This window comes from Netta rufina, assembly GCF_964035555.1.
Source record: "Netta rufina genome assembly, chromosome: 20".
NCBI lineage: Eukaryota > Metazoa > Chordata > Aves > Anseriformes > Anatidae > Netta > Netta rufina.
This window is the reverse complement of record NC_140144.1, coordinates 12,070,693-12,345,433: the sequence shown is the minus strand read 5'-3', so window position 1 is coordinate 12,345,433 and position 274,741 is coordinate 12,070,693. Positions and strand designations below refer to the sequence as shown.

Sequence of the window (274,741 nt, the reverse complement as noted above, 5' to 3'; positions counted from 1 at the left end):
ATAAAGTGTGATTAATATAAAAATGGATAATTTTTTTAGCACAGGATGGACATAATTTCCTTTGTTTCCCAATTTTGATCTGTTACTTTAAGGGCTGAGAGTGGTATTCAGGATTACCTTCACTTGCAGGGTTAATATGGACTTAATATTTCAGAAGCATAAAATGTTTTCCAGAGATGTGTGGAGATCTTCAGGGAAGAGAGATGCAGGAAAGGAAGGAAGCTCCATATAGTATTAAGCATTATCTTTTCACGGATCACTTAGACAATCCATCTAGTTGCTCCACAGCAAAATAGTCTTCTGTTGTATTAACTTTTCCACATGGATAGTGGATGCTGAATATGCAGTATGCTACAACCCCAACTTTTCAAACCTAAACTCAGCAGTGCATATACAGAACTGTGCCAACGATGGAAATGTGTGAATTCCTGGCACCTGTATCAGTGTACTAGCTGGACTGCAAACCTAGGCACAGTCCAATGCTTTGTTCATGCAATCCTTTTCCAAGCCTGTCCTCATTAGCTCTGCCTTTCCTGTTGCAATGCAGATTGGTAGTCCACTTTGAAGGTTGTTCTCAAATTACCAAGCACCTCATTCAGAATAGAAATTTTACCTCCTTCTTCAGCAAGAGCAGCTACCACTGTCCATAAGTTAAATAGGTTTTAAATCTGTTCCCTGTAGATCATTACATGTCTATCATGGTTCTTCTTTATTCTAACTAGAATGATGAGGTTCATGAGTAAAAATATATTAGAAACCAGACAGACAAGGAAGGTCTGCAAACCCAAGCAAGTGGGTGTTTCAGACTTTATGTGTGCAAGGCTGTAGTTTTTCATTATATTTATGGGTTGTAGAAAAATCAGTTTCGCATCTGTTCACTGAAGAGACTGCAGAAAGCATTAATGTCTATTACTTGTCTGATCAAGCTATTTACAGCATAGAAGTGCAACACTTTTTTTTTTTTTTTTTTTTAACAACAACAACGAAAACAAAACAAATCAAAACAAAACAAATATTGATTGCCATTCTTCCATTACCTTGCCACAGAGCTGCCCTAATCTCCTTCTGGGTGGTCATAAAAGATCTAGAGTCTGCAATGAGGCACAGATACATGTTCAGTTCAGATTATTCTTTCCAATGTACATGTGATCACATTTTTTTCCCAGTTAATTTTAAGAAATAAACTTTACTGTCAAATCCTGCCCTTATTAAGTAACAGTTTAGATATTTGATGCATTTTTAAATGACATTTTGAAGAAGTTTTCTTAAGATTATAATGGAGACAGTCTGTCAAGAATGCAGTGAGCAAAAGTGAAGGGGAACATTCCAACGGCATTACCAAGGCCCTCTGCAACTGCACACCCAGCACACAGGCTTTGCTTCATTATGCCTAAAGGTGTAAGAATAGCTGTGAACAGCTAATAAGAATCAATGCTATTGGAGACATCTGTTTCGGTTTTCATTTTTCAGTGTTATTAGTGCTTATTGGTACAAGGCTCAGGAATGTAGCCAATCCCTTTGAAGTTAAGTGTGTTGTAAGGCTAGAGGCATTGTGAGCCTTATTGATGACCTTGTGTGTAACCTTTCAATTAAACATCCACAGTGCATGGAATGAGAAAAGACCTCCAAAAAGTGAAGTCTCTTATACTGAAAATCACATTGCTGGCATTTCAATAGTCATTTTAGATTTTATAAATTAATCCAAATAAATACTAGGCTCTTCAATTTTTCAAAATTCTTTAGAGTTAAAAAGAAAAATCTGCGAATCTGGCCAGTGAATGTGCCACTGTTCTTTTAATTGTTGGTACATAATAAAAATCCTTAGTCTGTGTACAGTATAAGTAACAAGAGAAAAGAATGCTGTTTTCTCAAAAACTATATCAAAAACAAAACAAAACAAACAAACAAACAAAAAATCGATACCAACTGGAGCTGAAATCAGCTGCCAATTATGTCATGTTTTCCTCAAAAAAGTTAGTCCCAGTCACATGCACCTACAACAAAAGCCTGAATCAGAAAGGGCAATTTGACATGTCAATAAATAGATCTTCATAACCTCCATAGATTAGAGTGAAGTTTTCTGAAAGAAGCATTCTGCTGATCACAAGGAAGTCAAAGCAGTCTTGGGAAACTAAGAGCTGTCCTGTCGCAGGTCAGACTCAGGAATGGCAGCACAATATTGTCTGATGGTTCTGAGCATATGGTGCTCTCTAGAGGCATCTCAGTGCAGAAGACAGTTGATTAAAGAGATTGTTTTAAAGGCAATGATAGTCTAATCTGGAGAAAGTTGAGAATGGTGAACTAAGCAGAACAATCACTATTTTTTAGTGAGAAAAAGCATACGTTAGATCCAAAAACAGGAAATCTTTTGAAACATCTGACAATCTGATAAATCTGTTCCTATCTCTAAACAGTAACCCCTATGAAAGGTACTTTCATCAGAACAAAGAGAAGGGTACCTATCTGTAATGCATTGTATACTGGGGAATATTTGGCTTCTGCTCACTCCTGGAGGACAGCACAAATTTTATGTGGTCCTTCGCACAAATCTAACAAGTCTATTTTATTACCTATCAAGACGATGCAAATTCTTCCTAACTGTCTTGAAAATAAGGAAGTGATAGTGTCTGTGCACTTGTCCATTAAGGAAGCTGAAGTTTAAATGGTATGGAGTGACTCTGGTACCTGGTATGAATGACACCTAATGCTGACTACATGCAATATTAAAAAGTAAGTGTAGACAAAGAGAAGTGAAAAATCAGCCTTATGGCATGAAAAAAAAACACAGTGTGATAGGTGAACAGTGGCAGTGGTACTTTATCAGTGTTCATTGTTTCTCATTAGTAGTAGAGAAGACAAGCTCAGGTTTTCCAGCAATTGGTGTCAAGTTTGACCTCGTTCATTTTTTTAAATTATTCTTTTTCATAGAGTGATTAATACAATTATTTAATTGAACTTAAATGGAAAAAGTTACAAATATTAGCAAGAGCCAAAACATAAAAAAAATGGGCCAAGAGGCAGATGAGAAAAGTGGCAGAAGTTAGTTAGCCTCAGGGAAAACACGTTACAGTCTACACATAAGCGGGAGAGGAATTATTTAGGATTGTAAAAGGAGAAATGATTGAAGGAATGAATAATGGGAAAACTTGGGCTGGCAGTGAACTCTGCTGGGCTGTGACAAAGTCTCATAAGCAATGGGTGGAGTATCTCACTAAGAGCATTTAAATCAAATAGATCAAGGTAGAGCATAAAATGTCTTCTGGAAAAAATACCTATCTTAGTCTACTGGGATGAGATAAGAGAGTTTACAGTGCCCATAAATTCAATCTGTGTTTTAGCACAGGCCATCAACTGTGATCTTGAGACATAGCTTGGCTTTCAGCTTTAGAGAGGACAAAAACAGTTGCTTTAGGGTTATCAAACATTGCTAGGTAAGAGTCCTGATAAAGCCTACCCCCGAAATTTCCTAAACAATTGTGAAGCTATCCTGTGATGAAGCAACAAATTTATGTGTGTACAGAAGTATCACCAGGGTGTAAAATTTTTAGGGTCTTCTCTGAATATGGCTTTCAGAGGGAAATTTACAGAAGAGAGTATATGACTTGAAGGGAGCTGGGTCTGACTGAGGTGCCCATAAGGCTAGTTAATTTTAATTTTTGTCAATGTCTATCTTCTGTGAGAGCATGTGAATAGATTCAGATTTGTTCTTACCCCCAACTTTGCCCAAAAAACATATATTTTCTAATGCCTACTATTAGTCCAGGACATGATACCATGCAGCACCCATCTGTGAATCTCTAATTAAGTAATAGTGACACTTGCATCATGCTTTACTCATGTTAGTCAAGATGGAGATGGGCACTTCCATTGTGTTAAATGTCATTTTCTGTTTCACCATTATGTGAATGTATTCCTTCCCCTGGCAGATGACCATACAATGCTATACGGGAACAGCTTTTCTGAACATCAGTAGTGTAGACTTAAACTCACTCTGTGCTCTCACAGGATGATTCTTTCTCTGAATAAAATCATATGTATGCACACAATTATCTGACCCTGTTGTAGTTAAACCCAACAGGCAGCTAAGCACCACACAGAACTTTGCTCCCTTCCCTCTCCTTCCCAGTGGGATGGGAGAGAGAAGCTGGGGGGCGGAGAGGGTGGAAGGTAAAACTTATGGGTTGAGTAAAGACAGTATAATAGGACAGAAAATGAAAGGAAAACAATGATAATAATTATGATAAAGGTCTATAAAAAACTGATGCACAATGCAATTGCTCACCACCTGCTGACTGATACCCAGCCAGACTTCAAGCAGCACCCCTCCTCCAGCTCTGGCCAACTACCTCAGTTTATTGTTCCACATGATGCCATATGGCAGGGATACCCCTTTGGCCAGTTTGGGTAAGCTGTCCTAGTCCCCTCACAGCTTTTTGTGTACCCTCAGACTCCTTGCTGGCGGGGCAGTATGAGAAGATGAAAAGTCCTTGGCTCAAGGTAAGAACTGCTCTGCAACAACTAAAATGTCCCTGTGCTATCAGCATTATTCTCATCCTAAATCTAAAACACCTAAATCTAAAACACGAGGTACTAGGAAGAAAATTAAATACCAGTCAAAACCAGGACAGACCCCCCTCCCACCTTTATTAAAACTGCAGGATCAAAGTCAGTGTTTACATAAATCCATTAACTTAATCAAACTCATATAAGTTGGGAAATGAAAGAGGTTTAAAATTACTCTTAGTAACTCCTTATGTTTTTAAGCTAGCCAGGCTTTCAACACCATTCAAGGCTGTACTTGCAAAAATTCAGAAGTCTGGTCACCAAAACTCTCTGATAATTCTTTGCCTGAATACATGTGCTCATTATAGAAAATGTTAACAGATACAGGAAAAGATAGGAACAGAACTGTGTTTTCATGGGGAGTCTCTCACACCAAAATCAAGTTTGATGTGAAAAATCTTTAACCAAAAAAGATTTTTAAAAGGGTTATTTGCTAGATGGCTTAATTCACAGAAAATTGATGTGGATATAAAATGAAAGCTGCAGAGTTCTTGTGGTGCCTTCTAGCATGGTTAACCCAAAAGAAAATCAGAGTGATTTTTCTAATTTGCAGGCATCATCGCTGAGGAAAAACAAATGAACAAACCAATTGAAATGATGATAACAATGATGATTTTTTAGAAAACAAAACTCTCCTGATTATTATTATTTTTTTAATTATGTATTCAGGCACATACGCTTTATTAAAACATACTGGCACCAGGAATGGAAGCATTTTTTTGTGCTAATAAAAATAACAGATGTTGCTGAAAACAAAATTTTGCTCGAAGCCTCCATAGAGGACATTTTATTCCTTTTAAATGACAAAATGGAAATGTACAGTAGGAGCAGTAAACATTTCTTGATGGATTATCACATTCAAATTTCTTCAGAAAAATGCAGACATGAAGAGAAACAAAATGGAAATCAGTATACCTCAAAGTTCTTAACAGAATGACCAGTAAAAACAGGAAAATGTAATTCTTAAGGGGAGAACTGGTACAAACTGGAGCCCCATTTATAGGTACATATGGAAATATTTTATCCAACTTCCAAAAGATGTTTAGTAGCTTCTAGTCTTCCAAAATATTGGGAATACCTATGTTCCTTTATCTTGTCAGAGACAACTGACAAGAAAGAGATCCCTTTTTATTATTATTATTGTTGTTATCATTATTATTAATAAGCTATGGCTCACAGTTTTATATCGTTCATATGTGCTTACTGATATGGGAATAGGGTGAGTGACTGGTAATTATTCTGCACTGGATAGATAAAATAGCATACATATTTGGTTGGAGCTATACAACAGCACATTAAGCATTTCTATTATGCTGCAGAAACACAGATTTACTTAAAATTTGTCCTCATTCAATGCATACATTCAGGAACCCTTGAGTATCAACAATAGCAACAAACCAAGTAAAGCTACTAAGGGATTTATTATTATTATTATTTTTTTCATATCAAAAAAAGTAGTCTATATTTTTAAATTTATTTTTTACCTTCTAGACATCACTGAGTTGCTGTTTCCCAGTACAGACAGCAAGGAGATTTTTTAAGCCAGAAATTCATTTTCTTTGATAACCTGTGTAAGAATGCACATACATTTTTTTCATCTGATGACTGGTTAAGAAGAAGCAAGATGGCACACTGGGACAGTGGATAGAAATGTGGAACAAAAAAAAACCTAGCCCACCATGAAACTGGAAGTAAGAAAACTGCACATTCCTGTGCCTAGGGCTTCTTCACACCTCAGTATCCTTAATTATGTTCCAGGATATTTTGGCATTCCTTCTATTTGCATTTAGATCTTTCATCAGGAAGTTAATGTTCTCAGCACAAGTAATATCTCAACCCCCATAAATCCTAATGTTTAATACGTTAACGATATAGAGATAAGTATTTAATTTTATTTTATGCATGACAGAGAAACCAATGACAAATAGCACTGAGTAATATTTATGAGTTCCATGCCTGGAGGAATTATAAGCACCTTAAATTATTGTAAATTTTGACAAGGCGCATACATTGAGGACTTTATAAAACTTTATGCATGTAACTACAACACTGTTCTTCTCCCTGCCACAGTTCAGCTCCTGATTTTTTGAGCTGCTGTGATCACAAAAATGTATCTTCCCAGTCTGAAATAACCTGTGAGAATGTCTCTAACTGTCCTGCTTGATTTCACTCTGGCCTGCAGCTACCAGCTGTGTTCTAAAATGTGCCATGAAAAGCGCAATAAGAAAAACTGTCAGAGTGTTGTGGAAATAGCACAAGGGATTGATGATATATTCATCATGGCTAGAAACAAAAAAAGGTTCTTCTTTCCTTCTTTTCTTTCAGTATTTTTATATTAACATTACATGTTCTGCATCTTCCCTTCTGAAATCCCTTCCCAGCTACATGAAGTGTCTTATAGGAGTGGCCAGAGTGGCTGTCCTATCTGTTTTTGGGAAACTCCAAATTCCTATAAGATAATTAAACAAAAACCTGGTAGGTAGAACATTCATATTCATCTGCTAACCATTCGCTTTCATGAGTTTCTCAAAGTTCAGCTGCAGTCAGATAAAAAACTTTTCGTAGGCACAGACTGGTTGCTTGCTGAATATTAGCTGGAGGAAGAAAACTTACCCATCTGTAAGTACCACACCAATTTCTGTGAGTGTCTTAAAACAGTCCATCAATGAAGAATGAAGAGCTACAGGAAGAGAAGACTAATGATAATGAGGGAAATTTATCGGAAACCATTTAATGTCTTGGATTCTCAAGTTAACCTTATATCTGGATTCAAAAGAGGAGTAACAAATGTCCTTGAAGTACCAATTCCTCTCAAGTTATTGTATTTGGCTCTATTGGTGGTGGCAAATTGAAATTGTGTCAAATTGGAATTCTGTGCCTTGATAGGCACAGAAAATATTTACAGATACTAACAACAGAGAATAACTAACTTGTGCAAAATGACACAGTCACCAACCACTATCATTGACAAAGGGCACCCTGGAAGGTGCACTAACTATACACAAGACATAAAAGATGTTTTCTGATGCACTATTTTAAGAACACTGTAATGAAGAGGAGATGCCAGAATTAATGGAAAGTAACCTGCTACATGAATAAAAAGGGGGAAAAACAGTGAACTGTCTATTTAACCTCAAATAGGTTTTCCTTTGAAAAAAACATGTTTAGAACAGAGGTAGTGGTTGGGTTATAAAATAGGCATGATTTTGCATCTGGGATTCATGACATCATGTAACTAAGCATGATGAAATGAAAAGGGGGTAGGAGGTAGGAATTTTTCTGTTTGGAGTCATGTTTAGACCAGTGAAGAGGTAGTTCCTCCAATCTAGATATCAAATCTCACCACTCATCCTGTTGTACTGCTGCACCACATCAACATAAACCAAGTGCAGTCCATGGTCTCTGCATAGCAAGATGTACAAGACATATGTACTAGGATATTCACTTTTGATTGCAGAAGAGTTCTGCTGGCAGAAAATGTAGCAGAACCAGTGTCATAGTCCTGCTTAGCAGGACTGCCTCCTCTCTTCCCTCATAATATAAGCAAACTATTTGTTAAAATAAATAAATAACAAAACCAAAATAACTAAACAAACAAACAAACAAAATCTACTCCCTCTCCACCCCCAACCCCCAAAAAAATAAATAAAGAAAAAGAGAAAACACTCCCCACAGCTAGAGTCCTTTTTCCTCTTTTCCTTAAGGGCAAGTTACACAGCTTATATTTTGGATGGAACCCCTGCCAACAGAAGCTGAGATTTGTTTTCACTCTGTTAATCAGGCGTGGCAGGAAACTGTTACCAGTTGTGCACAATGCATCTAGTTTATTCCTTTCTCTGTTCTAAATGTGCTTGGATTTATTAAGGTACAGAAGACTTTGAGAAATGTGATGTTGTGGGCTTGCCAAAATAAACCACAAGTGATGATGAAGCAATAATGTATTTAAAAATGTGTCATGGAACAGACAAGCTGCAAAATCTATTTCCTATATAATTTTTGTGGTTATCTGTTCAACAGAAAGAGATTGAACTTCATACAAACATGTACCTCTTCTCAGGCTTCTGAAAGCATCACCTCATCCCTGATCAAAGGACCAAGGAAATAAATACTGAAAATAACACCACCATTGTCTTCAAGATGCTGCTTATGTTCACACCCTCATAATGCACTTGTGAGACGGTGAAGTTCAGCGTTTACTTTGCAGGAGTCTAAAGAGACCATGGAGTGTCTGCATGTGTGCCCATGTCAGAAGGTTGGAGGACTTTTTAGCATGTTGTGCTATGACTGAATGACACTGGTACAACCCAGCCATTTGGCTTTTAATGTCACTATTATTTGCACACTGATGATACGGCCATTTAGACTGAGAGAAATATTTCTGAAGCTGAAAGAGTTGTGCTGGAAAGAAACCACAGCAAAATTAAAATATACAAGCCCTGAGAGCTAGGAAGAATCTACTAAGAAAAGGAGCTTCCTGTGTCTGCATGGCACTACAGTAATGCCAGCTGGTTTAAGGAGGTGATCCTTCCGCTCTACACAGCACTGGTGAGGCCACACCTGGAGCAGTGTGTCCAGTTCTGGGCCCGCCAGCACAAGAGAGACATGGACTTACTGAAGAAGTCCAGCAGAGGGCCACCAAGGTGACCAAGGGGCTGGAGCACCTCTCCTGTGAGGAAAGGCTGGAGGAGTTGGGCCTGTTCAGCCCAGAGAAGACTAGGCTCAGGGGGGATCTTATTGATGTCCATAAATACCTGAAGGTAGGGTGCAAAGAGAACAGAGCCAGGCTCTTTTCAGAGGTGCCCAGAGCCAGGACGAAGCAATGGGCACAAACTGGAACACAGGAAGGTCCATCTGAACATCAGAAGTGCTGCTTTACTGTGTGAGTGACAGAGCACTGGAACAGAGAGGTTGTGGAGTATCCTTCCTTGGAGATCTTCAAAAGCTGCCTAGACATGGTCCTGGGCAACCTGCTCCAGGTGGCCCTGCTTGAGCAGAAGGATTGAACCAGATGACTTCCAGAGGTCCCTTCCAAACGTAACCATTCTGTGGTTCTGTTACACTGAGAGGGACTGTTTAATGCTGCAGTATGCACTGCTGATCAGTTGACACAGCAGCAAACTCAGCCTCTCCTCTCTGCTTGTTGGTTTGATCCTGTACTTGGCATCTTCCCTTTCAAGACTGGTTTTCTAAAAATCTAACATAGATATATGTATCTAATTCTATTAATGTATTTTTAATTCTCTTTTCTAACTGAGCAATGGAGATTGGCTGACTCTTGCCTGCTCTCACTATGTTTTGCATTTTGGGTGAGAGACATGTACATAACAGGATTTAAATAGTAGAATTCTGTTGCACTGCGTGCCCATCTGTAGCTCATTTTCAGCTTGTTCTAAGGCTTCAACTAATGAGTGTGCTGACGATAGAGCAAAAATAAAACAAAATTTAGAATGTTTGTGAAACACTGTTTCTCTTGGCAAGGAAGAAAGCATGGGCTGCCATGGGGCTGTGCCTGGTAAGCAGGAGGAGCCGCCCTCCATCCTCCCTGATGGGTGTCAAGTGGGCAAGCAGGGGAAGTGCCATGGTGTGTGCCTGGGAAGGCTAAGAGTGACTTGTGGGAGCATGAGCAGTATATGGGAAAACAGCTTCTTGGCTCTGTGATGTTTAGCACACTGCCACCCACATGTCACACGCCCTGTGGGGAAACACTGCCCATGGGCTCCATTTCCCACCTTGCTGGGCTGATAATTAAAATGTTTTATAATGCATAATTTCAATTAATGTGAAACTGATACAGACAGCACTGCTGAGTTCTTAAATTTAATAGCTACCAGATAAATGTATTTACATAGAGGCTGTACTGCAGAAACAATGGCAAATATGAAATAAAATAATTCAATTAGTAATAAAAACTCTGAGCTGTTGTGTGAGGACAGCACAACTGTTAATCATGATTATGATTTGAAGTTCATCTATGAGGTGAAGAAGAGTTAAGTAAATTACCAAAAGTCACACAGCATCAGGAGTCCTTAATCTGACTTTCTGCTTACTTCTCACTTAGCCACTTCTTTCAAAGCCCATTTTAAAATTTCCTCTTTTGCTCTCAGTCTCAAAAAGCATCCTACCAAAATCACAGGCTGTCCAGGGCGTGCATGTGTTGAAAGTATTGCTTTGAGCTTTTGTTTTTTAAACTCTTCTCTGCTCCAGCTAGTCTGTCTCTGCTGTCAGTGCTATTTCTACCCACTGTTCTCAAGATCAACAAGCAATGAAGAACAGCAATAGGAACACAGAGAAAAATCCTGCAGTATATCACAGGAAACTTTGGGCTAAGATTGTATTTCATTATCAAAAAGAGAAGCTGCTCAAGGGTAATGAGGGAAAGGGAGAGGTGCCAAGAAAGAAAGTTCTTAAAATTAACTTAAATTAAAGATTCCTGGAAATTAAATTGAGCTGCAATTAACTGTTTTTTTTGTTTGTTTGTTTGTTTGTTTGTTTGTTGGTTGGTTGGTTTGGTTTGGTTTGGTTTGGTTTTTTTTTTGTCCTTTCTACAGGAAAAGGTGATCATTTTTTGCATGCTAAAAATCTTTAAAAACAGAGTTGTGGAGGAAACGGATTATGGAACAATCAATGATAGTTTCAAGGATAAGCAATAGTGATTGCACTTTCCAGCACTGGTCCAGTCAAACTGATAAGGATCAAACACATGTCCGATCAGATGCTGGGGGAGCTGGAAATGAATTGGAGCCACTTAGATTCCCTGTCAATATGTGTGCACAGAAGCAGCTCATGCAGTACCAGGCCTGCATCACTGGAACATCTTCACTTAGGAACAGCCATGTATGGAAGCCACTAGGCTGTGCTGGCTGAGGTCAGGCACCTGAGAGATTGCCAACTCCTACTGTTGTCTGAGGCTAAGCAAGGACACTCATTGGTGGGCAGTTGCATCCAAAGGGTTGATATCAGTGCAATAAATCTGTGTTTGGGTCTGTTGTCTACTGCTATGAAAGATCAGGTCAAGGCCACAGGTCAGGCAGTTTTCACTAGCATCCACATATTTAAGAAAAATGAATAACAAAACATAAAATTTATCCTCTATTTGGTTTGTTGGAAATCTTGCAAAGATTTTTAAAAGCATATTTCAAAGCTTTTCTTAATGAAGATGCATGATTCTCTTGCCTTTCTTCACAGCCTTAACTGGATGAAATAAGGATGCTGACACTCTGTAGCCTCTGTTCAAGTGACTGAGTTACTTGTGTGTGAAAGAGGAAATGTTAAGTGTTTGGAGCAGGGGCAGACTGGTAACCAAACAGGGTTTAAGTCTTATGAGGCTTTATTTCTCTACTGTCTGAACTAACAAAAATATTTTTGGGGAAGAATTTTCCTGCACTCCTGAACAAGTGTTGCAAGAGAATATTTAAAATATTTCTGTCAGTGCCTTCTAGCACTAAAACTAATTAAGTTGCTTTCATGTCTTGGAGGACTGCACATTCTTGCTTCCAGCAGGATGGCAAAGCGCCGGCACTGCCAGGAGATCTGTGTCAATGTGTGAGGTACCTCTGCAGTAAAAAGTAAATGACAGTCAGCAATTGGTAGCTGGTGCTTATAATATAGTCCCAAGAAGCTAAGACTGATGTCTTCTGGCAGCAGATTTGTTTTGGTTAAATATCTTTTTTCTTTAGCCAAGGAAAAATACTCATACAAAAATTACTTGATCCACTGCAGAAGAATAGGATTAGTATCAGGAAAATGTTTCTGGTAGCAGGCTTCTCTGATACAAACCTCTGTCCCTGAATAAGATTCATTCTTTCCCACCTGAGCTGATGGGAAGTTCCTGGTCTTAGTGTACAGACTGCTGCTGTTGTGTTGTATTTACTCTTGTGTCCTTTTGCCAGGGTTCAAGAGTTCTTCCATAAAACTCCAGGCTATAGATCCTGATATAAGTAGCCTATGTTGCTAGCTGTCCCAAAAGGGATTTTATAAATGGGGTGCTAGAGCCTTCATGAAATGCTTGTCAACCCAGCACTGCTTGCTTATTCCAGGTTCACTGGAAGGAGACCTCACTTCAATCTTCAGCCTGTCGTGGCAATTTCTTTCACACATTTTCTCTATCTTTTTTCCATAGTCATCTTTCAGTGAGTTCTCTCCAACACTGCCAACCAGCTCCTCCAGGCTGTGAAGTCTGGCGCAGAGAGAGACAAAGAGAGACTGAGTCATTTACAAAAACAAGGCACCTCCCATTATTTTAGCACACTGGAGTGGACTACTGCTGGGAGATCTTGAGTGCCAAACAATAAATGAATCCTCTCCGGTTAATCGTCACCCCTGCCAGTGAGATGGAGGTTGGTTGCTCTTGCAATAAAAGACAAAAGTCTTTTCTTCTGCTCTTTGTTGCCTGTAACAAAGCTGGTTGGATGCAGCTGGGATCAGGCCCACAGCTGATCCTCCTCTCCCCCGCCCCTGGTCCATTCCATTCAGCTCAGCTGGTGTCACCCAGACAATAGGAAAGCTGTGTTTGTTGCATCTCAGGATGTTAGGTCTATAGTTTGGACATTCTGGAATATGGATGTATTCTCTCCATTCACTGATGTTCAGGGGCTTGATACCTCTTTGTTTGGTTTGCTTCATTGTAAGGTAAAATGGAAGAAGAGATAGTGCCTCCACTTAGAAATATAGATGCATGGTGACATAAAAGGGATGAGAAAGAAATATTTCAGACACAAGACCTGAAACCACACTTTTGGTGGGATAGTGGGAGCTAGTTATATGAGCTGTGCTTCACAACTGTAAGATTTTGTCAGGCAGGGTCCTTTTCGCAAAGCAAAGTCCTGGTCCATGTTCAGATAACAGATTGACCTGATGCAAGATATCAAGCTAATTTACCAGTTCTTCCTGGCCTCTGGCAGGTAGCTCTCCATGCAAGAGTGAACAGGCAGGTCTGACTCATCTGTAAATGGACAACCTGTCAGAAAATGATGATCAGAAAATAGTGTTCTGTTTTAGAGTGCTGGAACATTGCTTCCCAAAGTGTTTGATGTAGGTGCATTAAAAGAACAGGATAATTTTTTCCACTCTCCATTTCTGTATTTTTGTAGTTACTTTTCTCCCAGCTTAGGAGCCAGTAGGCATATCCTAGCAGGTCCACTTTCTCCCCACTTGTGTCTCAGCAAGAGATAGCTGTACAAAGTATGCCTATCTCATTAACCCTGTTGTCTGGTTCCCCACAGTTTGCCCTACTGGTCCTTACAGCAAATCGGTGCATAGCATCCTCATTTCCTTAAAGCACACTGCTGCCAATATCTAGCTATCCTTTGTGCAGTTTATCATAAGTGGTGGCTAAACTTAATTTATTCTGCATATCAGTCTAAGAAACCATCCATGTTCACAACTGCACTGAACATCTAAGATACAGTGCCAAATGCTGTGGGTTAAATAAAAATATGCCCTTTTCCAGACTATACCCAAGGAGCTAGAGAAAAGTCAGAACAGCAGTGGTCTCCTTCCTCCTCCTCTCTCCTGCTAAATAGCTGTTCTCATGCCTTCAGCACAGAGGGCAGTGAAGGCTGAAAAGCATCTTTAAAGAATCAGAGCCATAGAATGGTTTGTGTTGGAAGGGACACTTAAGTTCATCTAACTCCAACCCCCCCCACCATAGACAGGGATGTCACCCACTAGATCAGGTTGCTCAGGGCCTCATCCTACCTGGTCTTGAACATCTCCAGGGATGGGGCATCCACACATTCTCTGGGCAACCTGTTCCAGTGCCTCACCACTCTCTAAGTGAAGGTTTTCCACCTAACCTCTAATCTAAATCTCCCCTCTTTTAGTTTAAACCATTCTCCCTTGTCCTGTCATTATCTGACAAAACAAAAATTTGCTCTCCATCTTTTTTATAAGCCCCCTTAAAGAACTGGAGAGCTGCAATAAGGTCACCCGAGAGCCTTCTCTTCTTTAGGCTGAACAGCCCCAGCACTTTCAGCCTTTCTTCATAGGAGGGCTGCTCCAGTCCTCTGATCATCTTTGTGGCCCTCTGCTGGACCTATTCTAACAGATGAAATTCCTTCTTGTGCTGGGAACCCCAGACCTGGACTCAGTACTCCAAGTGGGGCCTCAGAAGGGCAGAGTAGCAGGGGACAATTCCCTCCCTTCACCTGCTGGCCACTCCTCTGTTGATGCAGCCCAGGATTCACTTGGCCTTCTGGGCTGCAAGCGTGCACTCCTGGCTCATGTCAAGCTTTTCATCCACCAGAACTGCTAAGTCCTTCGCTGCAGAGCTTCTCTCAATGAGTTCTTCTCCTAGTCTGTAGTCTTGTCCCGGATTGCCCGGGTGCAGCCCCTTACAGTAAAGGGCTGATTTGAGTTGTGTTTACCTATGCACACACTAGTAAATCTTGAGACAAATGTTTTTTTACTTTCCCAGCATAACCAATTTCAAATTCTCTTGCATATAATGTTAAAGGTATGAATGACTCTTAGTCCATTTATGATTTTGGACTAAAGTGTTTCCTGAGTTTTGGATGTCATTGGATTATTGATAGTTACGGTGTTCTATCTGCATATGAACACTTGTAGTCCCTCTGCAAAAGCACCTAGAAGCCTGTGGAAATTGAATATATATTCAGAACTCAACAATTCTTTCCAGAAATATTCTAACATAGCAGCAGAATTTCATCACCTACCTCAGCACCAAATTCTTTTCAGATCTTATCTTTTCCAGTCATAAGCTGGAAAAGATGCATGATACAATATCTTACCAGTGCTGCAGGGGATGTGACTCCATATGTAATTTGTGAGATAGATGTTGGGAGTGTCCCTAACTAAAATTATTTGAGGATAAAACTACTAAGCACAGTGCTGAAATGGTGGATCACCCCCTGGCCTAGTCTAGGATTTCCAGAGAGCTTCTAGGATCTAAGTTGCAAAATGCTACTGAATATCAATTAAAATAGTGTGTCTAACTCATTTCCCTGAAACTCACTGCTCATCCTTCCCATCACATTCCTTTCAGCTTTTGGGTTGTGATTACATTAAAAATCCTATAGACTTTGATGATACCAGACAACATTGCTAGAGCAACCAAAGTATGAAATACTTTGTATTTGAATAACTTTGTATGAATAACTGGGCTGACAGGGCAAACTGAAAAATTCAGTGTCATCCCTGATGTACAGAAGATAGCTAGACTCAGAGAAAAGTGCCTTTGTGCCTAATCAGCTCACACTGCATATTTGTTCAGGTAGAAAACAGAAAAAGGAACATCTTGGACTGTAGGATTTTTTTTTTCCCCCAACTCCTCCAGCCTTTCCTCACAGGAGAGGTGCTCCAGCCCCTTGGTCACCTTGGTGGCCCTCTGCTGGACTTCTTCAGTAAGTCCACGTCTCTCTTGTGCTGGCGGGCCCAGAACTGGACACAGTGCTCCAGGTGTGGCCTCACCAGTGCTGTGTAGAGCGGAAGGATCATTTCCCTGAACCTGCTGGTGATAATTTGCTCAATGAAGATGAGAATATCATTAGCCTTCTTAGTAGCAAGAGCACGTGTTCAGCTTGGACTCCTAGGTCATTTTCTGCCAAGCTGCTCTCCATTTGGATTCACCCAACGTGCTCTGGTACCTGGGGTTGCTCTTCTCCAGATACAGGACTCTACATTTCTTCTTGTTAAATTTCGTAGAGAACTTTTTGTCAGCCCACCACTCTAGCCTGTTGAGGTCCCTCTGGATGTCTGTGTAGGCCTCTGGTGAGTTAGTTACTCTGTTCTAGTTACTTTTGCATTTCAGAGCAAGATTTTCTCATGCATTAACTGTTCTTGAACAATTTTTCCAATATATGAGGTATAAATATTTTTTTTCTTCCCAATTAAAAATGCAGATCTTTCTTGTACAACACTGTGGCCTGCAGAAGGAAAAGCTTGCTCTCCAGTTACATCTTCATCAAACCTTTGGTCCATTTCTAAGAGTGCTGATGGAATACAGAGTTATGTTCCACAGGGCAACCTCCTCTCCAGCACTTCAGCCCTGCAGAGCAAAAATCATTGGTACATTGATACATTGCTGCTCTTGCAAGGTTTGGTTTTTGTGTGAGTTCATTCTCCAGAAAATTAGCTTGGAAGAGTTCAGGGCAAGTCCTTTATTTTCTGGTGCAGGAATAAGAAAGAATATTTGTATCAACAGGCAGGCTCCATCTCAGGTAAGCATGGTCTCTCCAGTCAAGACTCACTGAAGTACCCAAAGGAGGAGCAACAATAGATGAATTCACAGGGAAGTTTTTTTTTTTTTTCAACACAGAGAACAAAATTTAGAGAGCCAAACTGGTACTAGAGAAATCACTGCTAGACTGAACTAACTCACTTTCATATGATGACTTTTGTTTTTACTATTTTCAGCATGGGAAAAAAAATAAAAAATAATAATAATAATAATAAAAAACAATTTAGCAAATATCTTTTAGTGGCTATTTTATTTAGTGGCCATCCTCAGTGGCTATTTCCCTTTCTTTCTCACACTGTTTTTTTGGCTTTCCTTTGATATGTCTCCTGGGTGAAAGGTATTACTGACCAGCTCTTCTCACCACTTACAGCATGCAGTTCAGCAGCTTATTGATCTAACAGCTCTGTCACCCTGATTAATGCTGGAAAACTCTTAATTCAGGCAAATGCTTCTTGCAGGCAATTTCAGACAGTAACTCTTGACGCTTCTTTCATAAAGGAAGCAAAGAGTTTGTGCTTGGATATGCTCTGTGTGTACGTGTGTGTGTGTGTGCGTGCACCAGAGACCTTGTCCTTTTCTAAGGAATCAACAGCCATAACCAAACAGGTCCCAAGTCCACAATCAATGCTGGCAATACTCTGGCAGTAAAATAACTGATCTTTCTGGCCTCTTTGTTTAAAAGACTCACATTGTTATCTGTGGTGGCAGGTGAAGTCAACTCCCAGACTAGCAGTCTGTTCTGGAACAGGAATTCTGAAGTGTAGTCCTGCTTCCAAAGGGTAGTAGGCTTCAAAAAATTCATTTCATTACTGTTCCATATGTGCTACTTATCAATTGTTCCTCCTGACAGACTACAGATTCTGGGGTCTGAATCTTTCCCAGCTCTTTTCCTAGTCTGCTCCAAATTCCAGCTTGCTTACTATTTTTTCCTGTAGTTAATAGGCTATTCCCTATGCACTGTTCTCATGGCACTTCTGAGGTCTGGCCTTAATTGACTCTCTTAATTTCTACTAATCCTATGTCCAAGTAAGATAGTGCCTATCTTACTATCTATCAAGATAGTCTCCTATCTTGTTTTGTTTTATATTTTTTATAATTTTTTATATAAAAATATATTTTTTGTTTTATATTTTTATTATTTTATTTTATTTTATTTTAATTTATTTTAATTTTATTTTAATGTTAATCATTTACACCTGGATTTTGCAACAGACTTTGGTCCCCCAACTTGTGCTTCTAAGAATGCATATAAACATCTGAACTAATTTCTATCCTTTTTTTCCTTCTTTTTTTTTTTTTATATATATATATAATATCAGTAAGCTGATACAGATATCTAAATTTTATTTTGTAATTTGATGTCTTGTTGGTGAGGGTATCAAAGTTCTAACACACCAAAGCAAATGCAGGTAAGCCTGGCTCTTGTTCAAACATCAGAAAAAAATAAGTGTGTCTCCAAGATAACTCATCTTGGGGACATCAGATTCATGCCTCAAAAGGAATGTTATGACTTGCTGTGTAATCTAATCTGTCCCTTAACACACTTAACAACATCTGATGAAGTTGTTCATATTAGTATTGCAATGTTGTTAGTTAAAAAGAAGCCCTGGGCTTATACATGCATTAGCCTTGCTGGAGTCCCTCTGTCAAAGAGTGGCTTCCAAAACTCCACCCCTGATCAGACCACATCAGTGCTACATTTTTCACACAACCCATACACTACTGCATTAGTTTTGTATCTCAGGTCAGAAATGTAGGTGCATGTACCACATAGGATGGTTGATTGTCACAGTTCCAGAATTCATTGTATTGTCTATTAGTCAGTCAATATACATCTGCCTGTGATGACTCCATAAACACAGTTCTGATGAAAACAGCTGTTGTTCAACCATATCAAGCACATCATACTCACTCTGAGCATCCTGAGTCAGTCACAGCCATGAGCAGAATTTCAATGTTTCAGTTTCACAGCTCACAAATTCAACACACAAAAGTACACAATTTCAATGTGCACTCAGTTTCTGTGAGTAAAATTGGGGAGGGTGAGGAATGTCTTTTTCTAAATGTCCATACTCATTGTACAAGTTCCCACCTACATATTATTATTTTCTGCTGTGCTGCAGTCTTCATGGTCTATTTTTGGCTGTAATTAGTCTAGAAAATTTAGATTTATTTATTCTAAACAGGTACAGAAAGAAACTGGTGTAGAGACTAAATTTAACACACACTACCTGCCCAACCTCTTCACATGTACTAACAAATGGACAAATTTTTCAACTACCAAAGCAGGTAGATGCCAGTTGAAACTTTTTGTTTCCTCCATACTTTCAATCATTAAATTAGGACAAAGTGTATTGAAATCTGAGAAGAGACAGGTTGCATTTGTGGATGTCAGGAATACTTTTAGCTATAATTAACCCAGCAAGCCCCTTTTGAAAACAGGTAAAATATTTGTTAATCTCCAGATTAACAAATTAACATAGCTATCATAATTCTTAATGTGTCTCTTGCCAAAGTCTTTATATACTACAGAATGTGTAGCAGTAGGTTAAATTATTATGCCTGCCAATGGCATAGTTTTTGCTCTTTGATGGTGCCAGTGGAGTTCCTTCAGCCATGTTAATGTGCCAACTCATCAGGCTGTGGTTGTAATCAGGAGTCCCATATGCTTTGAAAGCATTTAGGACTTTCATTCTCCAGGCCAGAAGGAAACTGTGCATGTCACTGTAGTGGGTTTATGTGGCAAAGTCTTTGTAGCAGGGGGCCATAGGGGTGACTTTGAAAAGAATCTAGAAGCTGCCCTATGTTAGCACCCACAGCTGACCATAGCCTATGGTCCCCTGCAACTAAAACCTTGCCACAGTCACACAGAACAGGCTGATCCAGAGAGATAGATAAGCTGATATCTCACTTTCCAAGAATATATCAGACATCCACATGACATCTCTGTTGCCATCAGGGAGCTTTGAATCTGAGTCCTGCACATTACCAGTACTGTTCTACTGTGACAGCAAGAATACTTGAATTTTAAGCATCAGGCTAGTTTCTAAACTGCTGTGTGAATATTCTCCCCCAAATCTTGCATTTGCAAATTTGAAACTTTTTTATTCCATCTCTTTGATTTATTATCAGTTTGCTTGCCTAGGTCACCTGTGGATGTGCCTGTCAGCAGTGGCTATGGCTCTTGTAAAAATGTAAGAGCAACAGCTTTGGATTTGTCCAGCCCAGCTCCTGAGCCAGCATCTGGCTCAGTTTTGCTACTGAACTTAGCACAGCAGCAGGAAGCTCTGTGTGGACTGCAATGCCCTTTATGAAGCTGGGAATTAAATGGGTAGCTGGACTGTGTCCTATTCCACCCAGTAGTGGCTTTGATGTCAACAGCACCTGAGCTCATGAAGTTATCAGGTGGCTCCTTCACAAACACACAAAGCTGCAGGAGAAATGGTAGAGGCAGCAGAGGATACTTGAGGAAGGAAGATCAGTGGTCCCTACTCTGAGATATGTTTCAGCTAGAGCTTAACAGGGTCAATCCCACAAATAACTGCAACTCAAGGATGAAATTTTGTGTAAGACTGGGAGCTTAAACAAACTGGGAAGGAAGTGTGAAGATATGTTCTTCTGCCATTTCGGCATGGACACAAAAATTTGATGTTGAGACAGCATACGAGTGCTTTGATCTCTGCTGATATATTTCATTTGACAGAGACCATGATACTTCACATAGCACTGAGATAATAGGCAAGTAATTCAAAGGTTTAATAGAATATAAACTTCAAGAATTTTGAGTGCAAGAGTACAGAAGTATATATAAAGTATGGAGTTCAAATATTTGTTTGAAATACTCATTTTCAAAAATCTCCTACTAAGATTCTATTTCGAGTGGTTTAATAATTTCCTATTAAAGACCAATTTATTCTTTAATAATTTGCTATGAAGAATTGTATATAATCCACTAGTAATAAAGCATTAGCAAACAATGCCATAGAGAATAATTGCAATCTTTCTCCCTTTTAAAAGTGTCTTTTGAATAGTCTTAAGTTGCAACAAAAAATTATAAAGCACTATGTTACATAATCAATCACAGTAAATTTTCTGTGTATGTATGGATTTCTAATAAAGAACATTACTGCCGTGTAATTTGCATCCTACTCTTTTGTATGTGATCTCACATGTAAGCTAAACAGGATAGAGAGAACAAAAAACACTTGCCATATGGTGGGTAAAAAAAGAGGAAACAACACACAGATAAAGAGCTGAATAACAGGAACACCTTTATTATGAACAAACAAACAAACAAACAAGCAAAAACACATAATGTTCAATTGAACTTGGAAAACAAAACCAAAAACAATACCAAAAAAATTGTAAATGCAGCACTTATTAGATCTCACTGTGACACCCATCACAAATTTTTACTCCTGTGCAGGAAATATTTTTCTTTCTTCTAATACCTCCATGGACTAACTTTTTCCTCCCTGGATTCTGGTGAAACACTGCATGGTTTTCAGTCAGCTTTCAGTATTACTAATGTTTAATTTCAGTGCAAGTCTAGGGAAGGGATAACATTATTCAGACAGTGAGAGACTATACACTAGTAAGAGACTAGTTCTTAAAAAAAAATTATATGCTCAGTGCTTCATGGAAAGCTGAGGCTACACACACAAAACACATTTTAAAGCCTCCCTCCACCCCTTGCCTCTCACAGAATCCTCAGAGCAGAACCATAACAGGAAGGTCCATCTGAACATCAGAAGTGCTGCTTTACTGTGTGAGTGACAGAGCACTGGAACAGAGAGGTTGTGGAGTATCCTTCCTTGGAGATCTTCAAAAGCTGCCTAGACATGGTCCTGGGCAACCTGCTCCAGGTGGCCCTGCTTGAGCAGAAGGATTGAACCAGATGACTTCCAGAGGTCCCTTCCAACCTTAACCATTCCTTGACTCTGTGATCTTCCGTGCCAATGCCAGTCTGTAAACCGCAGCTTCTTGCCATATAGCATGTGACTTTGGCATTTGACAAAAACAGTAGGAAGTTTTTTTCCAGGCAGACATGGCAGGTTCTGCTCTTAATGTTTCCTGTTTCCTGAGTATGCTGTCCTTTCCTCCACTACAGGCGTTTTATTATGCATGCTGGATAACTATGGAAATGCTGATTTCGTGATGTCCTACAGGTGGAGCACATGGGGCACTTTTATAAAATACGCCTTACCTGGAAAACTGTTCCACACTATATCGATGTGCATAGACTGTGAATGTATTTTATGTCAGGTGGGACAGATCTCTTATCTTTTCATTGATCACAGTATGTATCCTAGATTCATAATCAATTGTATTCTGCATCATTCAAAGCCAGGTTCTTCTAAATTTGCTGCTGTCAGACAGGATGTGCTAGTAAACTTTGCACACCTCAGTAACAATGCTAATCAGTTTAACTTGTGTTTTCCTTTGTGTGTTATTTTTCATGCTCTTAGCAGTGATAACAAGTCTGGAGGACAAATGATGTAAAGACCTAAGTACAGAGGGGTGGACTATTTGATTTTCATACAAAATTGGGCAGGAAACACCATAAATACCCTTAGATTTTAAAAAATATAAAACATTGATTGTGTCAAAGGCATGCCAGCTACAAAGGATAAAATATGTTCTTTTCCTTTTAAATTGGTGCTTCCATTTCTTTCCCATAGCCACCCTTACAGTCCTTAAATATAAACTTCTTTTCAACAAAAGAATTTTTTCATTCATTAAACATTTCCCTGCCTTTTCTATCTGATCGGAATAACCAGCTGTACTGTTTGACAGCTTTACTGAAAATAAATTCTATTCCCTGAAAGGTAGTGCCTTTAAATGCCTTTTCTGATGGCAGCACTTCATGTTGTGAACAGAGACTACTTCTCTGAAAGTTACTGCAGAACTTACCTCCTTACAAAATCTTAGGGAGAACATGCTAAAACTTTTTTTCTCTACTTCTTTCTAAACTTAATATGCAATAGTGTGGTAAATACTTGCATGTAATTCAAGTTTCTTTTATAGCATATTAAGTGGGTTATTCGTAGTTCCTATTATTATGGTCTGGTTTAAGGCACTGTCCTGTTCATGTAGGGCTCTGTGACTCTGCTTGTGTTTTGATTCTGAGCTGGCTACAACTCCTGGGAGCAGAAACCACAGTATGGACATGGGATGGGCAGTTCTCCATGCTCAGCTCCTATGGGCAACACAGATGTAACTGCCTAAAACTGCCTGGACCTTCATACCTGAGGACAAGGGAAAGCCAAATTGAGAATTCCACCTGCATATTGTTTCAGGAACTACCACTGCTGTATCAGGATGTCACTAGCAGAGCCAGGATACCCAAATCGATAACGAAAAGCTGCCTCTCATTATTTAGTTAGAAGCTGTATGTGATCTTCAGACTCCATTCTGCCCCAGATAAGGATCTAGGTCAGACTTTGATATTGCAAAATAAAACTTGGATATATTTATTTAGGAGAAAATAAGGTGTAAGAAATCATCAGGTTGTCAGAGTGAAGCAAGAAAACTGTTTTTTATATGGTTATGAGTAAGGAAAGAGACAGAAAAATCAGGACAGGTTTATGGAAAATATTGTATTTCTGTGAGGATATTTTTGGGAAAAATCGGTCTTATTCAGACCAATGTTCTTGATTTTACCAGAAAAAGTAAAATAATGATTACCTAGAAATGTCTTTTCAGGTAATTTTTTTTTTTATTTTATTTTTATTTTTAATTCAGATTATATTAAAATACTCATTTTGGATTGCTTTTTGGAGTACATCAAACACAGAACAGCCAGGTGGTCAAACGAGGTGATTCTCCTGCAATGTCTAATGTTGATACAGCCTCACTTTGAATATTATGTGTAGTTCTGGGCTTCACAATATATAAAAAAAAAAAAAAAAAAAAAAAAAAAAAATTAATCTACTTAAATGTATCCAGAGAAGGGCAGCAAAGCTGGTAAAATGGCTGGAAGGCATGTCCTGTGAGGAGAGTCTGAGGACACTCAGTTTGTCTCATCTGGAGAAAAGAAGTCTGAGAGGCAACCCCATTGCTCTCTACAACTCCCTGAGAAGGGGAAGTGCAGAGGGAGGTGCCTGTCTCTGCTCCCTGATAACTGATGCCAGGACATGGGGAAACAGCACAAAGCTGTGCCAGGGGAGGTTCAGACTGGATGTTAGGAAAAAATTCTTTACCCTGAGGGTGGTCAAACACTGAAACAAGCTTCTTAGAGAGGTGGTTGATGCCTCATTCCTGTCAGTGTTCGAGGTATTTGGACAGTGCCCTCAATAGTATGTTTTAACTTTTGGTTAGCCCTGAAGTGGCCGGGCAGTTGGACTTGGTGGTTTTTGTAGGTCCCATCCAATTGTACAATTGAATTCTAATGTTGCTATTGTACTTTCATTAGTAAAAGCTTTAACCAGTCATTTATGCACTTGCTTCAAAACTAACCATTTTTAGATTTTTTTTCTACCCTTCAGGAAGTTGACTTTTCATTCCTGGTTACTAGATTTTCACTGGAATAAAAAATCCATGTTCTTCTAGTGTTATAATGTAAAGTTTGGCAAAGCAAAATAATGCTGATTTTTAAAATATTATACAATTGCTTTGATTAAACTAGTTTATTTTCATCTACTTAGTCTGCAGAGGTTTGTTTTTCTTCCTGTGGTGTAATTGTTGCTTTTGGTGCTGAAACACAAATATTCCAGACTTGCATATGCCAACTCAAGCTTTTGGAAACTCATATCTGACAGATAATCAAAGTAACAGCTTCACTGGCGTCGCTACCAAGAACAGCACAGTCTTCTTTACACCCTCAGAATGGTTTCTTTCTGAGTGGGTAGTCTCATTGGTACAAGTAAAATAACAAGGAAAAACAGTTTCCAGTAAAAACAAGGTCTGGGGGTTCTGGATGGGTTTGTCAAAAGGCATAACAGTTCTAAACTGTTAAATCCTGGACATCTGGAGTTAGGCTTTAATGGCCTAGCTCTTCAGTATGTCCTTTTAATCACCTGAACACTACTGTATGTTTTGAGATTAGAAAAGAAAAAGGTACACTGTTCTTTAACAGAATGTGGAAACTGATGAAACTGATAATGGATTTGGTGTACTATTGAATAATAGTTTGAACAAGGAAAAATTAAAGTCGAGAAATTTACTGTGATGCCCCTCGGGGGCATGTCTTTGCAGCAGGTCTATGTAGAGGTGAGCCAGGTATCATGAGAATGAATTTGTGTTTTTTGTACCTACAATACTTTGGACTAATTAGAGCAGACTCAGCATCACCCTGGTGCAGAACAGAAAGCCATACAGAAATTCAAAGGAACTAAGCTGTCAGCTTCAGTAAGCTCCTCATCCAAAAGACCTCACTTATAATCACCTATGGAAAAAAGATACTTGCACAGGCAGGCCATCCTGAAAGCTTCCATATCCATGAAAAATATTTCAGTTGTGAAGAAACTGAGGTGTTTAGAACTTCCTGCCAAAACTTCCTAATAATGCTTGCAGTGTACTTAGGCTACTGATGAGCCTGACAGTAGAACTGCTGTGAAGTGGACAGCCAAGTGCCTTGCAAACCCTGGTGATATCCATCCTGTCTCGGTGGAGTCACTGAGCTCACTTCCATCTGTTCTACCCAGCACCCAAACCCAGCAGTGCTTAGCCATGCTTCCAGCAGTACCTGAAAGATTAAAGACTAAAATCTGCCCTTAGTTACGACACTTTCCTCAACCCATCCCAGCACACACATAAGTAATGCCCCCTGGGGCTGCCTGAATCATCACTGCAGTACCAGTATCTGACACTTTGCTTTGCAAAGCATTTGCTGTTTAATGCCTGTCTCTGCTCCAGTTCCCACTTTGTTGAAATGACGAAACCCTGTACAATATAAGCCTGACATGACTCCCTTCTTCTGTAGAGGATTCATTTATTGTATTGACAAAGTTGCCAGGTATGTGGAAGGGGAAGGGCTAGGGCTGTACTCACATGCTCCAAAGGCAGTTGAGAAACCTGAAAACACAGCACAATCTGATGTAAACAAACAAGTTCTGCATATTCTCCTTTCCCGAATATTCAGAAGTCTTAAAAGAATTGGGCGTGTAATTGAAAGTAGCCAAAGGCAGCTTTATCCTGTGCTACCAGCATTTATGCAGCTGATCACCCAAAGTTTCACTTGGCAGGTTGACAGGGATTATGTATTTTCACATGGGTGAAGATCTTCCACAAAGCATTGCCCGAACAACACACACACACACACACACACACACACAACCATCCTCTTGTTCCACTGATTTTATTTCAACAGTTTGGAAGAGAAATTTTCATTCTCTCTTTGCCTCAGTCTTATGATCAATCCCCTTGTCCCATATAACAGTTTTCCAGCACCATAGGCCTATTTTCTTTTCTGTTGGAAACTCACCTCCATTTTCTTTGAGGGGCAAAAGAAATTGTTATTTATTTATTTTTTCTGTATAAAATCCCTGGTGCTCTTTTCCATGTTCACTGTAAGCACTTTTGAAGACATTGTTCTTGATTTCACAGGATCCCACTATCAGGAAGGTACCTGAAGCAACAGCATTTTGGAGTTTGGAAGACACTTCATCAGAAAATTGGACTCTTGAAGGGGATGCAATGGTTCTGAGAAACAAAGAGCATTTCCCTGTAAATGAAAGCACTCGAAGAGTAAGTGCTCCAGGGAACAGAGCTGGTGTTAATGCCAGAATACCACGTTGGCTTTCTTGCATGCTAAGACCTGCAGTTTTTTCTCTTATGGGCCAGAGAAGAAAATAGTTCTATGAAAAGAAAACAGTAGGAAACACATTACTAAACAAACCACTGGAGAAGGTGGAAAGATAAGGCTTTTTCTGTGTTTGTTTGTTGGGTTTTTTTTCAGACCTTTTCTGAAAGTTCTGAATTTGAGGGAACAGAGAAACTTGTCATTTGTGCTGTGAAAATTCAACAGCTCTCTTCAAAAACAGTGAATTTTCCAACTTTTCAGAAAAATTGTCCTTTCTAATGTCTTTTTCTAGGCAAAAAGCAACTTTTTTTTTTTTTTTTTTTAATGAAATGTAACATGATATACAGAAAAGTACACAGTATGGGTAGAAACTACATAATACTAAAACTTGCCAATTTTATCCACCATTATCACAATTTAATTAATGTATATGTTATTTCCATTCTACTCTGCATAACTCAGAAATTAGTGAAAGTAGAAGAGTAAGTCAACATTCTGAGAGTTCTATCATAGCAAAACCATGTGAGGTGCTGAACTCAGACAGAAAGAATAACACTGCTGACTAACTTTATAATGAGGTCTCATTTACCCTCGTCTCCTCTCTACTCACCCCCCACAAAAAAAAAAAAAAAAAAAAAAAAAAAAAAAAAAAGAGAGAAAGAAAAAGAAAAAGGGAAAAAAAAAAGTCATTCAGTTGACTTCTGTCCTTTGGGGAAAAAAAAAAAAAAAGGGTGTTTTAAAAGGGTGGGTTTTTTTGTCATCATTCTTGTGAGAAACCAAACAGTCCACCTACAATACATACCATATAATTTGCCAAAACCATAAATGAATGCATTTCTGGTTCCTTCTGCGGCAGGCTTTGACTTCGAGTGGCATTCCCAGCATAGAGACAAATTTATTTATTCATTAATTTAATATATTCAATAAACCAACCAGCACACAGACTTATTCTTTACAAGTAATTAGAATGTATTACAAGCAAACAAATGTGCCTAAGATTGAGAACTTGGGTTATAATCTAATGAAAATATTGTCGCTGAATTAATTTCCTATGTGGTGCCAGAGCCATGGAATAAAAAGTATATTGAAAGTCTTAAGAGACCTACTGTCAACAGCCTGGTACTACCTCTATTTTAAGATGGAGATGATTAGATTTCAAAAGCCTGTTCCTTTTCATGCATGTTCTCTTGTCTTACAGAAATCTTCCATGCTTGAAAGGCCTCTCAAAAGTTTCAGAGATTAAGAAAGTGAAGGAACAGACAATTTCTGCTACAAATGTCATTAAAATGTATTAGTCTCACAGAACCACAGGTCAAATGCAGATTTACCAGGAAGTTGAGACGGTTGATCCTCCCTGTGTAAAGTTGCAGTCTATTATATTCTGCATATTGCAACACTGCAGCAATTGAAGATTATACAGTGTCTGGCTATATTTGGCTGTAGATGAAGTCTCTTTTTATCAGAACTGCAAAAGCATAATGTACCAGCAGCATGTCACTGCTGCTTCAGTCCTTCTAAAAGTAATCAGATTTTGTACTTGTTTAGCATTTTTCATCTAAGCATTTTGCAAGCTAACCAACTAACTACCAGTTAGGAAAGATTTTTTTTTTTTTTTTTAAGAATTGGATATATAAATGCAACAACTCAACACAAACAAACAAACAACAGTGTGAACTGGTACACAGACAAAGGCTATATTTTTCCAGTGTTCTCAGAAAAATAATTGCAAAGTGAAGGAAGAAGCAATCGTGAAGTGCAGCTGTTGAGGTGCATTCCTTTTGCCATTGGAAGTTAGACAGGCAGATAACCTATGATTGGCAGATTAGTTCCAGCTTTCTGTTTCAATCCACTGATATAGAGGGTCAAGAGAAGCAAGAAGAAATGTCCCTATTTGTGTATATAGTTTTCAGATACAGGCTGTATGAGATGTTTTTTCTGATGCACTCCTGGAACTGTCAGACTATTAGTAACCTGTCTTCAAAGATACTCTTGTTTCTATCTGGTGTAGAGATCTTGGGGCATGTCCCTCTTCAGAGTAATGAAAAAAGGAGTTTAGGATATCCACGTCATTGTGGTATATATATATTTTTTTCGGTCACATATATTTTGCCTGCTTCAGTAAGCAGCAGACAGGCATTGATGTGTCCTTCAAGAAAGACTGTTGCCACTGGGAGTATAATTACTCAGTTCTAAAGCAAAAGTTTTTCTCATAATGGTAAATTGTAAAGATCAAGGAAATCCACAGGCTTCACTGGGAGCACTTCTGTGCGAGGCTTATTGGTGGCTCCTTATCAAAGTTAATCTAACAACACAGGTGTGAGGGATTGCCACAGCTAGTATAAGATCACTGGTCATCTGATTAGTAGTAACTCATTGTGTTTTGCTGGACACCCGTTTACTTGTTACAAGTTGAACAAAGAAACAAATTAAAGAAGCCTGAATAAGTAGTGTTGGTAACATGGGAGGTGTGGTGGAGGGCCTAGAAGAGAACTCCCTGCCTTTGCTGTCTGTAGGTGTGCAGCTAATAACCATTACACAACACCCACAGACAAACTCCCTCTAGCAGGGAGAGGGCATGGTAATTACAGAATGGGTATTTAAAAGGAAAAGGCGTTTCATATCCCATGTTCCTCATTTTAATAATACAGACTGGTGTGTTGTGAAACACCTTCCTTAGAAAAACATTTAATGCAGTGAACTGTGTACACATCTGCAGTTGCAAGCATGATGTCTGAGCCTGTGTAGTACTGCTTGCTTTTACGTGTGTACCTGGGGAAAGCTCCCCACCCCACTGTGTGAGCAGGGCTTGTCCCCAGGACTGGGTTAGGGAAATTCATGCATAGAAGTCTCAGTATCAGACTGGAGGCAGGACAACAAAGAAGAGTGTTCTTCTCCAGACACTCCCACAAATACCTTGCACAGTAGTAGAGAGCAATGTGGTGCAGATTCTGCTTCATTGCAGACCCTGATACCATCACCCTCCTCATGCTCTTCCCAAGTCCCAGAAGGAACCTGCACATAGTCCCCCACTGTGCATCACCATCACCATTATCCTGGTTACCATCATCTGCTTTATTACTCTGTCTTTTGGGCACCACCATTACCTAGCTTCTCAACTTTGTTTTGTCCATTCTGTCTCATCACAGTTTTCAGAACAATGTTTTCAACACTGAAATGAAGCAGCAAAAGACCTAGAAGTACTCTTAGAAAGAGCTGTCTCAAGGCTGCCATAGTCCTAATACTCCCCAAATGAAGTTGCTTGCTTATTCAGGAAATAACATTTCAGGTAGAAAACTGTAAGAAAGCCTTCAGCACCTCACACTTCTCTACAGTAACTCATGAAACAATGGCTCAACTCTGACAAAACCACTCAAATCGTTAGTAAGTCTTTTAAGAAGTTAAATATAACAAACAGCATACAGAACATACAGAAAGGTTTTTTGTTTGTTTGTTTGTTTGTTTTTCAAAGAGGAGGGACAGAAAAGCTAGAGAATGAGAAAAATCCATGTCACTGACCAAAATCATTAGTTGGAGTGCTGAAATCAAGCCTTTTGGGCTCTGTCCACAGTTCCATTATGTCAGCCTTAGTGTCATCCTCTAAATGCTTGTTGTAAAAGCATTGCATTTTATGTGCCTGTCATGTGAAGTCCTTTTCCTTTGGACATTATATGACTATGCCAGGGTCTAATCAAACTCTCATTATCTTTCACTGCTAGGAATGGATTTGGTATTCACTATCAGCTAATCAGTGACTAGCTGGCAAAAGTGGTGAGCAGGCATGATTCTGAGTGAGCAAGTATCTTGTTAGTCCCCTGCATACTTCTTTGTGGATGTACCATCTCAAAAGCATACAAAAATATCACCCTATTTCCTCTTTTAGGTTAACAAAGAGAGAATATAATGCCCTCTTATTAACTGAAAGTCAAAAGAATGTGAATGAGTGTAAATACAGAGGATAGAGAAGAGGTAGAGAAAAGGGAAGTAAATACTCTATCAAGAGGTAGGAAAAGATGCAATGCTTTGATACACCTTGTGTTTTATGTAGTTCTCCACTTAGTATTATTCTCTTCCCCTCTAGTTCAGGGTGCAGCTCTGGTCAATTACAGTACATGTCTTGCTCATAACATGATCAGATGAAGCTGTGATACTGAAACACTGAGGCTCAGTATAATGCAATGTCAAGCTGGCAAAGGTGTGTCCAAGCCCAGCTACCATCAGTGGGGATTGTCAAACCCAAGTGAGGAGAAGTGGACCAAAGAGAAGAATATAAGAAGGTCTTTTCTTCCACAAGTACAACTAAAGGCATGCTTTCTCTTCATCCAAGTAATTCATATTTTAGTTCTCAAAAGATGAGAAAAATCAGTTTGGAATGCAAATGTCAGATGTCAATTGGATAAATACTAGAAGCCAAATTCATTAGCATGCTTTTAAAGAGAATGTTCTGTTCTCCTGTTATAAATAAACAAAGAAATAATGTTATCACCTCTCTTATTTCAGAATATACATGCTGTTTCTAGTGCTAATAACCATGTTCCTGTGACAGAATATAGCCTCACAGCATCCTAACTGTTTGCAGGAAAGAGTGGTTTTCTGAGAATATAAAAATGTGTTTCATTCTTAATGAGTAATTTGTTTATATTTGTATACAAATAAATGAGAAACAGGTATACTCTTTATTTAATAGCATTTAATCCACGATCATTTTATACAGTGGGGCCATACTCATAATGTTTCTTTTATGTTATTAAAAATATTGATAAAACACTAAACATTCATTAGTTACACCATTTCTGAGTGCACAGAAGGATGAACAAATGTGTTTTCATTATAAGAGGTAATAATAATTAAGAGTGACAGCACCTTATCCTCAGGATCTGCCTCCCAGCAGCAGTTTGGCTGATAAAAAAACAGAAGTTAAGATAAGGCAGCAATTATTAAGACAAATCTTTTGAAGGGCTGTTTGAACTCCTGTGTCCAGCAGATAATCTGATTTTACAAGGTGCTCCAAGGGGGGTAGACTGCATGGGAAGCAGTACCCAGGTGCAGGCCTTTAGCCCTTTGCACCGGCATTTTTACCTCTAGCCATTTCCCTGGTCTCTTCTTCTTTTGTTTGCTACAGCTGTGGCATATAAATCAGTCTTCATTCTGTCTCACTGACACCAAAGAGAAACACAACACAAACAATGCAGAACAGCAAAGCAAGCCCCAAATGTATTAATCTTTTTTTTTTTTTTTTCTTTTTTTTTTTTTTTTCAATCCCTTTCACCCATCTTTTTGGGGAGATTCAGAAATGGCTATGGGCAACTCAGTAATTCTTACTTCATAAATATTAGATGCATGCAGAGCATGAATATTTGAGTAGCTAACTCTGACTTAGGTGAAAACAATTGCTAATGGCAATCCATTTTTCCTTAGTGACATTCCACCAATAACAAGCATGAGGGGCACATGATGATGCAATTTGGAGGTGGACAGCAAAAGGGAAAGAAGGTTTTGACTGGGAACAAAGACAATTTATTGATCAGTCCTTAAGGTGAAGTTCTGGAGTGAGAGTTTTAGCAGAGAGAGATCTGTGCTCAGCAGCTATACAAATATCCTTAGGATCTAAATTAACAAATACTGAAAAAAAGTTTTGACTACTTATGAGCTATTTTTATTATGTTATTGAGCTGCCACCTCTTGATCCACTGTACCCTGCATGACACTGCACGCTTTATGTGCAAACTGCTGTGGGAAAGACTGGACAGTTCTCTTAACATCCTACTCTTGGGGTGTACTACTTTCCCCCGGTAAAACTGTGGCTTGCTGTGAAAAAGGACAGATTGTTTTCCCTCTGCCCAGTCCCACTTCCCCTGTGCATTCATTTTCTTTCTTAGATTCTTGCAGACGTACTCACTGCTCAGGTCAGATTAAGCAGCTGTTCTGGGGAAGCCACTTTCATTTTGATCCTTCATGGACTGCTTTTCAAGACAGAAAGATAGATAAACATATTCTTCTGCACAAGGGCTGCAAAGTATGTGCTGAAATGGTATGACTGGCAGTGGCGGTGGGAACAGGGCTGCCCCTTTTGGTGATGACAGGCTACGTATAAAACCGTATCTTTTGATTTTTAATAAAAAATAGAAGTTGTGACTTTATGCATGAGGCACAAAAAAGAAATTTAGTGTCTCTAGAGCAGGGGAATGGCAACTTATAATCAGATGTGACCAAATCAAACCTCAGCTGAAGCTGAAGTTTACGTCCATATTTACATTGTCCCACAGACATCAGCATATATCTATCATTTTATATTGGTCTCAAATTTGTCATTACTAGATGAATACTTTATAATCCATTGGTAATACTTATATACTCTTGTCTGTTTTAGAATATGGCTCCCCTCACATGTGTTTTGCTTCAAAAAACTATCTTGTTATATTTCTCTGACACCACTGCAGCTTCCACACACTGTATTGCTAGGACTTCTGCCCTGTGAGTCAACTCTTGGGCACTTCTGCAGGTGTTGCTGAGCAGAGCTGGCTCTCCTAACTCACAACCTGTCCTGAAACAGGTCACAGATGGTGCCTGTGAGCACCTGAACTGGCCTGCCTATCTGCAGCATGTGTGCAGGTCTCACAAGCCTGACACATCCAAACAAGTAGACAAAACATTTCAGCATTGGTGTAGGACCCACTTCTCATTCCAGCTAGATCTGCAGTTACACATTCTTTGACAATACCAAGTACTGCTTTAGCAGGAGCCTGTGAAGAGTGTGAATACAATTCTGAGGAGTGCTAATGCAAAATGTACATCTTTGGACAATTGTGTTGAACCTCTCCAGGGCTGCTGGTTGTGCTTCTGCCATTCTTCCTGGAGAACCTCCTGGTCCCGACTGCATGGACCCGCTGACTGTACAGGGCAACCTGGGATGCTCAGAGACCCACAGATATGTGGTCCTTGGACAGGGCTGTTACACTAGTGTGGTCCCTACGTGCTGCCTGTACATACCAGAAACAACTGGCAGCTAAGAGGACTTTCTTTCTGAGTCTAAACATTGAGGATATTAGCCCTCTGTTTTCCAATATGAGCACTCCATGGCAGGAACCAACAGAACAGCTCATTTCCTCTGCAAAGGAAGGTCAGGTGAATGCTGTTTGAGTGGGCTTTCTTTCCCCATGTACATCAAGCTTGAAGAGCAGAACCTGCTCAGGAGACAGGCCAAGAATACTGGGCAATAACAAGCTATCTGCTGAATTTTCCTCATTCCCCTGCAGCAGCTCTGTGCCTTTCTGCTTGTGCTGCTTCTCCAAGTCAGCAACACTGCTTGTTTTTCACTTAAATGGCATTGGTTAAGATAATTTAAAAAATAACCACATGGACATTTCTATACCACTAAAATAGAGAAAAGGAGGTTAAAAACCTTGGTCCAGACTATCTAGATGCCTACTTCTAGAGCTGGTTCACTTTCTATACCTGTATTTGTTTTGTTTTCTTCCCTTTAAAGAACATATCTTTCAGAAATTGTCCTTTTCTTATATTTTCTGTTGAAAATCTAGCAGGTTTTGGTCTCTTTTTTTTTTAATTTTAATTTTTTTTTTTTTTTACTTCTACCATGATCAAAATTATCTCAAGAAAACTGAGCATATGTTTTCTGTGGGTGAAAAACAGCATTTTGCTGGAAACCGTAATTCTCGGATTAAAATAGTTTAAATGGAAGACTCTGAAGGAAAACTATTAATAATATCTAACTTGTCTTACAACAAAACTGGACAGATAAGACCATACCACATCTCAGTGGGTGAGAATCCCATCTATGTCTGGTGTCAGCAGGAAATGTGTAGGGTCAGGGCACAGGCACAGTGGGTTCCCTGGATAATCCTTCCCTTGATGACCGCCAAGCCCTGGTAAACAGCAGGACAGCTGGAGTTTGCACCCAGGACATTATTAACAGCAGCAAACAGCTCTTACCATCCCCCCCCCCTCCCCCCACTGAATTTATCTGACAGTTGGACATCCACTTAGGCTGTAACTCTCCACAGCAGTCAGTGGCAATGACTACTACAGTCTTCCCCTGAAGCAATTCATGTGTCAGAAACACTGATAATCTTCTAGAACTCTGCTACTCAATGAATGAAGCAGAGGGCCAGTGTGAGATGCTGTGTTCGTGGTGTCAGCTGTTTGCTCTAAGAGGTATTTTCCCATTTTCTTCAACAGCTGTGCCTGTGGCTGGTGGCATCAGGGCAGTGCAACCAAGCTTGTCATGATCCCAGGTATTCCCAGTATGCTTTCTGCTAGGCTTATTGCAGTTGACTGCTCATATTCATATGCTTAAGAGTAAGCCCTGGAGGCAGGCTAGTATGCAGGATGCAGATGTTGTGAGTGGGCAAGAAGTTGCCTCTCTTCCTAGCGCTAGCAGGAACAAGTAGACACCACACACACTTTGGTCCTGACAGAGTTACAGCTGTGTGAATAGTCTGGTTGCAACATCTTCAATTCCTACAGACTTCACCTGTCTTAAGACAGACTATGCAAAGAAGGCTGAGAGCCATGATGATATGTAAAAGACTATCCCCATCCCGACAGAGGAGCTTTCTAACTATGGAGGCTGAGGAACAGCGTGAAGGAAGACTCTGTCTTTGCCCTTGCTTTATCTCCCCTTGGAACAAAGGAGGGAACTCAATTAATAGCCTGGACTACCATTCCACATTACTGAAAAATAAATATATAACACAGTGGTTGGTTATAATGATCCCCTGGTTATCCTGCCTGAGAAAACAGTGGTGCCATCCCCCACTTTGCAGAGAAAACACTTTCAGTCTGCTAAAGCAAAGAAAGAACTGCACACTGAAAGAAAATCCTGCTTTGTTTACAGGTTGTTTATTTACAAATATACTGAAGTGTTATCTTTTTTTCCCTCTTTTTTGTTTTTGTTTACTGTGTTTGTGTATGTGTGCATGTGCACAAAGGAAGAAGCATCATGAGAAATTCATGTATCTTAGCTGCCAGACAATGGTGGCAGGAAAAAAAATCAGTGAAATGAAATTTAAAAATACTAATAAATAATTTAACAATGACAAGTAATTAAATAATAATAACAAAAAAAAAAAAAAAGACAATGATCTACATACATTATGGTGGTTTGTTACCAATGCAGAGGGAAAGGAGTAGGGAAACTACTGTGAGGAGAGGCAGATGGTTAATTATGAGAGAGCATATTCATATTTTTTTACAAGTTGAACAAATTGTAACAGACAGCTACAAAATACTACATTTTGATAACATAAATACAGAATATATAAATATACAAGTAATACAGCCATACACAGCTAAAAAATAAGGTATTCACTTAAAAACAGAGTTCCCAATGTTAAATATCTGGCAGTCCCTTCACAGTCACTTCTAAACAGAAGAATGGTGTGCAGAACCAAAAGGACCTTGGCTGTATCGTTTAGGAAGGCAAATAGTTTTCAGTTTATTCAGGTGGGCCTCAAATGAGCAAGACTGTGCTTAAATCCCACCAAAGTCTATAGGCTTTACATATCTGCCAAAAGTTAAGCAAGTGTGTAAGTAGTCACCTAGCAAGACAGACCCAAAACCTGAAGCCCTAGCCACATCACCGTGGGTGCAGATGTCAGCTGTCCAGGGCCACCAGCATGAGGAGGAATGAAGACATGCTAAAGATGAACCAGCACGTGCAGGGAACATCTGCTCTCCGTGAATGCATGGCATGAATGGTTTGGGCATCAGATTGTGTAAAGCACCGCCCTGAGCATTTCAGACTTTGTGTACTGTGGTTCCAGCTTCCATGGCTTTGATGCGCTTTAATATGCTCGCTTTCCTTTCACTTTTATGACCAAACTTGGGGCTTGTGGGAGCCTTTCCCTCCCTCTTTCATTCTGCTGTTCATTTTTAGTGACTTTTTGGGACAGTCAGAATTATTATGACATGGTTTGAAGAAGGTGCTCTTGCAAACCCCAGCTTGCAGCATCCCTAGCACTGTCATGGTGAGCTGGGTTCTCTGGGGCACATGGGAAGGTGGCTTGGGAGGTATTTCTGATCCCTAAGGAAACCAGAAGGGAGTCCTGAGCACAGTATGAAGAGGTAAGTGGGCTCACATCATCTCTGAAAGGTTTGCCAGCATGAAGGCCCTTCCCCATGCAATGATGGCACAGTGAGGTGGCTAAGTTGCTGCTGATAGAGCAGTAGCGACCTCCTTAAAGGACCTGGTAGCATTCATCAGGCTTGTGTAGGGTGAGTCTGAAGAATCTACTCAGCAGGCATCGTGAGACTAATGCGAGTCATGTCTTCAGCATGGTTAGCAGCGACTGGGTTAAGTGATCTGGATGTTTTTGATGACAGTGTTTAAAGAAGTAAATAAGATCAAAATTCCTAGGATGCAGTTTCAATCTTAGTGAGTGCAACCACTATATTTTTACTTACAGCAACATAACTGTCTTTCATGTTGCGACTAAACACATTTACTTCCAGCCCCCTAACTGCTTAGAATATGGGGTTTATCCCATAGTGTCGTGAAAAATAGGGGGGGCTGAAAGGAGCAGTACATGGTAGGAATCGTTCCCTTGACATTCAGCCATGCAATGGAAATATGTTGCTGCCCAGCTGAGAGCCAGTTGGTGGGTTCAGTGACCACACTGCTCAGTAACCATTCATGAAGGCAGGAAAAACTCTGTGTGCTATCATTGCTTTTATGAACAGATCTTGTAATTGCACAATAAAGACCTCTGAGGAAGCTGTTACTTAGCATATTCATTCTGATCTCACAGTAACCTTTTTTTAAACATTATCGAGCAAACACTGAAACCTAATCAATCATCTTTTACTTAATTGCATCTTGTCACCACTTTAGCTTAACATGTATTCCTTGCTTAGCCAAAACAATGATTGGAACACCATGAAGAGTTCACTTGATGCGTTTATATTAGAAAAGGGTTAATTTCCTAGGGAAAATGATCACTGTAAGGTGCATGTAATAAACTGCTGTCATGACCTCTAACCTTCAAGCTCCCATATGTGCAATCATTGTTTGTGGTTTCCGTGGAAGTGCCAGATGCTAAGAATTTTTGGCAAGGGTTTATCAAATTGACTCAGTATAAGATATTACTGTGATATGGACCATTAAACATTTTACTTTCACCTGATTGGTGACATTTCCCTTGACAACAGAAGAGTAAAACAGAAATCAAAAAGGTCAGAGGTTGCTATATAATCTTTTACTGCAGGTCCCAGGTTAAAACCACAATGATCACACTCCAGTAGGATAATTCATTCCACAAAAAAGTGACATTTATTTTGCTTTAATGAACTTTGGCCTTTGCCAGATTTAATGGGTCTGCTGGAAATCACTGACCATGCATTCCTTCCCTTGACCAGCAGCAATCCACAGTGGCAAGGGAAGCATTATGCATGCCAGATGGCTTGACTGTGTAGTGCCTATGGCACCGGAGGTGGTAGAATATGGGGGAACAAACAGCTAAGGCATCATCATACAACACACCAAGGGAAAAGGAGATGGTATGTACAGGTACATTGCAATGAAAAAAAAAGATAAGGTAGCAAACAACCATCTAAAGAACAGCAAAATATTATGGTTACTTCAGCTATCAAACGGGATATTGGATTCTTTACCTTGGAAATTGATTGTATTTTCAACAACCAGCCCAGAAGCAGAGGTAGAGTTGGGACAAGACAATTCTCCAAACTGTAGGACACATTATAGTTATCACTTAAGTCTCTGTATACAATAAATGCCATTTTGATCGTTCCTGGAATGAGGGACAAAGCAAGATTTATGTCTTATAAACCCAGTACATTTGAGATGGTGAACGCGCTTTTCCCTGACTCTGAAGGTGCACAGGAGGAGGATGGGCAGGAAAATATCATGAATTAATTGAGATTGGTGGTTATAAATGTTTATAATGAAAAGTGCTTGCCTTCTGCCCTGCAAGCAGTATAGCTCACCTGAGTTTTTTATGTTTGCTAACATGAAGAAAGAAAGGAAATTGTTATCTTGACACGCAAAGAAAGGGAAGAATGGCTGCAAAAAGAAAATTCTTCCCATTTCAAAATATATGCAGGGGCTCACAACCTTCAACTAAAAAAACACACCCCTACAAGAAAGTGAGAGAATGGTTACTAGCAAAAGTAACAGACCCCCCTCCCTGGGCATGGCAGACACATTGGAGAGATGAAATAGGCACCTACAGGAAGAGGAGCATCACCCTGCACAGGGTTGTTGGTTCCTTCACACATGAAGGGCCCTGTATGAGGCAGGTGGTGAGTTGGCCACTGCTCTACAGCGGGAGGGGTTTACCTCCAGGTCTGTGCTTAGCTCTGCTGCAGTGTATGCATGTAGATTTCTCCCATAGTGCTTACCTCATCACAATGTGAAGATGCATGGGCTTATCTAAAAGACAGAAATTTGCTTTCTTACTAAACCTCTGACGCTCTCAGTCTGCATCTTCATGTTGGAGAAGAACATGATCTTACCTGTTCCCTTGGACCTACCACCTACCCATGCCATCACTCCCTCCGGGGTGCAGGGAGAGCCCTGCTGCTTGAGCAAAGAGACACATGGCTGCCCAGCAGAACCAAGCTCTGTGGGCAGAGGAGCTCTGGGGCTGGGTGCAGTGGGCACTCCTTCCCTCCCCACATAGGAATCGCGCCCCTTGGCCAGGGTCAGAGTCCCAGGGAGTGTCTGCACTCCTGCAAATGGAATGCTCTGTGCCTTCCCAGGAGGCTGCTGCTCTGAGCTGCTGCCAGTCCTCATCCAAAGGAATCAGATTAACCAACACTTTGGCTTGGTTTTGGATATTATGGTCAATATAGTAAAGGTATTTATTTCAGAAAGGGCCTATCCTGCCAATCTTTCCCCATGAGCTCTATTTTGAACACACCCTATAATTACTGATATTACCCTGGCAAATTTTCCCCATGAAGTTTTCTCCACTAAGAACCATGACTGTACTTGTCTGCCTCTCCACATTATAATTATCACCAGGCAATATTTATAACTATGCTATTATTATTTATGATATTTTATGCCCTATGAAAACCTATATGACATATGCTCAAACTTAGCATCTGAGATGATCAAACTTCATCTGGGACATTTCCTTCAATTTATGCATTTCTTGTTCTTCCATTTGCACCCCTAAAAGGTTAATTGGAGTATTTACTGTAAATACAGTAAATCAGCATGAAACTTGCAGTATTTCTGTTTAGATTTCAGCTCAGTATATCTAAACTTCCCATTGTGATTTCTCTCCTACATTTTTTTTTTCTTCCTCGCTGGTGCACATTTCAGGACTTCTGATGGTTCAGGCTAGAACTGTATATCATAGATTCTTGCTGAAGCAAGATAATTAACTAAAGGAGTGCTTAATTATTCCAGATGGACAATGGTGAATAGCACATTTATGCCTCATGCAAAACAGAAATAAACAGAATGAACAACATGTTTGCCAATCATAGCCTAGACTTGGAATTTGGCACTGGAATACTTACAAACAAAAGTAAATGTTTTATTCTCACACTCAAAAAAAAAAAATTAATAATAAATAAAACTCTGTCTTGTAAGCACCTTTAGTTTTAATTAATAAAGATCAATACTAACCTAAATGCCTCTGTCCCTAACATGCATCTCCTCTCCAGAGTCATAGACCTTTCTTATTACAAAATCACTGGCTTTCTCCATAAATATAACTGTTAACCAGTTTCCTCAGTATCATATGTATAAGGGCTATAAACTAATCAGCAGATCTAGATTATGTAAAAAAATGTAGAAAGGAAACAAATGTTGAACGTCACATTTACATTAACTTCTCACAGTTCAAATGGCAATTTATCCACAACATAGTATGAATCATGCAGTAAGAAAAGGGAGGAATCTCCAGTTTCTTTGATTTATTTTTCATGTGGTTGACTGATGTCAGTATCAGTGGCTTAAAAAAAAAAAATAATTAAACATCCAAAAGAAAGGGAGAGAGAAAGGAGGAAAAGGTCTAGCTTTCTGCAAAATCCATTTCCTTTATATCGATGAGCTCAAACCAAAAAAAAAAAAAAAAAAAAAAAAAAGGCTGCTGAAGAGCAGGGTCTTCTGTCCTTCCACGCTTCTCTCTTGATCTGGTGCAAGTTGGGAATCAAGGGTATGGGACCAGTGGATGTGTTTTGTTTATATATGTATGTATGTAACTAGGTAGGTATTCATATATATATACATACATACATATATGCACACAGATATAGTCTTCCTAAAAATGCTCTTTGCAGTCCAGAGGCGGCAGGAGTCACTGTGAAGGAAGAGCTGGGCAACATATGGCTGTAGAGTCTGCACTGGAAAAAGTCACTGGCTAAACATACGCCGGCTGTTTGTTTTCTTTTATTTTCATGAGGCGAAATATGAGCTCTGCATAGAGTACAGCCTGTCAATGGGGTTTCCTACTCTAGCCTGCATGGAGTTAACTTCAGAAGAGGCAAGAAAACAGTCGCTCAAGCTAGTTAAAGAGGTATCACTGTCGATATCATGAAAAATTGAGTCGTTTCCTGTAAATGAAATGTATATGTTAAGCGGTATTCTGTGCAGTCAAAGAAGGACATAGTACACATGGATGCTCATATGTTGCACACTGCAGCAAAATGGAATGCTCCTGGTTTTGTTTTGGCATGTTAACATAAGTTGGCTCTAAGCATCTGACCTATAAAGAGAAAGGCTAGCAAACAACTTGCAAAGTTCAACTGTCAGCAATACCACTTAGAAATGCAGAAAACTGCATAAAACTACCAGTATCTAGTTCATGCCCCAGTCAACAGTACCAAAGCAAGTCCTGGCTGACAATGTAAGCAAACGGTGACAGGGGAGAAGGTCCCTGGCGTTCCTTGAGCTGGGATTCAGCACTTGTGGGGGCTCCATGGAGGAAAGGAGGACCAGACGCTGAGAGCCCAACAACAGGAAAAAGCAGCCTGAGGACCATAACCAGTAATGGTCTTCATTTACACACAAGGTAAAAGGCAGGTCAACAAACACGACGGGACCCAGGAGGAGGCCCAACTTCCCTGGCCTCAAACGAGCTACAGTTGTAAACATGCTTTCTTGTCAGAAAATTCCACTCACTGGGGGCTGGTTTGGAACACAGCACCATTTATTTCCCTTAGCAACTAGAATTTCAGCTTACTTTGTATCTTAAGGTACCAGAAAGAGCTCTAGCTCAAGTAATGTGAGCTTTAGGAAAGTGTTACAATGGTTCTTTTTCCTTATGCCTTCATTTAAAATGGCTTTCTTTTAAATCCTGCATTGGTTTTGAAACACAGAACATGCTTCTAAATGAGTTTTGCTTAGAATTTGCCAAGCACATTGTTAGCAACAAAATCACAAGCTGTCTAATGCTCATTTGCACTTCAAATATCTTCAGCTCCTTACAGTATTTACCAAATTGCCTGGTGTGTACTGTGGACTTGCCTCAGTGGAAAAAAGTAATAACACAGACCCAAGCCAGATTTCTTGGTCTGTGCAATTCATGCTCATGAAAGTGATGTGCACATGTAACTCTGCAATGAAGTACTCCTGGTCAATACAAATGAGTCTGATGTAACAGGCCCTTGTGGGCAATAGCAAGGCCAATAATCACAGTCCAAGAAAACCTCTTAAGTTTTGTTTAAATGCCACATTGCAATTGTCCAGGATCAATTATTAGGCATTTAATGCTTGTGATGCATTTGGCGTACCTATTCACTTGATGTTGTATGGGCAGGAAATTATCAAACCAAAACATCATCTTGAGTTTGGACAGAGAATATCCTATGTATGCAGGAGAAATGTCCTGTGGTGATATACCTCTCAGTAGCTCAAGAATTGCTCTTTAACAAATCCAGGCGTCCAATCTGAGGGATCTGAGAGGGGTGGTCATTTATTCTGGAATAAATAGATTACTTATCCTTAGCAGACAACTTTTCAAAGCATTACTTTCCCAGAGCCTCTAGGAAGGGGAAAAACTTGTGAGGGAGATACAATTTGTCTCTGTTTATTTTTAGATGTCTTGGATAGTGATTTAAAAAAAATGGAGCTGGAGAGGTACTGATGCTTGTTTTTATCATTTATCAAAACTATACTCTGAAGTAGTTTTGAAGGGTGTCCAGAGCCTGGGATAAGCTCTCTTCTACCCACTTATGTGTACATGAAAACATACACACAAAACTGACTGGTACAAACTCCCTAGTACAAATCCCAGAAAAAAAATAAAAAAATAAAAAAATTATAAAAGCAAGTAACTCTGTTGAACCTTTGGAGTATGAACCTGCATATGAACCCTGCTATTTCTGATGCAGCAGAATGATGCGTGCCTTACCATAAGGATTCATGTGGTCGCCTGGCATTTGTGGAGGGGTAAGACCCTGCTGAAATGGGTCTGTGCCATAACTGCTTTGATCCATTGCTACAATCTGCTGTTGTGGCGGTGCAAGTGGTGTGTAAGATGTCATCATCCCTTCCATTCGATTAGACATTACTTCTGCAGAAGACACAGGAGGGCACAGTCACTGCTTAGCAACAGAGGCTGCAGACAGTAGTATTGGTGGCATTACTGAACATGAGATCAGAAGGAATACAGCTAGGTGCTATTCAGAGGAGCATTCCCAATCTTGTCTGAGAGTACAACCCTCAACAGTAAATTGAAAGACTTGTAATCTCTGACTACATAATTATGGAGCTCCTGGGTGCTTGACCATAACTTCCCAAAGTCTCCTGTGTCTGGCATATCCCTTATAACATCTAATGCCTGTTGATGCCAGCCTAATACTGCTAATGCAGCAACGGTACAGTGATTCCCTAAGCTGGAGTGGATATCATGTTGAGCAATCAGTAAGTGCTTCCTTGACAGCATGCAGAACAGCCCCATGTGCTGCTCACAGACCATGATCCTGAACACCAGGACAGTTTTGATGTTCTGTGTAAAGAAGAGGATATGAGGTTGCAAGGCCTTGAGATGCTGCTCCTTAGCAGCATCCATGAAGCAGCAGGACAAGCCCTAGCACCTCTGTGCAAGTCCTGCCGAATGATCTGGGGCACAGCAGGGCAGCAGCAATGTTGATGCCCTTGCAGGCAGTCTGCAGATGCCCAGCCATTCATGGTTCCCTTTTTTCATGAGAAAATAAAGCTAACTGTGGGATCTCCCTGGAGTGGGCCTCCTGGAGATTTCCTCCAGTGAAAGCTCCTCTGTACTGCATATTTATTTTAGGAAGGTAGTAACAGCTTCTGTGTAAGCACTTCCAGGGTCTGGCCCCATGGAAGAACTTTGGGATAACCCGTGGCAAGCACTTGGACACAGCTGTTGTGTGTGCTTCCACAGATGATGGCACACATTACCTACAGAGCTGTGAATGCCATGTATGGCTGTTCCAAGACATTATGCACCCATGTGGGAATGGCACTTTGAGAAATCTTGAAGATTCTTTTCCCCTTGCTTTACCTCCATCTCAAATCCCCTACCTTGCCCTAGTCGCTGGGAGTTTTGTTGCTCCTGCTGCTGCTGATGCCTTCGTGCTAGCTTTTTCATCTGAATAAAAGAGGAAGAACAGAACAATTTCATGGGTCTGAATGAAATATTTTTTTCCTTTCAAAATTCTTTGCAAATATTAAGTCAATAAATACAGACCACTTATATTCATACATACATCACTGTGGTTTCAGTTTATTTTCTAAGCTTAAACATTTCAGTTTCTACTTCATATTTGCATGCAAAATTTACTCCCAACCTTGTATTGCTTTGAGGACAAGAACTTAATGTTTGTGTTTGAAAGTGGCCCTTCTCTTATGGATGTAGAAAGCAGAGAATGAAAAACGTGTATAGTTTAGTCCCTAGGATCTTTGTGATATGTACAACAACTCAGGGAGGAGAAAGGAATCTCTGTTGCAGGACAATTTGTATTCTACATTTCAAAACACGACAAACAACCTACCTTTGCTCTTTGGTTTTGAAACCAGACCTGGACAACTCGCACACTGAGTCCTGTTTCAGCTGCTAGTGTTTCTCTGACCTAAAAGAAGAAAAATTTAATGACATAATTTTTTTTCAAATTATTATTATTATTATTATTATACATCTAGTAAGTTATGTTAAGAGAAAGACGTTTGTATTTACAATAAAAATTTCAGGTACAGAATTAATTTTTTAAAATCCCTCATATTTTTGCAGTTTGTGGAAGTTCTGCCCTTCATATCACTACCAGTTTAACAAGTATTAAACAAATGCTCTGAGCTGTGTAAAATTATATTAACTCATTTCATGATTTTTGTCTTACCCATAAATGAGTTCTGTATAAAAATCAGAAATTTAGTATGAACACTTTTCATATTTTTTAAGTAGAACTTGATACTTTAAAATGGCAACAAGGCACATTGCACTGTCCCGAGAGACATACTTTGTACATCTGCAAGAGAAAGTTACTTTTTCCAACAATGACAATTTTGGGGATCTGACTCCATTTTTTCCCAATCAAATTTAGGAGGAAATGTTACCTAGGTGGCTTTTCACCAAGATTTGATTTTCATCAGCTTCATCATACCTTTCCCTAGCTGCTGTAACTGAGATTAACACCATGATTAATTTTCATAAAAAAACAGGACTGGAAGGACAAGTAGTGGGACTAGGATTCTGCACCCATCTTGCTGGACAGTGATTCCCTCTGTGGTGGAAAGAAGGACACAAAGACCCTTGTTTATCCAGGCTCTGGCTGTCCATGACTACTACATGTTTTACAAGAAGCAAACAGCATTGCTCCACAGGAGTTGGTCTCAGTTACATTCTGAGTACCCAGAAATAACATTACGCTGATCCCAAGCTACTAACTGCTTAAGGATAAGAAGGAATTTGGGTGAGTACTGCCATATGCTGGCCCGGTTTTCTACATTTACCACAGATACCTGATGCTGGCCCAGGAAGGGGCAGGGGCCTATGTGGACCTGTGGCCTAACCCTGTCACCATCACGGCCTGGTGTCAGAACTTACTGGTGGCCCCTGATGATGCACCTACCTTCCTACAGGGCTTGGAAGACACTTCAAAGGATGCTTTGAATGCTCGTCTCTGTTGTGTAGTAAGTATTGTCCTTGGTCGTTTAGGTCTCCTTGGGTCTTTCCCATCGTCACTTCCTTTTCCTTGGGTTACTTGTCCTTTGGTGGGTTTAACATCTCCATCTTCATCATCACTTTTAACTGGTGAGAAAAAAAAAAAAAAAAAAAAAGAATATAGAACCGTGCTTGTTCCACCAAGATAACAACATGTATGAGAACTACTCTTCAGCTGCAAACTTGTCAGCAGGTTCAACTATTATCCTATGCTTATTTGAAGAATTAAATTTACTTAAATTCTCTTAAATGTGTGTACACTGCCTAAATCAAATTTCACAAAAGCAGAAGAATGAGCTTAAGTTTAAATTAAGGGCATGGGACTAATCAGGGGGTGGAAACTCAGAATGTGCTTCAGGAACTGGGCACTGATAGACTTGGTGCCCTTCCAGCATTTCCTGGTCTGATCTACGCTCACCTGCTGACACCGTTGCAACCACACCAACTAGCTTTCCAACACTTTCCTTTCACAGAATAGCTGCATCTTCTCCTAGAGCACTAGTTTCAGAGAGGTGCTACGGAAGCAAAACAGTGTAAACGCAAATATTCCCAAAATATCTTAAGGTCTGTTTCATTAAATATAGCATAGATTCCAGTTATTGTTTTGAATATTTTGAAGCTCTGGAGGTAATATTAAATATATTCTTTGCCCTCTCATTTCTGCATCCCATGGAAAACATCAGTATCCTTTCTCTGGGTATTACAATGTGTCTACATGTACATGCACAAATTTATCTTGCTTGGCAAATACAAATAAATATAGATGTGCTTGTGTAGAATAAATAGATTATTTGTATTTTCTGTAGTTAGTTTCTAAATATTCTTATGATCTGGTGATATGATGCATGTTAGCGTATTGTACTGGGAAATTTCAATCTCAGTGGTAAAGTTTGAAGAGTAAGTATGAATTCTAATGTGAAAAACTTTTCAACGTGGTATATTTTATTTTACCAGACTACTGTTTGTTTTTTTTTCTTCCAGAAAACATTATTACACTATTCTAGGGACTTCAGCCTTAAGAAACATGCTGCAATTTTGATATACTCAAAGATGACGTTTGGGGAATTAACAAATTAGACTTTAATTCATTTTAAGGTCTGATTATTATGTACCTAGCAATCTAATCACCTTTTACTTTAATAAGCATCTTTTTCCTAATGATTAAAGAGAAGTTCAGTCATTTTAATAACCATGACATTATTAACTTTTGAGCATGCCATTTCTAAGGAAAGGTTTGTGAGGATTAATATTGCTCATTGGAGGGTTACTTTTGTGTCCAATGGATAAATATTTGATTGGGGAAGGACACATACTCAGCCAGGGGTATGTGAGATCATTTGCTCTCACACAGGCTTTTGTGAGACCTATGTTTTCAATGTATTAGACAATGGGAGATGAAACATCCCATTTAATTTGTTAACTTGTTTTTCAGGTTTGGGCTTGGCTAACAGAGAATAATGGTGAAAAAGCATATCCAGGAGTAAGAAACTAACCCTTGTGCCAAGGGAAAATGAAGTTGAAACCAAATTTATCTTGTAGTAAAGGACTATCTGTGCCAGATGTAGTCCTCAGAAGCAGCTGGCAAACAGCAACCAACAGTCCCAGCGTGGCACACTCACACTTGCTGACAAGAACAGCAGAGCAGCAGCAGAATTACCACACTCATCACTGCAGGACTGGGTACAGCCTTGCTCACTGGTCTTCTCGAAGGGGTTTGTCTGGATACAGACAGTCTTCAGCAGGTTGCTGAAGCTGGTGATGGTAAAACACACTAAAAGGCAAGTAGGAAACTCACACACCTCAGGAAGATTCACAAAGTACAAACCTTGTGACATGAGATTTAGAAAGGCTCTGATCCTGCACATCCTGCTGAATCAGCAGTGACCTTTGTCTTACAGCATTCATGACACAAAAATATAAATTTGAGCAATGTGGTGAATATGGCTCTCAGATTAGAGACTAAATATAATTACTATTCCTAGTGAATTTGGAATAATGTATTTTCCCAAACTACAGGGAAACATTTGTATTATTTGTACGCTTAATGGAATGGTAATTGTTGATTTTCTTAGACATTTTCTTGGGAAACAAATGAGCAATTACGATGACTGGCAGCAGTCTACATACACACTGTCTCTAGTCTTGAACTCAGCCAGAGCACACTGCAATGCAAAGTTTCCGGTCTTCGTGAGTATACACAGCACAGGAAGGAGGAATCCTGTCTCTCCTGGAAATGCTTGAGCTTCACACCCAGTCCTCACTGTAACAGCAGCCAGATACACTGGATTTTGGACTGGAGAACCCACATCCAGTACATGAAGTGTTTATCCTGTGCACTACTGTGCTCTCAGCCCCAGATAGACAGCAAGTGTCTTTTCTCACCCTTTCAAAACTTCCCCTAGGAAGTGGGTGGAGGACAGGAAGTATTTATTTCTCCCTCGCTGCAGAGAACTTGGGGAAAACACCCATCAGCTGCTGTCAGTTGTGAGGACTCTACTTCCTTCTTTAGGAAAAGGTGAAAGTTCTTTTTGCACAGTATGGTGCCTCAGTCCTCAGGCCAGGTGGTGCAGGCTTGTAATCATACTGTTCAAACCCTAGGTCCCCATTAAGGGAGAGGTTACTTCACACTGTAGACTAGCAGCAGTGCATTTTAGTGAGGTATTGAACCTGTCATCCCTGGAACCTGGACAGTTTGAACCCCTTTAGTTTGCACTCATCAGGAACAGTGTAGGACCTGTAGGAGACATCCTTGACAATCCATAACAGGCAAGCTCTGCATGCCTCTGTACCATGTGTAGCACACAAACCATAGAGCAGCTATCCTGTGTCAGTATGTAGACTGCCTCCTATGTTTACACAAGAACGAAGCTCAAACACAAAATAACATGTACAACACAAATGATCAGAAAGCATGGAAGAGACATACTACCAGAAAGAAGTCTGGGTGGAGATAAGGAGAGTCAAATATTGTACTTGAAATCGTTCAGAGATGGTCTCCAAGTTACTGCATTTTTTTTATTTTGTGTGTGTGTGTGTGAGTCTCCTTGCCTGCCTTAACAGGAATTGATATGCAGACATCCTCTCCGTGTGAGCCACAGTGGCTTCGTCTGCACCACTCATGCTATTGCTGGAACAAACCCGTTTCTCTCTCTCCTCTCTCTCCCTTTTTTTTTTTTTTTTTCTTTCAGATTCTTTTCAGTATGTGTATGTGGTACTTGTCATTTCCCTTAAAGTTAGTGCCTGTGATTTGAAGAGAGAATTTATTTATTTTTGGTCAAGATTGTGTTTTTCTATGAGATTGTAGTATGTGAATCAGACTGACTTCAAATATCCAAGACCTTGTTTAAAGTGTAGGCATACTTTCCTCCACCTAAAATTTGCTCTGATTTCAGGGAATCTTCTGCACATATGCTTTCAACAATAAGCTACAAAAATGGGAAAAGTAGAAAACATGATTTTTCAGAGTATTCCAAAATATAATAAATAAACAAATAAAATAAATAAACTTTTGTCCTTTACTAAGAGAGCAGCAAATTAAGTTAAGGAGAACAGACTAGGGATTTACAACTGTGCCTGCTAAGAGATGTCATTTGCATGGGTGGCATCTGCATATAGAGAAAGTAGATGTGTAAATGCATATACTTCTCTGTAAAAATGCTCTACAAACCTTTGTGTTTTTTCCATCTGGGGCGGAAGTGGGAAAGCTCACCTGAGTCTGAGTCGTCTGGGCTGACAGAGCTCAACAGGTCTTTCTCTTTTTCATAGTCACTTTTGCAGAGCAACTGCCCTTCCTTCAGAACAAATTCATCCCCTTTCCTCAGCTGTCGTTCACAAACGCAGCAGCAGAAGCAGCTTAAGTGGTAAACACACTCCAGGGCTCTCATCACAAATTCTGTTGGGGCAATCTTTTCCATGCAGCCACTGCACTTGGCAGCAAACAGCCTGTAAGAAAGGCAGTAAAGTCAAAGAGAATGTCAGATCATACACTGCATGAATTTAAATACAACAAATTATTCAACTTAACTACAGATCAGCTTGCCTAATACTTTTGTACACTGGGAAACTTGCATCCTTAGTCTTGGAAACACTGTAAGCATGCATTTTATTCAAGTGTCAGTCACTTTGGATTAGAGATTTGTCTCACTGTTTCGTTCCTCTTCAAGATAAGAAACATTAAGGTGCTCTCAGAGTTTGGATAACTTTCTTCAAAACCAAATTTACTTTAATTTACTTTTTGGAAGAAGGCAAACAAAACAAAACAAAAAGCTGATCTCCATTGTTTGTTTGTTTTGTTGTTGTTTTGTTTTGTTTTATATATATATATATTTACACAGGAGTTCTGACATCAGCATTTTAACCTAATCTGAATAGATTTCATGACTTGCCCTTTCTGGTATCGTCTGTCTCTGAGGAGGTTAACAGATGAACACAGAAAAAAGCATGGAAGCTTATTGCTAATGCTTAGCAGAAGATGACACACACATGCAATCACACACATGCAATTGATAAAGAGAGGAGTGAAATAACATGGCTTTTCTTTGGATGTTGAGTTATTCCAGACCAACCTGTCTCCAAAGAGAATACTGTGCATTTTAAATGGTGTGAAACATCCTTTGGCAGAGACAGGCAGCGATACAATCTGCTAAATTACCACTATAATCACAGGCTCTGGAATATACGCTATATTCCAGACTAGTTCTTATTAAACCTTTATTAACCCCCTCTTTCATCCATCATTAATTTTCTAAGATAAAGTTTGAATGATTTAGATTAATTTTATTTTGCTTTTCTAATAGCAACTGGGAATCTCCCTAAGTGAGCTTTTCGGAAGAGGGCTGCTTCAAATAAAGATGAATAGCTAAGTTATGTCCCTGTATCACATAGTGGCTTTGGTAATTTGAAATTCAGTGTCTCTTATGGCAATACATCAAAGTGCAAGGTGCATTAATATTTACATTTTTTAAAATAAAATTAACACAACTGCACCAATGCATTCACAGGAAAAAGGAGATTCTACCTTTTAGGATGAGGTATGCTGCTTTCTTTTTCATCCTCAAAATTATCACTTTTTCTTTTTTTTTTTTTTTTTTTTTTTTTAATAAAAGGCAAATATCATCAATTTTAGAAGGCACCGTCTGTGGTAGCTACTGAGTTCTCCAAAGCTTCCATTTTGTCTGCACTGAGAAAATACAGCAAAATGGCAACCACTAGCTTTTCAGAAAAGCGTAGCGTCACAAAATGGGCAAGAGGGAAAAGAAAATGTAAATACATTTGCATACTGCATTCAAAGAAAGGTGGAATGCCCAAGACATTGTGTATTTTTTACATTTGTATCTTTTGATCTGATTAAAGAGATCTACTCTATTAACCTTGCTGGTTTGGTGTATATCTTTGCACAATCACAGCTACAACATGACAGATATGCATTGCACAAGTCATACAAGGAACACTTAGCAACTCCTTTTTGGGTACATAATGAATTAAATCCATTAAAGGAAAATTGATGCCGTGCAGGACCCACAGCCACTGCTGGTATATAGGCCATTTAATTTCCTGCAGTCTATTGGATTTGCCTATATGTTTGGGTTTTTTTGCTCTTACATACAAACTTTATAAGAGGAAAATATGATTTTATGTTCTAACTAGTAAGCATCACAAAAATATTACAATGTCTTAGCTAGCAAATTCCTATGCAGGAAGTATTTCTATTTATGCATAATAACATATCTGAAAGGATTAAAATACAATGGGAAAAAAAGAGCAAACAGATTTTAAGCACTTAAAAAAAGTTGTTTCTATTTAACTGCTTAAACCTATTTGACTCAGTTTAATTAAGCTTGTATCTTTTGTTTGAAGACTGTTGTGATGATGGAGCACACTTAAAGAATCTGAAGATTAGCAAATCTGGTGTGAAGGCATCCGGCTCCCCTAACTGGCATCAGTTCATTTATACTAGGGTGACAGTTAACCTGTGTACGCTTCAGTAAAATTCAATGGATGGCTATCAGGAGGGATGGGACAGACCCTACATGTGGTAACAGCTCTGATGGGCTGCAGATGTAACAGCCTGACTGAGAAACGCTGCTGCCATTTCTGTTTCTACAGTTTCCAGGTTCCTGACTTCATTTGCATTTCAAATCAGTGCTCTTGGTATGAGAAATCTTAGAAAGAAACTTCAGAAAGTGACCGTGATCCTGCACTGTGATCTGTCTAAAACTCTTTGTGATACTGCTGTGATAATGATGATAAAACTCCAGCACTGTGGTCATGCTATTAATAAAAATAATGCTGAGTGATCAGTGTACTTCATACGGAGGCTTTCCACAGAAAGAGTTAATGTAGGATGTCTGCTCCACCAAGCTCCTTTGTAGGCAGACCACAGAAGCCAGACTCTGACAGATACTGAAAGCATAAGGACTTTTTTCTCTTTGAAAGAATAAACTAGCAGAGATGCTGGTTCCAAGAGATCACGCAGTAAGTCCTTCTGGGCCAAACCATCCATACTGCAAATCTGCTGGACCAGCAGGCAGCCCTGTGTGGGTGGCAGCCATGGGACTGCACCCCAGCACAAGGTGAGCCCAGGTAGAAAGCAGCTAGCAGACAGAAACCTTCCTGCTTTGCCACCTGAGTGCAGGAGAAAGGGCAGCTTCCCTTGGAAATGCTGCGGGAGCCAGGGCACAGAAGGCCTGCTACAGCTCTTTTGCAGAGGGGACAGCATGTGAGTGGTTCAGGGCCTCTGAAGCTGGGGTTGGACAAATATTGCAATAAATGGTGTATTGCAATAGTTAAGACAGCAACAGCCTTCAGTTTTCTCCCAAGCAAACTGCAAAATCTGCCACCATCCAATTAAATTCAAAACATAAACATAATATGTTTAGAAATAATTTTAAGTAGGAAGGCATACACTGCCCCTTCACCTTTCTTCTAAGTGGAACATAGAAACATTCTTTCTTCTTATCCTTGTGCTATGGTGTGTGTTGTTTACCTGAGTAGTGTCTTCTATGTTATACTGCTTTATGAAGTGCTTTTTTCTCTTTTTTTCCTCAAAGTAAAAGATGGCCAACACAAATAGAATATAGTTCATGTTACTTATTGGCAATTGACTATTGCTAGAAAGGTGGTGCTTCCACAGTAATGTTTCCAAATGCAGTCTTTTAGTTATAAAGAATTACATAGTTGTCAATGTAGTATTAAATCATTCAAATTAACAGTTATATTTGTCTGACAATACTACATGAACTTCATATCTCTAAATTGTCCTTTGTCAACATAATAAAATATCATAATCTGTACTCAGATACTGTCTGCATTATAACATGCAGTCACAGATATTGAACTGTAGTGGATTTAATTCTGTGATTATAAAATTTTCATTTAATTTACCTTATAAAGTGTTTATTGGTATTTTTTCAGCTTCCAGAAAGTAATCCAGGGTTATGCACTTTTTTTTTTTTTTTTTTTTGCACAAGGCAGTCTCACAACAGGAAACTAATCTTGACAAATGACCAGTCTTTGATATCTGTGACCTAAAACACTGCTCATTAGACTGTTCATTTTATAAACGAATGGTAATAAACCTGTTGAGAAGTGTAGGATAGCAGGTATACTTTACAGATCACCCTTTGCAGCTTTTAATCAAAGCAATACATTTGATGGGGAGCATGCAGATATTATGTGCTGAGACAAAGACTGTCTTACTTAACCATATTTAAAGAAATATTTCTTTTACTTTCTATACTTTTTTTACAAATAATTTGCATAACTCTGGCTTTTTACCCCCCCTGGCTGATTATCTCCAGCTCTCTTAAGTTAACGTCAAACCTCAAAATCCTTGGACTTGTTAAAGTATGTGGAGAGTGGAAATCAAATGCCTTTATTAGAAGCCCCAGGAAATCTCTGACTCCTAAGCACAACGAAAACATTCCAAAGAAAATTGTTCAAAGAGGACAAAAGAGAAAAGCAGAACAAGAAAACCTTGTTTTGAATCAATGATTGCAAGAGTTTTATAAATAAATTCTGTTGCCTGGACAATTTTGAAAGACAACTCAATAAGTTTAGGAGTTTTTAAGTGTGTTTGTCTCTATGCCTGAAATACTTAGGGGATTCAGCTGAGCTAAAGCCTGGAACAATGGCCTGTTTGTCCATTCAAGTATTTGAAACAATCACTGTGAAGCAAATTCACAGTACTAGATATCAAAAAAATATTCACTATTTTAAACTGGGTGAACGTACCAAATTAATTTTGCATATATTTTAGGGGCAATGAAAACAGTAAGACATGTGGTCCTGTCTTTAAACAGTAGATGAAAATGTTCACAAGCGGAAGAGGCCATAAAGATTTTATTTGGTAGAATATCCCTGTGAAGTCAGGATGAATCAGTAATCCTTAGGAACAACCACAGTTACATGATCCGTTGTGCCTTCCTGCATGGACACAACCATCTGGTGTTTAGTATGTACTACTGATTTATTATCTCTTGCGTAGCTATCTTGCTGTAAGTTTGACCCTGCTATGCTCCTGAAAATCACTGTTCTGCTGTTTACTCTTATAACATCCAAATATCCCACCCTTTACCTTTCTATTGCTCACACAGGTCCTTCATTTCCTCCTGTTTGTTGGCAAATACATTTTAATTGTTTTATTATAACTAATTTAATCTGCGCTGAGTGATCTCAATGTACAATATGAAATTTGCTGTTCATATTAAGTGTGGTTCAAGAGGTTTGTTATATAGAACAGAGGTATAAAAATAGACTAATTCAGTCAGGTTGTTTATTTACTGGACTTCTGCCATGAAGCAGTAAACAGGAAGTTATTAAGTCAAATTTGATATATGTGAGAGGACAGATGCTGCCATCTAACTGAAATGTTAAATCATTTTCCTTTGCATTATTCTGATATTATGTGTTGCAAGAAACCACAGCAGATACCTGCCTTTTCTTTACTTAATAAATATGCAAAGATGATGGTAATAAGCTTTTGTAAATATTGTAGATATGGTCTTAAACTCTGATGCTTTTCTTTCTGATAATAGCTGGTATATGACATCCCTATCATGCCTATATATACAACTGGGAGTTCACTTGGCACTCAGAAGTAGTCAATAGTAAAAAAAGTATGTTAGAAATGAAGTAAAATGTATTATGCTTTTCACAAAACTAAGTTTAATTAAGGGAAGAAATTAAATTACTAATGAATGACATCCATTACTTGTTCTTCAAAAAACATTTTGATACTTCTTTGTTCTTTAGATGACATGGAAAGGGGAAATACTATGCATGTTTTTTTTCAAGAATAGGACTTGAACATTTCTGTAGCATCTTACAACTCATGGGTGCACATAAAAAAAGAAAAACTTGCTTGGCTACACTAAATTCTGAACATTAAAAACATCTTGAGTGCACCAAAGTAGAACAGAAATATTATAATTTTATGCTTTGGGAAAAAAATAAAAATAAAAATTCATTTTAAATATGATTAAAATCATAGCAGAAAAAATAATTACATAGTTTATTAAAGTCTACTTCATAGATTAATCTTCAGTAAAAGAAAACTAATTCCACTTCACTGAGTATTAATATAATGAATAAAATGTACAAACATGGAAAATTTAAATGTCTCTAGAAAAAAGGTAATATATAGAGAGAACCTAAAACATACGCACAAAAAAACCCACCTTTTTTCTAGAGGGAAGACTGAAGAAAATATTTATTAAGCCTCTATCCACAGGTGCTGTATTAAGAATACCACCTACTGATGAACACTTGCATTTAAAGCTATGCTTCACAATGTGCAAGTGAATACTTTGATTAAAATGTGGCACCGAGGTACCTTTTTTCCCATGAACATTTGACCTGTATTTTTACATGAAGTGCTGTACTGCCACCCAAAAGTAACCTAGCAGATAAAATAATGATGGAGACAACGCAGTCCCGTGCTATGCATGCATGTGCTTTGAGGCTGGCAGGAGCTTGAGCCCATGTGTTACCAGAGAGCTACAGTCCTGTGGTGCTCTGCACACTGAACACTGGTCCCTTGAACTTTCATCAGCTGGCAGCTTCATCAGCTGGTCTGACCCACACAATGACTTGCATAAGACACGCAACTAAAATACTACCCTCTGCTTGAGATTTCTTTCCTACTGGAATAAAAGGAAGTGGTCCCATTTGTGTGAACAGGAACAGAATTTGGTCCATTTTCAGGACCTGCCAAGGCTTTGGGCACTGGGATGACAGCACTGCAAGAACCTCTGTGCCCTGCAGCACTGTGGGCTGGACCAGCAACACCACCAGCCTCTGCTCTTGCAGAAGGCACAGCTGCTGAAGACTCTCCCACCCAGGTGAGTTTCCTCTCCCTACAGCTGCCCCTTGCATGGCCACTGCTTGCTGCCTGCACGCAAGGTGCTGAGCCTAGGCCTGGCCCCCTCTGCAGCTGCAGCCCTTGGCAGAGGGGACGTGCACTCCATGGCCCCTCGGGCTCTTCCTGCTGATGGCTCCAGGATTGAACTCACAGTTCCAAGATGAATTAAAAAGATGCAACTAATGGATTCAGTAAAACATGTAAGAATACCTGTAATTCAACATCACCATGCAAAGGCAACTTGCTGAAGTAGGGACAGAATGAATGGAAAAGTTGCATCTTCCTTAACTATAAAGTAAAACATAAAATGTAAAGTGCAGAGGAGTTTCTTGCTTCAAGCAGAATGTGACAGAATGGATTCTTCTCTTTGCTTAATTTTCATCCCCTAATTGACCACTTTGTTCAATGCCTTCTATCACTGCCATGCAGCTCTATTTTATAGCATTTTTCCTTACAACACTTTGATGGAAAAATTTATGAAGAATCGAATTATTGCTGTTAGAAGGGAATTAAAACAATTTTTCATTTACAAAGTCACTGATATTGCTCTACTGTGCTCCACCTTTGGGAATCCAATTGCTCTTCCCAGCTTCTCCCATTCCTCTTTATAGCATGGCAATTGCACTGTACAGATTATGGCTGCAATTTTCTCCTAATCTGTTCTGGAGAATATAAACTGTTATAAAAGTTAAGGGCTCCAACTGAATTGGTAAAGTCAGGGCTGCAATTAGAAGCCTAATACATTAACAAATATGATGCTTTTGTTAGAATTATACTTTTATGCAGCGCAAACATTTGGGAAATAATGTTATTTTGTCTTTGAGTTAAAAACAGGGTAAACAGGCTTCTGTTGTGCTTTTGTTTAACATTAATTATATCAAAGTGCTACAAAAGCGTAATAGGTGCTGGGGTGTTTTTATTTATGCTGGATCTTTGCTGAGCAAGTTCATTATTGACAACCAGCATTTTTTACTTTTTTTCTTTCTTTGGATTCACATTCAGTTATTTACACATATTAAACTAAATCCATCTTTATTCCCTACCTCTACAACTTCTTTGATTTTCAAGTGCGTGAAATGGCTCAACTGTGTACAGTGGAGGCCTTATTTCATAAAACAGATCTGTGAGGACTTTCTTCAGTGCATTGAATATTCACTAGTCTGATGAGAAGTCTTATCTTTCTTCTTCTCTAAGTAGCATACTAAATTTACAGTTTCCGTTGAATTTACATTGCCAACAACAAAGTGAAATTTGTCTAATATAATTTTATATGAAAATTGACGCTGAAGGGCCTATAAGCAGGGAAACTGTACTGTTGGTGATTCACTGTTTTGGCCTTCACTTTTAAAGAAAAAAATAGTAATGTCAAAGCAATTCAAATGTAGTTTCTAAGTTATTTCTTGGCTGGCAAGAACTTAGGGATAGAATTTACATAGGGCCTTTCCTCTCAACGAAGAGCATTAATAGGAAGAAACATCATTTGCCAGTAAAAAACAAAACAAAACAAAACAAAACAAAGTAACTTCCGGTGCCTGCTGCACTGATGCTGTACAAGAGCTTGTGCCCAAACCCATCAGCACAGCCAATTTAGAAACTGATTTGCAAGGGAAAGATACCTTAGTCCTGTGGTGTTAATGTCTTTACAGTGGGGGGTCTATTGCCAGCTTCTCCAAACTCATCAACACTATCTATTATTAATACCCAGAAAGGCTTTATAGTATCTTTATTGCACAAGGCAATGAGAGCTCTGTGGTGTAATCTGTTATCTATATTGCAAAAACATGTGAAATAAAACAAAACATAGACACTTCATAAACAAAATGTTTCATCTGTTACATCTCCCAGCCTCTCTTATATATAAAGCAGTAGGGTGCAGGAAAGGCATTCAGAGAGATTTGCTGTTAGATGTGGGACTGGCTTCTTTTTAAATTTTATTTGCAATGTGACAAACCTTAGTCTGAATGAAAATTTCTGTTTCCTTTACTGAGATGAAAAAGTTCAGATGTCTGCATAATTAGTCTGTCTTTTATTTGTAGTGCAAAGGGGTTTAGGACCAAAATGCAGCATCTGAAAATCCTAAAGATAAGCTCTTCATGTCATATCCATGAGCTGGCAAATGCAATTTAAGGATGTAACTGTGGTGGAATGATGGCAGAGGCCGAAGCCCCTGCAGCAGCAGGACCAGGTATTTATATCAGGGGCATTGCCATGGCAGAAACTGAAGAATTTGTCTCCAGTAAACAGCAGCAAAAAGAAGTGCCCACTGGCATTTCCCTGAAAGCAATTATTCCTTTGGGAATCGTTGAAGAACAGAATTTGAGTGGAGAGCTGGCTCTCCTCTGCTATTATCTAAACATCTATATTTTATATGGAAAGACCAGAATTATCCTACACTTAGTCTGTAGGGATAGACAGTATTAGAAATATCATTTAACAGCAGATAAGTAAACACAGTTAAAAATCCAGGAATATTTTGTTTTGAATAAATAGATTGTAGTAAAAAGATGGATATAGAAAGGGAATAAAGGGAATAGTTTTGTTTAATACTTGATGCATATATGTTTGCAACACAGTAATAATAATAATAAATTAATAATAATAATTTTAAAAAAATTAACACACTGGCCTGTGTCTTATTTCCCAAATGCCCTTTTATTTTCTTTGCCTCTTGAAAATAAATTGTTCTTTTGTAGTGTTTCTCTTTTCAGTCAGACTGTCAGCTATTATTTTTCTATTTCCTCTTTTTGTCACTTTGCATTATTTTTGGTGCTGTAATTCCCATTTGTTCCCACTCCTATTTTCCTGTCTCCCATTGTTCTACTTTTTAATCCCCAGTTTTACTCTTCTTCGGCTCTTTTTTGGCCCATTCTCAGTAGGGTCTGAGAAAATACCCAGGCGTGACTCCCTGCTATAGCAACCACACCTCCCCAGGAAAGCCACAACAATCTCTTCTGGACGAGGAAAGTCTTTCACAAGCTGGCAGCAAAAGTAAATCCTTCTTCAAGGAACAAGAAGGATTAGCAGAGAGCAGTGGGCTGCAGACTTAACCCTACCCCTCATTTCTTTAGAGCACCAGTCACTCAGAACCCTGCTGTGATGTACAATTAAACAGAACTAAAAAAAATCCTGAATGACACAAGAGCCGGATTGTGTAAAGGTTTAATTCCACTTTAATACCTTTCCAAGTTCAGAACTCAAAGATAGCAATTTAACCCAAGAATCCCCATCTGAACATGAAAAGTTGCTGTTTGTCTTACAAAAGTCCCCACTATATTCTGCCGTAAATCATGCTCTATTAGCTTGACCTTTAATGGATGAAAACTTTTTTTTTTCCAGCAATCTTTACTGTCCTTCCCCTACAAAATTCAATCATCTGATAATACAAATCAGCAAAACTAAGTGCCCACTGGCATTTTCCAGGAGGTCAAAAAAACTGTTGAGAAAGGAGAAGGAACACTGGTATGAAAAACAATAACAAACACATAGAAACCCTAAGGTGACTAAGGGTGTGTCCAGAAATGCCTAGGAAGGATAACTTATTCTTGTAATATGGAGTCACTCTTATTAACATCATGTCAGTTACACGTTACTAATACTATGATACAAAATACACAGCTCTTTCAATACAGGCTATTTTGAAGGCTCCAAATAGCTGATTCTTTTTTTTTTTTTTTTTTTTTTTTTAATGTAAATGAACATACTTGTCTTATTATTCTAGTATGAATGATTACTTTACTTACTCTCTAAACTGAATTCTTGATTAACAGTGAGCTACCAAAATCTACAAGCTTCTGTAAGGCCAAATATGGTCAATAGCCCTAAAGACTAAATCCTAAACACTTAGCTAACAGCATCTGTATTTTTATTTGGTATACTAGACTGTCCAAACACATACATGAAGATCACCATCAACATGTAAGGCCCTGTAGCATGCCCAGATCCTTCTTTTGCCTGGAACTTTAACACAGGTTTTAAGTTACTCCAGCAGTTAAACATCTCACACAGGACCATTCTATATGTGTGAAAATGAAATCCCATAAGATACTAACAACATTATTAGGCATGCAAAGACGATTATGCTCTTAATCTCACAAGACTGAAAGGTTTGTCTAAACATTTTATTAACTTTTTTTTTTTTTAATTAAATGAAAACTTCTAAGTAGGACAAAGCTGGACAATACTGCTTATTTTTTGGTTTTGTGTATGCGTGTATAGTACACACATGCATATATACATCCAAAGAGGAAAAAAATAGAGATGCCTGTTACGGAGGAGGTGTACAAAATCACCACCTCATTATATCAATATGACATTCCTTCCTTTTAGTAAGAACATTTGTATTGATTGAAATTGTTTTATAAAAGCACTGAAATGTCCCATGGTATTTCTGAAAGTTGCATAAATGTTCCCCGTAAATTAGGTGTGCTGTTGAATAATTGGCTGAAAAAATCCTCCTCTGGCTGTACTGTCCTTTCTTCAAAGTTTATGAATTATTATTTATTTTCTTAAACCTAATATTTGCTGTAATAGGAAGAAATTTGCTTACCCATAATTCTGAGGTTAAGATCATCTGCTAAAGATAAATATAGGATGAGAAGCTGTATCAGTTTTTGCTTCAAGAACTAGAAAAAAAAAAAAAAAAAAAAAAAACACAAAAAACCCACGACTTTGGTACCACCTGTACTAGGACTGGATCTTCATTCACAAGGAAGAAGACTTTAAAAATGTCTGGCTTCACTGAGGGGTCTGTAATCTATTTTCTACTGTTCCTTCAAAGAATCAACTCACATAAACACAAGTCACAAAACAGCTTGCATTGGAAATTTTGCAAATTCCACAGAAAACAATCCAGTACATGGCTATGTCCTGCTACCTGCTATGTTGGACAAGTCAGGTGGCCACACATAAGGGGCACAGCTAATTTACACATTTCTCTTGTTCTCATTTCACTGACAATAGGCATTAAAATATTTAAGATTGCTTCTAGCATTGCACCAACCAGGGAGGAATTGTAGAAGCTTGGGTGTACAAGTTAATGAAATATGGTTGGGTGAACATAAGCTCTTCATTTAGAAAATAACAGTTACTGCTGCAGTTTCTTTGTACCTACTTTATGAAAGTCATAAACTCTCCAAAGAAAAGCATGATCTATTTTACTCTGATGGTCTTTAACTCTCTCTCACTACCTGCTGGCACAGTTAGAAAGTATGAACTGCCTTTGAACAGATCAGGACCAAGTTAAAGTGTGACAACATCTTAAGCTTTCTCCACATGTTGCCAATGATTTCCAACTAAAGATGTTACCCTCATCACTTCTGCCACAATGATAAGAATCTATAGCCCACTCACTTGACGAGATAAAAGCAGTTTAGCTGTAAGTATAAAGTGACTTGTGAAGCTGAGTGTCTGGCTGTCCCTACCTATCTGATTTTTCCTTCTACAAAGAAAAAAATCCTTATCATTAGAGACTTAAGCTGCTTTTTATTTTGAGACAAAAAGAATACTGTTTATTGGCATCCAACTCAAACCAGCTGTAAACAGTTGCTTTGATGAAGCAGCAGCTACAACTTCAATATGCCTGAAGGCACATACCCACTGAGTGTCAATCATTAAAGGAAGAATGTAAGGTGTATACAGGGTCAAAAGAAGGCCAAGGGACATTTAAGACCTCAGGGATCCTGGATAGCCTGTTTGCTGTTTAAAATCGAAAGAAAATTTTAAACTATTCTGCTGTAGGACCTTTATTTCAAGAGATGCTTCTATGGCTAGGCTTAACACTAAGCTTACTCCCAGAAGCAGTAGACTTGTACTGTTAGGCTTTTCTCCCTAATGTGACTGTGGAAGTAACATGATGAACTTTGATTTGACAGAGCCTAAAAGGCTAGAAAATGCTGTACCTTGTTACATACTAAGGATCCACACAAAAGACTTTTACAGCATAAGTTCTGCTGGTTTCTGTAGATATTTGAGCCACAGATGTGCAGAGTGCTTTAAATAATTTTAATTTTTATATTAACACTTCTCATAACTTATCTCTTTTATCAAAAATCAGTTTAATGACTGTAATAATTGTTTAACTTAAAGATACTCCAGCAGTCATTTTGCTGTGAGAAGTATAAGGCTTTTATAGAATTAAAGTTAAAATGGGAGCAAAAACAATAAAATATAAAATAAAATAACTTTTAGAACCAACAGCAATAGCTCTGTCATGAAACATGTCTCTACAGTTAGAAATTCTCTTGTAATTAGATACATACTATGAAAAAGCCCAAACCTGAGGACAGCAGTCAGACTGCCTAGACAATTCACAGATTCTGTTTGGAAAACAGGAGATCTTGAATGTAGACTTGGAAGTGGATCATCAGAATAAAGGAAAATAGTCCCATTTTGTCATACTGCTCACTCTTGAAGTGTTACCTCTTTTCTGTTTCCTGTCCAGTTACTACTGTGATCAGTCTTAAATTAGATCTCAGGCAAATAAATGCACTAATGGGGTGGGTTTCTTAAATATCCCTGCTTGTTCACATTACATTTTAAGGTCTTTATTTGGACAATAGTATCTACTAAATGCTTTCAAAACACAGGAAATATGCAAATCCTGACCCCAAAAATGTAAACTTTAAAGAAAGAAGTGTTAGTGTTTGACAAGTGAAATTGAAATGGCAGTTGTTGTACCCTTAAATTCTCAGATGAAGTCAAACACAAGCAAAAACAAAACAAAACAAAACAAAACAAAACAAATAAATAAATAAATAAATAAATAAACAAACAGAAAACACAACTTCTTACAGTGTGAAATTCCTTACTGAGAATCTATCTCCATTCTTTTCCTAGTATGGATTATATCACCCTTACTTCACCAAGTAAGGTTTCCCTTGCAGGTAGGAAAGGGACTTGTCTGAAAATGGGTAAGTGGAAGAGGGCATGCTCCATCAGAAATTTCCCTTGGGATGTCCTTCATGAAGAACCCTCACAGTAGCTCCAGCTGAAAGATCATTTCCTATTTTTAACCACCAGCTTGAAAGAAGATGAAGTTGACTATAGAGATCTTATGCACTGTTGGGGCTAAATGCTGATGAAGCAAAAAGGACATGCTATGAGCTAGGATATGACAGTTCTACAGGACGCAGAGCAGGTAACAACTTGTAAGCTCTTAGCACAGACTTGCTGTTCACCAACACAGCTACTATTCTGACTGCAAAAAAAAAATTGCTTGTACATGGAAAGCAAAGCCATTGGTGACAGGAGTAGCACCCAGTAGCAGCTATTCAAGAAAAGGATATGATCCTTGTGTTTACTGGGAAAAGAGCTTTTCAGACACAGATCAAAAGAGAATATATAGCTCCAAACCTCCTCAGGTTTCCCTCAAGAATCTGAAGTTTGTGTGTTGAGAGCCAGGTGCTGTGAGCAGCTCCAGGGCTGTTCTGTTGTCAGGTGGCTGTTTTCTACCCAGAGGTGAGATTTTCAGTGCAGTCCTAATTCTGATTGGTTATAATGTTTACAAGAGATGTGAAAAGCTTTCACATAAGAACTTCAATAGAGATCAGGCACCCACTACATTAGGCCAAAATACAGCAAAGGATTATTTCTGTGCCAAATGCCTATACTTATAACAAGGACAAAATATTTTCATCTCCTTTGACAGCTGATTTTTGGAAAACAGAAAAGGAACTTGATGCAAGTTCTTAAAATAAGTTAAAAGACTTACATTTATTGCAGTGGTTTGTATTAGTCTCTATAGCCTGGAATGCCATAAGTGCTTAGAAGTCCAAATCCTGATGGCTTCAGCACCTCCATAGCTTTGAAAACCTGGACTTAGGAAACTTTCCTTATTTCTCTCTGGTGTTGGTGACAGAGTCAAGGACTACAGTCTTTTCAGTCCCAGCACAAAAACATTAATGCATACTCAATCTCTGCTTCTCTTATGCAGTCCTTTTTCATAGTGTGGTGGTCTTGCATGGAGAAATCTGAATTCTTGTTACTAACTTTCGTGGGTACCTCAGCAATGGTGGTCCATGCTGACAATCACCATCTGACTGCACTATTTACATCTACAAGTAGCACAAACATCAAAACATTCTCCTCTGCTTGTATTTTAAAGCAAGCTTTTACTCTGAAGGGAGAATCATTTAATGATATTCTTCAATTCAGAGTTTTAAAAGTTATTGCACAAATGGTTTTGTGTTTGCAAAATAAAAAAAGGTAATTGATAGTGTGGTGAAGAGGTATTGTGCTGCACCTGGATGCTGGCATGGCCTCTGTCGCCCTCTGCCATAGAGCGAGGCATGCAGGTGGAGGCTCCTGCAGGACCTTGACTCTTAGAGGCTGGGGGGTTACCGACTCCAGGCGCTGTCCCAGCCTCACCACCCTGCAGTCTGCCACCCCCTAGCAAGGACACCAATACATAACTGTTGCACAAACATCAGACTTCCTGGCCCCATGTATTAATACAGACTAAAATTAGCAGCAACTACTGCATTGCTATTCTGAGGCAGGCAGTGATGCAGGGATGGGAATGCACTCACTGGTCCTTGGACGTGGCAGGAGTTGGGCAGCATGCATGCCCCAGGGGCAGTCAGTGCCCACAGGGCCCACAGACCCACCACTGTCTTCAGGGGAGCCCAGAGTGAGCCTTGCACACCTCTTGTCCCTGGCTAAGAGACAGCTGGGTGAAACTCCACCAGCTAGCTGAACAGTAGACTGTATGTGGAATTAATTACCAAGGCCCAGACTAAGGTCACCTTCATGGAAAACCCCCTCTGGCACCCCAAAAGGGTCTCTTGATGACATTTAAGTAGAAAGGGAAAGTTCTCTGTCATCCCCTGCTAAGCCCAGTGCTGAAGCTGTGAGCCATTGTCATGTTTCAGGTTCAACCTCCTCAGCAAGGCAACATGTATGAGAAGCACATCCCATTCCAGCAGTCAATAAGGGCCTAAGTAACATGCAAGTGAGGCTGAGGAAGGGCTTATGACAGCATCAGTGTCAGTGGCGACACTGGGGAAGTGATCTGCAGAGTAATTGACAGCCCTAGGTGTTGGTCTCCTGCAGAACTCCAAACCTGGTTGCACTCAGGACAAATCCAGCACAGACAGTGCAGGCCTACTGCTCAGTGCTGCACTCTTGACACTGAAGCAGCATACAGCCAGGACAGACAGAGCTTAAGGTGGTTGGTGTCTCACTACTACCATCCTGCAACACTCTCCAAGTCCCCTGATGTGGCTCCATTTGTAATCCTGCTTGTTTTGTGTGGCTGCCTGCAGACTCCTACTGCTTGTGCAACTCCTCCCTGCAGGAATCGCATAATGTTTCCAGCCAGCACAGTTGTACGAGACCCAGCCCATGGCATATGCCTGCACACATGACAGTTGCACAGCCAGGATTCAGCTCCCGTAGCTGAGAAAGACAGAGGCCCCAGGCCAGTCCTAATTCTGTGTGGCACACTGAAGAGGAAAGGCTTTCTGAAGACCAGATGCATGGATGCAGATGCTCCCTTGTGAGGGGAGCAAAGACACTGTTGGGTAAACATGGCCACCTGTGTCTGGAGGCTTCATGCTGCAGCCAGTCACAGATCCATCCAGATGTTAAACACCAGCTGCTCTGGGCTGGCATCACCTCTGGCCACCTTTCCGCCTTTCCTGACCCTCTGCCTGGTGAATGCTGACATCTAACACTTGGCCCAGGCTTTCTTCTGCTCCCCATTGCTGCTGCAGCAAGAGAGCCCTCTGGCAACACACTGCGGTGAAGAGGGTTTCAGCACTGCAGTGGCATCACTAAGTCATTGTGTCACTGAGTTTTTGCTCCTTTAGGAGACCAGAATGACTGTTGCAGTGTGAACTCAAATGCTGAATTAAGTTACCTACTAGATGAGTCAGGCTGACCAAATATCATTCATGCCACAAAGGCTGGGATAACTACACATTTTATAGGAAAGAGTTATTTCCGTAGAAAGCACCAGTTTTACTAGTTCCTCTGGAAAATACAGGGACCACCTCCCTGCCCACATCTTCACAGATACCTCTTGTTTTGGGAATGCAGTTCAAAATTGCTGCCTGACAACAAATCCTCTCCTAGGCTTGCTCTTGCCAATCTTGCAGCCTCTCCCTGCCTCTGGTCATATCCATATCTGTGACACCCTACTCCCACTGTCCCCATCATATGGCTAGGCCAGAGCCAAGCTCTCCTGTGGCTGCTCTCCCCAACCCTTTCACAGTCTTCATCCACAGAAACATTTCCAGCTTTAACTGTGCTGGTGCTCATCTGGCTTTCAGCTTCTGAGTGTTCATTTGATACATCTGCTCCTCCTAGGTACCCTTTGCACCATTGTAATTGCATGTATTATTTTGCGTTTACATGACAGCAAAAGACAGTAGAAAGTTTGTGGCACTGTTAGACTATACAACATATGAAAAATACTTAAATACATAGTATAAAAAAATACATCTTTGCAATTTATTGTGAAGAAATTTTCCTGCGTAAAGACTCATAAAATCTTTTTCTTTTTTTTCTTTTTAAAGAGATGGTAGTTCATCGTTATTGTCATGTTGATAACTTTATAAACTTACTCTAGTGATCTATAGGAAAAGCAAACCAGACAGCTCTGTATTTATGGGCATATTTAAAAAGCCTCTTATATTTAACAACTGCATTTAGCTGCGTTAACTGCAAGTTGCAGTAATAAAGGCTCTGCACACATCGATGCTAAATTAAAAAAAAGTTCTGCTGTTTAATAATACATAAATGCTGTTTTTTTCATTACTCTTTAATATCATTTCCATTTAGTTTATAAATAATTGTAGCTAGCTAATGAAACGAAATAAAACCTGCCTGCAACCCATTCCCTAGAGCAAACTAAACTCCTCTTTTTAAAGCTTCTTAATCACCGCCCAGTTCTTACAAAATTAGCATAGTAATGGGCTTTAAATTGAGCCTCTTTGTTTTTTAATTAAGCTCCCAGCAGGTAAAAATAAAACAGATTATTGAAGAATATGCCAACACTAATAGCCTGAAACTCTTTTGACAATTAAAAAGATCCCATGTTAACCCTTTTGAGGAATCCTACATGCTAATTAGTTACTCTTAAGCCCAAATCCATCAATATTCCATCTAGAAACCTTTAGAGTTGAAACGGTGGAGCTGATCTGTGTCAGTACCTGTTACCATTTTCAGTAGAAATGTGAGACATGTGTTCTTTATAGCACCAGGACTGCTATGCAGGATGGCAATTACATATTCACGAGTGATCACCTTGTACATGCTAATACTGCAGTTTCTGTGCTGGAAATACATGGGGAAGCATGTCTGAACTGAGGAAAACCATCAGATGATGCATGCTTTGATGTCACTGCTGGCTGGATTTGCACCGGCAGAAGAGTGCCGGGCAGATTGCTGATTGCAGGCAAGGAAATCACAGCACAGAGACCACCGGCACTGCTTCCTGCCACGGCGCTTGCTGGCAGGTGCTCTGGTGTCCCCAGCCTGGCACCTGCAATGCCTCCACCCCAAGGCCCTCTCCTTTGGGCCTCTGTTTTAAGCTCCTGGCTCTTTTGCAGTTCACTGTGATCCACAGACAAAGAGCCCCTCTCTCACAGACTTTTAACACCAGAGCTCACTGTTTGGTGATGCCTCCTTGGAGCCTCTGCCGCATTTTGTACAAAAAAAATTAACTGAATGCCAGAGTTAGCAGCCCAAGTCAGCACTTCAGCTTCTGAAGCTATTTAAAGTGTCTGCCTAGCAGCCTGAATGCAATGAGTATCCCAAACATGCCTGAAAGACAACTATTCTTTTTTGCTTAGCAACATCAAACTGCCCCAGAGGCAAAGGTAAATCTTAAACAGAACAAGGGGGTTAAGAAAGAGTAATGCTGAAGACATGCCATGGACAGCAGCGATTCTCTGGGAAAATTTACTAGATATTGCTGGCAGCCTTGAAATGGGAACAACACTGAGTTTCATTGGTTAGTTTTCTGTCAAATATTTGGAAACCAGTTTCTGTGTTCTATATTTTCAGTGTCTGATTCAAGCGTCAGAGTGCGAAGTGCTGGCTGCAGTCTGCTTGCATCTAGCCAGGACTATCAATCCCTCACTTTCAGGAGTGCTGTGTCCATCCAGAAAAATGAAATCAACAACATGAAAAGTCCATTCATTTCCAAGAACGCTGATCACTCTGCATCCTTCAGAGACTAGCAATAAATGGTACCAAATGCTCTTGTGTACTCAGTAAAAGCCTGCCAGGTTTTAGGCAGCTGCAGTAACTACTGTCAGTTGCTGCTTTATATTTCACCTTATACTGTGAGGGTCACAGTGATGGAATTAGGGGCCAACAGAGAATGTGATCAGATTTAAGGGCAGACTCTAGCCATGAATATATGCTGCCTTCTTTCACTGAAGCATTTGGGAGCTTGTGACATGTGTCCTAACATTTCATTTTCAAAGATAAATGATACTTCTCACGTCTCTTAACTGATAGCAGATAATTTGGAGAAAGAAGGACATGCTTTACTTACAATGGAACATAAATTCATTAGGCGAAGACCATCATTTACCCTCTGCGCAGGGAAGAGCATTACAAACTTCTCTGGGAGTCTCTGGACTGTGTCCTGACACAAATAAATATCATCAGCAGAATCATTCAGAACAACACAAATCCATCACAACTGAGTTAACTTCCCCTGAACTACCTAGCAGTGGATCACATAATTTATGTAAGAACTATAGAGGCTGGTCTGCAAGATGGTCAAGATGACTGATATGAGTTTCTTAGATGGGATCCTCAGTCCTACAAACCCTTTTCTTACCACCTCTGCTAGGCCTGATGCAGAGACAGCTTATGCGTATGGAAATGGTAATTCCTCCTGGGACTGTTCCAATTATGGGGACCTGTCCAGGAATGCATTTTCTTTAAAGCAGAAGACTGCAATGTTGATAATAAGCTTGCAACATTTTAACCACATCTGGCCGAGAAGAGCTGGAAATGCAGCATTCATACAAACTTCGTTATCTTTGTGCTTGAGGTTTGTCAGTTATTGGTGGGGCTCTAGGGGGAGATGGAAACGACAGCAGCAACTGAATGAGGTGTTCCTCATATTGCTGCAGAAATGACTTTTGAGAATGCAGAGCCCAGTGCAAGCACTTCAACTCCAACCATTTCATACTGAAAACTTCCCATGAAACTGAGAATAATAATTCCCTCTGCCTATGAAATTTATAGTAGAGATGTCAAGCTGGAAGGCATGCACGCATACATTTTGCATTTGTGCCATATTGCATGAAACAAGCTATTCTATGCAACTGTGTTAGCATCACCATCTTAAAGGTATGCATTCATCCCAATGCATCTCAAGAACAGAAATACTAGAGGAGCTCAGCACAATGATGTATTTAAAAATACTTCTCCTATTTTTGACAGTTTTTACCAGGCCCAGAGACATTCCTCACTACATGAACAATCCCTCTCCCACTGCAGAATCAATAAATAGAGAAAAAAAATGCTTTTCCACATCCAATCTTGGTTGGTTTTCAGCTGTGGCTGCAGATGGAACTACAATGAACCTACAAACTCATGCTCTGTGTGTACAGTCTGTTATCTCCACCAGTGTTTGACCTTTTGCAAATGTGATCCAAAGTGACCTTTCCTTATTATTGCAGCAGTAAATGCAGTTTTTCAAGGAATTCTCACTGGACCGTGTTCCACATTAGTAGTTGGTATGCATCAGAAAATTCAACTTCTGTGCTGTATAGGGTTTATTAATACAGCTATCTCAATAGAGATGTACAATTTCATATGAACCTTAAAGGAAACTAGCATTATCATCACCAAGCCACTATCAAGCAGCACCTTTCAATGGACAATACAGCTGTCCAAACACTGCCTGTTGTACCTGGGTGGCATATAGGTACTTGTTTACTCTCTTCCAGCAGAATACACAGAGGTAATTCTCCTGGATTTCATCACTGTCCCTTGTTTTAGGCTTTGTATTCAACCTCTCAGGAAATCAGAGAAACCTATTATTTCCTAACAAAAATATCTGTCATCTGATCTCTGCTGGCAGCTTCCACTTTTTCCTCAATCAAGTGCTTTTGTTTAATGTCTCCTTGCCAGTATGAAACACGGTACTGCCAAAGTGCAATAGGCTTTCTTTTGGATAAAGAATATCCAACCATTGCTTGTTGAAAACTCACACCACCCTTTGCCTCACAATGAAGCTGAACTTAGTGGTTCATCAACAGAAAAAAAATAAAAGACTACACATGGATTTTTTGTTTGAAAAGTAGACTCTCAACAGATGAAAATATTAGTCTTGAAGGAATAACACTGCTAACCCAGGCAAGGTGTCACCTAATACACTGGAAGCTCTGAAGTTACTAAACCCAAATAATAATAATAACATGAAAAGAAAAATGTTTGAATCCTAATACCTCAACTCTTGAAAGACCATTTAGGAAAAACATATCTGAAAGGGATCATGATCATAAATCAGTGCCACAGACTTTACTTTTTCACCACACTCTTCTTCCTGAACCTATGTGTTTCACAGAAAATAAAATGAAAATAAAATAAAAACTAAATAAAAATAAAATAAATGTACAGCCTTGTCCATGCATTCCACATATTCAGAAATAGGCACAGGATTAATTTCTTCACAGCACATAATTTTAATCCCTTCCAGACACCAGCTATGAATCCTTGTTGTACACCAGAAATCCTATCAGAGATTTGCTTCATTCCTGCTCCACCAACCACACAGTCACTGTAGCCTGCCAGTGACAAAAACTGTTTCACCCACCACTTGTGGACAATCCCATTTCCCAGAGGGCTAGAGGGGTTTTGATGACAAGTTTCCCAGTATGTACCTGATGATGCATACAGGTAGCAGGTGAGACAGCTCCTAGACGTTGAGCAACTCCAGCTCATATTTTCTCACCAAGAAATAAATGAAACTTGACAGCAGCACAGAAACAGCTTGGGCATGGTTGGCTTTGAGCTGTCTACGTTTGTTCCTGTTGATCTTCTCCAGCGAGATCTGAGTACAGCCTCATCTGGATGGTGGCACTTATTGTGCCTCTTAACTGGTGGGGATCCAGTTTATCTGCTGTTCTGGCCCGTCCACCATCCATGCTCAATACAGGAGGGAAATAAAACTCAGAGAAAGACCTATACATTTCTGGTGGGAGTGATCACAGCATTCTCTGTATAAATGCCTTATCCGCAAAGACAGAAAAAGCAGTGAAGATCAGATATGGACCTCAAGCTAGGTTGAGACAGTTATCACATTGTGAGGGGTTGAGGTAGGGCTATACAAGAAAACAGTTATTGGTGACTTGGAGATTATCTCATGAGGACAAGCGAGACTGATGATTTAAACATCCCAGAGAGTTTACTTTTTTGAAGACAGGGCAGCTGCTGATAGCACAGCTTACCATTTTGAATCCACAAACATGTTGGGGGAACCTGCTTCCAGCTTCCATTAATATATGCATAGTGTATTTCATTGTACACTTTTGTAGACTGCAAAGGTCTATAAAGTTTGAGGTATTTTTGTGTGTATGTATACCTAAACCGTGATGAACTCCTTTGCAAGTCCTGTGATGGTAAGAGCACATAACCTTCACCACGGGGAGCTCCCACTTCCACTGTTCTCAGGGCTGTGCAGAACCTCAGGCCATTCTGCAGCTGTGCCCAGGGATCACTAAGGCAGGCTGGTCTGCAAGTCCACTATTAGTGAGCATGGATCATCCCAGTCCTGCACCTTTGTCAGTAATTGCTCACAGAAGACATTTATTTACTTTATTTAAGGATCATCTGCTACAATTCAGACAGGCACAAGGATTCTGGTCTGACTTTTAAAATTTCTACCATATAACACTATTCAGAAGAAATCTCTACCTCCTTATGCAGCATCATACCTTCCCATCCCACTATTGTGTCCCCTCTTGTCTTCCTTTCCAGGTGTGATCCACTCTGTAAAGCACTGTGATGCTAATGCAGTATTTTTCTCCAGCTCACAAGACACCTTCTTCCACAGCCTTTGCCTGGTTGGGAAAGGCAAAGTTCTTTGTGATAGAAATTTTCTGCTTTTCTTTGTTGTGCAGTGCCCAGCACAAACTAGGATCACTTTTGTAATGAACATGACTAATAGTACTGATCTAACCAAGCAATCAGTATGGTAAAACCAAGGCTGAGGAAAGAGATTTCCTACATTTCTGTTTTAAAGAATCACTTAGAGTTAGTGAACAGGGTGGACCAGCAGCTGTGCAAGTGCCTGCTCCACTGGTTTCCTGGTACAGAGATACCAGCTTCATTTCTGGTGCTCATCTGGTAGCTGTGTCCTGCTGACAGTCATACAGAGAACAGTGCTACAAGTCCTAATTTTTTCTTGTTTATTATATAATCTGTCTTTGGTCATCAATCATCAAATGGCAGAAACAGAACTGGATAAATATACATGGAATTGAACACCCAGTCCAGAACCTCCAGTTAGCCCTGTTGTTTCTTTTATTCCCACACACACTTGACATTTCACAGAGTGTATCAGTCAAAACTATCACCTAATTGTAGTAATGATCTCTTGATTAAGAGCAAACTCTTGGCAAAGCTTCAAGCCCTAATCATTTCAACTAAATCCAACCACAAGAAAACAAGTACCTTTAAATCTGTCATTCCTTATAGCATGACCATTATTGGCACCCCATGAAGAAAACATGCCACATCTCTAAGTCCATCCTCCAGCTGACTGAGATCAGCCCTTGGAATTCCAGTGACATTGTGATTCCTGTTAAAAAGACCAAACTCTTGACAGTTTTGTGCATGAGGCAAGCTATCACTTGGCAACAACTCAGGATAGAGTTTTAACTCAGCAAACGATTTTGTAAATATGAAATAGATAAATAAAAAGTAGCAAAACATCTCCTGTTCTCAAGACATTTTCTTCAGTGTTTCTCTCACTATTTTTGAAGTAATATTTTCCAATTTAATTTTTGCTTGTCTTAGATTATATAAAAGAAATATAAGCTATTCAGTAATATTTAATTAGATTTGATATTATGCAAATTGGAGAAGTTTGGACTTAACTATAAATTAGCTCTCAACCCCTGGAGGACTGACTGCTCACACGATTTCCCACCTCTTAAACATTGACCCTCAGCATTCTGCTCTTGAGGAGCTGAATGCAATTCCTGACTTGACTGTACAGATAGAGTGAACAAGACAGGTTAGGGCTTTAAAAGCCAGCCTGGAAAGCAAACCTCCTTTAGCTGTTGAAAGTGCAATTATTTTTTTTTTTAAACCTTTCACTGTAGGTAGTATACAGAAAAAAAAAAAAAAAAAAAAAAAAAAAAAAAAAAACAGAACGAACACTATTTATATGATTTTCACACTCTAAACCATAATTTTGATTGGGCTAATTGCACTGTAGTGGTTTACTTTAAGAATTCTGCCCACTCATCTCACAAAATAATAGAAAAATCTGTAATTAAAATCAGGTTCAAATGCTGATCTCAAAGTCTTCTTACTTGCATGTTCTTCCTATGCAATTCATGAATGTGTATTAGAGCATCCAAGTGTAAGTAGAGCCCTGGCAGTAACCTTGTAAATACACCTCTTGATCCAAAAGTGAAAGAATCAAAAAGGCATTCTTATGGAACTCTTAAAATGATTATTACTTTCAGCACTCAGCCTATTTGCAACTATCAAATACTCCAGGCTGGATGAATCTTTAAGCTCTTCTTTTTATTACCCATCAGAAATTAGAAGTATGATATGCATCATTTAAACCATATTTCCCAATGTTCCAAGTTGTTTAATGGGGCTGAAGAGCTTGCCGTCTTGTAGAAAACAATTTTATGTCATGTTTTCTGACAAAATTCACAGTCTCTAGTAAGCAAACTGAAAAATAAACTATGAACTTACTCTTCCTAACGTGCATTCTTCCTTTAACACATTTTTTGAAGCTTATGGCAGACTTTCTGTACAGCACTGTACAGAATAGCAAGATGTGTTGGCTACAGGTATGTAACTTAAAACTGTTTGCAAGAAACATCCTAAACTTGTCCCTTTCTGTAAATGTGACATCTTTACAGCATATGCTTAGTAAATGAAAGCCCTGGGAAAAGAAGGAAAAGTCAGGATACCTCCCATATAACTGATTGTAAATTCTTGGGCACCAGGTTTATATTCTTAATAACCTACTAGTTAGATTTAGCATGTCTGTTCCATCTAAGTCAATTTAAATGAGGTGTACCAGATACAGTACATAAAGTGTTTCATACTTGTGGAGATATGTTTAACTATTGTTTCTTTAGGAAAAATCTAATAGCTAGCTCCATTTAATCACTGTCAGATGTTCTACATGTTGCAAGTGGTAACTTCCTTGACACAAACTGCTTTTAATCAGGAATCTCTAACATATCTTGCATACATTTCAGACTGATGTTTGTAATATATTAAAAAGTTTTATTTATTTATTTATTTATTTATTTATTTATTGGTCCTGTTGCCCTGGTTTACTTTTTGCTTTACTGAGTACTGTAGGAAAAGCTCTGCAATGTAACTTTTTCTTTCTCTGGAAAATGCCATGAATTCCATGGGGTTTCATTAAAAAAAAAAATCAACCCCCGCTCTCTGGTAAAAACTCTCACCACACTTGGAGTCTAGGTTAATAAAACCCATTTTGTCAAACTGGTGCAAAACCTAACCATGGGTAGGATGCAGTGTTACTATTCTTTCTGATCTAAATACTTGTTTGTAAACACATCTCAGCTGAGAACATGCATATGAAGTACTGGTAATAAGACCTTTCAAACTGTGTTCTTTAACTTCTCTGACTCTAAAAAGGCAATCAAAGCTGCCCCCCAACGCATGTTTAAATAAACGCAGGGGATAATCTTGCCTCCAAAAAGCTGGAGAAAAGGTGGTGTCGAGACTGGTTTGAAGTGGCCTCCTTAATAGAAAAGGACGGTCCCTTTCTGTGTACATCGTGATTTGCTTTGGGATTTCTGTTGTGCCCCATAAGCCTACAGGATATTACAGCAGCTTTTGTGTCGCTGGTGACCCAGCTGTTCATTATTGAAAAATTCCACTGCTTGATGCTGAGGGCAGGAAGGCTGACCCCTCATCTTACGGACGTTACTATTTTTCAAAAGATACAGGATTAAAGGGCTGGGCAAAATCTGGAGGAAAGCTATGTCTGGTTTTCTGTGTTTTCGTTGTCTTTTGCTATATTGGCCCAGAGAGGGATGTTTGTACAGGATTTAATTAGTTGGAATCAGGCTGAGATTATTGTTGAGACTATTTACTCAGCAAATCTCCAGTCTGAGCCGAAGCTTGAACTGAGTCTGAATAAGAAAATCTAGGAGTGCTCCGTCTTCTTGCTCATATTCTGTAACGAGCAGTGAGACATGGATGTGAAGAGGCTGATCATGTGAGATGCTGAATGCCCTCCGTTCCCACTGGGATCAATACAACGTGGGGGGAAATATCATTATATCATGACTGAGCCTTAATGAGTTATAAATAGCAAGTGAGAAGATCACAAAAGCCCCTAAGGTTTAAGAACTCTTACTGTATTCTCTTGGGTAGTGGCTAGAGCAACTAGAGCATGATACAGCACGAGAGGCAATAAAAAGCATGTTATCACTACTGCAGATATGGGTGTTAAGTCATTCTGTATCGATCAACCCTTTATAATAAAAAAGATTAGAAATATATATATAGTTAGTTTTAAAAAAATAAGTATGTTTAAAAAAGCATCAAGATTTTGGACCTATCAGCTTCAGTGGTAAAAGATAGACTGCATGTTCTAGATATGTGTGAGGTCACTGGAAGTAGAAGCTAGAGGTGCAAACAATGTAGGAGAAAGCAGGAAATATGATCCTGCAGTGGGACACAAGCATCTCATAGTACACAGTGCATTCACAGTTGGGCTTCCCCTTGTTTAGGAATGGAGGAGATACTGGCAGGATATTTCCTGCAGCTCCATGTCTTAGGCTCCTCAGTAGCTCGAGACTCTGAGCTCTCTGCATTTCAAGGGAAGACAGCCACTATTGGAAAAGTCTGTAAAGGTCAGTAAACTGCTGTTCATACTTTGCAGAATAATAAAGGTGCTTCAGTTACCACGTGCAAATGCAAAGATACCAATGTATTTCATGGTCTCTGAAGGGCACAGAAGCTGTCCCTCCATTGATCCTTCTCACAGTGCTCCTTCTGTGCAAGTACTCAGGTAGAAAGCTACTTCAATACACTCAGTTAACAGACTACATTTCCTTGTAGGAAGACTCCTACCAAAATTACAAATAACTGCTTGCAGAAGCACATGGTCATTGCCCATTGCATTAGAGAAGACACTAAGATTCCTAAAGAGGAGAAAAATATATAGCATCAGCTCTTCTTCACCAGGCACAGTCCTCACCAAAAAAAAAAAATACTCCTTTTGATTTATTAGGCTTGAAATCCTGATGATGACCCAGAGCTAGCTGCCAGGATCTCATATCTTGAACACTGAACAAGCCCAGCAGTATTACTGCAATGACATCCCATCAACAGATGAGAGTGCATGGAAACCAAAAGATTTCTGCCATACAGAAGGATTTTCAAGGTGAGGTGACTGTTGCTTTGGTTGCAGAGGTTACTATGGCATTAAACTGGTCCTGCCTATGGGGGAACTGGGAGTTTCCCAAGCACAGTGGCCTGCAGATGTTAGCAATCCTGAAGCTGCTCACCGCAGAAGGGGAAAAAGCCCTTCCTGGATGCATGAGGCCCGTATTGCCTGGCTGCAATTTTCAGTCCAAATAATATCATTTTAAAGTTACATTCACCAGACTGAAGAGTAACAGTTACAGACAAAGCAAACATAGGCTCCCGCAGATTCTCACCAGTCAGACAGCAGTGAACGCCTGCTTCCAAAGACAAAGGCACACTCTGACCCAAGCCTCACAGCAAAAAGCACCAGGTATACTGAACATTCTCTCAACTACTGGAAAACTAAAATAAAGCAAAAAAGTAGAGGAAAATCAGTGCAGCTCTCAGGTTAGTTTGTTGTTGTGTTTTTGTTTGTCTGTTCGTTTGTTTTGTTTTTCCAACTTTGGTTGAACTCCTGTCATTGACTCAAAAGGCTTTTTCTGAGCAATCATGTTGTCAGCATTTTTCCTTTAAAGACACACAACCTAAAGTAAAAGAATAAAGGCAGATTGAGATTTACATTGCGGGTCTTGTTTTCCTGTTTGCTTTGTTTGTTTTGTAAGTTACAGATGATGATGAACTAATAGGCTCTGCAAGCTGTGGGCGTATGACTTCCAATGCAGAGGTTTGAGCTGCCATGAAAGGTGACAGGATGGACCTTGCCAGGGCCAGGTGTACAGATCCTGCAGCTGAGCAGGGCAGAAAGGCATCCCATCTACTCTGTAGCTGCAGTGGGAACTTCCCTAGACCTTTGCCAACAGTTCTCAATGTGTCTGACAGATCACAGAGCCTAAATAAATTAATCCAATGTTTATATTACAGGCTTACATTATCTGCTTGCTGAAATCATAGCCTCCTTGTGCACTCAGACCCTTCTCCATAAAGACTGGAAGAGAATTTGAATAGAATAGAGCTTGAATATCACTGAGATGCTGAAATGAACAGAAAAACCTCTGTCAAATATTTTGATACTGATCCTGTATGAAATATCAAGCATGAATTCATCCCTGAGATACACTATAAGCTTTCATAAATGAAGATTTTTATGATTTTTTTTTTTTTTAAAGAAACTCAGAATATAGAGGAGGAGCTGCATGGTTTAACTCACAGACAGAAATCCCCACGTGCTGTGTGCACAGCACAGAGCACTGCTGACTGCCCGGTCCAGGTAGGCAATCAGAGCGAATTAGTCTGCTGGCTCCTGCAGACTGCAGTTCAGGCCTTCTGAGAGAAATTGTTTAACAGAACGATTTCCTGTGCTATTCAGCAAGTACAGAGCAAGTAATACGTCTCATACGTGGGAAAACCATTATTCTCCCCCCAGAGAAAAAATATGTTTTCTGAAGTATTAGTTAAGAAGGTTACCACGGAGGTTTTCTTTTTTCTTCAAACAGCAGGAAAAAAAATAAATAAATAAAATAAAATAAAATAAAAAAGGTAAAGCTCTGTGAGGAAACGCTCATTCAAAATAACCATGCCACAGAGGTTTACCCATGTCCAAGATGTAGTGAAACTCAAACTCTTCTGTTTCAGGACTCTGGGACACAAAGGAGCATTGCAGTAACAAAGCATGGATTGTGAGCTGCTGCCAGACTGCTCACACAGGTACTCGCAGATGCAGTACTACAGGGAAGAGAATTAAAAGTGGTTTGGGGGTGGAGTACATGTGGGATGCAGGGTTAGTGTACTTGGTAGACACAGGTAGATCATCAACTCACAGCACTATCCCTAGGGCAAACCACTTGAATCCTTTACAATTGATGCAAGCAAGATACCACTGAGCATCCCTGAAGCATTACAGCTATGACTCCTGGGACAGGCCAACAGGTGACAGTCTCCCCCTGCATCAGGCCTTCACAGCCTCTGAGAGGCCACCCCTGCCAGGCCTCAGCCCCCAGCACAGGGACCCTCACCCAGCCTTAGGTGCCCTGCCCCAGCAGGTGTCACTGCGCAGGCTCCAGCGTTGTGCCATGGGTGGGGAGAAGGAAGGGCAGCACCATCAGCCTCACCTAGTACAACTGGCACCCAGCTGCGAGGGATGCCTGCAGCCACACCAGCAGCCACTTTTGGCACAGCACGCATCCGGTGTCTCCGTGCTGTGTGCACAGTGCCTCAGCTGCTCTCTCCCCATCACATCTTGTGCAGGAACACACAGGCTGCACATTCAGCACTGTAGCTACCTGGTTATTCATCAGAAAAACACTGCAGCAAACATGCATTCGGTCAGCTTTCCAGCCACACTTATTCCTTTGTCGAGCTGACATATATAGGAATAAGGCATAAAATGACAGATGAAGGAGCAAAGGCTGCAAGCATTGCGCTATGCCTCTGTAAGCCTGGTGGTGCTGCAGTTGGGCAGCCACACACGGCAATGTGCTTGTGGTCACAAGGAGCTAATGAAAGCCCTTCCCCCTCTATTTTTCCCCTTCTCTTTCTCCTTTTCACAAAGAGTGAATGGGTGGTTAAAAAGCCCTTTTTTGATAGCAGCATCCAAGCTGTGTTGTACCTTGAGAGAATCAACATCCAAGCCGTTGACAGTGTGATTTCCCTATTGGCTCATCCTGCCATGGAGAGCAAGCAGGGCCAACATTTTTGGCGATTTATAAAGAAAACTGTTTTCACAGACAAAACTTGAAAGACACAAACTCTAGATTACTACTAAGATTAGCATGCAAAAATGTATTTGAATTTCTGATCAGCAGGAGGCTTCAAAGGGACCAAGTGCAGATTAGCAGGTGTTATGTGAAAAAAAGAGAGCTTTTGTGCTACAAAGTTGCGCTAGCAAAACAAATATGTCTTTCACTTTGAAGAGCTGGGGAGGAATTTGTGGCCATTGCCATGGAAACTCAACAGGCCTTATGCTGTAAAGCCAGATTTTGGAGACAGAACTGCTGTTATGTCTGTATGCTGTTGAATACAACGTGTCTTTATCAGAAGACTGGTGGGGAAAGTTAAATGACAATGGGACACAATTACAACACCTTTGTTTATTTCAGCTGAATTTCCATTCTCTGAAAAAAGTGCACAGCTGGCACTTGCTTTCAAAAATAGACCCCCAGAAATTAAACGAATTTGAAGGAAAATTTTAGAGTTTGAGAGGACTTTGGCCATCACTAGCATCTAGCTAAATTTTCTGGATTAACATAGTCTCAATCCAAAATTGTGTATGACGAGTCTTCATCATGTTTCTAAATTATTTTTCCACTTTTTTCAATCATCTAATCTCTGCAGCATGACTAAATAGTGCTCGTGCAAATCACCAGGTCCTGATTAGTTAGTAATGATATTTAACCAAACCAAAGCAGCAATTTGGAGAGCACAATAGAAATGTTTAAAATACCCTCAGACAGCATGCTCAAGTACTTACAAATTCACTCTCACCCTCCAAACCTGTGCTTTGCTTTGGTGCTCACAGTAAACATGGGTCACTGCCATTGCCTGTCAGGTGTGTTCCCCATGCATGCATGCTCAAGTACCTCATGCAGCCAAAATGTTCGCAGAGGGAACAGGAGACAAACACTCCTTCCGGGGCAAATAGGAACAGAATGGAAGCACAGTGGACCAACAGTAAAAGGTGGTGAGAAAGACCCCTCCTGAGGGACAACACCCACAGGACAAGAAGCTCACAAGCTCAGAACTTCTCATGGGAGCTTCATTTGCATAAGTACATCTGCCTTTGGCTGCCTAGTATATCTAGCATGGCTTACAGATACTGTTTTATAAACACAACATATCCACAAGTATCCACTTGGCCCACCACTAACTCATCCCCATCAGAACACTTAGAACACACAATTAACTAACTGATGCCAAGATAGTATGCTTAAGGGTCATAGTAAGTCACCTCTTTTCTTATAAAGTTTAGCTTTTTGTTACCACACGGTCTGACAAAACCTATTATGGGATTTAATACCAGGAAGTCTGCTTGCAAACTGCTGGTGTTTGGGGTGAGACAAATTCTGAAGGCCACAGACCTGCACAGCCATCATCCTCAATGTGAAGAACCATCACAGGACAAAAATCATGTCTCGACAAGGTCTCCTGTTCACTCTTACTAAGGCCTGATCATAGAAACATAGAATGGCCTGGGCTGGAAGGGACCTTAAAGATCATCTTGTTTCAGCCCCCTTCCACAGACACGGATGCCACCCACTAGATCAGGTTCCTCAGGCCCTCATCTAGCCTGGTCTTGAACACCTCCCAGGGATGGGGCATCCACAACCTCTTTGGGCAACCTGTTCCAGTGCCTCACCAGCCTCTGAGTGAAGAATTTTCTCCTAACCTCTAATCAAAATCTCCCCTCTTTCAGTTTAAAATCATTCCCCTTCTTGTCCTGTAATTATCTGATTGAGCAAAGAGTCACTCTCCACCTTTTTTTTAGAAGTCCACTTTAAGTACTGAAGAGCCGCAACGAGGTCAGCCTGGAGCCTTCTCTTCTTTAGGCTGAATAGCCCCAGCCTCTGATAGGATGATGCTTTCCAAGAGCAAGTGACTGAGCAGAGCAGGCAGGCTGCAGGGTACAGGGGTACCTCTTGAGCAGGAGCTGGGGACAGCCCATGCAGTGGGACAGATAAATAGGCAGTGGCATGATCCCTGGCATCAGGAAAGCAGCCAGGAGAAAGGTGCTGTTTCTCCTTCCAGTGGATAGGGGCACTTTTTGCCATGGCACTGTGCTGGGGTCTGTGGTGGACAACAGCAATGAGCCCCTGGCACTGGAGCAGTTGCCTCCTTCCCTCAGAGAGCACACAGCTAAGCCCATTCAACTACTACGAAGGACACTTTCTGCATGTTGGAAAGTGAGAGCGCAGGAAGGTAATGACTGAAGCTGTTGATGTTCCATTGGTTTGAACTCCTATATGGAAAGGGCACAAGAAACTTGACTTCTGATACTGCTGTGCACTTACAGCTGGTAAGAGTGCTCAGTCCTCCCACAAGTGAAATTTTGTGTACCTCAAATTGGGCACAAAGTAAAAAGAAAACAGTTCTCACAGAATTGAAAAGGCAGGCTTAAGAAAACCCTCCAGGGCCAAGGGGTCAGCAGAGAACCACAGCCAGTGCTCTTGTCTGCTGTACTTTTGTTTTAAGAGTTAGATTAGACTGCCTCCAGGCATCTCTCTCAAGTGAAGTCAAGATTTTGTGCTATCCTCCTAGAGGAAGATTTTAGTTCACAGGTTTCCTGGGGACTTTCTGTTTTGAGGATTTTGATGGTGGTGATGTGAGGATAACAACTGTTTGTTTTGCTCTTCTACTTTTAAGTAGCCTTCCTAGAAAACCCTGGACAGAAGGGATCTGGACATTATTTCAGACACATGTCAGAGTTCTAACCACTCTTGTAAAACTGAAGTAGACTGGTTTCCTATCTTTCAGGTAGGAAGTGTCGGAAGAAACACTTTGTAGACACAGTTTTTGTTGTTGTTGTTGGTGGTGGTGGTGGTTTTCTTCCTATTGATAATCCAAATTATTAAAAAAAAAAAAAATTATTGGTGCTAGAGTGAGCGAGCCCTATATAGCAACCTTAAAATGCCCTATGGAATCAAATTAAGAACGTGTTCTGTAGAGGATAGAAGCAGCAACACTGTCCACACATAAGATATCAACTACCAATGAAAAGGAAAAAAGTAAAACAATAGTTACTGTGAGTTTCTGAAATCCAGTATACTTGCTAGAACATGTATTCCCTCCCTTAGATCTCATTTTTAACTTCCACCGCTACTTGCATAAGAATACTGACTTCCTTTCCAGCTTGATTTACCCACTTCATTCATATTTGCAAGTATGCATTTTGCCCCCAAGAAATCTGGCAAAAAACGAAAGTGCTGTCCTTTTCTACTTGTTGGATACTTATGAAAAGACTTATAGTATTAAAAGCTAAGAAACTGGTTCCACAAAATTCCACTGAGATAAAACATACAATTTGTTGTAGATACTGACTGAATTTCAGTATCGTTTGCATTCAGTTTACAGGGACCAAAGACTTTTGTTTTTTAATCACTGACAAATCATGTGCCTGTATACACAACGTAAAAGGCAAATAACACTTGCAAGCAAAAGAGAAGCATGCTTTAAAATAATAATCCTTGAAGCATATTTAATATAGGCGAAATACTTCTAAATTAAGCAGTTACAACCAGATATTTTTTGAAAGTTAGCAAGGGAATATTTAGATCTTTCTACACACCATTTTTCTGAATTTCTGAAAAGCTACTCCTTCAAGTGTAAACACATAAAAAACATAAACACATTGTTTATCTAAGTGAAATAAAAAACGTAGCCCTTTCTTTTATAGCCTATTTACAGTTCTGATATAGAAATGTTTAAGCTCACAATTAATTCCAAGGTAGATACCACATAATAAAGATAATTGATTTGAAACCAATCAATATAATTTCAATGCATTGGTTGGAAATGCCAAATATTATTCTGAACAAGTGAAGAAGGAAATTTTACAATATAGATCTAGAAGTTGGGGGAATAACTTATAGTCAAATACTACGACTTTATGCTGTCATTTATGTAAAACAGCATAAGACAAGGCAGCTGAATTTGTAATTCACAAAACCCTGATGAGTGTGGTCAACCTCCTGAAAGCAATAATTTATTATCAGAAATGTCACGCCTACACAATAGCCTTATTGTTGATTCATTAGGTAATTTCCCTTGAAGACCAGCTGTTTCTAGTGTGGTAGGATGAATAATGAGGAAGATATTCAATGTTCAGGGTACAAATGACAGACATAAGGAGATTCTAACACCACCAGTGTCCCACTGCCTACGGCACTAGTTCTGTGCTAGAGGGTAAAGGTCCTACACCTCCCACTTGCATAGAAAACCTCCCAGGTGTCAAATTTGCTCAGAGGGCAGGTTGCTGTGCAATACCTTCAATAGAATCAGGAGACCCATGTGATATGGCCAAGCAGGCCTTGGGCTCATTGTCACCTTCTATTTCCATTGACGTGCCCTGAGGGTAGATACTTTCTCCTCCCAACAGACTCAATTTATTCCCAGGTGCTCCAGTGAATGTCTTGCCACCAGTATAGCTTGAAAAAGACAGCCCCAATGGCTGTGCTCCAGGCAAGCTTTTATCCTATTTTCCAGAAGTGCCTCTTTTTTAACCTTAAGCCAAATACTATCTTGACGATAATTATTAAAATACAATTTACTACAGCTAGTAGTGCTATATTTTTGTTTTGTTTTGAATTTTAGACAAATACATTATTCCTCCCTCAAATGATCCCTGTGAGGACTACATCTCCATCATGTAAGTAACACTCCAACTAAACTGAGTTAAATTCACCAATAAGCAGACAAGCACCGTGTGCTGTATGGTTGGTGTTCATTATGCTCAGTACATTAATGCTAACAGTTTGTCAAGTCTTTTCATGCTGCAGCAACTTAAGCTGCATTAACCAGAAGGATAAAAAAAAAAAAAAAAAAAAAAAAAGGAAAGAAAGAAAAAAAGGAAAACTCATCTAAATTTTGCCATTTGATCATTTGATCAACCACCTTAAGTGAAACTGGAATGCAAAAATCAGGTGGAACTGTTCCTTTGCCTTTCAGAAAGCATTTATCTGGAAACACAAATGTATACCAAGCAGAGTGTTACAGGCAGAAGCACTAACACAGCACTGCATTGAGAAACATCTGATTAGAATTGCTTTTGTTTCTAAAGGCTGCAGCAGGATGGAAGTCTGGATGACAACAGTAAACTCTATAGTAGATTCAGTCTACATAACTACTGCGCTGATACTCATGGGCTAACAGAAGGCACAAAATTTTCATTTAAATTTGGAAAAAATTGGAAAATAAACCCTCTTTACTTTGCATAATGATGGCTTACACTTTGAGATGACAGAAGAATAACTCAGGTTTTAATGACCTGTCATTTTCAATTCTCCCCTTTCCTGCTACATTTCCCCTTAAGTTCCAATTATATTAACACTTTTAAATAGACTTGTCTTTATGAAACCTAAGAACCCCAGACAGTAAACATTCCTTACCTATTTTTCTGTAGCAAGGTACGCCTACACAGTGCTCTGCTAATGGTACATAAAATACATAACTGCTTTTCAGTGAAAATCTGGTATAAGAAATAATTTAGTAAATATCTACTGCTGAAATCTTGCTAGATAGAGTATTGTGACTGAGATCAAAAATATCAAGTTACTGCCTTTGCCTATCTATGTGGTAAAAATCAGGTTTAATAAAAATCTGGAATTACAAGTGATCAGATCAGCTGACTTTGTAGCATTTTTGTGCATTTCAGCATTGCACCGTAGTTGAATAACACAGCATCCTTAGACCTCAGCATTGGTGTTCTCCTACCCCACAACACTACAGTAATTCTATTGCTTTTAAAACCGTACCCTTTTATGCTTCAGTTTATAGCTAAACAGAATATTTTTTATTCTCAGAGGAAAAGATGTGTGAAGACTCTTTTTGCCCCTGACAAGAAGGAACAATAGTCCTTAATGTAAGCTCCTTACCTGACCCCACAGAATAACAGCCCATGACACTGAGTGTGGACTATGGGCCTCACTGGGCAAACCTGACAAAACCTTCTGCTACATTTCAAGTCCCTAAATTTTAAGAGTGGTTTCCAAGTGTCATTAAAAAAATTTGAATAATTCATGTCTGATCCTGTTTTCTGTAGAAAAATCTGAGGCCTGATCCTGTTCTCTATAGCAGGATTTTAAATTTGAAGTAATTCTTTGTCTAAATGAAAGTATAGCAGAGAGGGTTGTTCTGAATTTATATTGCTAAAACCTTGTCCCTATATTTCCTTCAGTTAGCCTCTTTAAATGTGAATTTAAATCTTGGTTTACTGAAGTCACAGAAAAAAACACAGCTGTGCAAGAGATGGTGGCACTGCAGCTTCCACTGTGGTCCCTGGGCTTACACCTTCCACCACCTCTGCTCCAGGAGGTACATAGTGGTTGCTCTCTAAAGCTGCTCTCACATTAAAATCCTGCTGAAGGTGGGACTTAACCTGTGCTTCATTCCATCAAAGAAAGCCCAGCACGGACATTTGTGATTACCAAAAATGCAACCTTAGGAATCTGTTTGCACCTTTGAGAAGCCTCCCACAGCTGCAGCACCTCTTCCATGTTGTTATAATACTCACTGAATTACACAGGCATACTGCATTAAGTTCAGTATGCTTTTTTTTTTTTTCTAAAAAAAAAAAAAAAGTTGATTTTTTCCTTTGGTCATTTATCAAAGCAACCCTATTTATTGACTGTTGTGAGACTTCACTGTGTTTCCAGAGGAGGGGACCTCTTATTTTCTGGCCAATCAGATCTTCAAGCCCAAGTGTAGAGATATGTTCAGTACAATTTCTCCATAAAGGAAATTTATAAATTGTGCCCTACTACAGAAAAATTTTGCCTGCAGAAGTATTTTTGCAATTAACACAATCTTGACCATGATTCACTTTCAGAATCTGATTATTGTTCTACATTTATCTTAAGCAAATTGGCTGACAAATAACTGCAAAATAATGTGATAAAAACCATTTATAATGCCAGCTTATTCCAGGTCTTTCTCCCTAACTAGTTATGACAAGGTAATAATGCTGGTTATGCATTTGTCTGACTTTAAATTGGTTACTTACAGCCATGATGGATGAGGGGAAAGATCGCCTTATTCTGAGACGAAGCTCTTGATTTCTGATCTCATTTTTGCAGATAATGAATTATATCTAATTAGTAGATTCCAAATCTAATCAAGAGGTTGAGATGTTGACCCAGATAAAGCAAAAGAGGGTGAGGAGGCTTCCTTTTATGTTTTGTTTATCTTAAATAAAGAATGCTCCATAAACACAGTCTTCATGAGAGTGCTGACTACACTGGCTAAAGATGGAATCAATTTGAAAATCCACTGTTTCAGTTAACAGTTTAATGAAACTCATCTCCACAGATGTATTTTTTCCCTTGGGAATCTAATCTCCTTTTTCACCATTAATGGTGTCTATTTTATTATTTTTAGGAAAAGGATGGGAAAATGTTCTCATCGTTGTAAGCAAATCAGACCCTGAGTAAAATAAATTACTCTTGATGAAATTAAAAAATGCCGGCTAAGAAAACTTTCTATCAGAATTATTGAGAAATAAACAATTCTTAAAAACACCTTCAGGAGCTATAGTTGAAAAAATAGCACAAGGGATATGTAAATACATTAAAAATATTTCTCAGTTTGACATGGTAGTAGCCGCTAAACTAAAAAATATATATATTTTTTTAAAAGCAAAATTTCTGATCATATTTCGTTCTTGTATATAAGCACCATTTTCCCCACTGGGGCCACAGATAAATAAATAAACACATGAGCATAAAATCTAGCCTGAAAAATCAGTTGTTATTTGGCTTTTAACACTAGACCCAAACCCATTGTTCTGCGTGTAAAAAGATTCAAACATAACTTTTCAATTTTAAAACATGTTACAATGAATCATCATCTTGTAATCTGCACAGACCTGCGTCTCCCAGTGATGAGACTGCAGGAGGCCTGACAACCACTGTACAAAACCCACATCTGAAATGCCAGTGCACCAGCTTGTAGAATGACATTTCACAGCTTCTCTTACTTCCTCTTTATCATTATTTTAAAAATCTACATTAAGATCTTTTATGGAAAAGTACTGTTGATTATTAAAATAAAGTGTCTGTTTAAAAGACAAAAATATCTTCTGAATTAATAACAAGGGTCTGTGCCACACAGTTTACGTTCATTAAAAATAAAATATATTACACAATTTCTCAAGATACTGTATTTTTTTTTTTAAGTCCTAAAGGGATCTAAAATTTTATTAAATATTCCTAAAATATTGATTCATTCTGCCTAGCTAAAATTTACATAACTCCTAAGTCTAGACTAAGCTATTTTGCTAAAAGAGGACATAGCATCCTAACCCTTTATCTGTGGATCTATAACTACAGAAAGCTCTGGTTGGATGTAACTACAGAGCACCAGACCCTACAAAGAAGACTTCTACCCTGACTACCCAGCCCTCACAGCCCAGGTACACAGGTGAGGGTGTATTTGGTAACAAAGTCTGCAAGGGGGAAAGCTAATGCAGCCAGGGTGGAAGTTATTTTTCCAAAAATAAAATGGCATCAGGAAAGCCTGAATGAATGTTGAACCAAGCCTGCTGCTTTAAAGTGTACCATCACCTGCAGGCTGCTTGCTTTGGAGGGAAGATGCTGCCACATGAGCGAAGCCAAATGCGCTGCAGCCCCAGTACATCTGCTGCATTTGTTCCACCCTGCTTGGAGGGCGTACTTGCACAAACTGTTCCAGCTGGTCATCAAGCGGGTGATGCTGCGTACCTGTGAGCAGCTTAGGATAATTTACCTGGATCAACAGCTTCTGCTGTACATCCCAGAGAAGGATAAGGATTTCTCACTTCTGCATGAGATTTTTGCTGTGTGGCTAAAGTGATCCCCAGAGAAGTATTCTGAGTGCAACAGCCACAGTTCCCAAAGTCTGAGGTAAGGTAGGAGAGATAAAAGGGCTAACACAAACTACAGCTCAAACACAATGGGGCTCATGCTGCACCTGAAGTGAATGCTCTGAGGTAATAAACCATCAGCTTCAAAGCTTGCAGGGATCAGAGGATGTGAGAAAAAGCTGCAACAGTAATTTCCCATTCATTATAAGTTTTTGTTTTGTTTTGTTTTGTTTTGTTTTGTTTTGTTTTGTTTTCTTTTCTTTTCTTTTCTTTTCTCTCTCTCTCTCTCTCTCTCCAGTAAAAACAGAGATTTACACAGAGGCCTCAAAGCATACTGGGTTGATCTAAACTCCTGCTTCTGTGTGGTAGCACTGTGGGTATGGAGAAGCTCTCAGGACAGACTTCCTGCAAGACCCATGCAGACTGCACAGAGTCTGAAAACTGCTGACTGATCTTTGCTTTTCCAGGAGCAAGTATAATTTTGTGTGGTCTATTAAAAGTGAAATAATTATCTGTCTTCTGCTATTTTTACCTGCCAGAGTCACTACATGACTCTTATTTCTTGTTTTGATCAAAATTTGATTTTTTTTCAGTGCTTGGCAAACAGAATTCAAATCACAGCCCTTCCCACAGATGTTCTGTCAAACCAGAAATCAGCTTCATGCAGTCAGACTCAGTGAAACAAGACACTTAAAAAAACCTAGTGACTGCGCAGGGAGTGCTGGACAGAATAAACTGGAGACATCCAGTGGCATGCTTAACATTGCTTTTAACAGTCACATCAGTGGCTGCACAGACCAGGATAGCATGTTTCAGCCCTATCCAATTTTCCCCCTAGGTGTGCTCTGAGGACTTTCCAAATTATCTTCCAAAGTGAGGATGTTCATACTAACAGACTGGGCAATTCACTCAGAAACATCCTGTCCTATGTCTTTGGTTCTTCTTTTGTCAGCTCATACTTCCCTATCGTTTCAGTGTTAAGTCCCTGATGCTCCCAAAAGTGAACTTCAGAAGGAATATGATTTGATTTGCTTCTCTTTGAAGTATGTTTGTGTTGTTTTTTTTTTGTTGTTGTTGTTGTTGTTTGTTTGTTTGTTCCTTTGTTTTAAGAATGTGGCTATTGAGAAGAACATGGAAAAAAAGGTATAGTTGTGACTAGAAGACTACAGGAGAGGAAAAATATCAGAATTAATTGCTTTTTATGGTATTTCATTTAATTTCATGACTGGAAGGAGGGAAAAAGAGGCTACCTCTTAATTAGTATGCTACTGAAAGAAGTACTTTATTTTTAGATTGTTGGGCACCCTCAAAACTCTTGGTACTTGGCTTAGATTTGTTAAGTGTAAGAAGGGAGAGAAGAACATGCTGTTTTAAAATCCTCTAACTACTATTAGAGTCAGGATACTGAAGGAGACAGACTTTTCAGCTGGTCTTGAACAACCATGCCCATACTTGCACCTGAAGCAGAGAACTGAAGTCAAAAGACCTGAATTTTATTTTAAGCTCCAGTACCTCTCTTTAGAGATGTCTGGTTCCAAATTGCACTTAATGCCCTATTGTCTTTTCCTGCATAACAAGGATTAGGATTTCTCCATTAGTTGTGGAGATAGCTTGTCAAGCACTGCTTAGTTTATAAGCACATATAAACTGCTGTAGTTTATAAGCACATATTCTACAGCCATAGCAGCTAAGGTGTCATTTGCTATAATACATTAATAAATGCCTTAACAGAATGTTGCAGTTCCATGGATAAGGCAATAACAGCTCTCCTGTTATGAACGTTAATTTTTATATGATTTATAACTGAGCTGCAAAAACTGTCATTGGCTTAAATCCTTCTATATAACCTCTTAGCATGGGAGCTTTTTCAAGCATCTGAGAAATACAGCAAGATAGCCATAATAAGCTTTGTTAGGTTATAATAGACATTTTGAAAACAAAAAAATCAACCAGCTCTAGTGAAGTCTCTAGCAGATAAAGGTCTCTTCAGTTCCATCCTTTCCCTTCCACTGTTACTTTGACAATTACTAGATAAAATTAATATTACCCTTAAAAAAGAGGACTCAGACATCTCCTAAGCTCTAACACCAAGGTTATTTTGTTTCTAGAGAAGTTCTTTACATTCAAGTCTACTTCCTTCTCCTGTCATAACGTGTTAAATCCTACTTAATGCTCCTTTACAAGAACAGAAGTTTTACTCTCAGAGCTTCTTCAAATTTTGTCATCTTGTGCTCTAAGCAGCTGACTATCCCAATGCCCAAAGACATGCTGCACAGATAGTGATTTATACACTCTGATAAAAGTTTTCTTATGCTTAGAACCAACTCCAGGCCACTAACTACAGGAGTATTTGAGCAACTGAGGTGAAGGCTGCTCAAAGGAGATGCACCACTGCTTCGTGAAGCATAGTTACTGCACCGCAGGCTATGCAAAACCCATGTGGTTACTTCATTATCAGAAAAGGCATGGCACCTTCCCTGGACCACCTGACAAACACCACTCTTGATTGTAAATCCAGATATTTTTTTTCCAAAGAAACAGGCTCATCTTTGAGCAGGTCCCTTTACTTAAAGTTGAAATCTTTCTACCTCTATTTGCCACCATTCTGTGATTACCTTGTAAAACCACATGGGTAAGAAAGGAGAGTCTTTAGGCAGAGATACAGAAGACTCTGAACTCCTTTGATATTAAGTGGATAAATGAATGTGTGTAAGTTGTAGGGAGTACTGTCATTATGAAGGGCTTTGCAAGGAATTAAAATGAAGAAATACCAGGAAAATAGAATTCCAATTACACTGCTGGGAACACTTTCATATTATTATTATATATTTTAAATAATAATAAAAATAAAGTATTATTTTAAAAATTCATCAAGCTATTAATTTATTTATTTATTTTGAAACACATGAAGTTTCTGGAAACCAATGAAGGGCTGCTCATGTCCTACCACGTTAGGTTTGCACAGTTCACCTTTCTACAGCACAAAAAAATTGGAATGCAATACCAGTTTAGGAAGAGTAGCATTTGCTTGCCAGGCAGACTAGTAAAATGATGGATTCATAGGACTATGACTTTCATCTAAAGAGGTTAAGTGACCAGTTCCAACTATGCCTGTTTCTCAGGCAATACCAGTTTTAAGGAACTCATTTTTAAAGCCAGACAACTCTGTTTTGTGTGTTTATCTATTTATATATGCACTTCCAATGATCACCACAATATTTACCCTCTGTTATTAAACTCCATGTGTCAGGCACTAATGGCCTGTAATTATCTTTGAAACTGGATTTGATGTTGTAAAGCTACATAGTGTAGACAAGCGTCTTAATGATGAATGTCAGTGCCAGGGCTGCTGGTAGAATTTCATCATGAGAAACACTGTTCTGCTTCTGCAGTTTACTTAGAAAACACACCTGCCATGCAGGGCATATGAAAACAACAAGTGTTGCTTTAAAACTAAACCAAACCCCAAATACTCTGACCCCATATGTTAATCAATTTCAAAATGTCATGGTAGAATACCATAGAAAAGAAAAACTATGGTTAACAATGCTTATAATCTGCAGCTCATGCTCAACTGCTCTGGCCTACAAGGACATATTACATTTTCTTACTCAACAAAATTGACAACATAGTTCCACAAAATTAGCATAAAATCAAATGTTTGTGAGTTGTATTTCCTTTGTTCCTCTCGAGTTTGGCCAAAACAGCATGTTCTATGTCATTCCTTTTGTGAACAAATGGCTGAGAGCTATCGTTGCCAATTCCCCATTATTTCCCTTTGCCCTCACTCATTCTGTCTTCATAGAGAACAGAAACCCCCCTAGCAGCAGGAGCACACTGTCATTAATTCAGTTACCCAGGGAATTTCACACCTTTGCCAGGCCCTTTACGGTTCTCATTTCAGTGCAACCTAATCTCAAATGGATGCAGAAAGCTGTGAAGAAGGGCAGTTCAAGCTGAAGGCAGCAATTAAATGATAATTAGGGCTTTACTTCATCTTGTGATTGATAGAGGCTTACTGGGCCCAAACTGCATCTTGTCATATACTAATAGGTTAGAAAGGATACTCTACTCAAGTCTGAAGGATTTTGTCTTATCTCAAGAGAGATAATCTACTCAACAAGTAATCTCCTGCCTGTGGTAAAGCAATGCTGTATTTTACGAGACTAGTATTCTTTATGGTTCAGCTCTGAATGTGCCCTAGGACTTCTATAGGAACTGTGAACTCCGGGGCTTTTTTTTTTCATGTTTTCAGGCTTTCAGGTGTGTCACCCAGTCCATCTGAGAAACATGAATCTGCTAATTTGTTCCATGGACACACAGTTCCTTCCAGCACAGATGCACAAAAGCCACTGCCTTGGAGTCTCAAAAAAAAAAAAAAAAAAAAAAAAAAATCTGTTTTAAATCTTTAATATTCCTCGAAAAATTAACTGTATTTGGAAGATCAAACCCAGCCAAATACAGTCTGGGCAGAAGTAATACAGCTGGGGAGAAGGAGCTAATGCACATGATCCAGGGCTGCACAATTGGCCTGTGCAGTTTCTAAGCCTGTGTATTCAACTGTGTCATTTGGGCCTTTGTAGGTCCAATTACTTATCATAAACAATTCAGTTTATCTTTATCAGAATCATTATCTAAATTGGCTACATGACACATACTGTTTTCCTAACTGCACTCGTGGGAAAATCTGCTATAAAATCTGTGATTTTGTACTTTGTAATTATCCCTCTATGGGCTATAAACATTACGCTTGTGTTTAAAATAGGTATAGCTAGCATTTTCCAATGCTCATAATGGAACATTTATCCTACCTCAGAAAATAAAATGCAGCAAAATATTTTGTGCAATCAACCCAAAGAGTTTTTGCAGAAGCCATATTGTCAGATTCCAACATCAAAGGAGATTCTTGTGATGTGCTCAATTTTTATTATAAAGTTTTGATCACTTGCTTAATATTTATTTTCCTCTGGGTAAGGTGAACGTGACCTAAGTTAGTGTCAAGTGAAATATGGACTTAGCTGGCATTATAGTTTAGAAATGATGAGGTGTCAATAATAACAGCTAACAGAATCATACTCCCTGTGTCATTAATTTTCTCTTTTCAGTATCCTCCACATTTCCTGTTGTAAAAATGCTGGCCAATTCTTCCCTGTTGCTGACTTTTGTTTTCCTTACTGTTTTGAGAAATTCCTCCTTCCTCAGGATTTCTAAATCTATTTCACACTGTGCCAAGCTAGCAGCTCTCCCCATGATTAAAACAAAACACTTTAGTTCTAAAGAGCAAAGACCTAACCTCCCATCTTGCACAACATGAGGTGTCCCTGGCCTCCCTTTTTAGCTGATTCTACTTGCTTGACGTACTTTCAGAAGTTCAGTAACTAGCAGCGGAGGGGTCATGTTTGCCCTCAAGTTGCTGCTTTTCATGCTTGACATGTTTTTCTACTGTCCGGTCCCTTAGCTGCAGCAGGGTCATGAGGATGTAGAAAAAGGGTGGGGGTTACAGAGAGGGTATTGTATTACACAAACCCCAAAAGGTTTCGGTTACAGAATGTATATTGTCCATGCCTATTGGGCTTGTGGAGAAGTATCAAGTTCACCACATTCTCATTTGGGGACTTTGATCCTTTCTGTTAAAAAGAAGCTGCTTAGAATTACGCTGCAGAGCAAAGAAATGAATCAGTTGTACTCACTCACCCAGCACTAAGGAATGCCAATATTTCTGTTAGCCAGCCCAATCCTAGGGAGATTTACCCAGCTGCAGCGAGGCTAGAAGGGGCTTAAGTCTATCAACACAACCACAGGCTTCCCCCCTCCTTTCAGAAAGGTCCAAGTACCTTTTATGTTGCCTGACTTTCAACGATGTGGAGCTCCGTTACATTACCTTGAGAAATGCATGAAATGTCACACTGGTTTCAAGTACTGTTATGCTCCTTTCAAACCTCTGCCTACAGCTAAAGCAGCAATGGCAACTGGTACATATATCTTAAAGATCACCTCTCCCTCATCTCTATTTGTGTAAGTTATCCATGATCACTGAGGTATTCCTGCTTGTTAAGGTTATCAGACAGATAAAAACACCTTTGGAATCACCATTATAGTTGTTTCTGCTGCACTAATTTTCCTGTCCTCCTGAGAAGGGCTAGTCTGTTTCAGTGAACTTCTAGTCTCCCAAAAAGTAGAGAATTCTTTAATCATCTTCTCCTATAGGAATACCTATACTTTCCGGCTGGGACATATCTATGCATATACTGAATATTCTTTTACAACAATAAAACAACTATTAATAAAATAAATATTTTTATTGCCTGATGGGCTAAATGATGTGCATACTATGACGTACTTTCTCATTGATAACTTAGGTAGTCTTTCTACATGTATTTTTTGTCTGCAGTTTATCAAAAATTGGAGAGATTCAAAGACATCAATTTAAGGTTCAACGTCTAAGCTTTTATCTTCAGGACAGCACCCAGCCATGATCTAGACAAGGCCCTCTGAAGCTGCCATAATACAAATATTATTAGGAATGATAGCAACTGGCTTTTCTTTTGCTACGTAACATGCATTTCATTGCTTAATGACTGGGAACATGGCTCCCAGTCAGTGTAAGACTGTAAGTACTCTTGTAATTCAAAGGGCAGGTGTGTGTTTGTTTGTTTGTTTGTTTCCCCCAAACCAACATAAAACTACATCATCTAGCATAAGATGACATATATTACTCCTTCAGCTACAGTTTCTAATTTTACTGCTGTAGCTCAGGTGAATCACTTTGGACAAACTAAATGGCCAAATAACACCTGCAAAGAGAACACACCAATGTCAGAGGTTGGACTCGATGATCTTGAGGTCTCTTCCAACCTAGAAATTCTGTGATTCTGTGATTCTGTAATGTTAGCATCCACTGACAACCCTTCTCTCAATCCCCCCGAGCATTCCTCCTTCAGTAAGAGCAGCCACTGCAGGAGAGCAGGCAAGGGGAACGAAAGGCACACCGAATATCTCACAGACTTTTTTCCTCTGCGTTCTCCCAAAGTAGTATGAGCTTTGCTGGAGAGGTACAATCCTCTGATACAGCACTTTGTTGAGTTACCGTAAGAGATGCTTCTTAGCATTATTTTCTGCTGCAAAAGCACATAATAGCAGGGAGGGTTCAGGGAAACTGCCACAACAGAAATCCAAACAGCTTCTCTGCTGTGCAACTATTCTGTGGGAAGTGTTGCTCCTTATGAGCAGGGTCAAAAGGGACCCAGGAAAGCATAATGAAGCATTAGCTGATTTTTAAAGGGGCTCTGTTTTCTTGAATTAGCAATTTTCTACAGCATGAAGCAGTATCATGGTACTACGTTGTCTGAAACAATGTACAGAATATCTTCAGCCCAGATTTGAGGAAGGATGCAAGTCTTTAAATATCATAAGAGAGCAGTAATAGAATACCAGTAACCCATTCTGCTGAAACAAAACAAATCCTCCTTCCCAGGACTGCAGCCCACGGTGCCTGAGAAAGTGTCTACATCTTTTTAATCTCTAACTGTGTCTGTCTAACCTGCATTTTCTCCTTCCTTTGTTCCTTCCTCCCACCCTCGATTCCTTCCCTTTTTCTTTCATTCTTTCCTCTTTTCCTCCGTTCCTATCTTCTTCAAACAATCTTCCCTCCTATTAATTTTCTCAGTTTTTTTTTTTAGAGATAATAATAATCAGCACACTAATCCCAAGACAGCTTAGATACATTTGGGGTCAAGAACAGTCTCTTTATACAATAAACATAGTATATGTATTTCAATCACTATTTTCAGTTTAATTTAGGTCTCTCTTTTTTCCTTACAGTTGCACAATGGAAACAGTAAGGTTCTGGCATGCCCACAGTGAGAGGGGCTGTACAACAGGTGTCTTACAATTCTGTTGTGGTTTAACCCCAGCAGGCAGCTAAGTACCTCACACCCACTTGCTCATTCTCCCCAGGTGGGATGGGGGAGAGAATCAGAGAGGTAAAAGTGCAAGAACTCATGGCTTGAGAGAAAGACAGTTTATCAGGTAAAGCAAAAGCTACGTGTTCAAGCAAAGCAAGAAATTCACTCAGTACTTCCAATCAGCAGGCAGACACTCAGCCACTTCCAGGAAAGCAGGGCTCATCACACGTAAAGATTTCTTGGGAAGACAAATGCCATCACTCCAAGTGCCCCCCCTTCCTCCTATAACCCAGCTTTTATTGCTGAGTATGACACTATATGGTATGGAATATCTCTTTGCCCAGCTGGGGACACTGGTCCTGGCTGTGTCCCCTCCCAGCTTCCAGTGCACTCCCAGACTCCTCACTGGCAAGCTGAGAAGTCCTTAATTCAGGGTAAGCACTGCTCTGCAGCAATGACAAACACTGGTGTGTTGTCACTATTTTCATCAAAAACACAATAATGCATGAGCCTCTATGAATAAATTTAACTCTATCTAAATTTAACTCTATCTAAGAGTTAAATTTATTTAAGAGTTAAATTTAACTCTGTCTAAGGACACCCAGCCAGATACTATGAAAGACAGTTACACCAAATTTCAAAATAAACAAACAACAACAAATATCACACACACTCAAAAAAATATTAGGATACAGAGAAAAGGAAAGCATTGCAAAAGGGCTATGTAATGTATCATCTGTATGCCACCAGCAGTACTCTTGTCTTTTAAGAAACGAGCTGTGCCACATAAGTCACTGCATTTAAGAAAAAGCAATGCTGAAGTAACAAGGAACATAGTACAATATGCATAACACATCTGTACTCCTCTAAATGATACATCCATAAAGGGTCAGGTCAATACAGAGGAACTCCACTGTGCCGGCCCATGCCTCTTCTTAAAGGACAGAGAGAGAAGATGGAAGTTTCTGCAGCAAGAAGGGAGAAGAGAAATATTGCATGGCTATTGGGGGTGTTCATTCTTTAATATCTTTTCTTCTGGAATCACATGACATTTCTAATAACAGCAACAATTATCATTTTTGTGGCTGCTTAAGTTAAGATCTTTGTTGAACACTGTGGAATTCATCCTTCTCAATCTCTCCGTTTTATTTACTAACATAATCCTAAAATGATAGTCATCTCACACTGGGAGAGTAAAAGAGCAAAAAGCTGTCGAAGTAGCTTGGGAAAAAAAAAAAAAAAAAAAAAAAAAAAAAAAGGAGTTGTCTATTACAGGTCATTCAGTCCCACTTAAAATTTCATTGTTATTAGAAATTATGACCATGTATTTGTCATACGAATATTTGTCCTTAACTGTTAAATTTAATTTATCTCCAAAAACTACATGTCATTTGATCTACACATAACATAAAGCCCAACTAAAATGTACTCTGTGTACACTGCTGATGGATCTGTCTTGTGCCCTCTTGGTACCTGAACTCTGATTGCAGATAAGGAGAAACCCACTTCTTAACTGCAGGATACGCTCCTTTGGACATATAGCAAGGAAGAAGAGGACCTCTTTGTGAGCAGGAAGAGCAAATGTGGCTGCTGTGTGGGAGGTCACTTCAGAAACCCTCACAAACATGTGGACACCACCAGGGTCCCAGTCTCCAGGACCCCTCTGCCTGAAGGCTGTGCCGAGACAGTCCGTACTGCAAAAGTTTTGACTGGACACAATTTTGTGGATGAAGTGTACTCTTAAGCTACCTCTGCCACAGATAAGGAGCCATGCAAACAGGAATATCTGGACATCTGGATCCATTCCCATTTCTCCCACAGGTTTCTCACTGGCTTTGGGCCAACCATTCAGCACCTCTTTACAGAGCTGTGCCTCCTTGCTCCCAGTGCAGATGGTGCTGTGCTGCTCACGTGCAACATTTGTGGCAGAAGGTCATATCTTGACTCCTACAGCACCGGACACAGACCAAGGTGGGACTAGGAGGAGACTGAAGCAGGACTTTTGTGATTCATGCCTCCTTCTTTCTGGGAATGCCCTATATTTTCTGCAAACGTACACTAAAAAAAAAAAAAAAAAAAAGTACCCATTTGAGGAATGAGATTGTATATCCCAGAGAACCACAGAGTAACATCAGTGCTCCAGGGCAGTGCAAGAAGGGGAGGTACTGTGTCAGTATTAATAAGTGGCTTACTTGTGCAAGAAGCCAAGCATGGCTTCCAGCACTGTGCCATGAGCACAGAGCTGAGTGCTGCTTCTGGGAGCTGTGCCTCTACAGTTATGGTGAGTTCCATTGTGCCTCGATAGAGCTGAACCCCATATTGTGCCTCAACTGTGCCCCAGCTGCTTTCTGGGATAAAACCTGGACATAAGCCATCCTTCTCTGCACCCTGTTCTCCTTTGGAAAGGAGCCCAGACACAGAGGGGAAGATGGAGCATGGTTGCTCTGGGTGGGGCACCATCAGCACCAGCCATACAGTGAAGGTGAAGCAGTATTCTGCACCCAGGAACATGCTCCTGGCCATGCAGAGTGCTCCCCCTAAGCAGTATCCCTAAGGTGTGTATGAAAGAAAGTAACCAAGGCTGGAAGCCAGCCTGGTACCATCAAGTTATCGAGCACATGTTTGGTCAGGACTGAGCTGTATGATCATTTCTACTTCACTCTGTTTTTTGCTGAAACATGGAGTTAATTCTCTAGGTGCACTTTCCCAGGCCCCAGTATCCATCCTGCAAACCTCTGTTATAATGCTGAGAAAGCTAAGGTGCTTACACAGCTGATTGTCTTTTCACAGCAAACTGGTGTGCATTCAATTACATTTACTAATATCCTCTGTAATCCAAACTATGTGGGTGAAAACAATCAGGAAGGTTCAGATTAAAGAGTAACAGTTTGATGTAGTTTCTGGTCTGTCCTGTTCTAAATACTCAAAACTGCATTTCACTTAACATTCATGTTGTTGCTGCTTCTCTCAGGTTCTCCCTAAGAGGTAGAATTTGTTTTGCACCTTAAGATAAGAGCACCTCCATTTCTTATCATCTTGTAGAAAACAACTTGACTGTAAATTGAATTAACCAAAACCAAACTTCCACTGCAAAGAACTAGAAGACTGTCTTTATTGCTAATTTACATAAATTCTTACCAAAGGGACATTTTTAGTAGGCAGTCTACCCTTCTCGGAAAGATAAAGTTTGAATAAAAACACATTAAAAGGAATATAAAAGTACATATATGAATGAGGAGCTGTTCACTGGAAGCAGTCACAGATAAAAATCCCTGGAAATGTCATCATACACTGTTTGTAGATACAGCTGTACCCATATCTCTAAATTACAAATGATAATGAGGTGTAAAGATTTTATCAGATACCTAGCCTGCTTGAAAGGCCTTTGTGTGTTGACTGGTGTAGTCTCATATTAGGTGGTAGGAATTTTGTTTTCTTTTCTAAGTGGAACATCAGATTACACAGGTCTTATTTCACTGCTGATTGCAGTCGTCCACTTAACATCTTGACAGATATTCAAGAATGGAGCAAGGCTGGTGGCGCTGCCGAGTGCGGCACACATTCATCTATCATCTGCTAACAGATCACTTGGAGAGCTAGGCCTTATGTCATTAGCTTGTCTCTCTCCAGAACTTGGTGGCGTTTTTTTACTTCCTGCTAACTAGGTTTCTCATCAATTGTGTGACAGAACACTAGCTTTAGTTCTTGCAAACAAAAACATCAACTTAAGAGACCTTGTGCCTGGCTTTCTCATAGGCCAGAGCTTGAATAAGATAGTAGGATTGATTTTATTAATTTATATTTGCTAGAGTATACACAGTTGTGTGATGTTTTGGCCTGTTTCCAGTGAGTATTGTTGCTTTTATAGTCTGAATATTTCAGAGTACTCAGCAGACACTGTTCATTTGTTCACAGCAATGTAACCATGACTGCCTGTTACACGGTCTCCTCCTGCCACTCCTCTCCAGCCTTTCACATGGAATCATAGAGTCAGAGTGTTTAAGATTGGAAAAGACCTCCAAGATCATCCAGTCCAGCCATCACCCTACTACCAAGGTCACCCACTAAGCCATGTCCCTCAGCACCATGTCCAACCTTTCCTTAAATACCCCCAGGGACGGTGACTCCACCACCTCCCTGGGCAACCCATCCCAATGCCTGACTGCTCTTTCTGAGAAGAAATGTCCCCTAAATTCCAACCTGAACCTCCCCTGGTGCAACTTGAGGCCATTCCCTCTAGTCCTATCACTTGTTACCTGTGAGAAGAGGCTGACCGCCAGCTCCCCACACCTTCCTTTCAAGTAGTTGTAGAGAGCAATGAGAGCTCCCCTGAGCCTCTTCTTCCCCAGACTAAACAATCCCACTTCCCTCAGCCGCTCCTCACAGGACTTGTGTTCCAGGCTCTTCGCCAGCTTCACAGCCCTTCTCTGGACACACTCTAGGGCCTCCATGTCCTTTTTGTACTGAGAGGCCCAGCACTGAGCGCAATGCTCAAGGTGCAGCCTCACCAAGGACATAGGCTCCCAGTTGGGGAGGATCAAGCCTGTGGGCTTGCTTTCTAAGGGCCAGTCTGGTGGATCTCACAGTGAGAAGGCTTACTTTGGGGTCTGACCCTGTCAAACCAACCATGGACACCTGCTCAGACTGGAATAACCAAGCAGAACCCAAAGGCACCACCACACGCTGCTGCAAGGGGTCTGCAAGGGCTTGAGCCTTGGGCAGGACAGCATGCTCAGCAGCCCCACTCCCTGAAATACCGCTGCTGCTGTCCAGGCTCCAGCTCTGCTGGTGGTTGCAGTGCCAGAAGAGTAACCACTACCTGTGACAGATATTTTGGAGCCAATCCAATTTGATCCCTGACTGTTCTTCCTGAAAGGTGCACTTCCAGAAGGGTCTAGCAGATATTTACTCAACTCCCGGTACCCTCCATGCAACCCCTGTGAACAGTGGCCAACCAAACACCCAAATTTGCTGTGACCCAACAGCATTGACCATCACTATGGGACAAAATGAGGGCCCCAAGAGGTACTTTGACCCCATGCAAGGAAACATGGTAGTTTAGAGTTTCTCCTCTACATGATCACTGTTGCTCTTGCCATCTAACAAAATCAGAGAAAATACCCTTTTTTTGTTTTGTTTTGTTTTGTTTTTTAGGGAAAATTCCTTCTGGGGAATATGTTAATACTAGAAAGAACTATGAGGTGAGTTACAAATATAATCAACTTTTGTTGCTGTTGCCAAATACAGCACAAGCAGCAATGGCTATGCTACCATGCTCTAAAGATACACTGAGAATCAGTGGGGCTCTGTGAAATTCATCCAGAAATCAAAAAGGTCCATCAGTCCAGTGCAACCACTGAAGTTTTTTATGAAACACAAAGCTGATTGTTCTATGCCCATTCATTAGTGCTTTTGGCACCTCATTCAGTCTCCTTTCTGACTTCTTATTTTTGTCAGCTTTTCTACTTGGTTACATTAAAAGAGGAACTCTCATGAACCTCTTTAATGTTCTTAAACTCATAAACCACAAAGCGTGCTCTATTTCTGGCAGCCTGTAAGATTTATTACACTGACTGGCCTTGTGTTCACACCTCTGTTGAAAGACAGAAACAAACTCTTCAGCATTCAAGAAAAAATTGTTGCTTGTCAAGATGTCACTGCATAGTTTGACTTTTACTGGACATGTGGGGAGAGTAAAGTTTCTCAACACTGTTGTCTGTAAAATAGCCCTTAACAAGAAGCAATGTATACAGAAACTTGAAGCTGTGTATGTGAAATGGTTATTGTCCTGACTGCTTGTCTTCATATACATGTACTACTCTGGAAAAATACATTTGCTTCTATTTGAGAAACTCTCAGTAAATTCATTAAGAGCCAGGGATGAAACCATATAAAACAGATTTCTTTTCTTTTTCCAGTAACATAACAAAGGGCATATTCTTAATGTAAATATATCACACTTGTACAACACTATTCTAAATAAATCTGGGGCTAATGTAGTTTATGAGATACACCGAGGAGGTTAAATTGTTACTGACTAGGTGGTTAATTAAAGGATTTATTTTGCAATTGCAGAGGACCTATAACTCATGAGTTACTGCACAATAAAAGTGTTGTAGATGTGTAAAATAACACTACGATTAACTTCCCCAAGCCACCTAGCCCCGTGCAGTTCTGCGTGGCTCTTCTTTGTGCCAACAGCCCGAATCCAAAATTCAAGAACTATCAAACTTTGGATTTTTTTGTTTGTTTGTCTTGTTTTTGTTTTTGTTTTGTTTTGGCAGGAGTGACACAGTGTTCAGAGAAATGTATGCATCTGATGAAATGGTTGGCTCAGGGCTTCAGCCAGCTACATCAGAAGAAAAAATACACAAACAATTAATTATGAAACAAAAGCAGTCTAAAACAGAAAAGAGAAATGGTCTGATAAGACTTTTCAATAGATGATTCTCACTATGTTTCTCTACCAAAGGACTCCTCAGGACCTCTAAGCTCTGCAGTGAAGCCTCCATCAGAAGATATTGCATCTGTATTTTGTTTGCCAAGGTCTAACATTTGTTTGATCATTTTCTCAAAGTAATCTTAATGTTCAATGAAAAGTGACAAAGAGGAAGTGTGGGAAAAAATAGAACATGGATTTCCTTTTAGTTAAAACTGAGTGTTTTGGTCCATATTAAAAAAATGATTTTCCTATATATTTAGCTCTCTAAAATCCATGCCATCCAGCTACCAGCATTAATGATGTTAGGGTGAATTATAAAGAGAAATCAAATTTTCCATAGCATTTGAACGCCATTAAAATGCCAAACAATAAACTACCAGACTGCAAATTAGATCAGTGGAAATATCAAACACATTGCGGTATAAAATCCATAATTGCATTTAGCGCTTTGGCTCCCAGGGGACAGGCTGCTAAAGATCATCACCGTGCCACATATGAGAAGCTATTGACAGAACGATAAAAATCGACAGGCTAACCAAATAAACACTGCAGGCTTCATTAAATATTCAGCAAGTGAAATTTGACTATCATGCGCCTTTTTTCCCACTAGATGTGTCCTGCTGCAGTGCTCAGAATTTTTACTGTGACAGCAATATGCGATGCTGTGCCCTGCAGGCCTGTGCAGAACTGAACAGCAACATATGAGCACAGGCAGGATGCGGTCAGTGCCGTCAGGTACCAGCACCATCAATAAACACGCTGCAGCTCAGACAGGGTTATTATTCTTCTGAATACATTATTAGCCTTGGCCCCAGGAATATCTGGCTCTGAAGACCTTAATTAGAGAAAGTGTAATATCTTACAAAAGTTTAACACTCTTCGTATGAGGATAGGAACATCTTGTCCCTAACAAGATGCTCTTTTAAGGAGCTCAGTACTAAATAACCTCTTCTCTCTCTCTCCTGCTGGGTGAGGTGATGCAGTGACTGCATGATCCTATGCACCTTGAGAAAGTACAGGGCAATTCTGTGTCAGGCTAGCCAATGCTCAAATGAGCATGTGTATTAAAAGAACTGCAGAATATGCTGATCAAGCCAACCACTTTAAATCATGGCCCATCAGGACCAGAGAGTGCCTACTGGATCAGGCTGCAAGGTGCTCATCTCTGCATGGCTCTGACCTAGGGGAGATGTAGTTTGCTTTATGTAGCTCTGGCTTCTACACTGCATAAACAGATACAAAGGGAATGAGTATCACTGACAAAAGGTAGGGTGGTGATAACTCTGAATTTTATTAACAACTTATTTGTTACTACTGTCTTCAATTACCTGCTGTAAGGAGGAAAGCTTTTGTGGGTTAGGCAACCAATCTCTCTGGATGTGGTGAGAAAAATGGAGATACATGAGAGCATGGTACAGGTGGAGCAATGGAGTGTAGCTTTGGAAGAAAAAAAAAAAAGTAAGAAAAAGTATGTCCTGAGGAGTTCTGGCTCCTGCAAACAGGACAATACCTAATGAACCTGAACTGGCAAAAAGGGCATGAGACAGATTTGGAACTAAGCTTGGGTGGTCAAAACTATTTATTTAAAATATACTTTTCTTTTTTTTCTTTTTTTTTCTTTTTTTAAGATTATAATAAACATTTCAAATCCTGGAAACGGTTCCTGATATCCTCTCAAAATGCATTTTAGCCTGCTTGCACAATCATGTATGTGGACTGGCACATACTGCTACAACAGGAAAAAAAAATCAACAACAAAAAGACTGCATGTTTCCTGTCTCTGTTCCTACAGGCCTTGAGTCTGAAATTAGAGCAAATAAAATGTATAATGCATGCTCTGGAAGCACCCAATAGGGTTATAAGCAGCCATTCCCTCTTCATGGAGAAAAAGTTTATGTAAATGACTGATGACAGTGTTATTGTGTGAGGAATATCAATGGAGTAATTACAGTTACATAGCTTGCTGCTGCACTGCTGCTCTAAGCCTGTGTTAATTTTTCACACCACTCCCTTGGGAAAGATCTCAGTGTGCTCCTAAGAGCAGAGCTAATAATCGGAGCTCTGAGCCACTGCCGCTGAAACTAGCCCCAAGGTCTTTCTGAGCAGACTGCTAAACACTGACTGTCTCCCCAGAGAGAAGAGAACAGAGATAAAATGATTAAAAACTGCCAAATTGGACTGGCAATCACTTGGCTATACTGTCAGCCCAAGACAAGACAAATCTCAGTTATTTTTTCCTTTGTGAGCTGGAAAACTAGGATAGCACAAAGCAACGTGGCTGCAAACAGAGCAGACTACCCGCATTTCAGGTCTTCACAAGTACTATGTCAACATCTGCAGACACAAATGATGTGTCAGTGATTGTGTTTAACACCAACACAAATCAAGAATCTGAGAAAACCAATTTCTATTTAGGCCTACCGGGACCCATATTATTATGAGTCAATTCCACTTGTTTGATCCCAGGAATAATTTTAGGACTGAGCAGATCACAGACTCAATAACTACATCTTACTCTATACAAGCAGTTCCCTGAGGTTAGATAACTGCTGATACTGTTTGTCCTAAAATTTTAGACAATTTATGTACTCTGGTCAGTTCTATATAGTGAAAGACAGTGCAAGGATTAAGTGACAGGATACATCTTGATCTTTGTCCAATATAAGGCACTGAAAATATGCTTTTAAAAAGTCAGCTGAGGTAGGTGTCTCTGCACCTCAGCTATGCGAACACCTTGAGAGTATCCCAAGCCACATCTTATGATCAGTAAAACAAGGCACCACTTCCTACTGGGTTGGAAGAAATAATCCAAATCAAAACAGAAGTGTGTCACAATTAGCATACCAGCTAGAAAACAATAACCAACAGCAAAGCAATTGTGCAGTATTGTATAAACCACTTCAGAAAAATGGTATATCAGCATTTCTTAATGGTACGAAGTACAACAGCCCAAGATGGCCACGGGCAATTCCACTGACCTGATGCATAGCTTTAGTCTACAACCCCTGCATTTGTTGCAACTCCAGTGCACATCTTGTCAAAATCAGTGTTGATGTAACTTCATCCATGGAAATGGACAATGTGGCTAGTGAAGACAACAGATCTCTTCTACCTTCCAATGACAGTGCTTTTCGCTTGAATAAATTACATGAAATCATAGGTGCAAGAATCAAGCGTTCATGTAACCACCTATCCAGGCCCTTTATGAGAGTTTAATTGTAAAGAGGTTCATGCATAAAAATAGAAGGAAAAAAGTTATCTCAGTCTGAAACTAAGGCTCACTGACCCCATTCTATCTGCCCATAGAAAAGGATATAACACAGGGCCTTCCCTTCTCCTCACCACAATTTCTTCCAAACATTTGTAAGTAAAAATACTTCTAGCTCATTTTCATTTGAAGGGAGAGAAAGAAATCTGGCAACACTGAACACGGGCAGCCACCTGAGATAAAGCTGTACTACAGGAGGCAACTTGCTTTGATAAATCCTCCAGCTTCCACTTGTTACCAAAACATCTACTGCCATGTCTACTTCTCATTTATCTCATTTACCGGACAATGACCAGAAGCCTCTGACAGAGTTTCATGGTGATTAAGGTGATAATCTCAGCTCTGACTCTCTCTCTTTGTAGGATTGTAACAGTTTTCCCTGCACAGGACTGCATGGGCACTGATGTCTGCCAGGGGACTGCAACCTCCTGCCACATACAGAAGTGTCCATATCATATGGAATAATGGATCATACCCTTTATGGGATACTCTGCCACTCCTGAAAATGCTGCGTGGGAACTGTGCACAAAACCAACTTCCTTGTATAATCAATGGGTGAGAGAACAGATTTGGTCCTTCTGATCCTAACAGAGATCTGGATTTTGGAAGCAGGATACTTCTGAAAAACTACATCTGAAAGTGAAGGATGGAGGGAAGCAAGCAGTCACAACAGAAATTATTTTACTGTTGTTTTTGTTTTTTTTTTTTGTTGTTGTTTGTTTGTTTGTTTGTTTGTTTTCCATCTTAGAACAGTCCTGTGTTAACGTTTTTGCTCTTAGCTCTGCATCACATACAGGAAGGGTAGAAGGCAGATTAGCAACAAATCACAGGATCTGCAAAGGGAAGGTCTGCAGCAAGTCCTGTCCCTCTTTGTCCTCTAAAGGGAGGCAGGAAGAAGCCCTGCAAAAGCTGTGCCCTGGGGTCTGCCCTGAGGTAAGGGGCATGCAGGGACATTTGCAGGGCCTCATGTTGAAACACCTACTCATGGGTGAGCAGCATGCTTTGCTCAACTCCAAGTGAAGTCTTCCACAGGAAAGCTGTGTGCTGGGGCTGGACCACAGATTACTGAACTAAAACCCATATATAAAGCAGAGTATACTGCAATTATTAAATAAATTTTAATTTATTTCACTGATACCCCATTTTTATCTAACTCTTTTTGATCTGTCTCACTGCCTTGTCTGACACATCCTTCAGGTCTACGGCAATTCAGTCTGCTGAAAAGCACCATCCACCTCCTTAAACCCCATGGCTTTTACTTTTCACCAGTCACACACAAGTTACTCTATAAAGAGAGTTCAAATAGGCATATACTTGAAACCTGGGACAGTTTAAATTCCTAGAGCCCTCCCCATTCCGTGTTAGTAGAATGTTTAAGCTGCTACAGCTTGGGTTCAGCAAGTCCGAGCTGTGTGAACACAACACAGCCTTGCCAGACAGCCCTAATCTCATGTCGTCAGCAGAGCACAAAAGTCATCTTCCAGCTGACAAACCTTTTGCAGTGAAAGCAATGTGGGTTCTGCTTGCTGTATATTTTCTCATTTCTAATCCACCAGTATCTTCATTTGCACACAAAATATACCTTTTTCCACACACTAAATATATAGCCTCCACACACAGAAGGCACACACTTACCACACACTTAAGAATGTTCTTATGAGCAGAAAGTCATATTGTAAACAGAAAAACAACTTTCTACTTCAGCTGCTACAGTTCCAGATGCTTTCCCTGTTCTGCAACACTCCAGACATATATGATTAAAAAGAACATACCAGGTATTACAACTATTAAACTGTTAGATACAATTTACAATGGCAATAACCCACTTGTCGTTGGTCTTTGCTAAAGCTAACCAGAAGTTTGTCAGATATTTAACAGCCTATGGAGCAATCTGAGTTTGTGACTTGCTTTCCAGAAGTTTGTTCAGCTATTTCTTACAATCATTTGCTTTATTATTTTTTTTTAATTGGTTTGTTCAAGTTAAAAAAAAAAAAAAAAAAAAAAGTGGGACTAATTATTATATGGCTTTTTATTTTCAGTCCCCATATGTGAACTGTTCAATTCCATTCAGAGATGTTCAGATCCAATTCTGGTCTGCATTTCAGGAGGGCTGGGGACCAACAAACTGTGAGACAGGCTGCCGAACAACACCAGCACAGTGCCAGCTGTGCCAAGCACCCATGCAAGGGTACCCCAGGGGACCCAGCTCTGGACATGACCCACGAGCCTTCAGGACAGGCTCTAGGCATGGGCAGCCCACAGCAGGATCTGCATGGCAGCTCCTCCATGCCACTGTGCCCAGCCCCAGACACGTAGCAGCCAGTCTGGCCCTTTGGGGTGCGGATGCTGGGGACCTGACCCCATGCACCAGCAGAACGCAGCCTGGCCACACATCCTGTGCTGCAAATATGTCTGGGAGAAGGTCAGCCCCAGCAGCCCTCCTGGGGGCTTGGGGAGTGTCCCACTGGGGAGGTCAGAAGCAGAGGTATGTTTGGTGGACTGCACCCCAGAGCAAAGGCTGAAGTCTCCAAACTGGCCTGATGCATCTCCCTGGCCCTCAAACAGTACCAGCAGATGCAACTTGCCAGCTTTGGCACAGACTTAGGTGGACAAGTGTAGGACCAGCCAAGAGACAGGACAGGAATGAGCACCTAGTAATGTTCTTGTTTCATAGGAAGTGTTATTAACTTCCGCAGAGATGTTTATTTCTGAAATAAGAAAACTTTGGTGCTCGTTCATTAAGAGTAATGAGATTTGAAGGATTTTTCCTCAAGGATTACAGGATATAGGCTGACCTACATTTCAGGAACAACATGTTGTCTTGGTGAATGTTTATCTTTCCCATAAAATCTGAACAATTTAAACATGTGAGAGCATGCACAGGTAGCCGTAAAGTTGCTGTTATTTGTGTCCCCAGAGGAGCACGTATTGCAAAAGCATACCAGTCAGCCAGCTCCATCTCAGAGCACCCACCAACAATATGTAACATTGGACAAAATCAGTAACGGGTGAGGACAAGACAATGCCCAAACATTTTCTCACTACGAGTCCCTGCACTCAGCTTGTTGCTTTATGGCTCACACAGAATTTAGCTCCAAATTTCCTGGCATTTTTAGGTTAACAAATAATCCTTGGGCTAGTAATTCCACCAGATGATAAGAAGACCAGCTTACAAAATGCCTTAACTTTTGAGAATTTATTTCTGGAGAACTGATAATTTAGAGCCTGACACCACGTTCAAGTCTTGCCTGAGCAGGAATCCCAGGGCAAGGGCTTGCGTGGTGTAATCATTTCCTGCTGTGAGGGCATGGTATCTGGATCAAGGCTTGCAGCCGACAGACACACTTCTGCCTGACATGAGGCTGCATCAGTTGCTTCTCCATGCCATCAGCACAATTCTTCAACCATTCCTCATCATCCAACTTTCTCTTTCTGTGGCACAAGTGTTGTTAGTGTATGAACTTTTTTTTCCTTCTTCACTTTTCAGAGGGATGGACTGGGAGGTGCAGATTTTATTTTGCTAATGAAATAAGAACACAACAGACCTCTGAAGCATGCAAGCCAGAGTCTGGGGGCAGTGCTAAAAATGTCTCCCACAGGAAAAACAGATACAAGGCTGGCTTTGAAAGTGGGCGTCTTCTACACTAACCACCGCATTGTCAGAAAACCACAGCTGTCCACCACATGAGCAAACTCAAATGTAATTGCGTTGGGCTGTGCTGACAGTACAGTGCCCACAATGCAGTGCGCCAGGGTGCTCCCTGCAACAAGGAACAGCTCCTCAGGCCTTTCACTGCTCTGTGCTTACAGCCTGCCCAAGGTGAGCAGAACAGCACTTTGCAAGGACAAATATAGGGCGCAGACTGGGCATCAAAGATGAGCTGTTCCAGAATGAGTTTTCCTCTTTGCCTCCCTAAACTGATCACTGTGCTCAGGAAGGATCTCCCTGGGTATTTCTAACACAGGAGCTTATTCTTCCCCCACTTCTTATTGACTCTCCTTTATGTAACACTAACTGGAGCATATCTTGCAGTACACATAAATATTTGCTTGCAGTGTAAAGATTCAGCCCTGTGATTCCTGATGGACGTCCTGTCTTTCATGATGCTGCTCTGTCTAGCCTCTCTCTAGATCAGCTGTCTGCCCTGTCATGCTTTTACTTTACAAGCAGAATAGCTTGGGTCTTCCAAGGAAAAATATGGGGGGGGGGGGAGGGGGGAGAGGGAGAACAGGTCATTATTAAAATGAGTTTAGTAAATAATAATCATAGGAGTAGTTAATAAGCCCAGCCTTTCTGTGTTAAGTAGGAAATTAGATCCACTGCCCCATTACTATTTTGAGTGAGAAAGCAATGATGCCTTTAATTATGCATAGTCTGCTTTATTTGAACTGTGTTGGCTGTTGTGAGGAAAATAATCAATGTAAACGCCTCCTGAGGTCGCTCCTGAGGCAGACATGAAATGAACTAAGTGAGCAGAGCAGTGTGTATAATCATATCAAGCAAATCCCCAGGTACTAGCCCTAGAATCACACATACATATGATTTATACACTCTGAACAACTCAACACTGACACCCCGAGCCATTTTAACACCAGAACTTGCATGTTGCTTTGAATTTGATCTATACATGACAAATCAAATTTTTGAAGTTGGTATGAATTCTGTGCATATTAAAATGAATAAAGCCTACACTAAATTCACTGAAGATCTTGCTTGATTTTAGATCACTGTATAACTTTTTTTTTTTTTTTTTTTTTTAAATAGGTTGTATTCCAGGGCTTCTAAGCAGAACTCTCAGAATAATTTCTTCTGGCTGAAGATAATCTCCAGTAGAAGTTTAACATGAAAAAAGTTTAGACCCAAACCTTATTTCAGTGAGAGATACAAGAATCATGCTGGAGGTATTATCTTCTAACTTCTGTGTTGTTATACTATATATCAAATTCAGATCAAAGTTTGCTATTTGTTTACAAAGCTACCCAGCTTTATTTTAATTTATTTTTCTTTTGAGTTGAAGCAAACATTTTAAGTGTCTATTTTTAGGCTGAATTGGCACATGGATGTTAAAACTATGAAGGAGAGAATATATCACCTGAAACAGGGTTTTCTCAGTCAGATTATTTTACCTAATCATATTTCAGTAACTCAGATATTGTGGCAGTATCACAGCTCACCTTTATATGTAATATTTTACTGCTGTAAGAAGATTTCATTGCAAAGCTTAGTTGAAAGGAATAATAAAAAAAAAAAATAATAATAATAATAAAAATAAAATAAAATAAAATAAAATAATAATAAAAAAAAGGAATTGTGATTCAAAGAATCCATTCGGCTGATACAGCTTTTGTAGGAAAAACTGCAGGGTGCAACATTCACTCCTGGAAGAACTTCAGGGAAGTTTCCTCCAGTTTGTTGCGAAGGATTTTACTCCCGAATTCCTCAGAAACGGACACATCCTTTCCAGGAGCTTCGTGCAGCGTAAGGAGCTGCTGGATGTTCTCCGCGGCCAAGCCGGCCCAGCCGACCCTTCCGGCCGAGGAAGCAGAGGCGGCCGCCGCAGCGCGGAGCCGCTCCCGGCCCGGCCCGGCCCGGCCCCGCCGCACCGCACCGCACGCCGCGGCCCCGCCGGGAGGGCTGCGCGCAGCGCCCCTGGCCGAGCGCCCCTGGCCGAGCGCCCGGCCCCGCAGCAGCGGGCGGGAGGGGCCGGCGCGGGGTCTCGAGCGCCAGCCGGTACGGCTACAACAGCCGCAACTGCCGAGGGAAGACGGTGACCGCTCAGGGAAGGACAGATCCCGACTGATTCACGTCCAGGTGAACCTAATTGCTTCAGTTTGCACCCTGTAAATCATAGTTGCCAGTGACATAATCCTGCCACTCCCTTGCAAGCGGCCCAAGTCCGTGATGGATTTGGCAACAAGACTTGGGTATCACAAATCCCAGGTCAACACATCCATCATTTAATGGAGATGGCACAGAAGTCCTACACAAAACCTTATTTTATGGCTGCCTGCTGCAAAAACTCTTTTTGGTTAACCCTGATGAGCTTGTTTTCTCTCAACCCATCTGCTGCTGCGCTGAGAACATGATGTTGCACCTGTGACATCACCTTCATTGCCATGGAGACAGAATGTCCTCAGCTATACCAGGGCCTTCTTAAAATGCAAATTTCCATAAATCTGAAAGTGTACACAAATACTGCTCTGAACACACAGCACTGGGAACAGAGCAGGGTCTCATGGCTGTAAGTTTTCAGTTTTCCTTCTGAACAGCAAACACCCATTTTGGAGAAAGTCAGGGCAGTTCCAGCTGCTATGCGATTCTGGGTTAAGGCGTACATGTGAGGTCTGTACCATATCACCTGTGAATGGCACAAGGCACTTGCTACTCACAGAAGGTTATTTGCTGCTTACACTGCCTATGTCAGAGGAGTCTGACTGACCACTAAGTGTGAAAAGCAAGAATTTTTTTCCCTGTTAAATACTCTTTTTCTATGAGAACTGCACTCAGAAGTGCTGCTGTTGTTTGTTTGAAGTGCTACCACATTTGTTTTGTTTGTTTTCCCCCAGAACAAAGTTCATAAGTTGCTCCATGCAAGGTCTTCTGCTCTGAAATGGTGAGTGGAAAAAGTTCTTGCTCACAGATGAGCTACTATTGTGTTTGCTGAGCAGAGTTTTCTGAAATTTTATCACTGTTAGTGAAGGTATCATAGTTATGAAGAGGTTCCTTAGTACACATCTTGGATGTTTGTGCATGGACATCTGCTCTCCACTCCAAATGTAAAATTTCTGCAGGTCCCTCATCCATGTGTTAAAGGTAGTTTGATCTTCCACAGAGACATGCACTAGCGTGAACTTCACCCCAAGGAGTTAAATCAGCTTTTGCTATGGAAACTCACATGATAAAAATAGATCCTCCTGCTCTAAAGGATTTGTACTGTGCATGATTTAATGGGGCTTATTGAACTATCCCATGCAGTTTGTTTTGTTGCTCAGAAAACATTCATCAAAAATTTCTTTCTTTCACCAAGATTCACTTGAAGAGGTTCTGCTGTACTGGCCACAGTAAAGGAAAATACTAACATTCTCAAACAGAAAAGGCAAGCTTGTGCTTCTTAGCATTTTGGCTAAAAATAAAGAAGTTTTACTTAGTGAGAACATTTGGCGATCTATAATCATACATAATCCTTCAACCAATACCTAAACATGTTACCATAAATCTAACAATAAGTAAGTCTAAATAGAGTTATCCAGGATCATGAAGAAAAGGTATTCCATGCAACTTCAGACTTTTCAACTTTTTTGACTACAGACAAGCAAACTGGCTAGCTCCAAAATATGGAAAGAAATCCAGAAATCCAGAATGTGGGCTATTGCTTTTTTTTTTTTTTTTCCCCCTGGATTTGACTATTCAGTGTTCTTAGAACGGTAATGTGGTAATGGTGATTCTAGAAAAATATATTCAGCACCATGATTTCTGAGAATTGGTAAGACACAAAATTTGGTATTGGGGAGTTTATTTCAAGATTATTTGAATGCAGAGATAGTGCTGATTAAATAAACAAACAATCAAATCAGTGAGAGCTGTTCTGGTCACCTGAAAATAAATTGAAAGTGCAAAGGCACATTCAGTCACCACAGGCTTGGCAGGTCTGGGAAAAAAATGGAACTGGCATCAGTTCTGAGCAAGGCTCAAGGCAACAACCACAGAATCTATCACCTTACTACTTGCCTATGTAGCACTAAGAATTGATCGTATTATCTTTTTGTATGAGGTATAGTATTTTTAACCCTAATGTCTCACTTTACCTCTTTATAAAATGTACAATACCCAAAACTATTTTCTCAACAGTTAATGAAGTGTAAGCACCAGTGAAATGATGCATCTCCTCACTGCAATGCTTTAGCATGTCTGCCAGAAGTACTGTAACAATGGGCTTTGTCAGAGTGAGCAACCACAAAATATGGAGATGCTCCAGGAGCTTTGAATAGGCTCCTATGCCACACACACAGCTGGCATGACCTGAAATTCCTGTCTCCTCTCCTGAAATAATATGGACAGAGGAGAACAAGGTTTCCTGACTGAGTACTCCCAGACACCAGTCTATCTACAGGACAGTGTGTCACAGGCAGTGGCAGCCCTCCACCTGTTTTTCTAAGCTACACGCCCCCCCCCAAAAAAAAAAAAAAAAAAAAAAAGGCATTCCCATGAGCTTATCTTCAGGCAGAACTTGGGGGATCATACAGTCATACACACATGTGCACACAAACATCTGCACACACTCACATTTTCCAGCCCCTTAAAGAAAATAAATTGCATGAACGTCATGCATATTTTATGCTGATACCCTGGGGGATTTTCAGACCAAAAATGCCTTAACCAGAAAGCTTTGTATTTTCCTTGCTCTCAAAAACTCAGAAGAATTCATATACAAACGATGACAAATACTTCATTCAAAAAGACAGTTACTCCCAGAGCAGAGGGAATAGGGCCAGCTCAAGTAGTTAGAATGGCTGCATGCAGCTAGCCCCTTTGCTTCAAGACCACAGGAATTGTTTATCACTGAGACTCTCCCAGGCTAATTGAAACCAGCCCTGACTTTTGAACCTGCCAGCACTAAAGAAACTTTAAGTGTTTTCTCCTACTGAGATTTGGCCTATGGGGACTGCTCATTGCTCACCCCACAGTCATTTTCAGTTCATTTTATTCCCACCTTGAATGAAACCTTAGTCTAAAAGATGCTTAAGCAGTTCTCTAGTAAACACTTCATTTATAGGACAAAAAAAAATAATCTGAGATTACATTGCATCCTTCTAAGGATGTTGATACTAAATAAGTTTGAATACATACAGTAAGAACTCATATTATAAAACAGTTTCAACAGCATCATTATGGTTTACATTTAACAATTGCATTTTAGTGACATTTGCAGTGTACAGCCTGCTCTGACTTTGGATTTTCACGAGCTCTCAGAATCATAAATTTGTGCAGGGAATTGGAAACAGAATACAGCTCAGCTTCAAGCTAGTTTAACACTTGCACAAACTAGCCTGAATATATTGCTGTCTAAAGGCAGACTTCCCTACACATGAATGCGGAGGGTTGTGGGTTTTTTTGTGTTTTTTTTTTTTTTTTTTTTTCTTCCTCTCCTAGTACATATATTCATTTGGGTGCTGCAACAACAGGACACCAATGTATAACATTTGCCTAAAAATAACATGTTGGGAAACATCACAACCATGACGGACTACTGCTAACATGCAATCTAGAGCTTTATCATTGATGGAGAAACCAATAGAGGTCACATCACCAGGTCTTGGCAGGCTGACATCCCAAGCTCTCTTCTAGCCCTCCTAATCCCCCCAGGACACTGCTCAGTGCATCACAGATTAAGTCAGGACAAGCAGGCAGGCAGCAGCACATTTATCTTCTCTGCAAACATCAGCTTCAAGAGAGATTCCACAGATAAGACAAGTTCATTCAAATTCATTCATCTGAGAATAGAAGCCTGAGCCAAAACTAACATGCATTTTATGCTTATTTACAGACCACCAGAGACTAAAGGATTCACTGAGAAGTTCACAGGTACCTTTTCTGCAATGGTAGTGAGATGCCACAGACTTGTTCTCCTGGGAGGTTTCACTGAACACCATCCCTGAAGTTAAGCTCCTTCCCAGGGCTTACGTCCTTCTCTGGTTCTGCACACATCCTCAGTTGCACTCTGGAACTGACCTTCAGCCATGGAGCAGTAAGGAGGACACTCTATGCCTATTTCTGTCTGGACAGACAATCCTTCTTTCTACAGCAGTAGCCAGACAACTACTAGCCTGCAGGCCCTAATAAATGCTTGTGGCTTACTTACAAAAATAACTTCTTTGCACTCTCAAAGTGGAGCACATTCATCTGTTTAGAAGCTCTGGGCACCCTGAAGAGCAGCTCTACTCTTGTGCCGCTCTAGCCCTGAAACCCAGTACATCAGTGAGGCAATGCTCACCAGAGGGCCTGCCTTCATTTTACTACTTCTGAGGAGCTCTGCACCATGTGAAGCTACTAATGAGGAGCTTCAGCGCTCACCTATGCTTCTTGGGAGAAAATGAATAGAGGCTCAGGGATGAGTAATAAATGTAAGATGATTAGGACCTTTGTTGCAGGGGTATTTCTAAGAGGTAGTGATGATACACTTCATCTCCACTGCTTATGATCCCCACAAAGATCAACTCCTTCTGTGACATCTTTATACAGACATTATTTGCTTCTGTATGTAGAATAAAATTGATGGCTTGAAAAAATAAGTTTTAAATTTCGTATGTGTTGTCTCCAGAGGAACTCAGTGCTTGGATACCTGTCAGTAGACAGGTTGTGTCACATGAGTAAGATAGTGGTGAAGTCAATGAACAAGAGAGAGGGAAGAAGAAAAAACTTTCTCAGTGAACCTGTATCACAATCTCCTGCAGAAGAAAGGACTAACCCAATCCTCGCTTTCTTGCTATCCATCTTTTCTCAACATTGCCTTTTCTGAGTGCGTAACCACTTGTCCAAGAACCTCATCAAAAGAGGACAAATAATTGCTATGCCTCTCCTTGTGAGAAGGACATGGGAGAACAAACAGCATGTGACAGATGTCAGTCATACTGCTTACATGTTCCTAGATGATGTTTGGGTCTGGACACTCCAAATGTCTCAACATCTAACCATGAAAATCAGAAGGCTGAGAGAACTCTGTGCCTTAGAGCCTTGCATGGCCTGAACCTCAGCCACTCCAGCAGCAGGTGCAGGAGCTCCTAAGCTGCAAGAAGGAGCTGTAGAGGAGCTGTACTAAGAGAGAACACTGCCCAGGGATGCAGTGGGACTCTGCTGAAAAGGGGTGCGCCTGCTTGACTGCATGGGTGCACAGATATGGTTGAACGGATGCAAGTCCTGTATGCACAGCTGGGATCCAGCTTACTGCTCTTACAGACACCAGCACACATTCCAACAAGGCTGATGGCTGTCCCCTGGTGACCTCACCAGGACCTCTCCTAACAACCTGCTGGCTCTGCTGGCATGCATTGGCAGAAGTAACAACTTCCAGGAGCTCTGCAGGCCACAGCACCAATATCTTCCATGCATGCCAATACTTACAAACCATGGGCACTCCCTCTTGACAGGATGCACGAATGCTTGGGGGCTTTGGATTACCTCCTGCAGCTAGAACAGCCATGTCAGCACGGCACTTTGCCCAGGCTGAGAAAAGTGGGGGCGTAAGAGTCAAGTTCACCTGGAAGTGGGACAGGGGGTGAAACAGCTTAGGAACTGCTGACAGAGGCTAGCTGACACTCAGCCTGTCCTGAGGAAGCCTCAGGAATGCCTTCGTGCTCAGTACTGTGCAGGAATCAGCCTGTCAGGTTCACACGTACACACCAGTTGTTTCCCCTGGGACTAAAGCACCACCAGCAGCACCCTATCACCCCAGGCATGGCAGCAGTCCCAGTGAAAGCACTGGTGCAAGTGGGGAGGCACCTCCAGCTTGCACAAGGCCAGCCTGTCTAATTGTCTTCTCATAGCCTCATGTTCTCAGCCCTCATGAAGGAAAGAGCTTAACACCATGTTACTACTCATTCTCCAGTGTGCATCTGTGTCCAAGAATGTGGATGTGTATATGTGCCATATCACAATATGCAGCAAATCAAAGCATCCTCTACAAGATGATGTTGCCTTCGTACCAATAGCTGACAGTTATACCACAGTCCTAGCAAGAGAAAGGTGAAGACTGGATGCTCATGCTATTTGTGTGTGCTATTTTTGCAGACAGATGAGGTGCCCAGAATAAAATACACAGAGCAACTTTTCTGGTGGAGTGTGAAGACGTCCTTGCAGCTGCTGGAGCTGCATGGGACATCACTAATTCCTCTGCGGGACACACATTAACCCATGCTATCCTACATCAATGCAAAAGATAATTAGGACACAACTATGCAGTACTATGGAGAGGCCTTCATTTGTAAGCTGTAAAAATGAGACTGTGGGCTGCAAGTTCCTGGGTTAAGGAAATGGGAGACAGGAGTTAAACTCTCTCCTCTCCTTGAGGGGATTCAAATACATACCTTCAGTAACCCTGTAGAATTCCCTCACCTGCAGCTAGAAGGTGTCTGGGGGCAGGTCCCACCTCCACCCTCCTGCAGATCTGCTCCACCATGCAGAGCAGGAGACACCAGGTGAGAGTCCAAGTGTGGCCAGTGCCACACAGTGGGGCACTCACCTGGCAGAGGCCAGCAGGCTGCCATCCCTGCCAGCGCTGCCACACCAGCATGTCTGAGGTCAGGTGCTGATGGTGAGGAGCAAGGTGCAGGGCTGAGCCAAGCACCCAGCATGCCTGGTTGCCTCGGGAAAGGAGAAGTACAACCAGCTCCTCCTCTGGCAGTGCTTTAGGAGAAAGTTTTGGCTGCCTCTGCATTCTGTGCAAAACCTGATCTTGTCAGTGTGCTCAGTGAGCTCTCAGCATGCCTACCACATTGCCCCCACAGGGGCAGAGGTGGAGGATCATCCCCTTCCTGGGTTCCCCTGGTCTTGGGTGCAAGAAGGAGTCTCTGGGGAAGTTGGGCAGCCTGAGCACTCCCACGTGCTGCCCCAGGTAGGCATGCAGCCACACACCTTGCACAGGTACCCAGAGAACACACTGCCTCCAAGACTGCTTCACACACCTGAATTTGCCTTGACTCGGTCCCAAGCTACCTGCCTCCAACAGGGGCCCAGCTGTACCTGGTGTGGTGGATTTGTCCCTTTCACACACTGCAAACAGAGTAGCAAGCCCCATCATCCTCTCCCACCTCGTCCATAAAAAAATGTTTTCCTGGTGTCTGCAGAAGAGGTCCAGGGATTGCAGTCTGCTCCAGTACGATGCAGCACAGCTTGTGCTGCCCGTGGCAGAGCTAACAGTGAAACCACCCCCTGTCCTCACAGTCCTCCGCTAGAGCAACAAATAATGCCCACAGACTTAGCTCAGTTTCTCTACATTATTGCATTATTTATATCAGCAATAGATACACCCTGACTATTGTTTGTGTGTACATTCTTCAGGAGAATGAGATGGAAAAAAGGATTTGACTTCTAGCTTTAAAATAAATGTTTAGATGTTGAAATTGTACATGCCGAAGTTCCTGACGATGCAGTCCCTGGCCCTGGAGGCTGGCACATCATGAGGTACCCAGGGCTGGGCAAGGTCAGGGCGGTGGCAGTCCTCTGCCCTGCCTCACCACCCCCTGCTCTGAGACACCCCTCACTGCCGGTGGGGCACACTGGGCTGGGGCACCCGCTCTGACTCTCAGTCATTGACTCTTCTGAAGGTCTTCCAGTGACTCAGGTAAATCCCCTTCTGTCAAAATAGAAAGACAAAGCCAGTTGCTATTCATTTAAAACAACAACACCTATTAATTACAGCTATTAAAAACGACTCTGTATTTATACTCAATAACAGCATCTTTATCAGGGGCTTGAGAGCTCACACTCATCTGACAGCCTTTTTCTGGAAGGTCTGTGCTAGATAAAGTTGCATAAACTTTACACAGGCTTTGCACTGCTTCAGTGAAAGTACTGCAGATTTACACTGCCGTGAAACAAAAATTTCACTGTAAAAATGTGAAATTATGAATCTAGCCTCTACAAAGTCTTAGCATAACACAAACCTAAATCAAAGATAAGGCAAAACTATTTTCTTTTGAAATTTCTTATAATTTTAAGCACAAATTAATTCCAGTCCATATGACTCTAGTTGGCAGCCAGCTTAGTACTGCTCCCTACTGTCAGTACTAAAACAATCAGAAATTTACAGCCCTTCCTCCATTCAAAATTGTCACAAAGCAAATCACTAAAAAGAAATAACCTATCTGTTGATTTACACCCTTTTCTCTTTTCATTATGGGTAATCAGAGTATACACACATCTTTGTAACCTCTCTTCCATATGAGAATTACTCTGTATCTTTTTCTTGAACACTCTCTGTATTCTAACCACAAGAATTGTACGCTCAAGTCACAGCGTACTGCATTCATGCATTGCTTTGGACAACTCCCATTCCCTACCATAGCATAGCAGCATTACTAAATGCACATTGTGAGATTCACTTTGAAGAATAAATAAGAATACTGTAATTTGTTCTGTTTTTCACAAACACATAAAAGTAAAGCTTAATCACCAGAATGTTTCAGAAAAGATATGCAAAAGCATATTGAAAACAACAGCTTAAAATAAGAAGCCAAGGGAAATGTTTCTCACCCTTTTCTACCCAGAACACAGCGAGTGCTACCACAATGCCTCTCCTGGCAGGGGGACAAATAATAGGACTGCCTCAGGTCATTTGCTTCCTTAGGCTGCAAGTCTTTTCAGCATCCAGAAGCACTGTAGCACAATGGCCAAAGAATTATGCTCACATCAGCCTGCTGAAAGTCTTGGTAATACAGGAAGATGTATGCAAATCTGAAGATTCAGTTATTTTCCACTTCTTGGTATGGCAACTGCGATATTCTCCGGTACCTACAGTAACTTCTGCATATCAGCTAATAATAATGATACATCTTTTAGGCATGAAATCTAGGATCAAGAATTTTTTTTTCTTTTCTCCACAAGAAGTTGTGGTGTTTCAGCAGTGTCCCAGACCCCACTCACCCATCCGGTCATCTTCACAGGAGTGCTACTGTATCTGAAACACGAGATGGCACCGATTCTGAGCAGTGACTGACCCCTGCTTTTTTAATGGGGTATGAGTTCATAAGAGATTCTGCAGATCCACCTAAACCCCTTTCCTCTCTGCATTTCCTCATGATGCAATCCATTGAAGTTTCAGGATGGCCTTTATTACAGCATGTGCTGAGGCTTCAAATGTAAAGCAACATTTTGAAAAGGCAGCATCTGTCTCTGCAGGCAGGAAAACCCTTTTGTTACCATATTGAACTGTTACACACACATAGCAAGAGATTCAGTTCAAGCAGTAAACTCTTGATCTTCCCTAGAACGTCACTACTTTCACTTATCAGCCTGACATCTCACAGTGGGGCCACCTGACCAGACTATGAGGCTGGCTCCAGGGCTTGCAGCCTGGAACCAGACCTCTGAAGGAGCACGGGCGGACGGAGGTGGCCAGCTCCCTGGGACCCTCCGGCACAGTTCAAAGTGACATGTTTCAAACAGTCCTTTCCTCCGTATCCCATCGCCTTCAAAGCACAAACAGCTTTATAGCCTGGAGCATGTGAAGTATTCATTCAGGGATGCACTGCAGTTGCTCTTAGCTGAGGAAAGAGTGCAGCTCTGCAGAGACGCTAGCATCCTGCACGTTTCCAGGATTTTTTCTGAAGGAGTTTAAAGATGACACCCTCTAATCCATTCTTTGATTTTTACCATCCCATTACTGCCAGATCCTTGCAGTTCTTTGTCAGAACTCACACAGAAAGAATTTTAAACAGAAATACAGTAACCCCCCCAATAAGAAGAAGAAGAAGAAGAAGAAGAAGAAGAAGAAAGAAAGAAGGAAAGAAGGAAAGGAAGAAAAAGAAAGAAGGAAAGAAGGAAAGAAGGAAAGAAGGAAAGAAGGAAAGAAGGAAAGAAGGAAAGAAGGAAAGAAAGAAAGAAGGAAAGAAAGAAAGAAAGAAAGAAAGAAAGAAAGAAAGAAAGAAAGAAAGAAAGAAAGAAAGAAAGAAAGAAAGAAAGGAAGGAAGAAAAGAAAGAAAGGAAGAAAGAAAGAAAAGAAAGAAAGAAAGAAAAGATCCCTAGGAATTGGATTCTGAAGTTCAAGACAAAAACTTCTCTGAAGTAGAAAATGAGTTAACACATAATTAGGGGTTTTCCCAAAGAGACGGAATAATTTATGGAAAGTTACTGACATGTTCCTGACATGTTTAGTCCAGTTACGCCTTTGTACAATATTAGACTGTGACATCACAGCATTAAAATACAATGTTTTCAAAAGAAAAATCAGTTATTGTGAAGCCAACAGCATAGAAGCTCCAGAAACTGCTAAACTTAGAGCATTTTCCTAAATCATTATTTTATAAAAGGAAAAGGAAAACATTCCTGGCTGTGTGCAATGTGTGCTGAAGTCACAGGATCCCACTTGTAACAACTTTCCTTCCCCTTGTCACAGCTTAAATTAACTGCACTCACAAGGAGGCAAATGAACAGAAACAGAGTGCTCTGCCTAAGTCATTTAGCAATTTGTTACCAAAACTGTTCGCTGAGCAAAGACCTACCTCACAAATGGTCAAAAAGAGTAATTCTAGCTCTGAAAGAGCAAGTTTTCTGTATTGATAAATGGATTAATGGCATACATACTTTGCAGAGAGCTGTAAGAAAACAACTGTCCTTAAACAAAGAGAGGCTGCTTCTTTCTATGTGAAGATACAGACACTGTTTATCTAATGGTTGGAAAGTTTACAAGAAAACAGCAAACTTCGTGCTGTGGTTGTTGAACTGAAGTAGTACTTTACTAGAACCAGGTTTTTTCGGTAATTTTGCGGTTGTAACAACTATTTTCTTTACATACTGCTATAGAAAAGGGACTCTTTTTAACTTAATTGAAGACACTATCAAGAGTAAATATACTGGGGCTTTTAATAAAAACAGTATGAGGAGAACATTCAAAGCTAAATAATCAGAAGCAATTTGTGTTCATGAGCAGAATGATGTGTCATTTTTTTTCCTTTGCAACGCTCTGTACTGGATCAGTTTTGAGACTGTGGCAAACTTTAAACCTATCTTAAAATAATGAACAGCAGTGAGGGTTGAAGATAGTTTGAAAAATACTCTCGAAAGAGAAAACATATGCCACAGAGTGTGGTGCAAAAGTCATATTTCATGCATGACTTTAGAGAATGTTAATAAGGATTAGAACCATACTTCAGCAGAATAACAATCAGTCAAAGAAGTGTAATTAATTTTTCTTTAGATCTCTGCTAGACAAAAATACAGGAGAGATAGCATTGTTGCCTATAGATTTCACTGCAGCTAAGAAATATAGCTCTTAAATACATGCTGTAATTGTACACTATAACTGGAGTGTAGTACATGACTCATTTGCTTTATAGTTGTTGGTTTTATAATAATATGAATCCAAAAATATTTTAAACTTCATTTTTTTTGCTTTGTCCAATAAATATGATTAAGATAATACATCCAAAAACATATGTAAGCTGTGTATGTGGGACATATGGAAAGCAGATGTGTTCTTAATTTACATATGACCCAAAAAAAGTAAAAAAAAAAAAAATCAGCTGATTACCAGAGATGGTACTTTGTGAAGCTGTTTTGGCCTCAGAAGCATTGTTGCTAGCTCAGCACCATTTTAAAGTAGGCATTTTGCTTCTCTTGTGTCTGAAACCCCAAATTTGATGCTGTAGAAAGACTATCCCTGGGACAGCAACCATTTGGCTTCACAAGGAACAGCCCAGAAATGGAAAACCAAGATAATTTGTTTCTAAGTACAATTGTTATTGAAAACTTTTCTTTAATATTTTATGGGTATGTTCCAGCATATGTTCAAAACTTGAGTTGTGCCCTTGCTAATGCTCTTTCAACCATAGTGATAACAAAGGCCATGTTCAGTTTGTATTATAAGCCCAACAGGGAGTGCCAAAATCAAATGGCAAAGCTGTATCAGTCTCATTGGTAAGAAATCATGCTGAGGTGGTGGTCACTTTTTTTCTGAAATCAAAACAGAACAGGAAAATGTTTTCTTAATTATAACCCCTCATCCTAGAAGTTCTCTAGGGACCATGTTTTGGTTTTCTTCCCTCCCCCCCCCTTTTTTTTTTTAGCTATACCTGAGAAGAAAACAGTAACACTGTAAAAAAAAAAAAAAAAGGTAATGAAAAGCTTAACTGATGGGGCTCCTGTGGTAGAATTACAACCAAGAAGTTACCATATTGATTAGTGTCACCAGAAGAGGTTAAAGCTGGGCAGCTGTGGCACACCAGAAATATAGAATTCCTAAACATTAAAAAAAATAATAAAAATCTAGCCTTTTTCTGAGAAGGAGTGGTTCAAGTTGCAGGGCAGACTGTTAGAGGGACAAGATAGCTTTTGCAAAGCATAAGGCTAATTGAACACAACACTTGTAAATAAAGACACATTTTTTTCAGGCAGGCATTTGTCACAGTTAGGAAACTAACTCTTTTGCCAGGCTCCATCTTGGCAGCATCTGCGGGAAGCACTCCAGCCAGAGTCCCTCTTGCAGCGGTGCCAAGAAGTAAATCCACTGCTGCTGCCGCTGCTCTGGGGCGCAGGCAGTGCTCTGCAGCAGTGCCCTGAGCAGCAGTGACAGGCTGGGGCTGGAGCACGCGCCTGAGCTCTGCACTGGGGTCAGCAGCAGCAGGGGGTAGCTCTGCCCAGCTCTGTCACAGCTCCTTCTTCACCTCCTGCTGCAGCATGCAATGGACATGGGGATCCTTCCTCTTCCTAGCAAGATGCAGGGAGGACCTTGTACAACCTCTGCACCCCCTCAAACCAAAAGACTATATATATTTTTTAAGCAAACAGTATTTTTAACATCTTTCTCCTCTCTCCTCCCTGCCGACATGTAATTCAGGGATTTACTGGTGAAGAAGAGACTCCATGAACCCAGTAAAGCAAGCCCATACCCAGTGCTACCAGCAGGCAGCATGGACATGACTTCTCCCGTGGCTTTGGGGAGCCCACAGACATCAGCATGCACCTAAACACAGCAGTGCTGCTGTCTGCTGTTACTGGAGTGGTAAGCCTTCAACCAGCCACAATCAGGGACTGCTTCCCCAGCTTGGACACCGCAGGCCACGCCATTCTTCTGTTGCTCATGTAAATATTACGTATATAATGTTGCTACACTGTTTTCACAGCACAGCCCAGACATAAAATCTGAACTAATCTCTAGCCCTGTGGTGCTGAGGTACTTTCTCACTGGCTGTTAACACAGGCTGAGCCCACATATCAGGACTGAGGCTCAGGTTTCTCTCCAATTCTCCCATGTGCAGAAACACAAAGGACATCGGCACACAGACACTCAGCAGACCTACTGCTGGATTAGGATCCTGAACAATTTCTCCTCCTCCTTCCCTCTGCCAGTATTTTTCTTTCCTTGTCCCAGAATCTGTCCTCCTTCCAGGAAATCTCTGTTTATATCAGACAAGGCAATGGGACATGCAGTTATTGTTGGACTCTTGTCCAAAAACTATTCCTCCACTGGCTCTACTCCTACTGCAGACAATCCTCTTTCATGGGCCACTGTCAGGGCTTGCAGCACACACGGCTCAGCTCTGCAGCTGCCACTGGGACAGGAGGCAGCAGGACTGGGTGCATTCAGCCACCATCAACACCCATGGCACACACCTTGTAATGGACTCCCAAGGGAGAAATTAAAATCCCACCCTACTTTCCAGAGCTATTCAATACAATAAACACAGAGATTCTTCTATGATAAGTCCTAAAAACGTAATACTTCGAGGTGTGGCATCAAGGAAAATAAAAAAGGACTGTAGAAAAGAACCAAGCCTGTAGGCTTTTGGGGGCCTTTTCTTGTCATCATCGGTGACCTCCTGATCTGAAACATCTGCATTGTCTTATGCCGGTCATCAAGACCCACTGTCCCTCTGAACTCCAAATGTTTCCCTTCTCTGCTGTTCGATGCCTCCCTGGGTCACAGGCCCTCACACACAAATCATTTCAGCCTTTGGAGGGGGCTGAGAGAAAGGCAGGGAGGCTCTGAAATTCAATCCCCCAAAGGTTTTTCTTTTTTCTTTTTTCTTTTTTTTTTTTTGGCCCAAACAAAAGTTATTTTTCTTTCAATGAGAGTGCTTTAGCATCAAGTGCTGCTAATTCAGCAGCACCTCCCTACACTCATGTGGGTGGATCGCTGCCTCCCCTGCTTACTGACCCGCTTGCTCAAGAGATGGGCAAGACATGTCAAGCAGATCTGATGGGCTGTTTTATAAAGCTGCAGGACATGCTGCAGACTGTAAGGTCTGCTTATCTCTGGTGGATGCAGAAAATGTTGCAGTGTCTGCTTCTTTATAAAACAGACCTGTTAGTTTTTACTACATGAAATCCTACCAGGAACCATGAGTGACTGAGCTACTGCCTTGTATGCACAAATTGGCACAGTGAAGAGCCTCAACATTTCATGCCATATCCATGAGATAAATAGCATTTCAGATGGTTTTCTGAAGTGATTGTTTCTGAAGTATTCACAGCCTCTTACTGCATTCTTTTGGTTTGCATTTAACATTTCTCTTATGTTAAGATACTCCTGTTCTTGCATTTAAGTGAGGGTTTCTTTGAAAAATCAGTTGTCTACTGATTTTAAGACTGTCTACAGTTTTACTAAGACTTGTTCCCCAAGCACACTCTGCCACAATTCAGCTATTAGTTAACTGACCTTAAAAGTTTACAGGCATTTTATAGACAGTCCTTCACCAGCCTTACTGATTAGCTGGATATATATATATATTTTTTTTCAGATCACTTCATCCAGTCCTTTCCTCACTATAGAGACTGCCACCAAAGTGATACAGATTTTGAGATTTGAGTAGAGTTATGCAATCAAAGAAAACATGCTCTGCTGAAGGGAATCATAGAATCATAGAATAGCTTGAGTTGGAAAGGACCTCAAAGATCATCTAACTCCAACCTCCCTGTCATACGCAGGGACACCACCCACTAGATCAGGTTGGCCAAGGTCCCATCCAGCCTGGCCTCGAACGCCTCCAGGGATGGGGCATCCACAGATTCTCTGGGCAACCTGTTCCAGTGCCTCACCACCCTTTGAGTAAAGAATTTCCTCCTAATGTCTAATCTAAATCTATCCTCTTTTTAGCTTAAGACCATTCCCCCTTGTCCTATCATTATCTACGTGAGTAAAGAGTCCTTCTCCACCCTTTTTATACGACCCCTTTAAGTACTGAAAAGCTGCAATGAGGTCACCCTGGAGCCTTCTCTTCTTCAGGCTGAAGATAGATCCCCAGCTCTCTCAGCCTTTCTTCACAGAAAAGGTGTTCCAGCCCTCTGATCAAAGGGAAGCATCACTACTTTCCAGATTCCTTTGCTTGCTGTTTTTTTTTTTTTTTTAAACAATGCAGTGTACATTCTCATTTGCTTGCAGTGTAAGACAAAAGCCACTGATGTTTAAGGTGGAACAAACAAATCTAAAGGAAACAGTGCTGAACTCCTCTGTGCACCTCAGACGGGAATTTTCCCATCCTGATGGCTGGTACTGCCCAGGTCCTCAGAAGACATGGGAAATGGTGTGTCCCAGGGAGGAGAGCTCCCTGGACAGGCCCCAGCCTGCAGGAACCCTGGGCAAGTCGCTTTGTAAAGGACTTTGATATCTGCTGAAGCTAAGTGCCATGGGAGATGCAGCTATTTCCTGCATATCAGATGTGTGCTCAGACAGGGGAGCACAAGGTCGCCAGGAGACTGGGTGGGGGAAGGGGAATTCCTGAAAGATAATTTCTTAAAACACTTAATTAGCACTGACTTTTAACATCTAAACTTACTAAAAAATGTTCATAAAGATGAAAAATACAGAGGAGCTGGACACACCTTCTAAAACTAAGACTGGTGAGTAGTGCTGAGTAAACTAGCTTGAAGCAAATTAATTGAAGTATCTCTACCAGTAGTGCCAGGCTGAACGAAAGTAAAAAAATAAAATAAAATAAAATAAAATAAAATAAAATAAAATAAAATAAAATAAAATAAAATAAAATAAAATAAAATAAAATAAAATAAAATAAAATAAAATAATCTATACACCAGAATGCAGCATTCTTTTAAAATTTCCCAGATTTCTGTTTCAAAAATTGCAGCAACCAGTATAAATTTCACAAATTCACTAAAGGGGCAACTCTTCAAATACCTGTGGTTTCCCACATTTTCCAAGAAAAACAAAAAGATTTCTTGTTTCTCATGTTAAATCTGAGAGGCTAAACTTTGAGAGACATGCTTGCCCACCTGCTGCACATGTATTAGTTCTAGCTGAAGAGAAGTCAATAAAAATGGAGAAAGAAGAATTTGCAGAGCTGGTTAAAGTAATAAGATTTGTTTCAGAGCATCTGATCTTTAGACTAACAGACTTCCAAACAGTTGGACAAGTAAATAAAGCACCACAGGGAACCCCTACTCGAAATAGGTTACTGCAGGGATATGCACAAAGGAATTCCTACAACTGAGAAAGAGCTGGAGCTATGAAACTTATAATACCATCTATTGGGATGAATTGTTGACTTCTACAACACTTAGGAGCAAATCATATAGGTATCCTTGAGGTATACCTTGAGGACTACGTAGAAGTCTGTTCTGAGCTTTGGACAAATATTAAACCTATTAACAATTGCCACTAAACAATAACAATATTTTGCACCTCATGTTGACCCTACACTCATGAAAAGATCATTTGTTTTTAGTTCTACTTACTCCATTCTCTCAACAGAAAATTTGTAGAAGCTGATTGATTCATCTCCCTACATAGTCTTAAATGCATGAAGGGAAAGGAAATACCTTCCTAAAGGCCTTTCCTTATTTTGAGAAATGCTAAGAAAATTAAAATGCAAAAAGTTAGCCTAAGAATCCTCCTATCATCCCGCTGGGATTTTCTGCACCACATATCCACCTTCCCCTGGATGGAAGTAGGACAGAAAATGCAAGTCATTCATAGCAGTGCAAGGCATGATACAACAAAAACATGTAATAATCACAACTTAGAGCAATCAGGAGTGGGAATGTATAATATGTCTAACAGAGCAAAGTGCAGTCAGAGAACTAAGCAGGAGATGTCCAATGTTCATCCAGCTATGAGGGGGTGGAGGTGACACTGTTGTAAGGTGCCATCTGATCAGGACTTCTTTTCTGTGCTTGACATGAATAAGGGGATTAGGATGGCAAGTTTCCGTGAGCTCACTCTATCGGACAAAAGGTCCTGAGGTTTAGTGTCACACTGCCTGATAAAAGTACAGGAGGCTGTCAATCAAGGGCTTCTAGGTACTTGTGTCGGTGACATAATCTTATTAGAAGATAAACCAGTGAAATCCTTTTCCTGATGAAAAGTTACATTTAATTGCCCCTTTGCTTTTCTTCTTTTCCTCTTGTTCATTTGTCCAATTGACTTTGTTAATGTTAGCTATTACAAGAATATAACAGGACAAAGATGCAAGCCATCACGCTACAGCTATGTTCATAATAAATGAATGACTAAGCATTCTGAAGGATGGCAGTGTCTTCAGGAACACCATCAATTGTGATCTTTTAAACAAAAGGTCAAAAGTTACTGAATTAATTAGCAGGAATACTCATGCACAAGGATAAAGGTAAATGTTATGTCAGCTGCTTTTAAGCAAAAGTAAGCTGGCAAAAGACTGCAAAATTGCAAAGCCCAGTCTCTGTATAACAAAGGAGGACTTTTAATATCCTCTTAAAGTGGCAAATCCATGTTAGCCTTAGAGATGTGGCTGTTTTGCTCTCAGCCAATTTCAGATTTCTTTTTGGTTTCACAGACAGGCAGCCGATGCTGACAGCATGAGTCACTGTGCACTGCCTTGGAAGGACCCGGAGAGACATCACTGGTGCCCATAGGGATAAGCCAGGGAGCACAGCTGTCTGGCTAGAAGCAGGGCAGGTCCAGCCCATGACACACAGGCCAGAGTGACCAGAGGAGCCCTGGCAGCATGGAAGCCCTCCCATGCCTGAGAGGAAGCACATGAGGTTTGAACAGTGCTGCCTTCTGAGGACAGAGGAGAGCGACAGGATGCTTGACCCATAGCACTAGTGCAGAGGCTGTGGCACAGCTGTCCTTGGGCATGCTGTAGCTAGACATCCACGCAGCCACATGGCTGCCCTGTGAGCAGCCCACATGCATCCTGACCACGCCAAGCACAGCCCCCAGGCAACCACAGGACTCATGTCCTCATGCGTGGTCCCCCAACATTCCCAAGACAGCCCAGACATCACTCTGTGTCACTGGAGGCCGTCACGCACACCACTGGGAGATGAGTGAGGCAGGCCACATGGCCTGGCTGGTCAGCAGTGGGGCACAAACCGCTGCATGCAGTGCCTGCTATGGCAGCTCACGTGCACGTCATAGGCTGAGGAACACCTTGTGCACCTCTCCTCTCCGCTCCTCAGACAGGACAAGCTATGCTGGCTGCCGTTACTGCTGGGCTGCAAACACCCCCAGGCCACAGAGCCCCCACAGCCCCATGCACACCATGGGGCCCCACGGGAGCAGCCCCCACCAGCAGCAGCAGGGCTGTTTGCTCTGGCTCGAACTCACCAGCAGTGCCAGAAGCAGCAGGATGGCAGGAAGCTGTGAAAAGTCTTAAACTTATTTTCTAAATATTTTCAAATTGGGAAAGAAAGCTTGGATTTGATCTTGTTTTAACAGGACTGATCCAACAGAGGCTAAATTTAAGGTCAAGAAGTCTGTCCTGCAAAAATCAAACTGGACACAAAGACAAGACAAGCCTTTCCAGCAACAGAAGAGGAGAGTTGTTCAGGTTACAGTGGCTTAGATTGCCCCCGAAAATACCTCTGGGAAGTAAATTGGCATTTGCCGTGCAGTTTAGTTATCTTAAGACCCTAGTTCTTCAACTAGTTGTGTGTGTAACTTTATCTTGTAAACAGCTGAAGAAACTGGGTAAAATTAACCACCTTATTATTGCAGGATGACAAGCCAAGCTAGAAGCTGTGCTTCTCAAAAAATATATTTTTTTAAATCACTGTATACTTGTCACAATTAATGCATTGCAAACATACTCTCTGTTAACTACTAGTGCCATTTAGCAGCACAGAGTCCCACTAAAGTAAGTTTTACATAAAGTACCTGAGCATGCATACTATCCAAATAATTTAGCTTCACAAATGCAAAATGTTTAAAGAAAAAAATAAATTCAATTCATTTTATACATACTGTTCCTTATTTTATCCAAGTGCCTGTCTGACTGACAACAAACTAGCACTTTAAGCTGAAATGCTTTGAGAAATTAAATATGTAACTCTCTTCCATAGGTCAGTTATTCTTAAAGAAAATAAGGCCTATGTATTTCTTCAAGAAAACCCCATTTGCATTTAAGAACGAGCAAAAAATCTGACAAGTGCCTTAATACTTTGTTTTGTTGTTTTTTTTGTTGTTGTTGTTGTTTTTGTTTGTTTGTTTTTTGTTTTTTGTTTTTAGTAAAAATTTACATAAAAATCATAAGAGAGAAGGATCAGAGTGGTAGATAGTAGAACAAAAACATGATTGGTTAAATCAATGGTAGTTGGTAATTTAATGAAAAGACAATTGTTAGATTACTGGGCTGCAGATCACATACCACTGACATTCCACAAATGCTTTGCCAGGGGAAGTCTAACTCCAGCTTTTGGGAAGACAATATCAAACCAGTGTAAGATATTATAAATTAACTACCTGACTTACTATTTTTTCCTCAATATAACAGTTTCTACATTAAGCATATTTACAAAATCCTTTTTTAAGTTTTCAAATATTTAATTGCATCTATTTCATACCTGTCAGTTCTGTGTTAAACTGTAGAGACTCCAAATAACTAAATTGAGAAAACCTGTCAGAAATATTTGCATACAGGTTATTTGCTATGTACCCAAATTTCTATTACATTTGCTTCTGAAATTAACACAAGATGTGGAACTAGACCAAACCCAAGCTCAGATCTACAAGGTAGTTGTATCAGTCATCTCCATTTGAAATGCTGCACTTTGTAGGCTAACCAATGAAACAGAATTATCACAAAGAAACATTTAAAAGATTTCAAAACAGCCAGGAGAAAAGAACAATGAGTGAGCTAAATGCAGAAATTTATTTTTACTGACCAAACTTAAGCAATTCCACAAAACCATTAGGAAGTGCTGTCAATTATGGCTTGAAATCTAAGAAAGTTGCCATTCAAAGCACAGTAGGCCCTTATAAACAGTTAATCCACGCAGCTGCAGTAGTTAAAGCAAACACACTACCCTTCACTGCACCATCAATTACACCTTCCCAGAAAAAATTACACAAACTATGTAAGATTTTTCAGAGAGAAGATGGATTCTTTTGGAGACTTGAGGTCAAGACTGGGCTGTTTAAAGTATATTATTAACAAATAAACATTTATTGCAAAAAAAAACCCTATAGGCCTTTGGGGAGGAAAATTGTGTTATTTTTGGCATCAAATGACACAAGCCATTTATGACATGAATGGCTATCACCAACAGACTGATGAAATGGCAAATGTCTCCCACTTAACTTCCCCTGGCTTCCTGAATAAACTTTTTCAAACACTTTTTCCCTTCTGAAATGGCAATAAACTCCATGTAATTTTGGTTTTCTCTCTGTTCTCGTTATTTCAAGATCCGTAGCTGGAAAGGGTTGAAGGTACTTCCAGATGGGAGCTGAAGACTCCCCAAAGACTGGTAAGGTGATGAAAATCACATTGTTAGGATCTGGGGGCTATGCACTGACCTTGTTTGTATGTATTCTTGCCTGAGTGACAACTTGCCACTGGCTTTCAAATGGCTGGGAGAAAAAGCCGAGGTTTAATTGTGGCATCCAACAAACTGACTGTTAGAGCTCTTGTCATTGAATGTATCCGCTACACACTCAGACAACCCCTGCCAAAATATGAGTTGAATTTTTAAGTTAAAAAAAAAAAAAAAAAAAAGCCACAAACAGGCTTCAGTTATACTAAACAACCAGTATTCATGGAACATGTATGAAAGAAAGACAGCTAGCTTGCCTTGGGCTTGTTCTACATCCTTTCTGTAACACAAGCATCAGCTTATTGATCTCAGCCACTGTGCAGTCCCATTGCCTGCCCCAGCTGAGGAGTGTGGCCCCTATGGGCCGTGGACCACCCTGCTCTGACTGCAGCCAATAGGCAGGTGGCAGGGCACCAAGTGCAGCCCATCACTCAGCCCTCCCATCTCCTTGAGCAGGAGTGGCGGCTGGATGGGAAGAAAGCTGTGCTGGGCAAGGCTCCTCTCCCTTTAATTGCCCTGGAATCGCTGGGGATTCTCCCACATAAAATTAATGCAGGCGCCATCAAGGCTAATTTATTCCACACCCACAAAGCCATGCTGGGGAACTGGCCCAGGCACGGGCAGGGAGGCTGAGGCAGCGTGGCTCTGAGGGCCAAGCTAACAGGAGCTGCTTACCCTGCCAGCACTGGCTGCTCCGCTCAGATGGGATGTGCACCCCAGCTTGGAGACCCCCGCAAGCAGCTGGACATGCGTCACCTCCCCCAGAGCTGGGCATGTGGCAAGCTGCAGCTGTGAGACAAACCCCACGTCCTCCATGCACAGCCCTCCCACCGTGGGTCCCACCAGGCAGTGACAACCAGGAGTAACCACGGTGCAGCAGCTGCAGCACCATACTTGTGTCCCTCCACGAACAATGTGGCTGCTGGCAGCAACACCTTCTGCTCCTATGGGCTGGCTCGCTTGTGTGTTACAGCTCCAACCACAAAGCCAGGCAGGTTGAAACCCATGATGCCAAGAAGTGATAGCATTGCTGCAACATCTCACATTCCATTTATTCCCTCAAATATTTTTACTGCATTTGTAATTTTGTAATGCTTCATATATTGCTCTTAATAAGAACCTGTATTTTGTACTACAAGTACCCCCATCGTTGTGTCCCATCTGTAAGAAACCATAGCATCGCTTGTCTTTGTACAAGTACAAACCAGAGCGCACACAGGTCATTGTCATACCTGGTGCAGGGATCAGTGCCAATGCAAACGCCAACATAAACTGCACGCGGATACCACACCAGTACTGTCGCCCCTTCGCGATTATTGTAAGGTGAAATGTGTGCACAGCATCCTCGCAGCTCGGGAAAATCGGGGGAAAAGACGCAACGAAGTACGCAGTTGTTCTCGGCAGCGCGTGTAAAGGGGAGCGAGCCAGCATCCAGGCTCTGCGAAGCCTCCGCGCGCCCGGCGCGCAGCGCGCTGGGTCCTCGGGCGAGCGGCATCGCCGCCGGGCGCGGCGGCTGCGGGAGCGCGGGACCGCTCCCTTCGCGGCCGGGGGAGCACCGCGCCCCGGCGGGGGCGGCGGCTGGGGCCGGCGGTGCCTCCGGCCCGGCGCCGGCCCCGGCCCTCCACCCCGCACCCCGCGGCCGGGCCCCGCAGCGCGCTCGGGCCCCGCGGAGCCCGCGCTCCGCAGCCGCCGCAGCCGGGGCGCGGCGCCCGGCGCTCCCCGCGCCCGCCCCGCCGGGGCCGCCGCTCGGCTCGGGGCCGCCTCCGAGCCGCGGGACGAGGCCCGGCGCCCGCCGAGGATGGGGGCGCGCGGAGAGGCGAGCCCGAGCCCCGCGGCCCTCCCGCGGCCGCCGACGGCGGGACAGCCGCCCGCAGCACCGGCGGCCCTCGGCAGGGCGCGACGGCGGCCGGGGCGGCCTGCTGCCTCCTCGCGTGCTGCCGGGCGCAGCCGCCGGGCAGCACGCCCCCGGTGCCCGCTGCCCAGCGCGGCGGGGCCCGCACCCCCCGCCGCAGGGCTGGCGGCAGCAGAGGTCCTGCAGCCCCTGCCCCGCTCCCTCCCCAGCTGCGAACGCAAGTTCTACTTGCGGCCCGCCTGGGGGCTTGCTCCGTACGGCGTTGGTTCGCTGACCTTCGCCGAGTCTTCCTTGACCACCTACTGTTAGTACTTGGTGTTTAAAGCACCAAAACCTAAAAGCGAGAAAAAGCCGTTTAAAAACACGGAAAGGCATGTATTCTCCCACGTCTGCGTCTCTGTGATTGTTTGCATGTAACAAAAAACATATTAACGTGTCATAAAGTTACTATCAATAGAATCACTTCGGATTTTTTTCTTCTACAGTTGCAAGAGAGCTACGTGTGGGATGCAAAACTCATTCACTGGGACTTGGGACAGTCTGGCTCTGCACAGGGGCAGGTTTTGCTGTTTCTGTCTCTATATCTTCTTCCTTTATGACTCTGGAGTCTAATCATTAATAATCAGAAGCTGACTGAGGCACTAGAATTATTACATTTCCATTTCCCCAGTGCACATAAGCACAGAGAAGACAAGCAGCTTGTGAAGGACAACAGAGCCACCAGTGTTGTGAAGAATAGGAGCTTGTCATTGTCAAGCCATTTAGTGAAGGAAAAGGATGGATTTCTAAAGCCTTACTGCTGGTATGAGCATTTGTGTAGGGCCCCATCACACTTTCTTCATCAGCTCTAGCACGAGGGGAAGCTGACCCACGGGGTCATGCTCCATGTGCAAAACCTTTGTCGTCTCCAGATGAAGCCCATGCCAAGATCCAACTGCAAGGACAACTCACAATGTCAAACAAGGTTCTTGGGGCAGCTTTGGCCTGTGAAGAGCCCCATTCCTAAAAACTGAAGTGAACAGCTCCACCAAGCTCTCTCTGGATACTTGCTGTCAGGTAGACTGGACTTACATGATACTGCAAGCCACTGCCTGCCAAGGAAGTTGGCTCCTTAAGCAGCTATTACTTAAGGAGCCCGGTGAGGGAGGATTTGCCAGCTCAGGCCCTTGTGGGGGCCAATGACCTGGCAGCATCAGCAGCCTCATGCAGGGAGCACTTCATGTGCCAGTGACAGCTGCATCAGGAATGCACTGCTGACCTCAGCGAGAGCCACAGCCTGCTACATGCTCCGGCAGCATGAGGACTGTTCTCCAAAAGTGCAACAGATAGGTACTGAATCAAGCCTGCCTGTACAAACCTTCATAGAGAGGAAATTCAGTTGGCAAGCCATGATTATTAATATCCAGGTCAGAGGGGAGGAAGGATCATTTTTATTTCACGGAGAGTCAGAAACACAAACATCCCAATGACCATGCAGACACCTCTGAACAGACAGCGTGTGTGACCGCATCCCAAATGCACAGTGTGCACTAACTTGTGTGCCCACACGGCTCCCGCTCCCCTGCCGCAGCCTGGAGGAGCCAAGCTGGGGTCTTTTGATCTATATGCAGTTCATGAGCAGCTCAAGCACAGCTCCAGCACCCTGAATACATCATTTGACTGACAGGGAGGATGAACTAGGTAGCCTACATCCCCAGCTGCTGGAAGAAATAAATCAGGCGAAAACAAGGCTGTGTGCCCAGCCAGCTCCAGGCTGTGCTGCAGCAGCAGGACCATGGGTATCTGGAGGCATCACTCACTCCTCCCAGCTCAATGTCCTCCCACAGCTCCCCGCAGCATCTGCAATCATCCCTTTTGTGGCTCCTGATCAGGTTAAAAGCTCACTACAAGGTTCACAGAGACAGGAAGGTTGTCCTGCTCCTGGCCAAGATCTACCACAGTTCTGAGGGCACAGCACTGCTAAAATATATAAATGAAGAGCTGTTGCAGTAGAGGTTGCTTAACACTGATCATTAACTACAAAGAAATGTCTGCAGAAAATCCTGAATATTTATGGGTAGTGCTAGAGCTACCAGACTACCACATAAAGCTGTACCCTACTGCACCAAAGCTTCTACCAACTGGAGGCAGCTTGCCTATTCTGTGGTCATTTCAGTGTTTTGTTTTGCATTTTTTTGTGTGTTTTGCGACTCACTTAGTTTCCTGGTTTCCTACCGTGCTTTATTCTGATTTACTAATAAGCCTGTTCTGTACAATACAGAATTAAATACTTGTCTCATTTCACATGCATTATCAAAAGAAACCTCAGCAAACACCCTCCCTCCCATGAAACTGGATTAAAGTTGTGACATAAGACAGAAAATAAGGAATCAGAGAAGCTGTTTCCAGTGGGAAGTTAAAGGAGTAGGCTCTATCAGGTGATAGAAAAATGCTAGCTGTAGGCAAGCTGATTATGTCGAAGGATAGGATCACACAGGTTGAAAACAACTGTTCTGTGGAATGGATGTTAATGACAATTGTAACCTTTCTCACTAATGGGTTTTGGCACATATCACACGGCAGCCTAAGGGTCTAGTCCTGCAGAGCTCCTGGTGACCCAAGCTCTGGTTGTGGAAGTCAGCGATGCCCAGAGCTCTGCCGAGCCTGACCTCTGAAGAACAAACACTATTCGCAGTCACATGTGTCACATGCACATTCTGTAAGAAACATGTTTTCTAATATACAAGGACTGCATTAGTGCTAAATTTCGAAGAGAAACTACTGCAAGAAGTAGCAATGTTTGAGTCAGTCTGATGGAACAATGAGTAATCACTGGTTGTAATAAATGCTTTAGGAGATTATTAATATTTTTTTTTTCTGCAAATTCAAATTTGCTTGCTTCCTATGATGATGATGATGATGATGATAATAATAATAATAGTAAGAAATGTGAAAAATAGCATTGGTGTAGATGATTATGTAAAGGCCTCTATTCTTTTTTTAGTTCTGTTTTTTGTGTTTGTAATCAGTGAATGCTGATTCAGGTTACACTAAGGAACAAACACATGAAAACAAACTTCCTAAACAGCTACCAGGAGGATTTGGTCCTCAGCATGTGCACATAAATTCTATTAGCTCTTACTGAGAGAGTGCATGTGCATGCTTGTACATTATAAATAATATACTGATTGCAGTAAAATCAAGAGCCAAATTCTATCCTTTGATGAGCAAGGATGGCTCTCATTGAAGTCAATAGGAATTGCATGTTCACAAGTTTATGTCAACATTTGCAAAGGAAAATTTTTTTGCATATTAAATTAAATACTTAGTATGTTTTGGAAACAAAGCAAATGACCTCCATGACAAGTGTCTTCTGTAAATGTGTTGGCTTGTTACAGAAACACCGGAGTATAAACCTTTATAAAGTTCCTAAGAAATATGTTATTCCTTGTCTATGGTGATATTAAAGGGCATTTAATCAAACTGTGCTGTATCAGTTCTGCTGTATCTATAATAAAGATCACTGTAAATTTTCAAAACCAACAAAATAACAAACTGGAATTAATCATATTAACAATTCCTTTACTGTAATACAATCTTGCAAATGTCTCCTTGTTCAGTTGCCCACGGCAAATAGTTTTTGAAAGGAGAGTAAAATTCCCTCTGTTCAGTCTGAGCATCGCGATAAGAAACATGCAGGTAGGTTTTAGCTGGGCTGGTAGATTTCCATCTCAGTCTTGAAAAGTTGTAACAGATCCTGAGTTCCTCTGGTAATACTGATCTGAACACTTTATCTTCTAAAGACAGTGTATACTTAATGTTGCATACAAGATACTTTAAAGGGTTAGCTCCTATATAATCTCCATTAAAACGGCATAATTTGCCACACATGGTGCTTTCTACTTATAAGGTGCATTCAATATCCAATAAAGGGCAATGGCAACACATAGTCTATGTATGTGTTGTTTGTATAAAAGGAGACAATATTTGTTATTGGTAATTTGTTTGGTAAGAATCAGAGCCTATTTTGCAGTTTTGACAACTGACTGCTCACTTCCAGGGAACAGAAATCCCCATCTGCTCCTCACATCACTTTAGCATAATAATTTGCCTTACTTTTTATAAAACCCGCTGATGCCAGTGGCTGAATCCGATCTCTGTGACTGCTTTAGTCAGAGCAATTGGACAAGTTCGTCAACATATGTTCAAAGCAATTGCAGGCATACCAAAAGGTAAAACAAAAGCAAGACAAAATTTCATCTGAGGAGTATCAGTCTAGCCAAAGCAAGTTCAGGAACTTAAAGAAAATGCAAGCGTAGTAATAATAATAATAATAATAATAATAATAATAATAATAATAATAATAATAATAATAAAATCTGCCTCAATTTTATCATTTTATTTTGAATTTAAAGAAGCATCTAGAAATGGTGAATACTTTTGCTGAACATGGCAAGCAAGACTCACATATTTGGATCTATTTTAGCATGCATGTTATAAACTCCAAAGAACATTATATTTAAAACCAAAGGTCAGCTTGTTCTACCTGATTTTTTTTTTCATTTTTTTCTTTCATGCTCTATATTCTTGAATTCAGAAGTCTAACTTTACTTTCAGGATTTATTTTACATTAGATATGAATTTGTTCATGTGATTTTTTTTTTTTTTTTTTTACTTAGTTACTAGTGGTAGTGTCTCTATCCCTAAACATTACCAGTGCTGTTAAAGTTCTCCGCAAAATAATCTTATCTCCCTGTTACATGTTTACAGTGTCTTAATTCAGAAAACACTTCTGTTTTGTAAAATAAATAAATAAATAAATCTAACATTTTTTATTAAGCTAAAATCTGTTTTAAGTAACAGCGTTAGATACAGCATACCACAATTACGTAGGTCTGCAAGGTGTATATTGAATAATCTTTCCCTGCTCACTTGATATATTTATCCAATTCAGTTAAAGAAAGGAAATTTGTGTTCTTAATTGCACTCATCTAAATCCATGGTAACTCCTCTAATTTCAGAATTTGGCTGCCAGTGGCTCAGCTGTCAAGGTTCACATGGCACTGTTACATACATCTAACCTTATTCTTTGTTTCAGAACTAATGTGGAGTTTTGATATTTTGTAATGAACAAGACACTGTCATTTCATTATGAGTCAATCTTTGCTTCCTGAGTAATGCAATTATCCACAAATCATGCCAAAAAAAAATCTTTCCACCACACTAAACCATCCAAGAGTAATATACGGCTTGTTTACCTTTACTGGAGATTACTGTACAATTCACTTCACAGTTTTATTTATTTACTTGCTTGCTTTCTTACCTTACTTGAGCAATAACGTGACTTATCATACAAGAAAAAATAATGCAGACAAAAAGAAGGCTTTATCCCTGCTTTTTTGTTTGATTGTTTGTTTTTGTTGTTTGTTTGTTTGGTTGTTTTTTTTTCCTGCAAGTATGTCTTTTGACCTGAAACACCCTTTTTAAAAAATACTGTAACATTCTTTTCCATTTTGCTGGGGTTTAAAATTCAGTATTTTTGTGAATCTGAACAGTATGCAATTTGTGAAATCTTGAAATATTACTATTATATTTACACACCACATTCTTCCAAAACTGACACAAGAACCAACAGCCCAAAAAGTATTGTGTAAACCAAACATAAAATGTACTCTTCGGCTCTTCAGCCTAACAATGATAAGAAAAATGAAGTATTTTACTAATCCTCTCTTCCCCCTCAAGTTACCCCACTGAGCATAAGTATTTTACTAATCCTGTCTTCCCCCCAGAATTACCCCACTGAGCATGTCAGCAGAAGTCTATGAGCTTCTTTGTGTATGGGTACTGGGGTGGGAGGTGTGTGTGTGTATGTCTCTGCGCCTAACTGCATGTACACACTCAATTCACAATGCAGGACAGCAAGCATGTTTGTTTTTAAGTATGTATTTCATTATACCCACTGAAGGCCCCATCCTCTTTTCTTGTGCACTCTAATCTCCCACTGACTTGTACTGTGCGTATGTAGGGAACTCAGGCTCATGACTAATAATTTACTTTATCTGCTGCATTCTTTATTCCAGTAGAAGGAGATATTAAACAAAATGAAATCAATTCTTGTTTCAAGAACAGTAGGGAAGAAAAACAGATTTAGTATATATTTGAGTTTTGTGGATTTTGTCTGGAATGAAAAATAAAACTAACAGATACATTATGAAAAAATACTTTTTTTTTTTTCCTGAAAATTTCTTCCCAACTATCTGATTAATTTAAGCAGGCTCTAACTGTTATTAAATATGCCCCAACTTTTAAAGATCACAAGAGCAGTAAGTGCTTTAAGAGATATCGTGCTTTATAGGCTGCTCCACAACAGAGGCAAGGAAGATATACATTTAGAAGTGAAATACACTAATAACGTAATTGATCTAAGAAAATACATTATAATCCAGACATTTCATCATGATATATTACTAATAGTTGAAAAGGTGTAATGTATGCCTTTGAACTAGCTTAAAATGTTAGGCCAACAAATAATAGATGTGATTTCTTAGCAGAATACAAAATACGCCTGTTTATTATATATTTTAGTGAAGAAATTTTCACAGTGTGCATCACGTTTATTATTTCTTCTAAGGATGGAAGTTATATATTATAAATTATCCTCTTATTAATCTAATTGCATATTGCCTATGTTGCAAAAAGTTCTTCCCTATCATTTTCTACCATGGATAAGTACAATTTATATATAACTGTTGTAATTATTTTGTCCAGTAAGTTTACCATGATTGTTGAAGGAAACCAAAATATATCCCCAAATTCTTAAAACATATTCCACTCCATATCTCTGCTACTATTTATTCAGCCTAACTTCTAACCAAACTCCGTTCTCTTTGCTGGCTCTGTTGGTCCAGTGCCATTTCAAAACTTGTGCAGTTATCTCCTCTGCAACCTCTTCTACGTGCTGCAAGGAGATGAATTCCTGCTGACACAGGGGGGACTTGAGGGGGTTCTGCCCAATCTCTGGCTATTCTGCTGATGTTATCTGCAGAAATAAGTTACATTTCTGTAACACTCCTGCTTTTGGAATTGTTTTGAGGTGCTAGTAAAGCCTGATCTTACAAAGACATTTTAATTGGGCTGATACGTCTGATAATGCAGGAACATTTGGTTTTTCAGAAAAAAAAATGCCAGAGTATTTCAGACACTTTTAAAAGCATTTTTAGTGGATGACATAACTTTAATCATTACTCTATGTCCTGGGTATGTGCTTGTGCTACTCTTCATTGCTAAGTTTCAATCAGTTTTATGCTATTTCCTAATGACACATTCACAAGGACTAGAGACAGTCTAATACAAGACGAAAATGGAGTGGACTGGGACACCACTGCTCTGCAAAATTTTACCGAATTCAGATGATGAACAATTGTACTGATGAACATAACAATAAATCTGGTGTTCCTCAGTTTAAAAAATATGTAAAACTGAAAACAAATAAAATCTTCCTGTTAGTAAATAGTATTACCCATTCTGCGTGTAGCAGAATCTGAGAGCTCAAGTCACCTCTTGTACCACGAATTCTGCCTACATTCCACAGCCTGCTCTCATGACAGAAATGCTCACTCTCTCTCTCTGGAAGAAAAATAACATTCATGAAAATTAGAGACATTTACTAATAGGAAGCTTTTATATTTTGAATATAAAATGCAAAAGAACTGGGAAACAAAAGTCTCAGTATTACACTCGTGATAGAATTTCCAGAATCTAAAGAGATTAACATTTACACACAGCAAAGAAGTTCCACAGCATTTTGTTTCCTTTCTGTTAGGTACATGCTGCTCCATGCTGATTTTACATAAAAAGTAAGTAGAGTCACAGCCAAGAAAGGACCGAAAGATGAAGAACAGTATCAATATGTACCAGAAATACATGGAAAGTACTTTTATTAATAGCATCCAACAATGACGCTAAAACAATGCCTGACACATCTTGAAGAATCTAACAAAAATCTAAATATTTCTCTTTCTTACCCTGGGCAAAAATTAAAATGCATAGATGAAAAATTATGAAATATGAATTGTGATTGTTACCCTATTCCTTGAATAAATGACCCCCTCCACAGCCTTTATTTTCAATGCTAGAAAAATATGGAACTTTCTAGAAATTGTATTTATTACTTACATACGTAAAAATGTAATCTGAAGTAATTATTATTCATATAATTTATATTTTTAAATATCATCAATAACTAGAGAAAATCATTATGTAACACTCAGTAGTGAGACAAAAACAAAGCAGAAAAGCATAATCACACACACCAGAAAAAAAAAAAAAAAAAAAGAAATGAAAATGAAAAAGATATGTAATATTTCTAATTACTAATGCCTTGTAGCATGAAGCAGTGTTATGAGAGATACAATAAATAAATTAATTTAAGCAAATAACCTGAAAGTAACTACTGCCAAACACCTATTTTTGAGAAACATTCACTCTGAAGGCTTCACTTTATCAGAAAGAAAACTTCTTTTTTAGAAAAAAAAGTGCGTGTGAGGTTCCAAATGTGCAACAATACTGCAATTTGGCAAAGCTCTCATTAAAATCAAAGAGATTCTGTTTGATGCAGGCTTGCAAAAGTCAGCTTTTCTGGTGCCATTATACTTCTCTGTATTTTTCCTTAAAAGCCTTGCAATCAAATGTACAGTGACCCTCAAAATATTACATCTCAGCAAAATAAATACTTCACGTAAAATCAAAAGATCAGTATGTACTCATGAAAAAAAAAAAAAAAAAAAGTTGAATTGCATTCTGTAAGAGGAGTGTAAAATTCATGCATAGCGTAGAGGCTGGTCCCACAATAAACCAATGATATTTTTGTAATAAATTACATTTATCAGGCACCTCTGACTACTTCAAACCATGCTTGGGCCACTAATCCACCTCCCCCAGGATTTATTCTAACATTCCAAGCATAGGGGTAGCTTCAAATAGCCAGCATTTTTATTAGGGAAAAAAAAATGTTTTTACCCTCCCCCCCTAATGTGAAATGCCCTCATCCAAGGATGGGCAGTAATCATTCCTGACCCAGTGAAAGGTTTAAGGTCTGATATCTGACCCATCAGAAGCTTGCTTTCATTAGAAAGACGAGACATCAGTTTTCCAAAGATATACACACAGCACTTGATTATAGTCCTGGGAGTTCTGGAGAAATCTGACCTTTAAATTACATTACTACATACAGAAAAATCTATTTAAAGCTAATTTCAGTAACTAAGATATTTAAGTAATCTCTATTCTCCCTCTTATTTTATTTTCTAGAGATCTGTAAATAGGATTCAGGATAACAGAAAGCACCTGATTTTACTGATATTGTCTTCTTCTGTACTGGTACTGTTTCACCTCTGCACTCCAAAGCACATTTGCCTAGCACATAGGTGTTATACATCATGGTACGCTACAGTCTTGGATGACGGTTGTACTAGCATGCTGGAGATGACTTGCACGATTTGCTCCTGGCTTCACTCCTTCCTCCACACTCTTACCGATAAAACTCATCATCTGCATCGTACAGCCCGTGAAAATAGTTTTCATGTCTTTATAGATATTTCTATACTTTAGCTATCATAAAAGAATGTTTCTCTAAGCCTAAAACATTACAGACAGGGAAAGCATGCAAACAGTTTCAGCATAGTTTCACGTTTGCTCTTTTGGGCTAATAAAATTTCAGAGAAAACAAATTTTGATTTACCATGTCTCCCCTCCCCTTTCCATGAGCAACTTCTGCTGTCAGTCCTTAGGGGCACACACAGCAGGCTATCATGTAATGTCACACTAGGTGCTGGGATTCAACAAAGGCTAACATGTTGATATCTTTTTATTGCTCGTCAGCCTGGTTACCCCATTTCCCCCTATACAATGGGACACTTTTGATAATATGGAAATTTCTGAACCAGTTACATTTCTATTTTCAGTCAGTAACTTTTTTTTTTTTTTTTTTTTTTTACAAAGCAGTACTCTATTATCTTGCTTTTTAACTCACAAAATAATGTCCTTTATTTTACAGAAACTAAAGATAGGACCAAAGTGGTACATTTGTTTATAATAAACATAAATAATTACATTGCCAAATAATGCTTTTCTAGGTAGCCTAAATGCTATTTTAAATTCTTTCTTAATTAACAAAAATATCAAAGGTAATACTACCTACACTGGCAAAACTTTTTCATCGACCTACCACTGTAGCTAGTCGGCTGTATTTCATTTTGTGTAGAAGTAAAAGACAAAGTATGTGAAGGTTCTTCACAAATACAAGCAAGAGAAAATACAAATATCATTAAAATCTCAGTCCCCACAAGGGCAGGACTGCAGCAAACTAGCTGAGACAAACTCTGGTCTACTTTCATGTGAAGTACCCAGGACTGTGGAAGATTCTTTAATAGCTTGCTGGTAAGGGCTGCAGTATGAAATAACACGTTTTGTTGTAATTCCTAAACAGGGGGACATTTATCTAGGCCATTTATACAAGAGTTATAACCTTAACAATATTTATACTCAGCATGTCATGTTAGCATTTACTACCAGTTTCCATGGAGATGGATTTTCATGCTGTAGCTATGAAATGCACATTGTTGCCACTAAGCCACTTCAGGCCTTTCTGGAAGCCTGCTGAATGCCTGACAAAAGTTGATGCAAACCAATAGTTGTTGTTCTTTGTTTGTTGCCAGACTTCTAGCAGAGCCATATTATGTCCTAGTGATTGAAGTGCCCATGTTCGCCCCCCTCCCGGCACAAAAAGGATCCTCAATTTCGGTGACAAGCATGAAGTGGGCTTCTGCAGGAGAGGACAAACGCCACGCAGGGCCGGAGCTCTGTCTCCGCACAAGGACACGGCGCGGCGGGGGGCCGCTTTCCCGACAAAGCCTGACATTTGGGGGATAAAGTGTAAATAAAATAAAGCGCGGCGAGCGCCCGGCCGCGGGAGGAAAGAGTCAGCGCCGCGCTCGCTCTGCCGTGGAGGCTCGGCCGGCGCCAGACCCTGCGGCCAGGACCCGCGGGCACGGCCGCCCGCGTGCCCTCCGCGCCCCGACAGCGGCTCGGCAGCCGGCGACGGGCGCCCCGCGCCCGGTCCCGCCCCGACGGGTGCGCCCCGACGGCCCCGACGAGCCCCGCGCGGGGACCCCGGCGCTCACCGCCCGCTCGGGGCGCCGCGCCGCCGGGCTCCCTGCGCGGCGCCGGGCGCGGCCGGCACTAACCGCGGGCCGGCCGCCGGGGCTGGCCCCGCGCAGCTCCGGGGCGCCGGCGAGACGGGGCTCGACCCCGGGCGGACGGGCCCTGCGGTGCCTCCGCAGCCCAGGTGGCGACAGCTCCGGCGGGCCGGGCCGGGCCGCGCCGCGCCGAGCCGAGCCGCCGCCGCCCCCCTCCGACGGCACCGCAGGACCCCGGACCGCAACGGGTCCAAGCGCTGCGAAGCCCGCGGCGGGCAGCTCCCCCTTCGGAAGGACATTTTGGCTCAACGCTCGTTGAGCGCCGCTCGCTGCAACGTTAATTTCCAGGCGGCCGCTCCGCCTCGGCGCCAGGGTCCCCGCTAGCCGGGGCCGCCACCCACAGCAGCCCCGGGCCCGCGGCACGGGCGCTGCCCCCCGTCCCTGAGGGGCTCTGGGCGTTCGCACGGTCGCGGTGGGAAGCTGCCAAAGGCGGCCCGCTCAGAAACACGCTCCGAGTCTCGCAGCGTGCCTCCGAGGCGGGCCGGGCCACGCTGCCAGGGCTTCGGTCGCCGCCGGCGGGCACCGCGGGGCAGAGCCGGGCCCTGCCAAGCCGGGCCGGGCCGAGCTGAGCCGGGCCAGGCCGGCGGGACGCACGGAGTGTTCTTACTGTTGGTAGTCCTGTTTGCAGTAGAGCTTTCGGTCCCGGAAGTAGCAGCTGGTGGTGAGGGCTTGCTGACACACCGCGCACTGCAAACACTCTTCGTGCCAGGAGGACTCGTTCACCCTCATCAGAAACCGATCCGAGATGGGCCTCTGGCAGCCTTCGCACACGGCCTGGTGCTGGCAGTCTGACCCTGGGAACGGCAAAGAACAGCGTGAAGCGGCGGGACGGGCCCGCGCCTCCCCGGCCCCGCGCCGCTCTCCCACCCGGCCCCGGCCCCGGTCCCGGCCCCGACCCCGGCCCCGCCGCGGCGCCCGGAATCGGGCAGCGGCGGGCAGCGCAGTTCGGCCGGCCTCGGACGTCGGCAGGGGCGAGCGAGGCCGTCTCCAGGTCTGCGCCCCACAAGTGTCAGTTAGAGAGTTCCGCGCCCGCCTGCAGCCCGGGGCGAGGCTGCTCAGCTCGCAGCCAGCCGGGCTCGGGCTCCGTCAGAGCGCAGCCCCGGGCACCGAGCGGAGCCAGGGGAGCAGCAGGGTTTGCTTTTTGGCATAGCCGAGAAACGAGCAGCAACTCACCCAGTAACACTCCTAACGTGGCCGGACCCGAGCGCAGAGGGTGATCTTCCATTTTAATACCGTCCAGCATCTTTGAGCAGTCCGACTGGCCCCGCGTAAAGCACCTTTCCAAGGACTCGGGACCTGTTGCAATATCCATGGGGCAGGCGGCGGCGCTGCCCGGCGCTCCGGGGCGGCTGGGGGAGACGGGCTGCCGGGCGGCGGGGCCGGCTCAGCCCCGCGTCTGGCCGAGCTCTGGGACACTCTGTTGCTGGGAGGAGGGAGTCGCTTTTATTTTTATCTGGGAGACATGAGGAGCGTTTCCTGCCTGAACTTCCAGAGACGGGGGGCAGAGGAAGGAGCCGGCGCCGCTGCCCATGGGGGCAGCCCGTGCTACACAGGCGCGCACATGCTCCGCACACGGCGCAGGGCAGCCCGCGTTGTCACCTGCTCGCCGGGAGCGCCGGAGCCCCACGCCCTCCGCGGAGGGCCCTCCCGGGGCCGGGGCCGGGGCCGGGCGGAGCGGCGCGGCGGGGCCGGGCGGGGCGGCGGGGCTTCCCCGGCGCTCCGCAGCCCATGTGCCATGCGGCGTCCCGAGGAGCCGCGCCGTTTAGAGAAGGGGCCGCGGCGGAGGAACACACCCCCCGGCGCCTCACCCCTCCTCAAACTTGCTGACATTTGAACTCCATTGGTGCGCGCCGTATCGCTGCGCCGCGGTGATCCGTCTCCTCGACGTCAAATAGTGCCCTGGCCCCGGCGGGCCCCCGCAGCCCCCGAAGCGCGGCGGCGCCCGAGGCGCGGGGCGGGCGGCCTCCGCGCACCCCAGGGGCGGCTCGGGGCGGCCGCGGGGCGCGCAGGCAGCGCAGGCAGCGCGCGGGGCCGGGACGCGCCGCCGGGGGCCCGGGCCTGGGGCCGGGGCCGGGGCCGGGACCGGGACTCGGGCGAGCGGCCGGGAGAAGAGAGCGCGGCCGCCGAGAAGCGGCCCCGAGCAGCGCCCCGAGCCCCCGCCGGGCTCCGCTCCGGCCAGGCGGCGGCCGACAGCCGGCAGCTCGGCCCGACGGCAGCTCCTGGCTCCTGCCCCGGGGTACGTAGCTGCGCCCCCGGCCCCGCGGCGCGGGCGGCCCGCCGGCCAGGGGCTCGGGCAGGTGGCGGCGGGGCCCGGGCGGCCGCGGGCAGCCCCCGGGCGAGAGCCGCCGGGTGGCGGGGCCGCGCCTTTGTCCCCGCCGGCACCTGGCGAGGACGGGGCAGGGGCGCGGGGCCGCGCCGTTAACACCCGTCGCTGCCGGCCGGCTCCGCTACAGCGTGGGGCTGGGGCCCTGCGCCCCGGCTGCCCGCGGAGTGGCCCGGTGGCCGGCGCGGCGCGGGGCCGGGTGGCCGCCGCAGGGCTACCGGGCGGCGCCCCGCGGGGCTCGGCATGCGGGCGCGGAGGGCCCGGCCCGGCCCGGCCCGAGGGAGCGCCCGGTGACTCCGCTCCTTTCCGCAGGGCCGTCGCCCGGACCGAGGGCGGCGGGACCGTCCCGCGGCGGTGCCCGGGAACGCTCAGCGCGCACGGGAGCGCTGTGCCCGCACGTACTGTGTAAATACCGTTTAACGCGACTGGTTGCAGAGAGCTTTGGATGTGCTGTACTGTTTCGTTCTCTTAAATGCAAAAGTATTTGAACGCGTATATGCTCTGTTTATATATATAATTGCATATTTGCACGCAATATGCATGTGCAAATAATAATAAATTAAAAAAAAAAAAGCATATTTTAATTTACTGCGCTCTTCTATTCTTTTTTGTTCAGAAAGAGACATATAAGAAAATCGATATCCACCGATCTCTGTATGCTAGAGAGAGAATTCCTGAAATACCGTGTTTGGGGCTTTCCTTTCGTTTTTGCTTTTCTGCTGATACCGTTAAAATTTTAAATCTAAAGAAATAAAAGTCTGGAAAGGATTCAGTTCCAGGTTTCTTAATGTGACCCGTGATATGCTGTGACCCTGCTGAAGGAAGACAGTTTATTTTGTAATGCTCCCAAAATATTGATATTTAATAAGCAGGACAAGTGTTAACTTGAATTACTTAATACTATTTTTTTTTTTCTGGGTCTTAAGGCAAAGCCTTCTTTCTCTTCGTACAGAAACATCTCTGAATGAAATTCATGATTATGTTTTAGTCAAATATTTTGGAAAGGGTTATAAGTAGTAGAGCTTATTTGATTTTTGTTCGGGACAATACAAATCTGAAAACCTTTGTAGCTAATACCGAAAAAATAATATATGATTATTTAATTCTGAGATCAAGATAAAAGCTGCTTAGATTTCAGAGTTCAATCAGCAGAGAAAAAAAGCTTCTCGTTTACATTAATTTTTTATGTTCCCTTCCTATTTTCGTGTAAGTATTCAGTTTTCTCCATCACACAACGGCTATGTTAAACTGTGTTCGACAATTGCGAGGAAAATGGGAGTCCCTCTGTCCTCTCCGCAATAGTTTTTGTAACTTCAAATTTAAAAAAAAAAAAAAAAAAAAGCAATCTTCTGCGGCGGGACCGTTGAGAGAGGAACGGGAACCCTCCCAAACTCGCACCCACAGCAATAATTCAATCTTTGTTCGTGGGCTTTTACTCACAAATATCACACCAAAGATTTGTTACTTCTTGCCATGTGTGTGTACGAACACTGCACCGGATAATTGTTATCCCTGCCTGTTACCCCGAGAACAATTCGATGAGGTGTTATATTCGGTTTATAAAGTGCTTTTAACGAAAAACAAAATACAATTAAAACACCCACGCGCAAAACCATCACAGAAATAAAACATAACCAAGCCTGACACAACCCCTCCTCCCCGTGGCTTGGTTCTAATTCCGTATTTATTTGCAAGACAAATCTTTTTGTTTTGAGGTGTTTTGTTTTAATTTTGAGAGTTGAGCAACCAGTCACCCTTCTGTATTTCCTAAACAAGGCAGGGAAGAATAGGGTATAGGAGTAAATAACGCTGGTTTGAATCCACCTAAGGAACCTTCGTGGCTGCTGCAGTTATGCGCGTGGGTTCGCACAGCTCCTGCGGCCGAGGATGAAGCAGCGACCGCCCGCGTGGGAGCGGCGCTCCCGTCTGCTTCCCTCGTCGTCGGCACTGCTTAGGCGCGTGCACGCGTGTGCCCGAGCGCCGGGGAGCCCGGGGGGGGGCTCGGCCGTGGGTGCGCGGCGATACCCTCTCCCCGCGAGTGTGCAGATGTGTGCGTGAGACCCGCCGTGCTCCGCGCTGCGTGTGCGTGCTCGGGACGGCGAGGGGCCCCGGTCTGAACGAAAGAGAGGAAGGAGAGGAAACAGAGGAAGGAGAAGAAGGAGAGAACTTCTCTGTTTTCTCTGCGTGAGCGTGTAGCCCCTGGTCGGGTGTGTGTGTCTCCGCATCCTGGCTGCGTGCATGCGGGTGCAGCCCCGTCTGTGCCCGTACTTTTTTCTGCATTCCCGGGGGGTGCGTGCGGGCCGCCCCGCCAGGCCCAGCGCGACGTTCCCCGAGGTGCGTGCGTGCGGTCCGTCGGGGCGCGGGACGCGCAGCGGCCGCTGCCCCTGGAGCCGTGTCCACAACCCGCGGGGTTGCGGAGGGAGCTCCGCAGGGTGCGGACTTTGCCGAGCCACTGCGGAGCGTGCCGCCTGGCCGCGCGGGGCGTGCAGCTCCTCGGGCACAGCCTGAACTCCGGCTGCGGGAGGGCTCCCCGGTCCGCTGGAGACGGCGACCGCTCTGCGACCGCGGCCCGGCTCGGCCCGGCCCGGCCCGGCCCGGCCCGGCCCGGCTCGGCTCGGTTGCTCAGGGCGGCCTCGGGCGCAGCCTGCCCCCTGCCGGCGCGCGGCGGCACGGCCGGGGCGAGCCGCGGGCGGTGCGGGGCCGGGCCGAGAGCGGGCCGGGGTCAGCCGGGGCGAGGCGAGCCCGGGAAGCCCGGGACCGGCGAGCGCAGGGCCCGGGGGCGGCCCCGCGGGGAGGCGGTGGCCGCGCTGCTCACCCCCGGCCGGTGCGGAGCAGCCTCTCGTCGGACCGGGCGCGTGGGCCCGGGCGCAGCGGCCACCGGCCCCGTCTGCTGCGATGCGGACGCGGGACATGGGGGGAGTGGGGTGCCGCGGGGCTGCACTAGGTGCCGTCGGCTCCGTCTCACTTTGTCCTGTTTCTCTGTCCACAGCTGTACTCCGCGACTCGCTGCCCCGCGGAACCACGGCCTTTGCCGCTCGCAGGCGGCCGACTCCGAACCGTCGGTGCCCGGAGACCGTCCCGCGGCGCGGGCGGGCGGTGCTGAGGGAACCCGGCCCTGCTCGTGGCGCACCGGCCCGGCCGCACGGCGGGCAGGCACAGCTCGGGGCGGGCGCAGCGGGGGCGCATCGGTGCAGGAGAACCGCGGAGCCCTTCCCCGAGCAGCGGCCACTCCCCAGAAGGGCTCTGCAGCCCGCGGCTCAGCCCGACGGAGCGCCCGGGGCGCCACCCCGCCGTTCGGTGCTTCTTCCCCGACGGCCTTAGCCCCCGGGCCGGCTCCGCAGGCCGCCGACGGGTCTGGGTCGTCTTGAGGGGACACTTGCAGCGTCCAGCGTCGCCGGAACGGGAGCCGCAGCGGAGCGGCTCCTCAGCCCGGGAAGAGTGCATGTCGGGTGCGCTCGGCGATGAGTGATGCAGCCCGCTCTCCCTCTCTCGAAAGAATAAATGTAAGCGAGCTGCAAAGTGTAGTTACTAATAACAATAACAATAAATTACCGTGCTGTTGCTCGATAGCACAAACAAACGATCGCCGTGAACCACGCGGTGCCTTCCCGCGCCTCGCAGCCGCCCCTCCCCGGGGACCGGCCCGTCCCCAGCGGGCGGCTGGCGGGGACGGCCCGCCAAGGCCGATGGAGCTCGGCCCGCAGCGGGTGGGGGCTTCGCTCTGGCCCCGGGGAGGGACCCTTCTCGCCCGGCAGCCTCGTGGAACAGGTGACCGGTCAGCGACGAGGCCGGAGCAGTGCTAGGGAGCAGGGCGGGTGCCCAGGTGGCCCGGGGTGTAGCCGGCGGGTGGGTGGGTGAGTAGGTGGGTGGGTGGCCTGGAGCTGGCACGGGCCCGCTCCCCGGGCCTGCAGTGATCGGTGCCGGCGCAGCCTTTCAAAGGGCCCGACCCCTCCGAGGGAGCCCCGGGAACCCCCGCGCCGTCTCGGCGAGAGCGGGCCGGCAGGCCGCGGTCGAAGGCTGTTCTCTGTGGAAGGCGGCGAGCAGCGAGCCGGTATTTTAATTAAGCAGGGTCTCTTTGATATATGCAGCCTGATGCTATCTCTGTGCGCTGTTCCCTTCACGGCAGCTTTTGTGTAGGAAAATTGCTGAGAAAGCTGGATCACATGGACTGTCTGAGCTGCTCAGAGCAGCGCCAGAAAGCCCCGGGGAAGTCAGCGGGTGCGTGTGTGAATGTGCGCGGCGCGCTGGGAGTTCCAGCTCTGCTGTGGTGCGGTGCGCGCTGTGTACATTTTCGGGGGGCCTGGAGGAACTATAGTCAATTTACCATGATTAAAGGCACAAGCAAGGAGGCGCCACACATTTGCATGTGCCTTCATCTTTTTTAAGTGGATTTTTGAGGGCAGTGCGGCAGACAGAGTTGGACTCCGCGTCCCCTCTCTGCCGGCGGAGCGCCTCGCCGTGCTGCCTGGTGGCGCGGCGGTCTCGGACCCTCCGCCCGCCCCTCGGGGCGAGGGCGCCGCGGACGGGCCTGGGCGCCGGGGCCCGTCAGGGCTGTACCGTCCCGGAGCGTTGCCGCTTCGCTGCCCGGTCTCTCACTCCGTCGCAGACACGGCCCCGCGGGAGGCGCCGAGCCAGGCCCCGCGCGCCTAGATCCGGCCCGGCGACAGGCGCGGCTCCGCGCTGTCCTCCCTCTCGCCGCGGGCCAGCGGCTCACCCGGCGCCGGGAGCTCCGGGACGGGCCGCGCCCTTCTGCGCCGTCCCGGGCGCCTCCGCACTCGCCTCGGCTCCAGCCCTCGAAGCCCTTCAGGCACCCGCGGCCGGCCGCGACCCGCGTTACCAGCGCAGTCGCATCCCTCGCCCCGGCCAAGGAGCTGCTCCCCGTACGGGCAGGCACCGCCTCACCCGGGCGCTGCCCGGCTCGCAGCAGCCGCGCTGCGGAGGGGCCGTGGCATCCGGCCCAGCAGACCCGCCGGGCAGGCGGCTCAGCCCCCGGGGCAGCGGCGGCGGACACTGGGCTCGGGTCCCAGCGAGGTTTCCCGATTCCCGTTCCGACTCGGATTAGACCGAACCGGTCCTCGGCCCCGGTCGATCCTCGCCCGCTCCGCTCCATCGACCTGCGCTCGCCCTCCTGGGCTCTCTGCGCGCCGGGAGCCGCGCTCGCGAGCTCGGGGAAGAGCTCGCGAGCGGCCGGGCCCGACGGGGCGGCCGGGCCAGGAGGAACCTCCGGCTGGCTGCGGCGTGGCGCGCACATGTGTCCCCGGCGGCGGCCCGGTGCCAGGTGCAGGGCTGGGGGCAGAGTTTACCGCCAGGTTCTGATGGCTCCCCGGGTTTCCCAGCCCGAGGGAGGGCGGGGGTTCTTTCCCCAGTTCAGGGCAAATACCTTCATTTCACTGGGAAATTTAACCTCTCCTTGGAGTTGGATCCATTATAGGGGTTTAATATCCGCTCTTTTACAGCTCAGTGTTGTAAAGGCAGCAGCCAGGTCTGTGAACTCTGACATGTGCACCCGCGGGGGGGTGGGGGGGCCTGCCGGCGCGGGGCGCGCCTGCGAGCGCAGCCTTTCATCTGCGGGGTCGCCTCACCGGCCCCGCCGGTCGGCAGCGGGAGGGGGCGGCGGTCGCTCCCCACCCGGGCTGCCAAGTCGGGCTCGAAGCGTCCGCACTCCCCCTCGGGGTCCACGGCGCAGTCCCAGGGGTTCTGCTGCCGCCGGCCACAAAGTGCCGGGGGTGTTGGCGTGGCCCATAGCTCCACTGGCCCCGTGGGAGCGAGTTGTGCCTGCGCGGCGGAGGCCGTGCCCAGCTCGATGGCCTCTCCCTCGGCGGGGGCACGGCAGGTGCCCCGGGCGTCCCAGGTAGCCGTGCCGCGCACCTAACCTGGCTGCCGGAGCTGCCTGTCTTGGTGTCTCTCCCTCTCAGAGGGATGCGCTCGGTAGCGACCGGTCATTTCCAGGGCAGCCGCCTCCACAGTCATAAAACGGGACCCGCTCCACAGAGCCGACCCTCCTGCAGAGGCGTGAATCGCACCGTACGTCCAGCAGGGTCTGTCGGAGGGACGGGAAGGGACGAGGGGACCCTGAATCTTCCGCTCATTCTCCCGCAAATCGGCAGGTGCGTGGGACCAGCCCGGGAGGGGGCACCGGGCCGACGCTGACCGCGGGGCCGGGCCGGGCCGTCGGGCCTTCACTCGGACGGGCGGGCGGTACCGCGGCAGCCGCGCCGGGAGCGCCCTGTGCCGGGGGGAGCGGCCGCGCCAGGCCGCCCGGGCTCGGCGCCCGCGGGGGCAGCCGCCGGGAGCAGCGGGTCGCACCGCCCGCCGCGCAGCGCTGCCGGCTCCCGGTACAGGAGGCTGGCCCGTGCCGCCTGCGCCACGGCTCGAGGCGGCACCGGGGGCTCCGCTGGCGTGCGGCAGTCCCGGGGGCGCGTATGCGGCTGCCGACGGCGGCGATGCTGCCCGCCGGGCGGGAGCGGGCTCCCGTTGGAGGGGCGGACTGAACTGCCCGTTCCTCGGCTTTGCGGACGCACCGCGGAATCACTTCTACATATGTAATCGAAAATCTAAATAAAACCCGATTTTCAGGGAAAAGAAAGATTCCAACAACGAGAAACCGTTTCCTGCTCTGGCTGGGCAGCCGCTCGCTTACGACCAACGTTTCTGGCTAACAGGAGCGCAGACCTCAGCCGCTCTCCTTGCTCCCCCGCAGCACCGAGCTCGGCGGAGCACGGGAACGACGGCGTCGTGCACCACCGAAGCCGGCTCCGCTGCCCGCCCGGGCTCCCGTGCTCCCGGGGCCTGGCCGCCGGGGCCTCGTCGGCCGGGCTGCGCCGCTGCCCTGCCGCACCGCTCGGCGCTCAGCCCGCCCCGCACGGCCCCAGACCGCGAGCACGGGGACCGAGCGGCCCGGCCCGCCGAGCCCGGGGCGCTCCTGCCGCCCGCCCGCAGCCCCGCCAGGTGCCGGCACCGCGCGCGAGCCGGGGGCGAGGGGGCGCGGCCCGGCCTTGCCTCGGGGCCGCGCAGACGCCGGCAGGACGCGGCCCGGCAGCGTCCCCGCAGCGCCGGGGCGATCGGGCCGGCCCCTCAGCTTCTTCTCTGCTCGGGAGCCCGCGGCCCGGCCGGTCCCGTCCCGGGCGCAGCGGGGGCGAGCGCCCACCTCCCGGGGGCGGGCGGGACGCCGAGCCCGGGCCGGGGGCACCCCCGAGCCGCCGGGAGCTCCGCGCCCATCGGTCGCCGCTCGCTTCCGAAGCTTGTCCCAGCGCTGCCGGAGCTGCGCCGGGCTCGACGGGGCTCCCCTTTTGCATGGCCACAACCGGCACTCCTGCACTGCTTGTTGCTCCTCACGGGGAGGAATGCAAAATGAAGACCGAACGTAGGAAGAAGAAAGAGAGGGCTTTGTATATAAGATAGTATAACTTTCTACGCAAGTTATTAATAGCTACCAGAAAATGTAAGTTGTAGGCAGTTGTGTTACATTATCTGGTCGGGCTTTTCTGCCATGGGTCTCCTGAACTAGCTTTGTAAATAGAAAATAATCACATGAAATGGGGAAATACCAGAAAGAGAGCAAATAAATAGTGCTGTTAACCTTGCCGGTCTGTGCACTCCCTTGAATAGCAAAGCCGAGAGCTCCTTTCTGGTTTATATTAGTGATTATTGCACTGTCATTAAAGAATGCAGGGGTGGAAATATTTGCTTCGGGACTCTAAGCACACACAGTACAGCAAGAGGGGAAGAAATCGTTGGTGTGTGTGTGCCACACAAAAAGAGGAGAAATGCCAAAACAAAAACCCAGAATAGCCAAAGGCAGGAGAACCTGCGTGGGGAAGACTCCGTTCCCTGCTCCACTGTGCAATCCCGAGTGCCGGCGGAGCTGCTCCCGCCTCTCTCCATTTCATATCCATTTTGCTTACAGGCTACTGCTTCCAAACTCCGTAACACACATCCGGCAGTTTGTCATGAAGAGCAGTTGCGTGATGTAATTCCACAACATGACATGTTCTCACCTGATGCCAACTGATCACTGTAAAGATGCACACGAAGCTGCAGGCTCTTCTGGCAGCATTTTCTTGTCCTCTCTCTTTCTCTTGCATGTCTCTGTTTATCGTTTATCTGACATGCTGGATGCTGGCAAGACAAGACTTGGAGCAGCCCTCGGAGGTCTTTATTAGAAGTCAGGGCTTCGATCAGCAAATACCAGCCCTATACTTTTTTTTAAAAAACAAAAAACAAAAAAACAAAAAACAAACAAAAAAAAAAACCAGCTGCCCTCACCGTATTCCTCAACTACGTTATCTGCTCATGGTTCTGTCCCTCTGAGGAGCCAGGAGGCATGGGAGAACACTTCCCCCACTTTCCCACCCCGCCGTTATTCATAAGCACAAAACTTACTATTTCTCGTTAGCTCAGAACGTAAGTGTATATAAACTCGTTTGGGATTGCTCTTCATTCAGTCAGCTGCCATTTCTCATGGTGTTGTCCTAAAAGAAATCAGCTAATCTCAAGGCTCAAAGGTTGTCACAAACAATAAACACTTTCAGCTTTAGCCTCATTTGGACAATGGCAGATGAGCCAATTTGACACTCCTCTTCGCACCACAGATTTGCTCCCCTAATTATTTCACCGTTCTTACTCTTGGTCAGAGTAGAGGAACGCCTAGCGTCTGCATTATTTTTGGTAGAGAAACGGCTCTATTGTACACTCCAGTGTCCTGTAGCTCTGCACGTAGAAAATCAAGAACAATCAAAGGGCAACGGAGCTGGTTTGACTGCTCCCAGCCGAGGTGTCATTTTCCCTATTCCCCTAGAGATATCCTGGATATCTGTGGAGTTCAATATTTGTATAATACCTGGGGAGAAGAGGTATTCCCCAAGAACTGTCAGGTCATCTGATAAAAGTGTGGCAAAGCAGTCACATTTACTACAGATTTGGAGCACCCTTTCAACCTGGGTCAAAAGGGACTAAAAAGCAGTGAAGTGGAAGAGTGGACGGAGAACTTCAAAGTGATTTTCAATGTGATCTCAATGGATATGAATGCATTTGGTCACAGTCTCAATCACCTGAAAACCTGGGTGATACATGCCATCCCCTCCCCTACTTCTCCCCTCAAATGATGATCTTACACTTCTGAAGCAGTGACTTCGCTAGCATGAATTATGATTTGTTCAGTCACTTACCCACAGAGAGTTAATCCTCCCCCCTCACCCCCTACCCCCTTTCCTAAATCAGGATTTCCTTAATGCTAAGGGTTGAAGCCTGTCATATAAACCAGTAGATAAAGGTATTTACATTTCTGATTTGGGATGCAACATTATGATTAGAGCAATTGGGTTATTAAACTAAAGTGGAAAAATATGTTCGACAGGCCTAAGTGACCACCATATCTTTAGAAGACCTCAGTTCAGGAAAACATCCCAATCTAGCACAGCATTTCAGCCTGTACTTACATGTAAGAGCTACGCTGAACATGGCAGGCTCAGAGAGAAGGTGGGGTGAAGGAAAGAGAGCCTTCCTCCTTGCTCACTCCCATGAGCTGCCTTTGCAGGCTTTTCCAGTCCCAGCTGTGCATATCTTCCAGCAGAAACTCACAATTTGCAGCAGCTCCCAAGAGCCCCGGCAGCAGCAGGAGAGCTGCCCTGTGTTGGGCAGGAGCCAAGCACAAGCTAGGCTCCTGCTCCTCAGTGCCTGCTGAGATAGGACCTCCCAGAACAAACAGCTAGGCTCACGTTCTTCAATATCAACAGCATGAGTGCCTGGGGTTTGATTTTTGCTAGTGTCAAGGAATAAACCCATTGGTCATAAAAATTAGTGTAAGACTGAGTGTATTGATGTGTAGTTATACTTTATATTACAGATTATAAGGTTACTCAGGAGACTAATGCAGTATATTAAAGGGACTCTCATGTCCCATTTTCCTCAGCTATGAAAGCTGGTGAAGTGACAGGATCCAGGGTTGTACACGTTTAGATTCATTCTTCTCTGAAATCACTCTATGTGATAAAGCAAGGAAAGCATCAGATACCAATTACATCATTTCAAAGTCATATTGCACACTTCCTTTTTTTTTTTTTTTTTTTTTCCTGGCATCATTCATGCTTGAAATTATCCTTGACTTTGTGTGGAGTTGCAATCAAAGACTCTAAGAAAAGTGTGGTTAATTAGTAAAACAAGATAAAAAGAAGGTACTAAGATTCTGCTATTAAAATAGGAAGGGACAGTTGTAAAGCCTGTAACAGTTTGTATTTTCATGCTCAGTTTGCCAGAGAAGGTAGAAAGAAAAATTTGCACAACATTAACATGTCGTTGTGAACTCTTAGAGCATCTCTTGTTGCCAGAGAAGCCACTTCTCAGTGTGAAGCAACTGCTGTCATTTAAAAATATCTCTGGATCCAGCACCCAAGGACAGATAAGACACCAGAACCCCCATTATTTCTGGAAAGGATGAAAACTCTGCCATAGCCAGCTCCTGTTCAAGGACTGAACTCTCTGCAAAGAGGTAGAGGGAGGAGGGTATGACAAAGACAATCTGAAACTCTGAATTTAGGTGCTAGAAAAAGGCTGGGAAGAGGCAGATAACAGGAACCATGAAGATTGAAACATGTTACAAGTGGGGAGGAATTTTAAGGGTAACATTTTGTTTCTTTTTGTCAGGTGAAAGACATGCAGAGCAGTTATTACTGATGTCCAAACAGAACTTTCAGTGTTGAGATGTACATCTGGAAACATCAAGTGTCCACCAGCAAGACTATACACTTCTAAAATATAATTACCTTGGAAAACTAGCATTTTAATTTCAATTACAATTGTTCTATGAGAGACAGATGTGAACTGTTAAAATGTTTATAACATGGTTTAATAGTAAAAAAAAATACAAATATTAATGAAATGCATTTCACTGATGGGATTTGATTGACATGCTGTGTTAATTACAGGCCTTTCACCTCTGAAACTGCTGTTCTAATCCTGTTGGTGCTCAGGGAAAACAATTTAAAACTTGTTTATATATTCTAAAATGATATAGGCATCTTGGAGAAAAAGGACTGAATTACAGCATTGGTTTCACTATAGAGAAATACTGTAAAAGGAACATCTGCCAACATATACATTCCAGGCATCCTACAATCCCAATACACCTGGAGTATCTACAGAGACTAGTACATGCAAATAATATCTATCAGACTCTTAACTTGGAGTGCAAATGAAAATGGCAAGAAAGTTTCTCTAGCACCATCCGGCCAAGACCTGCAGATCATCTTCTCTCTACCAGCAGGTGGAGACAAGAACATTAGAGCATTCAAAAATCAATGAAAGGAATTTGATTTCCATATCACTAAGCCAATGTGTTAAAAGCACATCATTTATCTTTAAGATCACCACAAGAGTGGTTTAGAGGCATAGGATTTTAAACCATTCTTTTTTTTTTTTTCTTTTCTTTTCTTTTCTTTTCTTTTCTTTTCTTTTCTTTTCTTTTCTTTTCTTTTCTTTTCTTTTCTTTTCTTTTCTTTTCTTTTCTTTTCTTTTCTTTTCTTTTCTTTTCTTTTCTTTTCTTTTCTTTTCTTTTCTTTTCTTTTCTTTTCTTTTCTTTTCTTTTCTTTTCTTTTCTTTTTTTTTTTTCCTTTTTTCAGCCAGAAGTAGTAAGAACTTTCTTAACCTCTAGGGTAAAACATTAATTCAGCTTGTGTGAGCTTCTTTGCTGGGCATCCCACATGGAGTTAGTGCAGACCGAAAGAGAAGTGGGCGGACAGCCCCTGACCATGGAGCCAGAGCAAACATTAGCATTTGCACTCAAGGGACAGTCTCTGACTGTGCAACCCAAGTCACTCCTGGCTTTAGCAGAGACGCTCTGTCTGCTTCCAGCCTTGGGTACATCATATCCTTGTGCATCCACAAGCAGGGAAACAGCAATGTTCTCTCTCCTGTCTATACCTTGGAAGAGTACATACTGCTGTGCCATGCTCTGTGCAGCATCCGCATCTGGCAGACCACTGGAGGGAACAGCTGAAGGAGACTACTAAGGGGAGAGTATTTTAACCCTTTCCATAGGTAGGAAATTGAAATAGTGAATAAGCCATTTATTTAGAGCCCAGAGACTTCAAGTGCACATGAGTTCTTTGGCTCTTAAGATTTGACAAAGCTGACATTAGACCACAATACACAAAAGAAAACCACAGAATGAACAAGCACTACCAATCAGCAAAAATGAGAGGCATTACGAGCAGCCTAAATCCTGCAGTAACCCCCCCCCCCTTCCGCCCTCCCCCCCCAGACTTAAGCACTTTCCCTACTTGCACAGGGGATTGCATCTTATGTAATGGAGACTTGCACACAGAGCGGGTGGCTCATGATCAGAACTAACCACTGAGAAAGCCCTGTGGAACCTGAAGCCATCAGCATAACCCATAGCCCAATTTAATTAAACAAACACTATTTGTTTGTAGATGACAAGGATGTGTTTTTTTCTGTAGTACAAACACTAACATTTAAAATACCATAATGTAGTAAATAACTTAGCCCCTATCACAAAATGGAAGTGAGAAAAACAAAAACATAATGGGATAATATTTTTAACCATAAAACCTATTTTACTCTATTCTATACATTCTATGGCAGGGTATTTTATGTGATTTGGATACAACTCTGCTAGCACATTAAAGTTTATTGGCCTTGAAAAAAATGGATGCATCACTGATGATAGAGACTTGGTGTTATACTGTCAATACGCATTTTATGTGATCTCTGTCTTAAATACAATTCAGACCTTTGGACTCTGTACAGAGTTGGACTTCAGCCTTTTCCTGTAATTATTTGGTGTCTTGTTAACATTTTATGGGCATGTCTGTTTAAATAAACTTATTTGATGTGCATTTATTTTGGCTGTGGCCTGGTGTATAGGATGGATGTGCTTCTCTTTGTCTTTTAAAAGAAATCAAAGTAAAGCTGAACAATGGAACTGCAAGGGAAATAAATTTAAATATGGTGTTTGTTTCATTTAACAACAATACAATACAGTTAAAATGAAATGGACCTGACAACATTATTTATGAGGATGTAATTATCCAAATGTTCTACACTTAGCATATAAATATTACAACTGTAAAGCATCTTTTCTTTTTTTTTCCTCCCCAGTTACATTGAATGAATGTTACATTTGAGCACAACAGGCACGATTTATTTGCAGTAATGGACTGTGAAAAAAGCTGAAATTTTAGAGGGCTTTTCTGCCCTTCTACTCTATTTTTATGTGTCTTCTGAATACTTTTGGAAGAAATAGAGTATTTTTGTGTGCACCCTATGTGCATTAAGGGAGATTATTTGTTTCAGCAATTGGCTCCGGCATGCAGAAAAGAGAACTCACGAAGAGCAAACCACTCACCTCTCTGCAACCACCTGTGCTGATGCTAATACCCTCAGCTCTTTCCAGGGAACCTGAAAAGGGAAAGAACATGTGGGTTCCTCCCTTGGCATTACTCTTCCATCACCAGAATACACAGAAACAAAGAGCCCAATAGATTGAGTTAGGTTCTGTTTTAAAAACTCATTTAACTATATAAACTGCATTTTCCAAAGCCTCGTTAAATCATCTGCTGGTACCACTGATCATATACTAATGATGTAAAAGTATGTTCTATGGTAATTATGACATACCTGCCAGCCTTTGCCCTCAAGATTCCAAGATATGAAGTGGTGCTGACCTTATCACATACAAGTCAGGCTCAGGAAGGGAGGAAGGTCAGAGAAAGCTCAGAACATTATTTGCTTTCCCTATTCTTTACACAGAAAGGCTCCTAATAAGATTTTAAATTTCAGATACTGAAAATAAAACAAATACAGAAACAAGAAAACCATACTAAATTACACCTTGCCTTTCTTTATTACCATATAACATTCACAAGGACTTAGAAATATACAGAGAGATGTTTGCTGACCACTAAAAACCAGCAACTTCCAAAACGAACAGCATCTACATAAGCAAGCAACATTCAACAAAAGCTAGAAATAATTAGATACATTAAACAAAGAAATAGTCTCTGTTTCTTTGAATTGCAGGGAGGATTTAACACTATCTCCTTTATCACTTCAGTGCCAGTAACAATACCTTTAACAAACCGCTGTGAGCTGCTCAGAGGCTTGCAAATACTGATGGTCCTTTTCTCTGCTCCCTAACAGCACTCTGCCCTGCCATCCTTGTTTCACAAGGGGCAATTGTTCCTGTTTTTTTTTGATGAGATCTCACCCAAGCACACCAGACCCAACTCTGCAGAGCTGTGCCAGCAGCATCCGTCAGTGAGTGAAAGGGACTGGGCCCTTCTGGGGCACTTCCTTCTTAATGAGGTGCAACTGAGAACTGAGCAAGAGAACTCATGTAAACCATCAATTAATTCAGTAAACACACTGCATAGAAAACAGATTTCTGTGAGAAATTCTGTTTGTTTGGCTGTTGTGATTTTGTTTTTTTGTTTTTCCCAGGTTTTCCATTTCTCTAAGTAAGGATTTTTATTTCTACAAACATGGAGACACATTGATGCAAGCAGAGTGGTACATATTGTAAAATATGCCTTGGTCAAAACATTGTTATTCTAACATCTTTCTCAATGAACTAGATTGATAGTCAATGTGGACATGGCTTTTCATTTTAGTATAACAGGTACTTACGTATTGTGTACTCATTGTGCAGAAAAGACCTCAGAAAGGAAATTCCGCTGTTTTTCAAGCAATTATGATCCTTTCTCTCCACAGACTACTACTGTCATATTGTAGCAGAAAGAAGCAAAAGAAAAGGCATATATGTCCACATAGGCATCACAGCTCTTGGAATTCAGTCATAGCTTTCCTGCTTTTTAATCCCTGTATTGTCTGTATTACATCTTGCACAGTAGTAACATGGGCTACTCCTGGGTTCTCATCTGATGCTTTCTTATGGTCAATACAATGAAAGAAAAGGGCTGCTAAGAAGGTATAGTCAAACTAAATCACAGTCATGAAGTTGGAAAAGATTACCAGAAATCACAAAATATGACAAAAAATAACGGATGACTTTGGAGTATAAATTGATATGCGAGCACTTACACAAACGCAAGCAGCATTAAGAGTTTTCAGATTTACATTCTTATCCCCTAAGCCTTTTGGAATAGGGCTTTGCAGAGGATACTTCCTGCATGCCACAGCTTTGTAAACTGATTGGTTAATGTTTCATTGTCATTCATCAACCACAGTTTGTTCAAACCAGATATCTCCATAGCAAGTTTGTGCAAGCCTTCTGCAGAGGATGAATTTCACCTCCATTGCACCTGCTGCTATGGCTCCGAAGAAGCAATTTTCTCTGGGGAAAGACTATGACTGTTGATGACAGCATTGATACTGCATCGATTCTCTACATCTACTTCCCAAATCTGTCACACCAAGCTCTGAGATGATGAGGATAATTAAAGTCCAGCTGAATAACCTTCTAGGGCTCACTGAGAAAGAATGAATATTTCAGTGCTCAAAACCCTATTGCTACCCTCACAGATTACTCATCTTTCACTTCCCAGAAAAATAATAAAACTGTCCCCTTTGCTGTCTCCTGTACATATCATCCTGCAGAATAAACTGGTTCCAAATCTTTATTTTTGCAGAAGTCACTGTTTGCCACTGGTTATTGCACTGGCAGAGCTACATGTAATTATTCCCTATATTACTTTCAAAGCATCAGAAACTAAATGAGGGATTCTTTTCTAATCAGGTCAAATCAAGAGCTAAACCTGCACCATCAGAGAAACAAACCCCTGTTTCTTTTCTCACTTAGCTCCATCTACTGATATTACAGCAGATTGCACATGGCTGCAGAGCTGTGCTGCACATAACCAGACATGCTCCGTCTTCCATCAATAATAATTTTAAGGTTAATTTTTCAAGAGATTAGAAAAAAATGCTATCAAGGGAAAGACAAGTGATTGTGTATGTTTACCCCACGGGGTTTTTACATCAGAAGTGTGAAGTGAATTACAGGGTACGATAACCCAGAGGAAAGTTAGCTTCTTACTGGTGAAAAGCATTTTGGATCCCATTCAATAATCCACTGTGAGACCACACATCAGAATTGTATTTATTTACAGAGCCAACTGAAATAGAGCCTGTAAGGAGGAGCCCAAGATCAGAGGCAAGACACAGTTAAGATCTGAGAAAAGGCAGTGTTTGTGGGCAGAAATAGTGAAGAGTGTACATGAGGCCAGATCTAGTAGCCTTTGCCCAGGCAAAATTCCCACTGAACTGAATGGGTTGAAGTCACTCAGCAGTTTGCCAGAGAAAGGCTTGTTAGCTCAAGCCTCTGGGTAATTTTCCTGTGATGTGCATGCCAGTCTGCTTTCACAAGTGCTGGCACTTAGTCTTCCCCTGGCTCTTCTGAGTTAATTCTCCACTTTGCTAAGAATCTAACCATGGAGCCAAGTCATACACCCGCCCTGCCCTCAACCTCCCTGCTCCCTACCTCTGTGCAAAACAATCAAACAGGTGATAAAATTGTACATTTTATCTAGTAGTATTGTTTGATTATCATTATTTTGTTGATCTGTGCTGCAGGACATTCTTATTAGGATATTATTATTGCTAAGGAAAAAAAATAAAAATAAAAGGAACATGATATTGGAAAAGCCTGTCAGCCTGTCCTCATTTATACCTGAGCAAGTTTTTTGGGGACAAAATGCTGAAACATTTATTCAGGAAAAAAAAAAAATATATATATATATATATATATATACATATAAAAATCAAGCTCTTAAAATTCATTCGACTAGAAACCACTAAGACCAATAAGCAATGCTTGAGTTTTCTTCCTGCTCTTGGAGTAGTCATAGTCATACCGACCGCTTTTAGCTCTAAGCATAGGGACTAGAATCTCACATTTTAAATTAAACACTAGGAGTCCCATATACCCTCATGGCTCCTGGAACTGGGACTTTAAAGCACTATTAAATCCCATGACACCTATGCTAAAACCCCAATACTGTACATGGGGCTGGGTCATACTCTTTTAAGAAAAGGCTGAATGAAAGCGGAGCGGGAAATAGCCACATTTTTGCCTTTTTATTTTCAAATTGGAACAACAAAGAGAGCTTTTGAGAGCTCATGTTTTGCAGAACATAGAAGAAAAAACGTAGTTCTTATCAGGGTAAACAGCTTCAAGAAGAAGCAGACACTGCCAACTACTTCCCTGCACTGTGGTGCCCTTCTCCTAGCACTGGGCATATGCTCCAAAGTGAAACTTGCTCTACTTATGTTAAACTGATGGTGCAAGTAGTAAAGTCTTTTTCCTTTCGGTTTAAATGAATCCTTGCCACTTAAGTTCATGTTTATTTTTATAATATGGACTCTATGTCGTTTATTGCTCCCAAAGGGACTCCAAATACCATGATGGTTATGAGTGAACCTGGGAATATACTTCTGAATTACTTGTGATTTATCCTCCTGCTGATGCACATAATAACACAGCTCTTCCAAAGCCTGTTCAAGGCTTTTAATTATTAATTTCTGTACTTTGTGTGGCATCATGTGACAGTTATTGCTGCTGTGGGTGGAAATTACTGTGCCTGTGCTTGCTGGTAACAACTTTGTCACTGGGAATTTTATATTTTAGGCTAAACACTGAATAGCTTTGGAATGGCTTGAACCTGTCCACAACAATGGCACAAATGTCATATAAAACCAGGCCCTCTGCAGTATCAGGATGCTGAGGGGTGCAGAGCTCAAAGGGAACCATGAACACAGTGGGAACGAAGGATGCCTCAGGACCTTCGCAGCATGGCTGGAAGTGGGGCCATCAGCAAGGATGTGCCACCATGTGGCACCATGTGCCCACGCTGCTTGGACAAGCAGGCCATGCTCATGTCCAGTGAGAGCAGCACAGCATTTCAGGTGGTTAATGTCACTAATATTGGCACATGTATTCACATTTAGAGATTCCTGTTTAATAACTGTAGGCTGTAGCTCAGCTTTGGCAATAGAAGATGATGGCTCTTGATTTCACAGACCTGAAGCTTTATACATTAGCTGAAACATCAAGAAATGTCCCTAATTGCTTGTGAGGCTAGCTTCCACCCTTTGCACCCTTACCCTCTGAACACCCAGCATCACAAGAGAATGTTCCTGGCATGTATTTGTACCACAGTCCTACCATGCTCATTTTGTTGGGTCAGAGCCTCAGTGTGCTTCAATCTTCTTGCAAGAGGCCAGTCCCTGATTTCACAGCCAATGGCTTTGTCTCTGCGGTGGTTCCTCTGCACCATGCTCACAGCAAGGATGCGCGCTGAGGATCCAGCTGTGTTCTTCCATCACAATCCACAGGGTCCACTGTCCCTTATCCCTTCTAGCTGCACATATATGTGGAATGGAGACATCTCCAGCTGCAGGGGCTGCTTTTTTTTTTTTTTTTTTTTTTTTTTGCTGTTGGTTCTGGTAAACAGGTCCAGCTCTTCCAGGAACATCACATATATCTTGCACACAGCACACCTTCCAGGTTGCCTCACTGTTACCTCTTACTAAAGATATTAGAAGAATAGAATCACTCTACATACATGTATAACAAAATCTTTATTTCTCAGTGCTAGCAGCCAAACAGCTCTAATTCCATGTAACTCCTTGAAAAAGCCAACAGGTCCAAATAGGTCTGTTGACTTCAGCATGCTCATCTCCTCTGTTGGGATGAGCCTCTAGTAAGATCTGAGGAATTTTTTGCAGCAACCTTATAAGCAGCAACATACTGGTAAGCATTCATGTTGCTGAGCAGCATAGGACATTCATTTTCCTGCTGCGAGTCTGTGTTGCCCTGTGTGGTGAAATGGGGCCTGGGGCTTTGCCACACTGCCCCACGCACACAGCTTTTCTCAGGAGAGGCAGGGGTCTTACTGGGGCAGGAACGTGTTGTACCTGGTGCTCTGTGCAGGCCTGGACCCCGCAGAGGAGGCTGCAGGACTGGGTCCATATGAAGACCTTCAGCAGCAGCCAGGGGAGATGCCCTCCCTCCCCCTTCCTCCTCAGTTACTGAATCTGTTTAAACTAGGGGAGAAGGGTGAGGAAGTGAGACCTTTTGGAGAAGCCACATAGATGTTTGTTTTCCTTGGGGGTTTATATCAACATTGGTCTTGACATTTTGCCTCTTATTATGTGTGGCTCTTAAAAGGGTGAAATAATATTTTCTTTTGCTTGAGAAAAGGACAAAGTTCAGACAAAGCGCTCAACCCAAAATCATTTTCTTCTTTCCCAACAGTTTACACATTGTCTATGCTATGGCTCTGTGTGAAGTGCCACTCTGCAAACAGGGAGCTGGTGGGGCCCCACTCCCCAAGCCCATGCAGGCTGCGTCAGTGCCGGGCTTCGCAACCCTCGCACCCTCCTGCACCACAGGCAGGGCCCCAGCCACAAGGCAGGTTTGGTGTGCTGCCTAGCATGGGGCTTTAATAGTTTTCATAACTGACAAACCACTCTGTGAAGTTTGAAAATCTAGTTTCCTTCTCCGCCCATCTAATCTCCCTTCTTCTGGCAGAACTCTGTTTCCAGCACAGGCTGTTTATCTGTGCACTAAGGTGTTGCTAAAGTCACTAGTCAAAGCATTTAGTAGTGACTGGGGTTGGGGTTGTCTTCTTTGCACATTGTCAAGAAAGAGCTTTCACTCTGTTCTTGAGCCATGGCCTTGTGCTACACAGTGCTGAAAGGGAAGCAGCAGCAGAGATGGAGAAGGATCAGGCACAGAGGAGGCGCTTCCTCTGAGCAGAAGTTCCAGGCTCAGAAGGAAGCACAACATAGCCTGTAGTGATGGCTAATTAGGGTCAGCCTAACTCGTACAACTCCTCACCTGTATCCTAAAGCAAGCAAAAGCAAAAAGCTTAGGTAAAATGTCAGTTTTAAAATGCCCCTCAGACTGAAAGAAGAGTCCTCAGAGCAAGAAACTCCAGCTGAACACAAGAGCAGTTCAATGGCTCAGACATGACTGAGAAGCAATTAAGTGAATAACATGGGAAATATGTATATCCAGAAGACAAAGATGTGGGGATACTGTTGGTTTTGGAAAGCGGCCAGAGCTTTCAGGTGCTGCCCTCCCCGTGGCTTGCAGCAGTCGGGTGCCCACGCACCCTGCCACCTGCCCAGGGCCCCCTCCCACCCTGCCCCAGCAGGATCCAGCAGCCAGAGCGGGGGCACGTGGGGAGGTGAGGGGCTGGGAGTCAAAATGAATGTGGTGGGGCAACTCACATGGCAAAGCCAAAAAGGGCCTAAGCCAGAGGAAAGCAAGTTTGGGGAGGGCTGTTGCTGTGCTGAGTGCTGCTGGTGAAATGCTCAGTCATGGTATGAGCACAAAGACCAATTTCCTTTCCTAACCCATAAACATAAATGTCAGAGCTGTAAGCTGATGGGCTGGCTCTCCTCCCTGCTTTGCTAAACGTGCTGTTGCAAAGCTAAGGACTCTTGACACCATCAGAAACGAGGGTGAAGCATTTTCCTAGCTGGCACTGAAAAGCACTGATGCAGTGAGTGCAGAAGCCAAGCAGATCTTTCACTGCAGAAGGCAAGACCTGCCTCACAGCAGCTCCAGCTGGAGATCGGGTTGGCAAACCATCCTTGGCAAGGCACCTCGGGCATTGGCCAGGGAAGTCCTGGTGAAACAGCAGGGGAAATCAAAGATGAAAGCCCTTCCTTGCTCTGACCATGGATTGTGCTATGGTATGTGTGTCTGTCAGCGCACACTGTCTCCTGTGTGCTTGCAACCTAAATAATGCCCTTTTCTTATGCACTTACCCAGGCTTTTAGTGGCCTTTATCTTTTAATTCTACCTGAAGCTCATAAGTGCTTGGGTAAATAAAATATTTTCTACCTGGAAAAACTGTGGATGTTTCTTATCAGCATAAAATTATAGCTTATTTCTGAATTTGATAAGGTTAGCCACCTCTATTGCCCTTTGTAGACAAATCTTATTTTGTGAAAGATTTTGGGGTTTGTTACACTCATTAAAAAGATAAATATAATATTTTAATTGTTACACACTAATTGCTATAGATACAGAGCACTGCATTATAAACACATTACATTACTCATTTGCAGAGTTATTTTACTCCAATATTTCATTGTAACCTAGTAAATCTACATAGTGTGAAATCAAGTGAAAACAGACCCATATAATAATCCACAAACCTCTGGTAGTAAAATAGGATTTTTCTGTAACTCATGCATTTCTAGTTCAGACATATTTTTTTTATTCAGTGTTCTCTTTAGGAATGTGTTTCACAGAGAGACAGTCTTCAAGCAACACAAGCCCATAAAATATGCATCAACAAAAAGTTAGCAAATGTTTTATAATGTCACACAACTAGTTGCGATAAGAAATGAACAGAGGCTGTGCTGTGCCCTACGGGGTGCAATGGAAAGGCTTGCCTCGCTATGATGTAGCTTACCCAAGTGACTCCAAAGTACGCAGTGCATTAACATTACCTCAAAACAGCTGTTCAAATGCTGTAGGACATGCAGCGGACCTCTGACCTGCAGGTGAAGATGGAATGAATGCAAATCATAATTTCCCAATTATTTTGGGGTGAAACGTGACACTGGAGTTAGTGCTCACCAATCAGGTTAACAAGTTAGCTGAAACTTTATCTTTCTGTACTTGAATTACTGGGAAATCGTCTTGCTGCCCTGATGGAAGAGATACGGACCATCACCCCTTTACAGAAGGGCTGCAGGAGCCGACTGCCACTCCCTGGCACTGCAGCATCCCCTGGGCACTGTTGGGGTGCTGCTATCCTGTGCAAGCCTGAGGCCCTGACCATCCTCGCCTTCAGGACCAGCTGCAGCCCAGTGCTGCAACTGCACAGCATCGCATTGTTGTGCCTCGCACACATGAAACTGGGCCAGCATGGCCATGCATCTCTGTCTTGGAGGCTCCAAAGAAGTCCTTATTGCTGGGCATTTACCTACAGACAGCAAGGGCAGCTTGTTGCAGAGCAAAGAGCAAGCAAGCAGTCCAGGAGCTCTCTGCACCTCTGGCACCTCCATGCTAGCCACAAGGTTGCAGGAAGACCTGGAGGCTGCTGCCAGGAGCATGGCTGCAAGGGGCAGGGGGAGCAGAAGGCCAAGAGACCCCCTGCCCTGCACCACAGCACATGGATGGGGCCATGCCATGCCAATGAGGACCGTAGCATCCACAGAGCAAACGCCTCTTCCTCCTGATAAATGCACAATAATTTGAGCATCCCGTTAAAGCTATAATGGTGTTCTGGGTGAAGGCTGATGCTTCTTTGAGTTTAACAGCTCATGGTAAATATGGTATATGTTGTCAGGGTAAGATTTATCCTTCCCTTTCATTCTACCAGCTGTCAAATGTGTTTGATTTTTTCTTAGGCTTTGAGTGTAGCAGGAATTTAGCCAATAAGTACAACTGATGATGATTTTCACTTCAGTCTCAAGCATCTGCCATTCATAATGAAGCCTGATTAAAAACGTAAGAAGATTATTTTTAGTTTCAGAATGTGGCAGAGCCTCACTGTAAAACATGGTGCAAGGCATGAATAATTAATTACAAAAAATTCAAGGTATATCAAGTACCATAAAGCAAGCGAGTGAATGCTCCCACAGTGCTGCCTTGGCTGTGACGTACCCTGTGTGCAGAGCACAGTGAAGCAGGCATGCCTTCTGTGCAACTGCCAACTCTTCCTTTTCCATTGAAATCTTTGCTTTTCTTTGTTGGTCTTTCTGGCTCTGAGTCTCAAATTTGTTACTCCCCGCCCTGTGAACAACTCCAGTATGGTTTAATGCCTGGTAATCACTCAGAAAGCAATGGAGGAAATGCAAGAGCAGCTCTCCAGGTGGTGGCAGGAGCAGACAGGATTGCTGAAATTCAGTTTTTCTTCCTTCAGGGTGGTTCAGTGGCTCAATGTATGTAGAGGGGCCTCCCCTTGGTACTGAACAGGGCCCATGGCAGTGCCGGGTCCCCAGAGTCTCCCTGCAGCTCCAGTGAGAGCTGCAGTCATAGCCACCTCATATAAGGGCTGAACCCACTGCTGCAGCCTGCCCACCTCCTTTGCTGTTCTCCCGGAGGAACATTAAAAAGAGCTTTGGGTAGAAACTGCAGCCAGTGGAGACTGCAGGGCTGAGCATTGACCCGAGTGCTGCTCACGCAGCAAGGTGGCAGGAGGCACTGGGATGGGCATGGGACTGTGGCACGGCTGCCATCCCCAGCTCTGGCACTGGTGGCTGCCCTGACTGTCACGCTGCTCACTCCTGAGTATTTAGTGTATGCAGATGCAACCAGTGAGGATTTGTTGTGTTAGAGATTCGCTTACTTTTAGTAACTTTATAAAACTACCCCTGGTCTCTTGGAAGAAATTGAAATTGACAGGCCTGAATTGTCTGATAATAAATTTATCAAGATGTTAATGATCATCAGCTTCTCTGTGTACTACTTGGCAAAATCACTACAGGTCTTCCTATTAGCTGGAACTGCTACCCATTTAGGACTTGCTTTGAAATTTTATCTTTCCATCTTGTTTTCTGTTTCCTCTTTTTTTTTTTTTTTTTTTTTTTTTCCAGAGACCTCATCTGTTTGCCAGCATTCTCTGATCAACATCTCTCATGTGTTTCCTATTAAGGCTATGATGTGTCTAGCCATTTTACTTCTTCTGCCCTTTTAAGTGGTGTCAGTCTTTTTGCTTTGCTACTAGTTGCCTTTTATCTCTGCAGTCTCCAATTCTCAGCACACATCATTACCTAGCTCTTGAACTATCTTTTTCTTACTCGCTGTGACAAATCTCAGAGGCCTGTGGCAAGCCCTTGCCAGGGTGTAGCTAACAGTGCCTGGCCAGCCCTCAGGAGAAGTGGTCTTCCGCGAGTAACCAGAAACTCCCTGCTTATGGGACCTCAGTTCTGGCCATGGGTGTCCGCTAGGTGTCTTTTGTGTTGGGCATCATCTGAGCACAAGTTACTCTGTCAAACTCAAGCAGATCTCTGCTGGAACTAAAGCACAGTAGCCTTGATTCCTACTGACCCCGAGCCCAGGATGGCAGCTGGGTTCACACCTGATGCTATCCATCTGTTCCCCAAATGGCAGCATGCTGGGCTCCTCTTTACCACATTGCAGGGCAAAGCACATGGCTGGCTGCAGAACCCAAGCCACAGCTGAAGGATGGTGCTGCCACTTCAAAGCTCTTGCTTAAAACAGGAGAAAAAATAATTGATTATTGTCCAGAATTTATCAGGGTATTCCTTATGGCTTTGTGTGCTATCTTTGAGTGTGAAAACTTTTTTGAGGTCTCTATTTTGGCTATCCTCTTTGCTTTTGTGATTATTTTCTTCCAGGCTCTTCTCTTTCTATTTTCCTGCAGCTTGTACTGTGTATGGTCACCTTAATGTCCAACATATTTATCTAAACTTCATGCTGTATTTAATCCAGAAGTGGGTGTCACTAATGATCCACAAAAAGCACCACAGAGCACCATGTAACCTCAATTTGTAACTCACTGTGGATAATGTTATCCTACGCTGTTACTAAGAACAGCTTCCAAATACAGCTTCCCACAACCTGGGCTCCAGGGCCTCCCTTATCTTCAGAGCAGGTAAGCTTTTCATCACAGCTGGTGCAGCCCTTCTGATGGCATTAGGCTCTGATACTCCCAGAGACCATCCTTCAGAGCTAATCCAGGTGCAACAGATGCTATCTGGTACCTGTGCAGACAAAATTATTAAAGGTCTCATTTGTGGTCAGTGAACATATGTTACCCAGCCCACTGTCTCTGCAAGTTCTTGGGGCATGCCAGAGATGTCTGACACTGGCAACCCCGGTTTGCAAAGAAATGCTAGACTTGCTAGCTGGGAAATTCAGGGGGACTGGCAGGTAGCACACAGCATTAAAGCAGGCGAGAGGCAGAACACATTGCTGCTTCTGGGGCTGCTGGTGCTGCAAATGAGAACACCTTCAGCACTGGCAGAAGGCTCAAAATCCTGACTGAGCTAGCAGAGCGGTTCTTCCCATACCCCTCATATCAGGCACTGTGAGGCAGGATGACCAGCTGCACCCATATGCATGTGCCCCATGCTGTCCCCTCTTGTGCACGAGTGCATGTCCCCTCCACCCACCCCATTGACTTCCTCTGTTTTGTTCAATAATTTGCTGCTGGGGGCCAATGGCAACAACCAGTGGCCAAACAAGACAATGAAATTTGCTGCAGCCCATGTCCGAGTAAACCTCAGGACTGGAAGAAACCAAACCTCTACTTCTCTCTGTGCCCAGTTTTTCCTATGAAAAACATGAGAAAATGAAAAATCCCCCTGTGAAAGCTTCTATAAAATAAAAAGAGTCAGATTCCATCTGATCTAGATGACTGGATTGTAAAGTCTTATTTTAATCTACTCTGGTCTGTTTAATAGCAAAGGCCCTGGATAGCACTTATTAGAATTACTCAGAATTCAATGAAAAGATTATTTTTCAATTCAAAAAGAAATAAATATTCATTTGGGGTGATTTCAGTATACAAACATTAATTTTTCTTACACCAGATTATGAATTAAAAAGACATTTTTAAATCTAAATGTAACAACAGTAAAGGTTTTAGAAGTTTTAGAAGTTTTTCTAAAGGAAATCATAAAAATCCAACCAGAAGTGACATTTTCCATAACAAAATTAGTTTCAATAACAATTTATTTTGAAAAAAATAATCAATTCTGGCATTATGCATTTCTAGTAGCTCTGTTACAAATATGGTTTCCAATTAGAGAATTCAAAGAGAAACCATTTTGTAAACAAGTCCCTTTCTGTGCTTGTGATTGTGCCCCACTGACAACAGCCAGCCCTTTCTGCAGCATCTGGGAAGCCCTGTGCAGATGGCAGCTGATAGAGATCCTCCTGCCCTTCCCACTAGGGAGGCACATGCTTCTGATTCCCATGCTCAGAGCTCATTACTGCTGCTGCCGCTGCTATTTGGAAGTTGCAAGAGAGCCTGCAGGGTAGCTGCCTGGCAATGGTGAAAAGCTCACAGAACTTTGGATTGGTAACTAGATTTGCATGTTCCACTTTGGAAGCAAGGCCTTTCCCCTCCTTCTGTAACACGGTAATTCTGCCTCTGTAAATTTGTCACCACTGAGACTGTCACCACTTACCTTCACAGCAGCTCTGGGCCACGCTGCACCCAGGGGAGCCATTGCAGCAGTGTTAGGACTTGTAACACTCAGCAATACCCATCTGCTTCTACATGGCCTGGGGAGGGCCTTTTCCAGTGCTTCTGCCCCCTACATAGTGATGTGCAGCAGGACAAGCCTGCACACTCCACAGCTTAGGTCCTATAATGCCGTGGCCACCCCATTCAGCAGTGCTTTGAAAAACTGAAAGCCTTTTGGTGGCTGAGGATCCTGAAGTAGTGTACAATGACACCTTCCAGTCTGTGGTTGTACAGGCATTCCCGTCCCCACAACAATACAATTTCACCTGGCCCTTCTCGTTAGCTTGCCAAATTTGTGCTTGAAAGATTGACAGTGAGCAAAGCAGTAACTGGAGTAAAAGTACAAAGCTGCTTTTGTCCTAGCTGGAAAGAATCTATCCATTCCTCAATAAGTTAAACAAAACAAAACAAAACAAAACAAAACAAAATCACAAAGCTTTATATTTTTGTAAGAATAAGAGTAAGTGAAGCAGAAGATAGCAGGCAGTCTCTTTGCACAGATCTGTTCTTGGTGGGCAAGAGCTCTTGGCTTCACCATGCACCTGCGCATGCAAAGCCTCTGGCATTTATCACAAAATGCCACAGGAAGGGGGTGCACGGTGACACCAGCAACGCTGAGAAATCACAAGACAGTCCTCATTTTTCAAGTGCAAAGTGAGTGATAATTGTTTAAGAATTCAGCCCTGCACACTGAACCAGAAAGGTGTTCCAGCTTGGTTTTCCAGGGGGTATGAAAAGGATTTCCTGCAGTGTGGTTCATTCAACTCACTTTTCATAAGCTGGTTTTCAGCAACATCATCCAAAAGCCATTAGTTTCATTGTATGTATCATGCAGGGTTATTTAGTAGGTCAGAAGGAAAATTTAAATGGACAGGTGCTTTAAATTACAAGACGGTGGAGGTGGTTAATAAAAAAAATACTAGAAAACATTGGTAACCTTATTTCAGGCTTGAAGTGGGTTCTGTAACTGATGGGCAAATGGCTTGGAGAAACACTGCGATCTGTCAGAAGTGGTAGGTTCAGAATGCATTCAGGAAATCAAGCTGCTCCCCAGAGACCAGAGCAGAGCATACTTCCCAGACATTATGTACCTTTAAAGCTATTTATTTCCTCTTGGATATTTGCACCATGGGGACAATTAATTGTATGACACAAATCTCCTATATGTGTGATGCAGAGAGAAACCTGAAAACCCTTGTATTTCTTGCCATGACCTGAGAGGTGAGAGCCCCGATGGGCTGCACAGGTACATGGGGCTGACCTGGGCAGGGGCTGAACCTGCTTTTGCATTTCTGTGTCCTGAGCTACAGAGACGTGAGACAGGAAGCAGGGACCATCCCAAGCTTGGGATGCCTCAGGCACCTCCACCACATGCTGAGTCTTGTATCAGAATTATACAAGAGTCCCACCACCTAACAGGAATCAAGCAAGGGTCTTCTTTGAGCTGAGCAGCTCTGGTGCATGCTGATGACCAGCATTACCCAGAACCTGGTAAATTACCTCAACAATAGCTATTGGTTACTACTGAGAGTGGTGGAGAGCACAGAAACAGCACACAACACATGGATAGAGCACTAGCACAGAGTCCCTGGGTCTTTCAGCACCTGGGGAGTACTGGGGTCACAGCTCATGCTACCTCCCGGCCCCTTGCCCAGACTTTGCCAGCAGCTACACAGAGGCAGAGCTGGGTGGTGGCACCAGGACACAGGTAGGTCATGTAGGTGCAGCCAGACCCATATACACACACAAGGGACTGCAGTCACTCAGAAACCCCTAACAGCATCAGCAAGGCAGCTCAGAAAGAGAGGTACTAGCACAAAACAGATAAACACAGGGAGAAATTAACACAGAGAGATGAAGAGGATTTAATTATTTTATACATCAGGGGCTACTTATTGAAATGCCTTTTGAAAGACCGCTGCTCTTTCGGTGCTTGTAATGCAGTCATATATACAGCACGCAAGAAGGGTGAATCTGGCTCTTATAAGCATTTCCCAACATCAACGCATCTGATTTGATTCCTTTGGCTCTAAGATCAAACTAGAAATCTAATAGGAGTCAACTGCTTTCCAGGATGCTTGATATTTGCTAATTATTCCAGGTTGGAAACATGTCAACTGCTAGAGCAGAGATGCTTCACTATCCGTTAATTCCTGGCCAAATTCAGATTATGGCCCAGTTCTTGGAGCTCAGGACACAAGAGGACACATTGAGGCAATTAAGTCATAGGGAAAAGCTACTCAGTGTGGTGGGCTGTAAGAGTGAATGAGCAAACCACCAACGGAAGGGCTGGCAGCTGGACAGAAGTGCCTGGGGCTGGGCCCTGTTGCACCCTGCCCAGGACAGCTCAGGGCTACAGGGTCCCTCCTGCAGGGCTGGGGTCTTGCAGGAGCACAGGCTCCTGCCACCCACACACCTGCAGGATGCTCTCCTACTTGTAAATGCAATTCTCTTCTGAGGCTGAATCAAAATCTGTCTTTATTTGTCTACAGTTTGTCTTGCTACTTCTGCAGAAAGGTTAGCATCTTTAACTGTTTTGGTTGATGCTGTCCTAACCAGCCTGAACAGTGCCCTTTATCCATCCTAGACCTTGTTAGAATCTGGCCTTGAGGCTGGGGAGAGGGGAAATGCACACAGTCACAAGAAAAACAGGAAACAGAAGGAGCAGAAAACCTTTTTTTTTTTTTTTTCTGCCTCAGAAACTCTGACAATATAGCCATAGATGATGACATGCAGCCAATGTGTGGGTAAGAGTATGGGGTTACTGGCTGAGCCCCAGAAAGTGTGGCTGTGTGCTCTGTGCTTCATTAGTCCACTCATTCTGCAAGACATGCCCTGGGCAGCATGACCTGCAGTCACTGGAAATTCCAGCCTTTTTCTTTTTCCTTAGCATCTTTTCCCAGTGTGAATAGCTTGCATACTGAGGATGATGTTCTCTGCCTGAATGCTTTTCTGGTTGTTTCATTTGCAGAATGCTTGCGGACATGAGATGATTGAACAATATGCCAATGTTCTATGAAATCTGATGAACTAATTGTTGTAGAAACAGGTGGTATTTCACTTGGGTCTGGAAAACTGATGAGTATGATATGCTATCGTTTGGCATGCCTACTGTCTTCTTTCTAGCCAGAAACAATGGAAGAACCCATGAGCTGCTTTTGTTTCATGCAGCATAGCATTCATGCCACTATGCAGACAACGCGTACTCTAGAAATCAATATTGCATGCTCTCAAAACAGCAGACCCACTACATATCCAGGAAAGACACTTTTTTTTTTTTTTTATGGTAGGCCAAATTCCTCTGCTACTTGGTCATTTAGATTCTGGTGACACTAGTAATTCTGTTTGAAATCTGAACACAGAGTCTAGCTGTGGGATGCTAGATGTGGGTTGTGATACAAAGTTGCAGGGAGATGAGAAAAAAATTACTATGCCATTGAGGATTCTATGGTTTCGTGTAGTAAACACACTTTTGAAGCCAAACTTTGCTTATTTTATGCATACTAGAAACCTATTGAAAAGAATGTTGTATGAAATACGTTGTGACAGGCAGAATTTGGCCTGGAATCTGTATTTCACATCCAAAGTTTTTAAAATCAAAGAATCAGATAGAGTAAAACAAGAGAAGCCTTTCTGAATGAAGGAATAACACATAGAATCAAAAAAAAAAAAAAAAAAAGTTTTCTTTGACTCCTTTTAATACTGATTCATGCTTCCACTCCTGTCTCAGGAAAACTGACACTGTCAGGGACAAACTGCAACCTAATCTAGGACTACATTTGCTCATAATGAAGCTTGAAAGTAACATTTCCTTTCTAAACATTTAACTCTGTGGATGCCTTTCGCACCTTAGCATATTAAAATTCCTTAAAAAAAAATCCAACTAGTTATCTTTTCTCATCTATACGTAGGGACATACGCCAGACCCACAAAGATCATCCATTTTACACCAGTAGTTCAATTCCCCCTGTATAGCAATATTTAAAACTTTTAGCTATGCACACAAAAAACTAATCAGTAAGCTGCAGTTACAGTGCAGTCTTGCAGCATCAGATGTAAGCCAAACAGCCAATTCTGTGAATGTGTTCATGATTTCCCTCTGGGGATGCTCCATCGCCCTGCAGGGCTTTGCCAGGGCAGAGCAAGTCCAGACCTGCTGCTCACTGAGCCCCTGCAGGCACTGGGCAGGGGCTGGGGCCTGGCTTCCCCTCACAGACCACAACCACCCAGAGTTTTTGCCTCCTGCTCTGGCCTGAGGGCCTCAAACTCAGTCCTTTCCTTTCCTTCCCTTCCTTTCTTTCCCCTCTCTCAGGTATCAGCTTTGCTCAGTCACAAAGCTCACTGCCCCTATCCTTTTCAGTACGCCCTGTCTGTTCTCCTGATTGCAGGAAGCAAGACCACGAACGTGGCCCGTTACTACAAAATTGGCAGCATGATATGGGCACAATCCAGCAGCACAGCTGAGCTGGTGCAGGTCCAACATGCCGGGCCGTGCTGCACCTCTCATGGCTCTGCGGGCAGCTGGGAGCCAAGGCTGCAGTGCCCAGGGGCTGCAGGCCCATGCCGCAGGGCTCTGGTGGTGTGCGGCCTCCCAGCCCCGGCCTGCCGTGGCGATGGCTGGCTGGCTGCACGGCCTCACCCCGTGGCCATGCTTGCGGTGGAAGTGAGCTGGTGGCTGGGCTCTGCCCTGCCTCCGTCCTGCCTGCAGCTGTTGGGCCCCAGGACCACGAAGCGGCAGGAACTGCCAGCACTGTTTCTGCCAGTGTGGTCACAGACACAGTTAGAGGGGACAAACTGCACGGGAGGCGCTTCTCCTGCCTGTGAGTGGCCACCAGCTGCCTGCCTGGTGCTGGGGAAGCACAGAACATGAGAACCTTGGGCAGCTTCTGCTAAATTCAGCGTGCAAGGGAAAAACTCAAGAAGATTACGCATAGGCTCTGATACTGCCCTGAGCAGCATCCTGGCATGCTTCAAGCTGAGCCTAAATTAACACAGGATCATACATGTGTTTGAAATGTTTTTGGCATTTCTTTAGTGTGCTCACAGTGTTTGTACTACTAAACCACCACTTCCTTCTTTGGGAGAAATAAGAGAACTCGGAGGAACATCTAATAAACATGAGCAGGAAAAAAAAGTGAGACATTTCACATCCTGCTGGTATGCAACTAGAATGCTTAATCTATCATGAAAGTGAATGAGCATTAGCTTTAGTAGCTGCACTGGTGCATTTCTGTTAGCAGGAGTTCGAACACTAGCAGGGAGCCCCACACTTCTCCAGTCACTTAGCCAGCTACCCTCAGGCTGTCTACAAACAGAGTTGTCCCTGACTGCCATCACACTCCACAGGGACCACTTTGGTCCTTTGAATCCTTGGCAGCAGGTGACAACCCCATGCTACCAGCATTGCCAGAGAGAAAAACTGAGCAGAAGCAGGGAGATGGCCCACACAGCCCCATACAGGAGCTTCCCAGCCGTGCACAGGGTCTTTACCAGCCAAATATATCACCGGTCTGCTGTGATTTGGTGCAGAAGCCAACCCAAGGGCCGTTCAAGTCAGCAGAGCACCTTAGAACAATGCAGGTCCTCCAGGGAGGAAAAGCCCAGACCTCAAATCACCAGCTTTGAATCTGTCTCATTCTGGCAGGCCTCAAAACAGGCACGGCCTCTTTGTTTCTAGGCTACACAGATTTGTGCAACTTTGAGGTTGTATTCAGAGTCCTTAAATTTGGTTTTGTATATCAAGCTAAAAATTGACCTCAAAATTCAAAAGAAGGATCAGGTGAAATCAGGGAATTTTGTCTGGTTTCCATCCAAAACCTCAAAGCCACTCAGGTTGTACCAAAACTCACACTGGTTTACCACGCAGGTCACCTGGTTTCCAGTTTCGTTGCTAAAGTTCTGCATGGTTTCACAGGAATCCCAATTAAATCTAGAACAAATCCCTTGTGAAACGCTAGGCGTAATGCTTCTATATTCTGCCTTTTTTATGCCTGTACCCAAATCACTGCCAAATTGAAGCATCTATAACTATTGGAAACACTTCAATTATTTAAGAGTATATGCACAGCGTAGAGTCAATTAAAATTACTGACATGCTTTTTTGTGCGTGTGTTGTGTTTCCATTTGGAAGCAATTCAACTCAAATTCTAGCAAAGCCCTTCAGAGCATATTGAATTGATTTAAGGAGTTTGCATCCAAAAATTTGAAATTTAAACAATGAAAAAAGAGGTTAAAGGCGCATTAATGGTTGTTTATAAATCATGCCCTCAAATGTTAAGAAAACACACTGCCTTCCTTGCTGGCAGGAGGAAAACAAAACAAAACAAAACATGGTGTAGATGCCCAGATGTGGTCAGGGAGATAAGGTGAGGTTTCTCCAGCACTGTGGTGATCCACCACCCTGGCCTGGCTGCAAAGCCACCACTACAGTCGTGCAGCTCCAGAGGAGACAGACCTGCCACCGCTGAGCATCATCCTCTGTGCCCGTGGGGAGCAGTCCGAAGCCTGCTGTACCATTAGCCTACTGGGCCTGGCTCCTGGGGGATACATTTTGAAAAACAAAACATGTTCCTATTCTATTTTAGTATCTCACTTAAAGTAGTTGAGAGCAAGCTTCACCAAGACAGACCCTAGATCCAATGGGAAAATATTAGCACACCTGAATGGCTATTCTTGTTTCCTTGCATGCACTTACAAAAAAATGGGGAAGGAGAGGTGGGGGGGAGGGGGAGGGAAGAAGGGGTGAGGGCAGGGGGAAGAAAGGATTCTGCTTTCATCTGTCTGAAAACAACAATTTCCTATGAAATATCTTTAGCCCTGAGGGTGCTGTGGGTGTCTCTGCCCCTCCTCATCAGTATTATTTTTCCTGCACAAATGGAAAAAATTGGGGCAGCCCTTAGGCTATTAATACTCCTCCAAAGGTTTCTCTCAAAATAGAACAAAAACCAAAGGCATAAAAAAACCCTAGTGACTGCTGTGGATTGTATATGGAAAATCCAGAGCCTCCTCTACTCCCAGAATTGCCCCAAAGTCAAAATCCTCTATGGAAAATGGGCCCTATTTTATAACTAGCACAGGAGCCTGTGACTCCAAAAGAGGTGAAGGCGCACACACACACAAAAGACCAAGGAAGAGATGTGGTATTGAGAGAATTCACCTGCAGGCTGCCAAGGGGAGGGAAAAAAAGCAGGGACATGGGAAATGTTCACAAACCTGCTCAAGAGCATACGACAAGTGATACCTGTACATTTGCTCACACCTCTTCCCTGCTGGTCTGCATCCTCTGTGTGAGCATTGTCCCTGTGGCTCCCAAGGACTAAGCCAGTGCCCAGCTCAAGGAGCTGCTCCAAGCACCCAGCACCCGCTTTTCCTGCGGAGAGGATGGACATTGGTAGCATCTCTTGCTCTTAACACCCAAGTACCAACAGCTGTCTCTGAGCTGCTGTGTAATTGCCATTGTGCTGTTAGCATAATTAGGTTCCAAAATGAACTTCTGGATTCCCATAATGCTACATACCAAAAGTAGAGGCAGCCTGGAAAAAGCTCTTGTGGATAAATAAATTTCTACTCTAGCAGGTGGGAGTAAACTTGCTGAAGCCTCCTTCTCCCACCTCTCTCCCTTCTCGCCTATGCACAGCTTACTTCTCATGCCTAGGCTGCTGTTACGTGCTCTCCTGACATACTATTCTTTATCTTTGTGTCCTGCGGTCCTGTATAATGAGCTTTCTAACAAGAAGCACTGATGGAAACTTGAGGCTAACTCAGTGCTTGTCACATGGGCTCAGTTCTCTCTCAGTTCTTGCAAGTGCTACATTTCATTACACGTGAGGACAACTGCATGGAGAATCATTCCCGCCTTGAAAAAAGGAGCCCTGTTCCCTTTGCTCCTGCTGTCTCTCTCCCCTCTGCTTGCAGGCAGCCCTGCCTTGCTCTTGCCCCCAAGCACTGTAGCTGCCAGGGCAGGGGCAGAAGCAATTTCCAGGACAGAAGTGGCTTCACAGCTGTGGCCAGAGGGATGGAGAGCACTCAGGATCCCTGAGGCACCTGAAACCCAGAAGCAGGAGATATGTTCTGGCACATACCAAATGCTGCATAGGCAAGTGTTACATGTTAATATTGCTCCTTTCTCTCCTGCTTCACTTCTCTTTCTTTCTAGCTCAAATACATTCTAGCACCCTGCTGAAAAACACCTTGGTTTCAGTGGAGACTTGTGTTTCCAGATTTGGGTGTCATTTACAGAACTACTGAGACGCTGCTGGACATGGCCAGACAAGGTTTAACCTCCCTGTGTCTGTCCCAGACTGCAGACAGTGAGCACAGAGACAGCAGAGCTCACCAGGATGCATGTGCCATTGCTCCTGGTGGGAGAAACCTGGCGGGGAGACAAACTGTTGGCTTCAAGCACCACCAAGGTGAACATCTGCTGTTGAGAATGCTTCTCCTTCTGCCAAGCCGCAGGAAAGACTAAGTTTCAGCTAGGAGGCCTGTCAGGCAAGCTGGGTTAATGCACAGAGGGAAGTTATGTAAAGCTGAGCTGGGTTCCTTTGTGCAGTTTAATAACAAAAGGAAACTTTGTAGGGAAGGAACCAAACAGAAACGGATGAAGAGCAAAATAGTGTTTGACACTTAATGCTCTCTGACATTTTTGGGAGTGTGTGAACCTAATAAGTAAGCAGCATAAACACTGCTTAAAAAAAACAACAAACAGAACTGATATGAAACCCATGAGAGGAGCATCCATGTTGCATCCACACAGACCTTCCTTGAGGACACCCAGAAGAAACTGAAGCTGCATACTCACTGCGTATAGCTTTGCTGCTCTGCTTATTTTCTCCTATTTTCTCTCCTTACCCTTGCTTTTCCCTCTACTTATCAGCAAAAAAATCAGGAACATGTCTCCCTGAAATAATAAAAAATAGATCTATAAACAGTGCAAATGTAAATGCAGAAGGCTGCAGAAGGTCTTGCCAGTGGGATGTGCTAACCTTGGGATATCGCAGAACTGGGATGAATAAACAGGGATATCTGGAATAAGGATTTAGCATTCATAAAAAAAAAAGCTCCCGGTATTTTCAGTTCTTCAGGTGACCATTTAACTTTGCATGCCAATCAACCAGCCTGGTGCACAAACACTAACAGCTCTGTTTACAAAGCAGTTGTGTCACATGCTGGATGACCAAACCACTGCAAATTCTGCAAGGGTGCTCATTTTGAGGTGGGATTTGTAGGGACAATTCCAAATCTCTGAACATCAGATGCCTAAGCTGAGCCCTGAACCCCTTTATGGTTCAGGCTGACAAATGGCAGAGTCTCACAGCCCCCATTGTCCTCCTGTGCTGGGCAATGCCTCTGCACAGGCGTGACCCTGCTGCGGCCCTGGGGCTGTCTTGCTGTGTAAGAGCAGCGAGTAAACCCCATAGCTGTGCCTATGCTTCACATGCAGCTCTTTAATCTGTTCCCTCCTCCTTTCTGTTATTTATAACTGTTCAGAGCACCTATTGAGCCCTGTCTGTAAAAGGCCTGGGTGCTTTTTGATCATGCCATGAATCTTTTCTTCACAGACTTCTCCTGGACCTACGCAGTTTTCCTGAAGAGCTGCACATACTTCTATTCTTTTTAAAGGAGGAATCCCAAGCGAGGATTACAGAGCTATAAAAGCGGAAGCAGACTGCTTGGCAGAGCATTCCTTGAGATTTGCCAGCCTAAGCACACAGATGTTTCTCAGATGGGTGAATTTGGAAATGAAGATCTACGTGGCATCTGTCAAAGGGCTAGTGTTTCTGATCTGTGACAAACACTGCACAGGATCCTGTCTGTCCTGCCAGGCTAATGCTGCACACAGCAGATCTACCCATCACTGGAGCTAATCCTGAGTAATTTATTAATCTTCTTGGGTGCACTCGTTTGTACCTCATAATTCTCTTGTCCATAATGAAAAATTACCCCTTGTTGCAGTTGTCCTTCCAGAGCCATGGATAGCTGCAGCAGAGGCTCCCAAATGCTTTTGGACAATGCACAAGCCCTTAACTACATTTGCTGCAACAGCCCTCAAAAAGATGACTTCAAGTCCACCTTGAGGAGGGTGTTTCTAAATTGTAAGTGCCTTAACTTTCTTGCAATTATCTTCAAGGAGCTAATTGGAGCAGAAACAAAGAGCTGCTCTGCAAGTCCGACACTGGGCAGGATGCTGGCATGCCCTGGTGAACGCTGCTGCAGAAAGCAACTTTTCAGCCTCCAGCCAGCCCTAAAATTTTCAGTCTCCATCCAGTCCTCCTCCCAGCAGCCTGTGCCTCAGGGAGAACAGAACATTTAGCTTAAACTCAAATGAAGAGGTGGCCACACTTGAGGCTCACATCTGCCACCTCTTGGGGCGGATCTGGCATTCAGGGTGCAGTGAAGTAGCAAAATGGACACAACTGTGAAAAAAGTCATGCTGGACCCATTGCAATGCTCATCCTTTGTCTCAGCACTGCTAATATGCCCCACAAGCCTAAATGCTGGCTTGCCAGAACGTGCAAGGAGCTCTCACTCACATCCAGAGCTGGCTGCTCTGGGTGCAGTGCAGCACCTCCTACTCCATGTGTGCCTGTGGCATTTCACCTCTTAAGTGCAACGGCAAAGCTGCTTCAGCACTGCTCGCTCCTATACATGGCAGAAGTTCCCTGCTTTGAGCAGGGGGTAAGCTATAGATGGGGGCAGAGAAGATGAAAAGGATGTACAAACACCAGAACACATTTGCTCATCATGAATCCTGAATCGTAATTCTTCATTTTGGAGTATGCAATAAAAATCCAACTGCAAAGTGCTTACAGTTGTAATATTCTGTAAATCATGAAAGAAAAAGAAAAGAATTAAGCTACAAGTTTCTGAAGAGTTATGAATAATGGATTGTCAGCCCCAGTTCAGACCCACACTAAAAATCATTTTAACTAATGCATTAACTCTTTCACTGCTACTGCAGATGAAAGCGTTAGGGTCACAAGATGTTACAATTCTAACATCCTGCTCCAATTCATCCAGGTACATTGTAGATGCTTGTTGGGCCCAGCTCTCCTTTCTGCAGAGTAAGTTTTCACATTCAAACCTGCTGAGTATTAATTAATCATTAGATTATTGCAGAAAACATAGGGAACTCACTTGCCTGCATAAAGCCAGACAAAAGTCAACTGAAGAAGCCACGATAAACAGAAAAGGATAACTGGTAATCTCTGATAATGATACTTGTGGCCTGCAACATGTCATTCTTGAACAGAAGTTAAAACAAAACAAACTGTAATTTTCCTTTATGAAAAAATTAGAAGTTTGCATATTTCTGGTGAAAGTTTGTTACTTCACAAAAGCCAATACAGAGCAAGTGCAGTGTCAAGTCACGTTACAGTATGTCAGAGAGCGCCATTTTATCATTTGAACAAGGGCAGAAATGGATTGCATTTTACCAAAAACCTCGTGCCAGAAGCCTTAAAAAAACTATCCCCATAGTCACAAGAATGGAGGAACAAGGTCCTAGGCTTGAGCTGAAAGCTGGTCTCTCCTCAGGCACGACCCCGGCTCCTTTCCCCGCATGGCCCCTTGTGCCCCCAGCTGTGCAGGTTTGCGGGTCTGGGGAGCCATAAAGTTGTGTGTGTTTGTCATCTGGCAGACACAGATTGGCCCCTGCCCACCCTGTGCCCTCCAGGGTGAGCTTGGGTGATGTGCCCCTGGCAGCACTGGGCAGCGCTTGCTGGGCTGAGCCGGAGCAGCTCCCCTGCCCCAGTGGGACGAAGCACACTTTAGTTAACATGTTCATGCCGGTCTTCTACTCTGCTGCTTGGATTAAGCTCACGGGGGCTCTCTTTGCACTGACTTTTTAAGGTGACCTTGCCTGGTTCCTCACTTCTCGCTGCTGGAAACCTCAGAGTCACAAAATACTGTTGTCTAGCACTTGGGATCTTGCCTGTTCCCACCTGGAAGCCAATGCATGGCACAGTAGCTGTGTGAGCAAGGGGGAGCAGGCAGGCCTGCTGCCAGGCGTGCATACCAGACAGCACGTCTGACCTCAGGAATATTGATTAACGTGAGGACACAACTGTCTGTAGAACGTCTAGAGAAGTGCAACACTGAATTTCATTCATAAACACTTAAAGGCACAAATCCACCTGCAAGCCTACCAAGCCTTGTGCCACCCACATCCCCTCCCTTTCTCCTCAGGGAGCAAGCCCAGGCTCTGGGCAGAGCCTGGTGGCAGAGGGGGGCTGCTTGTGCCTGACCTTGAGCACTGAAACCTCCAGCACCACCAGCCCCTCTGCACACACACACAGCTGTGCCCGCAAATACACTGTGAAATACACGAAATATTCAAGTAGCATAACGGCAACAGCAAACAACAGTGCTGTGACCTCAGCAGTCCTTGATACATGGATCACAAATATTTATGGTTCAGTGAGGAGCAGACCCTCCCCTGCTGACTGCCTTTGCTCTGCTCTAGGCTATGCTGCTTTGCAGCTGAAGAAAGCAACTAACCCTCCCACAGTATTTTTACTTCAGATGTTTGTTTGATCTGTTAAAGATAATTCTGCAAATGTTGAAATGGACTGCAGTTAAGCTTTGCAGGGCAGACGTGGCTGGCAGGGAGGAATGCTGACAGCCCAGCACAGTGGAAGAGAGACAGCTGGGAAAGGCCACCGCAGCTGGTGGCCCACACAGTGCATTCACTTGCCACTGCAGCTGCAGGGAGCTGCACAATGAAGCAATGATTCCCAGCTGACTGTCCCAGGTGCTAATTATAAAAAAATAAATCAAATTTTTGCATAGTGCTTGCACTGCTATTGGGAAGGCAGCTTTAGCAGCAACCACTTGGGTAACCACATAGCTGGGTAACCTCATACTGCTCACCTGTATCTTCCAGCTGAGAGCATCATCTGTGCTGGCACAACTCACAGCAGTTCCAAAAGTGAGCAAAATTACATGGTATCTTTGCTAGAAACAGGGATCCTAGCACATGGATAAACTCATTAACTGGGCAGGATGACAAAACCTGACTTGTGCTGCAATTGCTTTCAGATGGTTTGCATCACAGCAGCATCAGCAACATGACTCTGTGCCTGATGCCAGACAAGCTCCTTGGAGTAATAAAGCAGTTCACACCAAAGTACTGAAAAGAGGAAAACGTTTTCAAACTTCTGCCTAGCGGAAATTATGGAGAGCACATTGCAGAAGAATTTGTGGATGATGGATCACCAGGGGATCTCCTGTTGTAGGCTGGGGTGCACTACATTCATTACGTGAGGCCATCACAGCAGCTGTGGTATGGCTCCTGGTCTGCAACAAGAGCATTGCTGCGGGGTTTCACCTAGCTGCACATGGGAGGTGCCTGCTTTGGTAGGTGCCCACCTCATGGCCTGGAGGTGCCAGCGGCCCCACGTGCTCCTGGCAGGGAGCCTGCCAAAGTGGGATCCCTGAGATCAGCTAAATGAAAGGGGCATCCCTTGCTGGCAGAGCAGCTTTGTTTCCATACAATCCCAAACGACCAGCCTCGGCTTGTCCGATTTTCACTGGGACCAGTGTCCAGAGTGTGCCCATGCCTGAGGGGGCTTTCTCACTCATGTTCATAACTGGGGACCTAAGGGGAACTCCCTGCAACTCCCTTCTATGACAGGAGCAGGGCAGCACCCAGGCTGCTGCCAACAGACACTGTATCACCTGCCAGAGACCTTTCATAGCCCCATTAGTGTCAATTTAGGCCTTGCACAAAGGTGCTGTGCCCCACAGAGGTGCAGCACTGACCTGCGTGCAGCTCCCCTTGCTGCAGAGGTGGCCCTGGCCTGCAGCATGCCCCCACCCATGCCTGGTGATGGAGGAGCAGGGTCTGCAGCCACGGGAGGGTGCAGCAAGGACAACCTGCAACCTCCTCACCACCCTGTGCCATACTTGCTTTGCCTCAGAGGAGCAGCACCCCACTGGGCAAGCAGGACAAGGGGGGCTAGGGAGGGCACAGCGTACCCCCTGCTCCTTCCTGCACTGCTGTGGTTGCTGGTCACCAGCATACATTTGTAGTAAGAACACAGCCAGAAAACTTCTGCTCCTACTGCAGTTCACAAAGGCAAAACAAAGACACTACCTCATCACCCAAAGCTTTTCTTCTGAAGATCTGACACTTGCGTGGACATTTCTCCATGCAGATGGAGCCCCAGAAGAGAGGATGAAAAGGGACCGTGAATGAGTTATGAGCAGCACAAAGTAATTATCCAGAATAAAAGAAGAAAAATTATGGTAAATCAAAGACAAATTTAAGACCACCCAAAATGAAGAAGTATAGAAAACGTTCAATTAATTTGTGTTTAAGGTAAACTTTCCTTCTCTTGCAGGTTTACACATTGTGATATACGAGCAGTATGCAGGGAGATTTATGCATGTTCAAGCCTTCCATTCATTTCCTTCCATTCATTCCTCCTCCATTCATTGTTTTTGCAGCCTCAGAAGCAGCCCTCTAATGAACTGTAAGATGCATGTTATCACACAACACGTCACCCTATATCATGTTAGGAATCAGCACACAATTTATAGTAGTGTTTAGGCTCTCCCAGGCTCCATGCTGGCCCAGCTGTGGTCAGTGCTGGGTGACTGGCTGGAGGCAGCCAATGCTCTGAGCGGCACAGGGTTCCTGGCCCATGGATGTCCTGGTGCAGGAGTTAGCATTGTGCCAGCAGCACGGAGCAGAGCGAGTTCTGCCCTGCCAAGCCAAACAGCAGGACTGCACGAAGCATCCAGCACATAGACTGGGATGCACGTTGTGCTGGGTTACTCATCTGCCTCAGCACCCAGATTCGCTGCAGGGTCTTGGCCCCTGATCATGTCTCACCACAAGTGAAAATATTTCTGTCTCTATTTTTCTCGTTCCTTTGTCCATCCCAAGAAAGTGCCCTGCCACTTGTTTTGCATTTTGTACAGCAGGCAAGACCTGGATCTGTGGACATGAAGTTTCCTGAAAATCACAGAATCATTTAGGTTGGAAAAGACATCCAAGATCATCAAGTTCAACTGTTAAATGGGTGGGTACAGATGGGAGTGCCAGCATCTGACTCCTGAGGTTCCTGATTCTCATCACTGCCATCTTTCCTGCCCTCCCCTGCTCTTTAAAGGCCTCCTTCCACCGGACACTTAAAGTCAGTCGTGGCAGAAAGTATTCAGGTTGGCATTCAGGTACTTGTTTATCTGCCTCAGAAGAGCTATTTGGCGCAGCAACGGGTGGACAGAGGTGGGCAAACAGAACAGAGAACTCGGGACCTGGCACATTTTTCACTGGTCTATATTTTTCCATGCTAGCTGTCAGCTTTAGTTACAATGAATAAAGTCAAATAAAAAAAAAGTCTCCTACTCCCTTCATCCACCAAGGCTAAATAAAGTATTTGCATTCTTCTCCAATGTGTTGATCCTAAACAACACCTTGCACCTGTCCTGCTGCTAAATGACCTAGGCCAGTTTTGGACTGGGGCACCAGTCCAATTCGCACATTTAACCTTTCTCTTTCTCGGTGGCTGCAGTTCTGCAAAGTACTGCCTCTGCCAGCACAGTGACACCCACAGGGAGCACGTGTGCTCCTGGAGCTCAGAGCCCCCTGCACCGCTGTTCACCTAGGAAAGCTGCTACAAAGGGAATGCCTAAGGGCAATGTCAAAGAAAACAACTCCAGATCCTCCCAATTTTCATTTTTAAAATTATTCCAAGAGAAGGAGCTGAATCCACAAAACCTCACTAGCAGCCATGATTTTGGCTGTGATTTCCTCATGGCTCATGGACTATGGAAAGGGAAGGGGTAGAAAAGAGAGGTTACTTGCCTCTGTATGCAGTGGCATTCCTCTCCCTGCCATGGCAGGGCCAGAGCAGCAGCCTGGAGCCAGAGCTGTGGCACGGGGCAGCAGCACCAGCAACAGAAGGGACCTGCCTGAGAGGGCATCGTCCTCAAATACACTGGGGCTGAGCTGTCAGCACCTCCTCACCAAAACCTGTCTCAAGCCGTGCATGGTGTCACTGAGGTGTACAAAGCAGTCCCTCTGTTCCTCCTGGAACATGCAGCACAACAACACACAAAGTCAGGTGAATCTTAAGGAAGCTCGATCCCTCCCAAATGGTGGGCTAGCAAGATGCCTGTCCGGCCTGAGTTCATCCCTGCAGCCCATCCCTGCCAGCACTGCCCCAGTGCAGGTGCCAAGCTGAGTCTGCAGAGCATGAGCAGCATGGCTGGACAGAACTGCTCAGCAGCAGCATTTGGGACTGTGTACTGCATAAAGCGGTCCAATAGGCAACGCACATCACTATTGATATGGTGTCAGAGGTGCACATACCACCTTACCAGATTAATGAAAGGAAATTCCTTGGCACTGTGATTCCTATGCGTAGAGGCTCTGCAGTGTGACTCAGTAGAAATCATGCATACTGCTGATACATGAGGAAGTAAAAACATTTGGTATCTGCAGCATACTGCGCTCCTGCTAAAATTGTATTCCTATCTCTACATATCAGTTCAGAAATGTTCTAAGCCATTAGTCCTGCAAATACATCTGTTAGTAAGTATCTATGAATGCTCATGCCTACGGTCATTCGAGTTCACTGGCATTGTGGTCCTTCTCAAACAAGACTGGCACAAATACCGATATCTGGCAATGGTTAAGACACCTCTCACTGTTTGTACAAGGCAGAGGCAGTATTTCAAGGTGGAAGTCAACAGCTAACACAAAAGTCCTAGGAACAAACTGATAAAATATTCCAAAAGAAACCCTGCCAATGTTAGTAGCCAACCATGCAGATTCTAATCCATCCACATAGTTCCTGGCTGCTAATTTCTGAGTGACACTTTGGTAATTCTTATTCATTGTGATGTTCATTGGTACCTGGGGAATTCATTATTAAACATATACAGGTTACTTGCATTGTAGCTACTGGAAGAAATAGGCACTTCTGTCCTCAGTTATATATTTTACAACTGTAATGACATCAGTAAAAAGCATTTTTAGATTAGATTTTAAACTGAAAAGTCAAGGTAAAGCTTAGATGTCACAGTTGCAAAGAACTGCTGCAAATACCTTCAGCAGAACGGGATATTGAAACCTGTGAGCTTGTTTGGTCAGAGTAAAGTAATAAACCATTACGCTCAATCACATTGGAATGCAAGTGCTGCAGCAAGTGTGGTGATGCCTCTGTGCCACCATGCCCTTTCCAACAGCTGCTTTACACAAACTTTTCAGTAAAGAAAAATGAAGGGAAAGTAACTCCTGATGCAGAGAATACACAAAAGAATATTGCAAAGAGCAGCAATGACCAAAAACTAATCATCATGACACTTCAGCATGTATGAGCGAAGAACAAGAGACCTGTTGCTGAGAGGCAAAGGGCAGCTGGGCTAAATTAGCTGAGCAAGTTTGAGTCTGGATAGTGTCATTAGGAGAAAAGCAGAACTATGCCATAAACTCTAATGAATGCATTAATGGATGGCTTGTGCCTCTCAAAAGGGGAAAAAACGGTTTAAATAAAGTTATTAACACAGCCCACCTGTGTTTGGCTCTTGGACTATGTTGTTTAAATAGCCCATTAACTCTTGGAGTAACTAATCTTGAAAGTGAATATAGCCTTTCTGAAGTAGACATTTAACTACATTCATATAATTCAATTAGATTGAGCATTCTTAGTCCAAAGCCAGTATTCTATGCTTTCATCTCTAATAATGGTGCACAGACAAACTTGGTTAATGTGGTGTTAAAAAAAAAAGAAAAAAATTTGCATTTGTAATGGTAACCAAAAAAGTTGCTGGACTGAACCTTAAGATAAAACTTGCAATTTATGTGGTATGAGTTAGCATTATTTATAGCAATACAGAAATGTAAGGCTACATTTAATGCTAAAATCAGTATTAGAGTGAGCTGAGTTTTATGGCTCTGCCTTAAGCTCACAAAGGAGAATTATTATTTTTTAAACTGATGGTGAGGTGAAGATTCTTTTTTGGACAATGGAGTTCACATCAGTTTACAGACCCTGGATTGCTTCTGCTTTGCTTTTGGCAGTGGGAGGAAGGGGATAAGGAAGAAGAAAAACAAATCATGTCCTGAAAAAGTTCATCCAGTTAATAAATAGTTAAAGCAAATTCATTAGGAAACAGGAATTTTATAGATTTAGTTAAAGGTTTCTTCCTATTTATGTCACTGAGAAATGATAAAATTCCTTTTATCACTCTACAACTTGTTAATGTTTTACCCCAGGACCACTTCATCTGTAATAAACATCTTAACAAAATATGCATCCCTAGGGAGGAACCGTTAATTTCCTTAAGGCCTCACACATGTAATAGGTTTTTATTGCATGCAGGTGCTTTGTGAAATTGCATTGACTTGTAATAAACGTCCAGTAAAGAGCAGGTAGCACCTAAAAGGGGGAAGTGTTTGTGCACCTGTCTGAAGAGAGACTTAACACACCCTAATCCTCCACGGGCTTCTTCTCAACTGCACATAGAAACATCACTGCGCCTTACCTTCTAGGGCATCTGCTGCATCTAATCACAACAAGGTAAATGCTTGGATTTTTATAGTTGTGTTTAACCAGCTTAAGAAATAAATGCTAGGTGAATTTTGTATATATTCAAATATATTTGTTGCTGCTTTAGGTAAAAGTTCTGGCATAAGTTACAATCAATTAAACACTGAAATAATTGGAAAATACAGCATAGCAATTTTTCCTTTTCTTTCATATGAATTTGTGTAAGGCTTTCCATAGAATTAATATATTTTATTAACCTGTTTAGAATTAAATATAAAGAAAGTTTAACAATTCTTATTAGTAATAACATACCTTAGGTATTTCAATGAGGATAGTTTTACTTTAGGAATTCTAATCTTTAAAGCTTATTTAAAACAAACAGAAACATTTGAACAAGGATGTATCTAGAGTTTTCCATGAAAGCTTGATGAAAATTGCTATTTTGCTTATCACAGTAATTAAAGGGAATGAAAACCGCATTTCAGGACAACCCCAATCTAGCAACAATATCACGTACACATGTTGGAGATCTTTCATTATTGTTCAAATAATTACTTTGCTGATTCCTTATTCTGTTGCAATGCTTGCAATACCTGCAAGCACAGAATTGCCCCCCCCCCCCCCCCCACACACACACACACCTCCCCCCAGGAATGTGGTAGGTATGTCTAAAGGAAAATCCTTGCAGAAAAATAAAGAGTTAATGCTCTGTATTGCCATTTGGCAATACTATGCACTTCTGTATCTCTGAGCAATTTCAAGTTAGTCCAGAATTTACAGAAGTTCTTCAGTAAAGCCTCTGCATTTTTTTCTTCCTTCTCTTTTCTTTCTAAATACAATTTCCCAGTGAAGGGATATCAAGACAGAATTGTATATAAAAGCCAAAAATGTAGTCCTGGAGATTTCAAGTAGCTCAGACTAACAGTCTTTGATATGAGACCAGATCAAATGCCTTGATCTGAATCTGCCTAGACTTCATTTACTATGGGTATCAAAAGCAGTTTTTAAAGAGGCAATGAAACAGTCACTTACGGTACCCCTTCACGAAATACAGGGCAAACTTTATCAAATGCTCCTGTGACTCTTAAAAATCCAAGTTTACTTAATATCTTTACCTACATGCTTAGGAGAGCTTTTTGACCTGCAGTAGGACTCCCTCTAGAAGACCGGAGATGTTTTTCCATTTCAGATTTGTATATTTTTGAAAACTGTAGCCATATATGAGATGAAGAACTTAAATGTTTTGACTTGTCCAGGAAGAATGATGTACATGTCATGATCCAAAGCTTCACATGAAATATTTATTAATGATGGAAACATTTAAGCTCAAAAGAAGTCTGTGAGCATCTGAGAAGCCTTAGATTTAAAAAAAAAAAAAAAAAAAAAAAAAAATTTAAAAAGTCACTGAAATATTCCTGAACTGGTTACATAATATAAAAACTCATCTGTAATGCTATTGAAATCAAAAATAACAGCAAGCAAGTATCATCAAATGACTCTTGACTTATTGGGGTAGGGGAAAAAAACCAAGTAATTCATTACTGAGTAAATAAGAAAATTGTTCCTAACACAGGCTGAAGAAAAATTTAGCCCTATGTCAGTAAATAATAACCAGTAAACAAAAATCTCTAAGCTGAACAACAACAACAACAAAAACAAAGATTAAAATGGTGGATTTTGAAGAAAACCTTGCCTGAATTTGAGATGACAAAGAAGAAAGAGAACCCTCAAGTAACCCCATACCTGAGTTAAGACAGCAAAGAAATAAATAGCACTGCCGGGGGCGGGGGGGGGATGGAAAGCATGGGAACACAGACGCGCCCACCAGTGCTCCATGGCAGAGCCTGCCTGCAGGAGCCAGGGAGCCTCGGGGGGGGGGTCTGGGTGCTGCCCTGTGCCAGGGCTCAGTCTGGGCGATGCATTGCCTGCACCGGGGGTCCCACGGCAGGGCTGGGCAGCACTGCTGAGGCACAGGCTCTGCAGCAAGAACCGTGCAGAGCAGCCGAGTCTCTGCTTCCAGTCTGCTGGTGAGCAGCACTGAAGGCCGCAGCACAAGACAATAAACGCTCTGTGAATGCCTACAGAAACTTGAGTTGTGCCCAGGGAAACCACAGCTTGCACGGAACGCCACCCACCCAGCTGCCAGCACGGCACAGTGAGCATGGCAGGGCTGTGCCAGGCCGGGCAGGAGCACAAAGAGGGACAGTGACAGGAGGCCAGTCCCCTCGAGCGGGGTTGAAGCATGGCTGGAGCATGGCCTCATAGGCCTCCTGATCAGCACCATTCAGTTTGAACCATGCCTGCACCCAGACCTGGCAGCAAAGGGGCACGCTGAACCACAAGCAGGCCAGCTGGGCTACCTGGTGAAAGCAAGAAAGCTGTCAGTACACGGCATTTGAGCATTTTTTCCCCACAAAGCGCTGTACAGGTGTTACTTCCATCCAAGCAGCCCCGGAGGCACCTCCTGGGCTGCACAGCACCAGCGTTGCCCTGGGAGGGACGGCCGTGCTCTGGAGGCAGCAGGCTGGTGCCCGCACTGCCTCCAGAGAATCCTGCCAGCTCCTGGGTCGTACGGTGGAAGCAAGGAGCTGCCACCACAAGCAGGTTCCGTGACTCTGATTGCTGCTGGCTGCCAGACCCAAAGCCGCCTCATCTCTGGTAGCTTACAGCTCCCCCCTGACACACACCCAGATCTCTTACAGAAGCGCCCACACAGGAACACAGCGTGTCCCTAAGTGAACAAACACTGCCAAGGGCTCGGGCCAGCAGCAGCCCCAGCAAGCTGGCGATGCCGCAGGGACGGGCGAAAGCCGCAGCTTGCATTTCCTGCCAGCCATGAGCTGCTTTTAAAAGGGGTCAAATAGTAGGAATGATCGTCTTCAAAGAGAGAGGATTTATAGATTCTGCCAGATCTCAGGATTTGCCAGTCAAAGAATTTTAAGTAGACAGGCATGTGTCGTTTGCTCATTATCTTAACCACTTGCATTTCATATGGCTGTTTGGGTATTCATGATTTCTGTTGTTTATCTAGTTTTTTGTGCCCCCCCCCCCCCTCCCCCCCAATTATTCCTTCGGAAAAGCTTGACACAGCATCTTTATTTTTCAAAGTAAAGGGGGGGAAAAAAAAAAAAAAAAAAAGTAAAATAACCATCAGCCCTTTCAGTACTAAGGAAAAAAGAGACAGGAGTTGTAGAGGCAAATGTAATTAGGAAACATATGAGAAGATTCAAAAAAGTTCAAAAGAATATGAGAAAGGAAATGTATAAAAAGTAAATAAAACACATTGTTTAAAAATGTTTCATATTAGACTTCCCCTATAAACATTTTACTTTTTATTTTATAGATTTCATGCTATTCTAATCAACTTTATTTTTGTAACTTCACAACTGAAACTGCAAACCTTACAGCCTGTTTTCACATTTCTGGTGTGTCCTGTCAGTCTTTTATATCTCTCTAGATGGGGGGAAAATAAAGTCAATGAAGTGAGCCAAAAAATTCTAATTTCAAAACTTTTATAGAAATTTCTCCTGAAAAAACTCAGGCACCACATCATGGAAAGATCATAAAGGTTTGGTGAAAACAGTTCCAACTTCCAGACAAATCAAAGACTAAATAGTTTACTATTGCTTACTAAGAGTATGTAAACTTGTAAAGGATATTAATGAAGGTGTAAACTCTTACTGAGGAAAAACAAATCTTTGCTGTAGAGGACTGGGGTATTAAAATAAAGCAAACACAACACCTCATCTGCCAGACTTTTTAACTGTGCCAGAATGTTAGAATTAGTGGAGCCAGGTAATCTAAAAAAACAATTTAGAGATGCAAGACTTTGCTGGCCTGCAGTCATCTGGATGATTGTCCCATCTCATCTTTACAATCAAAGAGTTAACTCTGATGTCCCAGCACACAAATAAGTAAATGTGGGATAATTAGGAAACAAATTCTGCAAACATCTTGAAAGGGGCTGGAGACCTTTGATCTTTATAGAAAAGAAAACATTACAATACAGTCTAGCTTTTGGGGTCTGCACACATTTTATACCAAGGCAGAGGATGGTATCTTTCTTAAAAATCAAGTAACACCTAATTCCATCATACCCTAATTATCTTAACTGATTTCATATGTCTAAAGGTATTTCACCAAAAGATTAGAGTAGAAAGAGGGACTGACAAAATAATTAAATATGCAATTTGCCAAGCTTGGGCAATATGGCTTTGAAATCACCTTTTCAGGAAGTTTTACAGCTTGTTCATTGACATATATATTGCAGCCTTCAGAATCTTATTTAAGCTCTTTTGATTACTTTAATGGATTAATACCCGAGTACCATCAATGTAAAGCCTAATACTCAAACCTGTTTCTAATTTGCCAAAAGGTGCACTAGTTTCCTTTTGGTGTTATGATAAGGCGAAAATAAAGAAGTCTGTATCTTAGCATATATTTTTTTTCTTGTAACATTCCTTCCAGAGTAGTTTTGTAAATACAGAAATGTGCCTGTATCTAGTGTCCTTTTTGGCTACATGAAACGCTTTTGTGTTTTCTAAGGTTTCAGTGACCTACATGGAATCATAAACAATGTGGGGTGGTAAGAGTGCAGAATTGCCAGTTTAATGCCTTTCAAATTTATTTTGGTCAAAAACTCGCAATGAATTCACATCTGGAGTCTTCACCATAGCACTACTTTAACTGAATCCACAGACCTCACTCCCAAGCAGTAACAGCCCGGCCAGCACAGCAGCCCCTGCGGCTGCATCCTGCTCTTCCAGCATTGCTCACCCTCCACTCCCAGGTGGCTGCAGGAACAGCTCCGGCTGCACAGATGCAGCAGGGGTGACACAGATGGATGGGGCAGATGGCCTCAGTAGGCCTCCAGGTCTCTCCCAGCTAGGGGTGGGGAGAACTTTCCTATGCTCAGCAATAATAATATTCCTGCTTTTCTCTCCTGTCTGCAAAGTTTGCAGGAAGACTTTCCACCTAAACCCCACAACCTCCTAATGGAAACCATTAAAACAACTACAAGAGGTAAAGTAAGATTCATCCAGCCAAGGCCTCTGACATTAGCCAAGAGAAAAATGCCCCAAGAAGGTGAGAACAGAGCAGTACACATCCCACCAACATCCCTCTGAGCCTGCACTTCCCAAGAACTGGCTGGCTCTGTGTCCAGCAGCACTCAGAGAACCTCTTCCCTTCCATCTCCCCTAACAATCCATGGCAATGAGCCTCACAGCATAGCAAGGAGCTGCATGATGAGCCACTCTCTTTGGTTTGTTTTGTATAACACAACATAGATACAGCTGTATTGTGCTACATAAAAATACATCTGCATATAGCTTACTTGGCCTCTTTAGATTTAAAGAGCCAGAGCAGCTCCTTCAACCAGTTAAAACAGAAGAAACGCTGCTGATTTTGAGAGGGATGCACAAAACAAGATAAAAACAAATCTAGAAAACAGATTTGACTACAGATATCCAGAAACCTCAGTTCTCAAATTAAATTCAAGCATGAACCAAACAGAAGCTACTGCATAGAGAGGAAGAAGGCAGCCAAATTCTCAAACACATTAATCAATAAAGTTGACTTTACCTTTCCTAATTCACCTAGCAAGTTTTTTGCTCTGCCTTGTGTGGAGACCAACAACTTTTCAGCCTTGCTTGGTAAAACAGCCTTGAATTTTCTCTCTAATTCAACAAACCTTCTTAGGCTATTCAGTTACTGACCAGGCAAACTGAAAATATTTATACAGCCAAGGCTCTTTCAGTCTGCAACACACAGGACAGTTCAAGCTTCATGATACCAAAAGGATAGGCAAGCTTAAAATATTTAAATGGAAAAGAAAATAAAATTTAAAAATGCACAAGTATTTAAATACCAGGAAGGGGAAAGGTCTTCAGCCACTTCCCTAGAAGCTAACATACATTCTTTAATGAAAAACAGGTTTTTTGAGATTTAACAAAACAATCTAACCCAAGCCAGCACGGCCTTTGCCTCTTCCTGAAGAACTCTGGGCTAATTACGCAGTTACTTTTAAAGAGGAAAAAATAGATCTGATACTCACTGTTTGGAAGAAAATGCAGCCAGCAGCTACTCTAACACAGCCATTTTGCAAATAGCTGCTAATTGGCTCTACACCTGAAAGCAATGAGGGGAAAAGAACTATTCAGCATTCCTCACAGAGGAAGGCTGTTTTTTAGGTTCTTCCTTTTACTTTTGCTTCAGGTGCCCAACTCTGCAAGCTTGCACCTGTTTGACTTTATGTGAGGTGACACTGGCTTTGGTGGGACTCCTGGTATGATGCGTGCGAATGCCTTCATCTTCCTCCATAGGCAGACCTGGCTCTAGACTGTATGGGTGGTTTCTGCACTAGCTTTTTGTGATTTATTATTTCTCTGTTATACATTATTACTTGAAGCCATCCAAAATGGTACAGGATACGGAAAGGGCGCTTGCTGGTCATTCCTGGTTCAAAAGGTGTGGGTTACGTGGGGCGTCGCTCAGAGCAAGGAACGAAGAGATGCTGATGGGCTCCAGCCTCTGCTCTCTGCAGGGGGGGTGGCTCTAGGGGGAGCACAGAAACGGCTCCATGCCCCCCCACATACAGGATGGGGGGCACTGGCCAAGCTGGGGGTGCCTGCAGGACCTTTGCCAGGCTTGGTGCTGCTGCTCGCACAGCCAGGAGGAGCCTGCCCAGGGCTCCGGGCTGCTTGCCTGCACCTCGCACCCGCAATGCTTGCTGTGCCTCAGGGCTGAGCTGAGCAGGGCTTCTGCCTCCCCCTGAGCAACAGAAAGGGGCAGAGGGCTGGGCAAATGGGGAAAGGGTAATGTTTCTTTGATGCTGAGCCATAGTTCAGGGTCTGTTTGTTTATTAGTGCCCATAAAGTTTCACTGAGTGACGTGAGTTTGGATTAAAAATACAGGTAATGTCCAAAATGTTCTCCGGAAGCCACAGTTCAGTAGATGCTTTTAGAAACAAGTAACTGAACCACAGCAGAAAGACACAATCCTTTCTGTCTTATAATTTCATCACACGCTATATTTCAGGGTCAATTTATCACAACATGCTCCTTCCTCAGTGGTTCACAGCGAAAGGGAGTGCACAGATGTATTTATAGCGGTTGCTGCTTATCAGATGGTATAAATATGCCTGTGCTCAAATAAATCAGGACACGAATGTGAAGCACGGTGACCCACAGTGAGAAAGAAGTGTTGATGAGCATCTGGACAGCTGAGCCTCTGCGGGCAGCGGGCAAGCTGCCTGCCCTGCTCACAAAGGTGTTTTGCTGTGCTCAGGGCACACCACAACTGCCGAACACAGTTCCACCGGATGGGAATTTGTCCACCTTCCCCCTTATTTTTTCTTTCTTTCTTATATCAGTGAGCAGATAAGGGGACTAAAGTAAGCCCTTCTCTGTATTGTCTTTGATCATTTCTCAATAGCTGTTTAATTACATTTCTGATATAATGAAACTCCCCAAGACAAGAATTTGTCTTGGCTTCTCCTCACCTTTAAATCATGGTCTTCCGCTGAACTACAGAAATAATAAATGATTTTCCTAAGCTTTTAGCTGTTACCAATTTACTCTAATTTCATTAGCACTCTCGTCTAGATTTCAAACATTCCTGCAGCTGAAAAACTCCAAAGGAGCTTCCAGATCACGTGTCAGTAAGCAAAAGACCCAACACTACAGGTTACCCATTTTCTGTTGCTTTTATCTGCTCAATAGTTCATGCATCCCCAGATACAGAAATAGTTCAGGAGTGAGTTAATGCAGAGAAGAGGTACAAGGAAACTTTTGATTCAGGGTAATTTCTTGCTTGCTCATGCATCTTGTGTCTTCTGCAGCCTTGGGAAACAGTTGAGATTTAAGGTTTGCCAAACAGAGAATACAAATGTGTTGATAGGAAATTCAGTTTAACTTTTAAACAGCAGAACATAATAATCCACAAATCAGCAGAAGTCTCGGGGCAGAGCTGCTGTCACTGATGCACAGAGAATTCACAAAAGATTTGCAGAAACTGCAGGGAACTGGCTTGTTAAGAAGACTTAGCAAGCAAAAATGACAGTAACCGCTACCAGAAGAGAGCAGCTATGTTTCCTTCTGGGGACCACTTAAGATAACATCCACTACTGTGCCTGGACAGCGAGAGCCTTCTAAGAATAAACTGATTAAAGAACATTTTGCAACCTATAAACCTGGTGCAATTTAGAAGAAGTCTTTTAACCTTGGAGGTCTTATTTTCCTTAATAAGAAGTTGGGAAACCCCTTGCTTTCCACAGTTTGATCAGCTCATTAACGGACTGACAATATCTCAGGAGCTGTTGATACTCAATGCTTTAATAATAACATCTGCTGACTTCCTCAGGGCCCTTTTCAGAAGAAATTAGGTACAGGTTTGCATGCCAAAGAAAGCAGGGATGTCATGAATCTGCGTCCAGCTGGGAAAAGCAGACAGGCTGCAGAATCACTGCTGCCACAGTCACCTCCTGGCAAGGAGATGCAGATTTTCTTCCAGTCTCCCTCCACTTGTAGCAAGAGCATGAACTCGAATTGCTGTGCCTGCACTGAGGGGAGCCCTCACACCCCAAATGCTGCGCCAGACCTACGGGGGGTTGCCACTGAAAGAGCTGGTAACTGCTGTGGGATTTTTTTTTAACCTAGTTTCCTATGAAAACAAAGTTCCTGTGATCCATGTACGCTTGTCTGTCTGCCTGTCCTACCCAATAACTTTGAACTCCTTTTTTTTTTTTTTTAACTGATTTAAACCAGATTTCATAGAGAGGTAGAAGTCTCAAGGATAATTAAGTTCCTAAAAGTTCCATGTAAATAGGCATTTGAGCAGAAAAAGGAATTCAAAGTTAGAACAGGCAAAAAGTTTGCATTAAGGGCTCTGAGTCCATCAGCTGGCTTCTGCCTCTGGCTGCAACAGGCCGCTGCCAGCAGACTGCAGAAAACATTTAGGTGTAGTGGAAAGAGCAGAAAATCTTCACATAATTCAGATAAAAGTCAGTCATAGGAAACCACCTCCATTCCCTTCAGTGCTCAGGAAACAGATTGATTCTTACATAGCTCTTAAGTTTGTCTTTCTCAGTTTTTGCCAGGAGCATGGCCTGACTCTGACACGAGAAATTTTTTTCCCAGTCAGGGGAGAGCTTGTTAGGCACTGTAAGATGGACAAGGCCATGCTGTTGGGCTGATTTGCTGCTTCACACACTCGCTGCGACGAACGCGTGCAGCTCCCTGCTGCAGCCCCATCCACTGCTCTGGGGGTGGCAAAATTGTGAGTGAGATTTTTTTATACAGGTGAGAAAATCGTTACTGCAGAAACAAATCCCATTTAGCAGCAAGGTTCAGCTTGCTGCCATCAGGTCCCTACATGGTGCATCTCGCCACAGCATGTGCGCAGTGCCCAGTGTCCTCCCGGCACTGGGTGAGTGGCAGCCAGGTGAAGGCTGCCTGGCTGCGGGTCGCATCCTGATGAAGCCCTCAGGTGCTTTTGCAGGACACATTATCAGGAACAGCAATAATAGGCTTCTTGCCTATTTTTTTGAAGAATGTCTGTTTTCAGACACTCCTGCTGGGAGCATTTCCCTGGCAGGGAAATGACCTAAAACGACCTCATGGCACTTCAGCTTCCCTGGCTGGCTTCCTTTTCTTGACTCTTCAGTGACTTTGTCAGTGACTCCCCCAGCTTCCAGCAAACACCCCCAAAAATAAATCCAAAATCTTTGCCAGGACTGTGGGGATTTCCCACCGGTGTGCCCACAGCAGGGGCATGTGCCTGCAGAGGGACAGGGGACACCCTGCGCACCGCTTCACCCGACCTTCCCCAGAGCAGCCTGGCTTCACCTCTGTTGCTCCCAAAAACTGCAGCAAAGATTTAACAATGGAGGCCAATGATGGAGGCCTCCCCAGGCCATGGATGTTTTCAGCTGCAGGAAGGTTTTTTAATACCCAGTGTGGATTTTCCTTGTGACCGTTTAAACCCAGCACATTTTGTGCTCTCTGTCCAAGGAGAGGAAAACAACAGAGAGGACTGTAGGTGTCCTTCCCTGGCCCCCTCCACAGATGCACTGATTGCTCGACTGGCTGCGGTGCACCCAGCATAGTCCTGTGGTCAGGGTGCCCCTAAACCTGTCAAAACAGTACCCACACTCGGCTGAATCTAAGACGTGACTGCTCTTGGAAACTGCTACAGCTAATGTCCCAAATCAGTTACTTTTCAAGGTTGGTACAAAGTTTTTGTTTCCTTGTCTAGCTAAAAGTGCAGCTTAATGTGGTCAAAGAAGTGCTCTAAACAATTCGTATCCTCGTTGTTCTATGCCAGATTGTCTCTGGCCTGTCTAGCTGGCTCCAGCGTTAGGTCACTGGGCATTCACAGCCCCTCTTCTGCAGCAGATAATTTAGTGGGCACCAGAGTGGATCCCTGCTGGAATAATCTTCGTTCTGTAAGAGCCATGTGTTTATTGACCTCAGTTACTAGCAGATAAATCAATTAATTTTCTTGCTTGTCTTCATTTTAGTCTTTAAGATGGGACGTGGCATTTGAGAGAATTCATTTCCATGAGCATAGCACATGCTCTCTACAACTCCTGCTGCCTGGATCTCCAGTGCACGATCCCATACACCAGTGATCTAGTTCTAACCCCATGGCTTTGAATGGGTTTTCACAAGGAGATGGAGTTACAGTATTGGGGTAATAAAGGACACATATATCATCTCTTTGGCATGTAAAGAAGTGAATGAGAATGCAGGAAATGGAATCAGCCTGGAGAAGGGGAACACACTCTCCCACAATTCTGCCATCATAAACTTTCATGCCTGCCATCTCCCAGAAACCTGTTGGGTTTCACTGGTCCCTTTGTGCAGGAGTTCAGTGGTCCCGAGTCGTCTACCTCAAGTGTTAGTTTCCAAGGAGTAACAAACTCCGGTCCTGAATTTCTAGAAGTTCAGACATTCAGCATAAAGCATGAGGCAGCTGCTGTCCTTATCCTCTGGCAGTGTCCTCAAGCTTATCAAACAGATGTAAGCAACCTTTCCCTCCAGCCCCCACTCTGCCTTAGAAGAGCTGTGCATCAAACCGCGGCTGCTGCGAAGGCGGTGCCTGTACGCAAGTGGTGGGACCGCACTGGATCTGAAAGCACCAGGAAAACCCTTCTAGCGTCAGGTTACTGTGCAGTGGTGAAATCGTTACAAGGCCTGTTCCTGTGGGCAGTGCGTGTACTTGCGTGGTGGTGCAGGTCTGCTCCCAGGAGATGCGGGGACGAGCAAGGAGCCACCAGGACATGCCAGCTGCCAGCAGTGGAAGGAGAAAAAGTTTAGTTCCAACAGGAGCTCCTACCCTACATTAGTGAAGACAAACACATTTTACAAAACATTGTTATTGTATCCAAAGCAGAACCAAATATATTTAGTAAGAGACAGAGAACCCTTCTTTAATACACCGCATTTAATACTTCTTTGATACTTTAATAGTCTGCATTTTGGTGAAGATGAAGCCCAAGCAGCTGAAACAAAGCCTAAACTATAAAACTATAAGAGTGGGTAGACTCACCTGTTTGACATAAGTATGAAAACTCTCCTAAGAGATGAACGTGCCACACCAAGGAATCAACAGCTGCAGGAACTAGCTGAGAAAGCGAGTCCTGACTCAGGCAGTCAACAGAGAAGAGGGCTTGCAGCCTAAAAAGAACGTGGCAATTTGGGGCAAAACACTCTCTCTCTTTCTTCCCTCCCCCTTTTTCCAAATGTCTGGAGAAATAATTGGTTTCCTAATTTTTTCAGTGAAAACCAACAGTGAATTTCTGTTTATGATTTAACATATTCTCCTTAAATATATATATATATATATATCTCCTCTAAATTTAAAAAAGTAGGAAAAAAAGTTATGCCAGTGAAGATGTTTCAGCGTGGGCAAAAAGGCACCACGCAGGCTCAGCTGCATGGGTTGGCAGCTCCACATCTGCCTGGGTACCAGAGGCGCTTCTCTGAGCAGCTGAAAGCACAGCACAGGAGCTGAGCCTCTAGGTACTAGTTGTTGATCTGACTTGGGTTAAGCCTTCCTTGAAAGGCCTTTTTCAGATTACAAAAAGTAACTTTTTAATTTTTACTGCAAAAAAAAAAGGAAGACGTGTTTTTTTAAACTGCAGTTTCTCAAGAGGAGCAGCAAGGCATGGGGTTTCACAGCAGGTTTGTTCACACGCCAGTTTGTGGCTGCTGCGTGAATCATCAGTGCAATCCCCACGGACTCACTTTGTACATTCCAGAATCAATTGTTCCTACTCACGCTGGTGCTCACTGCCCGCAGCCGTGCCTGGGTGCCTGCAGGCACAGCAGCATCCTCAGCCAGGGCCCCGCGAGGGCAGCGGGCACCCCAGGGGGGGGTGCAAAGCAGTGAGCGGAGCGGATGGCATCTTCAGGGGCAATCCTGTGGAAGCCCCTCTGAGGTGGTTACCTGGAGCTTGGTTGGGACTTTTGGCATTGGCAAGCGCGTTGCACTGCGCTCCTTTAATGGGTACGGGCACGTTTTTGGAAACCCATGAAATAGTATGGCCTCCGTAGGAGTTGGTGGGAAGACTATAAAATATATATGTAAATATGGCAGAGCAGCTGGATGAATACTCATTTTAATTTAAGATCTAACACTCACAAGTCAAACTACAAAGTGGTCCCACTTGGGGTGTTCTCACAGTTTTTGGTTTAATCAAGCAAAATTCTGCAGGTCAAATTTCAGCTTCAGTAGAACTACGTCACGAGACTTCCAAGATCTGGTGGAAAAACACACAACCTAGAACCTGTTTCCTCCAGAGAATTGCACTGTGATTTGATCGGGCTTTTTCTCCTTGACATGTTGCCCGTTTTATTAACTTCTGCTTTGCTTTAAAACGAGGCATCTACCGTTTTGCTTCTCTGAAGAAGCTCATAATGTTATAATTCAAGTGTCAGGACAGATTAGGTTAAATGTACTGTGTGATTCCCAAAGGAAAACAAACTTCCAAACATACTCTATTTGCCTTGTTACATGTCATGGATTGCATTAGAGCTGAACATGTAATTCTGTCGCCTAATGTGTTAAAGTTGGCATGAATTTTATTCTCTGTGCAAGGTGAGAAATTACTTAGCTAACAAAACATTTCGTTTCCCCCCTCTTTGCGTTCTTTCTTTATGAGATTCTGAATGTGACATTTTCACAAAAAATCCCTGTACTTATTTGTGAAAAATGTATATTAAAACCAAAACACATCAAATGGAAAGAAATCACAGATGGTTTTATTCACAAGCAGTAGAATTAATGGCCTTCTCTACTCTTTATAAATATTGGAAGCAGATGAGTTCATTACTATTTCACTCTAATAAAGAAAACCTGCTTTATTTTGACAAGACATCTACTTATCTAGTGTTTCTACCGAATAATAAATCTATTTTCTTTGAAAAAAATAAAAGAAAGGTTATCAATAAACAAAATCCTGCCTGAAAAATTTGTCAAAGAAATGCCAAACATCTTCATTTCTGATAACGCAGAACTGGAATTCAAGGGATTTTGAAAATGTCACTAATTTTCAGAATAGAAAGTTTTGAAATGTTTATTTTGTGGTTGTCTTAAATTTTTACATCTTTCAACAAAGCAAGCAGAAAAGTGAAAACATCTGAAAAGGCTTTTGAAAAGAAAAGAGTCAGCACAAGCTGGATAAAGCTGTGGGCTCCTTTATCTTCAGAAATCTGCACACATGGAGCAGAGTTCAGGATTTTTATTTTTTTTAACTGTGCATTCAAACACTTCCCAGTTCACAATCCAAGCTATGTCGGCTTTGCTAGACCTTCAAAGTGCTGTTGGCAGCCTTTCCTGCAGCGGAATAAAACATCTTACCCTGGGGAAGCAAAAGCTGAGTCATTTTTAACCCCAAACAACATTCACTGATGTGGTCATCTTGTTAGTCATGGAAATCCTGTGTTTTTTCTATTTATGCTTCTTTCAACACTTATTAACCAAGAAGTGAGGAGGTTTTATTTTAAACTGCAGAAGATGTTTATCCTCTCCGGGGCCATGACAATCAGTTACATGGCTTATCAATCATTGCAGAGAAAGGAAAAGGTTTTCAGAAATTCCCAGGGCAAGTTAATTTTTAAAGCTGTAGGAGGGAGAAGGGGAAAAGAAAACAAACACCAACAAAAAAGCCACAGAAACACAAAGCCCAGCACAGCTTTCTGACACCACACGCACCCTTGGCTGGCTTTTGTTCCACCCCTCGTGCCTGTTGTTTCCTCATCTTCACGAGACGAGGCCTGCCTCGCAGTAAGAATGACAAGGTGCTCACATTTTCGGACAAATGGCAGCTCCCAGTGACTGGAGCATGAAACGGAGCAGAAGGGCTGCCTTCGAAGTTCAATTAATTTATTGACTCTCCTTAGAAAACAAATTCTCTGAATGACACCCAGCACAAACCAGCTCCGGGACCACTCCACGCAGGCGCCCCAGGTCCCACAGCCCCGGAGCAAAGCGAAGGGGCCGTACCCAGCTGGCACCGGGCGCCCACGCCAGGCGGTGACACTGCCACGTCTCCGCAGGGTGGCACACACCTCCCCGGCAGGTCGCTCCCAGCCGCCCGCCCCGTCCCGTCCTGGCCCCTGTTGGGCCTGGGGCCATCACCCCTCCCAGCACGCAGCTGAGCGGTCCCCTGGGCAGCAAAAATCTCTTGGCAGACAATTTTAAATTTGTTTTGCCTGAAAGGGATGAGCACAGGAGAAGGAGCTGAAATACCAGAGAATGTTGTTTTAGCTGAGGAGGAAATGACGGCTCAATGGATTGAGACTTAGGGGTTTTCATAACAAAAGGAAATGCTGTTCAGGCACTGGCACCAAGAAACATGGCAGGTGAGGCTCTGGGTTTCTTTCTATCCGCTTTTGAACACCGTGACCTATAGCACACATTGCAGCTGCCTCCACTGCTCCACGCGCTGGCTGTGGCCCACGTGCCAGCATCTGCAGCCCAAACATCAATCACATCGTGCCTAGCAGTGGGGGCAGGACACCACCGCTCCCCCTGGCTCTGAGCGTCGCTGTTGCTCCTGGTAGCGGTGGTGGTGACCCCCTTCCACCAGCGCCAGTCACTGCAGATCTTTAGACCATGGCTGCTTCAGAAGAAACTCCTCAGAAATGGCAGAGATATTCGGTGAAGGATCTTTTAACATTCGATAATTACAGGGGGATTCTGAGCAGCTGAATTGGGAAATACAAAGATCAGAGGCTGAGCAGAAATACTAGGGTTTTGGTGAAACCTGGAGTATTTCAACAGCAGCGCAATCCCAGAGGCCTCCGAGCAGCTTCTCAGAGGAAGGGGCGCACAAGCCCTGCCAGGGCGGCGCTGGCTCCAACCACAAACCAAGCTGAGCTCCGGGGATGAGCTCTTGCAGCGGGTGCGGAGGCGCTGCTGCCGCCCAGCAGGAGTTGTGCAGCCCCAGCCCGCGCTGCCCCCGAGTGCAGCCCCCGGCAGAGGCAGCAGCCGACCCTGCAGGCATTGCCTGCGCAGTGACGGGTCGGCGGCCGCTCGCGCCTGAATGCTGCACGTAGCCACGGAGGTCAGGGGGTGGTGCGGGACCAGCCCCCCCTGGTTTACGTGCCCCCCGCGCCTGCCTCCTCCCCCGGCCGGGACATTCAATCAGGTGCCGGTGACGGCTCCCACAGCAACTCCACGGTGCAGTTTCTTAGTTTTTGGCAGAACCAGCGGTACTCGCTTTAAAAAGGTTATAAAAACATGTGCCTGAAGAGAATGTTGGGAACTCGGGTATTAATCTCCTTTAATTCAAAGGCCACTCTAAGTATGTGAGACAGAAATATTGGCTGGGGTGAGAGAAGATGGCAGAGGTCATAGCGTACGCCACCACTTGGGTCAAGTTCAGAAAAATAACTAAGCACAAAGAATAACAAATTTGAGTTCTAATGGGGTGATATTAGCCTCTCTGTAGCTGAGAAATCCATTTTGCCCCCAAGGGCTCTCACAAGGGTGCAACAGAAGGGCTCTGTCCCCGCTGTGCGCTGCCCTCGCTGCTGCCCAACAGCCCCCGTGCCAGGTCCTTCCCCGTCCTGCCCAGTGCTGAGGCTTCTCCCCGCCGCTGCGAGGCAGCCACCAAAGGGGCTTCGCCCTCCAGCACCACACTTGACAGCAGGCGCTTGAGCTGAGGCCAGTCCCAGCAACGTCCCTCCAGTGCCGTTAAAACTCTCTGCAGCAGCACTTGACAAAGAAAGCACAAAGCAGGGCCACACAGTACAGACCCTGAGTCATAAAAGCACGGCACCTTCCCTGTAACTCACACTTCCACCCTTAACTGCCTCTCTTAAAACACGGCCGTATTTCAGAGTCGATTATAAAACCCTGTTTATTTCTGCAGAATCCCAGTTTATAATATTTGTAAAAAACAAGACCACGGAGCCCTGAGCTGGGCAGAGCTGCTCTTAGTCTACAGAAATGCTCCCACCTGGCCCACGTGCAGCCTCCATCCCTGCTGGGGCAGCCCCGAGCCGAAATGCTGCGCAGGAGAGAAGCCACTTGGGTGGCCTCCAGGCAAGAAAGCCCTGCCTCAGCGCTCTGCCTGAACGCCCTGCCCAAAAGCCCTGCCTGCTGCCGGGTCACTGCGCAACACTGCGGGCAGCAGCCAGGGAGCCAGGGAGCCGGGGACTGCAGTTGCGAGGTGCCCTGCAGCCCCACACACGCTGCACGCTGCACTCAGGCTGCACACTACTGTCACCTGCTGCATGCTGCTGTCACCTGCTGTGCTCTGCTGCAATGCCAGGAGCTCCCAGTAGAGCCCTCCCTGTTCTGGGCTGCGGCAGCGTCCCCAGCAGGGGATGCGCTGCGGTGCAGAAAGGCCGTCCGAGGGAGCGGCTGCGCACAAGCATGTGCACGGTAACAACAATTAATTCAATGAAAGACTGTGCTGAAAAGTCAAGCTCAGACGCTGGTGTTGCCAAGCTGTGATGCTGACTCCGTGACTTAAACCTGACCTCCTCATAATGACACACAATGCAAATTATATAGTTGATAATTATGGGTCACTAAAGCTGTTAATCTTTATAGAGGATAAACAAGTTGTTTCACCCACTTTGCCAGCATTTACTGTACTGAACACACTCATTGCCACCCACATTTGGGACACTGCCTGTACAGCAGTGTAGGGATCACGAGTGGTCCTTTATCCTCCAGAAAACACTTCAGCTGAGCTATTTTGACTACTGATTTTTGACTTTGCAGCATAAAGTTTAACAGAGACATTTTGGATTGATTTTCCAAGACTTTTTATATTTTATTTTCAAGGATAGAAAACAAGACAAGCAAAAGCGAATTACCTACGGTGGGGATCAAGCCATAACCTCTGATATACCTGCTTCAGTCAGTCAGGGTACCTGTCAGCACTGCGGGCAGTCACGGCTGCTCCCCAGCTCCTCGTCAGGGATTCACAGCTCCTGGTCCAACTGCTCATGATTCCTCTGCTCCCATCTCTTTATTACTCCTGTGTCTGAATTCAGGTCACATCTCTTGCAGTGTCCTTCACCTTCCTGGGTACCCTGAGAGCACAGGAAAGGGTGTCTCTGGTCTCAGCCCTCATGTCCTACCAAAACTGCTCAGAAAGCCCCTGTTGGCCCCAAGCAGGAGCAGAAGGTGACCTGCACAGTTGTGACAGAGAAAAAAGCACCTTTGTAAATGAGTCTCTTGCATTAAAGCCTGCAGTACCCGTTCCTTTCTGAGACCTTCCAATCCAAGGACACATATGAGCGATGATTTATAATTCCACATGATCAAAACCAGAGACGGAAGGTAAGAAAACTCACCTCTGTAGGACACCACAAGAACCATCCACCTGTACCATTCTAGCTCCTTAACAAGTATTCATCTTGGTACAAAGCCAATTGCTTCACTGAAGTCCAAGTCTACTGTTAGAAAGCATCACCTGTATCAAACAAACTTGTAATCTCATTTAGAAATACAAGTAGTTCCAGGTGACACAGCTGAAACTGCTACAGTACAGCAGAGTTCAGACTAAGCATTAACTCATGTTTCATTCTCCTGATGTGTTTTAACTACTTGCAAAACATCCAGGTTTGAGATCTGAAGAAGTCAGCGCAACAACGATACAGAGGGAAGATGTGCAAGCTGGTCCCAAGGAACATACACATGCAAAACAGAGAATAAACTGATTAAAGCAAATTTTATTTAATAATTATATTAAGAATACAGACTAAGTTATCACACAATGAAACTTCCCTTTGTAAAATACAGGAGAGTCATCTAAAATAAATACAAAAGGTAATAACATTCATTAGATTAATGCACAGTAAATTCACTTTCAATAACCCAACAAAATGCATAGCATCTTAAAAAAACACTTTCCAACTGCATAAAAGGTTTCTCTCATGTTCGTATGATGGCATTCAAAACTGTTGCTGTTTACAAAGAATTTCACAATAAATGACCATAATATCCAACCTGTTTGGTGTCCCTGTATTGAATGAATTCAGCAGCACCTTACTGAGCCTTTTAATTAACTGAGGAACACCCTCCCTACCCGCAGCGCTGTTGGTTTATGGCTCAGAACAGCTAACTGACACCGCTCGGCCGCCCCGCTGCCGGGACACGCCGTCTGTTCGTCAAGGCTGGAGGCTGAGGTAATGCTGAAACGCAGACACGTGCTTCAGGAGGGGACTCACCCGGGCAGGGCCTGCAGGGCCCAGGGCAGCTCTGCAGCGCGCCCGGCCCCTCGCACGAGGGGTGCTGCTGGGGGACGTGGCCGCGCGTGGGGCTGGGCTCTGGGCGCCCTCGCCAGGCGCTCGCCCCGCCAGCAACACCCCCGTGCCGTGAGGCGGGCACAGCAGGAGTTTTACTTTTATGTTAAAAACACGGGTAAGCCGAGTGTCGTAGGCACCATTTTCCGCAGCCGTCTGTGCCGTGTGCGGTTTGAAGGATGGCGAGGCAGAGCCACAGCAGGCCGGCCCTGGCACAGGGCAGCAGGGCCGCGCGTGCCCCGCCTGGGGAGCTGCTGCTCCGTGGGCGCTGAGGGACAGGGGCTGAGGGCGGGTGTGGGCCTTGCCAGCTGCGGAGGGCGCCGCGCCCCGACCTCCCTCTGCTGAGGAGATTGTCAGGGCCAAGGGAACAGCAGGCTCCCAGGCTCCTGGACGCGCTCCCTCGCCACCAGCACCCACCGAGCCGCGCCGTGCCCAGGCAGCACCTCCTACAGGCTCTGAGGCTGCAGGTTCGGTTTGAGGAGTTCAGGAAACCAGCAGGGGCACGGGGCGGGTGTGAAACCCAACAAGCCCAAAGGAACGAACTACCAACAACGTCCTACTACACAGGAGGCTCACAAGGGATCCTTTCCTACAAACACTGAGGCAATCTCAGTGACAGTCAAAGGAACGAAGTATGACAAAGTTTATTCCTACACAACTACAGCTACGAGATGCTCCCACATGAAGACATCTGCTAAGTCAGTCCACACTTGAATTTTACCACAAAGTTCACGCTTTACATTACTTTCTGCACTAATTTCTTGCCTTTCCGTAAGGAACATGTTAGACATCGCAGCCTGTCCTGGACGGTCCATGACTCATCTTGGTACGCTCCCTGCTGTGGGAAAGCCAGGAGGCAGCACGTCACTACTAACTCACATGGAAGGTATATTTTACAGTAAGTAAACCCCTCACTGCTGCTCTTCTGTCTCTGTTGCAGAGATATGGATCTGTTGGATAATTTGGCAAACTAATCTCTGCATCAGCCACAAGATTAAGCTACCTGGTGTCCGGTTTTGTTCTAGAAACAGAAAGAAGGTAGCCAAACGCATCTGGTAAAGCTCTGCAAATCCACTTCTGTTGCTTCCCACTGACACATCCCCACCCCTTATGCCCCAGAAGGCTTCCCCACAGACAAACATCAATATCAGGCTCCCTGAATATTTACTGCCTGGACCAGTGGTAGCACACTTGCCTATCCGACAGGGATGCTTGTGCTGGCTCTGGCACATTGCTGTGAGGATGCAAGGACCAGCCCTGCAATGAGTTACTGAGAGTACAAAAGTTACAGAACTGCAAATAGAACCTGCCTGTGGAAATGCTGATCTGATGCCTGCGATATGCAGAATTCAGAGGTGCAGCAGGAAAGCTTCCTAGAACCAGTGGACTGTGAAGGTAAAATCAGCCACCCTGTGCTGTGCCTCGCTGTGCTTCTGAGTATTGACTCTGAGCCCTCTCGGCTTTGGAGATGTCCACAGTTTTCTAGCCTCAGGTTAGCATGTCTGAGAGCACAACTGGCTTTCAGCAGCTGTAGCTCTTTACTCAAAACATCTCTACTGCACTCATCCAGACAGATCATGCTTTTGATAACAGCTATCTTTGAAGTGCCACAGTGCAAAACCCCGCTGTAAAGACCAATTTATCTTCCAATTTTCTTTGCAGATGCATCCCTGAAGTAGCTTTGCTAGGCCAGTGTTAAGAGAAGAGACAGTGAGAACCAACTATACAGATATATCCCGAAAATTTCTTAGATGCTTGTCCCAGCTGGATGTCCTGGCAGCATTTTGAGCCATCCAGTGTTTCCTGTAGGTCACTGAAGAGAAAGCTGAACTTACTACCCCCAAGGAGACTGAGCAAGTGCAACTGTCGCTATAAATATTAAAGCACCAGGTTTTATCTCCAGATGCTCTAAGCTAAATCTCACAGGAAGGGACTCAAAGCTATGTGCCCATTTTCCCAAGACACCCATAGGAAGTGCGTGCCTGGATGCTGAGCTTGGCAGCTACCAAAGCTGCTCCTCACTGTGGCATGGTCAGTCCTGCCTTCAGCACAGGAAGACACGGATGGAGGAGGTGCTCCTTGTAGCTGTCTCCCTATCTCCTGGCAGCAGGAACTGCCCCTGGAGCTCTGCAGACTCTGCACTGGCAGCTTAGCACTAGCCTTGCAGCCCTTGCTCGCCCACCATCAGTAACAGGGAAGGTCAGCTGTCTGCAACTCTGTTGTCCCAAAGCTATGAGGAATGCACTGCTGCAGTCAGCTTCGACCTACCTGCAGTGTCCACTAAAGGAGAAGCTATAAGTGGATGCCACAGAAAACTACAGAACAAATTACAAGCAGAAAAATAGAACGACAAAAGATGGATGAGATGGGCATACTACTACAGCATAGAGTGGATTTGAACTTCAAGTGAACCTGAGCCGAATGACCAGGCTGCCATGGTATGTTCATTTGTTGATGTCGGCATCATCAATCTAGCCTTTGTGAAGCTTGGCAGTGAGGTCTGGCTTTGCTTTCCTGCAGGATAAATAAGAACTAAAAATGGTGCTGCAACCTTCAAGTAAATGAGCACTTCCAGGGGGTCAACCAAACCTCCAGAGTTGATGCAAATGACATAGCTTTAATCCTTTTGACCAAATTATGACACACCTGCAACCAAATCTGCCTATGCTTTTAAATTGCACAGCCTTGCTTTACAGAGGCAGTTTTAGAAAATTATCACCTGATTAGAAGTTGAAGCACATAACGGGAATCAGTCTATCCTGAATGTTAAGGTATATTGTGCTCATTATCCTAAGAGATATGGTATGGTGCCTTAAAACCAGAAATGAATCTTTGGACAAGAAATATTTTACATATGTACAAATAAAAAATACAAGCTGACAGTACAAAACCTACTGTTAGTTACCATTCTGTCCAACTAGAAAATACAAGATCAACCAAAAGCAGTGCAAAGCAGGCCAGGGCATATATGTGACCCAGACCGAGAGCGGCAATACTGTTACTTGTTACTATGGCAATTGCGTTTCAATAGGGTTAGGTAATCAGTATTTTACAATACAAAAAGTTGTACATTTGAACACTTAAAAATTGCCATTTTGCTGCCATGATGGAGTTTTGTTCTACAGCAGAGACTTGAAAAAGCAGCACAGAGTCAGACGGGCATTTCTAAGTAACTCATTACAACAACCGAGTTCTCCAAGACATGCATTTGACTCAGGAGTGAGCTAAGGTCACCGATCACAAGGAGGCTGAGGTCAGGGTTTAATGCATCAACTCTCATCCTGTGCTACGCCAGACTTCAGTGCTTCCTTCCGTGAGTGCAAAGGGGAACAGGCACATCTCTTTTGTTTTAGCAGCTAGCGGGGCAAAAATGAGAAAACTGTCCAAAGTAACAGACAGGTGACAGCATCCGCCTGGTCAGCAGGGCCACAGCTCAGCAGGCAGCTGCAGCGAGGGGTCAGCATGATGTTGCAGGGGTCTTGCTGGCTTGCCGTCAGCATCCAGCCCAGAAGGACGCATGGGACGCTGTCACTCGAGGTCCTGCCAGACGCGCGGACACCCTGTGCAAAGCAAACGTGCTTCACCTCAGAGACCGCAGTGCTGCTCGTGATCTCTGTGCTTCTCCCCGTTGGCAGCAACTGAGGAGAGGGCCCAGAGCAGGTCTGAGCAAGTGACCCTGGCTCCACGAGCCTACAGCAAAAAAGAAGACCACAGTCTGGGGTTGAACCTGGCCACGGCAGAGTTGCTGCATGCCCAGACCTCAGCAGAGGCCAATGAAGTGTCTGCCATGGCTCGGTGCCGCCTGCTCAGCGACGTGCACGAGGTGACGAGAGCAAAGCAGCCAGCTTGGGCAGGAGGTCTGGAGTTTGCTGTTAACCGGCTGTTATCTTTTACTCTCTCTCAGGGCTCGCTGCTGAGCATTCCTGATCGTCTGTGAGCTCACAGCTTGCTGTTCACAGGGCTTCGTTACAGTCTATTGTTTTTGTGACTGTCCTGCAGCAGGGTACATGGAAATAGAAGCAACCAAGAGACTGCCAGTCAGGCTCTGAGTAACGTACTCACGTGGAGACTCGTCCACAGCAGCGTATAAGGCCGAGGGCAGCTGCCGAAGGGTTGCACGATCCAAACGCGTGGAGCAACGTGTGCGGGAGGAGGCGGTGCAGCGCAGGGTGGGTGGCGATGGCTGGACGAGCAGAGCTCTGCTGGAAGGGCCCCAGCGCCGCATCCCGCTCAGTAGTACGCGCGCACGAGGCTGCTCCAGCGCCGGCAGCCCCTCAGGACGGCGGCACCGGCGGGCACCTGGTGGGGCTGGGCGGCAGGCGGGCCGCCGCGCTCTGCTCCGTCCTGAAGCTGTAGTCGTACTGTGGGAGAGACGGGACAGAGGGAGCGCTGGGGCACCTGCCTGGCAGCGCCCCCAGCCCCTGCCCCGCCCGGGATGCACGCAACCGGCACGAAGAGCAGCAGGACGGCCCCGGCACGGGCAGCAGCCTCAGCCGCGTCCCCCTGCCCCGGGCCGAGGCCGTGCCTGCAGGGCCCGCCCGCGGCGGGGCACGTTCGCTGCCCCCCCCCAGACCCCGGCTTACCGGGAACGCGGCCGCGCCTCCTGCCCTCGAAGCAGCCGCCCGGGAAGCCCCCGCCCGGCGCGGGCCTCTCCAGCCGCTTCCCACCGCGGTGCCTGCGGCTGTCGGGCCGGCACCGGGAGCGCGCCCCGGCCGCCGAGCCCCCGCCGCCCGCTCCGCTTCGCCCCCCGGGGCCGGGCCGGGCTCGGCACCTGCGGGCCGGGGCCCAGGCACGCGGCGCCCGGCGCGGAGCCGCCTCCCGTGGGATGCCGCAGCAGCGCCACCTGCCGGCCGCGCCGCGCCCACAGCAGCGCGCCCACAGCAGCGCGCCCACAGCAGCGCGCCCACAGCAGCGCGCCCACAGCAGCGCGCCCACAGCAGCGCGCCCACAGCAGCGCGCCCACAGCAGCGCGCCCACAGCAGCGCGCCCACAGCAGCGCGCCCACAGCAGCGCGCCCACAGCAGCGCGCCCACAGCAGCGCGCCCACAGCAGCGCGCCCACAGCAGCGCGCCCACAGCAGCGCGCCCACAGCAGCGCGCCCACAGCAGCGCGCCCACAGCAGCGCGCCCACAGCAGCGCGCCCACAGCAGCGCGCCCACAGCAGCGCGCCCACAGCAGCGCGCCCACAGCAGCGCGCCCACAGCACCGCGCCGCCACCCGAGGCCTCGGCCCGGGCCCGGCCTCCCCCGGCCTCCCGGGGCCGGTTCCCGGCGGTGCCGCGGGCGGGGCCCGGCGGCTCCGGGCGGGCGAGGCCCCGGCGGCCGGGAGCCGGCCCCGGCCCCCTCCTTCCCCCCGCGGCAGCGCCGGGGCCGTGCAGCGAGGCTTGGCGGCGCTAGGGGGTGCTCGGCGACCGGCTCCGAGCCGCCTGACGCCGGGAGCGCCTCGGGCGCTGCCCCGCCCGCAGCAGGGCCGGGAGCCTCGCCGCGGGCCGGGCTCCGCCACGGGCGCGGCGCTCGCGTCCCGCGGCCCCCGGCGTGAGCCGCGCGGGGAGCTCGGGTCAAGCAGCCGCTTCTGTCGAGGCTGCCTTTTAATTGGCAAAGGCGGCTTCATTAATTTTACCTCGGTGTCATGGTGTCACAGCCAGCAGAACCAGCCCCAAGCTAAATAAGCACTGAGCATCATTTTTCAACGCGCAAACACATAAAGATGTCAGCTCAAACTGTTTACTAATTAACACTTAAAAAGACACAAATTAGATATGCGTGGCTAAGAGCAATTATAATCAAGACGAATTTCTCTAGTCATTTGGGAACTGAAAAAAATGCCTAATTGCTGGAACCAATGTTTTAAAAACTGAAATCATGCCAGTTAGCAAATATGTTCATTTAAAGAACATTTCATGTGACTACACTCCGGAGAATTGACTACAAACATGAGAACAAGGAAAAATATTTCTGTATAAAATTAAAATTTTAAGCTCTTTTAGATTTACCACTTCTTCATTAAACATACTTGCAAAGAACAGCCCATGAAAACTTGTAGGAATTAAGTGGTTAAATGAGCTGCCTTCCTTGTCAGTTTAAAAAGAATAATTAATATTAGATGCTCACTTTACTAATTAGATCCTCTCCAGACTTTCAGCTCAATGCCAAGCTGAACTGGATGCTCGGTGCTCTCTGCCAGCATCCCGTGCGCGGGGCAGGCCCGCGGCAGCCCACCCGGAGGCTGAGGGCCACGCGGCGTTAGGCAGCGACCACCTCGCCTCCCAGACGCTGACACTGGAAGTTTCCCTACCCGGTACACGAGCACCAGCCAGCACAGCCCCCCTGCAGCCCCGCAAGGAGGCTGCTGCAGGGGCTCCTGCTCCTCTCTGCCCCGTGTCCACCAAAATGGCCTTGGGCGAACTCAGCTTAAAACCTTCTCCAGCCTCTGCTCCCACCGGGCTCCACCTCCTCACACATCCCCCTAGCGCTCGGCTGTGCGGTTCCAGTGCCTGCTGCAAGGAGACGCGGCCTGAGCACGCAGCCGCTCCCGCTGCAGGCTGGCCGTGCAGTACAGGATTTGCACCCTATTTTCACTGCTTTTCCTGGAAGGGTGGGGTCCTTCCATTTGGCTCGCTGCACAGCTTGGAGGATGGGTGCATACATCTGCAAATGTGGCGACAGAGAACAATAACTCTTGGAATTCTTTGGGAATATTTTTGAATGGCATCTAGCTCCAGGGAAAATGTTCTTGCTGCTCTGGAAATCCAGAAGATTTGTTGTAATGGTGCTATTGCTTGCAAGGGAAATAAAACCATGTGGAAATTCACAATATTTATATGCGCAGCTATCTATGTGCAGACAAGATGCTTCATCAAGGAATATAGGCTGCATAATTATACTTTTCATTACTCTGAAACACACACAGCCTGTAATGGAACAGGAGGGTGTGGGGAGAACCAGCAGGTATCCGCCACTCTTCCCACAGCCACCCCAGCCTAGCCAGTAGCGGTCCCCACGCTCTGCAGGCCCGTGAGAGGCTCAGGAGAGGGCTGCAGGCAGCACGCTGAGCTGCCCAGACCTCTCCACGCTTGGCAGGATGGGGAGGGCAGCAGCAGGAGATCTAACACCACTGCGCTTCCCCTCCAGCAAAAGGCACCTGCAGCTGACTGGCGAGAGGGGGACAGGAGGCAGAAGGGCTCGGGGCAGCTGTTCCCCGAGCACTGGGCTCCACGTGCTCAGGGCAGGCTGGGGCTGCCCAAGCACACCGTGGCGGCCCCCAGCAGTAGGCAGGCGTGCCACATGGCAGGACCGCAGCGCCTGAGGCAGCTGGGTGCTTCTGCCAGCGATTTCTACGCTTGGGCAGCATGTTCAGAGCCACCATCACAGCGCTCTGCTGTGCTGGCGGATGCCTGGAAAGCTCTGGCATCCAGCCAACTTTTCTTACTCAGCCAAAATTTCAAGGCAGGAAGAGGAGACAGATTTTGTGACTCGCCGGTCACAAGTGGTGTCCCTCAGGGGTCGGTCTTGGGTCCAGTGCTCTTCAACATCTTTATCAATGACACAGACGATGGAATCGAGTGCACCCTCAGCAAGTCTGCAGATGACACCGAGCTGAGCGGTGCCGTCGATACAAGAGAAGGAAGGGACACCGTCCGGAGGGACCTGGGCAGGCTGGAGAACTGGGCCCATGAGAACCTGATGAGGTTCAACAAGGCCAAGTGCAAGGTGCTGCACTTGCGCTGGGGCAATCCTAGGTATTTATATAGACTGGGAGAAGAAGAAGTTGAGAGCAGCCCTGCGGAGAAGGACTTGGGGGTCCTGCTGGACGAGAAGCTGGACATCAGAGGGCTGGGGCACCTCTCCTGTGCAGAGAGGTTGAGGGAACTGGGCTTGTTTAGCTTGGAGAAGAGAAGGCTCTGGGGAGACCTCATTGCAGCCTTCCAGTACTTGTAGGGAGGGTATAAACAGGAGGGGGAACGCCTGTTTGTGTGTGTTGGTAGTGATAGGACACGGGGGAATGGTTTTATACTAAGACAGGGGAGATTTAGGTTAGATATTAGGAGGAAGTTGTTCACTCAGAGGGTGGTGAGGCACTGGAACAGGTTGCCCAGAGAGGTTGTGGATGCCCCATCCCTGGAGGCATTCAAGGCCAGGCTGGATGTGGCTCTGGGCAGCCTGCTCTAGTGGCTGACAACCCTGCCCAGAGCAGCGGGGTTGAAACTAAATGATCTTTAAGGTGCTTTTCAACCCAGGCCATTCCATGATTCTATGATTTAAGAAACTGGACCCACAACTGCAACCAAAGAGCAGAGAGGCCAAGAAGAATCTGGAAGTATTGCTATGCTACCTTCTTACGCTTTGCCGTTAACCCTGCTGGTCTGCACAACAGAGACATCTGTGACCAAGGATGCCCAAAGAAACAAATGCTGCTGAGAATCTTCCTCCTGGTCTTAGACATGCACCTGAGAAGCAGCTCTTGCAGAGCAGCTGGCTCCTCAGCACCATGCAGCCCAAGTCACACGTGTGCCAAAATGCTCCCTCAGGAACAGTCTCAGTTTGGTTCCTGCCTGTTCCCTAACCTCCTGAAAGACCCACATTTGCTAAAAATGCCAGTTGTTTTTCCTGGTAGCAAGTTACCTGTGAATTCTAATTGAAAAATTATGATGTAGTTTACTTTGTACTACTTAGCTGACTTCATTTGCTTCCTGACACAAACAGCACCTTGCTTGTAACAAACACCTTTTGTTAGTAAAAGAGAAAGGTTGAATAAGAGAGACATCTGGAATTAAATGGAGGCCAGCAGCCTTTGCCACTAGATTCTATGTCTAACACTTCTTTACCTGGCACAAATCACAGATGTCTCTAATTCTGTATTTACTGTTTGACTCAGCATTGACTTCACCTGCCAGCAGTGACTTGGGAAAGACAAGACCTTTTCCACAGGGGGGAAAATCTTACAACTACATGAACACAGATCTCATGACACTTCTTAGTGCATGGGTGGGAACCTACCTCCTTCTCGATTTCTGCAAGGGTTTTGATTGTGATGCCCAAAAGATCAACTGGCTGCATCTGGTGGAATAAAAAAACAAAAACAAACAAATGCCAATTTTTGTTGTTGTTGTTGTTTTGATTTTGGTTTTGTTTAAAGTCAGCAAATACTCCATCACCAGAGATTTAGAGGCACCATCTGTAAATGCATGCATAATCCTATTTCTCAGTGCACCACAAGAGAGAAGCAGCAGAAGGCGGTTTAGGGATAACAGCTCTAATACCTTTCTCCCTAAATGGGGACAGCTGACACTCATCACAGTGTCACTTTAAACAGGTAAATCTTCAGCCATCTCCCTGCCACGGGACCGTCGTTACTGGAACACGCTTTGTAATACCCCATGGATTTTGTATGGCCACAGCACGCAGGTGTGAGTGGCACCAGCTGTGGAAAACCTCGATCATATTGACCATATGGTGGCAATGGTGTCTAAAGGATCTGAAGGGAGATTAGCATGACCTAATCTTTCTGCATTTGTCCTCGCTGCAGGGGCCTCCAGCTTTCTGGGAATGAAGTCCCATAAACAACCCTTGCAGAAAGCAGTGGTTGTGAAAAACCACATCCAGCTGCCCACACAGGTTGTGTCAGTGAGAAAAAGAATGCATGAAGCAGGAGTATGATGTGAAAAATCAGACACGTCTGACAGTTCTGCGTTTGCTGCAACAGCATCTTGTAAATTATTTTAAGAAGATATTGTTTTAGGGATTGGATGGATTAGAGGACTGGTAATGGGATGCCTTTGAGCTCTGGATCACCAACTTAAGACAGTGCTGGGCCAGTGATGCTCAAAAGCAATTCTCAACTGGTACTGGGGTGGGTGCCCGTTCTGAGGTGCAAGGCTGCCCTGCCCAGGATGTCGGAGTCGCCCTCCCTCTGCAGTCACTGCCGTGCTCAGAGCCGAGGATGCGGCACCGTGCCCCGCCACTGCGCAGCTCCTGGGCGAGCTGGGCAGGACCCCTCTCTGCAAGGAGAAGTCACTCAGAAACATGCTCTGTGCGAAAATAACCAAGCATGTTTTGCTGCTGCAATTGAGATGCCTGAGCTCAAATAATCCCCTAAACCAGAGGGCAGCAGCAATGCTAACATCATTTTTCTATCCCCTCTTCTGTTTCCTGGCACCCCGCAGAGGTCCAGCTGCAGTGCCATGAGGATGCAGGCACCTCCTTAAACTTCCCAGGCTGGAATCAGGGAACAGGACGCCTCAGCCTCCCGCAGAACTGGGTTTCTGCCAGCGTAGCCATGGCAGCCCCGCTGCGGGGCACCACAGCCACCGGTCCACGTGCGGGATCACTGGCGTTCCTTCAGATCCGGTAGCTCTGAAGGATTTAGGTGATGCCAGTTGTGTTTGGTGTGAGCAGAGAACGCAGGGGTGTCCCGCCTCGTTGGTGCTCCCCAGGCAGTTTTCCAGAGATGCTCCTGCCACCAAGGGCCTTTCGGGCACTGCATCTAGCAGCAAGGCGGTGGGACGGGGGAACCCTGGTTGGCCATGGCACACGTGGGGCTGACCTGCTAGGGACCACAGCGCCCGTGCTCAGGCACTTTGTGTGCTGCGGCCAAGCAAGGGCAGCACAGCCTGGGCCCCGCTCGGAGGTGCCGTGCCCTCCTCGCCCCCACACTGCTCCCGGCTCTGCTCCCAGGGGTGCGCAGCACGTGGGGGGAACCTCGTGGCCGCCTGCAGGGCAGCAGCCGGGGGTCAGCGCCAGCAAACACCGTGCTGTTCCTGCTGCCTTCAGCTTCTGGGGCGCAAACCTGTGAGGTTGACTGTACTATGCGGTCTCCACAACAGGTTAAATTCAGGAGACCTGAGTATTTGCAGCTTTCTTTAAAATCTAGACTAGGAAATTAGAAGTGTTTCCAGTGCACAGAAGGTCAAATCACCGCTCCTATTTTTAATGGCATTAAACCTTCATCTCCTGGGAGAATTCAGTTTCAGAAAAGATCTGGTAAAAGCTGCTCCCACCTACAGGAAAGTACTCTGAGGTGCAGCCATGGGCCATCTCAAGCACAAGGCATGTATTAGACCATACAGAAGAAAAGGTCCCAGAAGCTGGTAATTTGTGTTAATGCTATGTGATCGTTCTCCATGAAAAGACGAATTACAGACATGGGAAGAAGAATGAAGGTAACTCACCCCTTCAGGAGCGCAGGCAAACTTCTCTGAAATCATGAAAGGTACTCCATCCATCGCTGTAAGGGACAAAACAAGCAAAAACGTCACATTTCCAGCTCACTTCTGACATGCAGCTCCACACATTCACAACAACATATCAAGTGTACATGGCATTGACATTTGATTGATACCTCATAGAAGTTATTGCCAATCTTTTCTCCCTCTAATCTCCCAGTGTTTTCTCTGTTGAAGACAGCTGGGTTAGTTCCTACCGAGTCAGGAATTCGATAAACCCTCCCTGCTCTACCCACATATCATTTCATGGTCTCGGTTTTGAGTCTGCTTCCAACTTGGTCCAGCTGCCAAAAAAGGACAGCATTTGAAACTGCAAACAAATACGAACAGTTTAAAAGGACAGATGTCTATTTATCGCTACCACACAGAACAATCTGAGCTAACTTGGTGTCCTAACCAGAGGAAAAGGGAAGCACCTCTTTCAGATAACTTTCACGTTTCCAAATACAAAGCAGTAGGTAGGCACTGCTGGGCAGAACCACAGCAAGCACCTCCCCATTCCTGACTGCCACCACTGGAAATTCAACAGCCAGCAATGGAGCTTGAACAAAATGCAAACCGCATCTGGAGGACAGAAACCAGTGAAGTAGCTGGAGAGACACAAGGACATGTCACTGTGCTAGGCACTCTCTGTAGCACCACCGTAATGATATTAAAAGGATTTTTTCTATTTATAATGTTGTATATTATTCTCAGATATTGCAACAATGTTCAGTGTTTTTGTCTTGTTATCACCACCTTGGAAACTTCACAGAAATCCTCCCACAGGACATGTCAGTACAAGTGAACCACTTATTTTTAAAGCATGCATCTCAACAATTTCCACAAAGACTGAGAAGGGCACATTTCTAAGCAGAGCGCAGCCCCAGATACACATGCTTTATTTCAGTTACACCTTTAAGTCTTTAAATTTCAGCTCTTAAAGAAATAAAAACTTCAAACTGGAGCAAGTTTAACCCCTGAAATGCCCTTAAGTAATCCTCAAATAGGGTTTTCTTTCACAGGGTGTGTGCACGAACCCTGCATTTCCCTACTTGCTTTTTTTTTTTTTTTTGCTTTTTGATTTCCCAGCTGCCATCAGCACCAGTGAGTTACCATGTTAGTGTTTTAATAACAGCTATTTAAGAATACTTAACGTTTTACACTCACTTTGTATATTTTCAACATAAAAAAAAAAAAAAAAACACAAAAAATCCACTCCAGTGGAATAATTTCATTATCAAAGGTGCTATGTGGCAGCTGCAGTGTTACATGAAACAAAAGGAAACAGATGAAAAGCAGCATCACAAAATCCAGGAAGTTTTGAACCTGAAAGACCATCTGCATTTGTTATCCCGACAGAAACCTGCTTTGATCAGTCACACGCCAGCTTTTGTAAAGTAATTTAAAGAATAAGCCATGGTGCGTTCGCATGTTCCCCTCTTGCCACCCCCGTTGCACTGCCTCCATCGGTCCTTCGGTCCTGACAGAGCTCAGAACTGCAGAGCAAGGCAGCAGATGAAAGCAGGGTGTGCCAAGGGCTCAGCAGCACAATTAGCACTCTCCTAAACAAACGAGCTTCAACAGAGCTGTAATTAAGCAGGCCTGTAATTAAGTATATGCCCTTTATCATAACGATCATGCTTAAAAATGGCATGATGCATGGAAGTGTGTTATTAATGCTGCAATCCCAAAGCGTGGGGAGCGTGCATTGAGCTGGCGTATCGGGCCTGTCACTAGGCTGCTTGTAAAACACATTAAAGGGAAAAATCAGAAAACAACAAGCTCATTCAACAGTCCTTTCACAGCCAGGCACCAGAGATGAGAGGATTTAAATACCCACCAACTGGGGAAACTTCACACAAATGCAGCTCCAGGCTGTCCTTGCAGGCTGCACCACCAGCCCCGTGCTATGCCAGGCAGTGGGGGCAGCCTCCTCCGGGTGCCTGCAGCACCCGTGTCACGGCCAGGCTGGGAGCAGTGGTGGTACTGGTGCCGCTGGGGAGGGCGGCTTCAGCGTGCAGCGGGCGGGAGGCAGACGGCTCTGCCAGGGGCACTGAAGCATCGGGTGGCAGCAGCTCCTATGGCCCAGGCCGAAATAGGTGCTTCAAAAGACATCGCCCCATTCCCCATGCCTCACCCTCAAAGGAGCGGAGTGTGGTCTTATTAACACTTGATGCAAGAAGAAAGAGATTCAAAACTCCTGTTACCAAAGTAGTGTTTTTCCACATCTACAAACAACTTCAAGGATGAAGCACCTGACCTCCTTTTAGCCACATAAATCCAAATCCAAGAAGATTAATAAATGCAGTGACGATTAGTTCCACCAAAATGCTGAACTGGTATCTGTTAACGTCTCTGTCACACTACGCCTCTCCTCAGGTTTGGAGCGTGCTTGGCCCGGGTCCTACACAAAGCACGAATCTGAACAGAAACCATCTGCGGGAGAGAAGAGCGCTCTCAGCAGCGGTGCTGGGGAGCGCTGGTGCTGCGCGTGGGGCTCGCGTCCTCCTGACACAGCCAGGCTGCAGCACCAAGGCCTCCCAGCGGTACGAGCACGCGGTGGCAGAGCAGGTTCCATTGCTGCCGGCGCAGCAGCGGTGCCCAGCCCTGGCAGACATCCCCCTCCGGTGCAGTACAGCCACACAGCACAGGCAGCAGCACGGCAGCGATGGGGCTGCGTATGTGCGTGCACACGCCATGTGTCCAGCTCACCATCACCCCACAAAGAGGGCAACATCCCGCTCCAGGGAGCAGCCCCAAGGGCTGAGCACCCGATCCAGCAAGCAGGCACCATAGGAGAGAGCTCCCCTGCTGCACCGTGATCTGCTGGGGGTGTCCGGCACCAGGGCCTGGGCGCGAGTGCCATCGCTCGCCCCCACCACACACCACGAGGCAGCGTGCAACTGCACTTTACAGCAGACAGTTAATTTCATAATAAAGTTAAATGAGACCAGAACTGTAGGAGGCTTTTAATTCCTTGTCTCTTGTTCTGATGTTGTGCTGTAAATAAACATCAGCAGCAGCCTATGATTCCTTTTTTTTTCTCCTCCCCCTTTCCCCCCTACACCTCTCTCCACTGGTTTTCAGACACTCCTGGCGGTCTCTGATGAAAGAAATCCTGCGCTGAGATGCTGCCCAGTGTTGTTTTCACATCAAAACTGACCAGCCACGCTTTGGGCTGGAGCTACAGTTCTAGTTTTAGCCTGGCCAAGAGCCGTGCAATGCTCCTTAATGCCTGCTGGTGCCACTTTCAGGACGAGCATCCAGTAACGGAAGGGGAGAAGAGGAACTGGTGCTAACAAATGATAAAGTAAAACTCTCTTTCCAAAGGCAAAATGTACTGATTCAGAACAAAAGAGGTGGGTGAAGTCCCCTTTTTGCAGCATTGCTGCAAGTAGCATTACTCATACCATGACATGAGCGAGCTCATGTAACAAGCCATACAGGTTTTGACATTTTTAAAAGGTTGTAACTTTAAAATGTTTTAAAAGATCTATAAATTGCCTTGCTCGTGTCACTTAAAAGCCTCTTTACACAGGTAGACATAGATTTTCTTGCCCTTCATTGCTTTTACACAGTTTTCAGGCTTTGTCCATCTGGCCCCCTCTGAGCTCCCACCTCACGCCTGCCTGTGAGCCTGACCAGGCGCTGTGCACAGCAGCCGCTTCCGTAGGCCAGGACAATGGCATGGGACACACCAAAGGATTTTGACTTTTCGCATGACTTACTGACAGCACCAGCCTGGCAGCGCAGCACGGGCAAGCGGAGCCTGGGCCTGAGCAGCGGCCACCGCTCCGGAGCACCCGCAGCCCCCACCTCCAGGCAGAGCACGGCGGGGGTGATGGAGGTGAAGGCGCACGGCCCCTCAACGCTGAGGCTTCGAGGGGAGCTGCAGCGGGACAGAGCCCTGGCCACACACCTCCTGCCACCTCCCTGGCACACAGGGGCCGCGTGGCCAAGAGCAGCGGGAGGGCCTGGCAGAAAGCTCCGCGCTGCTCCCCTCACAGCACCGCTCCCCTCACCGCAGCCTCAGGGCCATGGACACCCCCAGCACAGGGCGCTGCGGAGGGCTGGCAGTGGAGGAGCAGCTTCTCCCCTCCCCGTAATTACAGCTACAGCATCTGCAACAGATTAGGGAGGTGCCTCCACCGCTCACTCTCCAAATGGAAAAAAATAAAAAGGGAGTTCAGAAAGAAAAATGTTTTCAGTGGCTGTTTATTGTCTCTGAGGAACAGCTCCTCCCTGAGGGTTATATCCAATTAGCTCATTCACTGGAATTAGATAAGAGCCAAAAGGAGCCAACTGCCAGAACTGCACGCCTGCAATCGAACCGAGGAGGGGAGCATCTCCCTGCAAAGCCCCGACCACGCTGAGGGGAGACTGGGCTGCTGGCACCACGCAGGACCGCAGGAAAGCACGTCCAGCTTCTGCCTGGTTGCTGCTACTTCATCATAATTTACTAAGACTTATTATCAGCCTTTAAAGGGCATGCCACAAAACTAGGCTCTATAAATACAACTTGTTAGCTCACTTAGAAATTCACTCTTTAATATGAAGAAGTACTGTCACCCTCCTCTAAGCACACGATAGATGCTGCCTTCTGTGCTGCAGACTCCAACTAAATCTCAGTTGTCAAATTAGTAATTCATCTTTCTAGAATAACTATATTTTTAGCAAAGCTACCAGATTTAAATAATCAGACCTGCCAATGCTACCCTAATTTAAACATGCTGACGAACTTTCACAGGCAGCATCAGTTAACATAATGAGTTGCTGGATGACAAAGAACTTCAGACTAGTTCTCTACACTACCCAGTGTAATAAGCACTTGTTCTCTTCTACAATGTACACATAAAAGAGGAATCTAAATAATAATTGCTGTAATTATCTTGAAAAATATGTGGTGATTAATGGTGATTATGAAAATCTGTATAATTGTTCATTGAAATCTCCAGTGATCAGATGCTTTCTTGAAACAGCCGTTAATGAAGAACCTAAGAACACAAAAAGCATCAAAACTCAAGCCAAGCTCCTGACTATTGTAAGTGAGGATACGATTTCACACAAACACACACACATCTCGGTTTTAACCCCTCTTGTGAACTCTCCGCAAGAGGTTTTAAGATGCCCATGATGTTATGCACATGTCATTGCAGTTCAAAGCACGAAGTTCAACCTGTTATTTATGCAAATAATTAATTACTCTTGTATCCAACTAGCAGTTTGTCATGACACATTAATGACTTGATAGACTTCTATGAACTAGTGAACACAGGACAGCAGAGCGCTTTTATCGTCATTTAATTTAAAAACGATCCTGTGTGAAATTATCTAGTCGTGAGTGATGGAAGCATAAAGAACAGACTCAGCAAAGCTTCTTTTGGATCATTGCTTTATTAATGGTAACGTCAGGGAAATGAAAAATGCTAACATTGTCATATTTAGCTCCTGGGTATAGATGAATAGCTGCCTCAGTGCTTGGCGGGTTCAGTTTGCACACTGCAGTGAGCGCTAATTCTTCACACCACTATTGTGGGGATACACAGCCGTAGAAAAGTTTATATACCTCAACTCCCAAGGAAATAACAGCTGTTTCTGCATTTAAATTCTCACCATAAGCTTTTATAGCTTTGGATTTCTTTATTGCTTTTTCTGCATGGCCTTTTACACTCAAATTTTCAACCTCTGATATTAAAAATATTTAAGTAAGTTCCTCGCAAAACATTTTCCTACATTACTATGAAAATTAAAACACTGATAACAGGCCCCTCCCCCCAAAAAAATGAAACCCCCCACAACACGGGATGTACTATTGCCACTTCTAAAATTTAAATCATCTTAGATTTTAGAAATAGCTTTCTGTAATACCGCACAAGTCTTCAGATTTTCCCCAGACCTGAAACACTGTTTCAGTGTTTGTGTTTTACCACAGTGGATATCTCATAGAACAGCCTACAGTAATACCATAAAAACAGCAAAGCTCGCCTGCTTAGAGAAACTTAATTTTCAGCTAAATGACACTATAGGAAATAATATCTTCACTGCTTTCATCAGGAACTTGGAAACGTGCAAGAATTAGGGCAGGCTGGGCACAGACTGCTGGTGCTCCAGCGATCAGAGCGGGCGGCTATGTGCACAAGCCAAGAGAAACCACCGATAAATGGGATGAACGTGGAAACACCATGCTCCCAGGGCAATGCTGGAAGGTTTTGCTCTCCTTTTCCACAGAGCACAGCCTGGTGAGGGCAGCACAGCACCTGGGCAGCCCACCCTCTTCCAACAGAACTTGCACATACACAAGAGACTGCAGCCCCTGTGCCATCCTGTACTGCACGCCAAGAACAAGGGACAGTTCTGGCAATCGAGGGCAATAGATTACACGTGATCAGGGTGTGACTCACTGGGGGGAATAGGGTGCAAGGCAGGCCCTGCTCTCCTGAGGGACACGTGCCTGGGGCGCGGAGGAGGCAGGGCACAGGGCAGAACCACCAGCACCTCAACAGAGCACTCGGTGCCCTTCATCCCCTACGAAGCGTGCAGGGCTCTGGAACTGCAGTGAGTGCTTGGGCGTGCCTCAGCCGTTACAGTCACACGTGGAGGACCGCAGGACACCGACATCAAACACCGAAGGAATGTTATGTGATCTCAGCGCAGAGGAAAGTCATTCACAAGTGCGGAAAAAAAACCTTTTACAACAGCCTGCAACGCATCAAGAGGAAGATGCAAGCTTTTCAAAATACACCACTCTTTTCATAATGTACAGCTAAGCCTCCTACTTCTGTATTTCTGTACACAGTAATTTAAATAGCAGCCTGAATAGTAAACATGTGTGTGTGCTACTGTGCACCGAGTCCCAGATGGAACACCACCACTCTGCATTTCCAAATCACTAATGATAGCAAAATCTCAGGGGAAAAACAAAAGCAAACTCTCCCTGCGAGCTCTTGCCAAATCCTCAGCAATCCGAACGCCTGCGATTGCCACAGGCTGCACTCCTCAGATTCAGACACCGCCCCCCCAAATGCACACTTATTTGTTTAATGAAGTGCCCGCATATCAAGCAATTGACCACTGTTTCTTCTGGCTCGCGTCCAACTCCTCTGCAGCCTACCAGGCACAGCCCCACCATCAGCAACTTCTCAGGCAAGAGCAGGGGACGTGTAGTTGCTCCCCACCCCAGAGTCTGCCACGACGTGACAAATCCGCGGCAGCCTGACAGTGTCTCCAAGACATATTGTAGTTTACGTTGTCGCTCGGGCTTGCCATCTGTGCCGCTGCTGCAGAGGCTGCTGTCGTTGGCGGTGCCGAGAGGATCGGCAGGTTGGCTGGCCCCACACAGCCCCTCGTTAGTCAAGTGTGCTGATGAGAGGAGACCAGGGCAGTCTCCAAGCAAGCTCCACTCCAGCAAGTGCTGCCATGGCACGACGCAGGGTGCGCTGGGGGCTCTGCCCTGACGTCCGGACCTGCCGGTGCCAGCCCCAGCCACGACCCCTCGCTGGGCTCGGCCTGACGGGCCAAGGCCTCCGCGTTGGTCCTGCTGCACCAGCACGAGGCGAGGCGCCCTGCCCCACAGCCCGCCGTGCTGATGGGCCCCAGCACTGCCCGCTGGGGGCACCTCGTGGCCCGCAGCCGTACCCAGCTGGCTATGGCAGCTCCTCCGGCACTCACAGGGCCGCCCCCGGCGCTGCCGCCAGCGAGCTGCGCGGGCAGGGCGCCGAGGAACAGGCCGCGGAGCCGGGCCCTGCCTAACGCTGCCTCCCTGACCACCGAGAGGAGCCCCAGCAAGGGGAACAGTTTACAGCTTTTCTGTTCATCTTGAGATGACATTGATTAAAAAAACAGACCTGGATTAAATTTTCATTTTTGCTAATTTGATTGTCAGCCTTGATTTTCTCTATTTCCTGCACAGCTCATGACACAACATAATTAGTTCTTTACTGCTAGATCAAGCCACGAAAACACTTGAGAAAATACTCCTGGTTTTGATTATTTTCCTTTTCTTTTTCTTTTTTTTTTTTTTTTTAAATAAAGTTAAGGTTAAGTACTGCATGGTAACAGCTAAATAGTACCTTGGTACCACGGCTATATCAGCACCAGAGAACATGGATAGACTTCAAACAAGCTCTTCAAATTGCAAGTGTTTAGGAGCTCTTGATTTTATTATTTTTTAATAAAATGTCTCCTTTGAAGTCTCTGCACTATACTAAACTTCAAAGATCACACCTAAGCATGTGCTGCTTCCAAGCAACAACCCTTAATTAATTAGACCAGAGCAGATACAAAACAGGGTACTTGTGCTGGGCTGCAGAGGAATTTAAGCAGGTCTCACATAAGGACAGCGACCCTCACGAACAGCAGCACTGAACGAGAGGTATTCCTCCAGCCCCTGCATGCAGGTCTTTGTGCTGAAGAGAAACACAGACATTTTTCAATTACTTTCAGCTCTAACTGTAACGATAGACAGACTCCGTGGAAGTCATTAAACTTGTAATGTCTGTCTGCAGTGGAGACGCAGGCATACAGAACTCGGGCTTGAGCAAACAGTTGCAAAAAGCATCTCAGGAAGCACCCACAATAGCTGCAGTGTTCCCCGGCAGGCAGCTGTAAATTTCTCCCTCTTGATGAGAGAAACATCCTGCCCAGTAATGGCTGCTTCCTTCCAGCACTTGTATTTTTTTTTTCACTTCACTAATTTTCAGTACCACAGGTTAGAAGCAGGGTATATTACAGAAACACACTTCATTTTGTTACAGTATCTGGCCCTGGAAGCTTTAATTCTCCTTTGCTGAGACACCTACAGAGGTGGGAGGTTGTCACCATGAGAGGATCTTTGGGATCCCCCTGCTCGAAAGCCTCTCTGTGCTCAGGGGGCCAGGTCCCGTGGGGCCAGAAGCACTCACAGGGGCAGCTGCGATCCTGCTCAGCACCAGCACCCCACAGCCTCCAGTTGTGCAACCAGTATATGTCCCACAGGGCTCCCTGTGTGAGATACAGGTACACTGCACCCTCTCTCAATAGTTTTCTTTTAAAGATGTTTTTATTTTTATTTTTTTTGTTTTGTTTTGAACATATATGCAGCTTTTTGCTCCCAGCAAGGGCAGGGGAAAGGCACTGGATGAGCTGTCACGTAAACGGCATGCTTTCCATACCAAGGCATCCCCAAATGTGAATGGAGAGCAGAAAGGAATCACGAGCATGCTACAAAGGAAGGTGGCGGGACTTGCATCTCCCTGCCCAGTAGCTCACTACCGCCATTATCACGAATGCTTGCTTCCTCCTGAAATCACCAACTTTCGCTCCAGGGACAATACTTCTCCAGCCAAAGCAGCCTTGTCAGGGAGCTGATGCCTTCGGTGTAGGAGAGGCTGCCAGCACGGCACGGGCAATGCCTGTGCTGCACGAGGGAACACTCAGCTGCCAGAAGCTGTAACAAGGACAAGCCCAGGAACTGAGACGGCCGGGCAGTGTCTTTGTGCCCCGGGTTTCTCACAACACACCCCGCACCACCGGCTCTTCTTCAGGACGAGAGGTTTCAGCACCACTGCGTGGCAAGCCAGGATCTGGATCTCCTAATGTAATTTACTTTAAGTGCTCAGAGCCATTAGTGGAGCCACATATTTCTATCAGGTAAATTTCATTTGCATATGCAAATTATATCTAAATACATTGCACCATTAATATGATCACTAATTACATAATAATAGTCGCCAATCTCCACACAGATCAAACTTACAGTTTTGTAGCTATTAAGGAAATTGTGCTTTGTAATTAAGATAATCCTCATTTCCAGATGCTAATTAACTATATAATAATTAGCTTCTTTTGCTAATGCAAATTAAGTATTTTCATCCTTACTGGTAAAAGAGTTGCTTATCACTTAAAAAGAGACAACCTAGAAATAATCCCTCCTCCCCTTTAAAGGTGAAAAGGTAACTCCATTTTTATCAGTCTCATTTGTGAATGCAAATTAGCCCCGATTAATCAAGTCACAGATAAATGCGCCCATCTCATAGCAGGAGTGGTCGCCCAGAGCTTCCCTCCTGCCCTCCCGGGGAGAGGCACGCTCAGCGCCCACCAGCGTGCCCCGCGCGGGCGCAGCGGCTCCCAGCGGGCACGGGGCCGAGGCCAGCCCCGGGCGGGGGGTGCCCACGCACACCGTGCCGAGCCCCCCAGCCCCGCACGGCGGCGAAGGCGAGCTGGCACGCTTGGCGGTGACTAATGAGGTCTACCTGCGCGGGAACAGACGGCTGACAGCCAGCAAGGCCTTCTTGGCAGGATTCGACTCGGGCTGCGATGCATTCATCATCTGCTAAACCAATCCACCAGCTCCACACCACCATTTGTCATTAATTATGCTAATCAGCAAACCATTACTCTCTGATGACACCACAGCACTTATTAGCTAGTTATGGCTTTTCAAAAGCATGGCTTATTGTGTATGCAAGTGCCGCGCATACATTAGCCTACAGGGAAGAAATGTCCAATTATGAAAAGAAGAAATTTGCTATTATCTCCTTCTAACAAACCAATTTAGTAATTATAAAAGTCTCTGAACTCAGAAGGATTTTTTAAGAGCTGAGTGATGAAACTGGAGCATCTTGTTTGCAATAACTTTCAGAGTTGGAACTAAAGTGAAAATATGGGAACGAACGGTTCTTATTACACATAATTACAATTGTTACATGCTAACATGAAATGATCAAAAGCAAAGAATTTATGAAAATTAGGGCCGTACTGTCTTTTTCCTTAAAATATCTATTTATTTTAGTAAATATGCAACCAGATTTGTGTAACGTTTTACACGTTTACGCCAGCTCTGGGGTATACACACTCACAGGAGCGCCCACGACTGCCATCAACCCTTGCACGCCCAGGAGAGAACTGCTGGTAAGGCTGAATGACCTTGCAAAGCCCGTGCAAGGCATGCTGCAGGAAGGCAGGAGGCGCAGAGCTGATACTTCCAGAGTGAAACAGATTCAAGAGGGTGTCTGCAGACTCGACTGAAGAGCCTTATTGGAGCACCCAATTCATTTACAATTCCTAAGTTGTTTTGCTCACTGTGAGAGGAATACTACCAATTTTAGAAGCTTAATATGTGTTAAGAACTCATTAATATCATCAGAGTAAATGGGCCTATTAAAACATCTTTAAGCAATATCTGAACATAAATCTCCCTAAACTATATTTAATGACTGTACTTAAGATACATTATATGCAAGTCTTAATGAGACATTAGATAGCATTTTGGAGATTAAAATTAGAGAATCCATATAAAGTCTGTCCACTTAATGTAGCCTTAAGCTACACTGATGAAAAGCATTACTACCAAATTATTACTTCATTAGAACAAATATTTTCTAATCATTTCTGATTTATGTCATTAGTCGTTTCCCTATATATTATTCCTCCATATAGAAAAGTATATACAAAACAATTTTCTTGTTGCACAGGAGACGGGAGGAATTTTGAGCTTTCTAATGGCTGAGTTAATTACTTGTCTTTTTTCTACTGAGTTAAAAATAAGCACTCTTTACCAAAGTCCATTTACTGTATCCCCACTTTTCTAATTTAATTGGAGATTTTAATTCCATTAACCACAGGGTCATTTTTTAAACATTTGCTGTTTTGCTTTTCAAAGACTAATAAGACGTCTCAGACTCAGCCCTGGACCATACCTTCAGCCCCTCTCCCCACATGCATCTACGTGCAGCAGCGGAGACCTCAGGACAACGCCCGGCCCCTGAGACGGGGCCGTGCTCACGCTGCTGTCCCTGACGGCAGGGCACCCACGGCCGGGAGCCGCGAAGCCGTCTGTGGGCAGGGGCACCACCAGCCCCCGAGCTGGCCGAGGAAGGAAAAACAGAACACGTGTGACACTCAGCGCCGTCAGAGCAGCGCTCCACGTAGGCTGCAGGAGGGTGCAACAAACGCTGGGAGGCAACGAGGAAATTCGACGGAACCGGCGCTGGTGCCGGAGCAGGCGGGGCCCAGCCCGAGCACCCCGTGGGCACGCGGACCCCAGGCACCTCCTCTGAAGGCAGAGTTCACACCAACCCGAACCACAACAGCCTGCTTAGTGAGGGGGCTTCACGTGTGGCTTGTTGTGTATGAACAGCATTTCATTAGACAAATGAAGCCCTGCAACCTTCACGAATGCTGTTCACTTACGGAATTATGCCATTGAGATATCCAGATTACGATGATCAGGGAAAACACCAGTGACACCTCTTGATAGGATTCAGCGCGTGCTGCCTGGATGACTGCTGCTCCCAGTAAAACAGCCTAACCGCACTAGTTATTTTTTAAAAAATCCTTCTCTATTAGATGAAATCTGTACCAACAAGACTATTTTCATTTGTTCTGCCCAGATCTTCTATGCAAAAGAGAGAACATCTCATTGTAACAATTTTGCATTTTTAACTGTGCAAATTAAGCATTCTTCATAAATAACAGCCTGGTTTTCTGCACTAGAACTCCTTTTTATTAGCAGCACAGTAACGAACAATGAGCAATGTGTTCTATTATTCTTTGTCAAATCACAAAATACTACATTAGAATAACTCTGCTGGTCAATGTAATATAGTAGATTAAATTCAACTTCTGTGCAAAAACCACTGTAAAACAGCATGATAAGAAGGCTATAAAAAATTTAATTTTACTCCAAACTCCATCAGAAAAAAAAAATGGTGTGAAAAGTAATTTTGCATAATCAGTACACGCCATCTGGAACAATTAACCGATTTCTATAGAACTATGAGGATCAGTCATATCTGCTTATTAAAGATCAGAAATTATACAAGTAATAAATCCTTGAAAAAACTAAGCGTACTCCCGCCTGTCAACGCTATTTTAACTTCAAATACTGAAGAACGCCTGATAAGGCTGAAAAGAAGAGATTAATATATGCAAATTACATCCAGCATTTAAAATCCCCAACAACTGTCTCTGGTTTTCTGTCCCTTATTGCTGCCTTTATGTTTTATTCATATACCAACTCACCTGTCACTTCATAAGCTATAATATTATGGGGGTATTATTAAACAGCATAAAGCCGTGCTTTAATTGGAAAGCTTCATTGCATTTTCCAATTATTTGGAGTAAATTAAAAGCAGATGCACATAGTTTAATAAGGAGTCTAATATCAGTTCCGGGAAATCAAAATTCATTGTCATTACTATGCCGTGATAGTTTTGCAAACTGTACTCAATTTCAGAGGTTTTGAAAAGAAAATCTGTCTATGCAATCTGTTAATTGTCATTCGGTTAATAACTGTTTAAATATCCAAACCGCATAGCGGCTTCCTATTTAAAAAAAATTAAACTACGGCACTCAGAAAAGCAAAACAAATACAGTGCAGCCCACCTCGGAGGTTGTGCTCCACAAGCAACTGGTGCAAGTCCTCGGGAGCAGCCACGTGCCAGCGTCTCTCCAAGCAAGTGCAGGTCGGCAGCAGCGCCCTGATGGCACCCTGCCAGCAACACCTTCACCACCGTCCCCACGGTGGGCACGGTGCGAGCCCCTGCCCACATGCCTGCCTGCACACCTGGGGTGAGGAACCCGGCAACGCTCCGGGTGGAAATCCACAAGCACTTCCCTTGGAGGACATGCAATCTGAGTAAAACGAGTGAAGACCAAGTCGGGCACGTTACAGCGTGAAAAAAATGAAACTTTACACACCGGTACGCAGCTTCATGGGATAACAGACTAAATGCATGGCAAAGAGCAGCACCGCAGCCAAAACCTTCATACAGCTACAGAAAAATGGGATGGTGAAGACGATTTCGCTTTGGACTACACCAGGTTAATCAGAAAAATCACATGCCTGAAAAAAATATACAGAAAGCAGAACTCGCGGCTTCATCTTTCACCGTCTGGTCTGAGCCCACCTGAGCGTAGCACTGAAAACACGGGATGTTGCACTACAGCAGCAAGCGTGCACAAAAATCTGTATACCACAGATGAGCAGAATTTAGTAGGAAATATGCTCCTTTGAATCTCATTAAATACAGTATTAAATAACACTTACATTTCCCTCTCTGAAATACGCAGCTGCAGCATCTTACATGAGCCTTCAGTCTCCCTGCACTGCTGGTTATTAATAGAACCTCTTATATTTTGAAGATTATCCAGGTCTCTAAATCCAAAGACTGGAAATTTCAATAGGGCAGAAAAACAGGATGACTTTAATCTCAGCCCAGTAGAGGTTTTGATGCAGAATAAAGCTTGTGTCACAACTTGTCTGGTGTTTTTTTGTTTGGACCATGCTGACTAAATTTTGGTGTCACAAAAATAAATTTATTCTGATTTTATTCTCAAGAAGTGCAAAGAACATACATGTGGAAATCTGGATCAACAGTAAAATATAGCACGGGGCCTCCCCCCTTAGAGAGAAGAATGTACTAAAATACATGAAGATAGGAGGGTATTGCAAAACCACCAGAAACTATGCAGGAAGATGAAGATAAAAGCAATTCTTGTGCAGTGATCCAAAAAATAGCATCTTTCTTTTTTTCAAAATTACCTGTTTTAATAAAGCAGACACACTGTGCCAAGTGAACCATTTAATTATCTGCAAAAATGATGAAGCAAAACAATAGTTTGCAAAAATAAATGACTAACCTCTGATTAAAACGTCTGTCCTCATTACATACAGATAAAAGATACAGTATCTTCTAAAAGAAAATGTACATTGAAGAGAAGTAAGTGGCAGTTGTACCACAGATAACCTGACATTTTGCAACAAGAAAGAAGTTGACATATGGGCACTGAAATGTAACGAAATCTTTCATTTTTCTTCCATTTCTTAATCTAGGAAGACCAGGGGGGGTTATTTATTTGTTTGTCCTAATGTGGCACATGCAACAAGGCACCCTTGAGTCAATCACAGAGCACCGGAAAAACCGAGCTGCCAGCAAGCAGAGCAGCGAGCCACCCCCAAGCCCCCCGGCTCCTCAGCGATGCGCCGGCACCTTCCTTCTGATGCATTCCAGAGCACAAGGGCTTCAAGACTGAAGGCCATTCTGAATAATCCAACGAGCTCCAGAAAGGACAGAGAATCTGGAAGCAAACTGCTACCATAAGAGCAATGTGTAAAATAAATCCTTAAAAAAAAAAGAAAAAAGAAGAAGCTACCAACAAAAAGTTACAAGTCTCTTTGCCAAGGTCTGCATTATCCCATACAGGAAAGCACCTCCCTTCCCACCCCAGGAACCCACTGACTGATGTTTTTCCAGATCCTTAGCAGCAGTTTCCATTCCTGGATTACAAACCAGCATTGGAACAAACACCATTTACCAAATCCTCCCAAACCTTCTAGAAGCACTGAATACCTGCAGCTTTCTGGCCCTGGCCGCGACTCACCAGCGGCTCATCAGCGGCTCAGCGCGATGCAGCTAGATTTTTTTATGCTGTACGGAAAGTAAGGCATGTGCACTATTGTTCACTGTCCAAGCTGAGTACCCCAGGCCTGAGAAAGCCTTCTGCCATTTGTTCCTTACAGGCATTCACACCACAGATTTGCAAAGTGAGAAGCTTCATTCAGGGATGTGACATCGATGGTATCCAAGCTTCAGCCTGGAGGACAGGGTGTTTTCCTTTGAAAGAGTATGGAAACCTTCATCTTCAGTTCAATATAAGCAAAAAACTTTTAACATTTTCAGAAAATTCCAGCCATAATTAGCGATATGGTCTGAATGGATAAAAGGATTTGAGAAAAATGAGAAGCCACATTTGAATGACGTACAACTAAACACGCAAGCAGAGAGCAATGCTACAGGCTGGCTGCACAAAGCGCTTCGAGCAAAGGATCTGGCAGCAGCCCCTTGGCGCCGAGCTTGGCTGCTCGTGCTCAGCTGCTGAGAGCTCAGCTGCAGGCACAGGAAACCTCTGCACGGGGTGCACTGGCTGTTGGCTCCACAAATGCTTTTTGAAGGATCCGTAACTGAATTGAAAACTTTTCAAATGCCATGAGAATCTGAACTATATTTTAAAAACCAATTCAGTTAGCTTGCATACAGTACAAATAATACGTGCTTCTGGGAGCTGTTTTATTTCCATGGATTAACATGGCTTGAGGTACCAAACATATGGATGGCATATTAATGCCAAGCTAATATCAGCTGTTCCTTTTAAAGTATTTGTACAAATGTTTTAATTGTTTTGGGCTGACAATTGGCAAGTATTATTTGAAAACAATGATCACAAACATGCAAAGTATGTTCTGCTTTTTTTTTTTTTCTGCAGTTTCCATATTTTAGCGTTCAAAATAAATTGAACTTGGTCATATACAAGGGTAGCCGTGATCATCTTGCTATCTCCAGGTTTCCACTAGAGCAAAAATCCTTGGAGGTACAGAATTCTATGCCAGAAGCCAGGTTTCTGCCTTTGAAATGGAAGCTGAAGCAGTACCTGGAAGTTCACAGGTGTGTTTCCTATGCAACTGATACAAAGGGGCTGTAACTATTTTCTGCACACATTCCGACTGGGCCATGCAGAAGTATCTGATGCACTTCATGCACTGCAATTTCTCCTAACAGCCCAAGAGCAACACATTTCAGAAGTTACACACAAATTTTGAACATAAGGCAGTCAATACAAGTTTGTGTTCTACAAGGGTACCAGCAAACGTGTCTATCCGCGACATGACTGAAGCTGGCTACAGTAGAATTTCAGGACCAAAAAACGACAACCCTGCCCAAGAGCATGCAGGGTCACACACCAAAGCCAGAGATGGCTTTGCCCGCCTGATATTAGCGGGCAAAAGCTGCACAGCATGGAAGCACCCTGCTTGAACCATCCTGTAATTCCTTGGAACTCTCAGCTGAGAAAGTAAAAATCTCATTTTGCAAGCATAGCCACGAGTTTGTAATGCTAAATCCTGCCACGTGTGCTGCAAGGAACGTTAAGACTTTCTTCCATCTCTAATCCTTTTCTTGAAATAGCATGTTGGTTGCATTATGTCTGACTGGCAGGTTAAAGCAATTCTGAAAGTTAAATCAAACGCTGGAGCTGATGCAGCTGCGGGGAAGCTCCAAGAGCTCCTGGGGCAGAGCACTGCCTTGCTGCCACGCGGGTCGTGCCTGGCTGGCCGTGTAACCTCTCCTCTGCTGGCCTTGTCCTCCAGCAGGGAGACTGCTTTTGCCTGCAGTCAGAATTTGAAAGCTTTCAATAGAAAATCCTGTAATTCTGAAGGTTTACCCATTGACACTTACACAGCAGAAAACTTACTGGAAGCAAGATTCCCAAGGGACATCAGCATCTTGGCCTGAAACACACTGTTTATGCACTTCAGAGAGTTAGTGGTATTAAAGCCCATCCTGTTAGTATTGCCTGTGAGAATATTTGCACTTCTAAATCTTTTGGTTTCTGAAAGGGTTAAGGCTTATTATTAGCATATAATTTACAGGTCCTTTCTCCCAGGAAAGAAATAATGCACAGTAAATGCCACATTCATTTTAATAATACATGTTACAGTCTGTGCCCAACATCTGCACAAAGGTAAAGCAGACAGATTTTTTTGACATGTCCCACTCTGCCATCCAAACACAGGCTTTTTGTTTCTTAAGTGACGGAAGGTTTAATCAAGAAAGCAGGCAATTCATCAATCGAAACAAGGCTGCTCACACCGCCCTGACAGCACACACATGGTTTTATACAGAAGAAACCTGGCCACCTGTCAGCAGCACCTTTTACATCAGGATATACAAATACACCGAGTGATCAATCCTCCAGCTCTTCCCATTCATTTCTTTGTTTTCTTATTATATTTTTCTTTATGCTAGATGTTGCCCTCATTCTCTGCAGGGATAGATGGGAGACAAGGCAAGCTGTGGCTGTTTATACACTATCATAAAAATTTATATACCCTTAAAGTGACTTATTTCCCTTCTATTTGAGTACCATTATTATAAATAATTTTTCACTTCATTCAGGAATTTTCCCTGCACGTTATCAACTCTGGCTGCCTGAGAGGGCTCCCTCTGTCCTTGTGGCTCTGATAAGCCAAAGCAATATGCAGCCAGAGGACGCTGAAGTCTGAAATGAAGGCAGTATGTAGTCACGACAACATCTTAATTAAGCTGAAGGCCATGAAGAAAGACTATGCTGTGAAATACCGAGCAATGTCTGTCGACAGGTCTGTCTACAGCAAGGCATTCTTCTTCCAGCAGCTGCCCATTTGAACATGCTTATTGCACCTGTCAGCTCCTCAGCACCATGCTCCCAGAGACCTTTTGCAGATCAACTTATAGGCAATTCTGTGCTTCGGCCTTGGAAGCACGGCGTGGTGTGGGAACGGGAACCTGCTGGGTGTGGAGGAGGTGGGCGACAGCACTATGTACGGCAGCACAGGGAAGGTTCCCTTTGCAGTGCTGGGAGGACAGGGCAATAGTTTCCTATATGCAACTTGTCAAAGGCTGATTAATTAGTTTGTTGTGCAAACAGGAGGCTCCCTAACTTTCTGGTGGCACAATGTTTAATTGCCAAGACTGAAAATGACAATGAGCTGGTTAAAGACTCTAGCTACTACTTTCAGAACCGTTTCTTCCAGATTTGCAGTAAGAATTACACTACATACATGGAGAAGTAACAGGACAGTTCCAGTGGGGACGTGGCAATTTCTTCCAAAATGAGTTCCAAAACTCACCTCACCTACCTGAAAACCTCTGAGTGCTTCATTTTCACGATTACTGAGGAAGTGTTAGGTGTCTGAGACCACAGCGCAACTCCCCGTATCACCCTCCTTTCTACCGCTCTCTTCCTCAGCACCCCCTCCTGCTCTCACCACAAGAATTCAGACCGGGGCGATACCAGAATTAGAAAGCAAGAGACTGTTTATATATAACGGCTTTTGTTTCCCTGTGCCAGTACCAGGAGCCTTCCATTATGCCGAGAGCCAAGAGAGGGAGCCAGCAGCTTGTCCGCGCGCCGGCAGCGCCTGCTCTGCAGCACTGCACCCAGAGCCGCGGCCCTGTGCTGTCGCCCCGGGGTCACCTCCCCGGGGTCACCTCGCCCTGGTGGCCGCCCAGCACCGCAGCCCAGGGGCTCCGCGCTCCCCACAGGAGCAAGCCCACGCTCCCCACGTACCCATCGCCCCCGGAGCCGCAGGACCCCAGGGCGGCACAGCACAAGCTGGCAGAGCAGCGCGGGGCGGCGGTGCAGAGGCATTCATAAGCTTCGCGTTGCCATGGCGCTGCAGCGAGACACCAACATCGCAGCAGAGATAAAAGGGACTGGCTGCAAACTACAGCGACATAACAGGAAACTTCTGAATGGTTTCCACTGTGCGCCCTGGGGTTTGCCTGCCTTGGTAACGTTTAAGCACGCAGAGGGAACTGTCTCAGCACCTCATCACAGCTGCTGAAAAGGCTGCAGTGGTCAGGAGCTATGCCGAAGATCCCTGCCAACGCACAGGATGTTTCACACGACAAGAGCCTTCCTTCAGAAACGCCTCACAGCTGCAATAGCCATTACCACACGCGTATGCGCGACCTGTCTAACAATGTGCCTGCAGAACTGTGCCATCGGGGGTGCACAGTTATGTATTCTGAAATGGGCTTCTATGAACGCAGAGGACTAGCGCTATGCTCAGTCGTTCGAGTGTGTTTTATACTTTGCCTGTAATTATCTGGTAACACATTCAGATCTTTGCAAAATTGGTCATCTTTCCAGGCTGGTTATGCTACAAGCAGAGGCCGTCCATGGGAAGCCCTAGAAGCAGGGCCATGCCCAGCACTGCTCATGCAGAACTGCTGCCGCTGCTGGTGCGGTTGGTGCTTTATTAGGAGAGAAGCAACAGCTTCCCCATCCTCTCTGCAGGATGGTCTCATGTGAACACAAGAACATGCTTTCCCTTACATTTCTAAATCTATTAGGGCAGGAAAGTAACAAGAAAAACGAGTACTGACAAGAATTATGCCATTGTTATATTCCATCTATTTAGGAACCTGAAGCTGCAGTTTCAGTCAGAGATTACCTTTTAAATAACCCTTTGATTATGGTACATGAATTAATGCCATGTTCCCATGTTAGAAGTGTCACTCACTATTAATAGAAAGGACCTGTGAATGGCACATTTTTGCCATCTTCTCTGCTCTGATTATGCACAAGCAAGTACCTATTGTACAACCCACTGCTGCTTTTCCCGGGTTTCCAAACCATCCTGAAAATCTGCTTCAGCCAAATGAAGGGATTGTACTTCCATTAGGTTTTGCTAAGGCTAGTGTTAAAGCTAGTTTTTTTTTTCCTCTTGCAAAAACGTCACAATGAAGAGAAAGCTGCAGCTAAGTGTGTTTCTACTACAGCTATCACAGTACTTGTGCAGGTGTAAGATTACTCTAAAATAACAATTTTGAGGAAAATATGTTGCACTCCAGCACTACTTATCTGAAGTACAGAATGAGATAATCCCGTAAGAGAACAAGTAGGTGAAATGCACTGTTGTGCCAGAGCTGCACGTAGCATTTGCCTTTAGCTTGCAGCAACAGAAGTCCTTTTGCTTCCAGACAGCCCTCCGCATTACCAGCAGTGACAGACTCCAAGAGGTGCAATTCTGTAAAGCATCCCTGCCTCTTGCTCCCAGGCACGAGTTCATCCTGGGCCCTGAGAAACACGCCGTGTTCCTTTTCAGCGCACTCATCTTCCAAGAAATCAAGCACTCAAAGGCAAGACCTGCTCAGAAGAACAGAGCTGTCAGGGACAGCTCAGCAGGGACCCCAGTTCCAAAATGAATGCACCACGTGGTCCTGAAGCACAGAAACAGAGCACCTGTACCTGCATGGGCAGAGGCATGGGCTTGAGCCTCACCACTCTATTAAACATACATCTTCCCTACAGACTAAGTAAAAATTAAAAATAGAAAAAAATATTCACTAGCAGGTTTTTTTTGCTTTTTTGTTTGTTTGTTTGTTTTTTTTTTCCTCCTCACACTGGCACCTGGGAACACGTCAGTTCCAGCATTTGCATGCTGGCCAGGACTGGCTAACAGAGAGAAAGTCACAGCTAGAGAGAACGGGTGTGCACATTCAAGCACCTGGTTTTTAAAAGTAAAGTAGAATCCCCCACATCCTAACATCAGACTGCAAATTTACCTGTTAAAAACAGCAATGCTAGGGTATGTTGAGTGTAGCAAAGAATTGCATGTATGATAACTCATCCTTGCAATGCTAGATGAAGCCTCCTGCTAAGTGTGCAGAGATGTCATCTTTTACAACCCACCAGTGAAGATCACAAAAAAGATGAGGAGCAGTTTGTGCCAGTGTTGCCTTCCACCAGATCTCTCATCTAGAGCCCACACGGGCAGCAGCATCCCTCCCTGAGGTCTGCAGTCTCCCCTGTGATGAGCAATGTATGCCACCTGTAACACTCGTGCCTGTGCATTTTCTGGCATCCCTCTGTGCCCCTCATGCTCTCGACAATTAAATGGCACTGCCAGAAAAGCTGGAAGCATATTTCACAGATACCACACATCTGGCTATTTATGCAAATGGGGCTGCTTTACCTGGTTACACTTCTGAGTAGAGGTGCAGAGAAACCATTGCGTGTGCCAGCTTACCTGATATAGCATACAAATTTGAGTGCTGGTGCTCCAAGTCCAGGCGAGTGCTGTGACTTTTGCCTCGAAAGCTAGCAGGAAGAGTTAGCGAGATGTGCCTGGGGAAGAGAAACGGGGAAATCAAGATGATGTTTCTACAGACCAAAAGACACTGCTGTTATCAGCTCATTCTTGCCTTACAGTTGTGCTCAGGTTAAGCCCAAACATCAGTTTTAACATTTCTAAGAGATGGAGTGGATCCCAAATAACAGCGAGGAGACAGAGGTGGTGACTCCACCATCACAGCTCAGTGCAGTTCAGCTGCTTGCATCTGCTTCTCAGTCCAGCTGTGAGCAGGACAGGGCCGCTACCCCGGCTCAAGCTCCGTCCACCCCACTGAACATCAAACTGAGCCAACAATCAAAATACTACCGAGCAGCAGCATCTGTCTGCAAGGTGGGCTCCAGAGCAGGACACAGCCTCAAAACACCCGCGTGGTGGCTGGTGAGCACAAGCCTCCCCCTGTGAGCAAAAGGCACCTGGAGTGCACCCGGTGGGACTTGGCTGTGGTTCCTTCAAGGCAGAGGACACTATCAGTGAGTGCTTTGGATTGATCTGTATCAAAACCTAAGTACATTCATACATAAAACCTTTAAAATCTCAATGGCTGTGGTCTGCTCCAGACTTAACCAAGGCATGCTGCACGCTACCCTGCTCTCCGATGCAGAGGAGGATGCACAAATTGAGCTTCCCTCCACTTGCAGAGGAAAGGAAAGGCAAACGTCACCCCCTTGCCTCTCCCTAAATGGAACAGCAAATGTGCCCTGCCTACCAACAGCTCTCTGCACAGCCTTTCCCGCAGCAGAGACGTTTTTTACATCTTTTGTTAAATCCTCCTTGTACTAGCTATAAATAGGAAAAAAAAAACAGGAACTCACAGAAGTGAAGGTGAAACTACTTTCAGTGGCCCAGAGGTCATTAAAAGGAAAACCCAGCACACAGTGAGCCCGGACAGAGGCTTGAAGAACAGACAACCTTCCCAGAAACGACGCGGTACTGGAGAGATGGAGGTGACAGCGAGCCCTGCTCTTGGGGCCAGAAAGGCGGTCGCACCCCACGCTGCTGGAGCCTGGAGCCTTGGCACCAGCCCCCCCAGTCCTGAGGTGGATGGGACCCAACCACCCTCGGGACACGGCACAAACAGCGAACAGCAGCCCCACGCTGCTCACTAAAACTCATGCTGGCAGGACACAACCCAGAACTGCCCAGACACCTGAGCACTCAGATCCGGGAGGACACGACACGTTCTGCTGCTGCCCAGCCCGCCCCACAGGGCAGAGAACCCCGCTCTGCCCCCTGACACTGTGCCCCCCCCCGACTTCCCCTGGAAGTCTCCCCAAGGAAAGGCTTCTTGCTCACGTTGTTACTGGCAGCCCGCAGATTCTCATGCTTTGGTGAGAGATCCCAGCTTCTCCCTTCTAATCCAAATTCGTATTTTTTCTAATGCTGATCTCAAGTCTACTCAAATTCCTGTAGAACGTTACCATCAATCTTCTGGACCCTGTTGCCATACATAACGAAGATGCTCCCTCTCTGCAGAGGGACTTACTCTACCATGAAGACAAAGGCAACAGCTACCATTGCACAAAGGGCAAAGCTACCCGAATGTGGCGAGATGCTTGGCATGCCCTCTTGCCAGAAAACAAGGCAGCCTCTTTTGCAGCCACGGTATTTGTGATGGGCAACAAAGAGCCCTCTGTATTCTCCAGCACAGCACCAGATCCATTTTCTTAGCTAGCAGGTTTTATCTATTGAGCAGATCATCTGGAAATTATCTGCCTTTAAAAGCAGGACGCATTTTGTGAAGAGCTACGTATTTTTAGATCTTGATGCAGCTGATGGTGAACACCATGGATAAAATAAGAAAAAGCAAACATCAGTTTGAATTTGCTTGTGCTTCCTGAAGCTATTTCTAAAAAAAAAAAAAAAAAAAAAAAAAAAAAGGTGTGAAAATATTTTCAAATTTGGCTAACAGTTTTCTGTTTAAAACCCAATCCATATGAAACTCTCTTGGCCAGCACAGGCAGGTTTGTCATGAACACACTTTTAAAACAGGAGACCACTGCCTGTAGGCATTACACACATTTCATTTGTTTTTAGCAGTATCCAAAAATACTTTGAGGCATCAAAACAGCTAACAAAGATCCCTGAATTTCTCTTACTTGCACTGCAGACTGTTTTCTTCATACCTAAACGAAACAGCAGGAAATGCTTTGGAAGTAAACAAAGCAGGTCTATTTAAAAAGCCCCATTTCTGAGCAGAGTACTTTAAACGTTTATCCCAGCTTCTGCTGTAAGAGGCTAAATCTTTTCCATATGTACAGTTCTTTCCAGCAAGCCACCACCAAGCCCAGAGAGACCACCGCACGCTGCTGAAGCCAGTCATGCACATCGCATCGACCTGCAGGATGGAAAGGACAGCTCCACAGGTAGCTCACAGAGGCATTGTGTAAGCAAAATTACAGAGCTGTCAGTGCCACGAAGAAACACCGCAGCCTTCCAACAAAGCTCTGAAATCTTACTCTGCAAAAGACATCCCAGACCAAGTCCCCGGGCACTACCAAGTCTGCATGGCAGCTCACGGCAGCACCAGGTTTCACAAGCACCATATGTTAAAGTGGTGCACGCATTCCACACGCGTAATTAAAATGAATCACTCGCAGTCTGACGGACTCTGACCATATACACACAAATATGGCAGCAGAAGTTCACACAGCCAGACATAATATCCTATTTGCTTCTCATTCCAGATGTATCGATGTGAAAATACATACCAAAATACTCCCCCAAGCTGGGGAGAAGTACAAGCACCACCAGTAGGTGCGTGCTTTGATGCTTGGCGGTGGTGGGCAGGCAGCCCTGCAGCTGCTCTCGCGGGGCTCCCCGTGCCACAAGCGCCCATCCCACCCCATCGCCTTCCAGCGCCGCGTCCTGAGCACTGCTGTGAAGGTGCTCGAAAGCAACATAAAACGCCGTTGTTTCTGTCTCCACTTCTTTTGCTACCTTCCGTTTTCTGAGGCAGGACAAACAGGTATTTCATCCTTTCTACCAGGCTGCACTGTGCAGAGCTAGGTCTCTCCAAGGAGAACATTTAGCTGGAAGACCACAAGACAGAGGGTAACGACTGCTAGAATGAGATCGGTTCTTCCCCTCCCCCTTTCTCTTTTAAGAGCATGACATGGTAGGGAAATATGGGAAACAAAGTCTAATTTATTTTAAATTAATGCAAACTTTAGCCAGGATCAATATAACTTATACCTAGTCAGTTGATTGCATAATGCGTTTTCCTTATGCGTTGTGAAAGCCAAATCATTTTACAGTGTAGAAGACAAAAAAAAATAAAAAAAATAAAAAAAGAAAGAGAGGCTGCCATTGAAAAGCAAGAAAATCCCAATTACAAAGTCCCCAAGTTCCTAAACACATATCGTGAAAGTATGTGCAGCTCTGTGGCATATGGCAAATCAATTACTAGTTTAAATTTTAAAACAAAAACATGGTAAATGTGTTGCAGAAATAATCAAGAACAACGGTTTGGTTTAGATTACAGCGGCCACTAGAGTTTTGAATACAATTAATCATCATTCCAGGCAATGGGAAGCCATATTGACACTTATTCCTAATTTGAATATTTAATTAGGGTGAAGTTCTTCATCAAATTATCACAGAACTGGGAGGAAAGCCTGAAAGATTTGAACAATTACTACTTTAACCCCTCACCAACTGCTCACCTGTGGGCACAAGAATCTCTTCCCCGTTCTGCAAAGCAAGAACGTGCTGGCACAATACAAAACGACAATATTTAAAGGATGTAACAACACTGCTAGAGGTACCTGCACGTTTGGCATCCCACAGGCTGCTGACTACCTGTGCTCTTTGACCTTTGTCGGAGCAGATTTTTCAGGCTGGATCCCTGTCTTACCACCAAGTGTTGTTTCTGGAGTGGTGGTTTGGGTTTTTTTTGCTGTTGTTTTTTTAAATTAACTGAAGAACACGTCCAGAATCATCGCCCAGGTCTGCGTGCCGAGGGACAAAGCCCTGCTCCCAGGGGCACGGACCCCGAGCCAGCGGCCGGCGCAGGGGGAGCCCCCGGGGGTGCAGGGCCCGGCCCTGGGACTGCCCCGGAGCCGCGCGCTGCCCCGCGGACACCCTCCTTCCACCCTGCCTCGGATCCTTACGTGCTGTATTAATCCATATACAAAAATCTCTTTTAATGAGGAGTGATATAGTTATGAACTCTCTAGGGCCATAATTAGAGCAAACTAATTGAAGTTGTGTTTTGACACACTTTCCAAATTCACGGGTACTGCATGACATATTCACAACACCGCCGCCACACAGCCATGGCGACAGCAGAATCATTAGGCTAATAACGCTTATTTGCATTCTTATCATGCCAGCAGCATGCCGTTAAATACTGCTTCAACCGGTGCTGGGTTACTCTGAAAGTTTCCGCTGAAAGATATTAACAGTAATTATTAGTGCTTTAGTGGAATCTCTGATGTTAAGGAACAGCAACTCACATTAACTATCCTAATGCTTTCCTTCTGAATTGTCAGAGAAGTAGGTTTTGTCCTCCCTGCCGAATCCAAGCGACAAGGTGGGTTTGGTGCCGTCTGCCCCTCAGGGAGGAGGGATGCCTGCCCCAGCAAGGCTCACGGCAGGATTTCAGGCCTGTTCTCACCTAAGCTGAAGTGAAAAACCCATTGTTTCCGCATGGATTAAGAGAGAGAACATTACAAAAAATATTTTTCCCCAACATATTATAAATTTCCAGATAATTTAGGATGAAACAGCCACATTACCATAATTCAGGACAGGTTAGATTTAATTACTCACTTAATTTTAGTTTTTCTTTTATTCATTAAATCTATGGAATGCATCTACCTACAGCAGCAACAGAAGGACATGAGAGAGATCCTTCAGATGCTAGCAAAAGAGGTTTGAGGTCTGCACACATTATGGTCACTTTTTGACTGTTTCTAGAGAGAAACTTGCACAAAACAGGCTCAGGAATGCCCAACAGTTCCAAGTAAGTTATTAATAACTGTCTGCATGAAGGTGATGAACTGCTTTTGAAGTCAGGCAGCAAGTACTCATAAAAAGTAACAAAAGATCATAAGGGGAAACGCCAGATATCAAAGGATGCTTCATAATTCACATAAAAATATCAGCAATGCACAGCAAAAGAACAATAGTAAGGTTTTGGTTTCCAACTGGATTAGACAAACATTGTAGAGAAATCAGGCAAAACCTTAAAAGCTGCCCCATGTTGTCAAATATGTTAGAAAGCACATTGCATGCTACAGAACTGGGTCTGCTCTGTTCTTTGATGTACCACCGCCATGACTGCAATTTATTCTAAATGAAGAACAGTGCCACAGATACTGTAAAGTCTCACAGGAATATCCCGGAATAAAAAGAACCTTATCTTCCGTAATCAATGGATTATGCAAAGATCATATGCCTCACGAAAAACTGAGGCTAGAATGATTAAACACATTCTAAGCTGCAGAAAGCTAAAAACACACCTACAAGAAGTTAATGTCAGGCTGTACTTTTCAAGAAACATAATCTGACTTGAAAGCTTTGCCTACGGGCAGAGGAAAAAGCCCATTTCTAAGAAATGAGCTGCTAGTGTTTCGCTGACAGAAATCAGAGGACCTCTCCATGACCACTCACTTTACCAGAATGTATTTTCCAAACTGTAGTTTACAGAAAATGGCACAGCAGATACCTACGGCTCCAGCAGCGTCCAGAATCCCATCTACAGTATTTATTCACAGTTCTTAACTTTTACTGTGCTCAGGCATTGCTATGCCAGAACACCTACCTCATACCCAAAAGAACTGCAGTGAAAAACAAAACTGCGAGGCAAGAATCACCTCGGGTAATGGACTTCATTCCAGACAATCTATTCTAATCGTGTAAACCAAATATTTAAATACTTTCTAAAACCTTACTGACCCTTTGCCTAAAACAAGCAACATATGGGCTTTGCAAGCATTTCATCTCATTCCAAACTACTAAAATATCCTGTTTCCCAAAAAATCAATGAGTGCTCGTGGTGCCAGACTCCGATTTTATAAAAGACCAAACACATGAGAGAATGAAAAAGGGAGCAAGTGATTCTTTCCACTTTTAGATTTAAGCACTTCATTTTCCCAGCAGTAAGAAGGGAGGAAGGCCTGTCTGCAGCATCCTTACCCAACGCATCACGCAGAGCGTGCCGCTGCACGGCCCCCTCCCGAAATGACCACGCCTCGAAGACAAGGGAAGATGATGTTACGCTACCCTGTCAGAACGAAAGCACTCACCAGCTGCACGGAACGAGGCCCGATGATGCTAACAAGGGAGCATGATCTACTGCAGACCAGCAACCCAAAATGTGAGGCTTAATGCAGAACGAAGCTCCTGCGGCTCCCTCTGTACCAGGATTAATTTAGAACAGAGAATTTAAGTAACTAGGATGGAACAGCTGCCAAACAATAGAAAAAGCCCAACAAGTTTAATTTACACTGCTTGAAAGTCTGAGCTGTAGCCCATTAAATTGTTATAGGCAGAGGACTGCATCAAAGAACTAAGACCTCATACTGTAAGCATGAAGTGCTTATGAAGTGGTTGTCTGAGATGAACAGCGCAGCGTCTCTGGAGGCTGCGGTGGGATGAGAGCAGCTTTCCACATCCTTCACGAGCTGCTCTCTGGAGTCAGGAGTTTTCAGATAATGAAGCAGTAGGGAAAAATTGCCAAACAGCAGAAATACTCCAAAAAGATAAATTACACACAGCGCAGGTTTCCTGGGCTGGGTTTTTAAATTCCATCAAATTACTCAGAAGGAAGCCCAAGATCACAGGCCCATGGAGAAGTGTCTCCGACCCGAGCATCGCTGCCTGCACCTGAGGCTGGCGCCACCACGGCAGAGCCCGCAGCCCCAGGGTGCTGCAGCACAGCCCCAGCACCTCCCTACAGAACCTGCTAAACAAATATTCCACATAAAGACTCATTTGGGAAGAGCACGTTGTCAGCGCTTCGCCAGTAATAAATAATGACAGTCCAAACACTTTCCTAAAAGCAATAAACTCGAGAAGTGTTTTGGAAAATGGTGAAAGTGATTGATTTAAAGACGGAAATATCTGAACACAACCACATACACTTCAGGGTGAAAGCACAGATTACAAATCAACAGTGGCAGAGATCATATTAAATAGCAGACAACATAGATGTTTTAGGGAAAAAATGCTCAATTCCCCCACAGGGCTTATTTAACAACTAAGTACATAGCTTCTTTGAATGAATACCTCTGGCTCAGATATAACGACCCTACGCTACACCCTAAAGAAGCATGCCTTGAGGAATATTACTATACCTGGAACAGGGCTGTAAAGAAAAATGATTCATGATTCTAAGGATATTGAAGCCTCTTCAGTCAGAGCTCTCCCCAAAATTTTTCAATGCATCTTCAAATTCAGCTAAATCAAACTTTTCCTAACCACAGTTAACGTCCCCCTTTCTCAACTGATGCAAGGCATTCTTGTGCCTGGAAACCACTCATATTGTTTAAACATTTTTTCCTAATCATCGTTTTCTGCCACTAAAACATACTGGACTATGACCAATTTTTGCACGTCTTCATCCAGCTGAGTTGGATGCAAGCCATATGGTCAGTGTAGTTTCATAACAAATTCCTTATGTGAAACAGACTCTGCATAAACGTATGCCAGCACTCCTTACCCACTCAAACAAACCATCAGGTTCAGACTTGCACAGCATACACACATCACATACACTTCAGCCTGAAATGTTGCTTCTTACTGTAGGAACTGCAGTGGATGAAAGCACTATTTCCAAGGTTCAGCTCGGCGTTTCAGTCTCATTGATTGTTACCCATAGCTACTGTGAAGCCCTTGTTCCATCCCAGCCCTTGTGCAATCCTTGGCCTCTTGTAGGATAAACCGTATAAGAATTAAGAATATTTGGCTCTATTTCATGACACAAGTGTTCTAAGCATTCAAGCCACAGAATCATTAAGGTTGGAAAAGACCTCCAAGGATCATCTGGTCCAACCCCTACCACCAAATGTCACCCACTAAACCATGTCCCTCAGCACCATGTCCAACCTCTCCTCAAGGACGGTGACGCCACCACCTCCCCGGGCAGCCCGTTCCAGTGCCTGACTGCTCGTTCTGAGAAGAAATTTCTCAGAATTTCCAACCTAAGCCTCCCCGGCACAAAGAATGGTCAAGGAATCTATTCTATTAGTTGTAAATTAGTTTTACTTTAGAGCGCTTTTGATGAAACATACTGGAAAATGAATCTCCATCAAGAACAAAGTACTTTGTAGAAAGGATCAAGCTGTCAGAGCTTTCACTGGCAGGTTTCTCAGAGTGGTTTCCAGTCAAACCAAAAAGATCCACCCCAACAGACTCCTTATTCGATAGACTTTCATTCAGATGAGGGACTTTAATGGAAACCCAACCACTCTGCTAAAGCATCCTAGCCATCAGGCTACCAGCAGTGCCTGTCTCTGGTCCACGACAACTTCACGAAGTCTTGGCTTTGCTCCTCGCCAGAGGAGGAAAGTGAAGCCTCAGAACCTTCTGCTCTACAGACTCTCCATGAAATCTCTTCGAAACACCTTAAAGAAAAAGCTACGAGCTATTTCTAAATACTATCGTTGCTGCTTAAAAACCAGGAAGGTACAAGGCTTCCCACTTGCCTTCAGTCAGCGCACCGTGCAGAGCAAGCCTGGCCCATCGTCACGCCGAGCGCAGGCCTCCGACACGCGGGCTGGCCGGTGCTGCTTTATTAGCTGCCACCTATTGCACATCGTCAGCCTCCAGCAGGAAGCCACACACTGATCACGTTCCAAGCTCACACGACAAAGCCCAAACAAGTCAATCTGAAAATCAGACTTCTCTGCCCAGAAAGGAAATCCTTACATTCCTTAGCATTAAACTCCACTGGGAGCAAAGGAACGGGAGCAAATCATTTCCCTGTTCTTAGGCAAAGCAGCTAACTGTTTAAGGGGTACGTGGGAGAGCGGTAGGAACATTTATACATCCTGCTCTTATTTCAGGGGGTTATGCCGGGTAGCTATCTCCCGATCCCACGGGTTGCAGCACAGCCCCAGGTCCGTGCTCCTGCCAGATCGGTGCCGCGCAGAGCGGAGCAGCCGGCAGCAGGGAGCGGCTGCTTGCAGCACCGCCAGGGCACGCAAGGAGGGACGGGGGGGGAGCTGCAAGGGGTGGGAGCTGCAGCACAACTGAGCTGCTCCCGTGGCTCGTTAACTGTGCAGATAGGCAGGAATTGCAGGCACAACAGGCATAAGCTGCGGCCCAGTGCCCAGCCCCTCTCTGTGCGAAAGCCCTGGGCACCCGAGAAGAGGCAGGGATGGGACAGGAGCACCGGAGCCTTGTCCAGCTGGACCCCATCCAGCACCAGCAGCTCAGCACCTCGCTGCCACAGGGCTTCCTCCACCAGCTGCCCCACGAGCTGCCCAGCACCCTGACCCCTGCCGCAGCCTTCCTGCTCTCCGGCCGGAGCCGACCACGCACCAGCTCAGCCGCTGCTCGTCTCCACTGCGGTGGCTCTGGGCAGGCCTGCACGGCCGGACGGGGGCACCCTGAGCGTCCAGCACGCGGGGCTGCCTGCCCTCACTGCCGCTCGGCTTTTCCATTAGAACAGGGTGGAGATGTGGCACGGGCATCCCAGGAAGGCCGGTGGAAGCGGTTAGATCTTCAAAGAGCAGGAGGACCAAGTGCCGCGAGCCCAGCCACGGTAACACACGGCGTGAGCACAAGCCAATTGCAGCGTGATCTTCCTCCTCTCTCCCTGGTACGCCATTAACCTTTCAGATGACAGCCCTGCAAACTAAATGACTGAACGGTTCCCAGGGTCAGCGCGAATCTACATTTTCAAAACCTGACATCAACAAGTAAAAGTTGTGACTGAAATCCTGGTCTCTCCGAGAGGAAGATTAAACGCCTGTGACACATCATCTGCAATCAGAGCGCTCAATTTCCCAAAGTATCTGTCACAGATTGATAACATCCATGCAAAAAGTTAAGTGCAATTATGTCTGTCACTGTAAAACACACTTCAGCAGCACTGACTGACATCTTGCTTGCAGCTGACAAATTGTGAGAGGACCGTTTGAATGACGGCAGCAGAGGCTCCTGCAGCACCACGGGAAGGGATGTGAGCTGTACCCACACACCAAAAAAGCCGCATGGGCTCACAGCACTGCAACAGGAGCCATCGCATCGGCAGCTGCAGAGCAAAGTGGCTTGAGGTTGGTGCCACATGCATGTGCTGAAGCGAAGGACTTGCTCACAAAAGGCTCAAAGCAGACTTGTGATGAAGAGGAGAACACATCATAAAAACCCTCCTCTGGCTTATTCCCAGACAGAGCTTGAGCCAGTGAGGAGCTGAGCCCTAAAACACTGCTCAAATGCTTGCGGCATGTATTTTTCCAGGTCCCCAACACATGCACTGGCTATCAGTAATAGGCTAGATGAAATAAAGGTATGCAGAAGAACAAATGAATTACCTGTTATTAGCACCTCTTCTTTTGGAGGAGGCTTACCTACTTGCTCCCCAAAGCGACGGCCCAATGTAGCACTACCACCAATTTTTACTGGAGAGTGCAAGCCTCAAACGCAGACGCACCAAGGGAAGTTACTCTAAATCCTCACTGGTGACTCAAGTCAACAGAAGCAGTTCTTTAGCAGCAGCCTTCTAGGATGGGAAACTAAAAATGCATTTCTCCAGGCTGCCATTAGTGCCAAGAAGCCATTGCAAAATTTGGAGAGAAAAAATAGTAAAGCAGCTTGATGCCCTGCACAACGGCACGGTTGTGTTCCACGGTACAGTGTGCAGCCCTCGCTGGGATGCGTGACGGCTGCAGTTAGAGACCATTAAGCCAGATGCCTGTAGTATTAAACACCAAGGAGAAGAAATGGCTAGAAAATAACATATGCAGTCCAGCAAGAATATCAAACAAAGCTTCCCCTTGTGCAGTTCTGATTGCGAGCCATAACCCCACGACACAGCAGAGGAAGCAGCATTGCTGACGCACAGCGAGCTGGGGAGGTCAAACGTCTGACACACAACAAAACCCTGATGTGCAGCCATCCACTGCCATCAGCGGCTTGTACCGCGGGTCAGCGGAGGGAACACGGCTGACAGAAATAAAGCTCTCAGCGAGAAGTTCTTCCCTGCTCTCCGGTATGGTTTACTTCTTTAGTTTATATCCAGTGTTGACAATTATCCCGAAGCACCCAAGCACACCATCTTAATTTAAAACTGCTTATAATGCTCGCCAGCAACTGAATAGCTTAAATACCTGACCAACCTAACAGCTGGATCTCCACAGAGCTCTGCTCTGCACTGCTCACCAGTTTTGTCTTAGCACTTGCAGTAGCAGAGCTACTCACTGCAGTTCCTGTCAAAATATATCCACACAGAGTAAAATGGCAAACTGGCGACCACTGTAATCTCCTATCTCTATGGTGATGTAAAAATAAGAGGTTACTTGTGACTACAATCTTCCACAAACATTAAACTTGAGTAACATCGCATTGCTGATATAGTATTAGAAAAGGCTTTTCAAGTAGCATGTGTTTCCCGTAATAATGAAATATTTGCAGGATGCACCTTTTTATATATTTCTATTTCTTAAAAAATATATTGGATAATAAATAATCAGAGTAAAAATCAGACATGAAAGATGCTTTGAAAGATCAGGCGGGTGGTGTAAAAGTTACCTGTAAATCATGCACCGGGCACGAAAGTGGAGCTGGCTACAGACAGGTGGTTTTTACTAGGAGGCATTAATGTAACATTCAATTATTCCACTGCATGCTGGCTGTTTTAACTCAGCCAAATTAGAATACATTTTATATTGACTATTTTGACATTTGCTTTATTTGGCAAGTAAAACAAAACTGATCCAATTTCCCTGCAGCCATTGTAAACCATAAACTGTACAACAAGAGGTTATAAAATATATAAGCCTTGTAAACACTTCTTTTCAGACTGTCGCTGATGCTCTGAGCTCTAATTTTGGCCCTGTTCCCAATAGCTCTGAAGCTGTTCTACAGCCTTCCCTGCTTGGCCATAAAGTGACCCTTCCACGCTTAGTGATTAAGGACTGCCATCGATATTCTCTTGCTATGATAATTTTTCTCTTTATTTTGGAAATATGCCCAAGCAGGAATTTCTTGCAGACAGAAAACGAAGATCTGCGCTCTAATAGTCATGACATCTCTTTCCCTGATCTTGCCTACCCTTTGCCAGCATGCAACTTATGACCTACTCCTGACACGGTACAATGAGCAGTCTGCTCTGCATGTTCAATGTCTACTGCAAGACTAGAGCATAGTGGTCTAAGAAAAAAAAAAAGGGGGCCAGCACTTCAAACCACGAGTGGACTGATCTTGGAGAACGAGCAAAACTTGTCTCCCTGTGCACGAGGGACTGTATGAACAGTTCTCCCTTTCCTTGGTCAAGGAGTGGGAAACCAGCTGGTTTGGAGAACAGTTCTCACCTGTTCTCCAGGGTAACCCACGTGTGCTTGGAAGCTACAAAAATTTTACACAGTACAAAACAAAGAAAAGGTGTAGCTTTCTGACTGTTTCCGTTCCTATGAAGGCTTTTTTTCCCCCGACTTCTTTAATCGTATGCCTTTGTGCAATGACAATCACAGGAACTTCCAATTAGGCAAACACTTGAAAGAATGACTCATTCCCTCACTATCAAATCAGACTACATAATTATCTGAACAATTTGAATAATTATTATTTTAATTTAATTATTATTTTTTGATTAAATTCTTAATTATAAAATTAATAAAATTAATTGATAATTTTTATGGATCGATTTAATCAATAATAAAATCAAATTTATAAATCAATATAAAAATTTATAAATCAATGTTTAAATTATTTATCAATTTATAAAAATATTTTAATTGTTAATTTAATTCTTTTAATTATTATTATTTGAATAATTATTATTAGGTGTGCCTTTCGTCTAGAGTCCACCATGCAGGTGCTTTGCAACAATATGCCACGCTGCGTCAAGCAGAAGATGCTGGAAAGCAGAAAACTCACCTCGGCAGGTTAGGAGCTGGTGTTGAAGACGGTACTTGGGCAGGAGCAGCAGGTTGTGAAGACTCATGGTTGCGGGGAACTCTGCCCATCCGGTACCAAATGCCCATGTTGTTCAACTCCCTGTGTAGTTGACAGAAATGACATTAATGCTGTGAGCACATGCTGCACACATACACAATTAGGAAACAGATAAATTTCACAGACACCTTGGATAGCAAGAACTATCTTAATCATGGAAAAAAGGGTTCGTTACTTCCCACATCAAACTCAGTAACATTTGTATTTACGTAAATATTTCCAATGATGAGCTTCATCTCATAAATGACTACTTCCCAATTACAGGAAAAGAAGATGCTTGGCACAATTACAAATATGGAAGCAGCCTCTAGAGCGAGGGGTACCTACCCTATGAACGTGTACTGAGGAGGGGCTTGCTTAGATCTACTCAGGATTCGAATATCACAGATTGCTGCCTCTGTAGAATCTCGAGGGATGAATTTAATGCACAGCCTCTTCTTTCTGAAAGCTACTTCTTCTGTAAAAACAAAACAAAAACAACAGAAGCTTTTTTTTTTTTATGCAAGACAAGGGTATAAATATTATTTATTATCTCTCCAGATATTTGGCAGATAATTACAGCAGGAACCAGAGCCAAAGGACATATATGTCAGAAAACCAGTCAGTGCAGTGCCATTCAACGACTGAAGAAATTTTCTATGAGCTCTCTGTACACCGTGCAGGAATTGTTACTAGGCACTGTGAGAAACCAATACCCCCTACTTCCCTTTGTAGAGAAGATAAGGCATCGTGCATGCCACAGCACACTGCACTAGGGAACAGAAGTGGCAGGTGATTTTCCCACTTCCATATGCTTCTCATATTTGCTTCCTCTTTCCAAAGCAGCGTTTGACTCACTGGCCTGGATACCTGAGTATTTCTTCTACAAGCTCTGCCTCTGGGAACATACCTGGAAGCTGCTGACACAAGTGGACAGTTTGTTCTGAGAAGTGCTTCCAACAGCCAAAGCAGGCAGAACACTGTCACAGAGCGCTGACAGGATGTGAGATTTGGAGAGGTGACTTCTGCTAAGTGCTAACAACCTCTCCTGACTCCCTCAGCAAGCACTGAAGCGATACTTCCACTACATCTGCCCTGGTGTCTTTGCAGGGTTAAAACCAGGTTTTAAAAGCAGAATTGCTGGGATCCCCAACGGGGTAACTGGGGTGTGCTGACCTGTGTTCAAAGGGCAGATGAATCTCCTGCATGGTGCCTTCTTGCTGTGTGTCACACAGAAATTTCACTTGTTTCTGTGCTATTCATTGTAAAAAACTAAAGCCCACAATTAAGGCTTATCCGTACAATGAGTTCATGTATAAGCCTACTACCTGTCTGCATGCAGGTGCAAACTATGTTCAGTTCTGGGTCAGTTGCACAACAACATGTGGTACTGGCACACTGACACAGATTTGCTCCACCTCACCCTAAAAATCTGTGGGACTCTCAACGTGAGCAGGGTGAGGTTCCCATCTGTGAACGCAGACAACTGAAAGACACGACAGAAGCTCTTACTGATAAAGTGGAAAAATCAAAAGTGCAGACACTGCATGAAAGTCTGAAAGCAACCAACAGGTATAAACAAGCACTGGGAGAAGAATAAAAGCCCTCCGGTTTAATATGAGTAAGTATTCTCCAGTTTAAAAATATGCCCTCACTTGAACAGATGGTAAGCAGTCCTGTCTCTGTAGGCTCCTGCTGTTTCGTAATCTTTACCTTGGAGAAAGCAATTCATCCTGGCCTTTGAAGCCTGCTGTCAGACCAGCACCAACAAACATACAGGCAGTGTGAGGTGTGTCACAGTGCAGCACCCGTGCGTGCCACGTCAGATTAACAGTGATGCTTTTTAGAGATATTAAATACCTACATCCCTGAACTCTAATCCTTCTGCTTTGGGAAACTAGGGCTTCTGACATACCTAGAACAGGTCTAAGGAGTCCGGGGTTTAAGGCTTCCGCATCTGAAAATTTTGTCAAGAACCACCAAAGAATGCTATATTTAATGTATTTATTACAAGTCATGCACCATTAGAGAAGAACATAGAAAAACGTATAACCAAAATATTTGGCTTTAACCAAAATTAGCGCCTCTTACTCAACTTTCACAATATGTATAAAGCTGAGTACACTATTTGCTTTTGTCTTTGGTCTCTTTCACACTTGGATAGAGCCTGCAGTCTGTAGCAAATTTGGTTTAAGAGCTAGATCCATTAATTACTCATGCTTAACCACAGTTAATTTTAAGTAAACATATTATATACAGACAATCAAAATGTGCTCAGTCATGCTAACGGAGACAGGGATATGCACCACTTCATTAATACAGACAGTGCCACCGCTTTAAAGATTGTACAGGTTGCAATTCAACGCATTTTAAATTAATTACAAAGTCCCTTCTCACCTCTCTACCTAGACTTCTACAAAAGCTACGCCAACAGCTGACAACTGTCCAGTTCTCCCACAGGTGTGAGTCTCCCACGCCACATGAGCTAAGGAATTCTCCAGGCAAAGGGGACGACCCGTGGGCTCAGTACTGGGCTGCAGAGCCTTTCACTTCTGGGTTACAGGTTCCAAACAGAACCAGGTCAGCAGCAACTGAAAAATGATCCTCCTCTGCTGCAGATCTGGATGAGTTACCCCCTGCAAAGCAGGCCCACACACCTCCTTTCTGTTCATAGCCAGCCTGGATTTCTTTACTGGAAAGAACTGGTACCAGCCACCTACGCTCCCGCATGGTAACCGTGCACTCAGCGCCAGCACCCGGCGCTGCGCAGCCCTCCCAGACAGCTCCCACGGGGCTGGCCCCAGGCTGCTTTGCACCACGAGCCAAGAGCGCTCGCTGCCTGCTGCAGGCTGGGCTGTTGTGACCAGACACGGCTCCAGCTGCTGCTGCCACAAGTCTCAGAGGATCGGAAGACCCGTTCACGAGCAGTTTGCTTAAATGCTGCAGGAAAGCCATTTCTGCCCTGCAGAAACGAGGACAGTATTTCCCCTGGATGCCACACTTGTGGCTTCTCTCAGCAAGCTCAAACATAACCTCAGCACCGCCTGCCAAGTCCTGGGCTTCTGTTTGTTTGCAACGGGTGGTGAAAGTCACGTGTGCATGAGCACAGCCCCACGTGCACCCACTTCCCTTCTCGTACCTGTCTGTGAACACCCCCCCTCACAGCAGCTCTGTTCCCGTGAGGCTCAGTTTGCCCTTGGGAAGAGGAAGAATAAACTATTCCTTCCTGCGTGAGCGGGAGAGCTGGTGGCAGCCAGGCAGCAGCATTAACAAGCCTGGAGAGCACAAGAAGAGCTACCCCTGAAGATGCCCCCCAGAGCAGCACTCGGAGCATCCCGCTGCCCTGCACCACCCCACGGCGCTGCAGGAACCGACACCAACTTACGTGTATCAACGGTCTCCTGGATGGGGATGAAGCCCACAGGCAAAGTGTCCTTTATGTCAATGAGCTTCATATCAACCAAGACGTTGCCTAAATGGCTCTTTGAAGAGAGAAAAGAAACAGTCAGCGATTACGACATGATCCAGTTCAAACCCAGCTTTTATCCCCTTCTGAGTCCCAGGATGCCTTGTCATTGTACCTGGCCACTGAGAAACAGGCGAGGAGATACCACGGCAACACCTGGACCTGTCCTTCCCCAGAAACTACAGTGACCGAATAGGAAATACCAGGCAGCTTTTGGCATTCACAGATTCAGCCGTCTCATCCACAGCTGCACTCCTGGATCCTCGGAAGAGGAACCCAACTCTTCCTTTTTGAAAGCACGGCAGCTCAGGGTACCAGCTCCACCACCCCACCCGCTACACAGGTAACTTCACTGCTCGCTGCAAGAGGAACTCGACACTTCTGCGACAGCGATGGCAGAAAGCACTGCGGGAAGAGGATTCTTGCAGACACAGCCAGAGTCATTACATGCATTAGCTAATTAGTACTGAACAGACACAGTTCTAGCTCCAAGCTCAGGCGTGCTCCAGAAGAGCAGGCCATTTGGAAGGAAGAGCTTCATTTAGAGTCCATATGAATTCTGATCTGATGCCTTGCCCTGTTAATCAAGGCTTGAAGAGCTAAAAATACAATTCAGAACGACATCCTCCACGATTGTTTAGAGACCAGATTTTCTTTGCAGTTCTCGTTAAATCCAACATTGCTCCCAGTAATCTGCATTCACATGTTGAAGAAAAAGTCCTACACTTCAGATACTACACAGCCTTTACAAACAGAAACGCAACACAGAAAAATTAAGATTTCATCCTAAGCCATCACACTTGCCAGTGTGTTTTACTGTTACTTGTTTCCAGGTACCTCCCTGATAGGTATTTTTTGTCTGGCAGACAAACTATTTCATGCGTATCTCTACTCTCTGGTTATTATTCTGAGCTATCTGAAAACATATTTGAATTTGTAGCCTTTGAACTAAGGGGAGATCAGGCTGGAGTTGATTTTGAGGTTCTGCGTTTCACAGTCAGCTCCTTGCCCCCAGGCCTGCAGCCCTGACCACCGGCACACACATGGCTTGTGTCCCCAGCTCACACCAAGCAACCGAGGCTGGGCAGCCCCCGGCTGCCTCCATCCCTCTGTCTGTGAGATGCACCATTCCAGGTCTCCTAGATGTGACATTTAAATACCCAAAACATCCTTATAAATTGCCAAATATTTTAAGCTGTTGAGAACAATTGTTCTGATAATGGAGCACTGCAGGCTGTCCCCATTGTAAACCAGGTAACCATGCTGCATTCACTCTGCTAACATGTTCTTCTAGCCGAGTCAGTTCCCACCGTTCTGTAAAAACAAAAAAAAAAACAACCCAAACACCCCATGCGTAAAGCCTGCAGCCCAAAGAGCAGCAACACCTGCAGGTCCAGGTGAGCCAGTGCTCTGCTACCTGGGGGCCCCAGGCTGCATGGCTGGGGCAGACCGAGGAGATGGAAAGCTCTGCTGGGCTGCTCTGCACCAGGAAAAAAAAAGCCGCTCATCTGCCCCCCCTCCTCCCAGGCCACACAACCTGCATTTCCAAGCTTCCTGCAGGCGGGGGACCAGGACTGCTGGTCAGCTGCGTGCTCCTGGGGGGCTGGCAGGCTCGCTGCACCATCTACCCAGCATCTCTGCCTCACAGAGAGGCCCCAAGCACACACAAAACCTACAGCCTTGAGCAGCGTGAGCTGCACCTTCTGCCGAGTTTGGATAGAGGAGTGTCCTCAGGACAGAACCCACTCAGGGGTGTGAGCAGGCTGACAAACCTCAGGAAACCCACCGCCCGAAGAGAGGGAGCTCCCTGCCACCCGTGGTCCCCCCGCAGCTCAGCCCGCGGCTGCTGCCCGGAGCCCAGCAGCACCCACCCGGCACAGGCTGTGAGACAGCCCCTGCGTGGGGCACGGCCGCTTGCACCGCTCCTCGCACATGCGTCTGCTGTGCAGCTGAGACCCCCCCTCGATCCCCCCCCTTTAATTCACTCCTCATAAATACGAAGAACACATTCCCGTGCCATGCTGAGCAGATGATTCATGCCAAAGCCCAACAGGCACTGACTGGGGGGATTTACGCTGTCTCCAGTAGCCAGTAGTTGCTACTATCCCATAATTATTTCTGACAACCTTGCATTTAAGGTAGCCGCAGATAAACTTAATACCCAAATGATCACAAATCTTTCTGTTTAGTACCCTCCCTACCTATTCTGGTGCTATTATTCCTGCTGCTGCAGGTACTAAAGGCTAAAAAAACAGGTACTGTCCATCCACCCGAGGAAGCAGTATTTCCCGTGGCTCTGGAGCTTCATTTTAATCTGGAGAAAGTGGAAGGAATAAAGGGCAAATGCTGGAAATAGGCAGGCCCTTGTTTTTCCTGGCAAGATCTGCGATCAGCCTCCAAAGTCACGGCCGCTTTTCCGTTCCCATTGTTGGTAAAAGCACGAAATGGTACCGCCATACCCTTGACAATTGCGTCACTGTGAATATCCAGAATACCAAGAAAAGCAGAAATACCCACTAGATGGAGTGCATTCATTGTAGAATTAAATAGCTCCTCCAGAAAAGAGGAAGTTTTCACACTACCCTCAACTGAAAAATTAAATGAACACAGCAGAAGGCGTCAGGCTCTCACTGCACATGGTCTCCCCCCTTCCACAGGAGATGTGGGCAGACATAAGCTCATTTCTGATCACTGGCAGTTGTTTAATAGCCACACTAGAAGACTGCAAATATAGGGTGGTGTAAGCATCACGTAGACAAATTTTCAAGAATGAACACAAAAAATAAGGAAAAATGTAATCCTGCAAGAAGACAGGTGTGATTCCCCTGGACTCAGAAACTAACATTTCCTTTGTCAACATTATCTGCAGCATTTATTTCTCTGCGTAATTAGAGCTAGAAATCTAACAGGATTGGGAACATGCAGCACCCATTGCTAGTGTAAGGGGGGTGCTGAAATGTAAACACTCACTCTTCTGCTGGTTTTGTCACAGATTTCACCAGTGATTTCCTTCCATGAAGAACATAAACAAAACACAAATATCTGGCCATTGCAGTTTGCCTCTTTAGTCACCAAAACACAGTTAAATGCCTGCTTGAATTATAACTGCCTCAATAAAATGAATCACCTTGTGGGTAAGAACATAGCAGGCACAGATACAAATCATGCAGACACTCAGCAAACGGACTTACATTTTCTTTTGAAAATGATCTTGTGAAGCACAGGTATCGCGTGACCTTGGATTTAAATAAGCCATCTTTCCAGAGGTCAGCATCCAAGCCATCTGCTGTTTGTGCAACCTGGAAAGAAGAGACAGAGGGAGAGAGGAGACATGTGAGCCAAGATAAAGTTAATGTATGTGCAGGACTACTTCTTCAGACCTCTTCTAATTAACAGCAGCCTGAACTCTCACAGCATCTCATTATTTCTTCACAAGGTGCAGTGCAAAGAACTTCCAAGAGGAGGTATAAAAAAAGTTCTAAAAGTGCTGCCGCTTGGGAGTCCATTGATTAAAGATGTTCTGACAAAAGCTGTTCTAATGAGGAAACAGCAACTTGGCTGCAGTCTCCAAACAATAGTTAGGAACAGTCAGCACATGGAGGCATTCGTTACTGCCACAGGTGCAGGGGCACACTGCAAGGAGGGCTCCACCCCAACAAAGCCCACAGCTGTCTGCAGAGCGATGGCCCCGGGGCTGACCAGGAGCCACAGCCACTTCTCCTGACAAAGGCCAGAACAAGAAGTACTCCCACAAAAATCTTTAAGCCTTTCCTTGCGATTTCACACGATTTAAACTGGATTAAAAAGTCACTTCAAAGGAGTGGTGACACTACAACAGTTACAGCAGAGAGGCAACTCCAAGCCCTTGTGCCAGTCACCCCACCGCCCGACTGGGGCTGCTGCACCGGAGCACCTGCATTTCGCTCCCTTGGCAAGATGAAAAACTCGGGTACGCCGCTTTCATACCTCAATTTCCCTTCCTCTTATGAAGGCTTTGCCCTGCACACACAGCAGAGCTCTGGAGCAGACCCATCGGCACAGGGCACAGCCCCTGCTCTCGCGGCACAAGAGGGTGCATCTGCTGCCTTCCCCCGACCCACAGCTGAACGGCAGGAAGGCTCCAGCACGGGCGTGCACAAGCTGGCACCTCTGCCTTCCCAGAGGAGAGAGCCTGGCAGTGTTATGCCCTGACTCAGCACTGAAAAAATCCTCAAAAAGCAATAACAGAAAAAAAAAATAAAAACCACATCACAAACCCTTATAGGCAACTACCCTGCAATTCTAACGCCTCAAATCTCAAAGCGGTTGAAGTTAGCTTCCCAGCCAGTCACCGCGCACAGCACTCCCCTTTGGGAAGGTGCTGGGGCTCCCTCCCTGCAGCCCTGCTCCGGCGTCCCCCCGGGAGGGCATCCCTGCAGAGCTGGGGCTTGAGCCCGAGCTCCTCCGGCACCTCCCTGCCCAGCCAACCCGCTGCCCACCACCAGCGCCGTGCAGTGCACCCCGAGCCGCTCCTCCCGCAGGGTGCTTAGGGCAATGCAGGCAGCAAAACAGAAAGCAGCCAGGGCTGAGACCTCACCAGCTCCCACGGGCACGCCAGGCAAAGCCATGCCTGCTGCTGCTGAAACGCAACACTTGCAGGCACTATCCCCAGCGATTAATCTGAACGCTGTGGCTCCGCACCATCCTGCTGAAGCCTCTTTCCAAGCCTGGAGAATGTAAGCATGCATTAACTTGTCAGAAAACTCGCAGGGAAAGAAAACAGAGTAATATAAACAGGAAATGTCTTACATCATCTGCTAGGCTCCTGCAGGCAAGGAGGATCCCCACCACCCCTGGAAGCAGAACCGTGCCCAAGCTGCATGAGGGCAACGTGCCCACGGTGGGGTAACGCGAGAGAGGAAGGATGTGGAGAGACTGCAGCAGGCCTGTCCCAGCAGGACGGGTGCTGAGCAACCCCAGCCCACGTCTTCCCTGCTTCGGTAAGGTGTGAGGAACGTGCAGGATGGTGGAGATGGTGCCCAACACCCTGGCCTTACCGAGGGAGCAGTGGGGGTGGTACTCCCAGATCTGGGCTGGCTCCAGTGTGGCTGCTCCAAACTTCTTCCCACCCCCTTGTCTGCAACGACCACCAAAAGCAGGCGGGAATCCCAGCATTCACACACTGCAGACGTGTGAAGCGTAGGCACAAGCTCTTCCAGGTCACAGCCCATGCCCTGCTGTCAGGAGCTGTCTGGGCCCAGAGGACCAGGAGGGGTACGGACAGAGAACGAGAGCAGAGGGGGCAGAGATGGGCTGCAGAGGGAAAGGGAACGTGGAGCTGAACAGCCAGGTGCCTGCCCGCCTGGCACGGCGCCTTGCCAAGCACAAGGGAAGGTCGTTCTCAGAGCTGAAGACGTTCCTCAAGTGCACGCCACAACCAGCCGGACACAGAGGAGCGGCACGCGGTACAGAAGGCGTCTCCCAGCCGGCTCCTCCAGCCGCGCAGCGCCCTGCACCGGCATGCTGCTACTGGCAGCCCTGGGCCAGCTCTTCTGGCAAGCAGGCTCGCTGAACTGCCTGCCCCCCGGCAGGGGCTGCCCCCACCCCTGCCCCGGCACCGCAGCCCCAGAGCAACCCACAGCGCCGAGCTGGCCGCGAGCCTGCAGCGCGGGAACCACACCTCCCTCCTGTCCCCAGCCCTCCGCCCACCTCTCCTCCCTTTCCTCCCCACCTCTGGGCTCAGTCCTGCCAGTTTGGGCAGATTTTCAGGAATCTACATTCAGACACATTCCATGCGTGTTGGCAAAATCCGGCCCTTGGTGCTTCAGCGATTAAAAGATCTGGAGAAACCTCGAGCCTGGTACTGCTCCGGTCCACACGATGCCCACGTCTCTGAACCTGCTACAGCCTTCGCCCTCCGCATTCAGAAGAGCGCTTCTGCATGCTTGGTTTTGTGCCTTGAGATACTCCAGGCTGGGTTCCAGAGAGGTCGTGGGGAGGTGGTGCCCCCACACCCCACGTGCGGCTGACTCGTGCAGAGGAGCCCCTGCCCAGACATCCAGGCAAGAGGGGCACAGCCCCGCGTTCACCCGCCCCAGGGGCTGGGCACCAGGACGTGTCGTGATCCCTGGCACAGCCACACCACAGCAGGCGCTGTGCAGTGGAAGGACACCGAAGGCAGTTCCTGGGGGCCCAGCACAGCCCCAGGCACAGAGCCACGCTGCGGCTTCGCCACACGCACGGCTGAAGGAGGAAACGTGTGGAAGCCACGCATCAGCTAAAGAAACTGCAGCCAGCAAACACCACCGCTGGCGACAGCAGGGACCACTGGCCCCGGGTCAAAAGAGCTCCTTGTAAACGCAAAGCAAAACAGAAAAATCAGAGAAAAGGCAGCCTCCGCTCTGTGCCCCCTAGGAGAGAGCAACCCACATTCACAAGCATTATTACAACACCGCTGTAATTGGATTAAGCCACAGGAAGAATCTTTTATCTTGTTTAGTTTAAACTGTGCTAGTGCTAAAGTTCCCTATTAAACCTCAGACAGGCTATCTGGGGTGAGCAGCTCTCTGCCCAGCCATTTAGGCAGAATGCAATTCTGTTATCACAACTCTCACATTGTCCCATGCTCCTTTATCAGGGCAAGCAGCTAATTACACAGCCTGGCTCACACAGGTAATCAGCACTCAGAAAAATGCAGTAAATGCAAAAACCCCTCCAGGTCTCTCAGGAGCCTTTTCTCACACATACACACACACACACACACACGGACACACCGCCCCTTATTTCAGCCTGATCCCTTTTCTTCCTTCTCACACCATACAGGGCATCCTGCACAGTGATCCAGATCAGGGCATCCTGCACAATGATCCAGCGATTGTACGTGACCCAGAGCTGTAAATGTGTGAGCAAAGCCGCAGTCCATGGGTTTCCACGCTCAGCTCCACAAGCTGTGTGACACTGAAAACCCAAGGTGTGACGTAGAGCAGCTGGAGGATACACAAAAAGGGACCACGTCTTCCCTAGCAGTACTCTGCAAGGTCAGCATTTCATGATGTTTCACTGTTTGGGACGCTCACTTTATAGGCAAAAAACCAATCACGTTGGTGGCTATACAGCAACCAGTCCAGGGAACAAGCAGTCGTTACGCTGTGTCCTCCATCCACCCATTCCCATGTTCATCTCTACTGTATCCAGCTGCCTTCTCCTGCTGCCCAGCCTCCTGCCAACGCTTAATTTAGAGGTTTGCATTCTGTCCATCAAAATTGCCCTTGCAATTTCAGCTGGTTGTGAAGCTATTTGCTTCCCAATCTGGAGCTTCTCATCATTATCGTGCAGTGCTGATGTGTGGGATTAAACAGCTGATGTGGGATCCATTTATTCAGAGATGTAATTTGCGCGATACTTAGGAATCCTTCAGGATGGATGTTACCAGGATCAGTAAATTTACTTGCCACGGTGGCCAGCTGTTTCTGCAAACCTCTCCTCCAGGTAATTATGCTCCTCTTGGAGCACAGATGAAGTGGCATGACTGCACCCACAAACCTCCACTGAGCAAATGCACTGCTAAGTACCTTGGGCTGAGAGGTGGGCAGCTGGTTACCAAATTACTTCTTCAAACCCGTCTGATGGCAAGCCCTCTGTGGAAGAGATGCTGCTCCCAGCAAAGCCTCATTAATGCAGAACCAAAGCAGTAGCGACAGCAGCTGAAACAGCTCTACTTACTACATCATAACCTGTCGGTGCGCGGTTCCGGGATGCAACCACACTGACGCCCGTGATGGGATCCATCGGCAGGTCAGGCAACGCATCGGAGAGGTCTCGCACTTCAGGCATCATGGACTGATCCTGGAAGAAAGGCACAGCATTAAAGGGCTGCTGGGCAGCGCACCTCAGCGGCACAGAGAGCACCGAGAGCCTGCGTGCGTGCATGCCACAGTGCTTGTGCTGAAACACCACAGACTGCCAAGTTAAACACAGGATTAGGCCAGACACACCTTCTGCACCTTCATTTGCTTGATAAGAAGGTATGTTTGTGCAATGCCCAACAGGTCTGGAATTTGGGCCAGCAGCCTCTTCTGAGATTAACTTCACTGTTTCCAGGACATTTAGCATGGGCTGGTCTCCATTTACCAGTGATGGGAAAACCCAAGTTCATCCCTTCCCCCCCAGATAAAGAGCAAATTTCATCCCCCAGTCAGGCTGGTTGAAGCAGCTCTGCCATTTTAAGCAGCAAGAAAACTGCTGGTAATGGCTTCGTTATGAGGTTCCCCATCCAACACAGGCATCGGGCACAGCGAGGGCTCCCCGGCGAGGCAGCAGTCTCACTGCACCCTCCTGAATGCGACCGCGTTCACGTAGCAGCACAGATGTATCTGGCACTATATGCAAATCTCTGCTTGCTGCAGGGAGCGGAGCGCCAGGGGAGCACACGAAGCAACACAGGACGGTCTGATGCAAAGCAGACAGAGGCCTGAGCATCCTCCAGGAACAAGGGAGAAGAGAATGCTTCAGGGGAAAGAGCCGCAAAGAGGGAGAGAAGCGGGTGAAACCAACCCATTTGGAGAGATGCTGCTACTGGAAGCAGGGGGAGAGGACAAGAGAGCTGCCAAAATAGCTCACTGAGGAGGAGGAGGAGGAGGAAAGGTGCCACTGCCTCAGCAAGTGGTCTCCTGCAGAGGCCGGCAGCCAGAGCCAGACCTCTCAGGCTCTCGGAAAGGACTGCCCCAGGACACTGCCCCCATGCACCTGCAGACAGAAGGGCAGCACCGTGTGTGGAGGCACACCGCCGCGAGCAGCCAGACAAGCTGAGAACCACAGCTACCTCATCCAGTTCCCTCTTAAGAGCAATGAAACCCAGCGCTTCGAGGCCACGGAGATGGCCAGTTACTTACTGCTCCTAGAAAAGGCAGAGGTGAGTGCTGGTGCCAGTAGGACCTGGGTTTTACACTTCACAATGCCCAGTCTGAACAAACATCGTGCTGCAGGCGACAAGAAAAGAGCAAGTCTGGGCCCTGTATAAATAACAATGGCACACAAACAAGCAGACTGCCTGAAGTGACCAAAACAAAGGAAACAAGTGCTCGAAATGACGGAAATACCACTGCCAACGACCCAAATCGAGGACAGAGCTTTGCTTCAGCGCCTGGTAAGCATCCAGCACGCAGGCAGCCAGCTGAAGCAGGCCCACTCTTACCCACACGATTTAAGCTTCCAAAGCACAACTAGAAGGGCACCCTGACCCCTACCTGCTCACCCCCTTCCCCTCACCGCAGCCTTCACGTCGTCAGGGCCAGCAGGGAACAAAGGGCTGTGCAGCTAACAAAGCCACTGGGTGCTGCTCAGACAAAGCCAGCCCTGCTGCACGTCCGCACTGTGCCCACGAGCTCCTCAAAAAACCTCGCAAATAATGCAGAAACTGCCTAAAATGAGCAGAACTCGGCAAACTTAACGTGACTGTAATAAAGAACTTGCAATGTGTTCTTCATACGAATGCACGTCTTCCCACGTCGCTCACGACAATTTGTTGACTTGCTGTTACACAGCAGGAGCTGGGGGGTGACGGGTGCCGACAGCGGCTTCTGTTGGACCGCTCGGAGCCGCGGTTCAGGTAAGCGATGGCAGTCCCCAGTGCGCCACGGAACGGCACGCAACACGCCTCAGGGCTGGGGTCTGCGCGGGGCGCTGAGGATGGGGAGGGCTCGGCCACCCCGCCCGGCCCAGCCCGGAGCTGCCTTCGGCCCAGGGAAGAAAGGCACCTCTGTCGCAGGGCCTCTCGCGGGCCGGACGCACGGCACGGCAGGGGGAGGGGAGAGGAAGCCGCATCAATCCGCACTTTGTCAGGGCTCACACAAAGCCCCTGCGCGGCGGAAACAGCGGAGGCCGCGCACGGAGGCGTGGGGCTTCCTGCCGGGGCGCGGGACGGGCAGCGGGCACGGCAGCGCGGGTTCGGCCACCGAGGGTCCCTGGGTGGTACCAAGGATGCCTCTGGAACAGACACGGAGCGGCAGCAACCGGTCTGTGCACCCAGACCAACGTTATTCTGAGCTCTACACAGGTCAAAGAGGAGCTTCTGGCTGGGCAATCACACCGACAGCAGCTACATCTCACATCTCCCTCAGGGTGCTTGCTGCAAGTTTGGTTTCTTTTCTAGCATGCCTTTGAACTTAAAAATAATAGAAAAACCAAACAGTGAAAGAACAAATTAAATCGAGGAGACGGATTCTATAAATACTCCTATCAGACAGCTTGTTATTTTAACGAAGTTCTCTTTAAACAACTTAAGTTTGACCCACACGCCTGCCTAGCACCGTGGTGGCTGGGAACTCAGAGCAGCTGACCAGGGAACAGCCCGTCACATCCCACGCTCAGCTCTGCTCCCGAGCTCTCTGAGGGCCTCTGCTGCTCCTCCTGCCGCATGGTTGTGCTGGGAACAGCCCACAACAATCACAAGAGCATTCCTCCCCTCAGCTGGGAGCATGCTCCCTGGAGGTTCTCAGCTGCAGGGCCACATCCAGCTCCCAGCACCGAGGGGATGCCGGGCACGAGCCCCGGGACAGGACGTAACGCCAGCCCCGCCGGGACCGCTCAGACAAAGCCTGCAGGGAGAGGCCGTGCCTGCCCCGCACCGCTGCACGCATCCCGCCAGCACCGGTCCCACACGGAGGGCAGAGCAGGATGCCCACAGGACGAGGCACGAGGATGCAGAGCTTTCGGCTGCAGCGCTGCCAGCTTCGCTCTGAACACCTCTGGCAGCCTCAAGCCGGCTGTGGCACAGGGGGCAGGAGGTGTGGGGCTCCTGGGCAGCCTGATCCCAGCTGCACGATGGGGCTCGCAGCAGCTACTGGGGAAGCCCTGCGCTGGCCAGCACGGCGGGAGATGGACCGGCAGAGAGGCAGGTACAGGGGTACAGGCTCTGCGCCCTGCCAGGCCGGTGGGAACAGCACCCATGCTCTCGGCAAGCTCTGCGCAGGGCTTCAGACTGCTGCAGGTCAGCAGAGCCTCATCTTCCTCGTGGCGGCCCGAGAACGCAGGCAGACTCCCTCTCCAGAGCAGCAGGCAGGAATATCAGAAACTGACCTTCCTGGAACAAATGCCAGCAAAACCAGCCCAGCCCACCAGCAAAGCCAGCGCTCCTGCTCCAAGCCCAGCAGCAGGCGCCCTGCAGGCAGCGGGCACCGGGCAGGCTCCGCGCAGAGCAGCTGACCGGGTGTCCACGAGCCTCGGTGCCGGGAAACCCTCAGCCCATGGAGCAGAGGCCTCGCAGGCAAGGCAGGGGAAGCGGCCTTCTGCCTGGCCCTCCTGCCACCCAGCCGCACGGCAAACAGGCACGGCGCGGAGAGCAGAGGGGGCGCAGACAGCACAGCCCTGGCATCGCCTGTTTCCTTCCTTTCTGCATTCTCTCACTCTTGCTAGCTCATCTCTGATTTTATTAGTTTATCCTAGGCACACTTTTCTACTGGCTTCACTGTCCATTTAGAGCGTTACAGGACGGTGACCTGACCACATGCACTACTGAGCTTTGGCTGGGACGCAGGCGTAACAAAGGAACACAGTTTTAGAGACAAAAGCGTTATTTTGAGTTTGTACAGCGCTCTCCCCTCTTGGTGTTTCTTTTCAACAAGTGAGGCAAGCCCAGGAGCCAGTGGCAGGTGAACAGATCTGGGGACGTATCTGCCATAGAAACTCCAGCAAAGCAGGCCAAGTCCTGAAGTTAAACAGCAGAGGACTTCCCACAGAGCAGAAAACCATGAGCTAAGGCAAAACTGAAAAAAATAAATCAACTACCCAAGTTCCTGCACTCTGCAGGAAATAATCCTATCAAACCAGAGCAGACGCTGCCGAAACACTCATCCACGTGCTCGGGTTATCGCTGCCTCATCTCGTGAAGGAGGCGGGTACCGCCGGCACAGCACGGACTGCACCGAGGTTACCCCGGGGCTCTCCTCCACACACCCTGTCCCCCCACCGGGGCTGCCAACCCCCGGGAACAGGACACAGCCCCTGCTGGGCTGCTATTTCTGCGGCCAAAGCACAACTGTTTGAGCCAGAACAGAAACAGGAGACCACAGCAGGACATGCAGCTGGGACCCCCAAAGCCTCGGTGTCAGCTCTCACCAAACGGAGGCACGTCCGGAACCGTCCCCACACCGACCCCCACCCCCCGCCAGCCTCCCCCCGCAGCTGGGGAAGTGCCGCAGCTCCTCACCGACCCCAGAGGAAACAGGAACCCCAGCACGGGGCGAGCTAAACCCAGCGCTCGCATTGCTTCACAGCAGATGGGCAGTCACTTGCGAGGAGTGTCCTATTTCAAACCAAAATAGATTTCCAAATGCAGATGACCTTCTACCGGGGTAGCAAAATTTAAATGACATTCAGTTTGCTTATTTCTGTCTTGGTACCTGTGCGGACAAGTCCCCGGCAGCCACAGCGCCTTAAACCTTGGGACTCACTTAGAGAAGCGGGCACTGCAGAACTGGAACATTTTGTATTTATTTTCACACCTCCAGCAGCTCAAACGAAGCCTTCTTCCCAGTACACCGACAAAATACAATAGGCAAAGCAGAGAGTTACAGGGACAACACCGAACCGCACCGCTAACCTGCCACGGGACACGACAGGCTCCACCAAGCTTTGTGTTTGCACGCTCTCACTGGGTTTAAAATAAAAACAGGATGGAGAAATGTAAATGTTAACGTGACCAGCTGAACTCCTGAAGCCCGGCTCTCCCATTGCAGCTGAGGACCCAGCTGGAGCTGTAGCGACCAGTCCGCGAGCATCCCAACTCAGGGAAGGCCGAGCAAACACTAACGCTCTGTGGATCTTTGAGAACCCTTCCAGAAACCAGTGAAAACTCCTAAGCACCGGCAGGGTAAGAGGTGAGCAAACAAAACTTGGGCAGCTCAGCCTCCCCTTTCTGGCTCGTTCAGCAAAGACACACAGCGCGTGTTCGTCACCTCCAGCTGAGCAGAAACCTCCGAGCAGGGCTGAGGGAGGAAAAAGAGCAATCGAGCACATCCACGCCACGAACACCTGCAGCAAAGACCGAGAGAAAGGCAGCGCTGGGGGGATTTTCTGTAACCAGCCACACAACGCCCGCAGCGAGCTGTTCGCTAGGCCACGGCTCCAGGACTCGGCCAGACCCCCGGCCGCCGAGGCTGCGGCCCCCGGGAGCCCCCAGCGGCCCGGCCCTGCCGCAGGCGGCGCCCCCAGCTCGGGACACCGACACCGCCCCGCGCCCGCCGGCCCCGCGCGGGGAGCGACCCCCGGGGGCGGGCACCCGGCCCCGGCGGCACCCGGGGGCTTCGCGGCGGGCCCGGCCTCACGCGCGGAGCTCCGGGAGGGGACGGGAGGGGACGGCCGGGCCCCGCCGGGCCCCGCCGCGCCGCCCCGGGCCCCGCGGGCGCTGGCAGGGCCGGGCCCGGTCCCGCAGCCCCGGCCCGGCCGCGCCGAGGCCCCGGGGACACTTAACTGTTGCCCGCGCGGCGGGCGGCGGCTCGCGGCTCCCCCGGCGCAGGCAGAAGCAGCTCCTCATCGCCCGGCGGGGCGGCGCGGGGCGGCGCGGGGCGGCCCGGCGGGAGGAGCGGCGGGGGGGGGGGGGGGGGGGAGCGGCCTGCGCGGCCGGGCGGAGCGGCGCGGGGCGGGGAGCGGCGGCGGCCGGGGCCTCGCCCGGCGGGGCTGGGGGCCGGGGGCCCGGGCCCGGGCTGCGGAGCGGCGGGGCCGCAGCACGGCGCAGCTCGGCCGCGCCCCGCTCCCCGCCGCCGCCGCCGCGCACGCCCAGGCCCCGGCCCCCGCCCCCGCGCCCCCCGGCCCCGGCAGCCCCCGGCCCGGAGGAGCCGCCCCGCACTCACCGGCGCGGCCTCCACGCAGCGCCCGACGCGAGGCCGGCACCGGAGGCAAAGCCCGGCCCGGGGCCGCGCCCGCCGCCACACCCACGGCGAGGCCGAGCGGGGACGGGGTCCCGCGGGGAGCAGCCCCGGACCCGGCCCTCGAGCGGTGCCCCCGCCGCACGGACCGGGGAGCGCGGGGCAAAACCCGAAACTTCGCCAAGCCAACGCCGCGCCTGGGTAGCGCTGCGGTGGAAACCTCTGAGGAGCTTCTGCCGCTCTCACCGAACCGCGAGGCTGGGCCCCTGAGCTCCTGGAAGGCAGGGGACGACCGGAGGAAAAAGCAGAGAGCTGTAGCTCCTGAGCTCCTCGTCCTAAACCAAGCTGCATCTTGGACAGTGGCAGCAGCTGTTGTAGGCTAAGGAAGAGCAAACTGCACCCGACTGAGCTCGTTCTCTTCTTGAGAGGACAGCTTGCGGTGGCTAGGGGACAAGCAGTTCTGGGAGCCTCCC

General features: G+C 44.5%; 2 protein-coding genes across 11 annotated transcripts; both read right to left on the bottom strand.

Annotated features, from left to right (window-relative positions):
- Window positions 1-40,884: 40,884 nt before the first annotated feature.
- LMX1B (LIM homeobox transcription factor 1 beta) lies at window positions 40,885-146,562 on the bottom strand (the record flags this gene model as incomplete). 2 transcript variants are annotated; one of them, XM_084299298.1, is made up of 8 exons in its annotated part: window positions 40,885-41,042; window positions 42,842-43,003; window positions 43,981-44,047; window positions 44,451-44,528; window positions 45,525-45,703; window positions 49,326-49,558; window positions 145,858-146,044; window positions 146,424-146,562. In XM_084299298.1, 8 exons carry the CDS (start codon window positions 146,560-146,562, stop codon window positions 40,885-40,887), a joined length of 1,203 nt encoding a protein of 400 aa, XP_084155424.1. The 2 variants fall into 2 exon arrangements, with proteins under 2 accessions (XP_084155424.1, XP_084155425.1); XM_084299299.1 differs by having other exon boundaries at window positions 42,863-43,003.
- Window positions 146,563-159,360: 12,798 nt separating this feature from the next.
- Window positions 159,361-274,320, bottom strand: MVB12B (multivesicular body subunit 12B). 9 transcript variants are annotated; one of them, XM_084299062.1, is made up of 12 exons: window positions 274,254-274,320; window positions 269,298-269,384; window positions 268,129-268,251; window positions 263,619-263,726; window positions 260,347-260,443; window positions 257,310-257,439; window positions 256,905-257,024; window positions 243,756-243,853; window positions 222,170-222,225; window positions 219,999-220,058; window positions 160,937-160,989; window positions 159,362-159,561 (listed from the first exon to the last, which is right to left on the bottom strand). In XM_084299062.1, the coding sequence occupies exons 3-12, from the start codon at window positions 268,240-268,242 to the stop codon at window positions 159,432-159,434; spliced, it is 966 nt and encodes a 321-aa protein (XP_084155188.1). In that variant the 5' UTR covers window positions 268,243-268,251; window positions 269,298-269,384; window positions 274,254-274,320; the 3' UTR covers window positions 159,362-159,431. The 9 variants fall into 9 exon arrangements, with proteins under 9 accessions (XP_084155183.1, XP_084155188.1, XP_084155184.1 ...); XM_084299058.1 differs by lacking the exon at window positions 274,254-274,320 and adding an exon at window positions 273,875-273,928; XM_084299061.1 differs by lacking the exon at window positions 274,254-274,320 and adding an exon at window positions 273,877-273,913 and having other exon boundaries at window positions 269,298-269,387.
- Between the last annotated feature and the right edge of the window lie 421 nt (window positions 274,321-274,741).

What these genes read in the sequence shown, in the direction of transcription:
- MVB12B (XM_084299057.1), bottom strand. Translation starts at nt 273,937, where the DNA reads ATGAGGAGCTGCTTCTGCCTGCGCCGGGGGAGCCGCGAGCCGCCGCCC. An exon ending in CACCGACAGGTTATGATGTA is followed by an intron (nt 263,727 to 268,128) that starts GTAAGTAGAGCT and finishes TCTTCTTTCCAG; the next exon opens with GTTGCACAAACAGCAGATGG. An exon ending in AAATTTGTATGCTATATCAG is followed by an intron (nt 222,226 to 243,755) that starts GTAAGCTGGCAC and finishes TGTCCCTTACAG; the next exon opens with CGATGGATGGAGTACCTTTC.